Source organism: Lampetra fluviatilis, chromosome 15 (genome assembly GCF_964198595.1).
Source record: "Lampetra fluviatilis chromosome 15, kcLamFluv1.1, whole genome shotgun sequence".
Taxonomy (NCBI): Eukaryota; Metazoa; Chordata; class Hyperoartia; order Petromyzontiformes; family Petromyzontidae; genus Lampetra; species Lampetra fluviatilis.
In genome coordinates, this window is record NC_136289.1 from 12,600,160 (window position 1) to 12,857,479 (window position 257,320).

Here is a 257,320-nt window from a genome sequence, read left to right on the forward strand (position 1 = left end):
ACAAACTCACCAGGCTAACCGCAGTGAGAACGCTCACAGCACGGGGGGGGGAGGGGCCATGGGGGAAATAGCATGCGGCGCAGACGGCGAGGGGGGGGGGGCCTGGACCCCCCCCCCCCCCCGCGGAGGTGTATTGCTCGGGACGGCAACACCGGCCGAATCGGGAAGGGGGGTGGCAGGCGCGTAGACAATGGGTCGAGGCGTAACGTAAAATAATGCTCCAGGCATGGGCGGGACATCAGTTCAAAATCTAAAGGTAGGTGCACGTTTGGCTGCGCAGCGCTACGTCCCCCTCGGCCTTTGAAGTTGAGAATAAAAGGTGGGAGCCCCCTGCCGGGACGATTAGGCCAGTTGCCTTCAACCTCCGGGCCGTCAAGACCCACTCCCTGCCATCCTGCCTCCTCGAGCCGCTCGCTGCATCCGTCTGATGGCAGCGAGTGGTGAGGTTTTCGCTCGTCCTTCTCCCTCCGTCTCTCACAGCGTCCGTGCAACGCTGTGAGTCCAGCTACGTGGTCATATGTTTGAGTGACTGGGTTCATATGCAGAGTCCAGCCAAGCCCGTCTTGCAAAGTATTCCACCTCCAGGTAGTTTGTATTTTCACCGTTAATAAACTTTTAGTTCAGAGGATCGGTGCAGTACGATTTCTGTGCGCGAGTAGAACCTCGGCGTGGTGTCTGCGATTTGTGCGCGGTGCGACTGCGCGGGGAGAGACGGCGTGCCGAGAGGAGATCGCTGCAGGCGTCAGTGCGGTCGTGCCGCGGGGCGCCACATTAGGGTGAGTGACGTGCGCGCCGGGGAGCGAGCGAAGGGCCGCAGCGTCAGTGGGGGTGGGAGGGGGGGGGGTAATTCGAGTGTGTGTGCGCGCAAATTCGTGCAGCCCTTTAGCGATAGCTTTTAGTGTGCTGCGGAATAGCGCTTAACCACCCGGGGGGTGCGCGCGCATATTAATACCGCCGTTTTCTTTAGCGCAAACCTTTGCGCGAAATACGCACCTGCAGGGGCGCGCGCGTGCACGCCTCCGCTTTTGGTGGTGGTGTACGTGGGCGGGATAACCCCAGGCGGTGGGGAGCCAGCCAAAAATCAGCCATGTCCCCTTCAGAGAGGGCGCTGGCGCGGGGGGGGGGGGCAATCACCTGATCGGCAGGGGCCCCAGCAAGGAGCTGAACGGCACGGTGGAGGAAGGAGTGGAGGAGGGAGTGAAGGGGGCAAACGTTGCGCTCCATCTGCCCAACGAGGGTGGCGGGGCAGACGTCGGCCCCCACAGACTCTTCAAGGTCACGCATGACACCAATTACACTGGTCAACAAAAAAAACCATTTTTTTCTGGCCTGGACTTTTGCAGCTGTTTTAGACTAATTTGAGGGTGCCGATTCCAAATCTGATCTCAGATTTGCTCCATCACATCTCATTTTTATGCTATCGGCATACCCCATTTTCATTTATTTTACCCGAAATTAACTCTGTCACTTATGATTGCAAGTTGTTGCGAGTCAGTGACTGCTTTAGTGTTAAAATATGGTGCTGTATTTTTAGGATAGTGTGTTTATAATATCATTTTATGTAGATATCCACATTTATTTAATATTTTTCTTCTGCATTTATGGAAAATGCAATATTTGATCTCAAAAGCCTGATGTGATAGAAAAAACCGATGCCAGATTTGGAATCAGCACCCCAAAATTACCTTAAAACCGTTGGAATACCTTATGCCAGGAAAAGTGTGACCGGTGTTATTCAAAGACTTCATGCCTCTAGAGAACGCACGCTGGTACATAGAAGCAACCGTCACATTACACCGAGTGAAACCAGTTGTTTCACCATCTCCCTGCAGATCTGAGATGTAGACCACATGCATGCATATACGCCCGGAGCCTGTCACACCGCACGCTACCTCGCCTCTTGTTTATACACTGGTGTTATTAAATTGCTTTAATTACTGTACTTGCTTCTTTCAATCCTCGAGGCACTTACGCACATTTTTGCTTCGTATAAAAGCGGGTATTTTAGTATTAATAAGCGCCGGGCTTCATTTCACACAAACCAAAGTCTTACGCGGTAACCTCTCCTCAAAAGCAGATTTATTTTATATATTCAAGACAATACAACAATATAAACAAAGCATTACAAGCGCCACAACTTTATTAACAAAGACGGCGAAAAAAAAAAACAAATACTGCATTTAAATCCATCACTTCCCGAAGCTAACTCTGGGGTGACGGTATCCTCCCATGAAGTGCGGTCTGCCTGGGATAGGCGATTGGAGCATAATTTACTCCGCGTGTGTGCGCTGTTTATGCCCAAACCGCAGTAACAAGTGCCTCCGTGCGGGATTTGCAACGCAAAGGATGCACCACCCCCCACCCCCGGGGCGATTCTGCTCGGCAGAGTCGGTGCACCGGTTTAACAGCTTTCCCTACCAAACAAAAGCCACGGAACATTGCCGATGTGAATAGTTTGGGCAAGTGCTACAGTTTATTACCGTCGTTTTCTAATAAAGCAAAATATAGATTGTGTCCACCCCACCCCTCACCCCCGAAGAGCGAGGCAAGAGCTGTACAACCGCATCAGACAAGAAAAAAAACTGCCACGTTCCCCAACCACTGAATTTCCACGCAATGGATTTCTCACCTACTTACCAGGAAGCATTTTCGTGCAAAAAAACAAACGCCTTCAAAATGGGTTGCTTCCATTGCCTGACAGTACAATATCAAGTTACAGAACAATATCAAATCCTATGTCGCTTGAGCCGAGCTGCACATTTAATTTGGTTTTAAAAAGCCATTTCAAAATACAAAAAAAAGGTATCGATAAAGCATGGATGGATACAAGGAGGCTTAAACAGAGAGACGCGTTGGGGTGAGAAAACAAACAGTCATTACTATAAAGACCAAAAAAACCACATGGCTATAAACAGGCATCACTCAAGGTCAGATACAACAGCAGAGTTCAACATTATTTTCCGCAGGCCACGAAATGAAATTGGCATGTGGCAGACAACATGACGTCACATGCCAGTGCGGCATCATAATCTGTGCACGTGACTTAATTTGTACCTCTCGTCTCCAGGTGTTATCCATCTGTTTCCCTCCCCACTCATCTCACGTATTGGAAGAAAGGCATAGAGCAGCTTGTGGGCCACCCCAAAAAAAGGACCTTCGTGAGCTGTGCGTGGGCCCATGGGCCCACCAGTTGAACTCCACAAGGGCATAACAGAGGAACAAAAATGAGAAAATGGATCAAGGGTGAGGAGAGGGCCATTCTGCACGTGACCAAGTGTCTCGTGGAAGAGGCCAGAAAAGGGCATCCTGTAAACATGATTTAAAAAAAAGTAAGCGTTTCGTTCGCATCACACGGAGCACCTAAGAACATACAAATACATAAATACAAATGCAGTTTGTACTGCATCTGGCAACACACCCACGCAGAATGTAAAATCTAGTGGTAAATAAAACTAGCAGTCAGGCGACTGCACTATAGGCGCTTTGTCTTACCGTCATGAACAATTATTTTCTACTAGATTCATAGCTTTTCACAAGGGTGGTGGACGTCTTTTTCTTTAAAAATATTTTTGTAATGGCTAATGCAGTCAATTTGTGCAATTCGATATACCTTCAAAAAAAAAAATCACAAGTGCATTTTGTAACCATTTTTGGGCAAAGTTTCCAAAACAGATAAAAAAGGATAGAGGCCTTTAAAATAAGTCTACCTTGTAAACATGTATTTTGTTTAATGAACACACATTTGCCCTTCCCTCATTTTGGAATGACATCGCCGAATACTGTATCATTCAGAGATCATCCCTTGCTGTCATCAAGCCCATGACTCATGGAACACACCGTGACAGACCTCGGCAGGTCTCCCATCATCAAATGTTAATATCCTAAAGCCAGCGTTAAATCGAATATGTACAATTCTTTTGTTAAATTAAACATGCGGTATGCCCGTATACGTGCTTATTTTACAAATGGAGTGCAATGAATGGTTTGCAGCATGCGATATTGTATTTTTTCCTTCCTTTTCACCGTTTTTACTGCAGAATATAAATAGGTCTACAAACTGCTAAGCAAAGCAATGAATGTTCTGAAACGGCAAGATTTACGACTCTGGAAAAAAACTGCTCCCACGGGGTGCCCTTCTGTGATATACTTTTATAAAATTAAACAAAAAATACACAATATCCCGACAACCTGCCAAGCCCCCTAGACAAGAAGGACACTGAACAATACAATTACCAACCATCAGATTTTGCACACAAGTCCATGAGGTGGGCAAAAAAGAAAGTCTCGTTCATCTGAAGGATAATCGCCTCAATTTAAATTTGGCCGTTGTAGATGCGTACTGGTCCAATTTCCCAGAATTTAAAGTCAGCACGATATCAAACGATTCTGTAATAGCTCTGTGGTTGAGGCCTATGCAAGGGACTGGTAATGTGCCATTCGGGCATGCAGTTAAAAAACGCACACCAAAATTAGGGACGCAGTAAAAACGTTAAGCCCAAGCATTGGCAAACACGAGTGCAAACGCCTTGCTTTGCTTGCTCAATAATTATTATGCGCCGAACCATCACAATCGTAATGTGGAAAATGCTAATTCCGAACCGGAGATTATTTTGGTCCACAAACTGACATCCAGAGTCACGGCTCTCGATCAATAATGAACCTGGGTTAATCCTCATTTCCAAGCGTTAAAGAGCAGCTTTGCTCACTCTCCTCCATGAAGCCAATATCGCACACTCAGTACACAGTATTTAAACTGAACAGATACGAATGATCAGGCCAACGAGCGTGCTTCCTGATCACTCCTCACACCAACATTGTGAGCGACATATGGACACCAACGATGCCAACGTGGTCCCCCCCCCCCCATCTCTTCACCAACTGCACTTTCCTGTAAAAAGGCAAATTCAGAATTGCCCTCTCAATAGGAGACTGCTATTGGTTCTACGATCCACGTGTCGTTTATCCATAGTTTCACCTGCCTTGGTCACATGTTGGGTGCAAAGGAAGAACATCGTCAGTGAGGCAAGTGTCTGTCAGCATTGCTACCCTGCAAGCGGACCATGCTTCAGGGAGGAGCTGTGTAAAACTCCGTAAGCAACGGCTAAACGACACCAGCAGCTTTTCGAACGATCACAGCCTCACAGCACCCCAAGTGCACACACACTAAACACTGAACACATTGTGTACTGTTACACTACCAGGCCGTCAGGAGGAGTTCATTCACAGAAAAACAAAACTCCCGATTGGTACAGTTCCAGACACTTAGAATGACCAAATATTGCTTTCATAAAAATAACCTCTGAAAATGGGGTTTCCGTGAAAAGAGTTTAGAAAGAAATTGCACCTGTGCAATTGTCCATAAGCCATGAAGTAAATGGACCTGGTGAAAGGACTTAACATTTTCAATGACCAGTGTATTGACATAAAAAACATTTCAGCATGTAGGGTTTGAGACAATGGGCTTTTAACAGGACTTCCCAAAACAACCACTGGCCATATTCTTTGGGTGTTTTCGGTAAAGTCACGTAGATAGGTTCAAATAAAATAAAAACGAAAAAGCTACGACGTTTAGATCACAGCAAAAGCGCTTGCGTTCTTAACGTCTTTGAACCAATCTATGTGACTTTACCGAAAGACCCAAAGAATATGAATTCCTGCAGTCACAAAAGCTTTAAGTCAAGATTTAACCACTGGCCAGTTTGCAAGTTAGACGTCAGCCCTACATTTTTTTTTACTTATCCCGTTTGTCTGATAACACCGGGTACTTTGTTTTGCACTGCAGCACCGTGCCTAAAAAATTGCTTTCTAAATTACAAAATAATTTTGAGAATCAGACCTTTTGAGTCCTGCAATTTTCTCAAGTGCAATTCATTATGCATTTGCAATTTCCATCATTCAAGTTGTATTTAAATTCTAATATTGTTTTTCTTACTCAGAACAACTCTTAAATTATACTACAGTTTTGAATAATTGAACTAAAAATCCTTAAAGCTAATGTGCCATGTGGCATATTAAAAAAAATGTTGCCAATTACCATTCAATGCATTTGATTCTGCCCGCTTGGCAAAACCCCTCAAGCCACCTAGTGGGATCTAAATGACCTCACTTCTGTCTACGTTGTCACAATCCAAAGTCTGCAAGTGCAGGCATAACCACAGCTGAATAAGTCCCTTTTAATACCCACGAAGCAATTTTAAGAAACCCACAGAATTAACGTCTTCTCTTTTGAGAGGCCAGATCTCAGATCATACCAAGGTGATGAGTGTGCCAATAATATTTATCGTGAAGCTACAGATTTGGCGGTATAGAAACAAGTGTACCGGCCTTGGGACGCTTCAGTCCTTCTGTCCGCACCAATTAAACATGGAGGTAAACAAATATGCGGTAATATTGTTGAGGTATTTATATATTAGCAACAGCCTTACCTGCACAAGCAGATGATATTGTGCTATGTCGTGCATTTAAAGTTTTATGACAGGAGTCATCTCAATATGGTAATCTCATGGTGGGACAGGGTTAAGTTAGGTGTCCCTTAGGTCACGTGAGTCAATTTGAGCTTGGTCATAATTGTGCATCAATCTCTGCCTTAGATTGCTTCAGGAGTAAAGTACTCTGGCCATCGCTTCAGAACCCTGGCCTTGACAGACAGGTCTGACCAACTAAAGCTCACACCGATGGAAAGCAATTCCACAAGCCACTGATCCCACAATAGAGTCTGAACTTATTATAGCTTGATTAGGCATATATTAAACAGCTCCATCACATGGATTCAAATATTGGAGGTCTTGCATTTAAACCAAAGCTTTTGTGCAGGTTTGGAATCGTTCAGCCAGCTGTCCAAGTCAACAAAAAGCCCTCGGAATGTTTAAAATAACAAATGAAATGTAAGCTACACTTCATAAGACCTGCAGTCGGCAAAGAATTAGAAACGAGCAACGGTTTTGGTCAAATGCTAATAGGCCCACATCACTGACCTCACCACCAGGGGACAAAGGTGCAGGAGCTGCCCTTGACTTCCAGATGCAGCCAAAATCAAGACCATCCAAAACCTAATTCTACTGAGAAATAGAGTTGTAATGTGAAAAGTGACCCTGTGAAATCTCAAATCAAATCCCACTGGGGTAGGTTTATTAATAAGCAATCAAATTCTACAGGGTCACTTTCTTCTCTAGATGTCACTTTTTTATGATGCAGTGGAATTGGTGTAACTGCACCTTTATGCCCTGTGGAGAGAAGGCCAGATATTGGTCATTTCGGTTTTACTATGAATTACATTAAAAGGGGAGAGGTGGCCAGCAAGCTGCACGTCAGCAATCCGGTCGCAGTTGGTGTCGTCTAAACAAAATTCAAAAAAGGTGCAATAACAGGGGGATATACGGAAGCCATTTCGTTACATAACTACACGAGGGGGGGGGGGGGAGCGGCTTGCAAAAGTATGGTAATTATAATAAAGTAGACTTCAACTGCCTTGGCCTCATAAAACGTTGTGCTCACTTAATTGGGTGCCTCAAATTATTTTCGAAATTTCTGTACAGTTTTGCCAGATGGCTGGGTTTTTTTTTTACTCATCTGTGGGCCTAGCACGGAAAATTATTTGCCAAAATTATTTAAGTAAACTGCAGATATGGACAAGTCGTTATGCAAAACACCTTTCACGTGAAAAGTTCTGGACCCAAACCACACTAATAAACCCAACCAAACGGACATCCTGGTTCTCTTCCATACAATAATAAAATATATTCGACAAATGGAATTGCAAGTACGAGATTATATATGCAAATGTTAGCTGCTGTAAAAAAGGTATTAGCGGTGCAATATTAAGTGTAACATTTTTTTTTATTTTGATACAAAAATTAACAAACTACACTAATAATGTTTCTCAATGTTCTGATCTGGTTCTGGACTCCCTATGGTGTTTGAGACAAAACACGCAGTAAGAAGCCACATTCATATTATCCTGGTGTGCTTTTCAACGTGTGTGCATTTGGATTTACTCCATGGTAACAAAGGCCTGGTAAAAACACTCCGCCAAGTACAATAAAATATACCAGATACATTTCTACAGTACTGCATTCATCACCGAGCTTGGTTTGGTTAAGGGTGAATACAAAAAGATCTATAATGCAAGCAATCTGTGCTCAATGTAGTTGTAACAATGGTAAACACCGTTTCATGACTAAACACTGTTAAAGTGATGTGCTTATCCAGTTTGTGTAGCAGAGTAAAATTATACAAGGCGTGCGTTGGCGTTACTTCGGCATAAAAAGGTGGTCCTGTGCGAATTCCAAAAGAGCCATTGCCAAGTCATTAGAACTTCACAACATTTGTCAGAAATTGCAGTTTTGCTTTAAATGCGCATTTTCAATTACCACAGTTAGGTTTTTGAAGCAGTAATAACCAAAGCTCTGCAGCCTGGGACTGCAGGAACAGACGTGCCCGATGGACTTGCTTTCGGCTCACGGTGCGATCGTGAACCACAGCCAATCTTGTGCCAAAATGCTTGATCACGGTCAAAGTGAAGAGCATTACCGCCGTGGTAACATGGATGTGAAGAAATGCTCAACGATCTCGCCGCAATTACCTGCATGCCTTAGTGCACGACCGCCAGTTAGGGCTGTGTGTATGGTTTTGGTAATCCACAGCCGAGAAGCACGAATTGCACACAATGCAAAAATTTTACAAAAAAGGTTAGAGTTCGGCGCATGCTTATTGGACGCGGCAGACATGCTTGCTGGTGCGAAGGAATTGCAATAGTTTTTTTCCCTGCATCAGGAAAAATTAAAAACAAACAAACACGCGAGTTAAAAATTAACAATGCTCAAGTAATAACCACTGCCATTCAGGTGGAAATGTATTTTTTTTTTTTAAAGGTGACAGATCTTTATATTTCCTGACCAGACCCATTTTAAAAAATGGACATGCTGCCGTGTGCACAAAAGCATAAATGTCACGCGTCGCTGGCATACTGATGCGAGATTTGTGATGTACGCAGCACGCGAGTACAGATGAAAATGTGACCCCCGCAAGGGTTACAGCACCGATACACTGAATCCAGAGACGACGGCAGGCAGGATATAACACCCGATTCAAAGCTTTGAATCTATATACACTGCAAACACACGCGCACGGAAAAAAGCAAATCCAATGGTTTGACATAGCCATATCTGCAAACAGACGGTGGCTTTCTGTCAGTAGCAGGGCTTAGCGAGTATTTCATGTCTCAGTATCATCGCCAGATTCCGCACAAGGCATAGGTGACCAAGCCCCAAGCACCAGCTATTCGGTCGACACGAAGCAGAAATGGGAGGAGGGGGGGGAAGCATGTGTGTATTTTCACAAGAGTTGTCCACCCCATGCACACTTCATACGATTACAAAAAAACAAAGAGAAAAAGCAAACGTGCACAGCACAACGGGTAATGAATTGAAATCGACGAGCCATTTCAACAATTGTAAAAAACTTAGCCATTAGCCGCTCCAGAGCTTGTGGATGTCTCTTCTTCCACCTTCCCCACCCGCACAGAAAGACACCCACTCGGCGATGACCTCGTCAGATCACTCTGACTGTGACCACACATGCCCCGGCACGGCCTAGACACAGTGGAGCCACCTGCACACGCACACACGCAGTAAATCGTGAGCAACTCGTGAGAGTGCTTGCAAAATACACAGTTGCACGACTGGCAACCTCAGGTCAAAAAAAAGGTTGGAAATAAGTATTATTTATGGAATAAGGAGATGGTTTAAGACAAGACAAACAAAAGATACCCCCGTATAGAATTAACAGACTTGGGGCAGGTGCTGTTCGTGAGCACCTATGAAGGCCGGCATGGCACAAGGGCTGGGTGGCCAGCACCACACCCAGCCGCCTTTGTCTCCCAAGTGGTGATGTTTACACACCGTACCAGGTATTCATTTCAAGGCTAAATTGACCAGGGGGGGGGGGGGGTTATGCGATAAAAAAAAACATCGCACAAAACTAAACCCACAATCCCCATCGCAGCATGAATGAAATCGTTTGAGTTTATATGACACCAGTATTGTGAGCATTTCTGAGTAATGTACCTACTTGGTTGACATAAAACTGTATAGCCAATTGGTTGACCAACACTCACATTTAAAAAGTGTCCTAAATGTGCAAGCGATGTCATAGAAATGGCCCGCAACGCATGTACAGTCCCCCCCGCCCCCCGCTTTAGGTACATTTTTTTGACAAAGGCCCCCACCCTCCCTCTCTCCACACGGTGGTCTGCCAGAGGGTTGCCCAGGACTGGGTCAGATACCACCACATTTGTCACGAGAGTTTCCACCAGTCGTGGTTTTGCAAGGAACGTCCCCCTCTTTGTTGAGGCAGCTGTCCTGGGGAATTCTGTACGTCTTCCTGGGACATTAAAGTTCCTGCCGGCTTTTACCAGTTGCATAGCAATACACCACTGAAGGCAATGCATTGAGATGCAGTTCTTATACCTCTCGAGTATCGTGAGCCATTCTTCCCATATTTGCTGGGGTCCTTGTACCTCAAGTGGCTGCAACTGCAGATTAAAATATCTTACTGGGAACTGAACTTCGCTGGCCAGGTTTATAGTGCAGTGCGTGAACCACTACCGCCCCCCTCCATCCCAACAAACCATATTCTTTACATTATAAAAACACTTCCCCCCCCCTCTATGTTAGGCAAAAGTTAAGGATATTATTCCAGGAAGTGTTCATGTGTGACCAAATTGATGAAACTTTGGACTCTGGGCAGCACAAAATTGGGGTGTCCGGTATCCGCAAGCGTTGTCAACACCTGGCATTTCATAATCCGGATAATTAGAGCAAATGAGGCACATACACAACTAAAAAAAATTAGCGCATGACTCATTGTGGGGGGGGGGGCAGGAGGAAAGAGCCCACATTGCACACCTGTGCCCATTCATTGGCCACGGGGTCGTACGCCTCCACCGTGTTGAGGTAGGTCTGCCCGTCATAACCGCCGACGGCGTACAGACGGTCCCCGAGAAGGCCCACGCCAACCGCATCCCGTGACACACTTAGGGGCGCCACGGCCGTCCACGCGTCCGTCTTGGGGTCGAACCTGGGTCGAGCAAGTTCACGGGCCACAGGAAGATGGATAGGGAGATGAGCGAGTGAAATTTGCAATGGGCAATTTGTAAAAAAATTAGTTGTATGCAGCCTTTCAAATTGCGTACGCGTAGCAATGTTGGTAGAAGGGCCTGCGGCACATTAGAGAGCTCGAGAAAGCCCCTTCCAGGATATTTTTTGCTATTCTCCTCTACACTGACCAGATGTCTTAAAAATTATATAGAAGTGCCCACACTTTACCCCACTAAAATCGACTAACCGTAGTGCATCCACATTTACTGCCGGGTATGCAGAGGTGCGGATTCAATAACTTGTCCATTTGCAAATTTGCATCAATTGTTCATTCCTTTCAGCAGGTTCAGGGAAGTAAAACTTTTTTTTATTACTTTTATACAAATAACCTTTTCTCCAGAGGGCACGCTTACACATTCAGATCAGGACGGTACAAAATAATGGCCTGGACAAGTGAAGAGACGATTTTTTGTTTCATACAGCATCATTCATGCAGATTGCATATCATACTTTACAATTTGTAGCACAGAGGCAAAGAGGAACCAAAGACTAGAATTAAGGCAGCCAGGCGATGAGCCAGCAGCAACTGCCAAAGCTCTGCAGTCCTCTATATTAAGAGATTTTTTTTTTTTAAATCTGAGTTTGTATACACGTGGAAGAAGTTACGCACACCTAGAAAAACTCACACGTGCGAGGAAATGTCACAGATGAAGATGAATCGAAGTTTTTCTGTACCGCCTTCGTCCAAAGCCACCAAACCCTTACCCCCAGTGCTGCATTAGTGATGCCATAGCCACCGTCGCACAAGGTAACAACCGTCTTATATATATAAAAAAAAATTGCATAAATGTGAGAACGTTTAAAAAAAGTCGCCATGCGTACCTCTCCACGCAGTCGGATATCCGCGAGCAGTGGTTGGAAGCGGGCGTGTCATGTCCTCCCACAGCGTAGAGGAACCCATTACAGGCAGACACGCCCACGCCCCCTCGGCGCTTGCACATGGGCGCACACGCCGTCCATTTGTTGGTGTGCGGGTCAAAGCACTCGACCGAGCGCAAGCACGAGCTACCATCCCTGCCGCCAACTGCGTACAGCCTATGGGGGGGGGGGGGGGGGAGCAGAGCGTGTGCCCCGGGTCACAAGCGACAGGTCACAAAACGCCACGACTGCGTAATGTTATTAGTACTATTTAAAAAATCGCCCCAATCGTGGCAAAGTAATTGCAACTGGCATTATCCGTGATTACTGTCGATTGCCCAAAATTAATTTACATGCAGCATACAACCGTGAGAAGTGAAGAAAAAAAAAGCATCTATATTATTTTAAAAAAACACCTGCTAAATTTAATTAGATACACAAATTGAATGTATTTTTTGTAACGCTACTAAACATTACCAGGTGTTATACCAACCACTTGTGCAAATGATATGCGGATTTGATTTCCTAAATTTTTTCTCTCATCCCTGTGGCCAATTACGCAAATAAATCCAACCGTCAATAAACACTGCATTGAGCTTCATTAAAACTCAGTCTCTCTTTGCATGGCAGTGCTGCCACATCTATGAAGTTTCTAAACAAACAGCAAACGTGCTTTTTAATTTTAAAAAATCACCACGACTCTTTGAAAAATGTTCAACAATTCACCCGAGGGGAGTCGACTCTTTCAGGAGTTACAATTAAATTCGATAATCTATTTTAAATAATTGCTGTGGATGTTATAGCATTCATTCTTGGGTCTTTCGGTAAAAGTCACGTAGATAGGTTCAAAGAAAATAAAAAATAAAATAAAAATCACAAAAAAACTACGATGTTTCGATCGCAACACAAGCGGTCATCTTAACATTCATTGCAATGTGGATGAAGGAGTGACACGAACTAAAAAAGAACCGTAAAAATCCCTCCTTGGGGTCAATCTACAGCTCGAAGACAGCCTCCCTGTACCGGTCGTGGGGTTATTTTGACCAAACGCCGGTAGTGTGGGTAAACTGTGGACAGCATTGACATGAAGTATCGAAGTACAGTAATGTACTATTGTTGTACTGCCATAATGAATAGTAATAAAAAACACTTATTCTTAAAAAAAACTATGTAATCGATGCAAGCATCATTAGCTTTAGAATCAATATTAATCCATCTACAGGGTGCATCGTTACACCTTCAATAGAAATCGATACACGCGAACAAATTCCAAAATTACGGCCGACAATCTCCAACAATCATCACGCGGACGGTCAATGCGACCCACTTTCCGTTGAGGACAGCCACACCGACGGTGCTGCGCGGGTTGGACATGTTGGCCACGTAGTTCCACTGCCGAGCCTGCGGGTCCCAGCGCTCCACCGTGTTCAGGTAGCTCCAGCCGTCGTGGCCCCCGACCGCGTACATGGGCCCTTCCAGCACAGCCACACCTACGCCCCCAGACACACACGGCAGGCAAAAAGGTTACGCGTTCACGGGTGCATGCTTACCAATGCAACATTAAAAACGGCAAAAATTATTAACCCAAGACCCTTTGTCCTGCTCGACCCCAGAGCCAGATTCCAATATCTTGCAAGGCCAGAGTTTCACGGATTGGTTATGGCCTTGAAAACCCCAGCCGTGAGGGTGCCGCTCAGAGGTCAACTGTCAATTATCCGGAGCATTTGGGAGGGGGGGGGTGAAGAGCGACCTCCGTCTGTTTTTATTTGCTTCTCAAAAAGAAGTAAATCGGTTTACTTGTTGACACGTTAGGGATCGACTTGGGCAATGAATCAGTGTCCCTTGATCAGTTTGGCGAATCTGATAAATTCTACCAGCACGTATGTAAATATGCTTTTATACTTTTATATATTCTGCAAGCATGGATAATCTGAAACTGGAATAATCTGCCCAGGGATAAGAGAGTGAACTATATGCAATTCAATCTCGTTTACTTTTGTAAACAGCTGGGAAAGTCATCGAAATATCTCGTTTGCAAGTTAAATTTGGATGGAGAGCATTCTTTGTAATTTGGTTGAAATTCATTTTAACATTTGCATTTTAAGCTACAGAGAATCGCAATGGATTTAGCACCGTACATTCAGGTCCACGCTAATAGAGCGGCGTGCTCTGGTAATCCTCTAAAGCATTACTCGGTCAGGGCTTTTGAGAATAGAGCCACTGACCCTACGCAAACAGCCTCAGTGGTGAGCATACTAACCACTACATTATCCAGCCATATTCAATTACTTTTACATTTTATTACAGACAAAACATTAAAATAAAACCAATCATCATAAAAATGGACATTTCGTTCCTCTATGCCAAATAGTAATGCCTTGTTGAATAGTACTTTTTTTATCATCATCGAGTATGCCATCGGTACCAAATCACGGGCCAGTGTGCATTCGGATAATAGCAGAGTAGTGAAACCCTTCACGTGAGAGCACGCGGGAACAAAGCACGAGGCCGTGACCTCTGGTTCAATCAGTTTGAGGGGGGGTATAGTATTTTACCACACACTGCTTACACGTAAATGTTTGTCACATGATGAACATTACCTCGACGTTATTAATTCTAATAAAATGAAAATGTCGCAATATTTAAAAAAGCAAAAATGTAAACGCAATAATCCCCCCCCCCCCCACCAAGTCATTGGTGACATTTGGCATTCTAAAAGCCTGAACAGACGGAGGAGGGGTCGGTGCTTAGGGTTTAGGAGGGAAGAAGTCCTCTGCACACTTATCTCCTTCTCACCGATAAACAACAGCAGAGCTGCCCCACAAGCACTACGCTCATTAAGCCACCAAAGCAACGGGATACCACAAATACCTTAACGGCCAATTTAAACAAAGCATTTAATCACAAAAACACTTTTACAAGTTGCACTACTGTTATCAGATTCACCTTAAGCCGAGTTTTCCCATTGATAAAACTCTTCCATTGAGGAGCCAACGATGGTTATGGCTCTGTTCAGCACCCCACGTTTGTGAACAGGTACACATTATCGTTGAGCACATTTGGACAGGAGATGGCACTCAAGTTAATAGATTCAAGTCCTAGATTAGAATTACCATACTTCTTGGGAGATTTTTTTTTACTTTTAACCTAAGCATGTGGACCAATTTGAACAAATTATTTCTGCTTTTCTTCTCCCAAGGTGTTAACCCATAAGGTAAAGAAAGCGAACCATAGGGGGAATGAAAATCGTCATCAACTGGAATGGATGCTCTGACAACTCAATGGAGAGTTGAACAGGATTACCAGTTGGGTACAAATAGAAATATAATGGAATGTAAACACCACTTTACAGCCATATCAGTCCACTGCTGGGCAAAGATTTCCCCACGCTATGTCAGGCATTGGGGATGTTTCACCATACTTTATCATAGTGGGCAGTGCCGGACGGTGTACAGGGATTGTCCTGCACCAATTAATCCAGGTTGCGGGGGTTCATATCGCAGACTGCCAACCCCAAAACTCCACCACCACTCCCACAAATATGCAAAAAAGCCTCATTGAGATTCAATGCCGATTAAATAGGTCAATTCTAGATTTTTTTTTTAAAAGCGTGTATTGTGTACGATTAGGAAAGGCAGGTACGTAGACAAGGTGCGCACACAAGAGAGAAGCAGTCAAGTTCACGAAGCCGTGTACTGCACTGCCATCGCATGGCCACCTGGCAACCTCAATGGATAGCGACGTTCACGAAATGTGTACCATCTAGAAACCCTTGCCTTCAAAATTCTGAATCACAAGAGTGCAAGAGTCAAAGCTCTGAAATGCATTAGTACGTCTGTCTAAATTTACAATATATAGTGTATAATGCAAATACACAATAGTCAAGTCCCACCAGACTTGAATTTTACATAGCCGAGGTATTATTGCGAATTCTATACTCGTGGCATATGAAACAAGGACCGGACGATGTCACCCTCCGCCCTTCACAAGGTACGACAATCTACGTTACACATAACACCACATTATTCGTAAAAAAAATATATAATAATAAAAACACCGGTTCCCGCACAACTCGTTTTAGCTTGGTCGCCGTGCGAGCCATCCCATTTACCGAGGCCGTGCCGGTGTGTGGACATGGGCAGCAGCACGCTCCAGGTGTGCGTGCGTGGATTGTAGCACTCGACGGTGTTGAGTGTCTTCAGGCCGTCCCGCCCACCCACGACGTACACCTTGTCGTCCAGCACGGCCACGCCGAACTGCAGCCGTCGACCGCTCAGCATGGCCACCTGCGTCCACGTGTTGGTCCTCAGGTCGTAGCGCTCGATGCTGGTGGCTCCTGCATGCGCGGTGGATGAACATTTTTAAGCGTTACGCCGCTTTGTCCGCAGAAGTTTGCAGTTGGAGATCCCTCCCCACTCAACTGGCCCCACAGCCGCTCTGGTTAATACTGCAGCACGTATCAAAGATAAAATACCCGCCGCCCCGTTTGCTGCAAGGCGAACGCGACCAATCCCATGACGTTATTCAAAAAGGCAACGTAGGGCCATGTGGTCCAATCTGTCAAATCTGAAAGGTTGCCTAAAAATTACTAACTTGGGAAATGCACAGCAATGCTCACTACTGTGAAACTTAGCAGAGTCCTCTTGGTAGGGAGTTTTGATTCTCCGTCAGAATGTTGTGGGCAAGTAAATGTTTTATAATGTAAAGTGTGCTTCCATGTCTTGCGTTATAATACTTAGCTTGTGCACAGATCCTAAAGGCCAGCAATAAACAGCACTAGTTAAAGGTTTACAAGGTAAAGGGTTGACAAGTTTCACGAAATTAAGCAAAGCTAAGAATTTGGGAAAAAGAGACCAAGCGAATGATTAAGTTTCGCAGCGGGAGAAAGGCATAACGGGAAGCGTGTTGTTCACCTGCAGTAAGGTGGTGACACAAACAATGAATGAATGAGAGGAAACTGTTGGTCTCATAGATGCTCCAAGCCTGGGGTGTGTCATTCAGACTGTCTTCTCGACAGACCTATTCTTCACCTGAGGACAGCTGCTTGCGTTGTGGCCGAAACGTCGTGAGATTTTATTATGTTTTATTTTTATTATTTTATTATTTCCATTCTACGCGACTTTACCAAAATAACCAAGAAGAAGTTCCCCAACATGGTTGGACAAAGATCCCCCTTATAGCCTTGACAGACTATTAGGGCAAGTGCTGTTAGAGAGCACCTATGAAGGCCAGCACGGCACATGTGGTGACGGGTGGCCAACACTACGCCCGGCCGCCTTCGTCTCCCTAGTGGCGGTGTACGCACCACACCAGAAACTCATGAGGCAGAGTCGATCTAGGGGAGGCCGAGGACCGGTTCAGATCATCACCGATGTTGGCTGCGAGCGGGAATCTTAGCACAGAGTGCCAACCACTCCACTACCGTCCCCACGATATATAAAAGCACACAATTTTTTTTTCTGTTGGTGCAATGAGCATTACTTAAAAAACTGAAGGTGGCAAACATTTCATTTTGTAGCACTACTTTTAAATTGGGTGCCCACTTTGCAATTAGCCGATGCTCAAAATGTAACCTTTAATTTTTGCAGCGTAATTGCAGCTATACAATTGCTTATTTTTACCCCAGTTTGGTGAGAAGAGAAAATTACATAATTTCTGAAACGGTGAAAAAAAAAATATGAAATGGCTGGACCTTTCACATTTTAATTTTGCATAAGTATGGGAATAGTTTAATAGAATACTTAATCTTTTGCAGAAAAGCGCTGTTCCACACAACTTTAAAACCATCCAATAATAATAGATGAAAAAAGAGAGGACTTCAAAATTTACGATTATTAATTTGCCAACACCCACACCAACAGCATCTTCCTCATATATGCAAGCATAATGAGCACCTCATTAGGATAAAATCTCTATCTGGGTCCCAAACTACACCATCGTTCACAAAACCCCTGAGGAGGGGGGGGCACAAGCAGATCCAACGCGCTACCTGGGCACACTGCCACGAGGCGACGCCTACACGGCGACCGGGCAATGTGCACCTTTGGGCGTGCTTCCCTGGGAAGCTGCATCCATTTCTCATGCCCCAAGGGGGCTGGGTCTTGTGGGATATATTTGGCCGACCTGATAGCGGCAACCAAGAGCAGATGTGCTGGTGCACTCTTAACATCCAAATCGTGGCTCCGCAAGCAGAGCACCCAATGTTTTTCTTTTCCTTTTATCTTCTTCACCTACCCCCCCCCCCCCCATTATAAATTCTAAGCGAGTATAGTCACAAAGGGCAGCAATCCCTTTCCATTAAAACAAAAAATCAATAGTAATGTGGGGCTGCACACAGGAGCAAGGCACCCGAGGTGCGAGAGCAACAACCGTATCAGTCATCCGGGTGGTGGGGGAGCTGTCATTGCGCTGGGAGGTTATCTTAATCCCTCCAAATTAATTCGCACCGCTCCCTCCAACCGCCTCCCTGCCCACCCCCTCAACTTTATCCCCACACGCCTTCCCCCCCCTTCCTTCACTTAAAAACGTGAATGGGAATTCAATCGCGTCGCACAACATGTGTGGGGGGGGGGGGGGGCGCATCGTGCCACTGGCCAACATTGATACGCCTTGGCCAAGCGGTCTGTCACAGGGTGGATTACGAGGTGTGCGCGTGGGTGGATTAATGCGTTTCTCACACCCGCAATAAAATTGATTCGAGGTCTCAACCACGAAGAAGATGCGACCCGATTTGACGCGCGCGGCGAGAGTTGGGGGTACCTAAAAGCGTCGCTGCAGTTCACCGTGGTCAGTTACCACGATTGTGGGATGCAGGTATATGAAATAGTTACCAATATCATCATAATAAAAAAATACCGACGATAAAATCTGGTCACCAACAACTAGTGTGCAAGGAAGCGTGGACAAGCGCGTGCTGCGAATTACATTGAGGGAGAAAAATAAACGTGATTTATAGAATGGAGACAGGTTAAAGGCAAAATTCAACCTGCAAAGTTAAAGTAAGTGGGCTTGGGCAGGACGCATCGTGATAAGGGATGATGGCCCAACAGGCAAGGCATGAACACACATCTAAGATGATGTCCATAGAGGTGGAGCAATGAAATTCAAAACGTGTATAGGGTGCTCGATCGGTTGTTAGATCGCAGAATCCACTTAGATATAGCAATGGCTTGGAAACTGTTCATCCAGCAGTGGATTTCACCAGAGCTGATGTGTTAATTATAATTATTTGCACTCTTATTACACATTCTTGGTTCTTTCGGTAAAGTCACGTAGAAGGGAAATAATAAAATAATAAAGATAAAACTATTTAATTCTCACGACGTTTTGATTGCAACCACAAGCAACTCAAAATCAGGTGTGAAAACCACAGCAAGAAAATTTTGAAAAAAGTGGCGGTTATTTCTTAACGTTAGCACCATGGACAGCAACTGGCGGTTGTTCAGACGGACGAGTCCATCTATGCTCGGAATGGAGGAGGGGGGAGAGAAAGAGAATGGAATTCGGTCTGAAAGTCACCGTAAACGTGAACACAATCAATTAAGACCTGAAATGGTTTATCAAATCCTTCCAATGATTGCTAAGCCAGAATCTATCTTTTCGGTTGAAATCGTCTCCGTTTGTATATGTGGATAGCCTCATGAACAAATCTCTCATGGTAGCCAGATGGCTTCCAGAGAACCTCTGTCTTGGAGAAATCAATGTCATGCGAGCCCACTGAATTGTAACAGTGGTCTGCCACGGCAGAGGTGTTGGTCCGACTGTGTTTTAGGTCTGCTTTGTGTTGACGGATGCGGTCGAGACATGTCGTTTGATTTCCAATGTAATTGCTACCACAGAGGCAACTTAGTTTGTAGACGCCAGGGTACTGTATGTCTGGAATCACATATTTTACAGACAGGACCAGATCACGGATTTTATGTACAGTGTTGAATCGGACCTGGACGGTGTTTATTCAAGATTTTGGAGATCTTTTTTGTGACCTCCGCAATGTAGGATAAGGTGATGGTTTTGAATGGCTCCTCAAGAGGGTCCTTCATGGTTACAGTGATGGCTTTGCGGATTGTGTAGTCGGAGTAACCATTAGCCACATTAATTGATCAAACCAAACCGTTTTCGCTGAAACCTTCTGCTTCCAGGCCACCAAGCAAAAGTTTTTTAAAAGATTCAAAAACGGTGTATTTAGTACAAAGGCTAGCCCGCAGCAAGACCACACTGCGCGATGCATACCAGATTCGCCTGCTCAGTGTGGATAATATTTGGTCGAGCGAAGGCTTGTGGAGAAGAAAATGGTGGGAGCCATGTTGCATACTTTAACGCGAGCACAAAAAATGGCCAACGTCTCAGAAATCTAAATTTGGGCACGCTGCTGACATTTTTAGAAGCATCATTCCAAACCTAATCTCCCTCTCCAGCCTCACTCCACCGTCTCGCGCCACTCTCTCACCCTCTCATACCAGCGCCCCAATTACCCGACTGCCCCCCCCCCTTTTTCCTAATTCATACAGCTGACCCTTGGTGGCGTCCATTCCTCCGACAGCAAACATGGTCCCCACGGTGGATTTTCGTGGCCGAGTGGAGGCCCCTTGCATGGCTGGGCGGCGCTCGGGAAGGAGGTGGTACTTCATGGCTTGCAGCAAAAGACGTTGGCACTCCACATCATCGCACAGCAATGGGTTGCTTTCCAGGTCGCCCAGGAACTGATAAAAGTGTGTGTGGGGGAAGGTTAAGGGCAGTGAGGCAGCGGGGGGGGGGGGGGGGGAAGACAAAGGTTGTTATTGAACTTTATTTTATTTTACCAGGTAAGGCCCACTGCGCTATGTAGCTCTTTCATACGCGACCTGGTCACAAATGATAGCTCAACGAAGTTGCTTGTGGAAATTTATAGCAGACTCGAAACAAATGTTCCTAAATGTTGAGGAAAAAGCCGGAGGACCCAGATAAAAATCCACGTGGCCACGGTGAAAACATGCACACTACAAATATACAAGTCAGGATCAAACTCACGACCTCCTGTATACCAGACGAGGTAGTTAACATCTAGGTCACCGTGGCATCCTGTTGCTGGAAGACACCCTGAAATTGGGTGTACAAAGATGAGAAAAGAACGTGCCACAAGTACTCGGAGAACATCGCATATCTGCTCGGCTCGCAAAACGCGTGGGCGCCCGTGCAATTGTGCATATTCTCGCCGACATTGCCACACTCCTGTGGCGTCTAAAGAATAGTACCGGTGTGCACATCCCACGGTGCCATAGTATTGCAAGAACACAGCTGCAGGGGCTGAGGACCTAGTTTTTTTTTTAACGAATTAAAGCATAAACTATCATGCCTATCTTGCAATAAAAGTTAACGTGCCGAATGGCAATCTTTCCAGTGCTCATCGGTAACACTAGTGTGTCGATAGCTGGAAGTGTACATTTTCATAAGACTCACACCCCCCACCCCTGCCTACCTCACCCCTCCACAGACTCTCCCTGCCTCTTCCCTCATCTCACTCTTCCCCCTCCACTCTCTTCACTCCAGCAACCAGGGCTCTGTGTCCAAGCCACCATTCAACCTGCGCTCAGTGGGAGGTCGCCCATTCTCCTCCACTGCACCCATTAGTCGGAAGCTTCCTTCTCCCAGCCATCCACGCTGTCGGCTGTTGCAGTCCAGGTCAAAGACGTTTCTTTCTCCTCCCCACCCCCCATATAGGACCGACTAGCCCTCTAAAAATGAAATAGGGAGCACTATTTAATGTACAGCTCCTTGAGATGGTGTGGCATTTAAATACCATATGAATTGTATTCTGTGCGCAATGAATAAATACTATGTACACGTTTTATGTTATTCAAGCACTTGATACCAACAAATCCTTAAAAATGAAGCCTATAATAGGCAACGTTTTGGGAAATTGCTCTTCTTCGCAGCACAGAGAGAGGCTAGAGAGGTCGGGTCTGTTTGTACACCACCAACAACGCAGCATCAAATAATTTGTGTTTGATACCGGGTCATTACAAACGGCAGAAGTTTTTTGCAAATCCACGCACACAGCTGTGCATGAACGCTTGCACACGTAGGAGACAGGACATTAGAGCCACGATGGGCCACGAAGTGACAGTAACAATCACCGGGAGCCAAATCGGTTTTAAATCCCACCCCATCCCAGCCTGTCCACTCAGAAGCATAAATGACAAGAGTTAGCCAAAAAGGGAGGTTTGCATGTGGCAAGGTAAAGTGTGGATACTCCCAACCGCTTCGAGGCATCTGGCCAGAGTAGAAAAGAGCCAAAATAGCAGAGCTTTCTCTCGCAGAAGCCCTTCCCCGCCAGTAGTGGTGTATGCCTGCAATTTGCAGGTTTGCACCTTTTACATGTCAAACAAAGAAAAAAGGTCCCCCCCCCCCCCCGTATAGCTTAGACTCTTGGGCAAGTGCCGTTAAGAGAGCAGCTATGAAGGTCGGAACCACACACGAAGGGGTGGGGGGTGGCCAACACTACGCCCAGCCGCCTTCGTCTCCCCAGCGCTGATATGATACACACCGCACCAGAAACTCACTTCAGGCCGAGTCGACCTAGGGGAGGCCCAAGACAGGTTTAGATAAATCACTGGTGTCAGCCGTGACCGAGAATGGAACTCGGATCGCCAGGTGCGGAGCGCAGCGCGCCAACCGCTACACTACCCACTCCCCTCGTTTTTCACGACCACAACCGCCATTCGCCACCAAGCGGTGGCAATGTCACCACAGTGCTCATGCCAGGCCATGTTATTTCTCGCAATACACACACGGAGACACGCAGGCTCACTTGCGGCGAGAGCAGCGGAAGGCGTACGTGAGTGAGCAGGCCCGGCAGGACGTGGCGCCGTGTCTCGGCGTCGTGCATCACCCAGGCCATGAGCGCCTGAAACACCGTCTCCTCGCCCGGCACGTTCATCTCCTCGCTGGCAAAGAGGTCAGCGACCGCCTCCGTTGGCAGCAGCAAAAACTCCTGGTTTCTCATCACCTCCAGGAAGTTCTCCTGTGTGTACCAAGGCAAACAGGTGTGGCGCTCCGGTTGACTCAAAGCACATCACGATCACAACATCTGGGCTCAAGGTAAGCGTGGTGGAGGGGGCGGGAAGCAGGGTTGTGCTTCAATACCCGCGCGAATTTACCGTTTTGCACAGTTTTCAAACGGGTCACACGATGTTATTTTCGCAACGTCAAATTTCCATGAATTCAAATATTACAAAGGTTTTATGAAAACGAGATGTGTTGAAAAATGTAATTAAACTATTAGCATTTCAAGTAATTATGCATTTAGCAGCCAAACCATGCATGTTATTCAAAAACACCTTATTTATATAACATAAAAATAGCCATCTGAAAAACGGGACTAAATAGCCAAACATTAAAAAAATCTAAATCTCATTCCTAATACGTGTGTATATATATGCCAACAAATATGGGAACCGTACCAAAAGCCACCACTCAGTCAATTACAGGAAACGTATTATTCGCACCTCGGCAGAGACACCCGTGGGAATTATACCCCCTGCCACCTCCCCCCTCCCCTTCTATGACGCCCATCACCTCAGGGGGTGGGGGGGTGGAGGAACCCACGGCAATCAGACGCTCACCATGGTGTAGTTGTGTGCCACCTTGTGCAGGTCGGTGCAGCCCTGGGCGTCGGCAAACGAGCGAATGCCCAGGCAGTTGGAGGGGTGCAGCTGCTTCATGAGGAATCCGCAGCAAGCCTCCACCACGGGCGACAGCTGGAGCAAGCACGCGGCCGCCAGCAGGCCCTCGATGGTGTCCTCTCGCAAGTCCAGGCGGCCTGCGATGTTTCCCCCCCGCCCCCCGCCCCCAAAGGATTTTGTTAACAAAACGATGTCAGGCACAGTATGTGAAAAGGTGGTTGATGCCAGCACACAAAAAAAACACATGGACAGATTACAGTGCAATGAAAACCGGTCTAAAAACCGCATGTTTCAATAAACTAACAACCCTGTGTTTCTTCCTAAGCTCTGATACCCCTGTAGGAGTGGCCTGCGTTTTGATAGTTGCCATTGGAACGTGGTAACAACGGTCTCTTATCCGACTATGTCACGTACCCCCGCGCACTGCGACTCGAAAAACCGCCTGCATTACATGTGCAGTAAATAGCAATTTGTGGAACTGTTATTGTCTGTTGTCATTGTTGACAGTCCACCTATCAACAGCACCACATGGGACCGTCACATATCTGCCCTAAATAGCACTTCACCGTCCACAATCAGCGAGGTATGTGTGTGGTGCGATTGTCATTCTCTACAAATGTTCATATACCGGACCTCGTCACCGATATGCCTATAACTCGGTACCATACGAAGTTGTACCGACTAAATGAAAACAGTACCTTGACAGCCCTTTGTTACCATTGGAACCTCATTTGCCAGAAGAAAAAATATGATAATTGGTTTTTTACCCTTTTATCTGGCAACAAAACTGACACCTTGTTTTTCCAAGGAGTCATGTTTGCATAGACCACAATACCTGCAGTCATAATACAAACAAAAAACACAACTCTGATAATGTATGCACTGTCCTTGAAGTTGATTGGTCCACACCCGAGATAGCTTTCCTTAGAGCCTAGTCTCACATGGTGTTGGACCAGTTGAAAGGGTAAAAATCTATCACTATATTTTGCCACTGATAAAGGAGGTCTCTATTATATTATTTTATTACATTATTTTATTAGGTTTTATTTTTATTATTTTATTACTTCCCTTCTACGTGACTTTACCGAAAAAACCAAGAAGGAAAAAAAAAGGAGGTCTCATTGTGTAAATGCTTACCGAGCTCTCAATACTCTGATAGTGCGTTGTTTTTGAGTTGTACGCCTTTTGGCGTCATCTGGTCCAACACCAATGGAGACTAGGCTCTAAGAAAAGCTGTCTCGGGTGTGGACCAATCAACTTCAAGGACAGTGCATATCATTATCAGAGTTGTTTCTTTTTGTTTGCATTATGACTGCTTGTGTTGTGGTTATTGCTAACATGATACCTTGTATAAAGGTGTCGGTTTTTGTACCAGTTTAAAGGGTAAAAACCTATCACTATATCAGCCCTTTGTTAAACTCCATGCTGGGTGAAGGCTTCCCAGTGTCGTCGGTCATGGGGGTCGATCGATCATACTTCACAGGGAGGCCCAGGGCCGATTAAGATCATCGCTGGGTTCATAGCAGAGTGCACCAACCACTTGGCCAACGTTCCACCCACGGTTTTCATTTTAGGAATGTAATATAAAAAAGGTGTTTCTTTTATAATTAAGGTGACTTGACAATTTAGCAATAGGTTTAGCAAGTGTTCAAAGCACACATGAACCTGGAAAGTCAATGGCATGTAAGGAATTTGAAATAAAAATTCATTTGGGCCTAGTCTTGCTAAGGTTTAATAATACGCCAAACGTATATGCAAGTCGAGACATGGCTCTTGAAATGCCATTATCTGTTCCCGGCTATCATTAGGAGCAGTTATTACAACATTTCAAATATGAACATGGCTTTCTTCACATCAATGGGGGTTAATTTCAGTGACCTCGGAGGTCATGTGACAGACAATCGCTAGGGCAAATTGTACTCTTTGGGGCTTATTTTTTACGTACCCCCTCCCCCACCGCCCCCCCCCCCCCCTCAAACGTAAAGGTTACGCTGTCATTTCATGCAGATAAATTTTGCTAATTAAAGCACCCTTTATAAAAAAATGCATGCATTTCAAAAGAAAGAAAAATCCCTCCAGTGGCAACAGCAGCTGGGAGCCTTTAACCGCACAAGGGCATGCGAGTTGAGGCATTCGGAGCTGCTCCTTTTGCAGCTTTTACATTTTTTAAAGCACAATAAATTATGGAGAAGATGCATTTGTCAGTTGGCTGACCCCGTCTGTTGCCTGGACCTAAGTACAGGAGAACATGATTTATAAAGCACACCCATGGGATCTCAAAAACGCACGTGGAAACAATGTTTTGCGAAATAACCAATTTACTAAAAATATAATTGTGTTGTCTTTATCAGAGGATGTCATTATGTGGGGAGTGGGGGGGGGCAGGTGTTACCACGTGCAGTTTGCGCGAGTTCACGTGCATAAAGGTAGCGGTTGCATTTGGCCAGGTCAAACAAACGCCTCGAAAAGAACAAAGGAGTGGGTCAAGCAATTGCTGAACGTTAAAATGTTGACAAGGACTTTCAGCGCATGAAAACACTGGCATTTCTCCCAAACGGCAAGCAGAGGCCAACGAGAGAATTGTCAGGAAGGAACGGAGAATACATTTTTTGCAGCCACGCGGCAAATCACCGCTGCTACAGTGTATTTTACGTTCAATGGAGTGCGTAATGAGCACACTTGTGTTTCTATTCAAACCTGAAATGGCAATCGAGTCTTCCCCCCCCCCCCAAAAAAAAAACCCAAACACGTGCTTCTCAATTACGTACGACGTCACGCTCTGACTGACTGTCACTCCCCCTCCTGCCCAAGACTTAAACGCGTGTCTCAATTGGAAAGCAGCCAGCGGCCTCATCCCACAATACCAACGACTCATTTTTGAAAAGGTGTGCTACCTTTCGAAAAGGTTAAAGAACATTGTGGATCGGCATGGCGAAGCAGAGGGGATTTGCTTTAAAAGGCTCACATTCGATATAAAAAATAATAATACCCCTCTGAAGAATACAGTTCATGGATTGGACAAAAAAAAATCCACTTGTTTACGATTGGCTAAATAGACTAAACAAATAACCTGAGCATCAACTGCGTGCCAATACCGATTCACCGATACCCGCCATTCGCCACAAAGTGACGGATGTCACCACGGCGTCTGTGCCAGGTCAGGTGGAGGCCACGTGAAGTGTCGAAGGCTTGCCAACAGTTGACAAGACAGACCCAGATACCATTGGTTGGTCGACAGATGACCGGGAGATGCACCCCTTACTGTGCCAACTTGCTGCATTTTAGTCACCCAGCGCTCCGCTTGTTGTGAGCATCACTCCTCTGCCCTCCAGTTGGAACTGCCTCCAACTGCCCAGTAGAGTCTTTCACAAGCCTCCTCCGTTAACGGCTAATCTTGACACTGCTGGTACCAGTCTTCGGAAAGTTCACTCAGCTCCACATTCTCTCGTACCGCATCTAGGTCCATATCTTCTCCAGCCCATATCGTGCCCGTTTAGCCCCCTCAATGCAGCCAAACAGAAGTTGTTTGGGCATGCGGTGGCTGGGCATGCTGGCTACACGACCCAGCCAGCCAACGCAGCCTTGCCTGCCGGGAGAAGCTGACCGATAAATTACAAAGAAAAATGACATGCAGCATCGCCAGAGAAAATATGTTTGCGACTGCAACATTCATCAGTGGGCTATGTAAACAGCATGGCACCCCGTGGCATTGGTATGCCCTCAATGCCAAAACATGTCTAACCAAGTTAGCGCACATGCTAATGAGTCACTTTAAGGAGCCAAGTATTGCTTGAATAAAGGAGAACCTCATTTGATAATTATAAAATGGCAGTTGGCAACTGCTCAAAGGACAGCTCTGGCCAATTCAACAGCACCCAGCCTCATGGACCATAGCACAAGCAGGTCAAAATCCTCCAGCTGTCAAAAGCAGGAAAAAAAAAGTATAAACAACCATATTCTTTGGTTCTTTTGGTAAAGTCACATGGATAGAAAAACAATAATAAAAAACGAGGTGAATAATAATAAAAAAAATAAAAACAAAACCACGAATGTAGACAATAGCCTGGTTCTTAAAATCGGAGTGAGTGTACTGGCAATCTAAAATGTAAACTAGCCTTAGACAAGACTCTTGAAATCACACTTAATATTGACAGGAAAAAGTCTACATCTGATTGGGAATATAGATAACACGACTGCTTCATCAACTGCAACAATGTCAGATAAATGTAAAAATAACCTGATTTCCAAGTTCAACCCCCTTTCCAAGAAGAAACAAGATCAACACGTTAAAAAGTTAGACGTTGACAAGGTTGTGATTAATCCGAGTAATAGCCCAATTTCCAAACGGTCTAAAATCGGTTTTGGCTAACGGGTTGAACTTCAAAAGGTCACCCCCCCAAAACACACATACCAGTGGATGACATTATTGCCCAGGTCGATTTAGCTCTTAAGGGTTTTGGGACACATCGCTGCAGACATGACAAGATCTGAAATTGCTGCAACGCTAAAAAGCGCTAAGATACCAGTCAACAACATCAGTAAGGATGAGCGTTGAGTTCAATTGAAAAAGGAGGGATAGTCATCCTCTCAGCCAACAAGGACAATGCCACGGTCATCATGGACAAAAACGCGTACAATAACAAAATTCAGGGACCTACTAAATGATGGTAGCTACACAAAAAAAATTTAAGAGATCCCACCAACAGCCTCGTTACAAAAACGAACAATATCATCACCGATTCAGCTTCATTCATTGAACAGACCAAACGGTTTTCCTTTAAAATCTTCTGCTGCTAGACCACCCAGATTCTATGGCTTGCCAAAAATCGATAAAGAAGGTACACCCCTTCGTCCCATCGTCTCCACCATTGGCTCACCCACTTACAAACTGGCCCAATAGCTGTCCAAGACCTTGCAGCAATTCACTGGTAAGACCACCTCTTATGTTCTTAACTCAGCTCACCTGGTATTGTCAATTAAAAGACATATCACCTGGGGACAGGTGATTTGCGAGTTAGTTTCGATGTAGATTGAATGCTGATGTACCACACAGGTGAGACACTACCTCACCAATACATACTTCACCTGGAATGGAACAGTCTACAAAACAAACTGAAGGCACCCCAATGGGTTCTCCCTTATCTCCGGTTGTATCCAATATTTTAAGTGGCAAAAATTTGAGACGGGCGCCATCCAGGCATCCACTCTACACCCGTCCTTGTAGAAGAGGTACGTGGATAAACACGTTTGTCATCTGGCCACGTGGCTGACCAGCTCTGAAACAATTCCTCAAACCACATTAATTCCATACACCCAGCCATCAAATTCACCATGGGAGGTAGAGAAAAGGATGGCATGCTACCTTTCTTGGATGTCCTAAATCAAAGAGACCAGATGGCTCAATGAGCCAGTCTGTCTACAAGAAAGTAACACATACTGATGCCTACCTAAAAACCACCACATTCCATCCCAGAAGAATTCCCTCATCAAAACGCTACACCATCGAGCTCAATGTATCTCCAACCATTAACACCTAACCAGTGAACTCAAAAACACGTACACCAAGCTCTCAAGGCAAATGGATATTTCAGACGACACAATCTTCAAAGCCATCACCCCAACCAGAGGAAAGAGCCATCCAATGATCCAATCAAAACCATCACCTTGCCATACATACAGGGGTAACCAAAAATATTTCCTAAATCATGAACAAGATCCAGGTCCGATTTAACACGGTACATAAAATACGTGTTCTAATCCTATCTGTGAAGGACAAGATTCCTGACATGCAATATCCCGGCATCGACAAACTAAGCTGCATCTGCAGCAGCAGTTACATTGGGGAAAGTAAACGACATGTCGGACCATGTACGCGAGCACAAGGCAGATTTGAAACAAAGTAGGACCAATACTTCTGCCGTGGCTGATCAATATTTTAATGCGGCTGGCCCACATTAAATCGATTTATCTAAGACGATGGTACTTTGCAAGCCTACCGGCCATCAAAGATTCGTTCATGAAGCCATCCATATATACAGACACAACTTCAACCAAGAGGATGGTTATAAACTCAGCAATCATTGTAAAGATGTAAACCACTTTGGGTCATGACTTGAGTTTTATTGTCAACCTCCACCGTCAGTGTGGGCGAGTGGAGCGAGGTGCAATGATTGCCTGGCAGCCCTTTGGTACAGTTGCTTGTTTTTCTTTTACATTAACATCATCTTCCCCACCCAAGCTGCCGACACTTGGGCTATGCCCCTCTCTAAACCTTTATAAACAGTTTGTCTTTAGAGGCTAACCTCTCTTTTCCTGATGACGACCGCTTGTGTTGCGATTGAAACATCATGGTTTTTGTTTTTATATTACTGAAAATACCAATATTAAAGTCTACATTATAGACTGCCAGTACACTCACGCAGATTAAGAACCAGGCTACAGTCTACATTAGTGTTTAATTGCTGTTTATTATTTGTATTCACTTAATTTTTTTATCTACGAGACTTTACCGAAAAGAACCAAAGAATGAATTTCTGCAGTCACGAAAGTTAAGTCAAAATAAACAGCCAAGCAAGCATTTACTAAAAAAACACGACACGTTTCTGTGAAATATGATCAGTTGTATTTGGCCTTGCTCAGTCTTTGCAATTTGGGTCGCAGCTGTGAAGACACCCAAACCCGAATGCAATTGCCAATTTGTGCAGCATGGGGGACATCAACAGCCCAAACCAAAATATTATTTTTCTTTTGGTCCTAACTATCAAAACCACAACGAGCTCATCTTGACCTACTTTTGGGCGACAACCAGACCTCCGTCTTTTTTTATCTGGTTCACTACTACCTTAATAATGCCACACACAACACCAAATTAAAGTCTGCCCGTGTGCGACAAGGCAGCGGAGAGAGAGAGAGATGAGAAGCAGCAGTATGGAGCATAAGATTTAAAAAGGGATGGAGGATGGCGACAGACATTGCACTTGCTTTTAAACATCCCAGTTGTTGATAAACCAAAATAACTTGGCATATATTTGCCCATGTCACCACGTGCTTTTATTGACTGTGGTGGTAGAGGGTGAAAGTAGAAGCAGGATTTTACCAACTCAATCGAACCCAAGCAGAAACCAATTATGAATAATGATCATATCGCAAACTATTGACACTATCTTCTTGGTTGTTTCGGTAAAGTCACGTAAAAGGGAAGTAATAAAATAATAAAAATAAAACATAATAAAATAATATACGCTCCAAGCGTGGTGGCGTTTCATTCAGACGCTGTCTCCCCGACAGACCTGGTCTTCACCTGAGGACGGCTGCTTGCGTTGTTGCCGAAACGTCGTGAGAATTATTTTATCATGTTTTATTTTTATTATTATGTTTATTATTTTATTACTTCCCTTCTACATGACTTTACCGAAAGAACCAAGATGATGAATCCCTGCAGTCACGAAAGCTTTAAATCGAAATATTGACACTATATTTGGTGAAAAACGTGTGGTGGTCAGAGCGCCACGTATTTGTTACCGGTGTAGGCGTACTGCACAAGGGCCCAGAGAGCCGTGGGCTCCACGCCCTCGAGTTTCACTTCCTCCTGCTTTGCCTCCCGCACGTCGCTGGTAAACATCGCTGCAAAGTAGTCGGACACGGAGCTCAGCACCAGCCTGTCGTACAAAACAGAGCAGCGAGGAGGAAAAGGTTGCGCAAACGGATCAATCTGACGAGCGTACGTTTTATTTTCACCCCTCTCGACCGCCCCCCTACGCAATGTTAGCCACAGTTATTAAAAATCATGAAAATGCAACGGTGAACATTTCTAACGATAGGCCATCAATAAAAGGTTTAAAAGGAATGCGTTAGCAAGACAGGTGTTGTTACTTTGTTGATCTTCGGGCTTTTGTATTTTGAATTATAGCATTTAGGAGTCCTTAAAGTTAGAGATTAAAAACAAGTCTGGCAGCAACTAAAATAATTACTCAAAAAATGACTGATAACCACCTACAATATATTCCAATGGAATAAAGAAAATTAATCTGTGCTCGATTATTATTTCAAAGTACATCCTGCTGTACACGAAAGCAATATACATTCAAATAAAAAAAAAACTTAGAAATATGCAACACAAACAACGATAACAGCGACTTAGTCCTCATTTGTACACCGCTCCAATTGTGCACAGCAACCATCCCTGATGTTACGTTATTCTTGTTCTGCAAGTTAATTAGCTCGCACACCACCCTTCGATACTTTGCACTGCCATTTAAATTTGTCTCCGAATTCCCACGTGAACTGCTGGCGTTTTTGCTTGCAAACCGGAAATGTTCAGTTTCCCCAATAAATTTCTACACCGTAAACATCCGAGGCGTTCAACGCTCAGGTCCTTTGCACACGCAACGAGACATTGTTGCTTCTGCTATGGAGGAAGCCAGTGGGAGTCGTGATAAAAAAAACGAATTTCTTTAGAACCGCTTCGTGTTGTCTGCAGTCCTTTCCTCGCACTGCCGATTAGCACGGGAGGCTACGTACGGTGCGAAAAAAGCAACGCACACACAGCCTTCATTTCACCCGGCTGTAAACAAAAAGGTCATTGCCTCGATATGTGCACAGGTTCGTGCAAAACAAACAAACAACAAACACACACACACACACACACGAGGCCGCACCGGTGCGCGGGGATGCGTCGATCTCCAGCGAGCAGCACCACGTCGCACAGCTGCTTGTGCCGCAGGTAGCCCTCCATGCGGCGGGCCATCTGCTCCGCGTGATTGAGTGCCTGGAAGCTCTCTTCGGAGCTGCTGGTCGCCACCTCCATGGCCGGCGGGAGCCGTGCCGGCAAAGAGTGTCTGCTTGCCGACGCCCTGCCAGGGTGCACAAGCCGGGTACCAATGCTGCCATTAAAAAAAGAAAATCGTCATCAATCATCGGCAGCTGCAGCCATGAACAAGCCACGTCTGGACGAAGGCATTAAACTGTGGCTGGTCGCAATTACTGGAAACAACGTCGTACCTCGAATAGTAAAATGTTGTGGGTTCTTTGCAACACACCAGTGTGGCGTGTTAGTAACAAATTGACATGTTTTGTTTAAGTGACAGACCTTACTAAATTGGCTGGTCAGGTTTAACGACTCAAATATATTTATGCGATTTAACCCAAAAACCTCTTATGGGCATTCAAAAGACATTGCCATCGCCTCAAGCCCATTGCCACTAGATCCGTCATCATTCATTACCACTAGGGTGGCCACGATATCACATCACCGATAAGCGCATTGCATACTCTTTGGTTCTTTCCGTAAAGTCACGTAGTTAGAAATAAAATACAAATCACGACGTTTCGATCACACCACAAGCGGTCGCCAGACTTGTGTTGCGATCGAAACGTCGTGATTTGGATTTTATTTCTAACTACGCGACTTTACCGAAAGAACCAAAGAATATGGATTTCTGCAGTCATGAAAGCTTTCAAATCAAAAGCGCATTGCAGTCATGAGAATTGTTGTTCACCGAATTGCAGTTCTTAAGCAATATTTTTTTTAAAAGGTGCCCTAAGTGCATCAATGCACAGTGATTAACATGTGCAAATACGGTTACAAAGGGTAAACAGACGCGGCGATAAAAAAAAAATCTGTGAAAATGTCATATTGTGTCGTACTGTCGAAATTATATCGTGGCAACTTTAGGTCACTCAAAAAACGTGTGGCAGGAACTTTCAGGGCAGAGCGCTTGACATTGGCTATGGAGGGGGGAAGTGGTAATACCGGGGGGGGGGGGGGGTGTCCTGTGAATACAAGGCATGAGAGATGGAGAATAAAGGACAGATGCACGCGTTACTCTGGGCAAAACAAACCCAGCAGAAACTAAAACGAGTGCGAACATTTATTTTTAAAAAAATCAACCACAATGCAATTGCCAGATTAATAAAAGGCGTCAAATACAACTGGACTGAAAACCTGCAATTGTTTGGAAATAATGCAAAAAGCAGACCATGTACTGCCCGTTGGTTATGGAAAATAGACGACTGAAAGACCTGGCCCTCTGCAGAAAATCAGTGGGTTTTTTTCCCCTCAAATAAACCGGCACAACCTTGCACCTCATACTCCGGTGCCGAGGAAAAAAAAAAACGTCCCTCAAAACATTGCCGCTGACGAATCTGGATCGGCAACCAGAGGGCTCAACAACCCACCGCATGCACTCAACGAGTAGCCGTGCTGGATAGTGAACGGGCTGGGATTAAGGATTTTAGATTTCAGGAAGGGGGGGGAAGCATCAGGAAGCTTCAGACCTCTGGGAGGCGTCGCTTTAGATCATCCGTCACGGCTCCCGAAACCCGCGGCGTGAAATGGCAGCAGCTTCCAGTAAACCGTCCTGCAAGCATAACTGACAGGATGAGGATGGAGTGCAGGCTTGTGGAACCGAGTAAGCACTGCTGCATTTAAATGCAGACGTAAGATTGGGGAAAAAGTTTCCACCCCTTTGGCCCCCACCCCACTGCAGCCAATGTCAATTTCGCCGATTCCAAACTTCAGGACTACCAACAGCCGAGACGCACGTAGATATGTTCGACAGTTGAGGATGTAAAGGAGGGCGGGGGGGGCGGGGAGAAAAAAAACCCCAAGGGGGCAACTCCGAAGCGCAAACCGGCCAAAAAAAAGTTCTGTTCTGCTTTGCGCCAAAGCATTCGTCACGCACAAATGTACGTCGCAGTCATGTGGTGCAGTGGTGGGGCGCGATAGGCAATTAAAGTACAATTCCTTTGCTCTGCCAACTATTATGCACGCTGGTCATTGCCGCACTGCCAAGCTGGGCGTATCAAAACGCGGCACGCAATTGATCATCGTGTACCACAATTAGGTATGGCATTAAAGCCAAGGGAGAAAATAAAAAATCGGCTGCCATAGTCAATGCACGGATGACAAAAGCCCAATCCAAAAAGGCGGTCGTCATTTCTTACAACCATCCCATGGCGTAACCCACGCGGACATCTGTACAAGAGCCGATTTCATAGTTTCAGCTCCTCCTCGAGGATGCATTTATTCCATTCCTTGGTTGCTACTCAGTCATTCGCTTTGATCATCGGTAAATGTCCCTTCCAGACATGTACGGTAGCCTTCAAAGTCCAATGCTTTACCGTTGCCAATCTGCAGATTATAATCTAATCAATAATCATTGTCTCGACTAAACTACAATATTTGCAGCTCTCCACACTTATTTCACTTCAATGTAGTTTTTTGTTAAATGAGCAATAAAAAATAGAAAATATATATATATATTTGTTAAAAAAAAAATCTAAAACGCTTCACTTGATCTACTTATCAGTATTGCCAGGACTCGAGACAGAAAGAGATTTTAGTGCCAAAAACCAATGGCTCGACATTACAGTATGTACACAAGCGGACCACTTCGACCACCATTAACATTGCTTAAGAATGACGACGCAGGACCTTTAACATCAACTTGACAGCAGATGGCAGGCTTTGATAATGCCCCCCAGAAATAACGAGACGTGGGCGTGGAGATGGAGCCAGGCGTAAAGCCAGGAGGGGCAAAATGATTCTGGCAAGCTCGTTGGCCACATCATTCATTTGGGCCGCACGAGAATCTTCCGACAATTCTGCAAAGCTTTTTTTCCCCCCCTTTGGGCAAGCAACAAATTGCAAATCAAAGCATTTCTAGCGCAAAATAGTGGGCAGCGGAGCACGTCAAGATGCCCTCGTGTCAATTGCAAGCCCGCCGCACGAAACAAAAAAAATCAGGTCCGCCATCTGCTTCAGTTACCATCTTCAAGGAGAGCAACGAACAAATGAAAGCAGCGGTGAGAAAATCGAGAGACGAGGTTTGGCAGAATTACAGATCAAAGATGGGCAACTTGCTGGAAATATTTACTGGCCACCGTTGGGCATCATTTCTGCCCCCCCCTTCCCTTTGCTTTTAGTGTCCAACATTAACAATGCCCCCCCCCCCTCGTATTTGCTTGCAATGGGCTGCTAAGCGTGGGGGGTTGGTTGGATGAAGTGGTTTTGATCGAAACATTTCGTTGTGCGTTTTAAACATCAAAAACCATGCCAGTGACGAAAATATGAGACGCATGTAAATTTGAAAAAAGGTGGCAGTTTACATTTGTGCACGTGAAATAAAAATCAAATGAGAAAGCCGTGACCCAGCGGTTAGAAAGATCCCTTCCACCCCCTGCTGCAACACCAAAAGGCATTCATGAATGATGCGAAAACTAAGAGGCACAAATGAGGCGACTGCCACTTTCCTAGCGTCAATACCCCCCCCTTCCTCCTCGCCCTCTACACCCACGCGTGTTGACGATTCCGCGGCACCCCACTTCTTCTTTCACTACCTCGCCCCCCACCCCACACATCTCGCAAGTGGTTCCATCCCCAGTGACACACAGCCAACGGTGCAATTGGCTATTACTCGCTGATGGATGGACGCAACGACAGGCAGACTTATGGCATCGGGTTGCCCTCCGAGCAACGCGGTTTGTGTGCGTGCACGCGTGCCCCCCTCCGTCCGCCCGTCCGCGTGGGAGAGAGAGAACCAGCTGATAAAAGCCACCGCGGTTTTTTTTATTTGGGACGGACATTTATTTTTTCAACCAGCGCGTGATCGCACTGCTAAGCCGCCCCCGCCGCCGCCGCAGCAGCAGTAGCAGACGAATCAATCATCCCCGTACGTATTATTATATAAGTGGCATTTTAGACGTCCCGCGAGGGCGAAGTCAAACAAATGAGGTAATGATGCTCACGCTCCAAAAGCCAAGTCGGCGCACAATTTTAGATGAGAACGGGGGGGGGGGGGGGACCCAGTCTGGATATGAAACCGGTTCACATGCACGGCACTCCAAAACAATAAATGGTATTTGTATATACAGTACTGTACATACGTCGAAAACGCTTTCGCGTATACATTTTTTTATTAAGTTGCAACTAACTGGCACGTTTTCTTTAACGTGACCAAGCTTATTTAATTTAGCATTAATATTTTACACGATTTAACAAAAACCTTTATTATGTACGTGCCACATTCTGTAGTACAAAACGTGATACTACTTCGGGCATTAAGCTGCAGGTTAAATACCGAATAAAATCAAAGGTGCAGCCCTGCAATTAATTGCTGGCTCACTGCTGGCAGAAGGACCTCCCCCCCCCCCCCCATCGGAGAGTGCCACAGACACTCCTACAAAAAGTGTGTCTCCACAGGAGGGAGCTCTACAGAACCCCTCCTGGGAGGTTATTTTGGCCTATTTTTCCCCCAAGCTGTCCGCGACATCTGGGAAGGAATGGGGAGTAACCACACCTTTCAAAAAGATCGCACAGCAAGAAAGCTGCCGATCGAGCAATTAATATCGTGTGCAGTGGACATGTTAAAAAATAACATTTATATTCACAACCAGGAAAAAAACAATGGAGCGATAAAGACACGTCATTAATAAAAATAAAGGAATTAATAATGTAGAAATTAACACCGCGAGAATAATGGGGGATGCTTATAAAAGACACACGGTGCAGGAAAGAAACAAAAGAATGATTATATGAATGCGTGTAAAAGACAAGAATGTGTCTCTCCCATTGGATTTGAGAACAAAATTTTTTACTGGAAATCCAATTGCGCTTGTTCAGCAATCCAAACCTGCGGGCGAGCAGGTGCGCGTGGCTGGAGGGCGACAGACACAAATGCTGCCGCACGGGAAAAGAATGACGTCTCCTTGGGACATTCCCCCCAACCATGGATTTTTTTAGCGTGCCCAATTGTTTACAGCTCGCGAGAGCAAAGACATGCGGTTCTGTAAAATGAGTTAAGGCGGATCCATCCAAAAAACATTTGGGTTTAAAAAAAAAATCCATGCAAAACCCACAACGGGACACAACTGTCAGTAGAATGCAGCGCTGAAGTGAAGCGTCACAAAAGGAGCTTCACAAACGGAGCTTTATTTGGACAAATTGTATTACCGCTGCATAAAAACACGGCAGCAGAGCCCCATCTCGGAAGGGCGCTCATTAATACGAAGACCTTTTTTGTTCACACAATCGGCACAGCAGTCAGAAAATTACAAAGGACACATTCAAAGTTATGAACGCAGGGAGTGTGGAATTCGTGACCACGCATAACAATGGCATAGTTTGACCGAGACAACCATTTTCTCATAATTACGCCGCGGTATTAAACCGGCAAGTATGGGCAGAAACGCAATCCAAACACGGAGTGTGCACAACGTATCAGCAATACTTAACCGTTTGGCTTGCATTAAAAACTAAGTGGAGGAAATCAAATTAGCTAAAGGATATTTAATTAATTAGCCGTGTCAATACCAAAGTCATATTCAAGGAGTAGTCGGGATGTCAGAAGAAAAACCAAAATTACCATATCGTTCCTTTAATTATTCCCTCCCCCCCCTTCCTCTACAAATACATAAAGAGGGTTAAGGTTGAGGGCCCCGCTTGTCAACAAGGACGGAGCCAAACGCCAAACCAACGAGCGTGACGGGAAGCATCAAAAGGAGGACTGGCGCGGGCTGTCAGTACACGGGATGCCCTGGTGGACGCAATCCACCAGGGATGGGTGGACGCGCCGTTTAACTTCCATTGCATAAAGTCACGTAGAAGGGAAATAATAATAAAATAATACAAATGAAACATAATAAAATAATTCTCACGACGTTTCGGCCACAACGCAAGCAGCCGTCCTCAGGTGAAGAACAGGTCTGTCGGGAAGACAGAGTCTGAATGAAACAACGCTCCAAGCCTGGGGTTGTTTCATTCAGAATCTGTCTTCTCGACAGACCTGTTCTTCACCTGAGGACGGCTGCTTGCGTTGCAATCAAAACGTGGTGAAAATTAAATCGTTTTATTTTTATTATTTCCCTTCCACGTGACTTTACCGAAAGAAACCCAATAAGATGAATCCCTGCAGTCACGAAAGCTTTAAATCGAAAAATTCCATTGTATATTTGAGGGCTCGAGTTCTAACAAAAAAAACACGCAACCCATGTGTGGCCCCAGTGTGGTTACACCAACCCCACGATTGGCAAGGCGACTCGTCCAGCAGCAGATTGACAAAAAGCACTAAATAATGCAGTGTGTTAAATATGGTGGGCGAGTAAAGTGTCACGTGTATTGGACCTGTAAAAGAATCTTACATTTTACAAGCAAATTGCTTACATTGACATGCTAATTTCACAATACAATGGCCACCCCCCACAGCTTCGTTTGTCAAGATTTCGCCGATCTTACATTTACATGCAAATTTCATCTCTAGCCCCACCCACTGACCCTTGGGCTACACCCATCTCAAACCTTTATAAACACCCTTGTCGCCTTAGCAGCGCTCTCGCCATATATTTTTCCTGCCTCGGCAGCTCTCGCTATATTTTTCACCCGATGACGATTGCGTGTGTTGCGATGAAAAAGTGATATTGTAATTATTTTAATTTTATATGTTTTCTATCTCCGTGGCTTTACCCAAAGAATATAAAAGAATGTACCTAGCCTCATTTTAAAATTGTTTCAACAATACACTACAGCACTTCCAATGATTTTGTGCAAAGCTAAAAAGAAACCTTTAACACGGTTCTTGATATCACCATTTGTGGTTATTTAAACAATGGTGGAGCAGTAGTGCAGCAATTAGCACACCTTCCAAGCCACAGGGACCAGCGTGATGAAGTATGGTTAAATACACCCCCCCCCCACCACGATCAGCACAGGCATGGGAAGGCCCTCGTCGCCTGGTAAAAGGGTTGTACAGATGAACTTTAAGCTTTCAATTATATTCCCATCACAGCGCATTTACCATACAAAAAGTACACACACCTGTATGGAATGCAAAAATCTTCGTGTATGCCAGATTTTTTGTGAAATATACAGCCACATATAAAACAAAAATCACGCATTACACATCGTATTGCACTGTGGGATGGATGGGCAACCATTCAATATTCGTGCCCTAAAATGTAGCATTCGCTATAAACAGTAGTCTAGCCAGGCAACCAAGGCCACCATGGTCCCACAAATGCGAATTTAATCTTCCGTGTGCGGTAACAGATGTCCGACGGCTCATTTATCTTTATTAAGCATTAGCCGTCCCCTCTTTGAAAGCCACCAAGAGAGCACTTCTCATTAACAGACAGTGCTCTAAACACGAATAGTCTTCATTGTCCAAAAAGCGGCCTGCAAATTTACTAGCAGTGAACGAGAGTTGACACGAAAGCTCTTCACAGTAAATCACGCCACACGGCAACAGCAGCGGCTAATGGACAGGAGGGCCTGCAGATAATGGCGAGCCAAACGAATGGCAAATAATAAAATCGACAAATCATACACCGAGAGCGCCCGCCAATAAAAACCCATGCGCTTTCAAGGTGTACTCCGGGCCAACGTGCTCGTTTTTGGCAAACTCTGACCACATGGTCCAGCCATACAAAAAAAAACGCAATGAATTGCGTGCACAATTGTTCAGACCACAGTATTCCAGGACAATGGCCTCACAATACGTTAACAGAATACCGTATTTAGCTCGGCGAGTATATGCAGGAAATAAAACCGATGACGATCGCTTGGCTTGGTGTTATGATCGAAACGTCGTAGTTTTGCGTCCATTTTATATTTATTGTTTTTATTCATTTGTACCCATCTACGTGACTTTACCGAAAGACCCAAGGAATATTAATTCCTGCAGTCACAAAAGCTTTAAGTCAAGAGTTAGATAGAAGGCATTTGTGTGCTTGGGAAAATTTACTTAAATCAAACAGAGAAAAACAGCAGGATACTCCGAGATAGTGGTCAGCTGGTTTGATCATTTTTCGTTTTAAAGCTTAGGGTCAAAACAAGGGTAGTAAACATTGCCATCATCAGCCATGATCAAACCAATCCTGGATGAAGGCCTCCAAGATGTTGCCATCGGTTTAGTTTGTCATCCTTCAACCCGCACCGGTTGGCTACATACGTTGCAAAAGCTCATAACATCTGGGTCACGATATTGCAACTTAACAATCCACCTGCACACTAGACGATTTCAAAATCGCGTCATCTCCTCGGTCCGCATCTTAGTTGAGAACGTTCCTTCCCTTGGCCACCGCTAGCGTTTGTTCTCGACTAGTGGCCATCTTCCCAGCTAGTGACTTCTGACCAACCTTATACTGGTAGGAACCCACTGGTTCCACCAGCCCACAGGGGATTATTGTGTCCGTCCGTCGTGCAGGGAGGGGCTGGTTACCCTGTGGTGCCCTTATAAAACTCAACGTTTAACCTACTCACGCCGGCTTGTGCCCGCCCTCAGTCGGGCGTATTTGCGGAATACATCATGCCGCCGTTGACCCTGGCCATTGACCAAGCAACCCAACGTTCCTACCAGTTCCCTCCGCAGGAATGTGTTTTACCTTTTGGCAGTGGACAATTTCGAATTACATTTATTACATTTTAACGTTTAAGTTTCAGCAGGTGACAACAAAAAAAGAGCCCAGGATAGCCTCTATATTTTATACTTGGGTTCCTAGGAACTATAGGACTCGTAAGTCAATCACAACAGTGTGTTCTGGGGTTAAATCTCGTAGGTATGGTCAATTTTCTTATTGGGTTAGAAAGTGTAGGTAGAAAATGCATTTTTAAACATTCATTTAGCGTGATGAAAAACCAAAATCAATTGACATTTTTCACGTGATAACTCCATTTGATTGGCTGTTTGTGGAGATTTAGTTTGTTCTAATTACATCATGCCGACACAACCCAAAAAGAAAACCAATAATGAATCAAGACCGCTTCATTAAAAACAAGAGTAACCCTTTGGACACCAAAGATGGACAAATGAAAAAAAAGTAACAAAACTAAAAACACCACCACAGGAGGAATTGGTAAAAGCCCTTCAGCACAGGTCGGCTCGAGCAGTTTTACATGTTGCTTTCTCGCCATTTAATTTTCAGCATGCAACTCTCTATGCTGCTCAGGGCACTTTGCAGCTTTTGTTCCATGTTATTCATTAATGTTAACATTTCTTACCCGTATGTCATAGCATGTATGGATTAAAAAAAAGTCTTATTGCTGAACACTGTTGCTTTTCATTATCAAGTTCACCTTGCCCAAAAACATTTTCCAAAAGTACTGACGTGGTCAATTATTTTAAAATGTATTCTATACAAGCGCTGCAGTGCTTGACCTATCATATGACATTATAGGTCAGAGGAACCGAGTTCCCCCTTTGTGTAAAGGAAATAACAAGCAGATACTGTGCGTACTTTAATATATTTTCCACAAGTTAAGGGGGATTGCCAGACAGTCAAATTACGAGGCCTCCTTTATTATTTCCCACAAAAGGAGGTGCTCCATTTCACGATAAAAACCACAGCCTATAGAATAACATAGAATGAAAAACACACAAGATGCAAAATTTAAATGCATGCACTGCATATGTTTATAGGTCAATATAGCTCCAAGTGGAGTAGTAGCGCAGTGGTTATTGTATTCTGTTAACCTGGCAACCAGAGTTAACTTCCCAGCCATGGCGAACATCAGGTGGAATGAAATACCAGTCCAAGGTTCCCACCCTTCAACCCACACCGACCAGCATTAGGTGAAGTTTGGTCAAAAAACACCTTCCACAACCGACACTGCAACAACACCGGATCCAATGGATTGGAAGCATGCTGCATAAAATACTTATTGCAGAATTAAAATAACGATAGAGTCCTAATATTTAGATGCATAAAGCAACCTACTGCCGTTTACGGGGTTCTAAATTTTGCCTCTTCTGGCATTTCCCTTCGAAAGCAAGAGGGACTCGCATAACAGGATATAAACACAAGCATGCATGAGGAAAATGGGATTCAGATCTTTGTGGAAAAACATTCGAAAACCCCAGGACACAAATCATGTTTCGGGTGAGGGAGAGGATGTTTAAAAAAAATTCACAAAGGTAACTTATTGCCCTTTGCAATATGAACTTTTTTTTATCAAGTTCTCAGAACAGAAGAAATAACTGTTGATCTTGTCAAAGTCGTGAACACATTGGATCTACATTAGCAGAAGAACTTTTGACTAAAATGTTTGTACAGAAAGTAACCAACTTGGTGTAAATTCTGCAATTTTTTTAAAACGAGACAAAACTGATTTGAATAATCATTCGCCTCATATTGCATGCATGTAAACTATTAAACAAGCCCACCAGAAAACTAAATGGTTAATTTACAGTAACCATTCACAAGAGCAAGCTGATTTTAAAAGTGTATTTTTCTGCTAACGGCCACAATAAAGCCATTTTAGAAACAAATAAATATCAACCACAATTACACTTAGCTTGCCGACTATGCGAAGGCATTTCATTTCAGGGAAAACGCAATCAGTTATTGAAGCTCACAAGCCAAGGGTATAGTAAAAAATAAGTCAGTTTTAAAAATAATTCAGTGGATAGAACTTAGCCGACGTTTCCTGCGAAGCACCGAGGCTCTTGACAGGAAACCCTAAATCACAGCCCCCGGCTGCAAGGTCCAGAGGGAGGCAGGAAATATTTGGGAGTCTAAAACCAGAGAACGTACGCATTTTTTTTTGTTTAAACCATTTTACATAATTACATAAAACCCATCAAAAAAAAGTGCGCAAAAAAACTTACCGTAATATTCTTTAATGCCCAAGTCTTCCGAAAACTTTTACATTGCCACCATGAGTAGCCGTATTCCCAAGCGCTTTTCAATTTGGTGTGTCACGGACCAGCGGAAGACACCCAACTGCACTGTACAGCATCTAAAACAATTCAGCGTGTGCTTTGTGTGTGCCAGAGAGACTGTCTACAGCCAGTTCCTGTGTACGATGGAAACAGTCCACAGCAGAGGGCTGGGTCTGTTGAACCATCGCTTCCTGTCGCTGGATAAAGATGTTCACACGATTCGAGTTGCAGCTTTTAAAAAAATTGGGATTTGTGTTTAAAAAACCACGCCGAGAGCATTGCTTAGATGTCGAATGACAGACAAAGCAAGGCAATTCCGTGACATTCCGTGCGCGACGTTGAGACATGTCACCCGTGAAAACACGCATGTTCTCAGAGTAAGATCAGGCATCTTGTATGTCTGAAAGCAGACATCACCTTCAAGCTGTTTACTTACAAGCAAACTTAGATTTCCATGATTGTAACCCAGTATTTAAAAAAGTCAGCTGCAGTGAGAGGCAATGTTAACTACATTGCAATCATGAAAAAGATGCATCCCTGCAACCACTTGCTCCCATCAATGTTGGCAGCAGGGTCTCCCCACAAAAGGCAACTCCTTTAGAAGCTGGTATTTTTGCCTACCCTTTCATACTGGCCAGACTTCTTGGAAGAGCTGAACGTAGTAAAACACTTGAACCCCCACTACATGCAACACTGCCAAATCGACTGTGGCCTACCCATTTATTTAACCCGCTGGCTGGACCAAGTTTAAAACTACCGAATAAACCGGCCCATCTCCCGATTTGCAGGTTTGAAGCGTCAACCATTACAATCACGGCATCATGCCACAACTATAAAAGTAACGCTGCAAATTACTGAACACATTGTACATGTATATACACACACACACAGGTCAATACAACTGAACCACATCGTACACATCCTGGGCTCCCTTGAAAAAATCCAATAAACTTCCAGTATCAATGGAGTTTACCAGATTACAACCAAGGATCCGTCATCGTTGATGAGAAGTCACCGATATACATTACAGTACTAAAATCAGCAAACGGTTGTATCTCTAGAAATCACTAGACAGGCTTTGGGCAATGGACCACAGACTTCTTGAAATCATATTGCTGGATATCCCAAGTAAAGTGAATAAAATGAAAAAACACATTTAATTAAATACCCCATTCAAGTTTCAGCACCAGGATGCAGAGATTTGTTTAAAACCAGCTCCCTCGCAGCAACCACAACACATTCAGTGCGAAACCACGAGACACTCAGGAAGTGAAAACTCTCAAGGCCAGGTATGGCCTTAAGAAAAACACAAATGCGTTAAAGCCCCAACAATCCTTTAAAAAAGTGTCAACAATACTCGAATTTGGAGAGGGCTTTGGGGCCACTTCAACACCGCCACACGTCTACGCCGGCCCTCACCTGGCTTCGGGCCTCGCCCGGTCCCTTGTCCGAACGTCACGCAGACGACCACTCGTAAATCGTCTAATGACCTCCATTGGAGCAGCCCAGTGCTCTTCTTCCTCTGCAGTACCAACGAAGGGGATGATGACCCCCGCGAGAAAGACGGCGGCAGTGGCGAAACTGCGAGTTGGGACACTAGCAGACACGGCCCTGCCGCAGGAGTTTTTTGGGGGATTAAGCGTGGACTATCATCGTCCGCCGTTTTGCTGTTCGGTACAGGAAGACGGAAAAGGCGGCTCTATACACGTGCCAAAATGCACTACCGCCCTGGGGCACGGCCGCCAAACCCGCAGAGGCATGCTTTCCCATCCTGCCCTCCCCCACCTTGCGATAATATAGCAAACTCTGCAAAAAAAAAATGTGCACACAAGAGCAAGAGACGGCGACCACAGCTATCCTACAACATGCATTAAAAATGTATGTGGCAGCCAATGGAAATTAAACAAGTTTGCTTTCGATGTGACGGGTAATTAACTTTTTTAAAAAGACGAAGCAAAGTGCGGAGCCAAAACGATTTTCAGCATTTACTTTTCACCAGTTCGGCAAAGCATTTGTTATTGCAGGATCGCTAGAGGCGCTACGGCAATTAAGAAAAATGCACAACAGTGACCCATAACAATTTCACGGCATTGACGCCAGAATGCAAGTGCCAAGTTCAATAAGGTAGAATATCGGTAAATGTAAAACGAAATAAATAAAAATCCCACCACAAGTCATGGGTGGTGGTGACATTGTCCATTTGGTAGCGACCTCCGCCACTTGTTGCAAAAAGTATCGATTATAATCGATACCGTTTGGCCGGATTGTCAATAATTAACTCCGGGTGTCTAACAGTTACATTGCCTCCTAGGCCCATGGTGAAATTGCCCAGAATCGAGACGAGTACAATCGAATTTTGGAAGCCAAGCAGGGTTTTGAGCCTGGAAGGTGCTTAGAAAGGGTGACACCACCTTGCACGCGAAGTTGTTAGAGGCTACTGGAGGAGCCGTGCTTGGTTGTGGGCAGCAGAGGGCAGTCCAATAAATCGAATGGGCCTAATATGCTTAAGAAGATTTATTTATACCGAGGAGGAATCCAAAGAGCTATAAAGCGGCTTCAGTGGACGTTAACGTCAGGAACCAAACTTGCTAATTTTACTCAAATTGGGACCATGTGTAAACAAATCGTTGACCTCTTTACTGGCAGACCAATGCCCCAGGTTGTTCTTGCAAATGAGATTACCCCGTTCTCTTTAGTTCACTTCATTAAAATAAAAACCTACCTTGGAATCAAAATTTGGCTGGTCCAATAAGATACAAGTTGTGCTTTAAAAAAATTGACTCTAGTACCAAAGTTTATTTTTCTTATAAAACTACGATGCAAGCGGGGCTGACAGATCCTCGCATGCAACGAATGCAGAGTTGTCATAAATCTGCAACGTGTGCGTGCCTTTGGTGGGGGGGGGGGTACATAGATTATACTGTACACACACCCACGGTGTTATTGTAGAAGCACACAGCCACCCCCACCTCCTCCTGTGACTCATTGTTGAAGAATAACCCAGTAATTAGACGCAGACGTGACATCAGCCATCATTTGGGTACGGGGGGGGGCCGAATTCGTGCCCGAGGCTGAACAAGGAGAAATTTTTTTCAGGAGTTCGTTCCCCGAGAATGCACATGGGCGTCTTCCGCAACCGCCGTTCTATAAAACAACAACCCTCGCTGTGCTTGGGAGATTGTTGCAGTTTGGCAAACACCAACTAATTAGTCACCAGGAACGTGTTCGGGGCCAATTAGAATGTTTCTCAAGTGGGAGGAATGGAGCTGGGGAGTGCTGCACACTGTGCATGGGATACCAGGGATAATAATAAAAAAAAATTGCCGAATTTGCCAATAATTAATCAATGACACTTCATTTGATCTTCCAGTATTCTGCCCAATTTTGTCAACGGCGAGACTCACCCCACATCATTCTACAGTACAAATCGCATACAGATAGAATCCAATTTACACTGTATTTATGTAGATTTTCACATCACAGCGTTGGTGTACGGTGTTTTTTCTGCAATATTTTGCTGTCTTTTCTTGGATTTTCTGTTTGCACTTAGTCACATAGTCACTTTAAGATTTTTGTTGTTCATGTTTGTTTTTTTTGTTTGTTGCGGTTGCACCCAATTCAAGAGCCGAATGGCTCACAGGGCTATACCTAATAAATGAACTTGAACTAACTAGTGGCACAGTGGTTAGCACAATGTGCAACAGACCAGGCCACAGTTATATTCCCAGGTATGGCAGCAACAAAAAAAATCAGTGCTTAGGAAGCGATCTGGACTCTCACCAGGTAATTATACTGGTAGGAACGAAGTGAACCAGCCTACAATAGATTATATCGTCCGTCCGATGTCCGATTAGGTGTAGCAACATCGCCCCCTACTGCAAACACTTGGCAGGACCCTACAAAATCCTTAACTCTGAGGCTTTCCTGGCTAAACAAAGTGTCATAATACATTATGTTAATATTCTTTGGTTATTCGTTCCTACCAGCCCACCCCGCAGGGACCTGTTCTGTACTCCCTTAACCGCACTACCGTGATATATAGTACGGTCAAACAATCACCAGTGCTACTGTTGGTGTACAGAGGGTCGTCATTTCAGAAATGGGTTTAAAAAGTACTTAATGTACAGCCCTTTTGTTCAATCCACTGCCGAGGGCATCCTTGCACCAATGAAGGCCCATAGAAGTTCCTTGACCATCCTTAAAGCTGGTCAAGTGTGGGTTTGTGAAGGCAGCAGGAATAAACAGATGTGGGAGAATACTCGACAAGCACTGTAGAACCATGTAAATTGCTGGATTACTCCGATGTTCAAGTCACAGCCCTCTAGTAGCCTATAAGAACTTTGGATGCAGGCTCAAAACACAGATTAGCTTCCAGAAATCCGATGGCAATTTCACCATAGGCCTAGGAGGTAATGTAACTGTTGTAAACTATACGAAGCATTACCCTAAAATGTTATACAATGTACATTACACATTTAATTTTCTACAGCTGAACGAATCCATTACATTAAAAACCGTAACGTGTAGGTTTTAAAGGGCTTCTTCAGTTCTTGAATGCATTAATGAATAAAATACAAATTTGGGACAATTTTTTAATTGCATCAGAAAGACAAACCCATCAATTCACACACCTCTGAACCTCCCCTACTAATTAAAAGAACATACCCCCCCCACCGTCTTCTTTCCCAGATTACACCTAAAAATGTACAGCACAATCTTTTGAGAATTGGTCATATTTTTTACATCGGATTGGCAAAATGGTTTATATAAAATTGCTTTAACATTCCAGCCAGTAGTACCTTCTGGTCGAACATAAGCCAGTTTGCAAACATCAGGTGGACAATACCTGTGCATGCCTGCTACCAAGTCATGAAGGTGCTATGAAAGTGAACATTGAAACCCTCTTAATGTCCAAGGTTGTTAAAGTGCAAAGGAAAAAAATCAAAATCCAAACAACAAAAATCCATAGTACCGTCATTACATAGACTAATAAATTATTGAATCCATCCAGATATGTCGCACAAAGATATATTGCAGCTCACAAGGCTCCCGTTCCTTAATTTAAATTACACCTGGACCGAAGCCCAATTATCATTCACCATCTATAATACGCAGTTGCCAATTAGCAAGCTGCTGCTGCTTTATGCATACAGCCAAAAACGGAAACGGAATTCCCAACCAGTTTTAATATTATACCTGTACATAGTCCACATTTAAAAATAAAAAAAATCGCGACAGTACCATGCCAAATTTAAAAAAAATTTACATTTTGCTATTACAACTGATCAAATGGTATTGCAATACAAAACGTACGTAAAAATGTACAAAACCACAACACACCACGTTTCTCCCCAGAGCGTAACACCAAAACGGCTTTCCGTGCTTATTTTATTTTAAGCAGCGTGACGTCCGGCTGGACACGGCGTCCCACCAACACAGACTTGCGCCGTCTGAAAAAGGGGAAGCCATGTGAGAATGAAACGACTGGCCGGCAAATGTCAGCCACGCTCCTGGCGTGCATACAGCAGGGGCATCGAGTCGAGAGGAGACGTAGGAGACCGATCCTGGCGGGGCAGGGATGTGCCGGTGGCAACCTGGGCCCCGTGGGTGGGCACAGCCAATGCAAACTGCACAAAATTGCCTGCTAGGGATCCGCCTGCGTAACAGCCGCTCAAAAAAATGGCACGAGACGAGTATATTTTTTATATATACACAATCAAAATGTGGAAAATGAACACATATTGTTCGTAGGAAATGTTACATTTCGATTTAAAGCTTTCCTGACTGCAGGGATTCATCTTCTTGGTTCTTTCAGTAAAGTCATGTAGAAGGGAAATAATAAAACAACAAAACATAATAAAATACAATTCTCACGACGTTTCAGCCACAACGCAAGCAGCCGTCCTCAGGTGAAGAACAGATCTGTCGGAAAGACAGCGTCTGAATTTTATTATGTTTTATTTTTATTATTTTATTATTTCCCTTCTACGTGACTTTACCGAAAGAACCAAGAAGAGGAAATGTTACATTTGCTTTGTTTGCGCTGCAACACAGCTTTGCGCATCCATATTTTTCTCAGGGCTGAATCTCAAACAATAAAAATACTGGCTTGTGTAACAATTCTGCACGGATAGTCGTTGCTGCGGTGCTTGTATGCAGTGGGGCGTTAATGAAGCGGCAAGAAAATTTATTTTGCGGGACTTGCTTCACCTCCGTTCTGATACAATTTATTCCGTCCGTCAAACTTGTCAAATTAATTATTCCTCCCCACGCACTGCTACCCCCCACCCAAACTGCACGTGCTCACCCTTTTTATCGGTCCACAAACGATCTCACCCCGCACGTACACATACGAACAAAGCATTAACAGACTGTGGGAGCAAGTGCTGTTAAAGCGAGCATCTATGAAGGTCGGCGTGGCACACGAGTGAGTGGGTGGCCAGCACCACGCCCAGCCACCTTTGTTCCCCCAAGTGACAATGTTTACACACCGCACCAGGTATTCATTTGAGGCCGAGTAGACCTAGGGGAGGCTCAGGACCTGGTTAGATAATCGTCACCTGGCATTGGCCGTGAGCGGGAATTGAACTCCCGGGGCTTGCCAGGTTCGTAGCACAGCATGCAGAGCGCTCTGCTGCCACTCCACGCGCGCTGGGGCTCACGCGTATTGCACGCGGGAGGCCGGTCCGATACAGAAGGCTGGCCGTGCATGGAGAGGGCCCAGGAGACGTGCCAGACATCCCCTTCGAGGCTCCCATCGGACAAGCCGCGCGCGGTGCAGCAAAAGACTGAATTATTTATCACAAGTAAACCACGGTTTTTACGGAGGACATGTTTGGATGAGGCTCAATAGCACGAGTTTTAAATATGATCAAGGGACACAACATGCTTAAGCATGCTTCAGCAGCGTTTTCGTATAAGTGATAAAGGTGACGCTGGCACCCAACAGCTCCACTTCATTAAAGTGTGGTAAAAACGTTATGCGAGCAGCTTTCATAGCATGTAATTTGACAGTACATGTTTAGACGAGGCTTAAAGTATTGTATTTTATCAAATAATACTACAGCTTGACTCTCCAAATTATGCATTAAAGTATAAACCTGGGCTTCAAAGTAAACCCTAATATTTGTGTAAAGTAAAAGCTTAGTCAATGAAAATAAACCTTTACATTACGAGACCTCCTTTACCAGTGGCAAAATATAGTAATAGGTTTTTACCCTTTCAATTGGTACAAAACTGACACCTTTATACAAGGGATCATGTTTGCAATAACCACAACACAAGCAGTCAAAATGCAAACAAAAAGAAACAACTCTGATAATGATATGCACTGCCCTTGAAGTTGATTGGTCCACACCCGAGACAGCTTTTCTTAGAGCCTAGTCTCCATTGGTGTTGGACCTGAGGACGCCAAAAGGCGTCAGTTTTTGTACCAGTTGAAAGGGTAAAAACTTCTACTAAAATAAACCTTGTGATATTGTTATAGGACTATTTAATCACGGAACTTGGGTAAAACTCACGTGCGGTTTTACAGCTGTGCAACCATTTCTTTAGGACCGCTTTGTTTAGTTTGTCAAATCCGACACCGATTAGCATGGTTGGCTACATACGATGCGAAAGGAGTTCAAACATAGATAACGAAACCTGCTCATGTGCAGTAGGCAAGATGTGTTATTTTCTTTGAACCGATCTACGTGACTTTACCGAAAGACCCAAAGAATAAACCATGGCTTGTAAGCAATTATCTACACATTTTAGAAAAACGTGAGAAGCGGCAACACATTGGTTGGCGAACAGAGTTTGTGACGGCTAACATCGGTGACGAGCAATTATCGTCTCCCGAGGTGCCGGGCAACAAAACCAACATCACCAATACCTGACGAGCAGAGTGAAGCATAGTCAAACATCGCCCACCCCCCCCCCCCCCAGGACAACATTATGGGTAAAACTATAAATATTGACAACAGTACAACTAAATTAATATTATCTTCACAAACCGACAGGCAAGATGAGCCAAAAACAAAATGACAAATGCTTTGCAACTAATATTTCAAAGAAAATTCGCATCCAGGTATTAAAATCGAAGGGAGCAAATCTTGACACGACCATCCAGGAGTTGACGGCCTTGGCCAATAAACTTAGTGCTTACCCTCGCGAAACTCATGTGTTTGCACCTGCACAGCCAAGAATTGAAATGAGAGACTCAGAGCAGCCGATCGGTGGATAAGCCAAAAAAAAGTATGAAAAAAATAGTTTTTACCCCAAGACAAAAAAGGCTTCCCCAGTGGCAGAGCATGGGGGTTGGCATGGATCCTAGTGCAAGAATTGAGAAAAAAAAATTGCACCACCCGTGTCATTCCCCCACCCCTTTATTAGCACAACATACAAGACCCTCCAGCTCGGTGTTCTTCATTGCAAGGCCAGTAAGGCCACCTGGCGGCCCCCAGTGGCCTCGAGTGCTGACCCCCGACAATACACAACATTTGAAAAACACCCTTTGTAGGCGGTGTGGCGACCTCACACTGGGATGTCTTATCGGGGAAAGTGAAAGTTAGTGGAGAACATCGCTCCAGCTTGTGGGGGACACCGCTTTCAAGTTTCACCGTCTGCACTCTCGACAGCCACGCGCTGCAGGGAGGGGGGGGGGGTCCGATCCCTTTGCGCACGAGCGAAAAATGCAAGAATAGGAGGGAGAGATGTAGTTACCGGGGAACAGGCTCCCAAGTGCCCTCCATGGAGAGCGCGAGGAGGGTCGGCAACTTTTCCACACGACGCTCCGGTCCGCGCACCACCGCCTTGGGCTCCGCACGGTCACCTACGCCGCGGTAGCGGCACAGCATCCTGCGGGCGAAGCAGCGAAGCAGCCAACGCTGGACGGGCCAGGGCCTGGCGTCCGCGCTCGTCGCCGAGGTGGCGGCGGTGGCGGCGCTTCCCCCGTGGCCGGTGGTGCTTGTCGGGCCGGTGGGCCCAGGGGTGGCAGCGGCGCGATCCACGCGATCGTGCTCTGACTCGGAGTAGCCCGATGCTGCGCGCATGCCGTGCGCCCGCGCTTACTGCCGCCCGCACCCCACACAGAGGGGCATCACCACTTTCTGGAGGAGCACACAACCGGAGGGACTTTTTTCTTTCTTTCCTCCCCCATCTACAGATGGTCCCTGCAGGTTAATTTTTTTTGGTCGAATGACCTTTAGGTGTCTGGCCTGGCATTACCACTACCAGGAAAGAGAGAAAAGCACAACCGATCCCAAGAGGCCTAACATTTGCACGGTACAATGAAAGTCGGCATGGTACGATACACTTTAACATAATTTCAACATGCGCAGGAGCAGAACACCTTATTAGTGTACGTGTCCGCCAAAAACACATTTCTAAATCGTAAGCAATCTTTTGGGGATTGTATTTGGCTCAACGGTTTGGTGTTTTAGTCCAATAATTACAAATTGCTCCAAATTCATGCCACAAAAAATTCAAATGTATTTTCATGCAACACAAAGCTCCACATGGTACAGTGCTGGACTATAAAAAGAATGTTACATAACAAAATAGCAACTTGCATAAATGTTTCAGCAGCGAGTGCCATGCTCGAGCACAAATGTTATCAGAATATTTTATAGTAAGGGCGAGCTAAATTTAGGCAGATGGTAGTAAAGACTACCTCAACCTAATCTCCCCGGATCTTCCTGAACCGCAAATGTGGGCCCTGTTGATGGTCGTCATTCCCTGCGGTTTGATCCTCCGACCTCATTCATCCTCCTAAGAATTTCCCCCCCCCACCCAGTCTGGGGATTGTGCGGGTGAGGAGTTGCAATCTGCCACTCGTCTGCCAACTCCTCACCAATATCAGCCCCAACGCCTTCCCTCACACACGGCAGCGCAGAGTATCGATTTTCCTCCCAACAGCGTCAATAAGGCCGCTTTCCTACACGAGCAGTCAATTGTGCCGCATGACTCTCACAACAATAACAGAGAGTGGTGGCCTCATGAATCAAACACGGTCTGCCAACAGACACGGATGAATCTCTGCAAGTGCAGAAAAGTGGATTTTGATTCGTCGTGTAAATTCAGGAGAACACAATTTGCGCCGAACGTCCATCGTGCATTGCTCGGGCAGGGCACTTCAACACAAGGGATGATAGCAGTGGGTCAAGACGAGTGGCAAGCCACAGAATGGAACACATCCGAGAGGACGGTGCAACGCAAAATCAGCTCCTCTTGCAGGTGCCAGTTGGTTTGTTACACACAGGACTGAGGAGATGGGAACGACTTGGGAAGGAATGCATCCAGCAGTGGGTTGACAAACGACACGTCTTATCGTGCCATTTTTCAAATATGAAACCCGTTACTTAAAAAAGGTTCACATATAGGAGTGTTTCAATCTACTTACACTACAGTATTTTAGAAAGTATTTACAAAACGCCAGTGTTCAGTCGCAAATGCCATGTTTCAAAATGTAATGCCACTAAAGAGGCTGTGGCTAAAATATTACTTTGAAAAGCATTTGTAGAATAAGCAACTGTATTTAGTCTGAAGATTTAAAAATTTTAAATGATAACTTGGTGTGAAATATCATTTGTGCTGTAATTGATAAATGCAGTTCTTTGTAGCATACACTTGAATACAGGATGGAATACAGATTCGTTTTCATTTCCTAAAAATAAAGTATCGATGGATGTGCTGTTAATTGTATTTATGGCGGTGTAGTACTTCAAGGCCAAATGATGGGGGTCGATGCAACAATATTCTTTCATTGCAGTAGCTATCAGACCACAGCATCGACCACATCCCACGGGACGGTATATTACTCTAGACAGGTGGTGTTCCAAAGGACCCTGGGGTAACTCAATTAAACTTGTGCGGCATCTAACGGTTTGAACATTTTCCTGGGCAAAACGTGCTTCAGGAGCCAACTGTAAGCAATCAGTTAAAAAAAAACCTATTTGTGACTGGAACGCGAGTTGCATATGCAAGGAGACATTTCAGGTGGGCAAACAGTCTTCGTTTAAGTTCACCCACCTGCCTCGACGGAATTGGCAGTGGAAGCACAACAATACCCCACATGGACACGATGCTTCTTCGCGTAAAAGAGGTGCGGCCCTGCAAGCGATTGCTCAAGCCACTGCTGACGGAAGGCCCTCCCCCACCTTGGGAGGGAACTCGAGGGCACCCCCAACTGGATGGTCATTTTGGCCTACAATTCCACACTTAATTTCAAATGTAGTTAACATGCAAGGCTGTAACATCGTGTTTTTTGGTTAACTATAACCGTAGAGAATTAAGGGATTTTTTGGTGGCTGCTAAATTTAATTATACAAAAACACTAAATGCAAGATTTCTAATATGCTGCAGCTTAAAGGGTTTGAAAATTTAATTTGTTTGCTTTTTCGATGCCAAATGATAAAAGTCAGTTAATTGTAAATTTTAGTGTTGTATACGAGGCTTGTAACAACTCACCTCCCTCGTGATGCCATTCAGGAGATGAATGGTATTTATTTTTGTATAATGCTGGATTTCACACCCCTTGTGGCTGCAGGTCATGTGAGCAAATTGACAACTAAATTCAGTTATCATTACCAACCACACAATTCCAGAATGACCATTCAGTCTAATACTAATCTACCCAAGCAGACTTACACTGCAGGGATTTTTGATTTATTTAAAAAAACAGGTTTACAATCGTGTAATAAAAATCAGTTTCTCATTACAACTATCGTTTTTACTCTAGTTTCTATCGCTTCATTGCTGTACTTTATTTAATTTGCTTAGGTTTGATCATTTTGGCAAGCCAGGTCACTCATGAAAATTAAGACTCCTAGTAATTGGAGTTCTCACCTGAATAAAAACAACCAACTTGACTTCATGCATTATCCTGAGCATCAAGTCATTGTGACACCCTTCCTGGGTAGGGAAAGCCATCCACGGTGGCAGCTTTGACTACAGATATACTAAGAAAAAAATTAAGGTATAGTAAAAAGTCCCTGGGTTGCGGAAGGCCCGACTTTACAGACACGCTCCTATGAATCGTGTAAAAAAAATCATTTTTGCGTTAGTTACACAAGCAGATAGTTCAGCGCGGTGAGGTTGTGGATGAATACGGAACGAGCTGCTCCACCAGAACGCCACCTTCACCGCACCTTACTAGGATTAAGGAAAATGGATTTTTACGCGATTATTTTCATTTTGTAGCATTATGTCATGGTTTTCTACGCTTATAACTATTTTCCCCATGTTTCTATTGCTAATTCCTCCTCATTTTAAGTTATTTCACGAGTTATTTACTGTTTGTACTTAACACAATTACACTTCCATTGTTTGCGATCTCAGTCAACAGCAATCTAAAGTCTAGGCCTGGCCTAATGCACGGTAAAATACCATTTCAGAAGAGACCGCTTTCTGTTAACGATTAATATTTCAAATGTTGTGTGGTATTCATAAATAATTGGATAGTCTTAGGTTTAATTATGGGTAGTTTTAGAGTAGATCGATTAAAATGAAAGAATCATGAGGAAGTGCAGAGCGTATGTACAGCGATACGATACAGTACCGAGAGAAAACGAACTAGGAAAGTTGGGGAGGAATCGAACAACCATTTTCGGCTATGGGATTTTATCTTGATTTTTGGGGAACTGTTTAGTTTCAAGATACGGAAAATTCTGGGTACGGACTTCTCGGGAACTGTGGACTGCCTGTAGTATATTGTACCTGGGAAGAGAGGAATACAATTTAGAGCTGGGATAAGAAATTGATTATTCTACCATTTTTCCCCATTCAATTAAAAAAATAAAAAGGTGAGCTTAAAAGCCAGTTTTACACCAAAGTGGTTTAGTGTGCGTAGAAAATGCTTGGGTGTTAAACTTGTTTAAAACTTAAAATGTTTTTTTTTTTAACTTACAAATATTCAACATAAAATGTTACAAAAAGCAAGTTAATTAGGAGCACAGTAATTAACAAAGCTTGTTCATCTTTAATGTATTAAATCACCATTCAATGTTTATAAAAACCTCCCCACCACCTTGGTCACCATCCTCAAGGTCCGGTACAGACATGCCGTCCACCACACTCCTGCACAGTAACCGATCTCATTGCGCGAGCTCCACGGTGGTCACTCTGGGCCACGTGTCCCTCTCTTTGGCTGCGACTCGGTCACAAGTTATTGCCCATCGTCGCAGTCTTACCCCAAGCCCATATTTACTTTTCCTACTTGGTCAATATTCAATGTCCGATTGTTTTTCTCCCAGTGAAATTCCAAGCATGCACCTCCCCACATGATTTTCAGATGTTGTTCCATTACCTTTGCAATTAAAAAAAATGTAAACGTTATTTGCAATGAACGTACGCGGTACTGTAATTACCCACCTATTATTTTTGGTCCGTTATTCACATTTAATTTATGCAGCTCGCACAAAGCAAAATAGGTTTACAGGGTCAGACATCACATTAGGCCACAATCTGGCAATATCCAAAAATTATATAATACTGTACCATATTTGCAAAAGCAGAAAAAGGCAATTGTTCACCTGGCACAGAAATTCACTCGTTTAAAACATTCTACAATGGCTGTATTCGAAATTGCAGCAAAAAGTAACAATGAAAATCTCGTAGTAACGTCACAGACATTGATGCCCACCGATTGTTATAAACAAAGGGGCGCATGCAGACCTAGCGGAGGGAGTGGGGGGAGAAATGTACCAGGGGAGAGTGTTAAAATGAGATTGCACCAAAATTGTAAAAGGTGTATTTACAAGATGCCCCCACCCCGAGCTAACATGTATCTGGGGCCCCCAAAATGTCTCAAGGGCCAGGATGTACTGTACACCGTCTCACTGTACCATCCACATGCAAATAATATTAGAAAGGGAAGTCACAACACCACAAGAGCAGATATTTATCACAAAATGCAAATTTTAAATGGATGTTCTGTAGATAATAGCTTACAAATCACTCGAGTTAGCTGTAGAATTTCTAAGAAAAAAAATCTCATCTCCTCTATATTGGTCACAAGATCAAATATTTGCAAGTCAATAATTTTTTTAATTAATCGACAAAAACCCACCTAGAGAGCAGGTGGAATAGCTTTATCCCACCCCCATACCCAAAAGAACATACATTAAAACAGAGAGGTTGGCAAAGTCTGTTAGCAGGAGCAGCACACTAAAAATTGGATACCAAAATGCCACGCGTGTTGGCGCTGGCAATATCTTACGCAAGAGCCAATGTAAACACGGTGCACAAAAACACCCGCAGAAGCAATAAAGTCACAGTATTAGAGTGCTTAATCTAGCAAAGAAAAAAATAAATCACAGCAGCTTCCGATATCATGCCTTTAAGACACACTTAAACGCAACCAAGAGCGTACAACTCTACCAATAAAAAAAATCGCACGAGACAATAACATTTGCCATCTCACTGCCATTACAATTTTCAACAAAAAGGAAGCCACAGTCTTACCCACAATGAAAGCACGCTGGCCGAACAAGTGGGGAGTCTTCGTACAAAAAAACCCACAAGGAAAAAAACCACTGCCGGTCATACAAAAAAGCGATACTTTAGGGTGCAAGCATTAAAAAAAATAACAGATTATCTCAGCCGTGCCGCCACAAATTGACCAGAAGAAAATGGCTTGTTCGCCCCGTAAGCTTCCCACGGCAAACAAAGAACGGGGTTGACGCTAGGAGCCCGTCGTCGTCACAGGACTGAACGAGTTGAGCTGCAGGGGAAGATCCCCCCCCCACGCACTTTCGCCAAAAAAAATTTAGCGCAGCCCAGAGCCCAACAACATAATGCCCACACGACACCTTGGACTGGCAGCTACATGCGCAAGGTCTTACGTGCGCGCACGCGCTTTACACGTGCGTACGTGTGTAACAGCGAACAGCAAGCACTCCACTCGCACGCTGCTCCTGCCGCTCACATGTAAAGGTTCGTACAGTATTGGGAATGCCTACTGTACCTATGGGTTTAACCCTGTCAGTTCACGCTAGGCTTTGCTGGAGAGGGCAATGGCAGCAGTCGCTTAGTTATTTATTTGGCACGCCTCTTATTTCCTTTCTCATCATCAGCCCCCCACGGGCTGTCAGCCTGTTTAATAATAATAAACTCCACGGATGGCAGCCAGAATACAGAAACAAGGACGATGCAGTTTTCCTTCACCAAAATGCGAGAGAAAACATGACCGTCCGTGTGGCTCAGTGGCCTCTGGGTAACATTTGGCAAGTGGCACATCGTGACACAACAACGCTAGCGTTGTTTTGTGCACAACGCAAGTACCCATCGTACGTCACGCATGGGTGGGTGAGACAGAAGAATAATAATACTTGAGATTGTCTGCAGGCAAAGACAAGGATGCTGGAGAATGGAACACGTACACAGTAGGACTCCCAATAATTCATCAAGGCCTGAAATGTGCATAATTTGGGAATCTGCGGGAGCGGAGACCGAAAACAGATTTCTGAAACTCTTCCGGGACCAGCTCAACTTCTCCAATAATCCACACAGCGGATTAACAACTTGTGTGCCGCGCCAACCTCATCAGCTGCATATATTTTGTGGATTAGAGTCGCGCGGAATATGGAATCCAAGATATGGTCCCCCACTATACCACCAGATTATTGGGGTTGGATCTGCTGTACCTTCCAAGTGCAAAAAATAGAGCACAGCAGATAGCATTGCACATTGAATGTTTGCAATGTAGCTTCTATATTTCACGAAATGCAACATTTTGGCTTGACGATCAATATTTTACAGGTGCAACTGTACTGGTCTTCATAAACAATATAGAATACATTGCTTAAGCAACCAAAATTAAACCTCTTTACAGACATGAAAAACCTTTTTAAAACATCCATGCCAGGCAATGTTTTGTTAACCATTGGCCAATACACAGAACAAAATAGACGAAACAGAAAATAAGTCTTCATTTATCCGTCGCTGCACTTTTTTTCCTTACACAACCAATTGGCCACAGCATTTTGGGAGTACATCATATCAGCAGCATCGATTCAGTACAAGCAAACTCTGGACCCCCGTTTTGGTAAAGTGTCTCGTTAGAAGATGCTTGTGTGAAATAATGCTGGTTACCGACCAATTGTTATAACCAAGGATTCTCTCGATAAAGAGTACCTAGTCGACGCTAAATTATACAATACAAAAGCATAAGCGTCGCTGTGCAGAATATAAATTATATAAGCAAAACAAGGTTGGCCAATGGATTGTGCAAGAGATACTTTTCACCAGCATTGATTTCAAGCAAGCCTGGCTCTGCTGATGAGACACTGGTGGTTGAACCTGGTCCAAAGTTTGCTTGCTAAAATTATGCACTCCCAGAAGGCCATGTGGTCAATCGATGTAAGATACTTAATTAGTGGAGAGTTATGAAGACATTGTCTGCCATTTAAAATTCTAATAATTATTACACAGTTATGCCATGCATATGCAAAAACAGATGATTCTGCCAAAAAAAATTGGATTTCCTATCAAGAGAAGGGGGCAACCCCCACATGCAGTGTGGAATTACTACCTGCTATAAAACATACGGATCAAACATTAAAAATAAAAAAAGACCATGAAAGCTGAAGTGTGCAAGGAAGCATTTAGACAAAAGGGGAGGCTTGTGACTTTAAAAAAATACACCACGTTGGTTACAATGACTTAAACCAAGTAGGCTTGAGCATGGTACATCACTAGAATGGATGGCCAGTGGTCGAGGCGAATGATCAAGCGAGAGCCAAGGAGTAAACGCCTCCGATAAGCACGGTTGGCTACGTACGGTGCAAAAGTACATGCTGTACATGCTTTAGATACGCGCCTGAGGACTTCCACTGAAAAAGATGGATATATAAGAGTAGCGCCAGTGCAGGATCTAAAATGGAGTGCTACAAATTGCTAAATAGTGAGGAATCGTGGCAACTTGGGAGGCCTTCATCCAACAGCAGATTGAGCAGCGAATCGCGATGACCGTCATGTTAGTTGTAGCCCAGAATGCCTAGCTAAAGAAGACGTAGAGTTCTTATTGCAGTGCTCATGTACTTGAAAAATAAAAAAAGGTGTTAAGTATACAGTATAATTTACAATATGGACACGGAGACTATAAAGATGAATGAAATAGTAAGAGTGGAGCAACGAGTTACATTTAATTGGCAAGGACAAAAAGGAAATGGAATAATTGCATTCCCACATCACTAATTAGGAGGCTAACGATTCTCACAGCCTCGCTGCAGATGAGCTGGGGGGAAAAAAAGGGGGCCCATTCTGCTAATGGGCAACCCTTGTCAATCAGAACGCTACAGGAGACAGCTGTAGTTATTAGCCTGAAATATTAATGTCCGAGCAGCAGTACTGTTCATCATCCTATTAATTAAGGACCTAGGTGTCAGTACCCAAGGTATGAAAATAGATCGCAACAACCGGTCAAGGGATGGTTAAATATATACTGTAGAGTATTAAAATGGTATACTTTGAAAAAAAAAAAGGACTGCTAAGACACCATCCACAATTATAAAATCGGCAGGTGACAACCTCCTTGCGTCGAATTCTACATTAAAGGAAAGGCATCAACATGACTAACAGATGCTATTTTGGGATGTTATCATCATGGATAGAATGCATCAAGTATAGCAATACAAAATAAAGTTTAATGTGCATTTTTACTATCCCATCCCCATAACCTCTCTGCATGGGAACACACAAAAGTAATGCTTATTTATCGGTAAGTAATAAAAAAAATACCGAAGGCCATCGCTGGCTCCGTTCAAATGCAAACACAGCTATTTGTGCCAATCGGTCCTGGAGGAAATCCACAAAAGTTCAGCTCGAGGACAAACCCAAAAACAAACACTGCAGGACTAAAATACACCTCGACCATCTCCTCCTTGAAAAGCACACTTTTCATTACAGGAAGTCAAACAATAACATGTTGTACCATACATCTATGCTCACCTGCAACCGGTATGGTAAAAGAACGAGAAAGGACAGACGATGCTGTCAGCAACGCGATTGTGGGGTTAAGGCGACACTAAATCAGGTAACGGTGTTAATAATAATAATAATAACAATGAATGTGAAATTACGTAAAAGGGGGGGGGAGGGAGACATAAATTGGGAACTTATTGTAATTATAGGAAAAAAATCAGGACAATACAATCAGAAGCAGGGGTGGAGAAATAGGTAAATAATGACCTCTCAAAAAAGGAACAATGGTCAAGCCAAATGTATGGTTTAGTTTAAAACTTAAGTAAATTAAGCTAAATATGCACACTTAAAAACAAAGGATGAAACAATTACTTGAAGATCAAGTGAAAAAACATTCTTTATTGTACTGAAATACATTGGGTTACACAATTACAAAAATGTAGACAAATGGGGAAACGTGACAAACAGAATGACGTGAAAACAAACTTGGTAACAATTAATCAAAACGACACATTAAATTACACTGGTCTTTAAAAAAAGAAATGGAAAATAGGTGGCATTTTGGCCAATGGTCCTTCATGGCACATAACAAATAACTTTTATTTTAAAGCAATAATTTGTTCCATAGTCAAAGACTATTGCTTACTTCAGGATAATAAATTATGTCATCCTTTCCTTTTAGGACTGTTTACAAAACACTTACACATTTCTAATTAGATCTTCCACACAGCTGTACAATGGCAATCACCTTTATATTATTGTGCAAAAGCCCTGCAAATACAAAAAAAATCTTAAGTAAACAAAACATAACATTACAACATGACCACGTCTTCGAACACAATTGTGTTGGCCTAAACGGGTACCTGTTTAAGCAGATATACCTATGCATAATGACACATTTCCAAGCACAATCTCATCTCTTAACAAAATAGATCCTCCCTTACTGCACTGGCATGTCAGCTGGTTGAGGTTTGGTTTCTTCTACTAGGCGTGAGAGAAATGTAGATTGCTAAAAGGCAGCTAGTGGAACATCTAACAGCAATTCTCACCAAGCGGTGCTCAGACGACTGACATCCACAGCATTGACTTCACCGACCATGGGATAAGTCTGAAGTCTAGCCTGATCAAGAAATAAATTTAAGGCAATGTAATCGAGATCAATGCTGTAACAGCTATGCAGTACACGGCTAATAAACAGGAAAACAAAAAATCGGAGACGATTTCGCATCGCGCGGCAATTTAAGGTGTTGTATTTCAGAAGACATTTATCATTTCCATCCCACATTAATTTACAAGGTAGCAAGAAAACCTCATGAGACAAACACCTGGCTGCTCGTGGAGGTGAGCAAAAATCTTGCACTATTTTAATCTTTCCAAGAACCATTGCAAAAAAAAAAATCACACCAAGCACAGATTTCTATCCAGAGAAGACACAAAACGAGTGCACACGTGTCCTTTATTATGATCAGTAATTAAAAAAACGCAAAGCTGCAAACACTGCACCTAGTACAATGCTTTGGTTGCGATGTCACAACGATTGTACCTCGGCAGTTGAAACATTGGGTGGGTCTATTTAAAAAAAAAAAATGGCATTTCACGCACGGTGAGATGAAGTGTGGGTACCCTCACCTCTTCGAAAAGGCGTCTGGCCAGTGTAGATGAACAGGCCAAAATAACATCCAGGAGGGGTTCCAAAGAGCTCCCTCCAGTGGAGGTCCTTCTGCCAACAGTGGCTACAGCAAGCAGTTGCAGGGCTGCACCTTACAATTACCGCCTGGCTCGGTGCATTGTATCCCCCCCCTCCCATTGCGAATGCAACCTCTGCCCCTTGATAATGAACAATGGATATTAATCAAATAATTAATAGACAAATAAACAAACCCCACGATGTGCTTCATATTAGTAGACCTCGGGTCGTGTGTGTCATGTTCCAGGTGGAGACTTAATTGCAATTAAAGTAAATAATTTTCAATTCGAGCACAACTGTTAGGCAGAAACCTCCCCCCTTGCCAAGCTGGAAGGGACGTCCGTTTTGGATCAAAAACAGACGCAAGGCAATATTGAACACGGTGTATAAATACAAATGTCACGAATACTTAGGATACATATTATAATGTACATTGTACATGTCCCCCCCTTCCCACCCGTACATCGAGTGCGCTCCTGTCAGTGCCAGATGTGAAAAGCCCAATAAAAATGTACGTACATATTGCATAAATATGCAATATATTGTACGCTTCGAAAAAAAGCAACAAAAGTACTATACGCAGGGTGCATAAAAGCTGTAAATTGTAAATATTTCGTGCTTGCCGTTAGTGTCTACAAAATAAAAATGCTGTAAATTTGTATTATTTTTAAATCTATCAACAACCTCACAAACCCTGATCACACCATCCATGGCTATCCAGCAGTCTAAAATTTGACACCTTTGTCAATAAAGATGTTATAAAACCACACAACAGCAGTGAGAGAATTAAGCAGCAGTAATGAAACAGTGCAAAAACAAAACATCGGCGTATCCTCCTGGTAACGGTTTCTCGCAAACAATTTAATTTCACGCTGCAGTTGTGTACATCTGTTGTAATGTGCAAAGGTCAACCTTTGAAAATGCACTGCTTGTCACACAAGTTTAAATCAAATGTTCGCTGGAAATATTTAACAAAACAAAAAGAAAAAAAATCTTTGTCCATGACCAAACCACAAATCACGCTCACCGGTGCCAAACCTTTTCAAACATGCGCCGGCTGACAAACGAATGTTATCGCCACCCAGTATTGGGCTGTGGATTGTGTGGCACCCTGGAAACAGGAGCAATGCGGTCGACTCGACATCCACCGTTGCCAGTAATTGGCTCCCCTGGGAGGGATGGAACTTGGACAGCAGCCAAAAAAACCGGAAAGCAGCATCATCATCTCGCGAACAGCCGAGTCCGCGTGACGGCAAGCCTTTGGGCAGAGTGCATTTGCGAATAATAACGGCACACGAGCCCAAGAGCCATCGGCCGTGACATCAAAAACACGCGTGAGCTGCATGACAATACTGCGGGGCTTCGGTGTGCGGATCTGTCATCGTGCCCGAGAATTAAGGCTCAAAACTGGAGCAACAGGAAAGTATCTCAAAAACACCACGAGGGATGTGGCGTATATACACAGCATTACGATGGTGAATAGGTCCATTGCTGGGCACACCAAGTTGAGATTAAAAAAAAAGTGAAAAACCACACGTACGCCCACCACTGCATTAGTGCTTAAAAATGCATTTAATTAGGTTCTGATTTTTTTAAAATAAATCACCACGTTGTATGAAATAAACATTCATATGAACATTATTTTTGTAGTTGAAAGTACATTTAATCAGGAATTCAGACCATGCAAAACAGAAAAGAATGTTGGCTGCCAATTGTTGTTCTGAGTTTACTGCATTAAGGAGTGGGTAAGTCCAGCAGTTTCACACCATGAACACAAGTTCAATGCCCAGCCACGGCTAACATCAAACCAACAGAACAGTGAAGGCCAAACCCACAACCAATATGGTGTGGCAAGTCCTTCACACAGCAGCGGCTTAACCATTTATTACAATTTTTATTGCACCACATTTCATTTACCAATCTGCTATCTTGAAAAAAATTATATCATGGATTGGTATCTCCACAAGCAGTACAAAGGGGATGGTAAGAATAATTGCACACAGACTGGTCACCATACCTGTATAAAGATGGGAATCTTACATTAAAGAAGGCTTCGTTGAAAAGGATCTTGAAAACAGCAGTAAAACAACGCGTTCTTAGTCGCATCAAGAAGACCACGTGTTCAATATGGTGTATAATAAGCTACAATCAATTTAATCACAACACGAGTATTCCTTGAAGCACACAATTTAGGAGTTTCACATTAGCAAACCCAGCAGATCTATGTTCATGTTTTGTACCACAGCTGCTCTTAAAATCCCAACAGAAATTATAATAAAGTCGTAAAGTCACACGTCCGCCCGATTGCCACCTGGTAGAAATATGGCACGTCACCCCCTCAGGCGTGGGCCCTTCGTAAACACAGCCGGTGCAGCCGCGCAGTGCCGTATGGCCACATCTTCTTCGGAGTTTATATAAAAGAAAGCTACATGGATTGCATAAGAACATCACACCGTGGGTGCCAGCACTCAATTTAAACACAAGCTGGCCACTCTTTCACACACCGTGCCCCCCTTCTCTGTTCAACACCAAACCACCCCTTTGGGCAATAGTGAGAGGGGGAAAATTTTAGTTCTGCCAATGAGAGTTGGTATTGAGACGCAGAGGATACAGTAATGACCACGTTTACTGGACATCTGTGGAAGAGCTTTATAGCTCATCGGATTCCTCCAACATATATTCCGATTTGTCACCGTGCCATAACCATAGAATGGGGAGGGGGGGGTACACAGGGAGTGGGGAGTCTATTGGTCTATGGGTCTCTGTGCGAGTCTATGGGTCTCTGTGCGAGTCTATGGGTCTCTGTGCGAGTCTATGGGTCTCTGTGCGAGTCTATGGGTCTCTGTGCGAGTCTATGGGTCTCTGTGCGAGTCTATGGGTCTCTGTGCGAGTCTATGGGTCTCTGTGCGAGTCTATGGGTCTCTGTGCGAGTCTATGGGTCTCTGTGCGAGTCTATGGGTCTCTGTGCGAGTCTATGGGTCTCTGTGCGAGTCTATGGGTCTCTGTGCGAGTCTATGGGTCTATGTGCGAGTCTATGGGTCTCTGTGCGAGTCTATGGGTCTCTGTGCGAGTCTATGGGTCTCTGTGCGAGTCTATGGGTCTCTGTGCGAGTCTATGGGTCTCTGTGCGAGTCTATGGGTCTCTGTGCGAGTCTATGGGTCTCTGTGCGAGTCTATGGGTCTCTGTGCGAGTCTATGGGTCTCTGTGCGAGTCTATGGGTCTCTGTGCGAGTCTATGGGTCTCTGTGCGAGTCTATGGGTCTCTGTGCGAGTCTATGGGTCTCTGTGCGAGTCTATGGGTCAGGGATCCAACGGTTTACGGTCAGAGCGAGCGCCTCCGATTGGTTGCGGCATCGCGTTTCAAGAGTGGCGGCGGATTCTTTTATTTTTAAAAAATTGGGTGCGCAATTACAATTGCCGTCAATGGTTGATACGTCTGTGACAACCAATAAATGGTAATTGCAGTATATTTGCGCTATGAAGGGTCACGGCCCAAACCATCGACTATTATAGCCATCCGCTTTAGGGCACTGTTATTTACAGTGTTGTGTTCCGTTATGTGCGCGTGGACACCACTGCCAAGCGCATCATCGGCAAATAAAGTCGGCAGTATTTCTGTACTGGCAGGTACGCGACTTGCCCTGCGGAAGGCATGGGAAGAAGCGTTCAGGGAGATACGGGACGAGACGCCACATGCCCAAGGGAACGGATATATACCCGGCAGATTTTGGACGGAGGCATACCCAGAGAAACGATGCAAACAAAACACCGAAATGAGAGACCTGCACAAGAGGGGACAAGCCAGGGGGGGGGGGGGGGGACAGAACAATATCCATGCGGGACAACAACAAATAAATAAAAACTCCGCTTCACCCGTAAAACAATTCCGTGCAACACAAAGCTCCTGCGGCCACGGTGGCGCGCGCGGGAATAAGAGGGTGGCGGGTAATGAACACCAAAAGCAAGCGACCGCCAACACCATCACCATCACCACGCAGCCAGTCCCTAGCACCAGCGACGAGCACGGACATGAAGCGAGGAGGATGAGGATGATGATGGTGGTGGTGGTGGCACAGAACGATGCTTACTTGCGCCGTCGCATGGCCGGGATGCCGGTGAAGGGCAGCATGAAAACAGAGGTCGTTACTTCCGGGTTGCGAGCACGTGCTTCCGGGGTCAACTTGCCAGGGTCACGGGGCAAGCGCTTTTATATATTTGAGTTGTCCCAAGTGACTCCCGGTGACAATTATACCTGCTGAGGATTATACGCCCACCCCCTACTCCCCCTTGAGATAATTTAACCCAGACGCACCCATTGAGATTCTGCCTGCTGATTATAACCCCCCATTGAGATCATTTAACCCGGTCGCACCCATTGAGATCATTTAACCCGGTCGCACACATTGGGATTCTACCAGCTGATCATAACCCCCCCATTGAGATCATATGACCAGGTGATTCCCATCGAGATTCCACCCGCCGAGAACCCCCATTGAGATAATTTAACCCGGTCACATCCATTGAGATTCTCGCTTCTGATACCACCCATTGAGATGCTGACTTGGGATCATAACACCCAATGAGATACGATCTGCTGACATCTAATGCGATTGAATGTGCTTTAATTGGCAAGGTGGGGTCTTGTGTTATTTCATGTGCAGTACAATAAACTAGGCTGGTTTCCATCGGCTTTAATTACCTACTTCAACATTAATTCACAGCGTGGAGTTAAAACGGGCAATTTTCAATTTGTGAGATTTTGAGACAATTGACATGCAACCATGGCCAATTAAACTTGGCGGGAGGGGGGGGCTAGGGAAGGGTGAGAGGGGGCGGCTGTGGGTGAGTTGGGGGGGGTTCCTTTGGGTTCTTTGCGGCGTATTTGCGGTAGTTTGCAGTAATTAGTCAAACCGATCATCGTAAATATGTGTGTATGCAGTGCTTCTCAACCTCATTTGGTTACTTGTACCCCCTTGCTTAATTTCTTTTCAACCCGACAAGACCCCTTTGCCTGACCCAACATGATTTAGAAAAATAAATGTATGACTAAAAGAATCAATATTTTAACCCCTCGCAAGCGAATAAAAACATTTAAAAGGAGGCTCTTCATGCACGGCGTAATTTGTCTGCGCTCGCTGGCTACCCTTGGAAACCACATTGTTTGCGATCAATGAGTTTGGAAAGGTATTTAATATCGTTCGAGGTGACCATATGGATTAACATTTTATCCGAGTTGTTTTATCTTGGCAGATTTTCATACGTGATTATTCACCAACGACTCTCACGCATGCAATAATTTAACAACATTAAACACATTCCTGCGGAGGGAGCTGGTAGGAACGTTGGGTTGCTCGGTCAATGAGCAGGGTCAACGGCGGCGTGCTGTATTCCGCAAATATGCCCGACTGTGAGGGTGGGCACAAGCCGGCGTGAGTAGGTTAAATGTTGAGTTTTATAAGGGCACCACGGGGTGACCAGCCCCCGACGCCTCCCACCCCCACCCAGCCCCTCTCTTCTCGACGGACGGACGGACGGACACAATAATCCCCTGTGGGCTGGTGTAACCAGGAGGTTCCTACCAGTATAAATGACCTCATGTACCCCCTGGGACATTTCCACGTCCCCCAGGGGTCTGCGTACCCCCGGTTGAGAACCACTGTATGTGGAATTTTGCCAACCGTGCTAATCGGTGGTGCGAATCGTGTTTATCATCCAAATTCAAACCAAATATTATTAACCGGGCATCTGTGGTGAGTGAAAAGATCGCTCGTTTACCACCCATTGTGTGGCAACATCTCGAAGCATAAAACCACAGCCACGTGTACCCTAATCACGATCCTTGTTAATTACAATTATTCTTAATTACAATCATTCTGCTGTGCCGCTGGATTCCAATTAAATAAGCATATCCAGGTGGAGCTGTGGCTCTGTGGATTTCGTCCACTTGGGCTATGAACCCGGCGACTTGAGTTCGATTCCCGGCAACGACTAACATCAGTGGCTGGCGGCATCTGAATCAGTCCCCGGGCCCTCCTCCCCCTCCTGCACCAGTGTGGTGAAGTATAGTCCAACCACCAACAACGAGCATTCATCCATGAGCGGATTAACAACAATAAGCATTTCCATACTACACTGCTCATTGTCGAGTATATTGTCTGCCAATCTATTTAGCGATATTCCCCGCAATGATGCTCGCTATTTTGAGTTATGGATTACTATCTAAGTTTTTGTCGAACAACGACTCGTATCTTAAAGAGGAACAGCCGTGCCGATAACATTAGGCACATCACCAGCAGCATTGATTCAAGCGAGCCTGACTGTTGCTGCTGAGACACTGGCTGTCGAAACTGATCCTGAGTCTCCTTCTACTAAATCGATGCCGCTGAAATTATCCACTCCCAGAAGGCAGTAGGGATGTGTAAAAGATTTCTACTATTATTTTTAAATGTGGAGAGACACTATATATTACTGAGACATTACTTATCTTTTGTTTAAATTCCAATCACGATTATTACATATCTACACGTCTAATAATCAACACGACGGGTTAATTTAAGAAGACGTATAACACGTGGTCTGCATTGAAATTCATAAATAATTAGAATTATCCCGCTCAACATTGCTTATTCAATCGGCCTTCTATACTGCGATTAACGAACAGTGTTCTCATCAACAAGGAAGGTTTTAAAAGTGTGTCACTTTAACAAAACGTGCCAATTAGTCACGATTTACAATTTGTACGCAAATTGTACTCAAATTGTAAATGTTGTGGATTGTATTCAAATTGTAAATGTGTATTTAGGGGCCGTCCATAAATGATGTCACGAGATATTGGACAATTTTTGACCCCCCCCCCTCGTCACAAAAAGTCAGACCCCCCCCCTCAAATATGACGTCACAAAGCTCTGCCCCCCCAAAAAAAACATATTTCCATTTTGAAAATAAAACGTGCTTCAAATTGCTTTAAACTATTGTCATTGAAGTGCGTATTTAATTTGGCGCTGCACTCTGATGTTGTCGGAGTGTTGTTATAACAATTAGTGTTGTTATAACGATTCTATATTTATTTAAAGTTGTGCATTTTGATGTGACGTCACATTTCTCAACCCCCCCCCCCCCCCTTGTCACAAATGTCTGACTCCCCCCCTCCCCCTAGGTGCGTGACGTCATTTATGGACGGTCCCTTACTGGCGAAACGTCGGACTCGAATTGTAAATGTTGTGGGTTTATTCTCCAACACATAACCGGTGTGCTGTACTAGTAACGAATGGGCACGTTCTGTTTACGTGACAAACCCCTAATTGGCTGTGTCGGGTGGTGGCGGGTTTAACGACACATTTATATATTTACACGACCTAACCCAAAAAAATATATTATGGATAATATTGGCCGCGAAAGCCTATGTTTTGAACTTATCGTTAAACATCATACATAAAATAGTGGACGTCTCGAACACATGTTGCCGTTGGGTCATTGCGCGAAACGTCGCCTATTATGTCGTTTTGTTTCCTTCCTTTTTTTAAGAGCCACGAGGGTAAGTCACGAATGTTGGTAAGCGTGGTGCTCTTCGTTGCCTGTGCGCCAATGCAACCCAACGAGTGTCGCCTGCGTCGTGACTTTACCGAAAAAACCTAAGAGTATGAATCCTTGCAGTCACGAAAGCTTAAAATCTAGAATCGATGTTGTTGGTCGGAGCGATGTCCCAACAGTCAACAACATCGATAACAACGATGGGCTTCCATATAAAGGACGTCTCCTCTCAAGCTCAGCCACGGCAAGTTTCCGTAGTGTAGTGGTTATCACGTTCGCCTCACACGCGAAAGGTCCCCGGTTCGAAACCGGGCGGAAACATTTTTATTTACTATTTTTTTTGATCGCGTTTTTTTTTTAAACATCAATTGCGAGAAGAGGAAACAAAATGGCTTGGCTTGTGGACGCGCTACGCTTTCTTCAGTCCCGACAAATGTTCACGATGCTACGCTACGATTAAATGTATGTGCCACGCGTGAAAATCGACCTCGACCAAAAGTGTGGGCCAAGCGACCGCGTGCAGCTATCGCCATCTGCTGGAATCGAGGCTGTACTTGCAGACGGTGCGTGGACACAATACCACGGGGGTGCATTTGGGCAGCAGCAGCAAGCTTGCAGCAAGCAAGCAGCGCCGATCGAGCGAGCCGAGCTGAGCGAGAGAGACCCGTGCGGTGCATTATGGAGGCCATTAAGTTCTGATGTATGGTTTTGATATGGTCGTGATGTGTGATCTGGGAATAGCCGTACCTCTGACGAATGAAATGCGAATACAAAAGGCCACGGCTGTCTCGCGCCGTGTCCTTCATGCGCACACCGCAGGGAATAAATTGGGTTGGGTCGAGTTCTCTCCTTGGCAAAATTCAGAAAATCCGCGGCCGTGTTTTGTGCATCTAATAGACAGCGCAGCATCATTTGTACGCAGATTCCACCGTGTAAAGATATTAAGGCGATGCGAGAAAATGCGGTGTGTAACCAAATGTGCACCCTGACTCAAAGGCATAAACATCAGGTTTTGGTAACCTCTCTTGATTATTTCTGTATGGAACAGTGCCACCTAAAACAACTAAGCAGACAAACCTATTGATTTCCTCAAAGAGAGAATGCATTCTTTGCCTTTGTTCCATTTTCTCTCTCCTCTGCGTATTAATAATTTATTATTCTGGGGCGGGGGGGGGGGATTTAAAAAAACAGCCTGCCCTGGTAGGCAGTTTAGAGCATAAAAAATAAACCTTTGTCAGCTTCAAACAACCTTCCCAACTGCCCTTGTTACTTTTGTTTTATTGACATGCTTTGTTTGCAATTAAAAAAACATTATTGTAATAAAATTTAACAGCATAATGTATGCGTGTAATACATTTAATTAAAACGTTCGTAACGATATGCAATATACCGACGTGCCTATGGGAACACGTTTTTCATCATTGTGTATTACCTGCTATGACATATGGAACAGAAATATGGACATTGACCAAAACAATGGAACAAAATCTGATATGTGTGCAAAACAGCGTGGAGAGGTGCATGTTTGGAATGACACTGGGACAAGAAGGCACATGCTTGAATAACACAGCAGATTCAAATTAAGAACGTCGTATTGAAGAAAAGTAAGTTGGCATTGGTAGCACATGTCACGAGCATGGATGATGGCTAGTGGTCAAGACGGAGCGGCAGGGGATTGACGATGTGTTGCATCACAATCAATCAAACTTTATTGAATATAGCACCCTTCGCACTAAAATTGTCACAGAGAACTTCAATACAATGCAAGTTACACGCAACAATTCAAAATATATAACGTAGATTATAAAATGCATATTTTGCCAAATTCTGAAAACCGCAAAATACTTCCTTATTAGGTGGTGTTCATGGTTCACTCCACATCAACAAAAGGTCGTACCAGCACACTGCACCATGAACACCCTACACCCAGAGACACGTACCCCACAAAAGCAGACTGAGAATCCTCAAACTCTGACTACGAACCCACAAACCTAGGTTATGAACCCATAAACCTGAACTACAAACCCACAAATCTGAACTAGCAATAGCTCTCTCACAATAGCTTGGGGGGAGTTAATCTATCACTGGGTTCATCACGGCCGATAGGGATGGTGATGATGATCATGCGCTGCACATTGGATATTGTGTCATAAAATACTTTTTTTAATGATGTGCAATAGCAAAATGTGTTTATTGGAGAGACGTGGAGGGCGAACCATCCTTGAGTGTCCTAACGCATGGCCTTTTATCCAAACAAAATCTGGACGAAGATGTCACCACGAGGCTCTACAAAAGAGCACAGGCACAACTTCACAGAGCGAAAGAACAAATACTGCATTTTCAATAAATTGACACCGTTTCCGTGTTATCCCCTTGCCTTGAACTTTATTTACAAAGTGAAAGTTCCCAGTGTGTGGGGTGTTTTCTTCCTCTTCTAAAGGTTGACTGTGTGTTTGTAAATGAAAACAAACGGCTTCCCTGCAAAGGATGGAACACGTGGAAAACTGACTTCACCTACTGGCTGAGCATTGTGCATGCTGTCCAGCGTTCCAGCTGAGCAACCGTGGATCTGCGAGCACCAAAAGTTGTGTAATTCACGCTTCGCATGTTTTTTTTTAAAGGCGTGTCTGCCCATGACAAATTTGTTTGTTTAAACCAACCTGCCCGCGGGAGCGACTGTACATATCATTTGTTACTCTGGTAAATAGAGATAAATCGATGAAAGCCAGATACTTTTTAATGCAAAAAATGACTTGCCTATTTTTTGTTGCCATTGCACAGAAGACACGGATCATTATGAGCACTGGGATTTTCATTTCATCCCGATAACCAACAACAACAATGTCTCAATTTTGCTAAACACATCTCTGTAGCCCCAAATCTGAAGCCATGCTGTCGAAAGAAATATAGCTTCACCAGTTCCCGTGCATATGTCAAGGTGATTGCACACATGACCAAATACAACTCCACGTCAATCCACTGCTGGATGGGTGACTGCCCATGCCGTGCGGGCGGCAGGCGGTTATTTGACCACACTACACTGCACTGGTGAAGAACACATTTTGACACAGCAGCAACCATGCTTTTGCTTGCGTGGACATTTTCTCGGCAAGAGGCCCTTTTTTGCCAGCAGCGGCATGACCAATAAATTGCAGGGTTGCACCTTTACCTTTGAAAATATTTTTATTTGTAAAAAAAAATCACAAATGCGTTTCTTATTGGCCATACGTAATGTGTCCAATCTATCTTCCATTTGTTTTTCATCGTTACTGTACAGACTGGTAACTGACAACAATAAATATATAGCTGCTGGCTAGAGCCCAGCATGTGGGGCTGGCTGGCGTTCCGTAAACCCACCGGAGTACGGCATTTCTAGCGATACCGTAATTACACAGCGCGCTCGGTTTGTGGAAGCCATACATCACGAAAATAAATACAAATTTGCACGACCAGCATTTTAAACCGAAATGAAAATGTTGCCATAGGACAGTGTTGTTTACACACCGCATGCACTCTATGTCATGCCGCTGTTTACATCTGCTAATGCTTTTTTTTGTTATCCGTGATAGCAACAATGAGCGATGTGAGAAACTGATTTTATGGACTCTGCACAATGGTCATTCTGGACCGGTATGGACAGTTCTTTCCCTCCACATGCATTGTGTATGGGTCCATTTGCAGCCGGAGGTTAAGGCTTTTTATTAATGCAGCCCTTCCCCTTGGTTACCACTGCCTGAATCAGAAGGGACCTGCTATGACGTCTGTCTTGCAGATTTTCTTACAAATGAAATGTGCACATACAGTACAGCAGCACTACAGCTGCAATAAGGCTGTATACCCTGTTAAAACAGTAGACACGTTTAGTGTACTCGTCTTCTGTGCATCAATTTACATAAAAATAAAAAAAGATGAAGTGTATTGTTATATGTGTGTATATATAAACAAATGACTGCTGTAACACTCTAACATATGTGTAGAAATGAACACACGTGGGGAGGATAGATGGCGCAGTGATTCACGTGGTTTCCACCACGAACCCAGCAACCTAAGCTCAATTACCGGCCACGGCTAACACGAATCAAACAGCAGAATGAAGTTTTGTAAAACCCCATGAGTGGCACGCTATCGGGAGACTTTCATCCAGGCAGTGGGTTGACAGAAGGATGTTAAATATGATTTATTGTATACACCCAACTGTTTGATTGTAAACTAATGCCATTGGTAACCTAACCATATTCACTGTGGTAAAATATGTTTGCTGATGTCTTGTAAAATTCAAACCAAAATACTCTACCATACAGTAATCGACAAAACCTATTACGAGTAGGAGTTTCAATGGTTTTGCATGAAACTTGAAATGTCATTCTAGATTTGAAGCTTTCGTGACTGCAAGGATTCATACTTTAGGTTTTTTCGGTTAAGTCACGTAGGTAAAAAATAAAATTAAAATTAATAAAAGTAAAATAAAAATCACGACGTTTCGGAGGCAACACAAGCTTCCGTCTTCAGGTGGAACCGTCACAGCACGATTGCTGTATCAAGTAAAGAGGCTTGTTACAGCAATCGTGCTGTGACGGTTCCACCTGAAGACGGAAGCTTGTGTTGCCTCCGAAACGTCGTGATTTTTATTTTACTTTTATTAATTTTAAGTTTATTTTTATGCGGATAAGAAAATTAACAACTACCTCATGAAGTGCTGGATGAGGTAGTTTCTCCAAATACATACATAAGTCTCCGCTTTAAATCTGGCATTTGCAACGAGTTGATAGTAAAAGTGGAACCTGATGTGCGCGCGACAAGCTGCCAGCAGGTGCGTGTCAACAGTTAAACGTTGAGTTTTATAAGGGCACCACGGGGTGACCAGCCCCTCCCCACTCAGCCCCAGCCCTCCCACCCCCCACCCAACCCCACCCAGCCCCTCCCCACCCTCCCCTCTCCACCCAGCCCCACCCCTCCCATTTTTGGATGCACGACGGACGGACGGACACAATACTCCCCTGTGGGCTGGTGGAACCAGGTGGTTCCTACCAGTATAACAGATTTTTGCACCAAACGCGCGCTTCGTGACACAATTTCGCCTGCAGTTTGCTTTCTCAGTCTAAGCGCGATGCCGCAATTCACCGCACAACGCGTTAAACATTCCCATACGTGACTCAACAGTGGCCCAGCGATACACATTTGCACTGCCCTAGCAACAGCCCAGTCAGTTTCTGTGGGCGGGCCTCACACCCAACCCCGATGACGCGGTGTTGTTGTTGACATCGGCATGTGGTGGAGATGTGCCCCGTGGCAGGGAGTCCAGAGTTGAACCCGACTGCCAGGGAAACGTGTTGCGGCGGGTGGTATATATATACAGTATGTTTAAATCGATGTGTGTAATTTACAAGTCTGTCACGCCACGCTCTGGATCATGCATACAATTGTGCGAGAGGTTACATCACTAAAATATATAAAACATTGCTTTATTATTATTGTAAATGAACGTGTTGAAACAGGCAAAACATGTTTTAATGTATTAGTCAATGCCCAGTTGGTATGGTTCAGATCGACTAAGACAGGGCTGCGGTAGGGCGGAGGGGGAAGCGATTTATGAGTTACCCCAATATTATCTTCCCATTTCCAGCTATTCATATCAGTGATGACCCTGCGAGTGACAGCTAAGGTTTCAAAATTGGTTGTTTGACGCAATACCATGCAGAATTTGATATAATAATAAAAACCCCATTGCCCTGCAAAGCCGAGCGTGCAGTGGCATCCCACTCGCTGTGCCCTTCTACTGCTGCTGGCACGATTGTCGACGCTGCTGAACCACCTTGACAGCTGCTACAAGTGGTCGCAATGACACACACTGTGGGGGAGGCACGGCGGCCAGGAAGGAGGATTGAGTGCGAGTCAAAGAGGCAGCTATAACGGTGGCTTTTGCTCGTGTGTTGCCCCATGGCGCTTGTGAGACACACCTCGGCTTCGCCGGCAGGTTTTAGAATCTGCTAGGTATGCAAACTCTCTTCTCTGCATGCCCACAAATCGCATTCTTTATGCCAGTGATTCTTAACCTTTACTGCAGCCTTGCACCCCTTTGGTTCTCAATCGTAAAATATATATAGTTATGTTAATACATGCATAGGATTGATTAAACAAAGTAGTTGTACTTAGGTGCCCATGCTTAATTTGTGTTTCGATGATTTACCTTCTGAAAAAATCTGGCCACGTCTCGCACCCCCAGAAAGGGCATCTCGCACCCCCAGTGTGTGCGTGCACCCCAGGTTTAGAAGCACTGGGTTATGCCCACTTTAACAGCCATGCCGGGAGCTGCACCTGACTGGCGATCTGCAATCACATGGAAGTCTGAACGTTCGTTTTTTGTGTGAACTCCTGGTAAAAAATGCCATTGAGTAGTAATCCCTGCATTAAACAGCTTTACTTATGGTGCATAAGAAGTTGATCATGCATGCATACTTAACTGCAAGATGGGAATCGCACCCCAATATTTTAAACGTTTGCATCGCAATGTGTGCCACTTGTGCATTCTAAAATTTGTGCGCATGAAAATTTTACAGCCAATTTGCTAAAGCTACGTGCAATTTGCGTTAAAACTTGCAGACGGTTTGCCATTTCAATTTCTGTAAAGCTTCCATGCAACATGTGATTTGCCTAGGGATTAGTATGTAACATATGATTTGCATGGAAACGTCTGACTTTCACCGGCTGCACACATCGTGCAATTTGTGCACAACATAAAATATGCTGTACATTTTTTTCCAGCAAGCGATGATTTTCTTTCAAACATATTTGTGGCGTGCAACATGAGATTAGCATGCAAATTGCTTGCAACTAGGAACAATTTGTGAACCGAATAAGTTCTGCGTAATGTGCGATTGGTATCCAATTCGTATATTGCTTAAGATAAGAAGGACAAAGCGCCACGATTTGCCATTGTTCAAGCACAGAAGACTTTTGAGTGACTGACAAGTCATCACCAGCCCAGGAGCAGGCTTCTTTCAGGCCCTCACAACCAACGGATTTTGGACTTTGCTTCTCAACCATAGATATTTGAAAGCTGACAGGTAATTGCTGGAAAAAGGCTTCAAAAAATGACAAGTTTATCTCCCCCCCCCACCCACTTCCCTGTATTTAAATGCATCTGGTCCGGGCAAAGTAATACGCAAAATTGTTGGTTCTGTCCCTTGCCATTTCCATGGTCCCCTGCCATACCTTCATGTTGAACACTGAAGTTCCTGTGCCATCTCAGCCTATTTCTAATCCACCACAGATTATAAGGTAGGATACGCGAAGAGGTCAATTGAAATAGGTTCGAAGGTTTTAATTTTGAATTACAATACTGCATTGTTACATAGTTGAAAACTGACGGTGCCATTCCGTGTAATATTAATATCTTTTTTTTTATTGCAGCCACATATTGTCACCACACTGCGTTTGGGACACACGTGATAAATGCTATCATCACCAGCCTTGTTCCATTCACTGCTGGATGGAGATATTTCCATGCTCTTGCCAAACTTTACAGTCCTGGAATGCTACAACCCATCTAAGTTCTGCATGCGATTTCCTTTCATTGCTCCATCTCCACAGCAGTCATCCTCCTGGGCCAGCTCCGTCTTTTTCCCACCATTCAATCTCGTCCTTTGGTTATCGTCCGATCCAAAGTCACTTTCCTCAGCAGCCGATGTCATGTCTAGTTTGTGTTTCATGCCTAATCCACGTATTCCTACTGCAGTTTCTCGGTGTGATTCCAAGCAGATGTAACTCTCTACACTTCTTGAAGCAAATTTCCGCCTTTCCGTCTTGTTTGCCAGTGCCCACGTTTCTGACAGAAAACGGTTCAGCGGAATGAGTTTCAGTCCGCAGTTGGCACGAGGCACTGATGGAAATCTTTGTTTTTCAGGCACATTTGTATGATGCATTGCATTATCAAATTCAGTTCGTCACTCCCGCCTGCTCTCGTTTGACAATTATTTGATCAATCGATCACAACGCACCGTCAATAATTGCTTTAGTTATGCATGTGCTGCTCTATTTTACAGTTGTGTCTCTTCTACAATAGTTTTATTTTGTTTTGAAAACGTGGTGTACTTCTACTTAGTTTTTTAAAATATATATTTTGAGTTAAACTTTTTAGCCTTCACTTAATTGTCAAGTGATTGAATTATATCATATAATGAATTGTATTGATATGTTTTGACTATATCATCAACCATTCACTTCACATGACCATGCAATATTTAAGGATAGGATTTATTTTCAGCCATGGAAAAAATACAATACTACCAGACCCTGTTGAAGACAAATTTGTACCAAATACCATTTGTGCATGGATTTTATTGACTATGCAAATGCATTTTATTCAGTAGAAAGTGAATCAGTCATCCGAACTTCCACATCACAACCCATGGTCTTAAAAAACTAAAAAGAATATCAAAACCACTTTAAAATAAGGAACCACTACATTGAGATTGCATGAATATAGTGGCAAAATACAAATCCGGCAAAGAGGCAGGCAAGAAGATCCTTAATTATCACCAAAGCTATTCACGCAAACATTTGACTGGAAAAATAAAGGCATAAACATAACTACGAAAAAAATCACAATGTGTTTACATGCTACAAATAAAAGCAAAGCAGCCAAGAGCCCATTTCCTGAACGTATTCAAATGCAGAACTTACTCTTGCTGAATCATTCCTCGGAAATTGCGCTTTTCACGTGTTGTTTATTCACACAGTAGTATGTCCCCTTTTTGTGCATCCACTTTCATGTAGCTGAAACAATTTGCCAAGAGTATTAGAGCAGACGTTGCTTCTACGCCGTGATGGCGAGATGTTAGCTACCGAATATACACAAGAAATCGTGGGTTCGATCCCGACCCTGACGCCTGTATATTTGGATTTTGCGTGTTCTCCAACGTGGTCGCGTGGATTTTTCTCCGGGTCCTCCGGTTTTTCCCTCCAAGTTTAGAAACATGCGTTTAAAGTATTTGGCTGCTATAGATGTCCACGTGATAAGCCACTTCGTTGGACTATAACTTGTGGCGAGGTCGTTCCTTAAAAAGAGCTATATAGCGCAGTGGGCCTTACCTGGTTTAATAAACAATTGTTTGGTGTATCGTTTACACTCTTTCCCCGTTTACCAATTTACTCGACATTCAAATACAAATTAATGTGTTCCACGCTGCACGCGCCGGATGATTGTTAAATACGTACCACGTCACGCGAAAAAACAATTAACGCTGTCTCAGTGTGGGTGTGTGTGTGTGCGCACATGTTTCACATGACGCAGACAGCTTTGTATTGTTGTTGTGTGTGTTGTCTTTGCCAATGGGGAAGAGTCGTTATAGTGGTGCACGCACTGAGTTCTAAACCCGGCCACCCAATTTCGATTCCCGCTCACGACTAACATCAGTGACCCAAAACCTGAATCGGTCCTGGGCCCCCGCTGAGGTCAACTCAGCCTCATATGAGCACATGCCCATTGCCGAGTGTATAAACATACGCAATGGGGAGACAAAGGCGGCCGGGCGGGGGGGGGTGCTGGCCTCCACATAACCACTGTGTCAGTTAAAGGTCGAGAAACCCCACTGTTTCAGTTAAAGGTAGACAATAACCACCGTGTCAGCTCAAGATTGGAGAATAACCACTGCCAGTGGAAGGCTTTGTACAGGGGGAGGAGCGGGGTACAAGATCTTTGTCAATGCAAGTGCCCAATTGCGCCTGTAGGGGAAGTGGCGAGCACTGGACCCCATCTCGCCGTTCGGAAGACCCCAGCTCGCACACGCATCGTCCCCCCTGCCCACGCCGCTAAGGTTCCCGTAAGGGCCCCCCCACGCCCCCGGGGGTTTAATTGCCCCCTTTGCAGTTTAGTGAAGGGGACACAGCCGGGCAATCATGGAGCACATCAGGACCCCCAAGGTGAGATTCGCCCCCCGACCGATACGTGGGAGTGTGGTGATGGCGGGGTACGCGATGCCACATCCTCCATACAGTGCCGTGGTGTTTGTTTCATTATATTACTCGTCCTCGATTGGCTTCAGTTACCTCTCTTTTCCTCTGGCGCTGTTGAGCAAGCTTCCTTCCCTGACATTTTGAATGCCGATTTTTTTTTTGGACGAAAGGCGAATTCGGTTATTGTAACTTATAAGCAACGTGCCGCTGGTTTCTTGCGATTATCGTATATCCTGTCGTGATTTTTTTTCTTCAATAGCTTACGAGAGCTCCCGTCGATATTTAATGTTGTGAGCGGCTATACATATTTTGACGGCTGCCGTACAATAGAATGATGGCTTAACCGTCAACACTGCCACCCCGCTAATCCGCAGAACAGCAACGTTTATGTTATGTATACTCGACACGTATGGACGTGGTGAGAATGAGTAACAACGCACCAATGCTGAAGAAGAATAATCCTCACCAGACATCACATATCAGGAGACGCGTGGCATCACGCGGACTGTACAACAATAGTACAACGATCCTGCGTATTCCACCAGATTTTATTTTTGTATCATCGCACGCGTCGTGTCTGTTTCTATGCACAACTTTCATTAGAGGCGTATGATGCCAAATCAATCGTTTTAGACCGTGAAACAATAATTCGTCATTTGTGCTCGATGTGTGTGACCACCGTTCAGCACCTGGGACAGCTGCCGTTTGGTGCCCTCTGAATTTGACTTCCGGCACCATGATGACACGCCGAGATTGGTAGCTCACAGATGATCTCTTGTTCATCGCGTCGCGCCAAAAGTTGTACTTGAGAACGTCTGCAGCGCAGGCGGCAGAGCCCAAACTCTCGTGGCATTAACGCAAAAAAAAATGTTCCCAACCAAGCGATCCGCAGGCGATTCGTGACGTGATTTCTGTTTAATATGCTGCGGAGTTGACATCACGACGAACGTATGCGCAATTGCAAATGCAGCGTGTCCTGCAGAAATACATACAACCGGAGCGCGTTTATACAGAACTTGGAGTTGGGATTGACGTGCGCGGTACGTGCTCGTCACATCCACGTGGTTTAGGAGTAGCAAAAACGAAACGAACTCTCCCCTTACATTGTCATTTAGCTCCTGAACTTATTGTATTTGTACGCAAGAATATAAACTTAGTGCTGGTCTGATTTAAAATTGTTACTCGTGAATGGACTGCTCAACTTGACACTGCTTGACTTTAAACGTAGGTTTTGACCCTCCTTGCCGACGAACGGTACTTCTGGTCTGCGAGCTAATGTGTCAATGCATAAAATTATATGAGGTTACGACACGTGTCTTGAGGCTTCACTTTTTAACAAGTCACTCGAGCCCAGACTAGGTAGGGTTCACGGACTGCCATCAGTGTGTGTCTGAAGCAGAATGACTATAAACTGCATGAGAATCTATTCATCATTCAGGTCGAAAGAAAAAGTCTCCCAAAGAGTGCTACCTGACAGTGACACTTTGACAGTGTCTAATTTGGCTCGCCCGGCTTGTTGAAATTAAGTTCCAGTGGAGCGGTACTCACCACGATCAACGTAGATGACCTCCCCGAAGACGTTGCCGTATTTCACGGAACTTGACGGTGCTATCGTCAACAGCATCTATGCGAATGTGACTGCATAATCACATTTTTTTTGGACAAATTATTCTGGAGCACTCCCATGCTTGCCACTTGGGAATAATTACACTACGGTATGCTGCAGGAGTTTTAATTCGGGACGGGATTATTTTAGGTGTACAGATTACACACTCCTAAATATTTGTTTACACTGCACCCGCCTTTTTGTAGTTTAAACACCACTGGTGAAAAGTTAAAACTAATGCGACGTTGAATTATGTTTCTAAACCTTTATACATAATAAAATGATAACTTATTTTTGCTTGATGTATTTCATTTCACTGAGTTACTCCCTTTGGTATAAAACCAAAGATTGCCTGTCATTGTTCATTAAGATCACTCTTAATATCATTCTAAACTATACTCGTCGTCTTTTCAAAACTGTCACAACAAGACCTTGTACCTCCTGTCGTATAATGTGTTTCACTTGCCCTTCAGGTGTTTAACATGCTGCTCGACCTTGCCCATCATCACATGCCGCACAGTCACGAGTACGGGTGGAAGTGCCAGGCAAAAGCAAAGCAGCTTCGTTGCCTCCGAAGAGGCTCAAGAGGCCCCAGATTCATGCAAATATAGGGGTTGATCAATTAGCTCAAATTCAAATCCTAATAAACGTGATCTACTAAATAACCTTTAAAATCCAATGAATCTCTCTCATCTGAGACTTGTATCACTCTCTGTTATCTTACTATTTGTTTGTTTTTTTCTACATATCTCTTTTTTCACGATATCTCACTCGTCTATCGTTCTTCTGTCATCTTTGCTAGGATTTTATGAATTGAAAGGGGATGGCCTTGACAGTCATTGATGCGAAGGACCCACCAATGGGCTAGCGCCACCACTTATGAACATCCGCTGCTGAAGACTTTGTATCTGCAGATGAAACACCTGGTTTTACGGACGATTGTTCTGTTTCCAGGTAGAAGGGGTTTGTAAAAAAATGTTTGTAAATGTTTGGTCAAAACTGCCACCGTTGACTTCTGAAAAAGAAACGAGAGGCTACGTTCTCACACTGAACCCGATGCCAAGTAAGGGAGTGAGATTCAACTCGGTTATAAACACGAGACCACCATGGGTTCCTCACTTGTCCATATCAAATATGGGACAACACTGAATTAAGTAATTGGACCTTGTATGACTATTTCAGCCCAGGCTGATACAGGAATTCCAAAAAATCCTAGGCGAGCGTGAGCTCTAAATGTAGTTTCAAGTTTAAATTTGTTTAACCAGGTGATAATCAACAGACCGGGATGTGATCCAATTTGCAAGAGCAACCTGGGTCACCAAGGTGATAAAAAATTACCAAAGCAAAGTACAGCAATGAAGAAAAGTGATCAGAAACGGTGATAATCGATGTCTGCCACGATAACCGTTTTGTGTGTCGGCAGGTGGAGGATGTGCAGCTCTTAGGCAGTGGGGGAGCAAAGTCCATCATGGGTACACTCTACATGACCGCCACCCATCTCATCTTCGCAAAGAAGCCAAGCCTGCAGCGAGCAGACTATCGGGAAACTTGGGTATGTGCGCAGGCTGCTGTGTGACACTTTGGTGGCGCGTGGCGCATGGGAATACCAACAAACAGAATGTAATTTAGATCTTCTTGGTTCTTTCGGTAAAGTCACGTAGAATGGAAATAATAAAATAATAAAAATAAAACTTTATAAAATAAAATAATTCTCACTCAGACTCTGTCTTCTCGACAGATCTGTTCTCCACCTGAGGACGGCTGCTTGCGTTGTGGCCGAAACGTCGTGAGAATAATTTTATTATGTTTTATTTGTATTATATTATTATTTACATTCTACGTGACTTTACCGAAATAACCAAGGAGATGAATCCCTGCAGTCACGAAAGCATTAAATCGAAATGTAATTTAGATGTTTCACACCAATTTTGTCATGGGTTTTGCAGAATAATACGCAGATTATTGCAAAGTGCACATGTGATTTAGTTATAATAACACTTTTCAGTGTTAAATACATTGTTTAGAATTATGCTTTACGTTTTTACAGCCATAACAAATGTCTCATGAAACTATTCTGTCAGTACGGCATTGTTCACTATGCATGCTCTCATTTGTTAAAAGTTCATCCAGTGGGAATAGTTATTGACAGAATGCCATCGTGTGCAGTTTGGCAGTGCATCGCTGAGTGTTTTCTCCTGTCTAACTCACTGGTGCCCTGTGGCTTTGTGGCAACTCAAGCTGGCACACAGCCTTTTGGCATCGCTTGAGAAGCTACCACCGGCCGGCGCTGGCGGCCCACTGCTGCTCCTGCACACCAAGACCTTCCGCTCACTGCACCTGAAGTTCCAGTGCGAGCAGGACTGCCAGGACGTGCAGCTGTCTCTTGTCAAGCTCTGCCGTCCCGGTGTGAACACTGCACGGCACCGCGACACGAAATGGCGAATTGCACAGCATCACCAAACGACCTAACCGCGAGGCCTTTATAATTTGTTGCGAGGTCTTCCGTGGGAAAATAAATGCTTTGTCTGTATAAACTCTCCAGTTTTGGGGGTAAATCAGAGCCACGGTGGTTCTCACACTGAGCTATGAAGATGAGTGACCGGAGTTTGATTCCCCGCGACGGCTGCACTTCCGATTGGCACGGTTGCTCCGTATGGTGCGAAAGAAATTCAACATACACACGACTAATATTTGCGCCGATTGATATCTCAGCCGGTCTTGGCACCCTTCTCTCACCTTCATCAGCCCGCACTGTCGTGTTCACCGGTGGCCACTTGTGCGTGTCCATGTTTTGGCTCGCTTGTTTCAATCCGCTGCTGCACGAGGGCTCTCCTCCACCCATCGTGTGGACCGTGGAGGTCACTCGAGCTCCCCCCCGCTGGTGCTTGGCTGTGCTGATCGGGGCGGGTTGGTGAGGGTGGGGAGCATAGACGTGGCAGCGTAGTCAAATGCAACGGTGAATTTTTGCCGCGCTGACCACAAACGGTAATCCTTACCAGTAATCCTTAACGCAAGGGTGATCCTTAACACAAGGGTAATCCTGAAAGCGTGGCACTGAGCCGCTGACGGCGTGAGCGTTGAGCTGAGAGTCACGAATGATGGAGTCAAGGTGACAGCTGTTAAAGGCGCGCGACCGTGACGTCGATGCTGGCATGTGTGCGCGCTGGTACAGCCCACCACCGGGACCTGTTCGCCTTCTCGTACAGCCCTCGGGTGAGAGCCACGGATCGCGAGGAAGGATGGACCTTGCTGGACCTACGCTCCGAGTTCCGGAGAATGGGTGTACCCAACAAGCACTGGAAGCTCACGGACATCAACGCAAACTACGAGGTCGCCTTAAATGAACTGGAGTACAGTCTTATTCACCTACGGCGCGGTAGTAGTTGCGTTTCCGAAGAACACCGCGTTTTGGAAAAGTCGCGTTATAATAAATAACGTGGGGTAAAGCACAGTCCGCGACAACGCGTGAGATGCGCTTGCAGGCTGAACTAAGACTGAGGCGCGTGGGTAGCATCGAGAAGCATCCAGCAGCATCCCGCCTTGCGTGACGCTGCTATGCCGAGGCGGCCATGCGACCGCTTATTCCTACTCGTGCGACGTAGCTCTATTCACTCAATCGCGTCATATCCAATTCGCATCTGCGTTATAACCAAAATTGTGTTCCCTCATACGTTCACCGCGTTATATCCAAATTGCATTATGACAACACGTGGCGTTATAGGAGAACAGACTGTACCAACCTTACATTTGTTTTCCAGTATTATCGTCTGTTGCTCATACATCCGATAAAAATCAGTGTGCGGTTCACAAGTAAAGATGAGCATGGTACCGTGATGTCTGACACGGGCTTGTAGCTACGGTCAAGCAGACTTGCATTGCATTATTGTCGGTGACAGAGATTGCACGACAAAATAGGACCCCAATTGAGAATGCACAACAACTCACCACTCGGACCGCAAGCATATCTGACTGTGTTCATTCATTTATTATTGATGCAAAGAGCTGGTGCCATTTTTGTTCGTTTACTCTCCGGCGGCCTGCACTCCACTGCAGCAGAGGTCCAATCTCCTCGTCAACACGTTTATATAACGCCGTGACCCCCACCCGGTCGCGTACACGCAAGAGTTTGCGCCGTGCCCGATGCCTTTCGTAGCGCAGCGGGAACGTTTGTGTTGGGCAGGTGTGCGGGACGTACCCTGCGGACCTGTTCGTGCCGTGCGTCTCCACCGACATCGTCTTGGGCAGCGCTGGCTTCCGCAGCAAGGCCCGCTTCCCGACCCTGTCCTACCTTCACGCGCACAACGGGGTGAAAGGCTGGTGCACGCACGCACGCACCCACGCACGCACGCACCCACGCACGCACGCACCCACGCACGCACGCACCCACGCACGCATGCACCCACGCACGCACGCACCCACGCCGCCCCGCACCGCAGTTCTTAATCCACTGCTGGATGAAGTTCTTCCCATGTCTTGCGGGCCGTGAGATATGGGGCATTAACCACATGTACCTGTGTTTGCATGTTCACCACAACTATATGTGGTTAATGCAGACATGATCCCTTGCGAAAGGTCTCTGTTTGGTGTTTCAACATCTTAACACCTGTTTTATTGTCAGAAAGAGTCAACCCGATTCTTATATTTTGATACTGGCAAGGGACTAAAGGGGGGTCCCGTGATGGTGGTGCCCACGCTGGCGAGATGTACGTACACGTACGGCCCATTTGCCAATCTACTCCTGGGTCGTGGGGGTTATTTAACTATACTTCACCACATTGGTCAGTGCGGGGCAGTAAGTCCAGTACCACAATGGATGTTTCCGCACTGCCCTCCGCTGCTGCCCACGTAGCCCCCGTGGTCTACAACACCCGCGACGCATGGCGGCGGCCCCATCCAAGGACTGCCCCAGGCTCCGAGATCTTGAATAAAATCTGGCGCATTCCGTGTCCGCCGCCTCTCTTCGCCTCTTCAAAACGCTCGAGCCGCCGTCATGTACCCGATCAACAGCGGGGGCAACTTGGCTCCACCAGCGGTGAATAATTTAGACGTGATTAACGCCGGCTTGTGGCACCGCACGCCCGTCTCCCCGTCCCAGGCGGCGATCTGCCGATGCAGCCAGCCGCTCTCGGGCTTCAGCGCCCGCTGCGCTGAGGACGAGCAGCTCCTGCAAGCCGTGTGGCGGGCCAATCCGGGACCGGGGCATGAGACGCTGTACGTCGTCGACACCCGGCCTAAGGTGAGGTGTAGAGAGAGAGAGCTCTTGAACGGGGCGACTGAATGGGGCATCTGTCACGGGTCAGCAATGCAAGATGTACTCGTATCGAAAGTTGCCGGTGAGGTGTAGAGAGAGAGAGCTCTTGAACGGGGCGACTGAATGGGGCATCTGTCACGGGTCAGCAATGCAAGATGTACTCGTATCGAAAGTTGCCCTTTAAAAAAAAAATAGCAGGTAAGGCCGACTGGGCTTTGTCGCTCTTTTTTTAGAAGCGACCTGGCCAGAAATAATAGCCCAACGAAGTGGCTTGTCACGTGGGAATGTATAGCAGCCAAATATTCAAAATGCATGTCAATTCTAAATGTCGAGGGAAAAACCGGAGGATCCGTAGAAAAATCCACACGACTACGGAGAAAACATTTAAACTCCAAATATACAGCAGGCGTCAGGGTCGGGATCAAACCCATGACCTTCTGTATACCAGGCGAGATAGTTAACATCTCGCCATCGTGGCCCCCCGTTCACTTCACCACATATATCCAAAGGCATAACACGCCAATATATTCATCTTCTTGGTTCTTTCGGTAAAGTCACGTAGAAGGGAAATCATAAAATAATAAAAATAAAACATTATTTTATTATGTAAAATTGTATTATGTTTTATTTTTATTATTTTATTATTTCCCTTCTACATGACTTTACCGAAAGAATCAAGAAGATGAATCCCTGCAGTCACGAAAGCATTAAATCGCCAATATATTGCCTGGCCAACAAGCAAACTCTGGACTGGTTTCAATGTTGATGGTCCGATCAGCAGTCAGGCTTGTTAAACATTTACCACCGCGTGGGCAAGCTGCTTTAGGCAAGCTGCCTCTAGCCAATGCAAATAGCAATAACTTAATTATCTCCACCATCCATGCCGTGCTGCTGCTGCTACTGCTGCTTTTTTTGTTGCAGTTGAATGCAATGGCAAACCGCGCGGCGGGGAGAGGCTACGAAAACGAAGAGAACTACGCCAACATTCGCTTTGAATTCCTCGGCATCGAGAACATCCACGTGATGCGCAGCAGCCTCGCGAAGCTGCTGGACGGTACGCGGACATCAAACATCGACACAGAGCCGCAGTGTAGACTCAACGTAACAAAAACACGCGCGCGCGATTATGCTCTTACGTGTACATTTGTGCAGACATCACACGCCGAATAATAATGATGCTTATGACCGACCCTAAGGTTCATTCTTGGAACCATTTCAAACCGGCCCGATGAGTGGTGCACGCTGTATGGGCAAAGGCGCAGCCCTGCAATTTCTGGACGGAGCTTAGGAGCGCGGATATTTGGCTTACCTCTTGCGCGCTGGCCACACGTCTCGCAAGAGCTGATTTGTACCCACCACTCACGACCTGCCGGTAGACTTAACTGCGATGAACATACTGATGAACTGCGATTGAACCCATCTGTTACAGATTAGCATAATATATTGTCATATAATTACAATAAATCCCGCTCCGTTCTCCGCACCTGATTGGCTGATGTCATCTTGCTCTATTTAAGACCAGAAGCAGGTAGATCTCTTCACAATTGTGGCAAAATCTCCCGATGATGCTGGATGTAATTACCAGCGAAACATCTCACTCAAATTGTAAATGTTGTGGATTCACTGTCCAACACACGTGTGGGCTGAAGTAGTAACTAACTGGCACGTTTTGTTTACGGGACAAACCTTTTCTGATCGGCCGCGTCGAGCGGTGGTGGGTTAACGACGCATACTTACGCGATCTAACCAAAAAAAACCTTTATTACGTGATGAACCCATTTTATACTGCGCAAATTATAAACTCTCGCCCATTGTTCGAACTTCGCTACGGCCGCATCGGCAGAGCGTTGCACTCGTAATGCGTCGGCTCACCCATGCCTCCAGCTGTCACTTCCTAGATGCAATGTGGAGCCTGCACGGAGCAAATGCCGGCGGATCGCTGCACAACACTTGACTTCCGTCTCACCGCGTGGTGGTCCGGGTGTCTCCATGCTGTCGTGTCTCTGGATCGCCTCAGTGAGCCAGGCCCGGGGGCTGAGCCAGCGTGAGTTTGTGTCGGGACTAGAGGCATCGGGCTGGCTCCGGCACGTCCAGTCCATCTTGCAGGCCTCCACTGCGGTCGCCAGCGTAAGAGACGCACCGCGCAAGCCTTACACGTCGCCATGAATACGTGGTAGTTTCGCGGCAACAATTTTGTTGTTGTTGTTGTATCAAACTGAATTATATCACTCAACAAAAACTCAACCCCCCCCCATCCAGCACCCTTCTTATGGACAGTGCTGCGTCTGTGAACTTCCGTTGCCGATGTTTCGATGTCATTCCTTTCCATTCTCTTGCCTCCTCCTCCACTCCACCAGTCTTATAGAGATGTATATCGAAGCGCCTTGTTCCAAGGCGGTTTTCACGCAATTATAGAAATTGTGCCTAAGATGATAGTGGTTGAGATAAAGAGTGGGGTTGTTATGAGAAGTGGTGGTGTAGTTATGGTGACAGGAGAACGAGTGGGACAGGGTTAGGAGTTTGGGTAGTGATAGGGGAGTGAGAGTGATAGGGGGAGTGAGAGTGATGGGGGAGTGAGAGTGATGGGGGAGTGAGAGTGATGGGGGAGTGAGAGTGATGGGGGAGTGAGAGTGATGGGGGAGTGAGAGTGATGGGGGAGTGAGAGTGATGGGGGAGTGAGAGTGATGGGGGAGTGAGAGTGATGGGGGAGTGGGAGTGATGGGGGAGTGAGAGTGATGGGGGAGTGGGAGTGATGGGGGAGTGAGAGTGATGGGGGAGTGGGAGTGATGGGGGAGTGAGAGTGATGGGGGAGTGGGAGTGATGGGGGAGTGAGAGTGATGGGGGAGTGAGAGTGATGGGGGAGTGAGAGTGATGGGGGAGTGAGAGTGATGGGGGAGTGGGAGTGATGGGGGAGTGAGAGTGATGGGGGAGTGGGAGTGTTAGGGGGAGTGATAGGGGAGTGATATGGGAGTGAGAGTGATAGGGGAGTGATAGGGGAGTGCGAGTGATAGGGGAGTGAGATTAATTGGTTTCTTTTGTGGTACATCGTGTATTTGCGTCAATTAAACCTATAACCCTCCAACAACCGGACACAGATAAACAATTAAAGTTGTCACCAATTTATTTTTTGTTAGCAAAAAAAACGGGCCGTGTTGAAATGCGAGAAAGATTTTGAACGAAGGCAACTGGCACATTTTCCCTCGTGACAGTTTAATTGGTTTGGGTCTGTCAAGTGCTAGAGGGTTATAGATCTAACTAACGGCCTGCCTACACGACCCAAGCCAAAATAAACGTACTACGAATCGTAATTTTGCTCGTGAAAAAATCTACGTCTCATGAAATTATTACAAACATCTTAATTTTATTATTCTGTCTGACCCTTGTTAGTTTTCGTGAGCATCTTACTTCTGGGCGAATTTACAGTTTTGACCTTGACTTAACACACTCAGAAGTCGGGATACAAATTGCCTGGAGCGTCAGTTCTCCAACGCGAGCCCCACACCTCCCTATGGTCGAGATTTACATATTTAATAACAGATGATTGCAATATAGGAGTACCTAATTTATATGCAAATGGAGAATATTGGTAAACATAGAAATTCACACCACTGGGAGATGCTGATGATGGCATGGGGAAACACAGGCCTTAACCGCCGTGCTGCTTGGCAGATATTAACAATTAGTTAGCGGTGGAAACTGAACCATTTAACAACGGGCGTCAAGTCTACGAGGATTTTCGACGTGACCGCGTTACTTCCGGAGCACAAGGCAACCCAGAAAAATCTATTGTTGAACTGTACTGTTTGCTCCCACGTCTATGCTGCCCGCCTTCACTGACCCAACAGGAGTGCTGAAGCGTGGTCAAATCGCCCCCCATGACCCTGGCAGCAGATCGACAAAAACATGGGCCGTTTTGTGAACATCAGTGCGGACCTTCACGGGTTGTTGACGCACCTTGTTGGTGACCTTTGCCCCCGGTTGACCCTGACAGGCGGTGTGCGACAAGGGCGTGAGCGTGCTGGTCCACTGCTCCGATGGCTGGGACCGCACTGCCCAAGTGTGCTCCGTCGCTGGGATCCTCCTGGACCCCTACTACCGCACCCTGCGTGGATTTCTGGTGAGCCACGTGGTCATGTCCCCGTCCTTCGAAGAGCTCATGCGCATTTCTTAACTATAACTAACAAACAATATTTTACCAGGCAAGGCCCACTGAGTGATATAGCTCTTTTTGAGAAGTGACCTGGCCACAAATAATAGCTGGACGAAGTGGCTCATCATGTGCAAATACTCTAAATGCATGACGTTGATTCTAAATGTGGAGGGAGAATCCGGAGGACCCGGAGACAAATCCACACGACCACGGGGGAGAACACGCAAACTCCAAATATACAGGCGCCATCAGGGTCGGGATCGAACCCACGACCTCCTATATACTAGGCGAGCTAGTAAATGCACGCAGGTGTGAATGGCCATTGATGTACTCAGAATTGATTTATATATATATAAAAGGAAAATTTGTGAATATGTGTGTCCGTTCGATATGTTTAGCATACTTCCCAACATGCAACAAACTTGAAATTTGGCATGTGGGTAGCTTACAGACTGTACACAATGCAAAAAGTATAAAAATATACTTTTGTATTTTGGGGGGGCGGGTCACAATAATGGATATATTTTTCATGGCAAGTAAGCGGTGACATCAGATCTGTGATGATAACCCGAGTTCAATTCTGCTCACGGGCCAACACCAGTGATGATTATCCTGGGCCTCCCCTAGGTCGACTGAGCCTCAAATGAGTACCTGATGTGTAAATATTGCCACTTGGGAGACAAATGCGGCCGGGCATGGTGCTGGCCACCCACCCCCGCGTCTTCATAGGAGCTCGCTAACAGCACTTGCTCCCTACAGTCCATTAAGACTTTATGCAGGGATGTTTGGGGGTTTTTGTGTGTGTGTGTTTATCAGGATCCTTTTGGAGTGACAATGAGTCGGCACCGCGTGTGCCGGTGTGAGAGCAAAGCTTATCTCACTGTGCGTCTTTTGATCTGCTTCTGTTCGCACAGGTCCTCATTGAAAAGGAGTGGATTTCTTTCGGACACAAATTCAGCCAGAGGTAAATAAAAGATTTGAAGCTTTCATGACTGCAAGGATTCATATTCTTAGGTTTTTTCGGTAAAGTCACGTAGGTAAAAAATTAAAATTAAAATTAATAAAAGTAAAATAAAAATAAAATAAAAATAAAATAAAAATAAAATAAAAATAAAATAAAAATAAAATAAAAATAAAATAAAAATAAAAATAAAATAAAATAAAAATAAAATAAAAATAAAATAAAATAGATTTGAAGCTTTCGTGACTGCAATGATTCATACTCTTAGGTTTTTTCGGTAAAGTCACGTAGGTAAAACATTAAAATTAATAAAAATAAAATAAAAATCACGACGTTTCGGAGGCAACACAAGCTTCCGTCTTCAGGTGGAACCGTCACAGCCACGACAGCTGTATCAAGTATCAAGTACAGCTGTCGTGGCTGTGACGGTTCCACCTGAAGACGGAAGCTTGTGTTGCCTCCGAAACGTCGTGATTTTTATTTTATTTTACTTTTATTAATTTTAATGTTTTACCTACGTGACTTTACGGAAAAAACCTAAGAGTAAAAATAAAATAAAATACTTTTATTAATTGTAATTTTTTACCTACGTGACTAAACCGAAAAAACCTAAGAATAGGTAAATAAAAGCCAGTCGCCGACAGCACGGGATGAATCATAAACTATCACAGATTCTGGAAAAGGTCTAATGCTGGGTTATTTCATCTCCGTACTGCTGACCTTCATTCTATTTCCCACGTGGAGTTCCTGCTGGCCCAGGCAGGGACTGCACACATGCCCTCAATCGCTAGATCTCACCAAAGGAGGTGTTCGTTTTACTTGAGAGGTATTCAAGACACGCAGTGTTTTTCTATCCTTTTTTTGTGTCCCCACCCCCCCTCCCCCATTGCCCCATCGTTTCCCAATTGGGCTGTTGAAATCTTGCCACGAGACTCAAGAATTAATCCGCATCTCCCACAGAGCAGTGCAAAAATTCCTTTCAGAGAATGACCCACAGAAGCGAATATCACAGAGCTATTTCTGAAATCCTTTTCAGTGATCTCTGGCCCACAGAAATCACTCACTGTGCCACTGAGAGTAATGCTCATAGCGTGACAGACTGGAATTTATCCAAATTAAGTGCATAATACAATTAAAGTCATCGGTGACTGGACTCGGACCATCAACTCACTTCACTTGAGACCCTGATTTAATTACAGGTGGCTGCCTGGATTTGAATGCAGAGGAAGGAAGTACATTTGGACGAAATGGAATGTGATTGCAGCGAATATCTTTGGCGAGACGTAGTGCCAGTCTTTTGTGGGCTTAAATTTGAGAACAGTGGCGATTAGGAGTACTGAGCCATACACAATGGCATTTCTAAAACAAATGCAGCACATTCACCAGTGTTAATGCCAACAGTATGCATTCAGTTCTGCAGCCAACGTAACTAAAAATGCGGCGAGAATATTTATTTGCGGAGAGTCTGAACGACCATGTTTCAGTTTAGAAATAACGTCTCGTAATCAAGGGCCAATTGAATGTGTTCAGCTTTTATGCTGGGATGTGACCTTCACAAGCACTGCATTGATGTGTTCAAATTAACAGTGTATACAAAATAAACTCTATGCTGCTCTTGGAGGTGCCGACAGGAGGAAACTTACTGTGCGGAAAAATCCGAACGAATGCGATGGGAAGAAGAAAGGCCACTTTGATCACGCGATGCCCCAGCAAATTCTGTAAAACTCAACAACGGCATGTCACTTACAAGTTACGCGGGTCAATGCCACCTGGAGAAGATTCCAGGCACACGTTGACAATGATGGCGAACAAGTGGAGACTCTTTGACTTTTTGAAGCTATTGACATTACATTTGTTATCATGTTACAGTGTATTATAATAATTGTTTTTTTACCCTTTTATTTGGCAACAAAACTGACACCTTTTTTACAACGAGTAATGTTTGCATTGACCACAATACCTGCGGTCGGAATGCAAACAAAAAACACAACTCTGATAATGTATGCACTGTCCTTGAAATTGATTAGTCCACACCCAAGACAGCTTTTCTTAGAGCATAGTCTCACATGGTGTTGGACCAGATGACGCCAAAAGGCGCACAACTCAAAGACAATGCACCATTAGAGTATGAGAGCTCGGGGTAAGCATTTACACCATTGGAACCTCATTTGCCAGTAAAAAAAGGTGTCAGTTTTGTTGCCAGATAAAAGGGTAAAAAAACAATTATCATATTTTGCTACTGGCAAAGGAGGTTCCAATGGTGTTACAGTGTATTATTATTTTTCCATTAAAAACGATAATCCCATATAAGTGTTCGCATTTTTTTGAAGCACCCTGAATATATATAGGCACCCCCAAAGGGAGCAAGTCATTGTGTGCTTATATACGTTTGTGCTTGTATGAGAAGTTACCCTTTGCCTTGTATGCACGTGTGTTGAACTTCCATTGCACCGTACGTAGCCCACCGTGCTAATCGGAGGTGTGGGGGAAGGACAACAAACTGAACACAAGACGGAGTTCTAAGCAAATGAGTTTCAGTCTAGATTTAAAAAGTGCATCGCTCCAGTGGCTATCCCCCCACCAGTGTAATGTAAGGATCCACTTTCTCACATCAGAACTTTGCTTACAAGTATGTGTGCTTATATCCAGCTAGCACCACAACAGCAGTAGTAGTAGTTGCAGTCGTCACGTTTTCACAGCGCGTCACATTTAACCGCCCGCTGCGTTGTGTCTGCTCCGTGCCAAGGTGCGGCTTCGTCGAGGGGGACGCCAGGGAGGTTTCTCCGGTCTTCCTGCAGCTCCTGGAATGCGTGTGGCAGCTCTCGCTGCAGTTCCCCTGCGCCTTCGAGTTCTCGGAGCGGCTGCTCACCAGCGTGCACGCCCACGCGCAGTCCTGCCAGTTCGGAAACTTCCTGGGCAACTGCGAGCGTGAGCGCGCCCAGCTCAGGTGAGGGGCGGCGTAATCGTCAGGATCTTCACTCGGAGGGCTGTAGTCGTCGAAAGGCCCGTCGCCAACCGATGCAGCCGAACGAATGAAATCGTTGCGCGTACAAGCGTTTAACGCTCCGAATATGATTATTATTATTAGATTGAGTTCAACGGTAAGCTGAAGAACAATTCCCACAAACAAGTTTAGCAATTAGATACTCAAGATTACCATCATTATTCATACCTTGACTCCCGTGCAGCAGTATAATTTGAGGCGCCACAACAACAGGGCGTTTGAAATAATTCCCCAACAATGAACTCTGTCACTAAGGGACACTTACGATCTGTAACGCCGTGCCGTGTTTATTTTTGGAAGTGTACCATGCGTCGGAACACGTGAACAGTGAACATAAAAACACACGTTGAGTAAAATATCACCCAAATTATATGGTCAATGCACGTTCATCCTAGTCAGGATTTCGATGAAGGTGGACATGTCTTCTTGGTTCTTTCGGTAAAGTCACGTAGAAGGAAAATAATAAAATAATAAAAATAAAATATTATAAAATACAATTCTCACGACGTTTCGGCCACAACGCAAGCAGCCGTCCTCAGGTGAAGAACAGGGCTGTCGGAAAGACAGCGTCTGAATTTCAGACTACCGAAAGAACCAAGAAGATGAATCCCTGCAGTCACGAAAGCTTTAAATCGAAAGGTGGACACGTGTTTGTTTCAAACCATTTCACTGAAACAATGCTCTTGACTGCACCGCAGACGATGCGTGCGATGTTACATTTTGTCGCGCATGCTCTAGGGTGAAGGAGAAAACATATTCGCTCTGGGCTTTTCTGTGGGACAAACGGGAAGAGTTCTACAACCCGCTGTACCGCGCCGATCACAGGCAGAACCGCGGCGTGCTCAAGCCCAACCTGGCTCCACAGTGCTTCAGGTTTGACAAATCTGCCCGCACCAGTGTAATATTCTGAACAAAAGAACACAACTCTTATTCATTTACCTGGGGATCAGACGCTATGTCCCCCCCCCCGCCCCTTCCCCTCCCCGTGGACACATTAGCTGCCGGCAACACAGAGATGTAAATGTGAGGAACAACCCACCATTGCACAATAATAGGACCACAATGCACTTACTCTTTGGTTCTTTCGGTAAAGTCACGTATAAAGATAAAATAATAAATTAAATACTAGCATACGACGTTTCGATTGCAACACAAGCAATCATCATCAGGTATAAATGAAATAGAAACACAAATCTAGTATACTTAGAAATGTAATGTAATACAACAGAGAGTCGGATAACATAACAGTCAACACCCTACCTGGTTGATTACGTTCTTCCTGAGAATGCTAAATTTGAGAGAGAGATCAAACACAGAACCAGAGACATATAGACAGACATATAAGCAGAGACAGATATCACAGAGATACATAGAGAGAGACACATACATAGGCACACAGAGAAACCACGCCTCTGTGTCGAGGCCTTAAATACACTTCTACGGGAACTGCCGTTGTATTTTGCCTGTGCGCATTGAAACTCATGGCACACGCAGCATTGCCACAACCCCAACCCTGTAGCATGACCCTGTTTAACGTGGGGTGGGTATGCATAGGGGTGCATGACACAGTCGCTAATAAACTAACTTTAAGTCACGTCACACGGTTCGCAGGCCGTGGAACTGCACCAGTGCTAACGGTCTGTAGAGACCCCAGGAACTGAGGTGCCTCTCTGGTGAGATGTTTACTACCTCGCCTGGTATACAGGAGGTCGTGCGTTAGATCCCGACCCTGACGCCTGTATATTTTTTGCATGTCTCTCTCTCCGTGGCCGCTTGGATTTTTTTCCGCGTCCTCCGGTTTTTCCCTCCACATTTAAAATCAACATACGGTTCAGAATCTTTGGCTGCTCTAAATGTACACATGATAAGCCACTTCGTTGAGCTATCATTTATGATGACCAGGCCGCTTATGAAAAAGAGCTACACAGCACATGGGGCCTTACCTGATAAAATAAAAATTGCTTAGTTTTAGTTTAACTGGGCTACAAAGAGGGGAAGGGACATTTGACAGGGCTCCTCTATCGTTCCTTGAACCAAGGCCCATGACTACCACGCAATGCCACCGTGTGACTGTTGTCAAAATCTCCGGCTGCAACTGCGCAGGTTCTGGCGAGGGATGTTCGATGCTCAGGATGGGGCGTCGTATTCACGGCCGCAGGTCGCTGAAGCTGTGTCGAAGCTGCAGCAGAAAACGCAAATACTTCAAGGCGAAGTTACAGAGATGGAGAAGGTACGAGCTCAACACTTTGCTTTTTTGCAGCCCACGTTTTGAACTGTTGATTCATCGGAATCAGCATCTTTATTTATCCTTGGAGAAATGCGATGAGCTGTGAAGCATTTTTTCACAGATGTCCAGTAGGGGTGGGTCAGAAATTCACAACAACAATAACAACAAACAATACAAACAACATGATAGCAGCGTATGAAAGGTGAGGGGTCAACTGGTGGGCAGCAAAATCCACTGTTGTTCTCTTCCCCTCTGCTCCCGCCCACATCTATCCTTCCGCACGTTCTCCGACTCCCCCACTGACCAGCGTGGTGAAGTATGGTCAAAAACCCGCCGTGAGGCACGTGGAGTTGGGAGAGCCTCTTCCAGCAGTGAGGTGTACAGTGCACATAGCTCAGGGGTGACGATGCATCTGTCAAAAGATAAACTGGACAAATAAAATGTTTCTGTTATTGTCTAGCAGAAACCTTGTGAAACTCTTCTAGTACCACAGAGAACTGTTTATACGTAACTTTTTTCTAATTACATTAAGAAAACTAGATTTTTATTAGTTCAGCCTGAATATTAGTATACAGTAAAACCTTGGACTGCGAGTAACTTGGTCTGCGAGTGTTTTGCAAGACGAGTATATTTTTTAAATAAATATTAATTTGAATAACGAGCGTGGTCTTGCAATACGAGTAGTACGTGTATACGCTTTGTCTTCCGAGCGTCACGTGCTCACAACTGATATACGAGTGCTTTGGATTACAAACACGTTTCCGGAACGAATTATGCTCGCAATCCAAGGTTTTACTGTATTCTTCTTTCGCACCGTACGTAGCCAACCGTGCTAATCGGAGGTGCTGGGGAAGGACAATAAACTAAACAGAAAAAGCAGTCCTAAAGAAATTAGTTTTCAATCTAGATTATTTAAAAGTGCATAGCTCCAGTGGCTTCCTAAGCTCGGGAGGAAGAGCGTTCCAGGCGGCCACAGAAGCGCATCTGAAAGCGCGTGACACGGTGACCCGTCTTTGTTCGACGGCCAGCCAAAAGCCACCACTGCGGCTGCTGCTGCTGCGAGGATGATGATGGTTTCCCACTCCTTATCTTCGCGAACAGACCTTCACAGGACTGGGAGGCACGCTACCGAAGCAGCGTTCGCCCAGCCCAATCGGCGCTAAAAACCGCAAAGCAGCCGCCGAACTCACCCGCCTCATGGTGGCTCCCGAGTGGCAGGCGCCCGGCGCCGGTGGCGGCGGCACTTGGCTCTCGGCCGCCAGCGAAGGGGGCAAGAGCGGGAACGGCAAGGCCGACGACAGCTCCAGCGTGCATGACGCTGAGTCGGACTGGTCGGCGCAGAACAGCGACCAGGAGTCGGGAATCGCGGACGTGAGCCGCTCCTCGCCGAACGGGGAGGACGGCCAGACGGGCGACGATACCGGCGGCAGCCAGGGCCGTGGATGAGTCTCGGGCGCAGGTTGGCGCGATGCGCGGTGCGAGACCGGGAGATGGGCAGTGACCGAGACGTGGGGAAAATGTTTTCACGCAAAGGTACACGGGAGTTAGATGTTTGTTGCAATTGTTTCTTCTTTTATGAGGAGAATCTAATTTTTTTTGTATGTTTTGTATATTTTATGCACGTAAACAACATCTGTTGCCAACCATTAACTTTGCACTGCTGATCCAAGGCCTCCATAATTTCCTTACATTTATTCCTTTTCCTTAGTTGTAAAACAAAAATGGCCAGTAGTGACCTCTAAGTATTTTAATTTTAAAACTGCATCTATGTATTCCTAAAGACGGCAAATTCAGCTTATTTTAGTCATTATTTGTTTCCAAAGTGCTAGATACTCTATTCATATTCTGGAAACACTGAACAAGGCTAATGCTTACCATTAGTGTTTTAAGCCCTCTAACCTGTCCTGTGTGTATGTTAAACTTCTTTCGCACCGTACATAGCCAACTATGCTAAAATTGTTAATCCTAGTTCCCTTCCCATATCTACCCTAGGTATATATCCTATTAAGTATACGAGAGTGCAGGTTGGAATAAAACTCGGCTGATTGGAATGTTTCCGAAAAACGGACGTTAATTGTGAAAAGAGGCACAGCAACGTGCTAATAGAAGAACGTTTTGAATCAGTGGTGCGTTAGCCGCTGTGGCATAGCGAGAGTAACTTTGACATTGACAAAGAAAATTAAACGAAAGTTTAAAAAGTGTCCAAAGGAGGGACGCGTCGCTGGAAGGGTGGCGATTGGCAGCGGTGAGGACTCGTGATAGAGGTCGCAGCCAAAAGAACGTCAACAATCGAGGTGGAGCGATACGATCACCTCGTGTGCAGGAGACCCATTGTCGCGTCGTAGGACTACGAGAGGTGGTGGAAGCTTGAGGATGCTTTCATTTAGCAGTGGATAGGCAATGGCTGATCATTTCGATGTGTGTGTGTGTTAAGTCGTATTATAATTTCAGTATTACACGGCAAGACAATTAATCGAGACTTGAAACGTCGTTGTTTAGTTTGCACACCAAAGACTCTTTCCCTTAAAAACCGGATTCCCAAAACAAAATCAAAATGACAATCAAAATTAACCCCAGCATAAATGCCGGGGCACGTTGCAAAACTGTGAAGCTCATCGCCTGGATTATCTCCCAGGATGTCCACAAACCTTAAGGTAAGAGCTTCACCGGCAGCGATGTATCTCAACAGGCACTCTCGGCCCTCGCCAAAACTGCTTGAGCTTTGACCTCAGTCTGGTTATCAGCATTGGCAGTTGGACAGAGGGACAGAGAAACACAAGAAGGCCCATCCAGGCCCTCCGCGCTTCGTGCCACTTTGTGGCAGGGGTGATGAAACGGGTACCGTGTGGGTAAATTACATTTCTCCCACTCTTTAAACTTAGCTTTCACTGAATTTTTTTTTTATTTGACCAGGTAAGGCCCACTGAGCTTCATAGCTCTTTTTCAGAAGCGACCTGGCCACAAATGACCGTTCAACGAAGTGGCTTATCGTGTAGAAATGTATCGCAGCCAAATACTATTTCCTACTCAATTGGAGTGGATTTAATGTGAAGGCCGCAAATGCACTTTTTTTAATTTTGTTTACCAACTTGTTCAAGTTGTGCTGTGGGCATCAAGTAATGAGATAGAATTCATTTGAAAATATCACAGAGCAGTGTGTCCGCTCTGTCAGACAGTGGCTGCAGATGCGATTTTCCAGACAAGAATCCTTCAAGTGGCCTGTTTATCCTCTACACCCACAAGCTCTGCTATGAGATTGTTCGCTGCATGACAATCAAGCCGATATTGATTCCTACAGGTGGAATTCAGCCAGATTAGGTGCACATTTTAATTCGACATTGAGGTGTTTGTGCAGTAAGTTGATTGCCGAGCTGTGGCTATTTTACCGCACGTATTCGATACCCAGCAAACTAAATGCAGTAAAACATTGGAAACTTGTTTGTAATCCAAAGCACTCGTATATCAAAGCACTCGTATATCAGTTGTGGTCACGTGACGCTCGGCAGACAAAGCGTATATGTACTACTCGTATTGCAAGACCTCGCTCGTTTATCAAATTTATATTTATTTTAAAAATTGCTCGTCTTGCAAAACACTCGCAGACCAAGTTACTCGCAATCCAAGGTTGTACTGTATTGGATTTTATCGCAGCGCTTATAAAGCACCCACCACGGAGGAAGGTTCGCGAAGATTTTCCGTCACTCTCTCAGTGGGAGAATTTTCCTCCAGTTATTTTTTCCCTGTGGAAGCTGCGTGTAAGAATGGACCAAACACCTGTAAGCTCACTTCTCAACCTAGGCTTTCACAAATAACATTTTCCCGCTACTAGAGGCTACGCATGATTACAAGTGTATTAGATCACCCTCGGTAGCATTATTGTTTACTTTTTGTATTGTTTCTTTTTTAAAACGTATTTGAGATGAATCTCTTTATTATTCGTTCGTGCTTTTTTGAGCTGGGACAAAGTTTACGACGGACTAAGTTGCAGAGTATTAACGTGTGTTAGTAATGCTCCTGTCAGAAAACACACTACTACTGCAACAACAGAAAACGAGACGCCTGGTGGGAGTTTAACACCCCGAGAAGTGGAAAGACCAATTACGAGTCTCTCTGAAGCCTGCAGTCGTGGGACCACGTCCCGCCTTGAAAACCATAAGGAGGGTCGACAGCCAGTGCTGTGATCAAAAGTACTCATAAATTCCAATGATGCATACAATTGAAGTACCGGTGAAGACGCTGGACACCCAGGTTGAGGCACACGTATATTTATTTCAGCTTATCGGTACAGGACAACACTAGAGGGGGTAGCGGCCCCCTCACCCGGATAACTGGGGATACCCCCTAGCTAATCTCACCTATCCCCAAGTCCTCCTCTAACGAGCTAGGGGAGGCTAACTGGCCCGACACTGGTGAGTCGGGCTACGGTCTCCGGAGTCCCAGGGTCTAACCCTGGTTCACGGAACCACGCCTCTGGCTCGCTCCTCTGCAGCCCTGACAAGGGCGGCGTCGAGGGGAGTCCAGGGCTCTAGCTAGAGGATCTTCACTCTTCCTCCTTCGTTCCCAGACTGAGCCCCGAGCTCTCTTTGTCCTCCCCCTTTATACCCCCCAACAGGATCACAACCCCCCAGGCTGCCTGATGCGGACGTCGCTGCGGGCACCCCCCCCGTGTACTCCCGTAACTCCGCCCACTGTGTTTGTTACCCATTGGATCGTATGCACTTACAGCCCTCCCGTAACAGCCCTACATCACCCCCCCCATTACAGCTCGCAGCCGTCCCGGCTGCAACAATTCCAAATAAAGGAACAATTACCCCTCGACCCCGTGTGTGCCTCAATTTTTCCAACAAAATGCAAATAGAAGAACAACAACAAGAACAACAACCATACCCCCGAAGGGAATGTCCGACGCACCCCCCCCCCGCATAAATACGAAATCCGTAAGCACGTATGTACAACTAGCCAGGAACTCCCCCATCACACACAGCACACCCACGACACACAACGCACCCACAACACACACACCGCGCCCACACAACACAACACACTCAGTGTGCAAGGAGCACACCACCGACGCAGCATACAGTAACCATGACACGTGAAGGAAAATAAATTTTTTTTCTTTTTCTTCCTGCTGTATATTATAAGAGTCTGCGCATTTTAGCGCGCGTCCTTGCCGCAGGCCCGTCACACGGGGCAACCCCGGACGGCGGACCATCCGGTGGCGGCTGTCCCATGCGAGGTGAGGTCGCGATTGAAGTCGCGCGACTGTCGGCATCACCTGTGGGGGTTCCAGGGCGTGAGCCCGTCATTCCCGGTGCACCTGTGGGTGGGACAGCCGGCAACACATCAGGCGAGAGCAGCGACGGACCCTCCGAGTCGGCCGACCCCCCACATGCTTGGCCTCGCGTGCGTGGCGTGGGCCCCCGCACCGCAACAAACGGCTTCAGCCTAGAGGGGTGTACAAACCACCGGCGCCTCCCCCATTGGATTCGAACGCACTGAGGCCTCAAAACCTCAATAACCTCGACGGGGCCCCGCCACGGGCGTACGAGTTTAGAGGAGGTCGCGAGTGGTACCTGGGGACAGTGCAGCCATGCCCTGTCCCCCGGCTTCCACTGCAGCACGTGCGCGCGAGCCAGTCTGAGGCGCTCGTTCGCCTTCTGACGCCTGTCAGAATTTAGCCTCGCCGCATCCCGCGCCTCAGTCAGTTTGTCAAGGTTAAATTTAACGTGATCGTCCAATTTAGATTTGCCCAGCGGCACGGGGATCTGCAACTGTGCCCGAACAGGTGGGTCGGGTTCGCGGCCATACATAAGAAAGAAAGGTGAAAACCCCGTCGCAGCATGGGGAGCCAATCTGTATGCCGCTAGAACCCCTTGAATTTGTAAGTCCCAATCAGCCTGTGAGTCCGAAACTTGCTGCGACAACATAGACGTGATGGTGCGATGCAGACGCTCGACCATCCCGTCCGTTTGCGGGTGATAGGGGGAGGTTCGAATTTTTTTCGTTCCCAGGAGATCACAGACTTGTTTTAGGAGTTTCCCCGAAAAATTTCTACCCTGGTCGGTCAACAACCGCTCCGGGGCACCTTTGTCCATGACATAACCTTGGACAAAGGCGTCGACGATGGCTGCTGCCGACTGATTCGCCAGGGGCCAGGCCATAGGCCAGCGCGTAAAATATTCGACCCCAGTAAGCAAATATTTATTTCCCCTGGAGGTGGCGGGGAATGGCCCCAGAATATCCAGTGCGACCAGTTCATTTATTCTGGAGACCTGGATGGATTGTAAGGGCGGGTTCGACTCCCGTGCCGGTGGTTTGCGCTGCGCACACTGAGGGCATGCCGCCAACAGATCAGCGACATCCCTTGTCATACCCGGCCAAAAAAAATTCAGCTGAAGCAAGGCGAGTGTTTTCTGGGTACCTAGGTGGAGGAGGCGCTCATGAGCAGCCCACACCACCTTACCTCGTAGGTCAGAAGGGACCACCAGCCGGTGACGCTGGGATTTCCCGTCCCAATGCATAAGCAAGCCCGCATGGGTTTCCCATGCGTCGGCATGACCCGTCACACGCCCCCTCTCCCCGGCGCGACGACGCAACGCGAGGAGGGAGGCATCCTCCAACTGGAGGCGCCCCCATTCATCAACGGGCAATCCAAGCAGGGAATCTCTCCCCTGTTCGGCGATATCAATGGGGACTACCGTTTCATCGTCGGCGGCCGCCGCCAGGACCGGAACCATCACGTCCCCCACTGGCTTGCAACGCCCCGACCCCAGGAGACATGCGCATTCGGAGGCGGTTGGCATCCGTGACAGAGCGTCAGCGTTGGTGTGGCGAACGCCCTTACGATAAGTGGTTTCAAAACTGAAATCCTGGAGGACCTCCAGCCATCGGGACAATTGTCCCGATGGCTGTTGAACCTTCAGGGCGTACTGCAGTGCCGCATGATCTGTGCGGACGGTGAAATGCCGACCGTACAGATATGGGCGATACTGTTGGATGAAATAGACAATTGCCAACAGTTCCCTACGGGTGACACAATATCTTTGCTCCGTTGGAGACAACACCCGACTGCCGTACGCGACCACCCGTTCCACGCCGTCAACCACCTGGGAAAGCACGCCTCCAATACCCGTGTTGCTCGCGTCGGTGTCGAGCAAAAACGGCCTCGAAAAATCTGGGTAAATCAAGGGAGGAGCCTTCACCAGCGCGTCCCGAAGGGAGCAGAAAGCAGCTTCCTCATCCTGACCCCAGTGGAACCGAACCCCTTTAGATGTTAACGCGTGTAGGGGTTTGGCAATTGTTGCAAAATTAGCGACGAAGCGTCGGTAATATGATGCGAAGCCAATAAAACTCCTGACCTCTCCCACCGAGGTGGGAGTCGGCCAGGAGCTGACACACTGCGTTTTGGCGGGATCGGTAGCAATACCCGAGCGCCCTACGATGTGCCCTAAATAACGCACCGACTCGCGTAACAAATGGCATTTTTGGGGCTTAAATTTCAAATTAGCAGCCCGCATCTTTAGGAAAACCGCCCGCAACCTCTGGAGATGTTCATCAAAAGTTTTACCAAAGACAATAACGTCATCCAAATAAATCAGGCACGATTCCCATTGCAATCCAGCCAAAACCAATTCCATCAATCGCTGGAAAGTTGCCGGCGCTGAGTGTAAACCCATCGGCAACCGGTTGAATTGGAACAGGCCGTGCGGTGTACGGAAAGCAGTTTTAGGTTTAGAATCATCGTCCAGAGGAAGCTGCCAGAATCCCGAAAGTAAATCTAGTGTGGAGAAGAATCGCGCTCCCGCCAAAGCGTCCAGCGATTCGTCCATCCGTGGGAGCGGGTATGCGTCGGCAACCGAAATTTTATTAAGGCGCCGAAAATCCACGCAAAACCGCAACGAGCCGTCCTGCTTTTTAACCAGGACGATCGGCGCTCCCCACGGGCTGGTGGAGGGAGAAATGATGTCGGCGGCTAACATGTCATCAACAGCCGATTTGACATGGTCCTTTTCGGCGGGACTTAACCGAAACGGATTTTGGCGAATTGGCGCGCTGTCACCCGTGTCAATATGGTGACGCAGCAGGTGAGTGCAACCCAAATCATATTTATCACGACTGAAAACGTCGGAAAATTCCCTCAGTAGCGTTCTAAGCTGTTGGCGCTCTGAATTTGTCAGGTCCGTCGATCCCGCACAAAGCGCGTCGATCCACCCTTCATCGCTGTCCGAATGTGGGAGCATCCGGGAAGCAGTGCCAACGTGGTTCGCGACAGGTTCCTCGCAGGGCACTGGCGTCGCGTGAGCGAGCACCGTCCCTTGAGGAACCACCACCGTCTGCGATCCCACATTTAGGACCGCGATGAAAGGGTCCCCGTCCCCTCTTACGACGGTCTGGGCCGGAATCAAATGAGGCCCATTAACCCCGGCCCTAGACGGTCCCAGCAAAACACCCTGATCCCCTATGCCCTTAGCGAAGGGCTTACGAAGTTTCAGAGGCACTAGCATTTGAGCTCCCGGCGGCACACGAACAGTTTCAACGACGAACGCCGGTACCGTCGCGAACGCCGACCGAGCCGCCGCAGGGGATGGCAGGAACGCCATGCGCCGCCCCGATGGAAGCTCAATGCATCCTTGGTCGATCAAAATACGAATGGGCATTTTACCTAAGAAATCCGTCCCCAGCAGGCACGGAACCGCCAGCGAGGAGGAAACGAAAATCGGCCCCGACAATTTGATGTCCCCAATAGAAATTTGCGCTCGAATCTGTCCCATGATGCCGAGAGAGCCCCCGTTAGCGGCATAGAATGGGACGTTAACCGGCAGTAAAGGCCGGCTTTGTACGGGCAGAATATTGTAAATTAATTCCGAAATGATTGTCGCCGATGCCCCCGTATCGACCAAGATGCGTACTTCTACCCCGTCAATGTGTCCGACTACGGCCGACGACCCTGACGACGCGGCTACCACGCGATGGGCCAACACGGACCACTGTTTGGGCTCGATTTGAGTCCCCGCAGTGATCCGCGTTGGCCCCACGCAACGCGACATCGGCCCCCCGTTTGTTGTGGTGCGAGAGCGTGCAACGGGTAGGTGCTTTGGCCAAACATGTGTGGTGCCGCGACTCGCCGGGTCATGTTGCTGGAGCTTGGGAGGAGGAGGCCCGGCGTCCCGTCGAGCCGTCGTCCCGCGCTGTCGAGGAGAGCGGCACCCCGAGGCGACGTGGCCCCGGACGCCGCAGTTGAAACACCGCGGGAGCCCCGGTGGAGACGACGGGCGGTTGAAACGGCTTGACCCGTCCCGGGCCGACCGTACTTCTTGCGCCTGTTGCCGTCGATGGTCGACGGCGAAGAGCTCCTCCGTCGGAAGGGTGGCTGCAGCCACCGCACGCCCTGCCGATGCCCTGCTGGCTTTCCGCCGTAGGGACAGAAGGTTGGCGTGAAGGAGGCGCGCCGCCTGAAGAGAGGTCATCTCGGCGTCCTCCTGTGCGACGACAGCGATGTCCAGGTCGTCTGCCAGGAGGAGTATTTTCTCCGTGACCATCGCGTCCACGCCATCGTCGTCCATACGGGGAAAAGCCGTCTTAGCCAGCGCTAGGAGGCTCGTCCTGTATGCCAGGGGCGACTCCTTCTCACCCCGCTTGCGCTCGTAGAACCGCTCTCTGCATTCCGCTGAAGGTCCATAGACCCCGGCCAGCAGCTGTAGTGCCTTCGGCAGAGTAGACCGCTTCTCTTTCGGCGCCGATGTGAGGGCGGCGAGCGCGTCTGCGTCGAGGAGCGCCGGCAGCGCGCAGAGGGCTTCATCGTCGGACCACCTTGCCATTTCTTGGTGGGCGATGAAGCGTCGCTGGAAGCCGCCCCAGTCGCCCTCTGCACCAACAAATTCTTTCAGCGGAGGCAGCCGTTGTTGTAGCGCAGCGTTCGCCTTGGACGTCTGTAGGCTGCTATCCCCGGGACTCGGCTGTGCGTCGGCGCGAATGGCAGATGGAATCGCCTGTCGCGGATGTGATGACGCTCCCTCCGCTGGAGATGACGCAGCTGTCCCAGCGAGAGCGGTGTCGGACCCAAGGTTGAGCCCGGCCACGCCCTCCGCAGCTGCCGTGACGATGGCGGGAAATTCAAAGTTTGAGTTTTCAGAAATGGCGGGAAGGCGCTCAGGTTGACGACTCCCCTCGCCCCGTGGTGGACCACCAGCCCCCAGCCGCGTGATGTTTTCCAGCGTGGCGGCAGCGGCGTACAGTAGCTCCGCCAGTCTCTCGTGAGCCAGCCGTAGCGCGTCTGGCTGCGGCCCCTCTTCATGCCGATGCCCCGGTAGGAAGGCGTCGGCCCCCGGCTGCGCCATGTCTTGGTGAGCCGCCTCGGGCTCAACGACTTCAGCAGTGTCCTCCTCCGGTACTCTGGCTCGAGCTGTCTGACGTGTTTCCATGTCCGTAGTACTTCTGACACCAGATGAAGTACCGGTGAAGACGCTGGACACCCAGGTTGAGGCACACGTATATTTATTTCAGCTTATCGGTACAGGACAACACTAGAGGGGGTAGCGGCCCCCTCACCCGGATAACTGGGGATACCCCCTAGCTAATCTCACCTATCCCCAAGTCCTCCTCTAACGAGCTAGGGGAGGCTAACTGGCCCGACACTGGTGAGTCGGGCTACGGTCTCCGGAGTCCCAGGGTCTAACCCTGGTTCACGGAACCACGCCTCTGGCTCGCTCCTCTGCAGCCCTGACAAGGGCGGCGTCGAGGGGAGTCCAGGGCTCTAGCTAGAGGATCTTCACTCTTCCTCCTTCGTTCCCAGACTGAGCCCCGAGCTCTCTTTGTCCTCCCCCTTTATACCCCCCAACAGGATCACAACCCCCCAGGCTGCCTGATGCGGACGTCGCTGCGGGCACCCCCCCCGTGTACTCCCGTAACTCCGCCCACTGTGTTTGTTACCCATTGGATCGTATGCACTTACAGCCCTCCCGTAACAGCCCTACACAATTATAAGCTAAGTGATGTTACGTAGTAATAATAATAATAATCTTCTGCCCTGTGTCAATCCAGTGTCGGATGAAGGCCCTCCCCGTGCCGTTTTGGATCATGGGGGGGGGGGGGGGGGGTGCTGTTTGACCATACTTCACCATGCTGGACCGTGCGGGTTTATTGAAAGGGAAGGAGACGGGGTGCAGATGGCAACTCCCCACTGATGTGAGTCGTGGCTGGGAAGGAAACTCAGGTCGCCCGGTTCATAGCGCAGTGCACACTAATCACTGCGACGCCACTCTCCAGGAGTACGGTGGCATTTTCACGTGAAAAAAAACATTTACCTTCAAATTGTATTTACCTTCGCTTACATTATAACTGGGTGTGATGATGTCTGTAAAGTAGCTGCAATACCCTATTTATTACACGCTGGTGTAATTAGTTGTTCGTTTGTCTGAGTGTTGTAGAATTGAACGACGGAGTGCACGCGTCATTTCAAGGTAGAATGTATACACACACACAAAATAAATTACCACAAGAACTTGTTGTGACCAATGTGGGTTGGTGTCTCTGCTGATTTGAGTGGCCTCCTTGAGAACTGAAAGCCACGCACGGTACAATATTCTCCCATGACTCGTGTTTTCATAACTCGCGAATTGGATATAACGCGATCGAGTGAACGCAACTTTGTCGCGCGAGTAGGAACAAGCGGTTGTACCGCTGCCTCGGCGTAGCCTCGCACGAGGCAGCGGGATGCTGCTGGATGCTTCTAGACGCTACACACGCACCTCGGTCATTGTTCAGCCTGCGTAACGCATCTCAAGTGTTATCGCGGACCGTGCTCTACCCTATATTACTCATGATTTATTATAACGCGATTTTTCCATCACGCGGTGTACTCAACAACCGCGTCACAGAAGAACAGACAACTCTCATAAGACAACGCCAGCGTGAATGGCGGTGGCTACGTCATAAGAAAGCCACGTGCTCTGCACAGTCCTCTTGGCTGGCGGTGGAGTCTGCCTGGTCTTTATCAGCTTTAGTGTCACACTTGCACAGAAGAACTAAAATAAACGTGAGATTATATCTGGATTGGGCACCTTTCGCAACATTCGCATGCACAATGCTGTATGCCTTTGTCCAAAAACGACAGCGTTTAAATACGTGACACGATTGTGTAAATCCAGCGTTTTGACTTTTCTCATGCGCATATACTAAGTTGTATTTGTTCCATCTGTCAGCGATAGAGCCCTTCGAGGTCATCATTACAATGCATGTCAGTCACTCACAACTGGGCAAATATAATATTGTTTTTTTAAATGTTCATTACACGAAGACAAAGATACCCCGTATCGCCTTTAACAGGCTGTGTGAGGCAAATGCTTTTAGCAACCACCTATGAAGGCAGGCACGCCACACAAGGGGGTGGGAGGCCAACACCCCCCCCACCCCGGCCGCCTTTGTCTCCCCGAGTTCTGATGCTTACCGCGCCAGGTACTCATTTGAGGCTGAGTCAACCTCGGGGAGGTCCAGAGCAGGTTCAAATAATCGTCGCTGTTATTGGCCGCAGGGAAATTTAGTTTTCAGGTTCATACGGCATACAGCCGTTTCAATACGGGCACATTTAATAGTGTAGTGTATAGTAGCGTACCTGTCAACCCATACGGTTTACCCCGTATTCCTGTACAGGGAAATTGAGTTTTCAGGTTCATATGGCGTACAGCCGTTTCAATACGGGCAATTTTTTTTGTCTTTTTCTCCATTGTGATGGGACTTTGTACGATGAACGTTGAGATTTATAAGGGCACGGTGTGACCAATAAGGTCTGAATTGGTCTGTAATAGGGTAGGCACTGATAAGGGATTGACAGGCATGTCGCCGGGTTCGGAGCGCAGTGCGCTATCCACTGCGCCACCGCTCCCCACACGTTCATCATCGGCGTTGCTTGACATGGCCCATTTGCACACCGCGACTTTATTTTCCGCGTGACGGTAGATCACTAAACAACAACCTGCTGACAACATCCTCCATAATATTGTACAGGTTTTTTGGGGGGGTTTGATCGCGTAAATATATAAATGTGCCAATTCGTTACTAGTTGAGCACACCGCTTGTGTGTTGGAGATTGTGAGTGTTGGAGAGCAAAGCCACAACATTTACAATCAGAGCACAAATTACAATCTAAGAGTACTCAGATCGGTGTGTTGTACTCGTAACGAATTGGCACGTTCTGCTTACGTGACAACCTTATTCATTGGCTATGTCGGGTGGTGGCGGGTTTAACGACACATTTATATATTTACGCGATCCAACACAAACAAAACCTGTATTCTTCTTCTTGGTTCTTTTGGTAAAGTCACGTAGAAAGGAAATAATAAAAGAATAAAAATAAAAAATAATAAAATACAATTCTCACGACGTTTCGGCCACAACGCAAAGACAGCGTCTGAATGAACCCCCACCAAGCTTGGCAGCGTATATTCAAGCTGGTTAGGATGATATTGGTCCTGCGTGTTAAAGGAACATCCTCCCAACATCATCCTGCTGACTAGTCCAACGCTGCGTTGCGCAATCGCCCGTGTAAAAATATAGATTTTTTTTTTAAATCCCGTCGGCTGCAAGGACCCTTATTTTGTATAAACATTTGACGTATAATAAAAATATTACTTCCCTTCTACGTGACTTTACCTATAGAACCAAGAAGATGAATTCCTGCAGTCACGAAAGCTTTAAATCGAAATTTTACGTATAATTATGTCTGAAAGTTAATTATGTCTAAAAGTTGAATTTTAAACGTTATCCGCCACCGCCAGCCGGTGCTATTACACGTGCTGGTACACGCGGTGGCGACATCATGCTTCAACAGCGCAGGCCAGGCAGGGGCACAATGCTTTCACTTTAATTGCCGCACGAGGAGGACATTTAAAACATTAACCCGTAAAAACAACGTTTTTCACTATAAATCCTTTATATGCGTGGCATCGGTTTTATTTTATTATTCATTTCTGTTTTTCTTGAGTAAGAGTTTCATTTTTATCACATTGGTATTTTAAATTAAATGTGAATTTTTTTTTCCCCCTAAAAAGTGGAAAATTTTGGGAAAAAAATTTCACGAAAATAAATTGTCACGCACAACGAGTCTGTGTGCAAAATGTCAGCTCGATTGGATCACGGGAAGTGGGTTAAAAAACGACCGAAAGATTTGCACGGTCGTAAGCGCGCAAGCAAGCAAGTGAACTTAATATAAAGGATTTAAAAAGCCACGTTGTAAAATTGCTCATTTAGCCAATGGGGTTGTCCCCCCGCCCCGTCCCCCTATTCCCCCTCTCCCCATGTTACGAACATCTCTAAGTCTTCCCGGGATATTAAAGTGTGCCGAGTTTTTTGTGAGTTGAGAAATCACACTACAAGGGGCCGTCCATAAATGACGTCACGCGATTTTTGACCCCCCCCCCTCGTCACACGGCGTCACAAAAAGTCAGACCCCCCTCAAATATGACGTCACAAAGTTCTGCCCCCGCCCCCCCCCTCAAAAATAAAACATGCTTAAAAATCGCTTTAAACTATTGTCATTGTAGTGCGTATTTAATGTGGCGCTGCACTCTGATGTTGTAGGAGAAAACATTTATTACAAAGTCTATTTAATTAATTCTAGATTTGAAGCTTTCGTGACTGCAAGGATTCATATTCTTAGGTAAAGTCACGTAGGTAAAACATTAAAATTAATAAAAGTAAAATAAAATAATTTTATTTTACTTTTATTAATTTTATTTAACTTTTATTAATTTTAATGTTTTACCTACGTGACTTTACCGAAAAAACCTAAGAATATGTATCTATTTAATTAAGTAGAACGTGTCGTCTATATTGATTTAAAGTTGCGCATTTTTATGTGACGTCACATTTCTCAACCCCTCCCCCCTCGTCACACATTGTCACACATCGTCGCAAATGTCTGACCATTTGCGACGATATGTCCTATGAACGAATATTGCCAAACGCGCTAATCGGGTCGTGCAACCGCGAAAACGCAGACTTGCTGAACAAATCATCTAGAATGCACCCGATCCCAAACGCTGTGAAGCCTATGGATAGCGCTGGACACAGCAAGTTGCTATAGACTGGGGTGGTGATGGATACACATCAAGTTGTTATAGATTGCTGCAGAGTAACGTGCTACGCAGCAGAGGGCATTGAAGCAAAATCCATTGTTGGACTGTACTACGCTTCCACGTTTGCGTTCCCCGCCTTCACCAACCCGCATTGACCAGCGTGGTGAAGTATGGTCAAATAACCTCCACGAGCTGCACAGCAGGGGGAGGTCCTCATCCAGCAGTGGATATATCGTGGTTGATGATTAGAATCACTTACTATTGTAGTTAAACACGAGGTCAAACAACGTGAATACATCGCGGCTTTTTCAAGTATATGTATCATGGTGAAGTTTACTTTCTCGTAGTCCCTGGTAGTCTAGTGGTTAGGATTCGGCGCTCTCACCGCCGCGGCCCGGGTTCGATTCCCGGTCAGGGAACATTATTTTTATTGATCGGCAGACAACACAATCGCACGTATTCGGGTAAAAAAAGAAGTGGTACACATTTAGCAATTTCAGGAAAATTATTTGCAATTAGTTTTTACAATCATCTCATCCTCCTGAGAAATCTCGGCAGGGCCTTCCTGAAAAGTAATGATGAGGCTTTCCTAAGTAAAACATAATCAAGGATAGTCGTAATAATAGATCAAGTGTGGGATATCCATTCTATTTATTCCGAGACGTCTACCGGGCGTGGAAGATAAACAATTAAAATGAATAAAAGTAAAATAAAATAAAAATCACGACGTATCGGAGGCAACACAAGCTTCCGTCTTCAGGTGGAACCGTCACAGCACGATTTTTATTTTACTTTTAATTAATAAAAAAAAAATTTACCTACGTGACTTTACCGAAAAAACCTAAGAATATGAATCTTTGCAGTCACGAAAGCTTCAAATCTAGAATCGGCGTGGAAGAGTAGGCCAAAATAACCCTCTCGAATCCGCTCAAGTAATATGCCCTTCGTCCACCAGTGGCGTGTTTACTGTTCCAGCAATTCACGGTGCTGTAACTTCACCTACCTATTCGTGACCAAATAGAGCCACACAGTATGTGGCTTAATCTGCTCTCTTGGCAGTGGTGCGCTGGTACATTTAACAGAACGCGAACTAAAACATTCGTCAATTACACCGTGCCCTTAAAAGGACACACACACACAACATGCATATAGCATGGGCAAACGTATCGGGCAATGCCCATTCCTCATCGCGCATTCCAAAAAAAAAACAGTTTGAAAAAAAACCCCACAGGATAACGATGACCGTGAGTGTATGGTGGAGCTATCTCCCTATGAGAGAGAGAGGAGAGAGAGTGGCTGGCCATGTGGTTTAATTGTGTACGGTGCTGGCGTCACGCACGATCTACTTCGTGGCGATCGCGCGCCTGCAGATGGACCGTGCACGGAACGACGTGTCCGTGTCGTGTGTGCGCTTGCGGTCTCCATCTCCAAGGGGGTTTGTTGGTAGGGCTCTCCTCTCGGCCACCACTCCGTGTACGTGTGGACATTGAACTTACTTCGCGCCGTACGTAGCCAACCGTGCTTATCGGAGGTGCCAGGGGGGGTGGGGAAGGACAACAAACCAAACACGCACAAAAACTTCTCAGGAAATTAATTCTAGATTTGAAGCTTTCGTGACTGCAAGGATTCATACTCTTAGGTTTTTTCGGTAAAGTCACGTAGGTAAAATTATTTTCAATCCAGTGGCTTATAAATACAAGTCCAGTCCCATTCAATACCAACACGTTTTAAAGAAGAAAACAGATAAGCAAACAATACGTCCCCATTTGTATATTTGTCTCCCCACAGTAAGCAAATGTTTAATAATAATAATAAAGGTTAATTCCACAACTTATCGCCCCAAACCTAATTCTAAAGATCTTGTAAACATAGCCAGTTTAGTTGATGGTTTCAGACCGGTCACCGACGAATGCACACACACACACAAAACCCCATCATCATATTACGTTAGGTTTTGGTGTTAAATTTGATTTGGCAAAATTCCAGCTCCGATAATGTTTTTTAAATATATCGGGTCGAATTCCATGAGACAAAGTGCAGTACTGTACATTATTGTTTTGTACAATAATTCTACAGTACATGGGAAAGTGCATCCCCTTACTGTGCAGAGGGAGGACAATATCGTCACTTAAAGGACGTTTCAGAAGTACCGAGCAATGGGCTGGTTCTCTGACACACGGGCCCATCCTCGTGGCTTTTGGGCCATTTCCAAACGGATCGAAATAAATCGGGTGAAAGGACAAACAGCGTTTCCTATGTCAGCGGTTGTCCTGCTGTATCGGTGCCACCTGATTGAGGTCGCTTGTGTTGCGATCGAAACGTCGTGATGTGTTTTATTCTATTTCTAACTACGTGACTTTACCGAAAGAACCAAAGAGTAGAGCGTTTCACGTCAATGCGCGTTCAGACAAGGAGCGTATAGCGGTGGGAAAGTGTTGGTTGATCAGCCCTCCTCTGTCGAGACGTTTGGCCAGCGTGCAATAGTGGGTCTAAACAACCATTGCTACAGTCTACAATAAATAATAATAACCATTGCTACAGTCTACATCATAAAAACCAGGCTACAGTCTACGTTATAGACTGCCAGTACACTCACCGAGGTTAAGAACCAGGCTGCAGTCTACATTATAGACTGCCAGTACGCTCACCCAGCTTAATTACCATTGCTACAGTCTACATTATAGACTGCCAGTACACTCACCAAACTTAATAACCGGGCTACAGTCTACATTATAGACTACCAGTACGCTCACCGAGGTTAAGAACCAGGCTACAGTCTACATTATAGACTGCCAGTACACTCACCCAGCTTAATAACCAGGCTACAGTCTACATTATAGACTGCCAGTACACTCACCCAGCTTAATAACCATTGCTACAGTCTACATTATAGACTGTCAGTACACTCACCAAACTTAATAACCGGGCTACAGTCTACATTATAGACTGCGAGTACACTCACCAAACTTAATAACCAGGCTACAGTCTACATTATAGACTGCCAGTACACTCACCCAGCTTAATAACCATTGCTACAGTCTACATTATAGACTGCCAGTACGCTCACCGAGGTGAATAACCAGGCTACAGTCTACATTATAGACTGCCAATACACTCAACCAGCTTAATAACCATTGCTACAGTCTGCATTATAGACTGCTAGTACACTCACCCGGCTTAATTACCATTGCTACAGTCTACATTATAGACTGCCAGTACACTCACCAAACTTAATAACCAGGCTACAGTCTACATTATAGACTGCCAGTACGCTCACCGAGGTGAAGAACCAGGCTACAGTCTACATTATCTACGTGACTTTACCAAAAGAACCAAAGAACATCTAAACAACCCCCAGAAGGCCTCTCATTAGGAGTTCCCTCTTGATGAGAAACCCTTACGCCAGCAGTGGCAATCTTTACCTTCGAAAGCAATCTTTACCTTCGTGTTATTTAATAACAGTTCACGGGGTAACAGCAGTCAAGGCGTTCGGTCATGCCCCTACCTTCGCCGCGCCAGCTAAGGCCCATTGAGCATTAACAGATTATAAACGTCGCGCCACAAAAAGCCTGCAGATAATAAATGAATAACTATTGACCCCTGACTAAATTATACACGCTCACTGACTTGGGCGATCAAGCACAAATAAGCGGATGGGTTCGTCTCCCCGGAAAGTTCAGTCTTTCGCTCTCTATCCCTCTCTCTCGACATCTCTCTTCGTTGCCAGCATGTTAACTCATCTCTATCTACCTACCCAGTGACAGAAGTTTTCCGTTGTTTTTTCCCCCCCTGCGTCCCACGATCAGGAACCGCCCTGCATACTCGCATCAACGTTGTGTGCGAGCTCCCAGGTTTCGATGAATTACTCAAAAGGATCGTGCACTACTTGGGTCTGTGGCCGTGCATTTGGAGACGTCGCCCTTACTGGGTATAGGAATTCGCGGTCGTGCCGTGTAACTGCTCTCCGACGTGTTTCCAGGTTGCGGCGACTCACGTATTCTGCGGCGATGAAGTCAGACGTTTCGCTGCACGTGCCAGCAGCTGCCTGCGGCGCCGCTCTGTAATCGAGGGACAAACGTGAGCCGCTCAGTTCGGTTCTCAGAGAAAGCTCCCAAGGACGTGGAGTGAAGCGTCTGGGTCATCGCTGACTGAACAATGCGCGGCAGAAAACGCATCGGAGAGCCCAAGGTTTTTTTTGGTTGGCTTTCCAAACCCATCTCTTTGAAGTGCCGACATGGAGCGTTTGGGGGAGGGGGTAGTGTAGTTTGTATCTTTACTGACTGGGTTCAATGCAGAAGAACCGACACAATGTCTGTCTTGTGCACGCGTATTGAAAGGGGGTTGTATCGGATGACTTATACCCGCACGGTCTTTTCAAAATGTTTGAGAGCATGCATTTAAACATCCTGTTGAGTCTCAATTGTGCACGTCAACATTGTCTGGCTCGAAGTTTTTGCTGAGATTTATCGGGTTGCAGTAAAAATGCCTTTACGGATCAGAGATAATTGCCTGGTAACGATACAAAAATGTCAATAGAATTGCACTGCTGATGCTGATCACGCAACATCTACGGTAATTATCGACAACATAGCACCTATAATTGAATATGAACGACGCTAAGAACACCCTACGCCACAATGCGAATTGGAATCAAGAGGTCCTTTGTCAATGTCAATACTGCGGATTGAAGTTCATTCTCTTCCCCACTCCGTGTCGATTGCGGTCGTTGTTTGAGCATCCTTCATCAACGTTGGTCGGCGCGGATGAGCATTGGTGAGGGCCAGTTCAGATATCACTCCCCACTGATGTTTAGTCGTGGCCGAGAATCACAATAGTATGGTGGCCGTGTGTATGATATCGTTCGAGGAGCACTGTGTCACCGCCCCACCGGAATTGTTTATTTCACGAGGACCCATCATCGTAAAGTGAGCGTCTTTGCCTGCTGCATCTGGCAGCCTACCAGCATTGATTCAAGCAATTCTGATTCTGTTGACGAGACCATGTGTGTCGATCGAAACCGGTCCAGAGGGTCGCTGTTGAAATGGTGCACCACTCCCAGAAGGCCGTGGCGCTTTGGGCCGATGGGATGTGCAAAAACATATTTTACTGGTAGGAACCTCCTGGTTCCACCAGCCCACAGGGGATTATTGTGTCCGTCCGTCCGTTGTGAATCCAAAAATGGGAAGGGTGGGGCTGGGTGGAGAGGGGAGGGTGGGGAGGGGCTGGGTGGGGGGTGGGAGGGGTGGGGCTGGGTGGGGAGGGGCTGGTCACCCCGTGGTGCCCTTATACAACTCAACGTTTAACCTACTCACGCCGGCTTGTGCCCGCCCTCACAGTCGGGCATATTTGCGGAATACACCACGCCACCGTTGACCCTGGCCATTGACCGAGCAACCCAACGTTCCTACCAGCTCCCTCCGCAGGAATGTGTTTTGTAAGTGGAGAGACGGATATATGAAGGGGACGAGAAAAACCTCCGTTTGGTATTTGTTGCAAAAGTGTACCCGGTCTTCCTCTGATTGAGTCCTCGCTCTCGCTCCGGCTTGCCACGCTCACATCAACTCCCCATTCACGCGAGAACCGATGCACCGCAGCACAACTCTTTATTGCCAAACACGGCAGAGGTGAGGGCGCGTGGGAGACTCGGCCACTCGACGTTCCCAGTCTCTGGCCCTACACGGGGCTCATATGGGATGGCTGGCGCATGGACGTCGCCTCCATGGCTAGATTCATCCTTGCCTCGACCTCGTCATCCTCGGCGATCGCTAACCTCCTCCTCCTCATCACTCCCCTGTCGCTCATACCATCGTTACTTTTCCACTGAACTTCATTCATTCGTTGATTCATCCAGTCGTGTCGAGGACTCGGTCCGCCAGACTCACTGGTTCGTCTCATCCACATCGTGTTCGACGGCCATACTTCAGTCACACACCACTTCTAAAACTAAATTATCAACTTTTTTTTTTTTACCAGGTAAGGCCCACTGAGCTATGTAGCTCTTTTTCAGAAGCGACCTGGGCACAAATTATACCTCAACAAAGTGGCTAATCACGTGGAAAGTTATAGCAGCCAAATACTTTAAACGCGTGATGTTGATTATACATGTGGAGGGAAAGACCCGGAGGACCCGGAGAAAAATCGAAGCGACCACGGTCAGAGAGACACGAAATTCCAAATATACAGCAGCAGCAGGCGTCAGGGTCAGGATTGAACCCACGACCTCCTGTATACCAGGCGAGGTAGTTAACATCTCGTCACCTGTTTCGCGTCTCTTCTCACACTTTGGAATTCCATCCCGTAGTCCCCCCCCACCCCATCCCCGCGCCAAAGGTTTCTTGCAACTCTGCTCAATTCAATAAACGTATGGACTCTTCTCACACGTTATACATTCAAGTGTGATGTTGTTTGGTGGCCGCTTGTCGTTTGTGACATTTGCGGGGCCGTGCACAGCAACAGCGATTTAAACAAAACAACAACAACAACAAAACAACAACAACAACAACAAAACAACAACAACAACAAAACAACAACAACAAACCCACAAATGTCGCCCCATGTTCTCCACCAGAGCGCCCCGCGTGTCCTCCTCGCCTCTCCCCCCAGCGAGAGATTCTTAGCAGCAGGGAAGGGGGCACGGGGGAGGGAAGCTGTGGGCAGGGAGGGGGGCAGCGGGGGAGGAGGAGGATGGGGGTAGAGGGAGGGGGTGGGTGGGTGGGTGAGGGGGACCCCCAATTTGTCCCGTTCGCTGACCCTACAAGCCCGAGGATTGACAGTGTGTCGGAGCGGGCGGGGCTGCTGTGGGTTTAAAAAAAAAGTGGGGGGGGGGGTGAGGGGCGGAGGGAGGGTCCCAGGGCTGCATTTGGATGAGGAGGGGGTGGTCGAGAACCGGGATGAGAAGGAGGGTGGAGTGGTGGTGGTGGGGGGGGAGAATGTGTGACTGTGTGCGCGTGTGTGAGTGAGCGGTGGGTGTGTGTGTGTGGGTGCGTGCACGCAATGGCCTGGCTGGTTGGGTGGAGGGGCTCTGGTGGGTGGATTGACGGGGAGGCAGGGAGGGGGGAGTTATAATCGCATCTCTGGCTGCCAGGCGCTGTTCGCAGTGAACGGACACCGACTGCGCGTGACACGTGGTGGTGGTGGTGAGCGTGGTGGTGGTGAGCGTGGTGGTGGTGAGCGTGGTGGTGGTGAGCGTGGTGGTGGTGAGCGTGGTGGTGGTGGTGGTGAGGGTGGTGTTGGTGGTGGGCATGAGGAGGAGCACCGGGGGGTGAGCGCGTGGGAACTTTCGGATGAAGAAGCGACGCGGGGACTTTCATTATTCTTATTCTTCTATCTTCTCCAGATTACCGAGCGAGAACGATTACGCGCAACGCCTCTTTTACACTGCGCCAGCCACACGCGAGAGCATCTTTGTTTTTTTACGAATACCAAAACTAGGGTCGCCGAGAAACCGCAGAATCCCAGTGAGCACGGACCGAGAGGATTTCTTCCTCTCTGCTGCTCAAGTCGGAAGTTTAACTCGAGTAAAGTTTTAACTCGGCTGGGAGTTTGTGCCGGCGTTGGCAGGACGAGGAGGAGGAGAAGAGGAGGAGAGGAGGGGGAGGGTCGGCCGAGCCCCCAGGCAGGAGAGACACTTTTCCAGCGTTTGACTTTTGGAGACGCGCGCGGCACCGCGGGGAGCCTTGGAAGACGAACTGCGCTCGCGAACCGGGCAACAAACTTTGCGCCACATGACAGCAAACCGCCTCGGACTACTGCAGAGCCCTTCGGGAGGGGGACGACGTCAAGCCACGGGGCCCGAGGCGGTCCGCTCCAGGTAGGGGAGCCTTTAGGGGCGTTCTGGGACTTTTGCTCGCTTCGACTCCCCCCCCCCCTCTCCCCTGCGTGGGGGGTTCCATCTCTGCCTCCATGGTCCAGCGGAGTGAACCCTAATCCCGAGCGGAGGCGAGTCGACGATCACCGGCGACCCAACACAGCAGCAGGTCCCCGGCCCGTGTGCCCGCCGGCGGCTCACGCGGGAGAGTCGTAGGGAGGAGGAGGAGGGAGGAGATGGCGCAACATCGGACAGCCGGGCAACATCCGTTGTGGCGACTGCTGCCCTGCCTACTGCTGCTGCTCCTGCTGCAAGCGGCGCGTTGCGTGCGCGCCAGCGCAGAGTACTGCCACGGGTGGCTGGACCCAAGCGGGACCTGGCACGACGGCTTCCCGTGCCCCGAACGATTCGACACGGCCGAGGCGACCATCTGCTGCGGCTCGTGCTCGCTGCGCTACTGCTGCACGGCGCCAGAGGCGAGGCTGGACCAGGGGCAGTGCCGGAACGACCGCACGGAGCCGCCGGGGGGACAGGGCAAGGAGGGCGACGCGCCACCCGGAGCCTCTGCGCGTACGAGCCAGTGACACGCACGCGCACACACGCGCACACGCACACGCGCACACACACACGCGCGCGCACTCACACACACGCGCACACACACACGCGCACGCACACACACGCACACACACACACACGCGTACACACGTACACACACGCGCGCGCGCACACACGCGCACTCGCACACACACACACGCGCACACACACACGCGCACACACACACACGCACACACACACACGCAAAGACAAAGATCCCCCTGTACGGCCTCAACAAACTCTTGGGGCAAGTGGTGTTAGCGAGCAACAATTAAGGCCGACACGGCACAAGTGTGGGCGGGTGCCCAGCACCACGCCCGGCCGCCTTTGTATCCCCAGTGCCGATGTTTACGCACCACACCGGATACTCGTGTGAGGCTGGGTCGACCTAGGGCAGAAGCGGTTCAAATAATATCCACGGTTACTGGCCGTGAGCCGGAATCGAACTCGGGTTTACGGGTTCGCAGTGTGCTGACTGCTGGACCACAGATCCACACACACACAGAGTGTGCACGGAGCTTTGCATGCCTACACTCACGCAAGACTACGACCTTTAAACATACAACACCCGGGCAGGCAGCTCAGCACAGTTGCATGGATGCATCAATCAAGCCGGTGTCATCCATTCTCTGAACAGATGCACACACACACACAAGTCACTCGCCCTACTCCACGACACATCTTGGATAATCGTGACATCTCAAGTCCTAGGAACGACATTGAGCGAGTCCATTGTGCTTATGGTGTGGTTCTTTAACATAACCATTGCGCGGTTTAAACTTCCGGGAAAAGTACCCTAACTTCTACGCATGCCAAATCTCGATACAACCGAGTTGGAACGCGCTCGTGTGACTCGGGGATTAGTTTAATTCTCCCGATGCATTCTTGGGTTGTAACCGTGTAATCTCCGGCAATGACATCCGACGTTTCGCTCCAGGTGCCGGAATCTTCTTCACAATGGTTCAGAATTTAAGTTAGTAAAAACAAAAGCTCTCCCTGGGCAGGTTGAATGGAAATGTCGGAATCCATGCCGAACAACACGCGCTTACCAATTGAAACCCCTCTACGCATTGGGGATTTAGTGATAAGGACCGGCGCTGTAATCGTGGCGAGTGAGAAGTTTGATCAACTGAAATTAACTTGGGATAGGATGCGGGGGGAGGTTATGGCTGGTGGAGTCGATGATGCCTTGTGAGCTTCACTGGAGCAGACGCCAAGTGAGTAATGAGACGAGTCTTGTACAGCCACAGTCCCTGCAAGGCTGGGTTTAAACTAGGGCTGAACGATTAATCGATTTCAAATCGAAATTTGAAACAATGCGATTAGCAAATCGCAAAGGCTGCGATTTTTGGCGATATGAAAAGTCCGATTACTTTCTTATTGGAATTGTTTAATTTTTTTGTTATTATAACTTTATTTATTTAGCTTAACAATTGTTCTATGTTTGATTGTTCTATTTCAATTAATAATGACATGTTGGAAGCAATTAATATCTTTTAAGTTTTCATCCTTGCATTATAATATATAGAGCAGTTCATAGTTTGATTGTATCATGTAGTAATGCTCCATCACATGTTTTAAATCTATGTCACAGTGAATATTTAACTGAAGCTTTACTTTTAAAAAATGTAATCGCAAATCAAATCGCAATATCTGTCATAAAAATCGCATGTTAGATATTTTCCCAAAATCGTTCAGCCCTAGTTTGAACCATGCCTCGCCACGTCTCGGAGCCGGCAAGGTGTAAGCGGAGTGGGGACGCGGGGGCAGAGTTTGACTCTGGACCGGTTCAGACATCACTCGCTACGGCCGATGTTCGCTGTGGCCAGGAATCTCCACAACTGCCCTCTAACCAATTGGGAGTTGTGGGGGTGGAGTGTCCGATGGTACAAAATACCCAGGCAGGTGCTTAGTTTTGGTGGAGCTGATTGTAAGACCCCACCTCTTAGTGGCAAGCTCCAGGTTCAGCAGCAGCGCCTCCCGGCCACGTAGTTTTACCCGGGCCCACTCACCATCATGAATGTCCTTAATGATCGTGAGAAGACGGTCAGGGACTCTGAAAGCACGAAGAAAAACCCAGAGCCCAGGCCTACTGATGGTATTGTAGGCCTTGACCAGGTCAATAAAGCAGAGAAGTAGGTCTTGTTGGAATTCCCTCTGCAGTAGCAGACGGAACAAACATGGCATCTGTGCAGGACCGCCCTTTCCTGAAACCACATTGGGGCTCTGCAAGCCTCTCCTCAGCGTGCCTGGCAAGGCGATGTTGAATAATCCTTGCCAGGACATTTCCTGGCACACTGAGGAGTGAGATGCCCCCGTAGTTGTTACAGTCTGTGCAGTCCCCCTTCTTAAAGAAGGGGGCCACCAGGGCATCCTTTCAATCCTGCGGAACCCATCCAGTGGTCCAGACTGTTATGATGTCATGTTGGGCAGTCTGTGCACAAACGTCACCCTCCCTCAGCATTTCACTTGGGAGATCATCTCTGCCCGGTGCCTTTCCTGGTCTCAGACTCCAGATCGCCTTCAGTACTTCCTCAACAGATGGCACCTCCACCAGCCACTCACAGGGGGTGACTTCTTCTTCCAATATTTGAAGCACCGCAGCCTCAGCAGGGACATCCCCACTTTGTCCCACGATGTTTTCCAGGCTCAGGGATTTCCCCTCCCCCAGGACTTCACAGATAATGTTCAGCAAATCTGCAAACCTGTTCTGGGGGGTCGGATATTGGATCACCGTTCTTTCCCCTAATGATGGTAATAGATGTGGTGCTGCAGGTAACTTTGTTGATAGAATTAAAGAGCGATGTGTGATTGCGGGGCATTGAGGCAGATTCCATCTCCTCATCAACCCACGACCACCACCCATCCTTGCAGTGCCTCACGACTCTCAAAACCTCCGAGCAAAGGCTAAAGTAAGCCTCATTCTCTGGCGTGGGATGCTGTAGATGGTGAGAGTGGGCCTGTCGCTTTTTCTCAGCCAGCCTGAACACCTCCTCTGTCAGCGAGGGTCTCTGGGGAGGTCTGGACCATATACTCAAAGCAGCCATTGCAGCTGCATGAGCCATATTCCTAAACCTCGCTCATTTCCCCTCGACATCAGGAGGAGTGGGGGACGATGCCAACCCCAGCTGGAAGTGATGATGAAATTCTCGCTTGCAACTTTCATCAGCTAGCTGAGACCATGCCACTATGGGTTTGAATGGGGTCCTGGGTGTACACCCACCACCGGAGTGGAAGAATGGCAGGTGCATCTTACAGATGACAAGTCGATGGTCAGTGGGCAGATCAGCTCCATGGCAGGTCCTGGTGTCAAGGACATGGACCCGCATCCGCTGTTCCATCACTATGTAGTCCAGCAGATGTTCGTGCTTGGACCCGGCATGCATCCATGATGTTGGGTGGATGCGCCAATGCCAGAACAACGTGTTGGTAATTACAAGTCCATGGGCTCCACAAAAATCTAGCAGCCTCCTGCCATTGTTATTGAGGTGATCTGGCCCATGTCTTCCAATCACTGCAGACCAGGTGCCAGCATCATGACTAACTCGGGCTTTGAAGTCACCCAACAAGATGACTATCCCGAGGGGCCACTTTAGCTAGCACCTGTGACAGGAGGTCATCGGCTTTGCCTGCATCCCTCCACGGATGTTCGTCTTTGGTAGGGGCATAAGTAACCACGGCCACCATTCCTCGCCTCTGATTGATGGGAAGGCAAGCCCAAAGTAGCCTGGGGCTTACAGCTTCCTACACCTCACCGCCACACTCCCACACCACTTTCATTCTTTTGTTTAGAAGAAGAGCTACTCCCTGTTGTTTGGCAGTCTCCTGCCCCGAGTAGAGGACTGTCCACCTCTCATGGTGGCAGGAGCCAGAGCCGGTCCACCGGACCTCCTGGATACCAGAGATGTGGGCAGTACCAGTCCAGCTCCCGACAGAGGAGTGGCAGCCTCTCCTCCGCAGTGAGCATTCGAACATTCCACGTGGCCACCCATAGTGTTTTTTTTTGTTTCTGGAGTAGCCCTGAGGGTAAGCATTCAGTCTCCTGGCTCCGCCAAATGGGGTTTGACCCGGAGACGTCATAGACACCTGTCCCCCCGGGGCCTCCGGCACAAGCTTAATTAAATGTTTCAATCGTGGTTTGGTGGTAATTTATGCAAGGTGGAGGGGTTACCAGCCCCTCACACCCGTCCAGAGACCCCATTTGGCCACTGTGGTGTTTCTAAATGCCATGAAGGGAATGGCCAATCTAAATTGGCCCTCCCCCCATGGCACTGCCCACCACAGTGTTGCAGTCCGGCACCGACAAGGAGGTAGGGGGTTGTTTTTGCCGGACAACACACTACATACTTACTACTACACACACTACACACTTACTACACACAACTGCTTACACAAGCTGATCGTGAGACCGCACGCCAAAGCCAATCTCCACTGCCTGCCTGTGTCGCTTGTATGTATGTTTAACTTCTTTCCCACCGTACGTAGCCAACCGTGCTAATTGGAGGTGCGCTTCCTTCTTCACGCTCAAGCACTAGAGCAGCCGGCCACACGTGGCAACAACTTCCTATGCCGATAGGTAGTCATGATAAGAATATTTCGGATTTTTTTTTGTTTTTCTCAAAGGAGACGCATTCATGCAGTCAGCTAATTCGCGACACTTTCCATGCATCACGGATTCTGGGTCAACCTGAAACCCCTCCTTGTTGGGCATCACCACCCCGCCACCACTACCACCACAATTGCGTCCCTCTTCGTGCCTGGCCCTACACACGGTCAAGGCGTGTGCGTGTTTCGATGTCGCAGAACGAGCGTTCGAGTCGCCCCTCCTCAGTCGCCACTCAAGACAGATCCACCTTTTATTTTGAACCACGGTTACTTTTATGAATGCTATGGTTATAATTACGCTTGTTTGCTCAGGAAAGCCTCATCGAGTCTCATGACTCTGTTTTGCAGTCATTCTAGCGGTGTCATTTTTCAAATTTGGACCACGACTCTGGCACACAGCGGCCTACTCTTGCGCACGACGTCACGGGGTCTTTAGCGTGTACACGGTATATAGAACTTCTTTCACACCTTACGTAGCCGACCGTGCTTAATCGGAGATGCGGGGGAACGACAACAAACCGAGCGCTGTGAAGCGGCAGATGGCACGCAGTGACCCCGAATGAGTTACCTGTCCAGTGACTCAAAACGCCTAGCGGCCAGCAACGAACAGCGAATATAAAGTGATCGTAGATGAGTGTTACTACGTGTTTTTTTTATTGAACAAAGTTACACACTCTTAAGAACTCGGGGACACTTAAGAAGGGCCATTTCCCTCAAACTGCGTCGAGAAAATATTTTTCCATTTTAGCGCAGTGTTATTGACTAATGTGAGGTGGTTGGTTTTTTTTCTTCTCTATAATAACTTGGCAATAGAGACTACGTGCCTTGTCGGTCTCTTACAGTTGTAATAGTAATATATATTATAATAAACTCGGGGGTGTTTTTGCTATTGCACAATTCGCATAAGGCCTCAAAGCGCTTTACATGAAGCTTAAGTTACGGAAAAAAAACCTGCAGTGACAAGAGATCAGCTTGAAGACGCAGTTAAAAAAAGGTAACAGACTCAAGATTCCCTGACCGACCGAGGAAGGGAATTCCACACGATCGAGGCTTGTGGAATTCCCTTCGCAAAATCAACTGCTGGATTACGTTTGGGCATTATTCGCCACCTGAATGAGTCTGCCCCTGCTACAAGGTTGGGGTTGCAGGTGTTACCTTCCGTCAGCAGCTGTGACTCGAACAAAACTCAGGGCGCTAGAGGAGGCGAGGTGAGCGGCGGTGCGGTAACCCACTGCACCGCCGCTCTCACACGCACCCCCCGAAATTCCGCCGAAAAAAAAGTAATTGCGGTAAATCCGACTCCCGGCCGCCGACAAAACAAGAAGAGTGTGTGGAGCCTGGCTCCTGGCTCACGGTAATCCTCTTATCAACGAGTCCAATCAAATAAGCTCCATTTGTTAGTATTGCCGAGCCTAATCGAAAAAATGCGGGCTTTAAATCCTGACATGCATTTGCGGAGAGCGCTTCTTTTCTGTCTTCGCGTAATTAATTTGACGCGTTGGTGGTGGTGATGGTGGTGGTGATAGTGGTGGTGGTGTGTGTGATTGCAGTGGGGGTAGGGCCTTAAGTGAAAGCACGTGTCGCCTCCTGAGCAAACCTTTGCTTGGTGGGCTTGGAGTAATTTATGTATCATTCATTTCTAAACCACTCATTGATGACGCCCTATGTATGTACGAACTTCTTTTGCACCGTACGTAGCCAACCGTGCTGAATTGGAGGTGCGGGGAAGGATATTAATCTAAACACAAAAAAGCAGTTCTAAATAAATGAGTTTTCAATCTAGATTTAAAAGGGCATAACTCCGGTGGCTTCCTATGAACAGCACACCCAGAATGTGCTATGCATTACAGCCTGCGGAAAGCAGGTTGCTGTTGTGCAATTATCAGGTTGCTGTTGCTGTTGTTGTTGTGGGCTGCTCCGGGGCTTACACAACGCGCGTAGCAGATGACAGTGCAGCAAAATCCATTGTTGTACTGCACTATGCTTCCACATGTATGCTCCCCGCCTCAAACCCCCGCACTGGCGAGCGTGGTGAAGTATGGCCAACTAGTTTAACACGTTTGCGACCAATATTATCCAAAAGAGGTTTTTTTGGGGGTTAGAGCGTGTAAATATATAAATGTGTCGTTAAAACCCACCACCTCCCGACACAGCCAACTAGTAAGGGTTGTCACGTAAACAGAACGTGCCAATTCGTCACTAGTACAGCAACACCGGTGTGTTGGAGAGCCAAGCCACAACATTGTGGCCAAATAACCTCCACAACCCTTGAGGCGTGGGGAGGCCATCATCCAGCAGTGGATTGACAAAGAGGTGCATCTGTACATATGCAACTAGTGAGGCAAATGTGAATATGTTATTTGAAAAAAATAAAAATGCTCATTGTATCCACATATATATACCCCATCCTGCGTTCGAATTCACCAAACACGATGAAAATGAATTTAACACGTAGGAGGCTTTCGCGAGCAATATCCATAAGAGTTTTTTTTTGGGTAAGATTATATATTTACGCGCTCTAACCCAAAAACAACCTCTATTACGGATGATGAAAATCATTCCACATTAACAAATATTGAACCCCACTCGTAAACTTTGTCGCAAATGAATTCACGACTTGGTGAACAGCTGATTTCCAGCGTGACCTCACAACCCCAAGGGGGATGCACGGGCGAGGCCCTCCATCCCATGAGCAGTGGGCTACTGCTCATGGAATGGGTTGCGGACCCCTGGTTGAGCCACTGCCACTGCCAGTGGCTCAACCAGGGCTCGGCAACCTGCGTCTCTGGAGCCGCACGTGCCTCTTTAAGGACCGCTTCATGCTGTCATTTATTAAGGACCCACCATCTCGTATTCACACGCATTGAGGCTCTTCAAATATTGAGCTTTTTTACCGAATTAGAAAAAAAGGTCAACTCCAATCTCCTCCTCCCGCCTCCCGCCTCCCGCCTCTGTCTCCACAGTGCCCATCTACGTGCCTTTCCTCATCGTCGGAGCCATCTTCGTGGCGTTCATCCTCGTGGGCTCCCTCATCGCCGTGTGCTGCTGCCGCTGCTTGCGCCCCAAGCGCCAGGCGGCGCAGAGCCGCCAGGCCGCCCAGTCGCGCCTCCTCGAGACGCTGCCCATGATACCCGGGGCAGCTCCGGGCTCCGTGGCCGGGGCAGCCGGCCACGGCGCCGGAGCTGGTTTTGCGAGAGCCCCCTCTCGCCAATCCAGCAGCGCCACCAGTTCCACGTCCAACGGCGCCCCCAACGCGCCCGGGATGACCGCCAACGCGCCCGCGGCGTCCTACAAGGCTCAAGGAGGCGGGCAGATGCCCGGGCAGCAGCAGCAGCATCATCAGCTGAACTTCAAGATGCCGGTCGGGCCAGGCAGAGCGCAAACCGGGGGACACATCGCCCCTGGTGGTGCCGCGATGATGCTCAAGGCTCCCGCTCTGTGCGCCTCCTCTGCGCAAGTGGCCGGGCGAGCCGGCCCCGTGGACACGGTGAACACTTACTACAGCTACCCCTACGGGTACCCGTTCCACGCGGCGCACCATCACCACCACCAGCAGCAGCAACAGCAGCAGCAGCAGCAGCAATTTCACCATCACCAGCAGCAGCAGCAGCAAGCGGCAGCGGCCGCGGGATTGTTCATGCGGCCCCAGCAGTACGTGATCTACTCGGTGCAGGGCGAGTACGGCCAGGCGCACGCGCAGGCGCACGCGCAGGCGCACGCGCAGGCGCAAGCTCAAGCTCAGGCGCAAGCTCAGGCGCAGGCGTACGCCATGCACGGGCACGCGCCGCACGGACACGCGCACTCTGCGAGCGAGGCCGGGGTCCGGCCCGCTCTGGGAGCTCCGGCGCCGGGCGACGCAGCGCGGGCAGCGGCCCAGCAGCAGCAGCAGCAGCTCGCGGCCACCGCAGCGGCGGCGGCGGCGACCCAGGCTCCGGCGCCGGGGACCGTTCCCGCGGCCGGAGAAGCCGTGCAGGGCCCCGGGGGGACGGCCAACGGCTCCGCGCCAGAGGCCAATGGCCTGGGTCAAGCAGCGACGGCGGCGGCGGGCTCGGCGCCCCCGCGGCACAGCGGAGCGCCGAGCCAGGAAGAGGGCGGCGTGGCCCCGGCTCACATGTGCGTCTGAAGCGCGTGCGAGCGCACGTCCCCGCGGATGGCGGTGGGAGTCGTGGGGGGAAGACGGAGATTGACGACGCGGGTCTTCGACAGTCGCCGAGGTGAAGAGAATGAACGCCCAACCGGACGAGGGACACGCCTCCCCAAGTGTGCTTCTGGCCCGCGAAGTGAACGTTGCCAGACTCCACGCCCGAAACGTGTGATTTGCGCAAGTCGCTCTGTCGTTTCATCGTCATCATCATCAGCAGCAGCAGCCATGGGCAATCCACTGCTGGATTATGGCCTCCCTACGTGGTCACCTCCTGTCACGATCCTGAGATGTAATTATAATGATAGTAATCCAGCTATAGTACCTGGCCGCACACGCGTTGATTCCTCCGTCCCATCATCTCCCGGTGAGATGCAGCTCTTAATTTCATGTCCAGTGTTTTTTTTGCGCATTCGCATCACGGGTTCAGAAGCGTGCCACGTGCACAGCATCGGAACGAGGTGATGTGGTCCATTGATGACGAGTCACGGGTGTGTGCGTGTTTATTTTGTTCATGCGTGCCTCATCAGGTTCAAGTGAATTCTCACCATATCTAAAGGTGTGCGCCCACGCTCGGTCAATGGCTTGGATTCTGTCTGGATTTGTACCTGTAGGATTGTGTCGTTAAATCCGGGTCCACGTCTCTATCCGTGCTTCATCGGTTCCACGAGGAATTGAAGCGGAAGTTTAAATTGGCACACCAATTTCATGAATTCGGCAGTTTAGTGTTCTCTAAAAATGTTAGATTTCAGCAGCAACATTGTTACTGCTTCCTTCTCGAGTACTCCGTTTTCACCGTCACTGTATGTGCATGTTATAAATTATAAGTCGGCGTACGTTTGCTGAACTTTATTACGAACGTAGTAAATATCTGCACGCCGGCTTTTTTTTTTAAACCACAAAAAGCGAGCGAGCGAGCGTGAGAGAAGATGTCTCTATTAAACCAAGCGAGTTGGGTCTGTCGGGCGACCACCAATCCGCGATAATTAAGCCGCATTAATACTCGCCGCGAGTGTTGGTGCGGCTGGAGGCTGATATATTGCCATTTATTTTGTACTAAGTACATATATTACTGTACAGTCGTTTCGTGCGTGCGGGAGCAATTGTCTATTCTCGCCAACATTAAAATCAGCTTATGCAGCACCAGGAACAACCATTCCTTACAATTAAGATTATACAATTATACAGACGCGGTGCGGAGGGGAGGGGAGATTATAATGACAAGATATTGCGCTCTTGTGTGGTTTTTTAAATAATAATTTAAAAAAAGCGGTCTCGTTTTGTCATTAGGCAATGCCTAATGTACACCGGGGGCACAAGGTGACATCAGTTTTATTTATATATATTTTAAAACGTTCACTGTGTAATGCCCCTGCAATTCTGCATCGCCTTTACCCGCTGATACGCGCACACACACAGAGAATAGTTAATTGTGTTCACGTGCAGGGCCCCTGCATACTCATTAAACCGCTTGGGATTTACTCTTGAATAGCAAATGTAGAATTTAATGATATTTAAAGGCCTCTTCTGCCCCATTACAATGGCCCGTTATTGTTCACGTGAGTCTCTTAATAGTTTATAAATAGCGCTTACGTAATTGTGGCTGTCTCTAGCCCCTGACACTCGTGACTTGTTTTAGCCATTACCGATAAAGATGTGTTTTTTTTAAGAAACCCACAGAATTGTTTATCATAAATTAAGTGCTTATATGCTGTGCGCTGCGGGGCTTCATTTAAATCGGAGGTGTCTGGGGCTGAGCTCAGGAAAAAACACATTCACTCCGCACTCGATATCACCGTTTGGGAGGTGCTGGAAAAATATTCCAAGAGAAATGAGGCCTTGGCCATGTGTATGGGGAATGGAAAAAATGAGTGAGGGCCATGTTTTGAAAATGAGACGCCAGAAAAGTGTGCAAAAATGATCCAACATGACGTTTACTGTGGCCCCAGTGTACTGCCCATATTGCCAACCGAGGGCCTCCGCATGTGGTTACAAGTCGTGGTTGGTTTATTTGACCATACTTCACGCTGGTCCAGTGCGAGTTAGTGGTCGCACATCCAAACGCGCTCGGCTCAACTCTGCTTAGCGGTGCCCACGATCCAACGACATTGGGAGCGCAATTCAGGTGATTTGGAGCGGCTTATTGTCATGAAAATGCGTTGTTTTTTTAAAATAAAAATCCATGAAATCGGTCAGTGTTGCTATAAACTAATGAACGCCACTAGCACGGTGCAATGTGCAACAACCTCGAGATACGGCAATCCAGAGCAGTACTTTGTAAAATTAACTGTACATTGGTAACACACAAACCATGGACATATTAAACATTTGGGTGTGCATAAAGACGTGTAGCCTTTACAGTCTGTGGGGGCAAGTGCTGTTAGCGAGCGAATAGATCAATCTTTCTATTCGCTCCGGGCCGCCTTACACACACACACCTACCTTACACACACACATACGCCTTATTCACACACACACACGCCGGTTAATGCTGTGCTAATGGCTGTGACGAGTCACGTGTGCTTCAGAGCCGATGCTACGTTTGTGTATGCACTACAATATTGTAAAAAGCTTTCGTAATTATTAATACGGTGCCAATGTTTCTGAACTGAAATCGTCATTACTTGTTACTGTACAACAACCATGTTTTTACAAAATAAACAGGGCTAAAATCTGCACTTCTCATTTCGTGTTTTGCCAAAACGTTATTTCTCAGGATAGTTTTTTTTTAATAGAGATACATTAACATTTTTGCACCCACCACGCTACGTCTTACTTTGCTTACTAATTGACTTTAAATACAAATTAATTTCTTCCCCGCTGCACTCACCCGATGAGTGTTAAACAAGTTCCAGGTGATACGCTAAGCAATTAACACTTCGTTAATAGATCCGATTCAAATTAAGATCTCGCTGTGCGCGCGCGTGTTCCACGCGATTGCTTTGCGTGTCACGTGGGACGTGTTTAACAATCATCAGGTGCGTGAAGCGTGACAACGACTTAATTTGTATTGCGACGGGGAGTAAATTGGTCAACGCGGAGAGACAGGGCAGCTCAGTGGGTCGCGCCGACTCGAGTTTTAGAAAGTCTTAATGCGTGCGATTAAGATGCATCTTAGAAAGGTTCCGTCTGTTCAAACTTCAAATCTTTCCGGATTATTATTAGTAGGATCTTCTTGACAGGTCTCGAGGAAGCAGCGAGGTATTTTTGGGTTCAGAAAAAACGAATTACATTAAACATACACCACGGTTTTTATATCCCGAACATCCTGTACCCCACCCCATTACACATTTCAACTTATGTGACCCAGATGTTCTTGTATATAATACCAAACATAACACATGGGGGGGGGGGGGGGGGTGAGCATATCCAAACGCATGATTTTTTTCACACCGTCTGCAGCCGCAGTAGCCTTCATTCTATTAAATCGCTTGTCAAAAACACATCATGTCTATACCATGGGTGGGAAAACCCCGATTTTTCCAGCGGCAGGCATCGAGTTTTTTCTTTAATACAATTAAGCCCGATTTCGGGGAATTAAAGCCCGGTTAAATGAATACGAAACTCTGATCCAAGGCTTAGGCTGCTTCCTCGTCGGTGCTGCTATCGTACTCGGGGCCGTCGGACACGGGGTAGTCGTAGAATGCGGCGGGCAGGTTGGTCGTGATGAACACGAGGAGCTTCTCCACAATCGTGGGCGCCAGTGAGTTCCTTAGCTTGGAATGAAGCCCATCGTTGAGAAATTGGCGAAGTGCGGTTCTGCAATTAGAACCAATTACACCAGATTTCTCCCAATCTCAGATGAAAAGACAATTAAACCCGATTGTAAAAAACCCGACTGTGCCACCCTTGGTCTATACTCTTTGGTTCTTTCGGTAAAGTCACGTAGGTATAAAATAAATTAAGGTGGGGAAGCACCCGATGACAGATGCTTGTGTTACGCCTGAAACGCCGTGATTTATTTTATTTTCTACCTACGTGACTTTACCGAAAGAACCAACGAGTATAGATTTCTGCAGTCACGAAAGCTTCAAATCAACATCATGTCTACTATACGTTTCTTGTTCAAACCCACCCAGAGTAACATGCAAATCTTTACGTTTTGCACCGGCGGGCAAACAACAACAAAAACCTATCCAGCGGCGTCGACACTTTAATTTTGAAAGTTGTTCTTTAATAAGACGACAACAATAAACAGCAAAACAAAAAACACAAATATACAGGAAACCCCTTGCAAACGGGCTCAAGAGATGAGCGCTGGCCATGCAACCGCCGTGACGCGCTTCAATAAATAGGAGTTGTGTGGAAGGTGAGGGGGGGGGTTCCTTGTGATGTGGAGCAAGCACCGGCCATTTACTCGCACACACCCATGCCCGAGAGAGGCGCACACACGGACGACGACGACGAGACGACGAGACGACGAGGAGGAGACGCCGCCGCGAGATTGGGCACGAGAGAGCCATTCCGAGCATCATGCGGCACCTTCGGTAGACGCGCCGCCGACGCACAGCGGCGCGAACGAGCGGCTCAAGGCGCGGGCGACGACGGCCGACGGACAGAGGCATGCGTGCCAACTTGTAACGCGAACAGAGGACCCCCGTGGTCTTCCTGCGGATCTGAAAAAGCTGGGAGTTATAAGCCAGTGGATCGACTTCCGTTGGTGCGGCGCAGCACGGCGCATTCACGGTCGCACCTCCGCTTTGTGCCGTGCACTTTATAACTCAGTAGTTAACGGATTTGTTCGAACGTTTACTTCGTTTTGTCCACGTAAAGGAAGAGAAACACACAACTTGGTCATTTAAGACAAACTAGACCTTTGGAAATGCAAAAGTGATATTTTGCGTTTTTTTATATTCCCAAAGGACTCAGAAGAACATTCACAATACTGCAAACAACATTTTAGTCACAAGCCCACAGAATGCAGTGAGAATTGTAAAGTTTTTTTCATTAAGTAACTTAAACATATGCAAATATTTATAGAGAAAAAAAACGTAGTGAAAATCCATTTGTCTGCAATAACCTTGTTCACATGCACATTTTGACGTTACATTGCAGCGTCTACGTTTTCCATTTGACCTGCCAGGATACTTTTGTTTGACTCTATGAGCCACAGGCATTTTACTGCACATCACGAAGACTGAAACGAATCAAACTTTAGTACGAGAAATCTACAGTGAACTTGACAAACAAAAAGCATACACAACACAAATGTGAACACAAACTCACAAGAGCACGCACGCACGCAAGCACCACCTACTCTCCTCGGGACAATTATCTGTACTCAAACTACATCACATTTCTGTTTTGACTTGTTTGGTCGTGTGGTTACGGTGAATGAACGGAGAGCATGGACAGAGGGCAGATGCTTCTAAAATGAGGCTGTTTAAGAAACACTCGCGCTCTGTAGAGTTTCTGGTTTTGGTCAAGAGGCACTTTCTTTCATTTAAACTTTCACAAAACGGTAGAGAGCTTCTCTCTGTGCTGACCATCAGGATTTTGCTTTGATTTCAAAAGCAATTTAGGAAAATCTCAACAACAGCAAAAGTGCTTGCCGACAAAAAAAAAGCACTCTTGTTATGTTATGAAAATATCACTGCAGGGCCTCGTTCATAAATACAATCGTCGTGTACCACCAAAACACACACACGTTAGTTTTGTATAAAGACCAAATTCATGGGGTTGGTGGTATGCAAGGGTGGGTGGGTAGCAGAGGGGGGGGGGGGGTGTAGTGGTTTTTAGTTTTAGGGGCACAGTGGAAGGAGAGTTTTGTTCCTTTTCATTTACTTCCACACCCCCAACCCCCCCCCCCCCCCCCCCCCCCAGAAAAAAGCAGAGTTTTCTCGTGCACAGAAAGGAATATAATTGGTGTGGCCCCAGTGTCCTGAATGCTAACAGGGCAGCCTTTGAGGCCTCCCTTCATTCCAATGGCAGGAGCATGGCTGTTAATGGGTGGAATCAGAGGGCCCTTCACCTCTCCCCCATCTTGATGACAACAAAGATGGAGCCACAATGCCCGCGAACCACACCCACCCAGCCACATCGCGGTGCCCACAAAACGGGGTTCCTTTTTTTTCTTTCCCACAATGCCGCGCACAGTACTTGGATGCCTAATTAGGATTGTGAATCTGGGGACAAAATAGCTGAAGGGAAAATATATGGATTTATGGTGATGACATTGCGATAAAATGGTCAAAGTTCCAGCGAGCTTCGTAAGAACGTGCCAGGTCAAGCAGCTCGTAAATAAATGTCTGATTAATACGGTTTCAGTTTTGCCTTCCACTGAATAAAAAAAATCAAATAGCTGGAAAAAGCATATGTAAATACAAGGACAGCCAGACATAATAGACACTGGTAACAAAAAAACCCGAGAGAGATGCAGGGGATAGGAGACGGCCAGGGTTGTGAGAGTGGGCACGCAAAAAAATGAGAATTCGGGAGCCAGACAGAGATGTAAAGAAAGGAAGCCCCTTTTAAAAGACGATGCAGAAAAGGGCATTGCGACAATAGCAGGGAACACGCTGCCCACAAACCCCCACGTACCACCCCCTTTCTCTGCCTAACCCCCCCTCGCATCCCCCCACCGCCGATCCCCGTGTGAATCCCGGCTCCACAGGGGCCTCTTTGTCCCCCTGGCCGGCAATGCTCAGTCGCACAGCACGAGGGATGAACCAGCAAGGGAGGTGGGAGCGACGGGGCGGGCGGGCGGGCGGGCGCAGGAGGCGACTGCCGTTCTGTTTTGGTGGACGAGTGGCTTGAAGGACCCCCCCCCCCGCACCGCCCGCTCAACGTCCCCATCTTCCCGCAACTCAAACCCAGCAAATGGAAGAGGGGGCGGCGGGGCGGGCAGGGGGGGTATAGAAACAGAAAGCGAAATAGACATGGAGAGAGGGAGACGCAGACGCAACACCCCTCACACCCATCGCCCCTTATACCCCCCATCATCCCAACCTCCCGCCCCCCAAACCCCTTCTCTCCGCTGTTCACGGCTAATTAGCGCAGCGGCACGGAGACAAAGCCCGCTGGGTCGTCTCCTCAGCAACAAGGTCGCCCATGGGGTTACAGGGTGAAGGTCAGGGGTGATTTCACACCAGCTGTCCCACTCCATCACCGGCGGGGGGTTGCGGTTTGTGGGTTTTCTCGTTTTAGTGACGAGAGTGGGAAAGGAGACGGCGGGTGCCGGTGGCCAAGGGGGTTGAGGGGGGTGCTGGCTGCCATCGCGGTGGAGGGAACGTGCGGAGGCCACGTTTTACAGATTTACAGGCGGGGGGGGGTTAGAGCGCGCAAGCAAGGTGGTGATTATTGATTGATGACGGTGATATGATGATTGATGATGACGGTGGTGATTAATGTTTTCGTTCAGCTGCTGTCACCAGTTTGGCTGTGATCCACGCATGCCTTTACTCGTCATAAAGCTCAAGCCAGCCACCCAAAATATGTACCTGTAACGTTAATGCAGTGCGTATAAACGTGAGCGTGTATATATACGTGTTGTGATGCACGTGGTCATGACGGACCACGGTCATCCCGCGGAATTCTGGGGTCAATAAAAGCCACACAGGGGTATGCGTGTAATCTCAATGCATTGTTATATCTAGGGCAAGTAAAATCTCCATAGGCCGCATGAGGACTTCGCGAAGAGAATCCACCCAAGAAAACAGAATACGTTCAACGGCGTGAGCAAAATAAAGTGGTCAAAATATTTAACAACAAACAAGCAAAGCAAAGTGGTGGGGTATTCAAAACCAGAAACCAGCCACCAGTGGTAAGCCTTTAAACAATATTCAAAATTTTGACATCCTGGCAAGTGACCCATTTCATTTCTGCTCCAGACATTGCCTTTCCTTCAGTAGTTAAATCCGCTGAGGTAAATAAAACACATTTTAGTCACCAATAAAACTCAACCACAGTTTCGAGCACATGAATAAAAATGTGGTTGGGTTTTAAGTTTTTTTGTTGCCGTGACGGCAGACAAAGCGTGAGAAAATAAAGTACTGCATTTTTTTAAACGAAACTTAAACGACATTCAACGCAACAAGTTGATAAAAAACAAAGTGCTTTCACACGTTAAATGTCAATCGCCTTCAATTAGGTAGCCACGCGAGTCGGGAGGGTGTCTTTCACAATGGGGTCACTATACACCGCGTGTGTGTGTGTGCCTGTGTGCGTGTATATGGGGAGCAGGGTCGTGTGGTATTTATTAGCAGACCCAGGTGTTGGTCCATCCAGGACCAACACCTGGGCCACCCCTGGGCCTGCCCTAGGTCGACTCAGCCTCAAATGAGTACCTGGTGCGGTGTGTAAACATCGCCACTAGGGAGACAAAGGCGGCCAGGCGTGGTGCTTGCCATCCCACCCCCTTCTGTGGTGTGCCGGCCTTCATAGGTGCTCGCTAACAGCACTTGCCCTAACAGTCTGTTAAAGGCTTTATAGGGATATCGTTGTCTTTCTGTGTGTGTGTGTGCGCGTACAAACAAAATAACACCCAAGCAAAACAAGTGATGGGAAAGGTGTCAAACAATAAATAGTGTGAGATGCACAATGGCAAGAGGGAAGCTCAGCTCAGCTCAGCGGTTCTGCTTCAGGGTGTAGCGAAGTGCTTGGCAGGCAGTCGTTGACGTTGGGCGTGAGGGGGGCGGGGGGCAGGCGAGGGGCACGAAGGCAGTCAAACACACGGCGACGCAGCCCCCCTCCGCGAGTTTAGGCACCACCAGGTTTCTGCTTGGTTGTGTCGTAGGCTCGCACCACTTCCTTTTGCGAAACGACACCGTTTTCTTCTTGCGAGAAGGCAAATCCGCCTGTTGGGCATACGCAGAGACAAAACACAAAAAACACCCCCCCCGCCAATTATCCCTGGAATTGACGGATGGCATTAAGAACAATTATCAGTACCTTTCTTTGGACTAACCAAGCCTACAGCTGGTACCTGCTGCAGCAAGAGAACCATCAGGCTTGGTTAGGCCAGAGGACCGGCGACCTGCGGCTCCGGAATGAAATGCGGCTCTTTAAAAGGACCGATTCGTGCCTTGCGGCTCTTGAAATATTGAAATTTGTTAAACGAATTCTAACAAAAATCCCTCTGCTTGTTATTTTGATTGCCGACTCCTCGATGAGACAAAGGCAGCCGTGCCACCTGTTGCGCTCATCACGCTTCCTACAAGCCAGATTCAGATGTTGCCTCGTGTCACCAATTCAACCCAGATTTTGGCAATTGTACTGCAGTGTGCTAAACGTCACAACGTGTGCATGCACACACACACACACAAGACTAAGACCACCCGTAAAGCCTTAACAAACTGTTGGGCAAAGCAAGTGCTATTAGCGAGCGCCTATCAAGGTCGGAATCGACTCGGGTTGCAGGCTTCGTGGCGCAGCACGCTAACCATGCACATGATCGCATCGGTGTAAAGTACAGTCAATGTTAAAGCACCGCGCGCCAAATAACTGCAGCACGCGCGCATACAGCTGAACCACCCAGCCTCAGACTCACGGAGGAGACTCTGGTCCATGGACTCGGAGCGACGCAACCCTGCCGTGTTGGTCCTCCGGAACACGTTCTTCAGGAGGCGCGCTCGCTCCGTCAAGCTGTCGGCGTACAGCAGCAGGCGGAAGAGGTGACAAAAACGTGACGACGATGGTGAAGAGACGATTGCCGTCATCGTAACAACTGCCCTCAAAATTTACCGCGCCACTCCAGTTTCCGTAAGCAAAGCGTCATGGCCCAAGGAAGATAATTTGCGATGGGTTAAGCGGTGGCAGGCAGCCTATGAGCAAATCACACAGTGCTATAGAGCGCTTTTTCAATTGTGACCAGCGACCTGGCCACAACTGATAACTCGACGAAGTGGCTTGTGACGTGGACATTTCTAGCAGCCAAATACTCTGAACGCATGTTTCTAAATGTGAAAACCTGAGGACCCGGAGAAAATTCCAAGCGACCACGTGGAGAAAGACACTCAAACTCCAAACATAAAGCAGGCATTTTCAGGGTCGGGATCGGACCCACGACCCCCCGCGCACCGGGTGAGGGAGTCAACATCCCGGCATCTCAGCACACTCGATCTCAGAAGCCAAACCGGGGGAGAGCGTGGACAGCACCTTGCCAGACGACCGCCACGCACAGCGGCTGCCACAGGGCCGCGGAGGCGGGCGGGGGGGGCTACGTGGTCGGCAGTAGAGGGCAGAGCAGAAAAATCGATTATTTTCCTGTACTTCAATGAATGCTTCCACGTCTATGCTCACCACCTTCACCGAACCGCACTGATTAGCGTGGCGAAGTATGGTCTAATAACGTCCACGGCGAGCTGCGTGGGTATGGGGGCGGCCCTCATCCTGCAGTGGATTGGCACAGGAGCTGTGTGCGTGTACACATAGCATTTGGAAACCAACAGTGGTCATGTTTGGATAACCGTGTGGGATTTCCACCGGCGGTTCACGGCTCCACCCACAAGAGATGCGCACCGCACTATTCCGCCTGTTTAGACAAGGAGACGCATGGACGTCTCTTTAAAGTGGTAATTATTGGAAAGACGGGGGATTACGTCTTTAATTCAGGCATGGAGTGGACGCCGCACCTCTTTCCACGCTGGTGTTCCATGAGAACCTTCTCGGGATCCTGGCAGGCAGCCTCTTGCTCCTGAACCTCATCCATTAAGCTCTTGAAGCAGGTACGTTTGATCCTGGTCAGTAAATACAGAGCACGGACGCGCAAACAAACACACGTAGACACACACGCGTACGCTAAGATGCTAGGGTCCGTGATGAGCGTGCGTTTGCATGCACACCAAAGATAAAGATCCCCCGTGTAGCCTTATCAGACCGAAGGGGCAAGTGCTTTAAGCGAGCACCTATGAAGGCCGGCACTGCACACAAGAGGGTTGGTGTCCAGCATCACAACCGGCCGCCTTTGTCTCCCCAGTGCCGATGTTTACACACCGCACCAGGTACTCATTTGAGCCGACCTCGATGAGGGCCTGGATACGTTTCACATAATCGTCACTGGTTTTAGCCGTGATAATGTATTGAACTCGGGTGGTCAAGTTCGTCGCGCAGCACTCTAACCACTGTGCCACGCCTCCCCTTCACGCACGCACCTATAGCACCGTCACCTGCAGACAGAATAGACAAACGACAAGCCAACGCGTGGGCGTACGTCAGCGCGTGCGAGAACGTTACAGAAATGTGCAAAGAACTAAATCAAATATATCTTTGCTGGGTGTCAAAATAAATTAAACAAAACTTACACTAAAACAGCGCTGCGAGTTAAAAAAAAAAAGTTCAAGGACGAAGAGAAAAAAAGGAACGCAGTTCACAGGGAGAGAGCGAAGAGAAGGGCGGGGAAGGAGGTAGGAGATGAAAACGTCGTGAATTCATACATAAAAGTGGGATATTAGGAGGAATGGAGAGGGCTCTGGGAGGCGCGGATCAAAAGGAACGGCTTTGTGGGGGGGTAGTGAGGATGAGGCGATCCTCTTTCTCAAGGGTCGGGGTGAGATCAAGAGGCAGGTGGTCTGCAGCATGGCACTTTCCCACTCGGTAAATGCGGTGCACCAGGGCAAATATCATGCGTGCGAGACCATGTGCTTAGTTTGCGTGTAAGTAAGCGCGTGTACATGAGGTTGGAGCGGTGGTGTAGCGGTTAGCGCGCTGCGCTATGAACCCGGCGACCCGGGTTTGATTCCCGCTCACGGCCAACACCAGTAACGATTATCTGAACCGGTCCCGGGCCTCCCCTAAGTCGACTCAGCCTCAAATGAGTACCTGGTGCGGTGTATAAACATCGCCGCTAGGGAGACAAAGGCGGTCGGGCGTGGTGTTGGCCACCCACCCCCTCGTGTACTGTTGCGGCCTTCATAGGTGCTCGCTAACAGCACTTGCCCCTAGCCTGTTAAGGCTATACGGGGGATCTTTGTTGTACATGAGCACTTTGTTAATCCGCTGCTGGATGAGGGGTTTTCCCACGTCGTGCGGGTCGCGGGGCGGGGGGGGTATTGGTTGGTACTTCACCAAGCCCGTTCAATGTTGTTGGTGAAATGTGGGAGCACGGTGCAATGGATTTTGATGCATTGCCCCCTCTACTGGCAACGTAGCCCCGCAGCAACCCTCGATACCTGTTGTACGCACGGTGGTTTGCCCATTCTAACACTTTGCAGACTCAACCCCAATTCGTTTCCGAGACCTGACAAGGGCAAATTCTGGGCGATTTGGGTCGTGGGCGTACGTACAAGCGAGGCTATGATATGTACGGACACTCACGGCTATCGACCTTTTGTGAAGGCAGGAAGACAGTTCTGTTTGAGAATAGGTTTTCAACTTTTTTTTCTGGCAACAAAACAGCTGTGTTGAGATGTTAGAACACCAAACCGAAACCTTTTACAAGGAATCATGTCTGCATTTACCACAATACTTGTGGTCAGAATGCAAAGAAAAAAACACTCTGATAATATATGCATTGCCCTTGAAACTGATTGATCCACACCAGAGACAGCTTTCTTTTGAGCCTCGTCTCAAAACGGTGTTAGACCAGAGGACACCAAAAGGCGCACAAGTCCTGTTTTGCAAGTAGTTGAGGCTTTTAACGTTGGACGTTGCCACACTCATCTGCACGCATACGCAGGCGTAGGGTCACAGGTGAAAAGTGATAACTGTGACCAAGTCAGCTCAAAACTGACATTAGCCATAATAACATCGATAACTAATCTCTATTAGCAGTGGCGATAGCAATCTAATAACGAGACTGACATGTATATTGTACTTTACATGGATAGAGTAAATTATGTAATAACATTTACTTTCATTAATGAATACAAGTTGGGTACAATAAGGCTTTCTGGTTTCACCTATTTTCGTTTAATTTCAGTTATATTATCATTAGATAAAAAAATATGTGCGTGTAAAACTATACAGTGAAAACACACTCTAATAATGAGATTTGCCGATGGCTTTACTTGCGAATTATTCGAGGTTTCACATCGTGCAACGAAAACAACGAGAAAAGGGAGGTAATAAAACGGTTAAAATAAACACTCGGCGGATCAAATTCAAATCCTGGCCCCCCCCCGCCGTCCACCATCCCCCCACCAAAAAAATAATTTCGGCTTTTAGGATTTCCTCTCAAATGGTAACAGCTTGACGACGAAGTGGGGTGTGGGGGGAGAGGGGAGCACTTTGGAGGGAGAAGCCACAAGCCCCCCCTCCCCAACCGGGTCTGTGAGCGCATCTGAGCAGTCACGGTGGATAATTGACCGGCGCTGGGCGAAAGCGTGTGGGGGCTTGCCAGCCCTCGCGGGGATGGCATCGACCCTCGTGGGTGGCGGCGGCGGTGGTGGAGGTGGGGAGAGAGAGAGAGAGGGTGGTGGGGGAACGGGTGGGCAACTCTGAGCCCCCCCCCCCCAGGAGCAGCAGTCGTCACGCGGTGCCCCTAATTGCTGTCGTCCCCCCGGTAGCGAGCGCAGTGGGGCCCTCTCGTTCGAATTTATAACGAGATTTATTTAAGCGTCCTTCAACCCCTCCAAAAAGCCTCGCTCGAGGCCTCGAGACTCGGCACTGAAGAGGATGCTGCGATGAGATGTTCGGCCAATTCCTTACAGAGGTGCATGTGAAGAACAATGTAAACAACATGCGATGCTAGACTTTCCAATTAGGCAGCACAATGGTAATACATTTATAGATACCCCACTAAAATAATGGGTAGACATGAGAGATTTCCAAAGCGCCACCAATCGCTATATACATTCAATATTTTAGCACACTCCTGTGTGAGTTACGGAGAAATAGCTTTCACAGAAGATCACAAGAATTCCCGGGTCATTAAAAATCAGTGGCGTATCAATAAATTAATCACCCCATACGTATAAAATGTGACAAAGATAAACCTACAGTGAATGAAAATCGAAATAACGTATCAATATCTCGTGGGCAAAAAAAGCCCTAGCGGTAAAATGTCAAACTTTCTCTTTTCTTCCCAACCATGAAAAATATTGCTCTTCCAACTACTTTCACTATTGGCACACACAGCCAGTCCAGCAGTAAGATATACATTCACTGTATTGAGGTAAACACTAAACCGAGCCACAGTGTGCGTGCGTGTGTGCGTGCGCTCAGCTGCGAGGTATAAACAGCCCGTAAATGAACTACTCGCCTTCAGAATAGTAAGTGGGTATGGTCAGAACACGTCGCTCGCAGCAGGAGTTACGGCTGGCGGTTGAGACCAGCGGCAGAGTCGCAACCCAACGAGTGATACAACGCCACAAAGAGGACGTCCGCATGAAGCGATGGGATCGGCTCGGGCGAAGTCGCTGGGTGAATTTCGGCATCGCGAGACTGTGAGGGATGGTGGTGGCAAAGAGCTTTATAGCTCATCGGATTCCTCCAGTATCAATAAATATCCTGATTCTGGCTTGGGAAAGCCTTCATCCAGCAGCAGGTCGATCGTGGCTCATTTATGTGTGCTGAACTTCTTTCGCACCGTACGTAGCCGACCGTGCTAATCGATCGCGATGAAAATAGACTGCGTCACTCACGCCATCCACGCCACGTCCCGCATGAGGCACACGATCGGCACCAGAAAGAGGCCCATCCAGAACACGCCCGACCTGAAGAGGGCACTCGCCTGTGGACAAAACACAAAGACAAAGACTAAGATCCCCCGTATAGCCTGAACAGACCGTTGGAGCAAGTGCTGTTAGCGGGCACCCATGAAGGCCGGCACGGCACACGAGGGGGTGGGTGGCCAGCACCATGTCCGACCACCTTTGTCTCCCCAGTGGCGATGTTTACACACCGCACCAGGTACTCAATTTGAGTCTGAATCGACCTATGGGAGGCCCAGGAACGGTTCAGATAATCGTCACCGATGTTGGCCGCGAGAAGGAATCGAACCCGGGTAGCCGGGTTCGTAGCGCAGCGCACCGACCGCCTGTGGGCAAAACGCAGACACATCGACGCACGCGTTCACCACCCCACCGCACTTGCGATTCACACACCCCGGCTTCATACCCTCTCATCAGATCTAACAAAGCCAAGCAGGCTGGGGCCTGGACAGCGCCGCTTGAAGGGCCGACCACCGTTTTATGAAGGTGTCGCGGTGCTACGTTGTCAGAGGGTCGAAGAGCGCCACCCGCCTTCACCATCTCTGAGCAGTGTGGTGAAGCACAGGCAAACAATCCCCACGACCTGCATGGCGTGGAGAGGCCTTCATTCTTCAGCTGGACTTGTCCGTTGCAACTGCTAAAATGAATGCAAAGTGATAGGTTTTTAAGGATGATTTGATAGCAGTTTTTGATGATACCCAAATAATATACCCCACCCTGTGGGGGGGGGGGGGTGTGAGAAAGAAACCAATGTAAAGTGACTTCATATTTAAAAAGAAACCACATTACAGTTAAAATATATAAAGATATAAAATCTGTGAAAACTTAATGCGTGAATTGAGTCAAACGTTGCTTGCAGCATGAACCCAGAACCCACAACCACGTTCACATAATGAACACACCTGCAAAACACTGGAGTCCATTTATTGCAGTGTTGAAACATTCACATGTACATGTTTGTCTTTTAAACAGTCTCAAGGGAACAAATAGAAAAGACAATCCAACCGCCCTTTCATCACTTCCAAGTATGTGCGCATTGTTTGGCAGAGAACATTTACCGGAGAGTAACCCAGTCGTAAGAAATGCTGGGTGCAAGAAGAAAAAAAAAACACCGTCGACAATAAATAGTCAGCGTCGATTGACATATTCGGGGTAAATTCGGGCAGTAACGAAACGCCGAGGGGGCATGTAGGTCGCCTGAACGCGCTCGTGTCTGATAGTGATGAGCTGCGGACAGATGAGCAAACAACCGAGCATTATCGTTGGCGCGCCTTCCCTGCCTTACATGGTCTGCCCCCAAAATCCCACCGTTGCAATTTAAACTCCACATATGAGACCACCAAGAAAGCTTTAGGCATTGTATTTGTAGAGAGTGGGGGGGTGGCAGGGAGAGTTTGGTGGGTGGGTGGTTGGTTGGTTGAGATCCAGAGGCTATTGCGTCAGAAGCTGTTAGAGAGAGGGAGAGAAACTGAAATGACTTTTAAACTCTTTCATGGAAAGAATATAGTGTTGATGCTGAAAAAAGTTGTGTTTTTTCATACTTGAATGTGCCCAAGGCAATGGAACACCACTGGCCTTGCTCACATAACCGTGTCCGAGAAAAAAGAACGACAGCGGTCTAGCAGAGATAAAACTAAAACAACACCGCGAAAAAATATGCAAGGAAAATTAATTCATCCCCAGGCCAATGTCCGTGCAAACACATGCACGCACATTCAGCACAGGACATTCATCTGCTTCGGCTGAAACGCCACGTGCCAAGGGTTGGTTCAAAACTAAACGCCTTGTAGAAGATTTTAAAGTGAGATTTGCATTAAACTACCAACAGGGTGTTATTTTATGACTTTCCATCTCACAGCTGACGCAGGCAGCGTCCAGCAAAACTACCCGGAAAACGACTAATCCAGGACCTCGTGCTCCGGCTGACATTTCAAGAACAAAAGCCCAAGGGTGCCGTGGGGGGAAAAAAAAAGCATCCCAAATCTAACAGGTGTCCATTTTTTTTGTTCCTTTTAACAGGACAGCATGATGCATATTTTAGGCTGCATTTAGGCTGCCCCCGTGCCAACAGGTGGCCTGGATTAGTCCCGGTGCCAATGCTCTTCGGCCCAAAGATAAACGGTGCGAGTGATGGCCACGGGGTCCTGGTGCGTGCGGGAGGCATTTCAGGGTTTATGCGGAGGTGGCATGGCATGGAGAAGGTCTTGACCCTCACAGCGGGTATTTTCAGTGCAGCCATCGATCACGGTGCATTAATGCCACGATGCACATACACGCACAAATACAAAGACCCCCCCCCTGTATAGCCTGAACAGACTGTTGGGGCAAGTGCTGTTAGCGAGCAGCACCTATGAAGGCCGGCACGGCACACGAGGGGGTGGGTGGCCAGAACCACGCCCGGCCACCTTTGTCTCCCCAGTGGCAAAGTTTAAACACAGTCATAAGTGCGCTTTGCGGATCCACGCTGGCTGCTGCCTTGGTAAATCATCAAATGAACAGCAGAACTCGTTGAGCTTAAATATCTTAAAATTGTTTTTTCAAGCCACTCCTAAGATGGCAAAGTGAATTACAAGTAACACACCCGTTTGTAATTCCAGGCAGCAAGCTGTAAATTGTATTTAATGTGCTCAGAAAGATACCCAATCAATATGCGGAGTGGAGGGGGGGGGTAATCTATAATATTACATCAAGCAAACATTTTAATGTACTATAAATAGAATGTGGATTTTACAAGTGGTCCCATTGCAACGTGACTGCATACAATCAACTGGACACTCAGCATGGTTTGGATCTCGCATAATCCCAGCCACACACGATTTGGAAGCCCCTCCATCCACGGAGAGGGTGATAAATGGCATTTCGGATGCGGCTTTTCACACGCCGCTTTCGTGTTCGAGGCGGCAGGGAGCCCAAGGGCTCACGACTTTAGGTACCCAGTTTTCCCCAACACCCCACCGCTGCCACCCGTTAAACGCATACAAAATGTCGAGCACCATCTGCGAGAATTAGAAAATCCTTTGCAACATCACCTCCCAAAAAGGAGAGGAGAAAAAAATGCAGCACTGTTAATTTTTCACACGCGGTTAACTGGCGAATTAAGCCGTCAGGTTATCCATACTCTTCGTATTTTAACACCAAAGCAGTTACATTTTCCGTTCCAACGTCGTAACAGAAAATAAGAACAACATCCACTGCATTTATGAATCAATGGGATTGCTCATACTGTACAGATTCATTGTTTTGATTCATTGTTGCAGCTTCCCGATCGCTACCAATCAGCACATGTGCTGCACATGCAGAGAGTCTGTCAGCAATGCCCTTATGCTGTGAGTCAGAGTGAATCTCTGCCAAGATAAACTAAATGTAGGTTACAGTGGCCATTCCGCTCTGCCCATGTGCATTTCTATCCTCAATCGCGGCAGCTTTAGTGGGCAGACGTGCCATGACACACCGGGAAAATGTATCCGCTGAAGGTTAACGAAAAGTGGATTTGACATGGCGGTGGTGCGATGGGAAAAGGGCTTTGAGGGCCCCTCTGCTGTGTAAGGGATTTAGTGAGAAGCCAAAATGGACAGGCAGTTGTTTTTTTACAGACGCTCTCATGGGCTCTTATATCTTCCCCTCCATCTGTCCCACCGTCTCAAACCACGTCAGTCACAGTTCACATGCATGCTACTCAACGGGAGAGGTGACAACAATGACAAAGCCGCTCTTATTTTCGGAAGTATTGACATATTGGCACTGACGCGTGCTTGCGTCTGCCGAAGATTGGTAAATCTAAAATTCTTCCAGCGCCAGAAAGGGCAATGTTTTGCTGCGACTAGAACAGCTCTCAGGTGAGGCACGTAACGTCCCGGATGTAACGTTTTATCTACTGCAGGTGCCTCTCGTAATCGCCTCCTCGCCCGTGCGCCTTATCGCACGCTTGATCCACCTTCGCCATCAACAGACGGCAAGGTACGGAGACGAACGACGAAGCACGGGCGTGAAAAACACACGTCCCGTCCCTTCTCCTCACTCCTCGCCTTTCAGCCCCAGCAAATCCCCAACCCCCCCCCCCGCCACCCACCCACCACGTCCACAAAAAATGACACCCCCGACGTTCTCATCATTCCAACCCGGAAAGAACAAAAATATATTTAATTAACGTTCGTAAAATCCAGTAAAACTCCTCCGCCACGTCGCGACAGCGTCCCACTCCATCCCCGGCAAGCGTGGCCCAGGCTCCCCCTCTCTCCCTTCTCTCACATCGCAAGCTCCTGTCTAGAGGGAGGCTGGGACCAATGGAATAATTGACATTTTAGGTGTAATTATAGGCCGTTGGCATTATCCCCGAGGCTCCTTTAGGGGCAGATTGTTTGCGGCTAACGAGAAGGGGGGACTGGCAGCTGCTGCTGGTGGGGGGGGGGGGAGTTGGGAGTTGGTGGGAGGAGAGGGGCAGCTGGGATGAGATGGGAAGATTTGCAGAATGAACATAAAATCATGGACGAGGCACGCGGCAACACAGAATTGTGTGCGAGTGTTGAAGGAGAACACTGCGGTGGTACAATGACCGACAGACGGAATGCTGGAGGTGATCACATGTCCCAAAGGTATTGTACAAGAAGGTGGCGGCAGCTTTGGGGGAGGCATTCATCCAACTGTGGATTGATCATGGTGGATGATGTTTCCAATGTTCTTTGTAATAATCTATTTATATATTGATTAATAATAAGGTGGAATTCCCATGCATTGGCAATCACCATCTGTTAGATCCCATGGACTTTGATCTACTTGTTGGCTTCTCTTTTCCCAGATTTAAAACTGCAGACACAACATAAAACCCACATGTTGGAAACCACACAAACATCACGAGAAGCCATTCAGTGCAACTCTGAGCTGTTTTTCTTCTGTGGCTGCAGATTTCAACCGCAACACATATGCTACCGGAAATCCTTTACACAGCAATTTAAAACGCCTGAGTTTTGTCAATATTCTGTTTACAATTTTCCTTTTTTCTCTTTTTGTCCATATGCACAGATAGAAGCGTCTTGCCATGAGGCTCGTGTTACACAATACATGTATTTAATAATGCAGCCGCTACCACAAGAACTTCCCCCACGATTTTTTTGTTGTTGCGCAAAGGGATGAGAGAGATGATTGTAGGAGCAGATTAACTCCCTAGGGGAGGGAGACAGTCACTTGCATAGTCAACCTCCGTCAAAAAAAAGAATCACTTCCCCCATCCGCACAAGCACATGTGAACACGCGACAAAGATTAAGATCACCCGTATAGCCACGGGACAGACTGCTGTGGCAAGTGCTGTTAGCAAGCAGTGCCTGTGAAGGCCGGAAAGGCACACCAAAGATACGGGTATGGCGAGAACCAAGCCCGGTCACATTCGTCTCCCAAGTGCCAATGTTTATACACTGTGCCAGGCACAGTACTCATTTAAAGTCGAGTCGACTTCGGGTAGACCGAGTACTCCAGGACTGGTGTAGATATTTGGCACTGATGCTAGCCGTGGAGACAAATCGAACTCTGGTCGCTCTGAGTTCGTCAGCGCAGTGCACTAACCACTTGAACCAACGGCTCCACCCACACATGAACACACATGCACACACGTGCACACTAGCATTCCTACTTGTGGAGCTAAGTGTACGGAGAGCACGAGTTGGTGGGTTAGTACACCTGCACGCACACAAGCATGCACGCACGGGCTTACACATACACAAATACACGTGAACACGAAGCACGCACACGGTAAACTGTGCAGGGCCCAAGGCTTTGCGAAATCCCGCAAGGGCCAATGGGGAAAAAAAAGAAGTTCAGTCGGATGTTTTTGTTTTGAAAAAAACCCACCGTGTCCAATAACCTCAAACACCCCCGAGAAGCACGTCGCGTAAAGGACAAAAGAGGAATAGATTTCTTGTTTTATGCAACTCAGATTTCATTTGTGCTCTGCAACAACAACAAAAATCACACGTGCAAGCACGAATTTAAGTTTTTTCAGTAAAGGACTTTACACAAAATGGCAATCGTTTTTTGCATGGAATCTGTCCAGAGCTATTTTATGCAAATCTGTGCATTACTAAACAAAGCTTTCTCCAGCACTGCCCAAGCACTTTCACTCGCTTTGTCAGTAAGAACACTATTCTCCCGGAATTTTGTAGACGCGGTTTTTTTTACTGTAAGTCAACACGTTGATGACACCACCTATCACCACGAGTACATTTTCAACTACTATCTCCACACTGTATTCATTGAATGTAAAACAATTTACGTTCATCGGTCGCGCTTGTTTTATTTAAAAAACAATGCCAAGAAAAATGGCTCATGAATGAAGATGGCAACGTCCGAATGTTTCTATACGCGGATCTGCAACCCTCCAAAGTGCTGGTTAAAATCAATTCCAGATCGTGCTGGGCTCAATCAGCCCTTCAGGGATTTTTTCCACAAACACGATAGACTGGCGAGTGCAATCAGTTCTGCCTCTCTAACCCTGAACTTTCAACACGATTCTGGGCACGACTTCTGACCAGTTTGTGACCCATCAAATGTCTTCACAGTTCTCACCACAGAAGAAGAAGACGACAATCATCTGTTCTGTGTCTCTAACTGTAATACATCATGAGGACCAACCCACATCAAACACAAATTGTGAGATTAATTTTTTCCCTTGCGTAGAGTTGCTTCACCACTCTGTTAAGAACGCCAATATAACTGTGCATGGGAATTCATATTCTGGTTCTTTCGGTAAAGTCACGTAGAATAGAAATAATAAAATAATAAAAATAAAACATAATAAAATAATTCTCACGACGTTTCGGCCACAACGCAAGCAGCCGTCCTCAGGTGGAGAACAGGTCTGTCGAGAAGACAGAGACTCTTATTTTTATTATTTTATTATTTCCATTCTACGTGACTTTACAGAAAGAACCAAGAAGATGAATTCCTGCAGTCACGAAAGCTTTAAATCGAAATGTGCATGGGAACTTCGACAGACCGGCTGTTTTTCTGCCCTGGTGCTAAATCCTCGTGTCTCATAGGCGCTGACTCAGTGCCCTAACATGGGCACTGGCTTCCCAAAGACTGCAATAGCTACGGTCTCGGAAGCTGATCTGTTAAAATTATTTAGCTCCTTTTCTTCGTTGTATTTATTGATTTTGGTTGTGGGAAAAAGAAAAAAAACATTAGTTGACCCTGCGCTTTTCTCAATGTGACGGAGAATACAGAAAAAAAACATTGTGAGCACATGAACGATAGCCTCCTGCCCCGGGTCTGTGCATTTTCAAAAAATTGGTTGCACATGCATGCATGCAGACCACGAAGTGTTATTGGAAGCAAAAAACCAAACAAACATCCGTCTCAACCCCCAGCGTGCTCGCTAGACATGTGGACAAACAATCTGAGCCGTACCCAGCTTTCCAGAGCCCCTCCCTAATGCCAACAGCCAGCAGCACACCTCCCTACTCCCGCCAGAGCAAGCAGAGCCTGGCAAGTCCAATGACTCCCACTAAGAGCTCAAGGCCTTAAATGCATGCCGATGTTTTTTTTGTGCTCCCAATGATTTTTAAAGTTGCATTGATTGCACACAAAGTGCCTGCCACAAATGAACCACAGTTCTTCGCTGATCTCGTCAAGGAGCATAAACCATCACGCAAACTTCAGTCATCCTTACAGTAAAGTCACGTAGGTAAAAAATTAAAATTAATAGAAGTAAAATAAAATAAAAATCATACAGCTATCGTGCTGTGACGGTTCCACCTGAAGACGGAAGCTTGTGTTGCCTCCGAAACGTCGTGATTTTTATTTTATTTTACTTTTATTAATTTTTATTTTTTACCTACGTGACTTTACCAAAAACCTAAGAATATGAATACTTGCAGTCACGAAAGCTTCAAATCTAGAATCATCCTTACAGCACTGACTTTTGGCTAGCCATTGACCAACAATGGTCACCGCATCACGCGACGCTTTCAGGTGCGCTTCTGCGGCCGTCTGGAACGCTCTTCTAATATTAGGAAGGCACTGGAGCTATGCACTTTTAAATCTAGATTGAAAACTCATTTCTTGATCACTGCTTTTTGTGTTTAGTTTGTTGCCCTTTCGCCGCACCTCCAATGGTGCGAAATAAATTGAATGCACGATCGGAGTACTGCAGTGGCAGCAATTGTGTGAGCCTTAAGCAACAGGGCCATGAGCAACCGCGCACATTTTTATTCCGCCCCATGTCACACTACAAACCCGTGATAAGGGCTTAAGGCTCGGAAGCCCAGCAAGGAGGGCGTCACAGGATCAAAGCATGAAATACCCTTTTATCCCTTTCATTTGAGGAATGCAACCCAGCGCCTCACGCAATTCTCTTGCCGCGCAGTGCCGTAATTCAGGTGGGATTAGGAGCAACCTTCGCAGCTTTTTCGGTGGAGACTTATAGCCAGGCTGCCACCCTGTAATTGAATTTAAGACTTTTTATTTTTTACGTGACCAGCATGGGTTTAGTTTTGCAACGATATTCGTTTAATACGTACCTTTGCAAGAATTACCAAAGGATTAATTTCAAGTTAAGCTAATTATTTGGTGGTGCTGCGTTGGCAGTGTTTGACAAGCACAAGAACAAAAGCCAAACTCGTCAATAGCACTGTGGCTTTAAAAGGAAAAATACATGAGGAGACGTTTCAGGCAATAAACCTTCTTCACAGCACATCGAGAGGCCAGAGAGGTACAGCGGATCAGACTTGAGACTGCACTTTATACCATGGGCCTCGAAAACACGTTTCCTGATGAATGGTTGTACATAAGCCACTTATTTAAATAATTAAAGGTCTATAAGGCGTAAATAAATGTGGCACTGAAATATAAATAACTAAACGGTCATGTTATTGGCTTCGTGGTCAGTACGTACAAATAGGATTTGATACAAATTATATTGGTTTGATCTTGCTCCGTTAATGAGGGTAAATAGAGTTGTCTAATTTTCCTGTAATTGTGATATATGAAATTTGCATTACAACAAAAATCTACACGTATATACATCAAGTGTTAACTTTCTAAATTTACCCTGGTGAGGCTGGTTGTAATTACCAGCAACAAGTTGTACTTGAATTGTAAATGTTGTGGGTTTACTCTCCAACACACCAGTGTGCTGAACTAGTAACTAATTGGCATGTTCTGTTTACGTGACAACCCTTACTAATTGGCTGTGTCAGGTGGTGGCGGGTTTAACCACACAATTATATTTACGAGATCTAACCCAAAAAAACCTCCATTAGGCAAACAAAACATAGTTTGTGCTGTAATGACAGCACACTGCGAATCACAGCCACGACCAACATCAGTGGCGAGTGACATCTGAACCGGTCCTGGATATCCCGGCTTCACCAAACCGCACAAAGCCAGCCAGGTGCGGGGTGGTCCAACGAGCCGTATTTGTACAAACTCGCTCACAAAGCACCGGTTGCCCATTCGAATTGGCTCCAGCGCAATGCCGGTGAAGCGAGCCCCCCACGAGCACACCTCAAAGATGGAGGCAGTTTGCGTACGGTACTCCCAAGTAAACATTCATTCATTTTCTGCATCGGGGAGGGGGATGATGAGCCGGCCTGCGAGAGGAACGCAAATATTAAGTGAGCGACAACGGTAGACGGCAATGATCGATGGTGGCGGTGGTTTCGCCAAGAGGGGGGGGGGGGGGGAGCCATGTAAACCAAAGACTCGGTGGTGGGCAGGGACAGGCCGTACAGCTTGCGGAGAAGAGACCCGCGGGGGGCAGCCGTGGACCCCAATTTGAACCGAATTGAAAACAAAATGAGGGGGAACAATTAACGGCGAAGAAATTATCCCAGACCGTGATGGCCTCACTGTGCACTTCATTGCGAGTGACCTATCACCTGCTGGCTGGAGTCTCTTCATTATTTGCCGGTGGTATATACATATAAGACGGGGAGCGGCACAAAAGAGCGTTTAAGAAAGGAAACTGTTGGTGGTGATTGCATGCTGAATAGGTGGGCCGGCTGCCAGCGCCGGGGCCCAGCGTGGGCCGATTGAGGCAATTAGAAATACAAGCGCTTCCCGCAGGCTCCGCCAATCCCTGCTTCCTCTCCCTAGGCCATCACATTCACTCTTTGTTTTCTGCGGCGGCTCGTAGGCACGCGGGGCCTTGCGCACATACCAGCAGTCCAACAAACGCACGCACACACACGTGCGGGTCGCACACAGGCACACGTGGGCTGGGGGGGGGGCGCATGGTTGCGGGGATGAGAAAACGCCCAGTGCGCGCTTTTTATGAAACACAACGCCATTTAACACACGCACACGTACATGCACAGGCACGCGTGCACGTGCGCCCACTGCCATGAATTTGAGCGTCACAACGCACGAGTGTTTCACGACCGCACGATTGTTGCGCGATGTGGTAATGTGCACGCGGGCAACACGTGCGTGCCCACGGCCACCCGCAACCCGTGAGCGTGTGTACAGAAGGGTCCTATTTACGTCTGCCGCACAGATTCCCGTGCGACACCGCGCCCCGTTAATTAGCGGCCGCCGCATTGACCAACGCGGCAATTGATTTATGCTCTGTGGCTAAATGGCCGCTGGAGGGAAAACGGGCCACCAGTTGTCACAAATTGCCGCGTAGCAACACCTCATCAGCTGTGCTCGTGGAAATGGGCCGAAACAATCGACGGCAGTGTTGCGTCGGAACAAGATCCAGCAATGTTTACTACTCGATGTATACATGTTGATGAGAACGAGGTTGCTGTAGAAACCAGACATGGAATGCGTGGAATTAGTGTCCAAGGCAAGGTTATACATCCAATGGCTCCAGCCCACTTGTCATTAAACTCCGGTTCTCTGGCTACATTCCACACGGACCCTATTTATGAAGCTATCCGGCACTTAACAACGTTTCGGTGTCACGTTAAAAGCCTGCCAAGCACACGAGGCTGTTGTCGGCCATGCCCCCCCCCCCCCAAGTGCGACAGATGCGTAGCTCACTGCTGCAGGTGAACTACAAATGGACTACAAATGGACGGATGCTGAGAGATGCCTGCATTGCTGCCAAGAGCATAATGTGCCCTCCAAACCTGACACTTCTGGACAAGTAAAAGTGTCACCGAATCACCGTCCGTCTCTCCTCACTCACCGCTAAACTGAGTTTGTTAATAAATCAACCAGTTGCAGGGTGGACCCTTTTGTCACGTTACACTGCGGCGTGATGGATAGTGGGCGGTTCCTCCTGACATGTTTCACTTGTCCTCGAAGAAGAGTGGCTCACACGAGCGGAGGTGCAATGGGCGTGACCCCACTAAGGGCTGTCCGTTCTCCACAGTGCAGGTGCAGCCAATGCACCGGTAATATGCCGGTGTTTACACAATCCTCAATTATCGCCCTGAGCCACATCTGGGCGTGGGGAATTTTCAAAAAGCATGAGGCAGACTTGAACTCTGGTCACATGAGTTCGATTCCCGCACCATGGCTCGCGTCAGCGGGGAGTGACATCCGAACCGGTCCTAGTTCCCCAATCACCAACCTGGATCGACCAGCGTGGTAAAGTATGGTCGAACAATCTCCAAGAACAATACAGTGTGAGGCCTTCATTCAGCAGTGGATTCACAATCGACTACAAACAATGTTGTTTTTTATTTTCGGCGGACTAATCCAGCCTGGCAAAAAAAACACACGTGTGCATCTACACCCGACGCAGCAGGGTACCCTGCCGTCCAGTCCCAGCGCATCCCTCAAGTCACCCGGCTTGGACACGGAAAAGTGTCAAAAATGCACGACACAAATAAATATGGCCACACGTGCGGACTCACCGTGATGGGGCGACGGAGCCAGCCCTGAGGCCAAACTGCCAGACAGTAATTGCGAAAACACTTACAGACTCTCGCCAGAAGCCATTACGGCAGCAAAGTGCGCATTATGCGGGGCTGGGTCCCTGGCGCCGGAAGATTAACTGGGCCGCCGTTTGCAGCTGAGCTTCAACGCTGGACAGGAGGCGGCGCGCCGAACCCAACGCCGGGGTCGGCCGCGGCCAAACAGCGCGCCGGTGATTGTGTTGGCGATTGGAGCGGCGATAATGACGGTGGCGGGGATAATGACGGTGGCGGCGATAGTGACAGTGGTGGCAAGCTCAATTTTTATCGAATTTCTGTGCTACCGATGGCAAAGATCAGAATCAAAATAATAATAATTACTGGTGAAACGTCGTACTCGAATTGTATATGTTGTGGGTTTATTCTCCAACACACCGGTGTGCTGAATTAGTAACGAATCTGCATGTTTTGTTTACGTGACAAACCCCTTACTAATTGGCTGTGTCAGGTGGTGGCGGGTTTAACGACATTTGTATATTTACACGATCTAACCCAAAAAACATCTATTATGGATATTAATTTAGAAAAATATATTGATTCAAAGCGTGTGCCAACTGACTGCTGGAATCCCAATGCACAGCTATGGAATACTTATCGTCTCCTTTACGAAAATAACAAACGGACAAAGGAGACCAATGTACAGTTTATGTATATATATTAGGTGATACGCACTGACCCAGACACTGTTATAATCCAGTTGTGCACAATCACTGACGAATGCATCCCGCGCGTGCAAATTAGGGAGCACGACCGTGAACTGTGTTCAAATGTTGTGAAAATAACTGTGGCTCCATGGAGCCACGGGGAGCAAAAGTGGCTGCTTCATAAGGGTAGGGAGCAGTTGAGGCGGAGGAAAGTGGGGGGTGGGGGAAGAAAAAAAATCATCAAGAAGGAATGAAAGTTGTCCGCTCGTTAATCGCCTGTTCGTTAATGAGCTGCTGGCGTTGGCTCGGACCCTCAGAGGTGCCTTACCAATGGCTATTTAAATATAATTCTTCATTCAATCAAGAGGCATTGCTTACCTTAGCCCTCCGCTGCCCTCCAAAAGCCACAGCTGCCGCCCCGCCCGGCCAACAAAAGCAAGCGGCGAGAAAAAGCTCACGACACACAACCTGCACGTTCGCCAAAATCACTTGCAAATTGACCAAGCACAGCTTCACCTGTCGATCACAATTTATTCTCCCAACTCCCAGCAGCGTTAAGAGCCACATGGGAACACTCTCGACTGCATGCAATTCATTTTCCCTCTGCTTTTTTGCAGAAAGAAATGTGCAAGTCAATTTGCGCCAATCTCAGCACGAAGATCTCAATGCATGCTCGCTGCCCGATTCGTGAACCGGCAACGTTTTTTCACGTGGATGCAACGGCACGTTGTACACACGCTGCTGTGCTAAAGTAGCAGTGATCGACGTGTGTGTGTCGCCAAGACTCAACGCTCCTGCTTAAAACGTAGACTGAACCTAGTTGCACAACTCATTAAACGTCACTTCCACTGCGCCGTTACCGGAGCAGTAGAAGCCGCTAAACAATGACACGTGTGTGCAAATGCCAACAGGTCAAATTCCAAAAACGAGTGCATTTTTACTCTCACTCAAGAGGGTCAACGAGTTTTTTTTGCCCGCGCTCTTCCGGCAACGGATGTGGGAAGAGAAGCTGCCTGCGCACCGGCGCAATCCGCGTTTAAAGCCGGCACCTGCGTGTGCGCTGGGCCCTCTCGGCACACTGCCCAGCTTTCGGCCCGTCGCACGCACTCTCGCGAAACGCGCAAACGCGTACGTGCGGCTCCTTCGCACGCACACGCACGGACGTCCGGACGTACGTACGTACAGATGGACAAGCAGAGGGACAAATGGGCGAACGGGACTAAGGGCCGGTGAGTTTCCCCCCCTCCTGTTGTCCCGTCACAGCTGGCTGCCCATCTGGCTCCTGTTTTTCAGCCGACGCTATTAATTCCCCAATTATTACCTCCCTTGCTTCCCCCCTCTCCCCCGCATGAAATCTCATTCTGACTGAAAAAGCACAAGGAGCAGGAAAGAACCCCTTGCTTAAATAGTGCATTATGGGAAAGCAATTTAAAACATTATACAAATAGTAAAAATACAACCGCAAAGTAAACTTGGGGAAATCACGGGGCGAGGAGACCGGCGAAAAACTCCCCCCTCCCCCCCCACCCCGAGTGTGGGGGCATGGGAACCGTGTGGGGGGGCCGGGGAGAGGGAGGGGGTTGGGAGGGGGGCCAGGGGGGGCAGCGACTGACCTGGCCCGACATGTCCGGCGCGAGGGGGATCAGCGGCCACAGCGCGGAGTAGATGAGGAAGAAGACGATCCACATGGCGATGCTGCCCCAGATTGCCAGGTGTGTGAACTGAAGAGAACAAATCGGCTCAGAAAACTATTTGTGGGTCTATTAATGAATGATATCATGCACCTGAGGCGGTATTGCAGTGCCTCATACTTTTTGATTTCTCTATAGATATTTCCGATTCAAATATGTATATAAAATACAAGTTAAGTAATTTTAAGTATTTATTTTATTATTCATATGTAGTTATCTACTTTTGTGATGCATGAATAATGATAAATTATATAAACAACCATACATGAAAATAAAACCTTGTTTAGTCCGTTTACTTGCATCAATCTGACTGCGTAAATTGTGCATTCCGCATGGTATGGGTGCGACGCTACCTTAGTCCACGCAGATGTCACGAGCCCAGCCTTCAAACATACCGTGATGACTACGTACTAAAAACAGAAATGAAACAAACAACTTAGTACCGCGGAATAAGTTCATGGAGTGAGTCCACATCTCACTCCCGCACCTCCGATTAACGCGGTTGGCTTCGTAAGGTACGAAAGAAGTTCAACATACAGTACATAATCCTGCTATTCGTGTCATAACTGCAGCCCGCAAATTTCCTTGAAGTCTCCCAGTCAGTTATAGAAAGCACCCACCAATCTGAAACTACGTCACATGACAGCGGTGGTCATATTGGGCCATGGGCCTACCATTTGAAAAACCGCCACCGACGATATTTATCCATCTCTGCAAGCATCTGAGACGCAAAAGTCGGGAAATGGAGAATATTGTGGACGAGGCAACACGGCGACAGACGTGGCTGTGGGTTATGGTGTACGCTGGGTTTACACATACAAATCACCGCCTTCGACTGGCAGACAAACGCCAGGTGCCGAGCCACCTTGTCTCCACAGGGACAGCTCCCAATCAGATGTTTCAGATGAGATGTACAGCGCTCTGAGACGCCCCGTCGTTTCGGAGAGGCGCTCCATACAAAAACAAAATTTTTATCGTTATTATCCCTGCATCTCCAATTGAGAGGTGTTCTGGGGGGAAAAAATATTCAATAACCCACAAAATCCCATTGTCCAGGATGCAGGCTTTGTTGAGAGCAGGCGGATTTAAGAGGATGGAAAAGAGTGTATTAAGCTCATTGTGTGGCCATCCGTGGGAGAGATGATGCAATAAAACTTGACAAAAGTGAATTGTGAAGTGTTCAAATGAAGCTCGAATTGGTTATCTCAATCTATATCCACGTGGGCGATCAACCTTTTTTTTCTCCAGGAAACCCCTAAATTGTGAAGGGTTCATACGGCAGGAAATGTTTAAGCGGGCGTGCGTGTTACACGAGCTCCCGATGTAGGAAAACGGCGGACAATATGCAAATAGGGGGTCAAAAACAACAATAATGGTGCCCAGAATTCATTGCTAACACGTGTATGCTCTACAGAAGCGATGTGTGGCCACACACAGCCACACACGCTCCCAAATGTCGGGTGTTTAGTCGTGGACTTCTCAATTATCGTTGGGGGGGGGAGGGGATTTTACTTGAAAAACACAAAGAAATCTCCTAGCACTCTAGGCAGTCAAAGTTTACGACTCGCTTTGTGTGGGATCACGGGCGAGGCCGCTGCTCTGGGTCAGGCTACCTTCACGGATTTCGATCAGCACCAACAGTGGTGCCTTTTTCCAATCACCATCGTCTACAATTCAAAGTTCTAACAATGTCGAGTACTCACGATCGCAAGGCTTTGAGAACATATTTTACCACGTAACAAAATTATTATTCTCTTACCAATGTAACAGCAACCTGAGGTTGATTCCCAGCCATGGCTGACATCAGTGGTCAGCGATATTTGAACTGAGCCAAGGCTTCTTCCCTCTCGTCACAAAAACCCACACTGACCAGCATGGTAACTTATGGTGAAGTAAACCCCATAACTCATATGGCCTTCATCCATCAGTGGATTGACAAAGGGCTGTACATTTAACCTAAACAAACTACGGCAAATATATCTTCTGCATTTTTAGCGCCATACCAAGGTTGCATAAGTATTTATGAACGCAGCATTTGTACGTAGATTAAACACTTTATTTTGCAGACAAAATCCTTGTAGCATTTCGAGAATAAATCTTGCTTACCGTATAAACCATGTTGCCCAGAAAGAGATTATCGACCACCTGTCCATTTCGAAACAGTGTGCCTGGAAAATGAAAGCAAGGCAAACGTGAGACCAGAATCCTGCATGGCCAGATTCAAAACACACATAAACATTTTGTTGGACTGCATCGCTGAACTTTGCAGACTGTGGATGATACGCAGTAACTTTCTCAGCACGAATGTTTGGAAAATTGCATCAATATTTATGTAGGACCAACATTTGTATTTCCTGAAGGGCTTTGCAAAAAGAAATTGAATATTGATGAGGACAAAAAAAGACAACATTAACTATTTACAAAGCATCTTTTAAACGATGGCGTTTCGAGCTCAAAGCGGATATTTAATGTTGTTTTCGATGTAGTAAAAGATACTCATTTCAACGAAGGAATAACAAATTACAAGTTCAGACCACAAAAAATACTGCTTTAGAATTTCCTCTGTGTACCTCTGCCTAGGCCTCACTCAATAATCACACACATTTCCTGGCGGTGAATTATAATAATAATGTGATCTACTTACTAAAAAAATATATCATAAACATAGACACAAGGTCCACAGAGAGTCAAAAAATGTACCGTACATTAACATTATTAATACTTGACAGCGGCGATTAGAAAATCTACACTGTGCGATAAAAAAATAAGGTTAAATATATTTTTTGTTGTTGTGAAGACTGCAAGTTTAGCCTTTCAAACAAGTGCACACACACGCGCGCACATTCACCCGCACACATTCACCCATCAGCGAACGCAACCGCAGACAGAAACACGCTCACACGGGGACAACCCACCGCTGCTCCGTATGCTAATTTCACAAATCATTCTGGAGAAACGCGTTTCTGTTTTCCCCACGAGTCGGCTCAAGCCTCCCCCCTCTCCCCCCCCCCCCCGTCATCCGCGCGTCCACCTCGGTTTCTCCCCAGACACACAGAGAGAGAGAGAGCCAAGCACATAATACCCAATTTGCATTCACACCACACGTAGCGCAAGGAAGACGGGCCAAGTGTTTATTTCCATATGAAAACGTCCATAAGGGTGACCCGGCCCCCATTGGAGATGCAGAGATGCCTGGTGTCGGCCGGGGGGGGGGGTCTCTGTCAGCCCCTTGCAGTCTCCCCCCCACTAGCCCCCCCCCCCACTACCCCCCCCCCCACACCCACACAATAAATTAACCATTAAGTTGCACACCTCGCAAAACTCAAATGTGTTTTGTGATAAGTATAAAAGTTAAACTGGATATTGTTTAATGTATGGGTCTGTGCAAGTTTGGCCATTTTTTACTTCTCTGTGCAATTGATGCGCGCAGATTTTGTGTTTATCCAGTTGAAGTAACTCGTGGAAGAGTGAGAGAATGGGACGAAAGAGAGCAAGCAAGTCAATCGAGCCGAGCTCCTCCACAGGAACATTTGCGATGACATTTAAACTGCCGAGATATGGCCATTACTTTCTGGACAATTAATTCCTACATTTAAACACAAGCGTGCAATTTTTTGGCGGTGCGTTACCGACTGCAGGGCCAACCTGGACTTATACCGAGGAATAATCCCAAATAGTTTGTGGTGTGTGGCCACCACTTATCCTTCCAGGCCGCCCCAGCCGCCCTCTCCCCAAGACCGCTTGGCCAAGAAGGACACACAAAAAGGAAACAAAAGGACACACAAGAAGGACGCACATGAAGGACACACATGAAGGACACACATGCCGTACTTACACAAGGACATGCGGTAACCATGGAGAGGCGCTCCACTAAATATCCATTCCACTCGACGATAAGACAGAACCAACGTACAAACACCCACACGACTCGCACGACTCTAAAGAGGTCGCGAAATGGAAAAAAGAGAACGAAATGAATTGCCACGCCACGCTCCCCACCGCACGCCCACCAAGCTTCCCGAAACTAGTGTGGTAAAGTATGGTCAAATAACCCCCGAGATCCGCATGGCGTGGGAAGGTACACATCCAACAGTGGATGGGCAATATCTATATATAAATGCCACAACCACCTGGTTTCCTACTATATCGGTTGGCTGAGATGAGGGCTACGTCTGGCCTCCTGCTACTCAGACATTTACAGAGACCCTTTTTTGTAAGCGACACCACGTACACGCCCACCGAGGTCTGGCCCTCCCTGTGTTGGCTGCACAGAGAGGCCATTCTTGTGAACAACTTTATAGAGGGGGGTTGTGGGAGGGGGGGGGAAATCAGCAGGCAGGAAAAAGTTGACTCAAGCATGTGCGCCGTCTGCCATTCATTGTTGCTTCAGCGCGTGTTGCTTCAGCGCGTGATGCCCCAAACGGTCTTCATCGGTAGCACTAAAACCACGTGGTGAGAATCGGAAGGGCCGAACTTCCATCGCGATATTTTCATTGCTAATGTGCCATTTTTTTTGACATCGCGTAAGTGACGTTGAAAAGCTTTTCCTGCGTCTGGCTCCATTTCTTTGGAACTGCTTCTTGTGTTTAGTTTGCACGGTTGGCTATGTACGGCGCGAAAGAAGTTCAGCGTCCACGCGTCACACTTGCGCACTGTGGTTATTCGCTTAAGACTGGTTTGTTTTTTCGGAACGTGTTTTAGAAGAAGAAAAAAAACACATTAAACAGAAGATCAAGAGCTGGAATGTTAACGTGGCGTTTCTTATGAGGGATGCAAGTAAACAAAAGCAGCCATCAAAGGTCATGGGGTCACATGAAATAGCCGAGACACACAGGGGACCAATGGCTGCCTCCCCAAGCCACCCAACTCCTTCAGCCACGATGTAAATATTAGCCTTTTATTTTTTTTTTATTTTAAATAAGGTGGGCAGAATTATAAACACACACACACACAGGCGCTGAGGACAAGCCACCTATTTCACAGTGTCAATGGCATTTCACATTCGATAAAAACACAGCTACCGTACTGATGAGTTCTGAAGAATAATGCAATCCCCAATTCAATTACTCTGGACTCGTTGATTATGCTATTGAAAAGTTCCTTAAACTTGTAATGCATGCATAAAATGTCACGTGTAAGAGTCAATCTGTTTACATTCGTATGTGTTGTACGTAACGAGTTTGGGTCAACCGGGCCAGCCAATGGCGGCCGATTACATTTGCCGCAACGTTAAAGGAAGAATTAAGGAATCAACTCTTAAAACTGAATTGCGACGTGGAATCACAAAAATGTATCAAAATCTCCAGGGAGAAACAACGAATCATGACGCCTCTGGTTGCCTTCTACTAACGTTGTGCACAAATGTTTTTCCTTCACTGCATCCATTCGCTCGTTCCTTTCTTCCAACATTGCTACTGGCCGTTTGGTGGCTCATGCTCAGGTCGCGGTGGCGAGATGTTAACTACCTCGCCTGGTATACAGGAAGTCGGGAGCTCGATCCCGACCCTGACGCCTGCTGTATATTTGGAGTTTGCATGTTCTCCCCGTGGTCGCATGGATTTTTCACCCGGGTCCTCCGTTTTTTCGCTCCGCATTTAGAATCAACATCACGTGTTTAGAGTATTTGGCGTTGAGAGTATATATATTTACACGATCTAACCCAAAAACCTCTATTATAGAAGTATTTGTCTGCTATAAATTTCGACGTGATAAGCCACTTCATTGGGCTACCATTTGTGGCCAGGCCGCTTCTGAAAAAGACCTTTATACCTCAGTGGGCCTTACCTGGTAAAATACAAATAAAAAGTTTAAGCAGTAAATAAGTGAGACACGGGCTATGGGGGCCGCCCCCTATGCCCGTGGGTGGTGGTTGCGAGCGCGACATCCACGCAGTTAAGCGGTCACATCCTCACGTACCGTACTGGAGCATTTTCAGTGGGAACCAGAATAAAAAGATGGAGTCCAGAAGTCCATTGAAACAGTGACTCCAGAACACCTGGTAAACACAAAGCCAAAGCATCCCTGCAGCATGATCTTGTTTACGGGGGGGGGGGGGATACAACTCATAGGGGGGAGAAAACAACAGAGTCAATGTAAAACACTTTAACTAATATTAAGCTCACCAAGCGCATTGATTTGGTCTATCACGCATTATGTTCTATCACGTAGGTATTGTATGTTGAACACCATTAGCACCGTACGTAGCCAACAACCGTGCTAATCGGAGCCAAGGCTGTACCTATTTTGTTATTGACTGTAATATTTAGAAGGGGTGGGGAGTGGGCTGAACTTTTCAGCAGGGCAGGGTGGGTGGGGGCTAGACCCCCCCCCACTCCAGTTGCCCTGACCCACTGCAGGGCTGTACCAAAGGAGGCAGCAGCAGCAGTAAGCAATGGAAATGCAGAAATGGGGCAATGGTTGAGGAGGGAACGGGAGGCTGTGGTTTTGACGCGGTGACGTTTGGGACGTGGAGGGAGAGGGATTGCCGACGATGGCCGAGGGGTAGGTGGTGAGGTGCGAGAACGAGGGCGATGATTAGATGGTGGGTGGTGAAGGGGTGAGCGGGGCGACGGTTGGGCCGTGTGTGTGTGTGTGGCGTGTTGGGGGTGGCGGAGGAGATAAAGCCGGGAGAAGTAGAAAAAAAAAAGGTCAGCGGTGATTAAAACTAGTGACCTTTCTTGGCCTCTGACCCTGTGGAGAGGAGGGCACATCCTGAATGCATACCTACGGGAGGAGAAAGGGCTAAGGCCAGGCAACCCTGGGTCGTCATATATTTTGAATAATTTAAACATCGGCTGCATGGCAAATAAACACGTTTCCAACTGAAATTGCACTTGTTTAAACTATTTAAATTCAAGTTTTACTTCAAAAATCAAGAAAAATAATGACGGGAAAAAAACGGGGGGGGTGGGAGTGGCGATGAGGGGGGCTCTTTATTTTCCCGTCCGCTCCCCTCGCGTCTTTCCCTTCCGCTAGCGCGCCGTCGGACCCCGCTTGCTGCGGCAGGTGTCCCGCGGTGCCGACAAGCCGGGCCTACACCGGCAGCTGTCACTCAGCGTTCGAGCAGGGCTGGGAATAGCTGCCACCGGAGCGCCCGCGTGCGTGCGTGCGTGCGAGCGTGTGTGGGTATGTTTACACGTGCCAAAGCGCGCGCACGCCCACGCGCGTGCGTGTGTGTGGCCACTTAAGGTTTGAAGTGCTCGATGTGTGACTGAGAAATGACGAGTTCCACCGGGGTACCGGAGTTGGACAGCAACTCGGCTTGCCGTCGTGCACCAATCAAGCGCTGGCAATTAAGTGTGGTGGTGGCGGTGGCGTGTGTGTGTGTGAACACGTGCGGATTCTTTGCCTTCCCGCACCAGGGGTGCCTCACAGCCGCCGTGATCAAAATAAACCGGCCACCCACAATGCTAAAGCTCAAAAGACTTCTCAAATGTGTACACCTCCCCCCCCCCCCGCTTGCATACAAATTCATAAGTAAAAAAAACTCCCACCTCACAAGCGGGCACTGTCGTCTCACCCTTCTTTAAAATCGGCCGCTCTACTTTTAACATTACATGATACATATTTCCACCGCACTTTCAATAACATATGCACATCTTCTAAGCCATCACTCAGCACATATTTCATCTCAGACAAAGCATCTCAGTCTCCCCCACAAACAGAATTGACCTTCATTTTAGAGTTGCATTCTGCCCCGTTTCAGTCTTACCGTCAGCAGCCATTACAACCGATCAGCCCATCTTAATCGCCTACATTACGTGACCCGCATTCCCGGTCGCTCTGGATTAAAAGCAGCTTGCCCCTACTCAGCAAAACTCTTCCGCCCACGGCAGCAGCTGGTGTTAACGGAAGGAGCTAAGGGATCAACATGGGACGGAAGCGTGGAGGTGTTCATACGGTAGTTCTCCCTCGCTAACCGTGACCCCCCCCCTTCCAACCCACGCAATTTTACCCCCCCCACTCCTTGGTCCTGAAGGTGCGAGAGGCAGCGGGGGTGGGGGGCTCCCGCACGTAATTGCATCCAGCCTCGTCACCCCGACTTCCGGAGCGGTTCAGGGGTCTCGGAATGAAGACGATAATGTTTTCCTCCCTGCGGCGAAACTGAAATCGCGAGAGGGCTTAACGGCAGCTTACACATGTCTGCCGCAAGCAGGGGGCTCACGGGGCATTGTTCCCGAGACACGACTCCCCGCCGGCCCGGCTAATCCATGCCTAATCTTCACTACGCAACCCCGCAGAGCTCCCAACCACATCCCCACTAAACCCGAACTAACTAACTATCGCGCCCAACCCCGGAAACACACCGCAGTCACATCGCCGTTCATTAGCACGGCACACACATACGCACGCGCGTAACCAAAATAGCTAATCACTTCGCCGCACGCGATTACTGTAATTGATCATTAACAGGGGTTGGGTGGGGGGAAGGAGGCTAGGTTTTTGTAATTATTATTACTTAATCTATACATTGTAAGCAAGAAGACCAGGCAGGAACCAATTACCTTCAATTGGTGAAACATGATGAGGACGGCAAAATAATAAGCACATTGTGGAAAATAAATTGGCCCCTAGCAAGATCTGTTACAGCAGGTACAACAATCTGCCTGGAAACGTGAAAAAACAACAGACCCACGACTCAAATGTATTATCATTATTGTGCAACTGCTCTCGCAGGGTGAAGCTAACCCAGCAGGGAGAGGGTTAACCGCACGGCCAGATTATATTATGAGAATTTTTTTTTTGCTGCTGCTGCTGCTGGGAGGCACCCTGGTGCCTCTCCTAATTGGCGCATTAGGCGTGGGGTGAATCCAGGCTGCTGTCTGTCAGACGAACCCATCAGCGGTAGCCACGAGCGTTTCGCTCCATTAAACTTTAAATCTGTGTGGCGGCAGAGAGGAACAAGCGGTTAGGGCCTGCCCCCGCCCCCCCTCCAACCTTCTTACCCCTCGTACCCTTCACGTCACCCTCACACCGCCTCCCCCCCACGGCCACCTTCAGCCCACGCACCCTAGGCCCCAAAAGCTTCGGGACAGAGGCTAGCGAAGGACCATGGCTTTGCCAGCACGTGCCTGCCCGACCGATGTCCCGGAAGAGACAATCGGCAGGCCAGCTCTGCATATTAAAGTTAGTAAAAACATCACTGATCAGAGCATGAAGCCCGATTGAAGTCCTGCTCACAGGGTTGCGTTTGTCCGAACTCTAAAGAGGCAGCGGTGGTGTTCAACGTGGAAAGAGTTGCACTGTCTGCGCCGTGTCCAGAAACTTTAATAACGCTTGGACGTTGAACTTCAGAAGAGCAATTGTTATGAACGTTAAAGAACTTTGGATGTAAGTATGTATGTCGAACTTCTTTCACACCGTACGTAGCCAACCGTGCTAAACGGAGGTGCGAGGCAATAACAATGAAGAATGACCACAACTGTGATGGCGATGATGTCGGTGATGATGGCGATGATGAGCAGCGAGAGAGGCTGATTACAACGGTAATGATCGTGATGATGGCGCCTCGTGAATACCTTGGTGTTGAAGACCACTGCGTTCTGAGACATCTTGTAGAGCTCAGGGAAGCGCAGCATGCTGTTGGCACTGCACATCTGGTCGAATATCCCCAGGGCAAAGGGCGGCAGGGCCAGGAATGCCTTGAGGATAACAAAAACAACAAACAGACGCATAAAAACCCCTGCACGTGCGTGCCCACAACACTCTCCCCATGTCAAGTTTTCTGAAGGAAAAAATACATCTTCATTAATATTGGCCGTGAATATATAAGTTTCCAATTAAGTAGTTCATTTCATTTATATTCTGCATCGATAAAATACTACCAGAATGCACAGCATGTCTATGCAGAGTACAGACCAACTCATTTCTTCAGAACCGCTGTTTGTGTTGACTTTGTCGTCTTTCTCCGCACCTTCGATTAGCACGACTGAATACAGAAGTTCAGCACACACATGAACAATGAAGGAAGCTGGAGTGGAGTTGTTAGCGCAATGTGCTATGAACTCGGCGATGTGACCTCATTTCCCGAGCCAGGGCTAACATCGGCGGCGAGTGATATCTCAAGCGGTACTCGGTGCGTCCGCATCACCGGCCCGCACTGCCCAGAGAGTATGTTCAAACAACCCGCTGGCGATCGGCACAGCGTGGGGGAGGCCTTCACCCGAGTCAGGTATTGAAACATTGCCAAAAAAAATTATATTAATATTTTATTGCATACAATTTATATTGAAGCCAGGTTGCGCACGATACACACATTCATACCGTTCAAACTGTACGCACTGGAAATACATCACAGCGTGCAGTCTCTCCAGTTTGCCACACACAGAGTACCCAAAGAACACAGACAAACCCAATTATGGTACCAAAACCGGATCGCGTGTCTATGGTAAGAGGCCAAGTAATAATTCCAGCTTAACCCTGTTTGCATGAACAATCCGTATAAGCAGGCCGATGCGAAATAAAAAAATAAACCCTTCAACGACCGCGAACGTTGCGTCACCTGTAACCGACTGTCGCGCCTTAAAGAAGCTACTCGCACGGCTACTTACCACGTTGTAGAGGCCGATGCACCACCGTTCAAAGAGGATCTGTCCAGAGAATCCGCTGTTGAAGGCAAACCAGAGCTGAAAAAAATAATAACAGAAATTAAGTTTGAGTCAAGCAGCTTACATGCGGTGAGTTAGAACCCCCGTTCAGCACGACCCTTTTGTTGCAGTTTGAAGACACAGCATTTCGTTATCGTGTTATGCCAGGGCTTCAACACAGGATTCCAGAAGTTATGTCCAAGTTCTGTTGTATGTTATATCACATCACATGAACAGAACATAAATCTGAGTCGTATAAATAACCCGAATTTTATCATTGGCGCAATGGACAGTATTTTGTTCTGAACACATTTTCACAACTGCTGGTACTGAAATGAATAATAATTTAAATTAATGTGCAACTCTTGATTAATCCACTGTTGGATCAAGCTTTCCCATGCTGTGTGAGTCATGGGCATTTAGTTTCTCCATACTTCACCATGATGGTGAGTGGGTACCCAGGACCAGTTCAGATATCAACCAACACCGCTGTCAGCCATAGGCAGGATACAAACTCAAAGTCGCCGGGACCATAATGCAGTGCGCTAAACGCTGCGCCGCGACCCCATCTCGGCACACACGATGTACTAACCTTTACCATTCGTACCAAATGCAGCATTTGGTACTAATGTTCAAGGGAGTGCAGACTCTTATGAAGAGTGAGCTTCTAAAGGCTTGGCTCAAAATGAAAAACAATGACATAGGTTATAAATAAAAGCATTTGTCACAACAACTGTACTAACTGTTGTAAATAAGTCATCATTCCTCCAGCAACTTCTGTAAATATTTATAGTCTTTTTAAAACTTGCGAGCGTGACAATGTCAAACTCACGCAGACAGTTGAAGTGGACCTGTGTTCATAAATCCCCTGTGGAAATGCGAGAGATGTTCGGGCTGCAATCAAATCTGTGAGATCTGCGAGTATTAAAACGTAATTTTTTTTTCAAACCAAACTTTTGGCTTAATGTGAGCAAGATGTGAGCTTGCTTTTTTTTTGGGTAAATGAAACTCTGCTCCAAAAGTTGCAGAGCCCCAGGGACAGTCACGTGCCCTAAGTGGAGACAGAGACCGGGATTGTTGACGAGGCTCCCGAGATAACACGTGCACGGGACAAGGACAGATCTGAGGAAGAGCAGGGCAATACAACAATAAAATAAAAACCCCGAGCAAAAAAACGTGTCTGTTCAAAACCCTTGCAATGATGCTGCAATACCATACCCGTATTCAAAAGCCAGGCACGAGTGTTCACATTTTTGATCGTTTTTCCCAGCCACCCCCTCTTCTGGTTCGACACGGCTCTCAAAAGTGCACGGCTCAGTGAGCCAGCCAACACGGTAAGGGACGATGGTGTTTGTGGTCATTGGAATGGTATTGACCTGTCTGGCACGCCTACAGCTTAAGAATGCAACACGTGTAGAGATATGTGTTCTATCCAATTTGCCATCAAAATGGTTTACATCATGTCCAGTGTAAACACTGCACTTTTTGTACCCTCCTTGTGGGAGTACATTCTTCTTCAAGGCAGTTTAGAGGTAAAATGCGGTGCAAGTTATATTATTGCTGTGGTTGTTGGCTAACGATTTTGACAAAAAAACCCAAGAAACTCACACTTTTATCAAAGTAATGCTTGGCGGGGCACAGGAACTAAAATATTCAAATGAAGTAGAGAAAAACATTTATGTCATTTGCCAGCTTTAATCGGACATTAAAAAAAAGGTTCTCCCACGCTTCCCTCCGATGCAACCCTTGGCCTCTTCCTCTCCCCACCCTCTCTTGGCGTTCTCCTAAATTAATCCAAAGGCCGACTGACACCCGCCCTGCAGCGAGCGAAACGCCAGAGCAAATCTCTGAGCGCGGTCAAGTCCGGGCCACGAGGGCTTCCTTTTCTGACCGTCTGGATTTTAATTAGCGAGACGATGGGGGGGGGGAGGCGGACCCAAAATGTGTCCTGCTCGACTGCTGCCACTGCTCTCTCACTGTTGCCCCACCTCCTCTCATGCACACGCATCAGCCTCTCACCCGCCAGTCCAGTCCCTCGAGGGCGGTGAGCGTGTTCGCCCGATCGCTGCGGCGGACGCCCCCGATTTATTGCTGCGCCGTCCGCTTCACGGTGAACGTTAAAAGATCCCCCGACATCATTTCGCCAGAGGAGGCCATTGGGTGCCAGCCAGGCCTGAGCGTCCAAATTTGGCATTACTCGAGAATTGCACTGCCAATTATTCAAATTGGGATTAAACACAGCAATCATCGCCCGGCTACTCTCAGACTATTTATTGCCCCCAGGTCATTCTTGCAAGTGAGACTTTATCCTGGTCCCTTTAGTTCTCACCTGGTTAAAATCAAATCAAAACTCTATCCGGCGAGCACTTCAAATCTCACCGCACAATGGATGCGCAACATCCGACCACGCCCACCGCGGGTTCAACAGCTTCTCCTGAATAAAGCGGGGAAATGGGATTCCATGGATTGTATTTCTTATGCCCACCCCCCCCCCCTGCCCAACAACCCCCCAATCGCCCCTGTCCCTGGCCACTGCACCCCACTGACACCAACTGCCACGTGCCGCAGCTCCCAGAGGTCCCAGATATTTCTGGTGCCCGTTTGGAGCTCCCAAATATGGCACATCACCTTTGATTTATTTCTTGGAATGTGGGTGCAGTTAAACTTGCTCAGTGTCATTCTTCCTCTTGAGTCCATAATGAGTACTGTTTACCCGTGTTAACAGTCATATTTACACGTTTTTGTGACAGGTGACGCAAACAAGAGATATATTAAACAAAATCAATGCTACATTAAAAGCCACGAATGTCCATTTCTAAGCCTGCAGCTCAGCCCATTTGTAATTGAAGAAGCGACAGAGTGCACACTTGTAAACACACCACGGACTACGTCGGCCTGTACAAATCATGATAAAGCTACAGAAAAACAAGGAATCAAGTTTCAGTCATATTTGGGAAAAATATTGCTTAAAATCAAATCTTTCTCTACCTCACGATACACGAACCATGACAGTGGAAACATACGCTTTACAAGGTTATGCACGTAATTACGTGCAAACTATATGCTCACGTGGCAATTCGACCGACTAATGTCTTGAGCAAAACCAGACTTATGAGACAAATAAAATGAGACAAAGTAAATGAAAAACAAATAATAAAAATAATAGAAATAATCATAGAAATAATATAATTAATCACGACGTTTCGGAGGCAACACAAGTCTCCGAAACGTCGTGAATTATTGTTTTTATTGGTATTATTTATTTTTACCTACGTGACTTTACCGAAAAAACCTAAGAGCCTTGCAGTCACGAAAGCTTCAAATCTAGAATTAAATGAAACACAATGTAAAGGACACAATACAAACGAGACAAAAAAGCATCGTACTCCTGCACAGTTGTGCGGTACAGACCTCCGAATCTTTTCCAGGCTGCGCCACGTTGTTGTTCGGCACGATGCTTAGCATATTTGGGTTGTACCAAAACAACAAATTGGCACATCCCGAGAGCTCAAAGAGAATTGATTCTTAAATCGAATAACAACCATTACTCGTGACAATCCATAGTGTGTGGTGAGGGGGGGGAGAAGGAGATAAATCATCGCCAGAAGCAGGATATTTATTTACACTGGAGATATCCGATGAGCGATACAGCTATTTTTCACAGATGTCCACAGAGTCAGGGCATCACCTCTTAACGACTAAACTCAACGGGCCACGATGTCACCAACACTTTATCACACCAAACTCTTTGGTACTTTCCGTTAAGTCACGTAGGTAGAACAATTATCACACCAATCAAAAGTCGTTGGAAAATATTCATGGGAAATGTTTATTTTTAATAACTGGTAGGTTTTTTTTAGTTAAGCGCTTTTCTTTTGCCTCGGCCTAATAAAGGGTTTCGCTGACACACAAGGGACCATCTCAGCCACGTTCAGGGCTTTGGCACCGCAGCAGCAGCCTAACCAAAAAGCACTGGCCAAGTGTAGGTAATATACAAGTAAAATATACAAGGAAAACCATTTACAGAACTGTGCAAACAGGTACAATTAAAACGGCCAGAAAATACTCTGAGTTTTGGCCTACTTTCAGACCCTCTCAGGGGTAATATTAGGACTAACAATACACACGATTCTAAGAAATGTCACTTTTTATAACAGCTGTGCTGAAATCTGGCATGCCAAATGGGGTTATTTTTTATTTTTATATGAGGTTTTTCCTTTCAAAGAGCAATTAAAATAATATTTTTGTAATACTTTGTGTTGCCTTTTAAACCGTATAACAGCATTAGTCTTCATTCCTGCACTGCTTTGTAGCAAAAAAAAAATGTCATTCGAGCAAAACAAGCTCTACTTTCATGACATTGAGTAATTTAAACATTTAAACACAAATTGTCAACGCACCTAACATTTACTCCATCGTGATTGTCTCCTTGACAAGTTTAACATATTAATGCACAACATCAAATGTTGTACACTTAAACATGTTTCGATTGTCGTTTTCCAACTACCCTCGCTGCCATTACAACTTCCCTCGTTAAAATTCAACTGTAAAGTGTTTTTTTTTATATATAAATGCAAAATGAACGCCTGCCATTGTCAATATTGAAAGCTTATGATGGTTTGTGGTTCAAAGTACGCCGAGATTTGATTATATTTATATGGCCATATGTTTGGTTGCCTAGAAGCCCTAAGTGTTTGTGAGTGTTGGTAGTTGGCATGAGTTAAAAGTGATGGTTTAGAATAAAGCTGGAGATTAGTTGCGAAGTTTTGTGTGTACAGTGTGGGATTGGTAGCTTCAAGATGAAATTAAAGTGTGAGTCAATCAGTCTGCATCCCTCTCACTGTGATTACTGAGAACAGCTGAACATTAAACAATTTATATTGATACAGCATTGGCAGGTGTATAAACACGTAAAGCATCAAACAAAACACAACAATGCATCCTATGAGGGATGGGCCAAAGCAGAATCGTTGCCTCTTGCATATATAATTCTCTTGTTAGGGAAGAATCATTGACAAACGTGTGTTTTGTAATAACGTACGATATATTGCAATGAAATGGGACCAAACCAATTAGCATAGCCTCGAATGTGTGTGTGTATATAAACATCCTCCCCTAACATCCACAACCAGTAGATGTTTTTTATACATAGCCACAATTAATAGTAAACATGCAAGAAAGGTTTTTATTTTCAGTGTGGTATGATGACATAAAAACTGCCGGCATACAGACGATAGCAGCAATTAGTGCAATTAGGCAGAGCCAGCAAGAAGCGAGCGATTAGGGTCCCGGCAGATGGAGGGGACTCGTGATTTGCAAGTCCGGCTGGCCAAAGACCGTAGCAAAAGTGAACGTAAAAATAATGGTGCATTTGCGTGTTTTCTGAATTCATATAAGCACACACACGTAAATAAACAACCAAGAATCGACATCCATCTCGGCTATTTGCAACAACAAAAATAAGGATACATACACACACAGGCCAGCAAGCTAATGAAATAGGTCACACCATATCACCAACCATACCCCACCCCCCCATAGTTTTCTCGTAAGCATTTTTGCTGAAGACTTAACGAAACGTTTAATTGTGGCCAGATTAGAATAGACCAGTTTGCAAACATTAAACTTAGTAATTATCCCCTGTGAACAGACACACATAACTGAAACACTTTGGTTTGAAACGTATATACCCTAACGTCACTGTTTAAAAATAAATGCCCTGCTTATTTAAGGATAGCCATCTCAAGCGTGTTGCCAAAGAGGCCAGTGATACATATACATAGTCTTAATTAAAACCTCAGCACCAGAAAGTGTGGTGATGGAACAATATGAAACCAAAAGCATGGAGGTGTCGTATAACAAAGCTGCAGCATGTGATTATGATCTAAATTTGCGATTGCTGCCGCTAGAAGGGACATTTCCGTCAGCGAGGTTGGAGGTGACCAGGAGGAGATGCGGAGATGGGGCTGGGGGGGGGGCACTTCAGCTCAGAGCTGGCGCAGTTTGGGTTTTAGATTTCCGGCGACAGGCGGTGAGGCCAGACGGAAGGGGCGAGGAAGCTCAGGAAGGGGACGATCGCGGCTGATGCTTCTCCCTCGTGAGACAGTTGGCCCCTATGCAGCAGGGGAGCCAGGAGCCAGAGCAGGTGTCGGCTGTCGGCAGAGTCTCCAGGCAGGAGGAGCGAACGCTTTGAGAGTGAAAGCAGGGATACCCATAGTTGTCCGATACAATTGAAATCAACTTGGCAAAATTCCAGCTCGAAAAATGTTCATGAAGGTCTGATGGTTGTGCGACAAACATTACTCTCGTATGAAGAGCGGATGGGAAAGTGGTGACCCCCACCACCCCCTCTACAATGTGGAGCAGAGGTCAAACAACAAGGGACATTAAGAGGTAACTCTGCGATATCCACTTCTCCGGGCTGTACTCTTAACATGAAGGGTTCACACACTGCAAGAGATCTGAACAGACACTTCATGTCATAAGATCTCATAAGATGAGATGAAGCACTGGTTGGCAAAAAGACGAAGACAAAGTGACGAAACAAAATTTCTAGTTTTAAAAGTATGGCAAAAGAACACATTTATTGCCCAGTGAAAAAACCAAAAATCTAAATGAATGTAAGAAATGTGCCCATGCATGCTGTCGGTAGATGTGCAATCGGCAAGACGCCACACGTAATGCTCCTGGATTTTAAAAGCCACCTGTGATTTACAAGGAACGTAATACAGTCAGGTCTCACGAGTAAGTGGTGGCGGTTAGGTCCCGTGTACACCCGCGTACGCGCAAATTCGTGTAAGTTTGGGGTGTTCGCTCATACGAGTGTCATATAAGATGTACATAAATGTGTAATAAAGCACAGTACATCCACTAATCATCGGCGGTGGCATCCAGGTCAGATATAACGCGAGAATGTTTTGGACTGGTTTCTTGCGCAGTTACACGCCCTCAAATCCACGTTCACGTGATGGCGGCGGGGGGTGATTTGACTCCTCGCGACCCGCCCTGTGCATGTAGCGACAGTACGAGTCACAAAGTGTGAGTACGGATCGGGGTCGGTCACAAATCAGCGGGCCCGCTTGCTCCGATCCCGCGTACTCTGATACCCGCGTACTCCGATACCCATGTACTCCGATACCCGCGTACTCCGATACCCGCGTGCTCCGATACCCGCGTACTCCGATACCCGCGTACTCCGATACCCGCGTGCTCCGATACCCGCGTACTCCGATACCCGCGTGCTCCGATACCCGCGTGCTCCGATACCCGCGTGCTCCGATACCCGCGTGCTCCGATACCCGCGTGCTCCGATACCCGCGTACTCCGATACCCGCGTGCTCCGATACCCGCGTACTCTGATACCCGCGTTCTCCGATACCCGCGTGCTCCGATACCCGCGTACTCCGATACCCGCGTTCTCCGATACCCGCGTGCTCCGATACCCGCGTACTCCGATACCCGCGTGCTCCGATACCCGCGTACTCCGATACCCGCGTACTCCGATACCCGCGTACTCCGATACCCGCGTTCTCCGATACCCGCGTACTCCGATACCCGCGTACTCCGATACCCGCGTGCTCCGATACCCGCGTACTCCGATACCCGCGTTCTCCGATACCCGCGTGCTCCGATACCCGCGTACTCCGATACCCGCGTACTCCGAGCGCCACTAACTCTGAAACCGTACTGCATTCTACCTTGTTATGCATTCACTGTAACTTTCTTCGCAAAGCAATTTTTTTTTAATTCCATTACGTGTGCCCAGCCAAATCCTTCATTGAATTACGTCAAAAACAATTTGCGCCCCAATGGTTCGGCGGAGTTGACACGCCAGATTACAAAGCACTTCTCTCGAGTTCTTAGCCACCTCCCCTCCTCCACGAACCCCCCCCCCCTCCCCGTTGTGATGTCAATGGAATGCCGACTGCAGTGGCCGTGACAGCTTCAACTTCGTCTCAGGTAAATTCCCCAGTATTGTGTCTGCCACTCAATCAGCTACCGACGGTTAAGTAGTCATAGGCCAAACATATTATAATGATTTTACATTCTTCTCAGAGTAAAGTCTCCAATTCGAAATCCACTCTGTCTCCGTGGTCTGTCACGTCGCTGTGAAGGACCATTTCCCAAACATAGCCTCTTATATTTTAAAAGGCCACAGTGGCATTGACGAATGTGTTGGGTTTGTTTTATGTGTATGTTTGGCACCACTGCCAACAGTTTCACAAAATAACCCGTTTTATATACACAAGACAAAGATCCCCCGTATAGCCTTAACAGACTGTTGGGGCAAGTGCTGTTCGCGTGCACCTATGAAGGCCGGCACGGCACACAAGGGGGTGGGTGGCCAGCACCACGCCCGGCCACCTTTGTCTCCCCAGTGGCGATGTTTACACACCGCCCCAGGTACTCGTTTGAGTCGACCTAGGGGAAGCCCAGAACCGGTTCAGACATATTCGTCACTGGTGTTGGCCATGAGCGGGAATCGAAATCGGGTTGCCCGGGTTCATAGTGAAACGTGCTAACCGCTGCACCACCACTCCCCATCTCACGCATACACACACGCACACACACGCATACACGTGCGCGTTCTTTCTTCAATATTTGTGTTGGCGGTTAAAATTTAACGTGGGTTTTTATTGTCCATTGTCTTTTGTCATACAAACATTTCCTTTTTTTTTAATTCTCGTTTAAAACAAAACAATGCGAGGCTGGAGTCTGTTAACAATGGAGTGGGGGGGATGGATAAACATGCCCCGCCACCCCCCACTGTGAGATAGAAAGGAGGATGATTATTGTCACATTTGTTTACTTACCACAGCAGCACAATTACCGTTGTCAAACGGCTCGCTAATCCAAAGCAAATGCCAATTACCGTGGTTTAGAATGGATTAACATGTGAACTCTAACATGTTGGGTTGGTCCATTCCTCTGTTAATCTACTCAGGTGTTCGTGTACAGTACGGATAAATTGTATGCTTATAGGATTATGCGTTTCCACATTTATCCGCTTGTGCGGTTATCCTTTGTCTCAACATGTGATTAAAAGAGCGACACCTTTGAATTATAATGATGTTGGCATGGGATGAGGGGAGTATGATTTTAATCGAGCGATGCTTGAAAATTACAAACACAATCACTATTTGATTAAACTAAATAAAAATGTTCAGCCCTTTGTCAACCCCACTGCTCGTTGAAGGCCTTTCCACACCGTGGCGGTTGTTTGACCATACTTCACCTTACTGGTCATTGCGGGTTGATGAAGGGTTTGGGGAGGGCGGGCAGGGCCGGTTCAAACATCACTCGTCACCGATGTTAGCCGTGGCCAGGACTCAAACTCGCCGGGTTCATGGTCCACTGCGCCACAACCAATGCAACGCTCGTAACCTCAAACAATTTACGAACATACATTTTGGGATAAACACACCCTGTACATGGGTAAAGATTACGTCTAAGACTGCACGCTGGTAGCAAGAGGCGCGTGGAGCATTATGAAGGGGAAGAATCTTCTATGGTCACGTAGATAGAAAAAATTATAACAATAAAATAATATTATGATTTTTTTTCCTATACGCGATTTTACCGGAAGAACCATAGCAGATGAATTCCTGCAGTCACGAAAGTTTTAAGTCAGAAGGGGAAGAAGTTAGGTTCGAACCACCCCGGCACGAAATCCAACATTGCAAGCACGCCACTCATTAGGCCACCCAGCTGCTCGTACTTATGTGTGTATGTGTTTATATTTAACAATCCTGAAACATTCAAGACTATGCGGTTGCACTTGACGGGAATGACAAATGTCACAATGGTGCCACCTGCTGTCCCGCTGCGTGTGTTCGAACCACAATCCCAGGATTGACTGCGCCCACATGGCAGCCAAGAGCCAACAGGGGCCTCAAAACTGACAGGCCAAAGCACCAAAGTTGACATAAATAAGTTAAAATGTAATTATCGCTGGAATGTATACAGTTGGCGTTAAATTTTTTATTTAGAGTTTTTTTTTGCTGCTCCTGCTGCCAACATATTAATAAATAAATACATAAAAAAAGTGAATTTAATTCATATCAGATGGCCTTGGCAGTGCTTGTTGGTGATTTTGCGAGCGGTAACGCCCACGGCGGCGACGCGGACGTTTCTCCGGTGCTGCCGTGGCGCGCACCTGGGAAACGATACGTGGCTCGAATAAACACGCAGGGCCCGGAATATGCACCGCCGCGTATGGAAGGAATGCAACGCATTGATAGGAAAGGGTGGGTGCCGCAAGTATAAGTTGCTGTCGGGAACTTGCAAGGGGGGGGCAGGGGCGGGGAGGCCAGACGTTGGTGTAAACAAGAAGACAAGCGGGCAGACAGCGCAACGTGAAGGCCTTCCTCACTCCCACTCACATCCCATCTCCTCCACTGCATTCCTACGCGGACCTCTATCCTCATTTTTCTATATCTGGGTTTCTTTTTAAGCCGTGGAATTTGCCGCTCTCTGCCTCAGGTCTCCCCAATCCCCCCCTCCCTCTCTCCTGCAGCTCTCAGCGAAGCATTCCTAACCGAGAGTCTCCCAGCACCGGTGCAAAATCTCAAATTTGAAGAAGGGCCCCCAAATGAAGCGACTCTTCCTCTCGTACCCCCCCCACCGCCCCCCCTGTTTCTAAAGCTCTGCGGACGCGCAGCCGTCCGCAGGATGGCGAGTGAAATTTCCACTCGAAGGAAATCTCATCAGTAGAGTGCTCAAATCACGTCCCATGCTGACACTCAGCTGGTTCCGTTCCACGACGGGACGCTCCACCACCCACTGCACCTCCTTCGCCACGCCGAGCCCAGGAGAAATACGACCGGGGAGACGAACATTTTATTCCACGTCCAATCACAGTTTCGTTTTGTTTTTTTCACACCTCCCCGACTGAAATGTGTGAAGTTACTTCATTTCATTAATTTTTTTAAATGTTTAGGCCAAATCTGCATATTTTCAACGCAAGAAATCCCTGGTTACAATTTCACATCTGCAAAAATGTCGAACACCCATGGAAACAAAATCGCATTTTGTATAAGCAGTGTATATGTATGTTGAACTTATTTCGCACCGTACGTAGGCTAATCGGAGGTGCAGGGGAAGGACTACTAAAAACAAAAATCAGTTCTACGTGTGAGCTTCAAAATCAAAACATCTGACTCATTAAAAAGCATATTTACAATTATTTTTTTTTAAAGAATGCAGCAATGGTATTGTGTTAGGTTCCGTGTAGGAATGTCAGCTCACGTTGTTTTGGGTTACGGTGTACGCGTGCACGCGTTCGTTGCCTCTTTCTGGCTTAAAATATTTGTAATAAAAAAATTAGCTGACTTGAGCCTCAGGCCCAACCGAGACCTCTCTTATTAATGTCAGAGTAATTTTTATGGTTATCGCGGTAAGCTAGGGTTTAAACTGCTACCTTTGAACCTTGCACACGGCCAGGGCATAACAAAGCTGGCAAGCTCCTCTTCAGCTGTTTGCAGACATATCCATTCCATCTGCTTCACATTTTTCTTCCACTGTTTAATTTTTTCGTTTCTCCCCCTGTCTGACGGGGAATAAGCTCCTATGATCTATTCCATACACTGCAGTAAGCATATATATACACATATGTATACTGTATATGCCAATCTCAATGCATTATTCAATACCACTGGTGTGGCCTTAAAAAGGAAAAACATATCATAGGTGACGTTTTGGCCAATGGGCCTTCTTTATTGGACATAAGAGGCCTGAGAGAGAGTTTGATGCAAGTTGATATTTCTCTGGCCTCTCTAATGATATGCTCTGAAGAAGGGTTATTGCCCAAAAAGGTTACCTATTATGTATTGTTCCTTTCTAGGCCACAGAGCTATTGACGAATGTGTTGAGTTTTTATCAACTGTGCTTGTACTTAACAACAAAAAGATACATTCCAACGACTCATTTAACAAATGGATTCATGTCTCCTGACGTAATTCAAGGTTTTTTTTTACCATACTTCACCGTGCTGGTCAGTGCGAGTCGGGGGGCAGTGAGGGCAGGACTGGTCCTGATATTACTTGCCACTGATATTAGCCATGGCCGGGAATCAAACTCGGGTAACTGGGTTCAGAGCACAGGGCAAACCACTGTACCACCACACCCACGCCATGTTACAAATCTTCTGCAACATTTAAGGCTCATCGGGAGCTCACGAAACCATGAAAATCTAACCCTCAAAATAAAAACAACATCTTTGTACTCCAGGAGCATTATTCTTCAGTCACCCTGTAGCAAGTGTTGGAAGTAAACCGAGTACTGGATGCTTTACGCATTAATAAGATGAATTCCACATGGCTTTTAATGTCATGCGTAATATCAATTTGGCTGTACAGCTTGAGTTTGCACGATGCAGCCAGCGTGCGGTGAAGAAGTGATTCACGAGGGGCCACCCGGTGATGTGTACCGCTAGACTGCAGTGTTTAGTTTTTGTTTATATTGGAATAAAAACATTTGTGGTATATTCGCATTGACAATCTTTATTTGGATTTACTTACTCCTCTTGAGCTGTTATTGCCCAGTGGCGAGATGTTATCTGCCTCGCCTGGTATGCAAGAGGTCGTGGATTCGATTCTGACTCTAACGATATCTCTACATTTGGTGTTTGTATGTGGTCGGGTGGATTTTTCTCCGGGTTTTCAGGTTTTCCCCTCCACATTTAGAAACATTCGTTTCGAGTATTTGGCTGCTATAAATTTCCACGCGGTAAGCCACTTCGTTGAGCAATCATTTGTGATAGCCAGGTTGCTTCTGAAAAAAAACTACATAGCTCAGTGGGCCTTACCTGGTAAAATAAGTTTTTGCAAAAGGCTTTAGTCAATGCATACCCTTGAGGCCTTCATCCAGCAGCGGATTTATCACGGCTGATGATGTTGATTTAACAGATGTGCTACGTTTGTTGTCGCAATGTGGGAGCCCGGGAAACTAAGCTGAAACAATTTTGTGGTTTCTTTGCAGCAATTAAAACTGCTCCCCTAAATTTGTTTTTACTTTAATGGAATTGCCAGCTATTATAGAGGCAGTGGCTGGAATATAAATTGCAATCATATGCAAGGAATGCTTTCATGATTGGTGGCACTTAATCACTCGGGAACTAACAAAAAAAATCCCAAACGGGCACACCCTTGCATCACAAGTACTTTTATAGACCCATGTACGGTAAAAAGAAAGAAGACGAACTAGAAAATAACGAGCGGGGTGAGTTGCACAATCATGTGCTGGAAGGGCTTCCCTCGCTTAACTGCTGCCATCGATTTAACAGCACACAAAGGTGTGCATTGCGCGTACAAAATATCTCAGCCTTATCCAAAACCAGTTCAGGAGAACTGCATTGTGGTCATGATTGCCTTTGACCACAAACTCCACACAATGTGAACAAATGTGGACCAACTACAGGAGGCAGTGAAACAAATACAAACCTGCAGACTGGTTGTCTTCTTATGAGGACTTATGAGTACAGTACTGCCTCTGGGATGTCTCATACACAAAGAGGGCTTAGCTTGACAATATGGGGACACATTTAGCTTTCCCAATGGCGACAATTGTTCAAATCCGTAAGTGACAAAAACAGTGCTAAGTGTTCTCTCAATGTTATGAACAATGCAGTTCTTCTGAACTGGTGGTTCTGCATAAGGCCGCGAGCTTTGGTACATGCTATGCACATATTTAAGTGTTGTTAAAATCGATGTGTGCCAACCGTTCTATTGTGGTAGGTTTATCATCACTTACAGATTTACACTGATTATTATTTGTTTCTTTCGGTTAAGTCACGTCTAAAGACAAAACAATAAATTAAATTAAATAATAGAATACGACGTTTCGATTGCAACACAAGCAATCATCATCAGGTATAATGAAATAGCGACATAAAATCTAACCAGAAAACTATAGACAGACATATTAGCAGACAGATATCACCAAGATACATAGAGAGAGCAACACAGGTAACAGAGAGAGGTGGTCGTCTCTGTGGGGTGACCTTAAATAGACAGAGGAGGGCGGACGCAGAGAGAGGGAGGGGGGTTAGATAAAAAATTAGCATATCAATGAGTGGACAACAAAACGTGGTGCTGCAAGTGCGATGACACGGCAAGCAAGCCTGAAAATCAGGAGAAGGACACACTAAAATTAAATAACCTAGTAAAATATCGAAATGTAATGTAATACAACACAGAGGGTCGGTCAACACACAATTAACGCATAGCCTGGTTGATTACGTACTTCAAAGATTGCTAAGTTAGAATTTAAGTGTGAACATTCCAAAGAGAGGACACAGGCAGAGAGAACAAGTAGTCAGAGAGAGAGAAAAAAGAAGATAAGTTTAAAACTTCCCCGTAGAAGTGGTTCAATGACTTAACCGAAAGAAACAAATAATAATTCCTGCAGTCACGAAAGTTCTAAAATTAAGATTTACACTGATCTTACAGTTGGAGATTAAAGTGGCTAACTGTTTATTTGTATCGAACATCGTTTGCATAGATATAAATATTTATATGAAACTATTTATGCCCTTACAGCCTTCATGGCCAAGAGGAGAGATCAGCCTTATTATTTAATTAACAAACAACAAAAAACACACTCCCCATTGTTGCACACGGATTCAGAGGGACGCACAACGGATGGATTGCACATTTTGTTTCGGGTGCTGTACGTGAACGGTTGGTACACGTTAATAGGGGCGCCCTATTCAATTCAGTTGCGGCAAAACAAAACGAGAGCCAAAGCTTTATGTTTCCATGTTTCCATGCCTCGCGGGGATTTGCACAGTACACTTGACCTGCTCGGCAGTGGAGCTGTGGAGGCCCATTTCTTTGAAGCCACTTTTCCTAAACTTTTCCCAGCGTCTCCAAGCACCAAACAACATTCACTCGGCACAAACTGGGCGCAAGTGAAGAAAACGCACGCACATATCCGCGCGCACGCACGCCGTTTCACACAGACCAACGCACACTCGCAAATTATCGCTGCGCCACACGGTCCAACTAAGACTCTGTGAGGCACTGGATTCCAAGGGGGGTCAGAGGTGAGAGGTACCCAGGCCGCAATAAGTCACGAGCTTAAGCCTGCCAACAGCCGGAATTTCACTTTGTACAAAGCAACGCATTGGCCACCAGTAGGGCTGGCCAGGACACTGCGCAGAAATCCACTGGACTCTCCGTAAATTGTTAAGCAAGAAAATTACTCAAAACACTGTCTGGCAAAATGCGATCTTTCTCCTCAACTAATTCCCCAAACCATATCAGCGATGGGAAAAAAATACCTTCCTGTTGTATTTGATGTGAGCCCAACTGGCCTTAACCCACTTTTACACTTGCGGCCTGTAGTTCCTCAAACTAATTTTTGCTCTTTTACTGGGGGCAGATGGGGGGAGTATAGGGCATGGGGTTAATCCACAAGGGGACTAAAAATTGATGATAAAATCCTTCGAAATTGCCCTTTTAATAGCAGAGTGAAACGAACAGCAACCAGATAGCACTGTGGCAGCCCAGGGCTCTGGCTTAAGTCATTAGGCACATGTGGTGAAGGTGTGGAGCCCACGCGTGTGTAGGACCTCTGAGTAAGCCGAGCAATGAGACACCAGAACTGGTCCCATGTGAGCCGTTTGCAGGGGAAGGCAGAGTGAATGTGCACATGTGTGAGCACAGGTTTTTATCAGTCGTAGGCATTACGTAAACACACGTGTGTGTGTCAATGTAGCTGTGTGTGTAATGATTAGCACCCTGCACAAGAACCTGATGACCAAAATTTGGTGAACATCAGTGGCGAGTGACATCTGAACCTGGTTCTGGGCCTCCCCAAAATCGACTCTTGCAAACACAGCAATGAGGAGACACAGATATCTAGAAATGGTGCTGGCCAAACTCCCACCCCCCCATACACTATGTGGTTGCTCACAGCACTTGCTCCAAAAGTCCGTGAAGGCTATATGGGGGATATCTGTCTGTATATACAGCAGGATCAGCCACAATCTATGGTAAATGTCAAATTTCAGGCATTCCCAAATTTGCATAAATTACTTTACATTTACATTAATTAAATCCTATATTGGACTGTACAAGCGACACGTTATTCTTTCATGAAGAATTGCCTTCCGTGTGACTTTTCAAGTATCTTATTTTCTTAACTTTCTGGCTATCCCTCTAAAAAAAAATAGTGAAAATTTAATACATTCATAATCCACCGCGTGAAGCAAAGTTTTGATGAGGAATGCACAGGTCAAGGTCAAACCAATCCCTTTAGCTTTTGTTACGATACTGCTTACTGGCGAGAAGCGCATTAATTTATTTTTTGGGAATTGCAGACAGAGGTCTTTCTGCCTTCCGTTTGCATACAAGCGGATATATGCATTCACACGCACGCCAACCACGCAAATTTGCTATGACTGTACACCCAACTAAAGGAGGCAAACGTTGACAGATAAACCTTTGTGATGCCCAGCCAATGCATCCACTGGAATGATTGACAGCTTATTTTCACATGATGAGTCAATTCAATTATACACAGCTGTCAGCAGGAGTCAGTGTGAACTCCGTTCATAGCTCACTGTTTTGTATCAGTTGAGCAGGCAGTAAATATAACCTCTTGGTGTGTCTGTGTGAGCACATGTGAATGCTTGTAAAGGACAGCACCTTGGTTAGCGCAACTACGCTACGAACCCGGCGATTGCCGGCTATGGCTAGCAAGTGGTAATTCATATCTGAACCAGGCCTGGGCTTCCCGGAAGTTGACTCAGCCTTAACAGAGTATCTGGTGCAATCGGGTAAACATCAGCACTGGGCAGACAATAGGCAGCCGTCATGCCCTTCGTGCGCTGTGCCGCCCTTCATAGGTGCTCGTGAACAACACTGTGTAGGCCAAAGCATGCTTGTGCGTATGTATGCTTACGTGGGAAGGCTTAAGTAAATAATGTGGCCTCTATTCTGTCCTCTGCAAACAGCCAGCGTCAAAGACGCTGCATGGCAAATACAAAGTAAGATTCCCCATACAGCCTTAACACACTGTTGGAGCAAGTGCTGTTAGCAAATGCCTATTAAGGCCGACACATCACCCGACATGGCACCCGAAAGGGTTGGTAGCCAATGCCGAGGACGGCTGCCTTTTTCTTCCCAACGCGACTGTTTGCACATGGCACCGAGATAATTTGGCATTTACAGCAAATTTCCAGCGCTTTGCTCAAGAAATTGCACTTGGCTCAATGAATGCTTTGAGAGTTTTAAGCATTCTCTCCAACCATCGACTACGGCTGCCGATGCCGCACGGCACACGGGTACACTTGGGCACAAACCTCAATGATGTAGAGCACGACGTTCTTGTAGAAGGAGTACAGGATGCACTTGGCCACGCGGTTATAGCTCCAAGCGCCGTGCACCAGCAGCAGCTTCTTCAGGAAGCGGAACTGCTCACCGCACAGCGGCGTCGACACACACCGCGACGACGGGACACATGGTCACAACACGCCAAAACACAACGCCGAGCGTTCTTCGTTGCAAGGCCCGCGGGGTCACTGGCGGCCCCTTGGTGGCCTTTAGTGCGGCCCCCGACGCGCGGTCACTCGACAATTCACAACACGTGGGAGAACAACCCCCCATCGTCGTGCTGCTGTCAAACCCGATGGTTTCAAATGTGTGGCGGCCCTCGCACTGACGTCTTATCGGCGAAAGTGGCAACCCATCTGAAAATGAGTGAAGGATATTGCCACGACATGCCAACCGCAACGTTTTTCACATTCGTACGACGGTGAACAAGTTGTCTGAGCGCCCACGGCTTGCTTCTCTTCCCAGACGGTTGTGACGTTAAGCTCCTCCAGCCATCATTCTCTGCCCCTTTCATTACCTGTTTTTTAAATAACAATTTCAACTTGTAACGCACCATACAGGATTCGCTCAAACTCCCAGAGACTCGGGAGGCGTGAGGACCACAGACGAGCTGCAAGGCGGCAGCCAGAGGCTGCGAGCCGGCGCCAATCATTGCCCAAGTTCTGTGGTCCTCCATATATTAAGGTGTTTACATGTGGGAGGAAAACCGCAGCACGCGAAGAAAGCCCACGCGTGCGAGGGGGTAACGCTCTATCCCATACATATTGAACTCGTGGAATCTACATTTGTGGCGAGCCAGGGTATGGCATCTCGACGCCACAGGAAGGGAGTTTCATCACAACAGTTGCGTGATCCACCAACCCTGGGTGCCTCCACACTGCTGGGTAACAGGATCATCCTTACGCCCGTTATCGTGGCCCCGGGTCATAGGCAGACAGACAGAGCTGATGCATTAACGCTTTAAACCTTAAGTTGAAAAGCATCAATACATTGTAAATTTCGATTTAAAGCTTTCGTGACTGCAGGGATTCATATTATTGGATTTTTCGGTAAAGTATTTTATGATTTCCCTTCTATGTGACTTTACCGAAAGAACCAAGAATACATTGTAAATGTTTACGACGGGGGCTGCTAATGCGAGTACCAAGATTAACGAAAGTTTCCTACATGTGGCGTGGACTCAGCCAACCTGATTCCAAACCCAAAAAAAACACGAGTGTGACAATACAGCGAAGGCACTTTTTTTTTTACTTAAAATGAGCAAAAACATGTAAGACACCGAGCTCGCTCACAAAGTCGTGCCACAAGCCAAGAGTTTTGGCTTTTTTTGTGTTTCTTATTAATCCTATTGCCCCGCAAGTGAGATTTATTATGAGTGAGGTCATCAACTGGCACGAACTGTGGCAGCACGTGCCAGGTCCGTGAACATCTGCCTTTTAACAGCACACGACACATGCGCCACGTCAAACTCAGCTCTCGTGTAGAAATTTCCTTTGTTGGTCTTTTAATTTTTTGTAACATTAGTTTGGACTAACACAGAACCATCAGCGGCAAAAGGCCTTTAGGGTTTTTCTCATGCCACCCCTTTTCTCTGCATTATACCCGCAAACCGTGTACGGCACCACGTGCGCTTTTGTCAACATGTGGAGAGCAGTGGCGCGGCTGTTAGCGCACGGCGCTTCGAACCTGGCGACCCGAGTTCGATTCACGTTCATTGCCAACACCAGTGACAATTATCAGCACCCCATGGTCGAGCGCGTCCCCTAGAGGTTGACTCAGCCATCAAAAGTTCGTATCTGGTGCGGTGAGAAAAAGGCAGCCGGGCACGGTGCTGGCCACCCACGCCGGCCTTCATTAGGTGCTGCTCGCTAACAGCACTTGCCCAAACAGTCTGTTAAAGCTATACGGGGGGGGGGGGGGAGAATCTTTGCCTTTACTCTCTGGTGTGCGAGCGAGCGAGTGAGTGCGCACACGTGCGAGCGTCACAGCCCCATTGTAATTTAGCAACGTCCATGAGCCGCGCCCCATGCGGCCGCAGTTTAATGGAAAAATAAGCTTCTCATTATCGCGCTTGAGGTGTGAAATATGAACTGCCACCCCAGCGCAGGCCGCACTCTCCTCCGCTCCTTCACGGTGTGCAAAGTAATTAATCTAAAGGTGACGTTGCCGTTGCAAGTCGAGGCAAAAAACCCAGACTGGTGTACACCCAGGGTGGAAAATGGCCGTGAAGGAATCTCTCTTTTTTTTTCTCTCCTCTCTTCTGGATTTTGACTCCGTGACTGAACAAAAGTGCATGTTTGGCACGAGATGTGTTGCACTCTCATGCCAAACATGCACAGTTGTATTTGAACAGCCAGAAGAGAACGAGGTGGGGAGGGGGGGGGGGCGGCGCATTGGGTGACGACCCTGGGGAAGGGTCAAGAGGTGGGCTTGGAGACGAGGGAGCTGGGGGTGCACGCAGCAGCAGCAGCAGCAGTCAGCAGCAGCAGCAGCGAAGCTTTTGGGGAAACATCGGCACCGCAGTGACGGGCCAGGGGGAGCAGGGAAAAAAAACAGAATCATTAAGACTTGTGCAAAAACTGAGAAGTGCACAGGGAAGCGTGGATGAAACGCACGCTTTGAATTGCGCTAGAGAGACAGAGAGAGAAACAGGTGAGATATTTACAGGCACCGTGAAAATAGTGAAGAGAGTAAGCGGGCATGGGAAGGACATGTTGTGAGATGATACGATGGCCGACGGTCAAGAATAATTATGGAAGTGGTAGCCAAGGCATGGAACACGTCTGGGGAGACGACTGCCAAGGAGACGGAGCGATGAAATCAGGTCGCGTGCAGGTACTGGGTGGTTTATTGCATCGCAGGATCAAGGAGAGATGGCGGCTTGGGGAAGTCTTCATGCAGCAGTGGATTGAGCACGACTAAAACGACGACGACGATGATGATGCATACGCTGCAACATTTTCACACACATTCTTGGTTCTTTCGGTAAAGTCACGTAGAAGAGAAATAATAAAATAATAAAAACAAACCTATTATTATTTCCCTTCTACGCGACTTTACCCAAAGAACCAAGAATACGAATCCCTGCAGTCACGAAAGCTTTAAATCGAAATTCTCACACACGTTTTGTGCGCTGCTGGAGTCACCGCTGAGTTGAGCTACAGCAGCATTAGGCAGCTAATCTCAAGGGAAATGCTACAAGATAGCGTAATAACGTTCTTTGCAACAAATCCACCTCAGTGTTGGCATGGGACGTGGTGCAAGGAATGAAATAAGACTCTCTCCTGGATTTCTCAGCCCTGTGCAGTTGCACTGCCATCGACATCCTCTGTATCCTGGCTAGAGGAAGTCATTGTAGCTATGCAGACCATCACGCCAACCACGTGATGGTACTAGGAAGCCAATGGAGCTATGCACTTTCAAATCTAGGCTGAAAACTAATTTCTTTAGAGCTGCTTTTTGTGTTTAGTTTGTTGTCCTTCTGCCGCACCTCCGATTAGCGCGGTTGGCTACGTAGTACGGTGTCAAAGAAGTTCAACGTACATACAGCGAGCAGAAATGCAGCATACGCATACTTGATGCCAAGGTGTCAATTTATTATAACTGCAATAGGATCTGACATATATCCTTGTCTGTTTACATATATTAGTATAAAAGTCAGCCTTTATCCGTTTGTGTTCCTATTGTAATTGTAAATCGCGCTATGACCAGTCTCAAAATAATTCTCCCGAGCCAACTTACGCTACAGCGATTTTATTATTTAACAGAGATTTATGTTTGTGCATTATTATCGATTTCTCACGTGGTGACGTGGTTTTTGTACTTTATTCATTTTGCTTTCGTCACTTAGATGATCCAGATCACTCTTGCACAGCAGACTTCATCCTAATCTTTATCATAATCTCTTGCTTTCATATAATATAACTTGAAACTTGATCATCTAATCCACATTATATTCATAGAGCACCTTCACTCAAGGCGCCTGCCATGCGGTGCACTATTAGATGACAGACCAGAATGATGTAGTTGGAGCGTACGTATGTTGAATTTCTTTCGCACCATACGTAGCCAACCATGCTCATCAAGAGGTGTGGGGCAGGGGAAGGATAAGAAACTAAACACAAAAGGCAGTTCTAAAGAAAGGATTGAGCAATGAGCGACCGCAACAGAGGGTACTAAGGGGGGTGGGGGGGTCACGAAAGAGCAGGGGAGAGACGGAAAGGAGTGGAGGGGGCGAGGGGAGAGAAGAGAGAGGGAAGAGAATGGGCAACAGAAAATAGGCGGAGGCTTTTAAAGAGAGGAACGGAAGGCGATTACGAGGGGGGCGAAGTGAGGCGGGCGGGCAGCAGGAGGGGCCGAGCGGAAGGCAGCGCCACGCTACCTGCCCGATGGAGTAGTCGGAGGAGTTTGCCGCCTGCAGCCCCTCGACGCCGCTGATGCCCACGCCCACGTGCGCCGTCTGAATCATGCCCACGTCGTTGGCGCCGTCGCCCACGGCCAGCGTGATGGTCTTCACCTGCCGCTTGATCATCTCCACGATCTCAGACTTCTGCAGTGGAGACACCCTGCGAGGGCGAGGCGGCCACCCCCCCCCCCCCCCAGAGGTGAGATGGACGCGAGGAGGACAGGGATGGGGGGGGGGGGCGACAACGGGGAGGAGAAGGAAACAATTTAGCGTGAAAAGAGAAAGCGTGCGTCGATAAATGTGGAATAACAGATTAGCAGAAATCACATAGTCTAGGCTTACCGCTTACTCTTGCCCCAGGTTTAGTGGATGTAAAAACATCGAAGGAAACAGCCAATGACTGCGGCCATTTTTCAAACATTCTGCGTATGCAGCATTTATGTAACTTAACGTACGCCTTGGCGATTTTTATTCAGAAATAGCAAGCATCTGCCAACTCTCCGTAGGTGCATTTCAACCTCGAGGCTAAGATCACAACATAGAGAGACATGTGCGCATTAAAGACAAGCTGAATAAACCCGCCATGCCAAAGAAAACCAAAATTGCCGACCACCTCCAGGCACGAAACCGTGAAGCCCGTGACCTCCACGTGAACCAGATTGTCCCGAAATTGACCGCTCTTCCACAAAGAAAAAAAAAGAAATAACAATAAAAATTGGATGAAGGGGGGGGGGGCGAAGGGGGTTGGGGGGAGGGAAGAGGAAATGAGCAAGAAAAGTAGGAAGAAGAATGAGACGGAGAGACAGAAGCACATGCTCCTGTCGGGTTTTGTTTTGGTTTTTTGGCGACGATGGGCGGCCGTTTGATCCTCCACCCGGCAGAAGTGCCACGGGCCCTGAGCTGTCAGCAGGAATCCCACAACTTTTCTCAGTTTTTTTTTTACTTTCGTTCTATTTTCTTTTCACGTTTTTTGTATATATAAAGCTTCCCTGAAGATTTTCATTGGCCGTTCCCCGTACAGATGTAGACATTTCGCCGAAACGAAAAGCCGAAGAGAACATTTAAAAAAAACCAACACTGCATTAATTACACGGAGAGCTATCTGGAGCACGTTCAGATAACAAATGAAGGCAACGGTGAGCAAAAGAGGTCAAACGTAGGCACACCTCAACCGAGCAGACTGTGCAAGCAAAGAAATACGGAAACACGACTGAGAAGCACACGAAGCACACGGGGGGTCCGGGTCACCGCCAGCACGAACGGGAAAAACAAATCGAAACGTCCAGCAAAGTTCAACTCTCGTGTTATTCTTTGTCGCTCTAATTTTCCGTATGGTTGCTCTTTTGCCAACAACAGAGAATGACCAAATCAGGCACGCTCGATCGGTCAGATCACCGGTCGTCGCTCGCTCGCTCGCGCCGAGAGCGAGAAAAAAAACACCGGATGTGAGAAAAAAAAATGATACTGCTTTCCATTTTTTTAGTTTTACAGTGGTCACCAACCGGCAGCAGATGACGGACTTGCAAGAGAGGGCGAGGTCGAGGAACGAGTGGCGGAGGTCATAGGCGAGGGCATACTTCAGCGTCTTTCCGTCCACGATGAGGGCCAGCTCGTGCTCCTGGCCCAGGTTCTCGCCCAGCGAGGTGCAGTGCTGAGCCAGCGTGCGCCTCGTGGCCTGTCAAGCCCAGCCCACGAGCAGAGACGGTGTCTGTCAGCGAATCATTCATGTATTCATTCCGAATCCACCATACCGCTGATCTCGTCAAGAAGCATAAACCGTCACACAAACTGGGGTCATCCTCGCAGTAGGGGCTTTTGGCTAGCCGGTCACCGCATTGCGCGCTTTCAGATGCGCTTCTGCGGCCATCAGGAATGCTCTTCCTTGCGATATTAGGATGCCACTGGAGCTCCGCACTTTTAAATCTACATTGAAAACTAATTTATTTAGAACTGCTTTTTGTAATTAGTTTGCTGTCCTTCTCCGCACCTCCAATTAGCACGGTTGGCTCTCGAATGGTGCCAAAGAAGTTCAACGTACATACATGCAATGACGACCATTTGCGGGCACAGGTCCGCACACGGTCAGCATTGTGGTGCTTAAATCATCGGCTGTGCACGGCTCCTCTAAGAGACGACACCGGAGCAGACGAGCGAGGCATCGTCTGCTCTCCGCCGCAGACGCAGTTTGTGTTCCGGGGATCCGGGTGGAGACGGCCACGATCGCCGAGGTTCGAGCTGCAGCAGCCGACACCTGCGCGGAGGCGGTCCGGTTAGCGCCAGATCGCCCGCGGTCCTTCTAAATGCCGATGGAGAAGTCTGCGCTACTCGCAGTCTCATCTCAGCAGCCGCCAATATTGCTTGCAGTCGTCAGGAGTCATCCGCCAGATGGATAATTTCTTCGCCGAGCCTTTTATGGATAACCTCAATGAAACAGGTGAGGAGTAAGTGTACCGTACAACAGCAGCCAAGTGACAATAAGACTGACGGTACTGCATCTCTACAATGAGCTATAAATACTTCAGAAGTGACATTAAGATTCGTTGATTGAAATTGGAAGCTGGCGGTCACAATGCATGCAATGAAACATTCACGTGCTAATAGAATATTTAGGATCGTTGAAAACAATATACAAATGCTCTGCTAGTGAAACATTTAGGCTTGTCGGGTGAATAAATATGCATAAAAGAGAGGGAAAACTATTACAAAGAATAACTAATGACATGGTCAAAACGTAACAAAGAAATAAATTCTTGAAACAGAATCGTGATCCTGATTTGTGACAGCTTGTCAAATTACGGGTGGGAGTGAACTATTGCACCTGTCATGAATACCAATTAAAAAGGCTGCATGCAAAACTAATTAACGCTCATAATTCACTGTTCATCCATTGTCAACATGGGGGGCTCTTGCCTCTCACATCTGGCAAGCGAGCAGCATGTGTTTCACAAGCAAGAGAGTCAAAACCCAGTCGAGAGTTTTGAACTGCTTAAACAAACATTACTGGAAAAGATTGGTCCACAGGCTGCCGCACAATAAAATGCATTTTCCTTGAGCGGCGTGTTGAACTTTTCCTGTGTTTATTATTTATTTGCAGGCAATCAGATTTAGCGGGATTAATGCAGGAGATTTTTTTTGTTGAAGTAATTTGAATAAAAGTTTAAATGGAAACTCCAGAGCTGTTAAGGGAAAAATCCTACAGGGGCTACTTTGGTATAATTTATTAAACCCCATGAATTTAACAAATGGGTGCCAAACACCAAACACCGCATATGTGACCGACAGGGGCCTGGAAATTATCTCTGCATGAGCCAAAACCATGGCCTAACACCACTAGAGACCAATCAACAAGTCCACTTGCATAACATTCGGAACACATCAAATACCTATTAATGTATAAATAATTCTATATTTTTTATTCTTTATTTAAACATTGCTGAACATTATCAGCGGAGAGAAGAGGACAATAAAACAAAATAACCACTGTCTGAAGAATGTGTTATTTATTTTTGTTAGAAAACACACTTAAGGATTTGGAGTGGAGCTCAGAGAAAAGGCACGCCCTCGTTAGGGTTATAATTGCATTAGGCACCCCCTTTAATTTATTTATTTTGTCTGCACATCGACTTTCCAGGTCCCCCGAGGGGCCAGCTTATTTCATTTAAGGACGGAGCAAGAGGCAGGCGATGTACTATTAGAGTAAATTACTGTGTGACGCCGCACACTGCCACTCACACGCAACCCAGATGGGGTGGCTGAGAGCGATTACAAAACTATCCGAGAAATTATTCAAAGTTTTAAGAAATAAAAAAATATAAAGAATACGTATTATGCAATTAGCTCCCGCGAGGAACGCGGCCGGCTTTATATTTCCCCCCCATCCCATCAAGGGGATCACACTCACGTCCAGCGTTTCCTCGTTGACGATGAGCACTGACATGTTCTGTGACAGCAGCTTGCAGGCGTAGCCTTTCGGATGACAAAACCACAGGAAGACAACAACAACAAACGCCATTCGCCACTAAGTGGTGGTGACGTCACAACGGCGCTTGTGCCAGGCTATGTGCACGTTGAGGCCGCGTGAAGTGTCGACTGCCCGCTGGCAGGAAGTCACGGGGCAGACCCAGATGCCACGGGTCGACTGAGATGACTGGCTGATGCACCATCTGTGCCCCCTGCTGTGACAAATTGCTGTGCTTTAGCCACCCGGCGCTCCACTCGTTGTTGTGAGCGTCGCTCCTCCCCCCTCCCAGTAGCGTCCTTCATGAGCCGCCTCCACAAAGGCCGATCTTGACACCGCTGCTACCAGCCATTGACAAGTCCACCCAGCTCCACATCCTCCTGTACCACATCACTCCATCTCTTCTCTAGCCCGTGCCGCGCTCGTTTAGCCCCCTCTATCCAGCCGAACAAAAGCTGTTTAGGCATGCGGTGGCTGGGAATGTGGGCTACATGACCCAGCCAACGCAGCCTTGCCTGCAGGAGGAGCTCACCGATGGGACTTTGTCCAGATCTTTCAAGGATATGTGAGCTCCTCACACAATCCAGCCTGGTTAAACCCAAGATGGATCGTAGGCAGGCCAGCCTAAATGTTTCTAACCGGCGAAGATGTTCCATTAAGGAGGTCCACGTTTAGCAAGCGTAGAGAAGGGAGGGAATGACTGTGGCCGAGAAGACCTAAAGCTTCATGTGGAGCGACAGACCAGCTAGATTCCACACAGCGTTACGCAACCGATAAAAAGATAATGCCGCTCGACTGATTCGGAGTGAGACCTCTGCTGTCAAACCGGAGCCAGTCATGAGCACACTTCCCAGGTATGGGAAACTCTCCACTCTTTCCAAAACTGCCCTATCACCAATTGGGAGTTGTGGGGGTGGAGTGTACAAAATACCCAGGTAGGTGCTTAGTTTTGGTGGGGCTGATAGTAAGTCCCCACCTCTTAGTGGCAAGCTCCAGGTTCAGCAGCAGCGCCTCCAACTCCTCCCCTGAATGAGCAGCAATTACCAGATTATCAGCATACATAACATGATTGAGCAATAGGGAGCCATCCCTTGACCGCACCCGGGCATCGATCAGCCTCCAATTGTATCTGTACCAGATGGAAATTCCTCCGGTACAGCTATTGAAGGCTTCACGAACTATGTGGTCGAAATATATGATAAATAATGTGGGAGCCAGAGGACATCCCTGTTGCACCCCAAAGTGAACAGGGAATAGCTCCGACTCCTGGCCATGTAGTTTTACCCGGGCCAGCTCACCATCATGAAGGTCCTTAATGATCATGAGCAGTGGGTCAGGGACTCTGAAAGCACGAAGAACAACCCAGAGCCCAGGCCTACTGATGGTATCATAGGCTTTGACCAGGTCAATAAAGCAGAGATATAGGTCTTGTTGGAATTCCCTACACCTCTGCTGTAGCAGACAGGCACAAAATATGGCATCTGTGCAGAACCGCCCTTTCCTGAAACCACATTGGGGCTCCACCTCTCCTCCTCAGTGTGCCTGGCAAGGCGATGTTGAATAATCCTTGCCAGGAGCTTTCCCGGCACACTGAGGAGTGAGATGGCAGGCGCATCTTACAGATGACAAGTCGATGGTCAGTGGGCAGATCAGCTCCACGGTAGGTCCTGGTGTCAAGGACACGGGCCGGCATCCGCTGTTCCGTCACTATGTAATTCAGCAAATGTTCTTGCTTGGACCCGGCATGCATCCATGATGTTGTGTGGATGCGCCGATGTTGTAACAGCGTGTTGGTAATTACAAGCCCATGGGCTGCACAAAAATCTAGCAGCTTCCTACCGTTGTTATTGAGCTTATCTGGCCCATGTCTTCCAATCACTCCAGACCAGGTGCCAGCATCATGACCAACTCGGGCATTGAAGTCACCCAACAAGAATACTCTATCCCGAGGGGCCATTTTAGCTAGCACCTGTGACAGGAGGTCATAGAAGGCATCTGACTCAACGGCCTTGCCTGCATCCCTCCAAGGATGTCTTCAATGGGGGCATAAGTAACCACGACCACCATTCCTCGCCTCTGGTTGATGGGAAGGCGAGCCCAAAGTAGCCTGGGGCTTACAGCTTCCCACACCTCACCGCCACACTCCCATGCCCCCTTCATTCTTCTGTTCAGAAGAAGAGCCACTCCCTGTTGTTTGGCAGTCTCCTGCCTTGAGTAGAGGGCTGTCCACCCCTCATGGTGGCAGGAGCCAGAGCCGGTCCACCAGACCTCCTGAATACCACAGAGATCCAGGTGGTACCGGTCCAGCTCCCAACAGAGGAGTGGCAGCCTCTCCTCCGCAATGAGCGTTCGAACATTCCACGTAGTCATCCGAAGTGGCTTTTTGTTGTTTCTGGAGTAGCCCCGGGGGTAAGGATACAGTCTCCTGGCTCCGCCAAATGGGGTTTGACTAGGAGACGTCATAGACGCCTGTCCCCCCGGGGCCTCCGGCATAAGCTTAATACGTTTTTTACATCGTAGTTTAGTGGTAATTAATTGAAGGTGGAGGGGTTACCAGCCCCTCGCACCCATCCAGAGCCCCAATTTGGCTGCTGTGGTGGTTACAAACGCCATGAAGGGAAAGGCCAATCTAAATTGGCCCCCCCACACGGCACTGCCCACCACAGCGTTGCCGTCCGGCAGCACGAGGAGGTAGGGGGTTGTTTTTGCGCGTGCGCACACCGCCACGCTCTTCTCCGCACAGAAAAAAACCACAATCAACGCCACAACCATTGTAAAACGAACGTGAAGCCCTGTGCGCATCTCAATCTAGCTCCATTCCATCAAGGGATTGCAAATCCAGTCCAGATTTTACGCCGCACCCGTGCGCGCTGACATGTAGATCTGCCGCCCACTCTGAAAACGAACACGTCATCCAATCTGATCATTCACAGCATCATAAGTCATGTGCCCCTTGTTTTGTAATGCCAACAAATACATAGAGGCTAAACAGACGGAGCGGGTGTGTGTCCGTTTGGAATGGATACCAGCTTACGGCTATAAAAATATCTGTGCATTTAATTGATCCATCCAAAACTTGTTCCTCCGCTGTGGGTGGTAATAACGAACCCAATCCCACGTGTATGACAATCACGTTGACTGTTTTCCTTTGGTTCGAAATTACATGGCCATTTTTGGATGGTTTCAAAATCGTCGCAGCGCTGCCACGATGTAACATGTGGCCAGCGTGGAAGAGTAGGCCAAATACCCTCTTGGGGGGCTCTCAATGGCTCTATGTAGCGGAGCCCCTTCTGCCAGCGTTGCTGTGAGCAGGCAATTGCAGAGCCGGATCTCAGCAAGAAGACATTGCGGATTTGAAGCTTTCGTGACTGCAAGGAATCATATTCTTAGGTTTTTTCGGTAAAGTCACGTAGGTAAAACATCAAAATTAATGAAAATAAAATAAAACAAAAATCACGACGTTTCGGAGGCAACACAAGTCTCCGTCATCAGGTGGGACGGTCACAGCCGAATTAGCTGCATCAATTAGCTGCTTGATGCAGCTAATTCGGCTGTGACGGTCCCACCTGATGACGGAGACTTGTGTTGCCTCCGAAACGTCGTGATTTTTGTTTTATTTTATTTTATTTTCATTAATTTTGATGTTTTACCTACGTGACTTTACCGAAAAAACCTAAGAATAAGACATTGCGGATAGGAGAAGAAAAAAACTGAAAAAGGGAGCCTATTTCTGTTTTTCATTTGACTGTGTATTCAGGTAATAGATAATAGAACATAAACGCTCACTAGATTGCGTTATGAACAAATGCTTTCAAATTCCCTTGTCGGAAGTGTGTTCAGTGGCCTACAAGAGCTGCAAGGAACAAATTCCCTGCTAATCCAAGGCAAACGTGACCCATCTAAACCATTTACGTCCATTGCACATTCAATGCTTTCTGTTAGAACTACTGCATATCTTGTTTCAGCTATTAAAGCCATTTTCGTAGGCCTTTAACATTTACGGGAAAAAATGGTCTTTGGAGCAGCCTACTGGCATATGGGCCGAATTCCTTGGAGGGAATGTTGGCAGCTGCCCAGTTAAAGGTTCAACAATTTACATGCCTTCAAAGATGCATTTTTGCTAAAAAGCCACAATGAGCATTCGGTCATAATCGTAAACCTTTTCAACAACAAGCAAACCAAAACTATACCAAGTCATCAGCAGCATCTTAAGGATATTACATCATGCTGGTTTCAAGGCTGTGTGTTTTTCTGATGAATAAACTTTTCCTCTTGTCACCATGCATCACGCAGTAGGAAAAGAGCAATAGGTTATACACTGCAACTTGTGTTACAGGACAGAGATTAAGCTGCAATTGATTACATAAACACAGCTTTTCTGGTGACATTTAAACTCTTTCCATTATGTTTTGTTTGTTTTAACAACATGTGTACATCTCTTGGTCGTAGTTTTGTAGATGCCCTCTATAAAAAACAGTTTACAAATAGCAATGTTGAACTTTGCTCCTGGGTATGCGTCACCGGCTGTGCCTTTAACATAAGGACTAGCAAATGTGTTTCGGCGAGTGGGTAAAGAATCTGCCAGATTTTGATGTCGGCAATCAGCGCTGTACCAATGTTGATCGCGGTCTCCTGTTTGTCTCCTGTGAGCACCCAGATCTTGATGTCAGCCCGTCGGAGAGTTGCAATCGTCTCCGGGACCCCGGGTTGTAACTTGTCCTCAATGGCCGTGGCTCCCAATAGGTGCAGGTTCTGCACATAGCAGCACACAAGTACACACACACAATCAATTCATTCATGAGCTGTATAGATTGTTCGAAAGAAGAGATAATGAGAGAGAACATATTAAAAACGAGTTGCCACACCACTGGCCACATTGCTCTCTCCCTAGTGCTGACATTGACTGTCACACTATACCCATTTTAAGCTTCATCAACCTAGCGCAGGCCCAGCCAAGTTCAGGTTAAAATCGTCACTGAAGTTGTGCACAAACGAAGAAAAGCACTCTGCATCAATGGAATTACAGACCATTGCAACGCCAACCACTCCGGCAGCACTCCCCTTAAAGCATGAACACAAACGCAAGCAGGGATATGAACATGCACACACAAACCACGAGCTTGCACGTGCTCACACAGAGGAACGGACACACGTGAAGATTTTCTTTTAAGATTGGAGAGACTGATGGCGCAAGTGCTTTTATCTGGCTACTTTTATTACTGGCACAGAAGGGGGGGAGCGGTGGTGGCCAGCTTCAAATCCTTGTTTTGTTTCCTTCCCCAGAACGAGTGTTTACGTAACTGCACCAGGTACTCATTTTAGGCCGCCGCACTTCGGGAAGCCTGCAGCAAGTACAAATGGCAGCAAGATAGTGGTAAGCGGGGCTAAGAGCCGCACCGTGACCACTGACATTGTCGTGAAACGCACAAATTGGTACACAGCTGCTTCGCGGTGGCATTTACAGAGACCGTGGTCCGGTATTTTCAAGACCACGACCGGGCGCCATGCCTGCCAACCGCGCTCATCCTGCGTGGGACGGGAAGATGCCCATTCGTCACATGGAGCGAAGGGCGCGGCGGCCATGCGATCGCTTAATCCCCGCCGTGCTGCGAGCTTCGATAAACGAGTTCCGCCAAAACACACGCAACACGGGTGGGGAGAGCGACGCGTTGCGTACGAAAGCGAACCCGTGAAAAGTGAACGGAGGACTCTGGGAGGATTCTGCACCCACTGAGGTTCTGCCTCGTGCTTTATAAGAGATGCCCCCTTTGTGCGCCTGGCACGCGTTCACTCGACGGCGTGCAGGAAGTCACGGTTCGTGCGAGCGGGCCACGTGCAAGAGTTTTTCGCCCACGATGAGGGGGGAATTTGAATCAGTGGGGCTGAAGGAATGGACTAAAAAAAAAAGAAACTTTTCTTAATTCCGCTTGTTTATTTTATTTCTTATTTGATTGTGAATTATTATAATAATTACACTTGTTGGTTTTCGTGCGTCACCACTTCACGCCTGGCGTGCACGCCATCCTCCTCCGTGCCGGGCGGCTGACATCTGGTGGGGCTTTGTTTGGGGGTCGGGTGAAATTTCATCCGACTTTGCAGCTGCTCCAGTAGAGTGTTTGGATTGGATTCCTCCCAACACTGGACTGATCTCACTTTCTCAATTTTATTTCCCCCCCCCCTTCTCTTTCTTGATTTATTAATTCGAAAAAAAGACGTTTTTTATCCTTTGTCTCTGTGGTGTTTTTCAAGAATTTTTTAAATATATAATTAATTTGATAACAACGTGTGCCTCGAACGTTCGCAGAGTCTCTTCTGCCCTTATGTATGAATCGAGTTCCGTGCTAGCACAAGCTTCCTTTGTTATTCGCTCTCTCGGCCACGTTAGAGTTTCCTGCGTCTTCCGCCAAAAAAACCTGAAGCTTCAGGCAAAATCCCCCCACCCCCCCCCCTTACTTTTTATTTTTAGAAGACAAAAAAAAGTAGAAACCTCATTATGACCAAAATTTATTTTAATTAGAAACGTCAGCCTTCTGAATAGACGAGTGTGTGCTGGGTACGTACAGCTCCCCCTTATTCGGTTTTGCCAACATCACATGTTTAACAGGCCTGCCAAATTGGAGGGTTGTTTACACTTGACTTTGAAGAAAATTGAGTTAAATTAACGGAGCGCCTTTTTGGACGGCAGAGCAGAGCTGAGCAGAACCCACAGCCATCCTAAGGGTGGCTTCTCAGCGTCACCGCGAAGACCCGGCAAATATACTAGAAAGCGGCAGCAGTGAGTCCATGATTCAAATCGTGATATTAAAATAAAAAGTCAGCTCTCAAAACCTTTGATTGTACAATGTATCTATGTTATAGCAGACGTACAGATGCAACCCGATCCATATACTGCACTTCAAAGGCATGCTGGTCACAGCCGTCTGCGGTCTCTTTGAAATCATTATGCAGGGGGTTGTTCTGGCTGATGGAGATTTTCATCGACTGTTGACAATGTTTTCCCGTCACGCAGGGCTATGTTGAGCCACACGGGCGGCATGTTTACAGGAATGGAATGCTTTTGTGTCAGGAAATATCGGTTACTCTCAGTGATGAATTTAGCCACGGTGCTGAAGAACCTTGCCGAGATTAGATTGACACCGATGTGGGGTGCTTTCGATGAATGATAGGGGTCAGGGCTAAATGCTCAAAACTAAATGTGTTGTTGGCTCATGATACCTCTGCCACCAAAGTGGGCAGTAGGTAATACTACACATGGATCGTGGTCGTATATTCCAAGTACTAAAGCGTACCCCACGGCTTTGGGTCACGTGTAACCGAAATTAAAACCTGATAAATCAAGCAAGAAACTGAAATTCCATCAAGGAGTAATACAAACAAACGTTGACCAAAAAAAAAAGATTCTTCCCATGAGAAAAGAAACCTCAAAACATCAGTATGTCTGGCCAAGTACCTACTCAGTAATGAAATCTTTGATCTCTCAATGTGGGTATTTGTTTTGCGAGCTACACTTGGGTAAAATCTAAAGTCCTTAATGCAGGGGCTTTTATTCCTATTCTCCTGGCGCCACCGTGGTTTCTGTGCCTTTGCCAGCGTTCGCTCGTGTGCCCTCGTCCCTCCTGCCTACGCGCGGTGGATGATCTGAGATCTGCACGACGTGGTCTGACATCCCATTATTCTCACCAAGTGGAAGGGCAACAAGCCCCTTTCAAAAAAAGCCCTCTCATGGCCACGTCATCCGTGGCCACTGAGAAGTAGAGCCGGCTCGGTTTCGAGAACCGGGCTCAGCCAAGATTACCGTGGCAGCCTCGCCAGGGCGACCCAAATCAGTGTTAAGGGCCTGTGGCTTTGCTCTCTTTCGTAAGGGAGCCGCCGCACGCATTTTTCACCCGGGCCACACTCGTGGGGACCGCTACGCTCCGACCAGGAGCTTAGCGACCGACTGGCGACAACGTCTTCGCTTCCCACCGTCACCAATCCGCACTGACCAGCATGGTGAATTATGGTTCAATAACCCACCACAACCAGCGCTACGAGGGGAGGCCCTCATCCGGCAGTGTATAGCCGAAAGGGCTGTACTTTTACAAAATGTATAACATGATGTGGTATACATAATATATGTAAAAACAACACGTGTTTTGAGAGTAAATATAACAATTATCCCATGTAAACAATATCTTTTTGCCAAGGGCTAATTTAAAAAACCATGCCGGTAACGAATCTCACCCCTAACCAAGCTGTCACGGTGTATTGAAATTCCACATTGAATTGCAGCCCTCCTTCGGCGAGGGAGGTTCACTCCAAACGAGCAGCTGTTGGCTTTGAGAAGCTCGCCACCTCGTGGGCAGAGCCGAGAGTGCTTCTGTGCCAAAGCGGAGAAGTTAGACGGGGGGGTGGGGGGGGGAGTGCCAAGCGACCAAGCTCTGAGAGAGTGAGCTGCACAGAGCCGTGTGCAGTGGTGCGGCGGTGTCGTAGTGGCAGAGCGGTGCAGGAGTGCAGTGGTTTAGTGGTGGTGGAGCCGTGTAGTGGTGGTGGAATGGTGCAGCGGTGCAGCGGTGGAAGCACCTTCTCGATGAGCTCGTAGGCCTCGTCCAGCTTGACGGCGCGGTCCTGCAGCGTGGTGCTAGCGCGTCGGTACTCCTCCAGCCAGTCGCCGTACTCGTCCTCCGACAGGTCCGCCGACGCGAAGCACAAGGTGCGCAGGCCTGCCGCAGACGCGGCGCAGCACGCATCCACGCTTACCGCCGTACGACATGACCTCGTGGTCATCGAATTAAGATTAATTTGGTTTACCGCACGGCGGTCACGGCAAGGCTGAGTTATTGGCCGTGCGCCGAGTTGGCAAACCATCGGAACAATGTGATTTAGTGCTTGGCGGGGCGATCACGACGAGTAACGGGACGGGTGCTCGAGGTGTCCCATCCACACTCGCGGACGTTGTGGGCGGCAGAAAGCAGTGCGGCAGTCTCTGCTCCCCACTGTCACCAACCCGCGTGGTGATGTGTGGTTGAATAACTCCCATCATAGCACAGAGCATCAAATGAGTCACTGGTGCGGTGTGAAAATATCGCCACTTGGGAGACAGAGGCGGCCGGGCGTGGTGCTGGCCACCCACCCCTTCGTGTGCCTCGCGGGTCTTCATAGGTGCTCGCTAACAGCACTTGCCCCAACAGTATGTTAAGGCTATATGGGGGATCTTTGTCTTTGTTTGTCTTTGTTACCTAAAAAAACCTCACCGAGTCTTAGACGTTTTTAGGAGGGTTCTGCGTTGGGATATTTGGCCAAACCTTTAAAGAGTGATTGTTTTTCATGTGTAGGGGAAACCAGCCATATGAGGATATAATAATGAAAGTTCCACTATGAAAGATTTACAACCTATTTGATGCACTGCCACCTCCTGCCCACCTCGGCCCAGTGGGTTTGGGAATCCCAAATATGCACGACTTTGACCCACCTTAATGTCCAGAGTACTGGGTTAAAGGCATACACCACCTTTGGTTTAACTATTATAATTCGTATTAATATCTGCATATTTATATAATCGGATACTATGCCATTGTGACAAGGCGATATCCAGATTGCTGAAAAAACAATGAAACCTTCGTTCGCGTGACGTTGCTGAACACGTGACGCATATTCTCACAACGTAACCATGAACACGTAGATTTTCACAGTGCCCATGGTTATGTCAACTGCGCCGAATACGACAGTGCTTACCCTCGGAGGCGAACAGCTCCAGATGCTGGAGGGTGTCCTCTTTGTACAAGGAGTTATTCGCTAGGCGCTCGTATATAGCGTTATCCTGCAAGGTAAACAACAATAAACGACAAAAAGGAGATGGTACAACGCTGGAACACGTTCACATTTGAGTTCTCTTCCCCACACGATCCCACGGTGCAGAACGTCCCGCCTCCACCTGCACGACATCTCCCGAGCTGCGCTATTTCCTGACCCCAGCTACCACCGCGACCCTCATCAATGCCTCCCCCCTCACGTCCCGACTGGACTACCGCAACTCTCTCCTCCACAGTCTCCCCCACAAACATCTCACCTCCAAACTCCATTTGATCAAAAACGCTGCTGCTGCTGCTCACCCACACTCGTTAACGTGACCGCGCCAACACCCCCGACGCTTCGTTCACGCGACTGGCTGCCAAATTCAATATCGATTCTCGGATCAACATCAAGATCACACTGCACCATCTACGAGACCCTCCACGGCTCGCCCCTACCGACCGCGCGTCCACTTCTCACCCCTCGCTCAACCGCTTCTGTTGTGGCACTTCTTCCCCCGCCACCAGCGCCATTCTCTGCTACAGCAACCAAAGCTCACTGCCAAAGACACCGCCACTGACCCCCCGAGATTTAACCGTCGCTCATGGGAGATCACCGTTTTTATCCTGTTCCCCCCATTGTCCAGAACCACTTCCGTTCAGTCATCTGTGCTGCTGGCTCCCTGTTTCCGTTCAAGTCCAGGCTCAAGACTCCCCTATTTCCCTCTGCCTCCCGACTGACTGACTGCATCTGTCTATAATCTAAATATCCGCACCGTTTCTGGGTAGCATATTGATACGCGGCCACAATGAGACGCTGCACAAATGCACAGTGCGCCGCGTCGAACTAAAGGCGGCGTGGCGTAGGAAAGGGCTGTTGCCAGACTCACGGCTCCTTTGCAGTAAAGACGAAGCTTTCCGGACGGGGTCCTCACGATCACAGACATGCGGCGCCGCATGCTGCCCGGAAAACAAAGTACACAGCAAGGGTCAATCATTCCTTCACTCATTCACCGCCTCCTTCGTTATCCGTAATCAATAGTTGTCCATTAGAATTGGATACATAAGGGAGTTTGTTTCACTGTGTGTACCGTATACATGTACACCTGTGAATGAAAGCTTTATAGCTCATCGGATCCCTCCAGTATAAATATTCTGATTGCGATGTACGCATTGCATGTAGGTACGCACGTACGTATGCATGTGAACGTGGAAACGGCGGTGCAGTGGCCAGGGCACTGTACTACGAAACACTACGACCTGAGTTTGATTCCCACAGCCACTGCTAACATCAGCAGTAGTGGTCTTTGAATTAGCCTTGGATCTCCCCGAGGTGTACTCAGCCTTAAATGGCTGTTGCGTTGTGTGTAAACATCGGCGCTGGGGCGATAAAAAGAGAACCGGAGTGGTTCTGACCGTACCACCTCCTTCGCGTGCTGTGCTGTCCTTAATCACGTGCTTGCTAACATCACTTGCACTCGAGACTGTGTAGACTAAACGGGGGACGCTCTTTTACGCGTGCGTGCGTGCACTGCATTACAATAGATGCACTTAACGGATGTGTACGTGCATTTCAAGGGTTCTGCACCCTTACCTTGTAAACTCGAGCACATGCAGCAGCTCAAAGTTCTGTTCCTGCCCCAGCTGCAAAAGCAAATAAAACAATAATGAATGCACAGTCAACTCTCAGAATACACAATGACAACAATCCTTCCGCTTGAGCCAAAGCAATGTTTGGGGGAGGGAAAAATAAGCATTTGTGTATATCGATCAGACATCTGTCACGAAGCTATTGCCATAAACAAACTTGAGACATTGTAAGTGCACATGTGCTACGAGCATTTCCTGATTATGCACGTGTGAATCCTGAGCGTATAAACAATGTCATACAAGACTAACGTATGCAGCATTGCAGCATTACAGAGTCAGAGAAACAACACCACCATTGAGAACACACACATTCCATTTACACTCCTGTAATAATGATCCACCCAAAAAGACAGAACACGCCCGAGAGGACGTCAAGCGTGAAGACGGAGCGATACACTCGGCTAGCGTGCAAACGCGTGACGGATCGTCATAGCGTCACAAGATGGTGGTTTACGGGGGGGCTTCATCGGGCAATTGATCATTTCTGATTGATGATGATAGCCAATCAATTAGCACGGTTGGCTACACACGGTGGCGCGAAAGTTCAGCATGCATCCGTGCGAAACATGCACAAATTCTACGCAGCTGTACCCCACCGTCGCCTCGCCCTCTCCCCCTGCTCACAGCGTCGATGACGACCATGTTTGGGGTGCGCACGGTGAAGGTGAAGCCCAGACTGCGGGCGGCTCGCACCAGCGCCCCCTCGTCTGCAACACAAGAGCCACGGACACAGCACCACCACGGTCGCATCGCTCTGCGGGCGCGGCGCGACTGCACAGAATCAGAATCTTTATTTATACTGGAGGAATCCGATGAGCTGTAAAGCTCTTTTTCTACAGATGACCAGTAGGCGGCACAGGGTAAGAGCGTTTTAAAAACAGACGATGCAAACACACGACAGGGAGTGCAAAGTATTGGACAGGTAAGTAAATCACTAAGAGATTTAACTAAAGTATTTTTTATTTTACCAGGTAAAGTCCACTGATGTATTAGCTTCTTTTTCAGAAGCGACCTGGCCACAGATGATAGCTCAACGAAGCGGCTCATCATGTGGAAATTGAAAGCAGCCAAACAATCGAAATTTATTATAGCAGCCAAACGTTCGAAATAATCTCGATGCATGTTGTGATGTTGTGCGCGTCAAGAAAACGAAACGTGGACGATCGCGTAAAGTGGGAGCAGAAATGTTCCGCTGTCAGCGATTGCACAAAAATGTAAATGTTGATCGCAGAGTTGGATTATGTTTGAACTTATCCGAGTTAATCTTTTTTATTTTAATCATTGTATGCTGCGTGTTTCATCCGTTCCCGAAATGTGTTTGCAAAAGGGGGCTGTGCACGTACAGATAATGCTATTCACAGAAATCTTGACAAAAAAACTTCCATAGGCCTATACCGCATTGTGGTGCTTGGGCATCAAAAAAAAAGTACATTTCAGCTGTTAATTATACAGTACAGTAGGCTGCAGGTGTTTGACCGTGGCGTTGAGCCGCTTGTGACTGTACAGTTGGTCTCTTGATCCCTCATTTACAATGCACACAGCAGACAATGGTGTGCACTCTGTCAATGTAACAACACGACTGGACATAAGAGGTCAAACTTTTTTTCTGGACAAGGGTCACACTAAACACCGGTGTTTGCGTGTCACACAGGTGAAACTGGTTCTTAGTGAAACCCAACTCCAGAAGTGGACAAAAGATGCACTGAGTAAAACGATGAATACCCTGGTGTTTGACAAACACCAAATCCGTCACACAAATACGTGGCACTCTTAAGGATGGCACTCAGAGAAATGCAGTGTGGTCTGTAGAATTAGTACATTTGAAATCTATGGAGAGTTTAATGTGAAGATATTGTGTTCAAGTAAAGGATACCTTCCACGTGTTAAAAAAAGTGAATAAAATTACTGGAACGTAAATTTAAAGATCATATTCACCAGTGTAACCATGACGCACGCTGGCTGTAAACAGATCGTGCAGTGACCAGGAATTACCACGAATGGATTATTGAGAGCAGGGGTGGCAGCCCTACAGACCACGGACCGGATACGGCCCACAAATTCTTCTTCTTAATTAAATGTCTAGAGGCTACATGAGGCCTAACACTTTAAAACAGCATCCCCACCGACCCCCAAAACGATTTTAAATCCGTCACAGCAAGCATCGTAAAAACAATAATTGGGTACTAAAGGCGAATATTTTCAACTTGACCACACTGTGTTTTTAAATTGTGCATGCCATGATGGGCCTCCAGCAGGGACAGCAGTCACCAAGGTCAAGGTCCAGGTCACTTTTGCAAATTAAACTATCCCGGTCTCTTGAGCTCCCACTTGGTTGAACAAAATAAACTTGAACTTGTGCTGCATGTTAATGTGCGGCCCACCCACCCAAAAGGTAATTGAAAATCCTATTTGGCCCGCAGCAAGGCACAGGCAGGTTCCACCCGCCCCCAACCGCTGATTTAAATTCTCCTTCCGGTAAGAAGCGATGGTCGTCCCCTTACCGGGCGAGGAGGCTTGATAAACGATCGAGCCGTCCTCCGCTTCCGGCACAGCCGTGTGGCACACGGACATCATGACGAGGAATTCGTAGATGACCCCAGCCGACGGCTGCCAGGACAGATAACGTGGAAATAAAAAAAAAATTGTTACGCCATAATTACAATTCCACGGCCTAAATGTTTCTGTTTGGGAAATGTTTTTATTTTTTGCACAAAAAAATATGTAAACAAACTTTTGGTAGCAACAACACCCACATGGCAAATTATGTGACGGTAATCAATGTTATTAACAGTTATTACTTTTACAAAAACAACAATAATAACGCTTGTCCTTTTAACACATTTCTTTCACCAATGTTTCACGGCTCACATGATTGCTGTGGAGATTTTGCAGCAAAGCTGGGTCCTGAAATCCCGCTTCTGATGGTTCTTCGTTATGCCTTGGAATAAACAAGTACAATTTTAAATCCACCCTCCATGTGATCGAAAAAAATAAACATGACAACGACCAGTCAGACAAATAAACTATTGATGTTCACAACTTACCCATAAGCGATGCCGGCCACTGTGGCTTTCTTGAACTCCATGACATTGCAGGTTAGTGTGCCGGTTTTGTCCGAGAAGATGTATTTTACCTGCGAAGATTAGAGATGATCAAAATACAACTCACCGAACTCATGGTAAAAAAAAAGCTAGACCAACAAAAAGAGAAAATGACAGCTCAGTGAATTTGCCGGGTTTTTTTTTGTGTACGACAATAACAGCAAATGTCGTGAGCGAGTCTAACAAAGGTCATGCTCGTTATGATGACAATGAAGAATGCCTGAGATGAAGTCACCACTGTGTGCCCTACCTGTCCCAGCTCCTCGTTCAGGTTGGATGTCCGAGCCATGGCATTTGTGTTGCTTTCCTCGTGGTACATCTCCGCATCCTGTGGGCACACCGACAGCAAGAGTTCGACAAATGACACCACTTTTTCCTAAATTGAACTCGTACCGTGACACGCTACTGCTAGACACGTTAATTTTTCAATGGGATATCCCGTTTATGTGACACTGAATCAGATACAATTTATATATGTTTTAAATTGGCGTTAATAATAATAATACAAATTTTATTTATCCAGGATAAACAAAGAACACCTTAAGACTCTTGTTCAGGAGGGTCATCATGAAGTTTGGCCAATTCCATGAAAAAGTATTTGGTACGTGGGAGGAAAATGGAGTCATCGGAGATAACCGATGCACACTGGGGGGGAAACACAAATCTCCGCACAGATGGATTCAATCGACTTGCTGTACTACCATCTCTTGGCCATCTCGCAGCTCCTCAGACGTGTGTGGTCAACCATCCCTCGCCTTCCAAAAGGGTCGGATTCGAGGCGTGAGCCACCCGCCCAGCGTATTAAATTGATCAATTTATAAATACTAAAATTAGCTTTTTCGACACTCAGGGTTCGTTTGGCAAAGCTGACGGTGCAAACAACTGTAACGCAGCAGAGTGAGCAGGTGCATACCCAGTTGATGAAGAAGGCCTGTATGAACTTGACAACCTCCAGGGTCACCAGGAGACTTATGGGAATCAGGTTATTGTAGAGGATAATGAAGGTCAAAAAGTTGAAGCCAAAGTTTGACGGTGCATTATCTAAGATTAAAAAAACACACAAAAAGCAAGTTAGGTATATGTTTGTAATATCACATTGGTTTACTGTTGAAGAAAAAAAACAGAGCATAAATCGACAATGATCAGTCAAAAATAAACCAATGTTTTCTACCCAACCCTATTAAACTTGGCAATCATGCCCATCAATTCCCATAAGCCGACACACCCATCGTGGTGCCCTGCCAAACCCTTTGAGTTAACACCTGAACTGTATTATCACGCTCCCAATGCCCGTACGTTTACCAAATAACCCAATACGACGCCTAGAAATTACCTCTCATAAATCCTCATATTCCATCACGACATCTCAAAAGCTCTACAGAAACAAACTTAACCCGCCATGACAGCCAAAATAACCGTAGCCCCGGCAAAACCCATTACGCCGCTGTGTGCGACGTTTCGTAAATGTTCTTCATCCATCACGGCACCCCAGAAGCTTCACTCTCCCGGTAATCTTCTGGGGCAACAAAAAGGCGCGACACATTTAACCCGATCACCGCGTCCGCATTTGTGCACCCGAAAATCTGACCTCGGAACCCCAGGTACCAGTCCCCTTTCCAGTGTGCCGAGGTCCAGATGGAGGAGCCAATGGCACTGGCCAGGGCCATGAGCAGAAGTGTCACCACCAGCAGCAGGATCTGCAGGTTCGTCACGCGGTCCACGTTGGAGCGCTTGAGTGGCGCGCGAGTAGAGTTCTGAAGTGTACAAAGACAAGAGGAAGTGTTTGACCACGCACGTTTCGCATCCGTTCGTAATCCAAGTGGTCTTCCCGGGTGAGGCCATCTTTTGAGCATTTCGCCTGTTAAGCTTCACCACACATAAAGATAAAGATCCGCCACATAGCCTTAACAGACTGTTGAGACAAGTGCTGTTAGCGAGCACCTATGAAGGCCGGCATTGTCCGCGAGGGGGTGGGTGATCAGCACCACACCCGGCCCCCTTTGTCTCCCAAAGTGGCGATGATTACACACCGCACTAAGTACACATTTGAGGCTGAGTCGACTTAGGGGAGGCCCAGAACAGGTTCAGATATTTGTCACTGGTGTTGGCCGTGAGCGGGAATGGAGCTTGAGTTGACAGGTTCGTAGCGCAGTACACTAACTGCGACACTTTCGCTCCCCACACAAACACTACCAAGGGCATCCTCAGGAGATGAAGATACCCGTAGTCGTGCATGGCAAAAGTTTGAGAAAAAACCTCAAACACGCAGCCTAACAAAATACTCATTCATGAAATCGGACAAACATCCCAATGCAGGACCCTCACAAAAAAAGTCTTAAGACTCGGCGAGTTTTTATTGGACAACTGTAATTTCAATATTTGGACTTTTTTAAATGATATATGGTAGTCTGTGTGTGGATTAATGCATGCATTCATGCGAGTTTGCATCTATAGGTAAGCCTGAATAAAGACGTAGCTTTATGTATGAATGCCTACTTGCCTGTTAGTCGGTATGCGTGTATTAATGCATGAATGAATGCCTGCTTATTTGAAGCGATAAACATTGTTTTACCAGGTGAGAATCAAATGTGCTGAGTAACATGCAACACGTGTGCTGTACCTGCATGAGCTTAGTGTCGTGGCCTGTGTACACCACCACGCCAAACACCCACTGGGTATTGCGCAGCTGTGCTCCTCTCAGTAAGATCTGGTCTGGGCCCAGTGGCACCGTGCTGTTCAAAGACAAAGACAAAGATCCCCCCGTAGAGTCTCAGGAATTTAACTCGGGTCGTTGGGTTCGAAGCGCAGCACGCTAACAGCTGCACTACCGCTCCCCATTCACACACCCCCGAGTAGAAATCGCATCATCTCCATCAGTCGTAACCATCGTAACCTTATCAATCAATCGCAGCCAATAAGATGAACAATTAAACTACATTTACATACGAAGAAAATGTATTCCATTTCTACCACATGTTCTGTTTATGGGTTTGGCAGTAGCATCTGCAACATGTAGAGCGGTCTGTTCAATGCATGGCTCTCCAATATGTTTTCGGTTTATGGCACGTGTTGTTCAGCATTGCGTCCGCCGTTTCATCCCAAGGACTGGAAGCTTTTTCAGGAATAGACGTTCTGACGTTCCTGAAGAAATTCCCACAAATGAAGATGCTTCCAGCCCACGGAGCAAAACGTCGGAGATCATGCCAAACAACATGTGGTACAACCCAAAAAACATGTCAGTTAGTTGCATGTACGTTGAACTTCTTTTGCACCGTACATAGCCAAGCATGCTAATCCGAGGTGCGGAGCTACACTGCATAACCACAAAATCCTCCGCGGTAGTTCAAACGCAGAATCAAATAAATGCATTTTCTAGAGGATAGAACCTCCAGCAATGGAGAAAGTGACACGTTATTCGAGGAGACCTACCCATGTCCCTGTAGTTGGATGTTCCCCGTGAAGTCGTAGAGGTGGCGATTCGGGGCCTCGCATTCAATGCGCCCGTCAATTGACAATAAGGAATCGCTGGTCTGCAGTCCAGCTGTCAGTGGCAGGCCCTGCGTGTGGTCGGTGTAAGGCAAGAAAAAATGTGCCGGTGAACAAAGGGTGAGTAAAGAAGACGGGAGTTAAATTGCAACAGCCGGGGGTCGATAAAAAAAAAAATCATGGAACCAATCTACGAAAAGACAAAAGCTACTTAAAAACTTTGTTGTTACCTGCCGAATTTTCAGGTTCGTCTCACCGTCCAGGTTTGCGGTCTCGATGTAGCACATGGCCTGTGGTTCACTAAATAAAAACCAAAGCACAGAATGTCATCGTCGATTACCAGACTAACCTGCATCAGAAACATTAAATAATATAGCTTCTTAACCAGCGAGAGATAATAAAGAGCGTAGGGTATATTATAGAAACGGAGCGATATTTGATTCTAATCGTGAAAGCTGACCCATGCTGCTGCTTGGTTGTGAGCATAATATACTTTAACATTGGATCTAAATCCCAATTCATCTTAACGTGGTTATGTGGTGGTGGTGCTGCTGCAATGCTCTTTATGGAACAAGCATCCAAAACAGAAGCTGCCACAATGAGAAAAAATGAGTGATTGCTCGCTGAATGGAAAGCAAAAGCCAAGTCTGAACAGAGACGTTGGGACTGGATTCTAAATTAAGTTACGCAATCTTATGGGTTTTTTTTCACTTTGTACTTTTAAAATAAAATAAATATAATAATGTATTTCTTTTTGGTTACTTGGTTCAGCAATTATACATCAACACGTTACCAGATGACAAGCCCCGTGTGAGCTCTTTGAGTAGCGTATATATTTAACATTTACACTTCCTTTCGATACAACACTTTAAAATATATTTTTGTCAATATTAGAATCAGTTTATGTGTACATAAATATATTTCACATTTGTTTAAATCGTCATCTACCAGGGAAGTGTTTGGCCGTTTATAATTAGTCCTGTAAAGGATGTTTGTAATTCTTTCAACTTAGCACACAGTGCACATTGCAGGCATGTAACAATCCACCCCACCCCAATGATCGAATGGATTACCAAAATTTGAGATCTCTGTTTGACAACAAAAACGCATGTATTCATGGTATCTTGTTTAAAACGTCTCATTTGAATTGCTTTACGTTTGTTCTGTCTCATTTATAGAGTTTCGTTTGCCCAATTGGCCTCAGGTTAAAATCCACCTACCATTTCCATAAATAATATGCAATCGATTCTCACAAGGCACATATTACGAACAAGACAATAATTTTTAATCGGAGCAATGTTACATGCCTAGCATCGCATCAAAGTGTACAGCGGAGTGCGTGCCACGCCGCAGTGAAATGGACCGTGATCGGCCAAGCTACGCTGCGTTCGTTCAGACAAGCACCGGCGTGGCCCAACATTCACCGCAATGACGAGCACAAAGATGAAAAAAGTGGATTCGCGTGTAAACAATAAGAAGTTTGAAGCAGTGGGGAAGGACAAAAAAAAAAAGCTCGTCGTCAAGAAAACCAAAGGGGGGACGGACAAGAGGAGAGCGGAAAGGGACAGACCTGGAGGACAACATGACCAGGTCTGCTGGCAATTTCTGCCCATTCGTGATTCTGAGAACGTCACCGACGCCAACCTCAAGGGGCCACGGGAAAGAACGCACGGCAAGGGTGCAGAGAGAAAGAAGTCCGGGAAGGGACAACAAAGAGGGTAGAGGGATAGAGGGAGACGAAGGAAGGAGTTAGATGGTGAACCAAGGGAATAAATATAGTGAGAACCATAGCCAAGGTGGGAGGGGAGGGAGTAACTTCCAAGGGAGACGAGGAGGAGTAAGTTGGCACAGTTGTGTGCCCACAGCTAAGAGCTTCTCAAATCCGTCTCAGAGCCACTACCTGGATGCCAGAATCACAATGTCTGCTGGGAAATGCTCCTTGCTGTTTATCTTTACTACATCACCCACTGCCACCTGTAGGAGAGAATGGGTGAACAGCATCCACAGCTGGTGGCAACGTTAAACGATATCAATGCAGGTTTTGTAATTGGTCGGTAGGTTTCCGGAACGCGGCAATACTACGGAGCGCTCGAGACAACAGCGTCCAAGGACGATTATAACGTCAAGTAATTGTACAACAACAGCATTTATTCAATTACATCGCGTCATAACGAAACTTCTTTTAAAGACACATTTTCAGAAAGTAGCTCGGAGTAAAATGCATAGGAAAGCAATAATTTGATAATTATATATAGTGCATATATATTACAGCCCTTTGTAAATCCACTGCTGAATGAGGGCATCCGTATACCATGATGATGATAAGCAGGGGGTTGTTTGGCTACACCTCACCACGCTGGTCAGCGCGGGTTTGTGCAGAGGGAACAGCCCAGGTGCAGTTCAGATATCACGAACAACTGATGTGAGCGTGGCTGGGAATCAAACTTGAGGTTGTTAGGTTTGTAGCGCAGTGTGCTAACCATGGCACCACCGCTCACCCGATGTGTACATAAACAACCAATATTGGATAATCCAATTACCGCTGCTCGGGTGCACGAGATAACCGGGCACTCACCTTCTCCCAGCTCACGGTATGCCAGTCTCCATTCTGCAACACTAAACCAAGGGTGGGTCATCAAAGGGGTTGGTGAAATAGACACGGTCAAGAAAGAAAAAAACAAGCAAGCGCACACGGAGATTACGCAACGCGTTCCAACACACACACACACACATCCCACTTTGCAAATATTTTATTTGCAACAATAACGGCCAAGCTGGAGCCAAGCGCGGCGGGAAGCGGTGCGTTGTGTCAGCGCCGGGCTCTGATAGCGGCTCTGACGACAGGGAACGTCTCAGGCGGCAGGGCAGGGACACCGAACAGAGTCCGTTTGAGTCGTGTGTCCAACCTTTTGGGAAACCCTTCCATCAATGTGTCTGGTTTTCAAATCAAGTAAGTCCCTAAAGAGCAAACGCAACTTCATGCCCAAACTTAATTGATATTGGATCATTTTTAAGAGAATTATCATGCCTACCTACCAATATCGGACAAATGGACAGAGCTCGTGGATAAATGCTGTCAATGTTACATGTAAAACGTCAACAAAGATGAAGCTTGGGCCCTTTAGAGCCAAGTGAAACTGGAAGAGTTACAGCCCACTGCTGGGCTATCCGTGCGACACCACTACGGAAAATAACCGAGATGACCAACAACAGGATGCGTAGCACTACCTTTACCACACTTGGCTGCAAATTCAGGTCACAAGAGCTGTAACGGAAGCCAACAGTCCCTCCGAATGTAGATAAAATATCATTATACTCGAGCTATTTCCAACAAGAATAATTTAATCTGTCAAGTTGCTGCAAGTTACTGGAAGAACCGAATAAATTAATAATCACAAGTCAATGGCATCCATTAACACCACTTGTGCTACTACCCTTGGGCAATGCAGCTGCTGACCGTATCACATTATCACACTTTAGGCTCCAGAAAAGACGAGTAAAAAATATAAAAATAACGGAGATCACCTAATCACTATGGAGGTCGAACTGAAGGAACATCAATTGCATTCAAGAGGAGACCAGGCCCCAAATTAGCCTCCCGAGTTTTGCGATTGGATTTTGTACGTGTGTGTGTCAACCATTGGTGTCTCTTCAAACTATACAATCTGGCATTAGTACCTTGTGTCGTCTTCTTCTTATTGACTTCCCTGTCAGCCCGGTGTCTTTTCTGGGAAAAGGATAAGGCGTGACATTTCTCTGCAAAGTGTCAACCCTTAGGAGGCTCAAACAGAAAATAAAACGACGCGGCAATTTGTACACAAGTTGAACGCATGATCGGTGAGAGCATAACCGAGGGATTTCGTTGCTACCAAACCGAGACATTATTTAACATTCAGAACAGAAAATGGACATTTTTATGAGAAAAAACATATTCGTGTTAAAGGCAGCAAGAAGACTGGCTAAACTTGTGAAATTCTCACTTTACCTTATTTTTATTATGTAACTGTTACGCGACAACTGAAAATATAAACTGGAACAACAAGTGGACTAATGCCGCATCCCCACGACGACTCGACACGAGATCTGAGCCGCGCTTGAGCTGCCTCTTGAACAGCTCCGCCCTGACTCGGGTTTTGTCCCAACTCGCTGATCCATGGGTTCCATTACTCACCACCTCCATTACCCCCCTGCCTCTCCCTCTACTCTCCCCTTCCCTCTACGGTTGAAAGGAAGTGATCAGAGTTCATTTAACTTCCGCTATATCATATTTGCCCACTTGCCAGTTTTCTAACCCGGTCAAGTGGGCCGTTAAGATGCCCCGTGGGATCCCAGCATCGGTGGGGGTATAACTCACGTAGTCCTCAATGATCTCCTTGAGCGCGGCCACGACAAGGATGAAGATGAGAGGCATCAGAGTTGTGTAGCGCCCTGTCGGAGACACTTCTGGGATTTGCTGCTCAAAGCGCGGGAGGCAAAAAAAAGCGAGCGGCACAATTAGCATCGTCACAAAAGTGCCATTTCTCCAAGCAACGTCGACGGCGCTGCTAAAAGTGTAACAAGGGAGAGATAAAAAACTGGAAAATGTACGAGTCGGTAACATAGCGTTGCTTTGTGAGATAAGCACACACCGAGTGCTTTGGATGAGCCTAGTCGTCAGCGGAACACTCATCCGTCTTCATCCATCTTTATCTCTGGCTGCCTCGCTACGCTATTAAACCTGGCGGGATTGACCACGCCTGACCGATGCACAAGCATTTTGAATCTTTGCTGAGCACGCTATCACCACGAATGAGCTTTGCAAAACCCCTGGAATTTCCATTCGCCTTTTACCGGAGGCAGCTTTTGTGCTTTTCTGTTTTCTAACATTAGCCCTCATTTGGCTCGAGGCAAAATCCGTGCATTACCTTTGTGCGATGCCACGTGGCCCACACACGCGTAATCACTTTTCAATGTGTACCCCGTGCTCCAGTAAAATACAATCTAGAAAATGGACGCTCATAACTCTCCATACCAGACACCGACATGTATCGGCATCTTGCCATTTCGTTTTCTTGATTGCACACAATATTTACGATGCACGACTTGTTTGTTTGATTTTTTTTTTTAAACCCACCATATTCTTTAATTTGATGTGTGCATTTAAAATCACGAGTGTATTTTTGGACCCCAAGCAATGTCTTAATTGGCTTTCTATGTCATGAAATGGCTGGGGAATTTTAATTGAAAGTGCCGCTGAAAACTGATACTGTACTGTTTATCAATCATACTGTTGCAATGGCAAACAAGATCCATTAATTACAACTAAATAATTCACAAAATATCAACATGCCAACTCTGAATTTCAATTAATAAACATAAATGTCAACAAGCCACTCACGGCTCACACTGCATTTGTACAGATTGAAGTTTCAGGAGGGCCTCTAAATAATTGTGAGTGTCATCAGCATTTGCTGGCAACAGCAACTAATGAATAACACTTTGAAGGGCAGGGCAATGTAAATAACACGAGAAAAAAAAGCAATATTTAAAATTCCAGAATGGGGGGGGGGGGAGGTATCGTTACGCAAACCCTGCAAAATAATAGAGGCCCTCCCTTCGCTGTTCGGACCAAGTGAGAAATCCACTTAAAATGTAAAGTCTCTTATCAGGAGGGGTCTGGGTTAAAAGACAAACACGGGAAATAAAGACAAATGCACAAACATGAAAGGTTAAACAATGGATGAAATATCGATGTTGATAGAGGGGAAAACAAACATCTAATCATGAATAATTCTATGGACAAACTGGTCTCGCACAACATGAAAACGAAATTGTCACCACTGGCTCAGGGCTTGCAACGGAGATAAGCGCCGCGAATGCTCCTGGACATCTGTGCAAAAGAGCTTCATAGCTCATCGGGTTTATCCAGAATAAGGATTCTCATTCTGAAATGATCGTATGAATACAAACTCGTTTAGCATTGTTGTAGTGCATCGAGGGGCTCAGTCCAACTTTGGTAGAAGTGCGTGTAAAGCCAGTGTTTTCACTTGAGGATAAAATTGTAAACAGTCGATGCATTTTTTTCGTTCCACGGAGACACAGGACACTTAGGAATTATGAATTCCGCAACTGGCTTAGGACGACCAGTGGAAGTGGCACCCAATGCACGTGCGATCAGGGATAAAATTTAGGACCCGATTAAGTTGTTGGCAATTGTCCTCTCTGGCAAGACAAGTATCCCTTTCGACAAAAACCTGCCAATGGCTCCATTAAAGTGGGCCAAATTGCCAAGGAAACGCGTTTCTGCCTTCAACTTTATTGCAACCATTACGTGTGTACAGCTGCAACCACAGCACGACCTGTCACGTGTGTAAACAGGTCTCCGTCCGCAACCAACAGACGCGCGCAGGACAGCGTACAGCCGTAACCTCACTCTTGCCCCTAACCCAGAGTTAGTACACAATTCATCAATTTTCCGCCACCTGAGCTGCAGTGAAAATGTGAGTTGCGTCACCCTCACCTGCAGGAGGGCAATGAAGAGAAAGAAGAGGTTGGCAGCGCGGCTGAACTGCTCGTACAAGAAGCGTGGCAGGAAGGTCAGAGCGTTGTACTTGGCCGTGCTGTGGAAGCAAGACCACACATTTGAATGTACAGTATGGACGTACACTGAACTTCTTTCGCACACTACGTAGCCAACCGTGCTAATCGTTTTTTTGTTCGGCCCTCTGTCAACCTTCTGCTGGATAACAGCCTCCCCATGTCCTGTCAGTCAACATGGAGATTGTCTGACCCCACGCTGGTCAGTGCGGATTAGCAACGGCAGGGGCCACACAGGTGGGAGCACAGAAGTGCAGTGCAGCAGTATGGGGCCATCCATAAATGACGTCACGCGATTTTGAACGATTTTTAACCCCCCCCCCCCCCCATCGTCACACGGCGTCACAAAAAGTCAGACCTCTCCTCAAATATAACGTCACAAAGCTCTGCCACCCCCCCCCCCCCAAAAAATATAAAACATGCTTGAAATCGCTTTAAACTATTGTCATTGTAGTGCGTATTTAATCTGCCGCTGCATTCTGATGTTGTAGGAGAAAACATTTATTAAAAAGTCAATTAAAATTAAGTAGAACGTGTTGTCTATATTTATTTAAAGTTGCGCATTTTTACGTGACGTCACATTTCTCAAATCTCCCCCCCCCCCCCTCGTCACACATCGTCACAAATGTCTGACCCCCCCCCCAGGTGCGTGACGTCATTTATGGACGGCCCCTATTACTCTTGGGGAAGTTGGACCAGTTCAGACATCACTCACCACTGATGTTCGCTGTGGCCAGGAATTGAACCATGGTACATTCCATGATTAATCGTTGTGCACGCATTACTCTAGTTTTCCATAATATCATGTCCAGGACTGCATCAACAATATTCAACAATGCTTCAAAACATTTCTCTGCATTCACTTCATACCAGAGACGTATGCAACCACCTCTTCATATGAAGTAGTGAAATGTATTGAATAAATCAATACTTCATTATACTACTGCTCTATATGAGCGAGAAGTCAAACAAAAGAATGAAACGAGCAACTAAATATATTTTTTATTTAAAGCTTTCGTGACTGCAGGGATTCATATTCTTGGTTATTTCGGTAAAGTCACGTAGAAGGGAAATAATAAAATAATAAAAATATAAATATAAAACATAAAACAAATAAAAAAAATATTTTTTTTTTATTTCCCTTCTACGTGACTTTACCGAAAGAACCAAGAATATGAACTACATATATGTGTGATCGTTTTTCGTATTGGGTTCTGTCAAAGTAATGAGAACCCGCAATGTCAAATGCATTAGCATTTAAAGTGTGTAATATGTATGCAAAACTTATACGACGTAAAAAAAAAATGTATGCACACTTAAGATTACAATTTCATAAGACACAATTATTATAGTTGAATGTTATTGGCATTGTGTCAGTGTGAGGTTTTTCATTTAAAGTCATGTAACAAGAAATACTCTTTCAATCCAAAAAGTTACCGTCGCTTAAAAATATATTTGTATCAGTGGCAGTCCAACATTACGTTCACTGCAAGCTATAGCTGCCCATATATACATGTAAAAACATGTAAGATTCAACAAATTATTCCACAGTTGTATTCTAAAATAGTGTGACCCCTGACAAGAGGTTAATGTAATTTCCTCTTGTGGCTTGGGGCCACCATCACAGATGACCACCCAACACTTCTTTGAGCAGGGAAGACGCTTCCGACATCCTGACTCTTAAAGAAACATCACGACAGAGTAGCAGTGACAGGACGAAATACGTTCGTGATTTCATCCACCGCAGAGTCGAAGTGATGACACCGTCTCATGTGCAGGAGCTAGACGGATTGTGGCACCGCACGATCATGAGAGATGGCAGCAGCCTATGGAGGCCTTAACCCAGCAATGGATAGATCATGGCTGATGATGATGATGGCGATGGCAATATAGCAATCATACGGCACGGTACAACTTTGGAGTCACGATTGCAGGTCAAAAGTGAAGGGACAGAAGCAGTGTGAATCTCCCTGCTCACCTGACGCGGTTATTGCAGAAGCGCTGCTCCTGTGGCCGATTGATGACCACCACGCGGAAATCCTGCTGGTCCGCCATGGACGTCGCCGCCGACATTTCCTCGTCAGGACGAGAGTAGCCTGCGCGCGCACACACACACACACGACAACCATCCTCGGCTCATTCCCTTAGACTGTTGGGACAAGTGCCGAGTCTTCCCGCTTACTCCTCTTCCGTTAGTTTACACATGGCGGCTGACGACGAGGCTGGACGAATTTTCTTCCGCTCTTTATTTTCTCTGGTCATGGCGACCCCTTTCCGCAGACCTATGTTTGTTCTAAGTCCTCCTCGTTGATGTCATCAGGCCACCTCCTGCGTGGACTGCCTCTAACTTGTCGCTCTCTCCACGCGGCAGTGCAAGGACATGATGCTAACTTGTCGGCCTCCATTTCATGACGTGTCAAAACTAAAGAAGACCGCTTCTTTTGTATCTTTTGCAGCAAAGTCTCTTTCTGGACTACCTTTTTGTTTATGCTCACATTGCTTTGTTTTTGCGCCCTCGATACTCTCAGGAAACCATAATGTGTGCTAGCTATTAGAGATTATTTATTACGGCCTGAACAGCGAGTGGAGTGGTCAGGCCAGCATCACACGTGCCCGGCTGCTTTTATATCTACAGTGCTCATCTCGAAATGGCACCAGATCATGTACTCGACTTTGGCTGAGTCGACCTCGGGGAGACCCAAATCAGGTAAATATTGCAATTTCCATCGAATGTTATCCAGTATAGCCAGGTACTCGAACGCAGTTCACCTGGACGATCGCGTACTGCACCAAACCAAGATACAACTGCACATACGTGTACGGATTCACACGCAACACGCATGCCCGCACACACAGCGCAGCGATGGTTTAACATTTAAACATCTGTAAGATCTTCAAACACTTTACATGTTATACTATACAGGCTTGCAGACTTGAAGCGAGACTAAAATAGGCTTGTTTCACTGCACTGCATTAAAACAAAGTCACAAACAACTGCATGAATATCAGAGCTGCTGGAGTGACATGGGTAAAACAGTGTGGCGTAATGCCCACGGATGTAATCAATAATTGAACAAGCAAAGCGTGAATGAGCATACAGGAGTATATCTGTCAGAGGTGGGACAAAGTCATTGTTATGCAAGTCCAAGTCGAGTCGCAAGTCATCAAATTCATGACTCGAGTCTGACTCGAGTCCAAGTCACATGACTCGAGTCCACACCTCATAGGTGGGACAAAGTCATTGTTATGCAAGTCCAAGTCGAGTCGCAAGTCATCAAATTCATGACTCGAGTCTGACTCGAGTCCAAGTCACATGACTCGAGTCCACATCTCAGAGGTGGGACAAAGTCATTGTTATGCAAGTCCAAGTCGAGTCGCAAGTCATCAAATTCATGACTCGAGTCTGACTCGAGTCCAAGTCACATGACTCGAGTCCACATCTCAGAGGTGGGACAAAGTCATTGTTATGCAAGTCCAAGTCGAGTCGCAAGTCATCAAATTCATGACTCGAGTCTGACTCGAGTCCAAGTCACATGACTCGAGTCCACATCTCAGAGGTGGGACAAAGTCATTGTTATGCAAGTCCAAGTCGAGTCGCAAGTCATCAAATTCATGACTCGAGTCTGACTCGAGTCCAAGTCACATGACTCGAGTCCACATCTCATAGGTGGGACAAAGTCATTGTTATGCAAGTCCAAGTCGAGTCGCAAGTCATCAAATTCATGACTCGAGTCTGACTCGAGTCCAAGTCACATGACTCGAGTCCACATCTCATAGGTGGGACAAAGTCATTGTTATGCAAGTCCAAGTCGAGTCGCAAGTCATCAAATTCATGACTCGAGTCTGACTCGAGTCCAAGTCACATGACTCGAGTCCACACCTCTGATATCTGTCCATCTCACACACAGATGTAACTCAAGAGGAGTGAGGTATTGAATCGGCCACTGGTTTTAGGGTCACCAGAAGGCCACTTACGATAATACTGCCTCAAAGGGAATGATTTGGACTCGATATGAATAGGTTTTCCCCTATTTTCTGGCAACAAAACAAGTGTTAAGATGTTAAAACACGAAACTGAAACCTTTTGCAAGGAATCATATCTGCATTAACCACAGATTTATTGTGGTGAAAATACAAAAAAAACATGTTCCGACAGTTTCGATTTAAAGCTTTCGTGACTGCAGGGATTCATCTTCTTGGTTCTTTCGGTAAAGTCACGTAGAAGGGAAGTAATAAAATAATAAAAATAAAACATAATAAAATGAAATAATTGTGAGAATTATTTCATTTTATTATGTTTTATTTTTATTATTACGTGACTTTACCGAAAGAACCAAGAAGATGTTCCGACAGTATATGCATTGTCTTTGGAACTGATTGGTCCACACCAGAGACAGCTTTCTTTAGAGCCTAGTCTCAAACAGTGTTAGACCAGAGGACGCCAAAAGGCGAACAGCACAAAGACAATGCCACTATCAGCAGATTGAGAACTCGGGGAGAGCAGCTACATCATGTGTGTTAACATATTTGCCAGTATTCTTCGTTTTATAAAATAATAAAAATATAAAACAATACAATTCTCACGACGTTTCAACTGCAACACAAGCAATCATCATCAGGTGTGAAAAACATAGCAAGAAATTTTGAAAAAAGTGGCGTTTTTTTCTTAAGTTAGCACCACGGACAGCGATTTTGGCAGCTGTTCAGATTGACGAGTCCATCTATGTTCGGAAAAGAGGAGGGGGGAGAGGAAGAGAATGGAATGCGGTCTGAAAGTCACCGTAAGCGTGAACACAATCAATTAAGACTCGAAATGGTTTATCAAATCCTTCCAATGATTGCTAAGCCTGAATCCATATTCTCGGTTGAAATTATCTCTGTGTTTTATTTTTATTATTTTATTAATTCCCTTCTACGTGACTTTACCGAAAGAACCAAGAAGATGAATCCCTGCAGTCACGAAAGCTTTAAATCGAAATCTTAACATCTGTTTTGTTGCCAGAAAAAAGGGGAAAACCTATTATCATATTTTGGTACTGGCAAAGGAGGTCCCATGATGTCGCTGCTCACCCTGAGCTCTCATTACTCTAATAGTGGAATTGTCTTTGTGCTGTACGCCTTTTGGCGTCCTCTGGTCTAACACTGTTTGAGACTCGGCTCTAAAGAAAGCTGTCTCTGGTGTGGACTAATCAGTTTCAAAGACAACGCATATATTATCAGAGTATGTTTTTTTTGCATTCGGACCACAAGTATTGTAGTTAATGCAGACATGATTCCTTGTAAAAGGTTTGAGTTTGGTGTTTTAACATCTTAACACCTGTTTTGTTGCCAAAAAAAAGGGGAAAACCTATTCTTATATTTTGGCACTGGCAAAGGAGGTCCCATGATGATTTGGACTGTCTATTTTACCCTGAATTTGGGCTGACCAGAAATATCAATACCATGTGAAAGCCTCTGCGGAACTCACTTGATAACCTCAACTCGAGATGTTCTGGGGAAAAAACCTGGCCAATCTGAGTCGAGTCGATCCTAGTTCACTGTCCACTGGAATGAGGTACGAGTTTCATAATTCACGAATCCACTTCAAGAACTGGCATACGACTGCAGTTTATTTTTGTATAGTTAATTATTAATAAGCCTATAATTTGACATGAATCCCTGAAGGATACGCATTAATATGATTATTGTTTTTGTTCCAACAACTTCAAAAATATTTGTCATTGCAGCAGCATGTTCTTGATATACTGGAGTGGCCAATAAATTTAATCAACGTGAAGAGCTGCAAGATACAAAATTAAGTGGTCGTTTATATAAGTTGTAAGTGGCACTGAGCCAGAAGAATGAGAAAAAAAACGAGAATAGAAATGAAAGATAATAAATTTCATAAAATGTATTGATAATTTATGCTGCGCTGACCCAATCTGTCTGTGACGTGCAGTAAAATCACAGACCAGGGCAGACCTGGCATGGCTTGTGCTCTGCGTTATTGCTTCTCTAAATCAAAAACTGTGTACATTTAGCACTGCAAAGCCCCATCCTTCTGATGCTGGCAGTGGGTTAAGAAAAAAATCACAGCTGGAAATTTTTGTAACCAACACACAGAAGCCGATGTACCCAAACAGCACCAGTAAAGCTTACCGGCAGAAATCCCACAAACGTGCAAACGTAATTTGTAAACGTAAATAAATCTCACAATAATCACTTTCCTGTTATACAAGACTAAAATAACTTCTGTACCTTCAACAGCTCATCCAAATACAGTATAGATCAAGCAAGCTGTTGAATAAAGTATGTGACAAGTATGCACAGGCCATTGTTTTTTTACCAAAACATCATTAAAAATTCATAATAAAGGTTTTTGGGTTAGATCGCGATGGCCGGGGTTTTGTGCATTGAACACCAAAGAAATATTAAATGATCTCAACCACAACTGTTGGCAGTGGCAGAACATGCTTGCCAACAAGGCCACCTAATTGATTTTGATAACGTTGAAGTGTTATCTAAAACGAATTATTACTGGCCAAAACTAATTTGAGAATCATTTGAAATTGAGAGAAATACAAATTATTTTAATCGCTCTGACAGCTACAGGCTTAGTGCGGCCTGGAAGCGTATTAATAATACATATTCCAATAACAATTCCTTACAAGGGGAAACACATACTAATTAACTGATTACTAACGTAGTATATAATTACAATACCCCCCCTCCTCCACCTCTGATTTCTGCACCTGATTGGGTATAGTGATTGGGTTCAGTTATTAAATAATACACATTACAACTACTTATAGAGGAATCATAACAATTAACTGATTACTAATCTATTATATAATTACAATACCCCCCCCCCTTCCACCTCTGATATCTGCACCTGATTGGGTGAAATGATGACGTCACCCTGCTGCTCTATTTTAAACCGGGAGCAGGTGGAGGGCTTCACTATTCTGAAAAATCGCCCGATGATGCTGGATGTAATTACCAGCGAAAGTCGTACTCAAAATTGTAAATGTTGTGGATTCACTCTTCAACACAACGGTGGGCTAAAGTAGTGAACTATTTGTTTTTTTTCAACGTGACACATTTTACCGATTGTCTGTGTCGGGTGGTGGAGGGTTACGACATTTATAAATAACGCGATCTAACCCAAAAACCTTTATTATGAATAATATTGGTCGCGAAAGCCTACGTGTTAAACTGATCATTAAAAATTAAAGGGAAATTATCCCACCCACTCAGGAGCAGTAGTACAGTAGATGGGAAGTACCATTTGTAAGTGTAGGAAGAGGAGAGATGTGTGTATGTGTGTGCGTCTTCTGCACACCCGTAAACAGATACGCATGCACAACCCGTGCTACGGCAAACCGAGCCCTGTAAGTAATCCGGTCGGCTCTTCACGATGCCCAAACCCTGGCCAGATATCAGCAGCCGTGAGCACAATGCAGCAGACTGACTGTGCACAAAACAGCACACGACGCTGGTATCCAACTCCCCAGAGGGACTGCCAGCGGCTGACAAAGACACAAAAATAACTGCAAACCACAACACTAATTCGACCTCAAATTATATTCCCCACCAAATCCACCCCGAACAGAATTTACTTTCATTTGTCTTCAATTTAGTGTACGCATATTCCAGGCTAATTTTGTTTTACTTTAAATTAAAATGAATTCTGTCCATGAAGGTACTGTAATATCGTAATTACTGCGGTGTTAATATTGGTTGCAGTCAACATATCATTGCTTGAAAATTACTCCCCAAAAAATTGGCTAAATTTCAGGGCTGCAACCTTCACATGAGGACAGCGGTTTCAATGGATCACACACGATTTCCCCAACACATCCCAATATAACATTACTTCTAGGTGTCAATAAATCAACGACTGCATCACTCTTCGTGAGATGACGTTTCCGCAATAGGTGCGGTCAAAGAAGAAGCGTCGTCGCAGGCCCCTTATTCTCGGCACAAACCTGACGGCACCCTGAGCATCTCCATGCTGCGCTCCATCATCCAGCGTCTCTCACTCCCTGGGTGGCAGGGCTGGCCGGGCAGGGCCAGGCAGAGCCAAGCAGGGCCAGCACGTGGGCCAGGAACCCACGGCAGAACAACGGGTCACCCAACGAAACGCCACCACATTTAAGTCAGAATTCTTCCTCTCCTCCTACAACAAAACAGGTCGTGCTTAAAGCTCAACAGAAACTACAAATGCCACGTAACAACAAAAGTGCCCTGTTACGACACACACATTAGAAATATTTTTTTTTGGGTAAATAATTGCTGTCAAATAAAATAAAAACTCCCCAAGCTTCAATCTTGAGCTGAAGCTTCCCCAATGCTAAAGTGAGATGGAATCGCCTGCGAGCGCTTTCACCGGCTGGAATATTCTCCGGGCTCCTCCGCCTGCCCCAAGCCCCAATTCGGTCGGTCGGTCGGGGGCCCGCCGGGCGAGTGATCGAGGCGAACGAACGGGACGGGTTTGGCGATGGGCAGAGGGAGCCAGCCAGTCAGAGAGAGAGATAAAGATAAAGCCGCTAGCCGGCCACCACCACCTCCCCCCTCCCTCCTCTGTGGGCGAGCCAAGCACAGCGAAACCCCGCCCGCCTCGCACGTCCACCCACCACGACTCAGGCGCTGCTCACGTTACGCCGGCTGCCTGTAGCGTCCAGGGCCATGTGACGGACACCACCACAACAACAACAGCAGCAGCAGAAAAGCTCCACTCCGCCCCCCCTCCCACGCCAACGAATTTGTCCCCATCACCATCATCGACGAGGGTGGCTACATCACAACGCTGCAGCTGCACTGCAGCGTGGTTCAATAAACACAAATACATCTCGCATGCTGCTGCTGCCTCGTCTCCCCCACCCACCACCACCACCCCACCACCACCACCAAAGACAAAGATCCCCCGTATAGCCTGAACAGACTGTTGGGGCAAGTGCTGTTAGCGAGCACCTATGAAGGCCGGAACGGTACACGAGGGGGTGGGCGGCCAGCACCACGCCCGACCGCCTTTGTCTTCCCAGTGGCGATGTTTACACACCGCACCAGGTACTCAGTTGAGGCTGAGTGGACCTAAGGAAGGCCCAGGATCGGTTCAGATAATCGTCACTGGGTGTTGGCCGTGAGTGGGAATCGAACCCGGGGGGTGCATAGCGCAGCCGCAGCGCGCTAACCACTACACCACCGCTCCCCACCACCCCCACCACCGCCAACCACCACCCCCACCGCCAACCGCCACCGCCACCCCCAACCCCCACCGCCACCCCCACCACCACTACCCCCACCACCAACCCCCACCACCACCACTAACCCCACCACCCGCCACCACCACCAACCACTACCCCCACCACCAACCACCACCACCACCAACTACCACTACCCCCACCACCAACCACCGGGCAAGGTGCACAACCAACACCAATGGCTTATTTTTTTGGCCACATTGCACGATATCACTTGCAGATGGAGGGGGGGGGCACCCCACCACACACATTGTTTGCTCTACCATCAGCTGTGCAGGCTGCGTTAGAAAGTCATCAAAAACAAGCTCCAGGGCACCACAACGGATACATGTGGCTCTCAAATCTTCCCCCCCCCCCCGTATATTTTAGATTGACTACATCACCAATGTAATTGATCCAAATGTCATAATGCCTGGCAGTTATAATGCAATACAGTTACCATACCTATCGAACCATAAGGTTTACCTGTATTCTTGTACATGGAAATTTAGTTCAGGTCCATTCGGCGTACAGCCGTTTCAATACAAACAAATTCGTATTTCGTCTATTTGTTTGTGTTTCTCCCTTGTGATGGGACTTTGTAGGATGAACGCTGAGATGTACAAAGGCACCACGGGGTGACCAATAAGGTCCTAATTGATCTGTAATTAGGTAGGCACTGATAAGGGGTTGACAGTTTTGAGTTACTGATCATCGGCCAAAGGCAAATGGTGTAAGTCTACAGACGCTGACGATGGGCGTGGGTGGATAAACTCAAGTGCAAGGGCGTGTGTCTGCTTGGAGACTGTTGCCAGCAGCATACACGCAGGTTCAGTCTTGCTGCGCACATTTTTGTTTAACGCAGTGCGGTGGCAAACGCCTGAAACCAAAACGGGAAATCAAAGCCTCGCATGGGTGCTGATGAAGTGACTCGCGGGGTAGCAAAGCTTCGCTTCACGAAAGCATTGTGTGGGGTGTCTTGTTTGTGTCGCACGCCATCCATCACACAGGGCATTATTGTGCCTGGCGTTCTATGCATTTGGAGAGCCTAAAGGCCACGGATGCCTATGAGAGTATGATCGTCAGAGGCTGAGATTGGGCGATATGTATGATGTCAAGATTAATCGCCTGCAATTGGCTAACGGGCACAAAGAATCTAAACAAGCTCTGAGCTGCTTAGTCACATAATCGGAATGGGTGATATTGCAATAGAGCCATTCCAGGAAGCACCTTCACACTCAAGAGTGTTAAGCTTAATAATAGGGGTTTTCCTCTTTTTTCTGGCAACAAAACTGAAACCTTTTACAAGGATTAATGTGTGCATTAACCACAATACACTTGTCGTCAAAATACAAACAATTAAGACGGGGCTCAAAAGAAAGCTGTCTCTAGTGTGGACCAATCAGTTTCAAGGACAATGCATATATTATCAGTGTGTGTTTTTTTGTTTACATTTTGACCACAAGTATTGTGGTTAATGCACACATGATTCCTTGTAAAAGGTTTCAGTTGTTTCCAGAAAAAAGGGGGAAAACCCTATTATTATATTTTGGTACTGGCAAAGGTCTCATGATGTAGTGTTAAGCTTGTTTATTCATTCAATGTATTTATTGAATAAACACTACATTTATATTTGTACCGAGTTTGTCATTTTCAAATAATGACAGCACACATCCATTGGGAGGATCGACAAACGTTACCACCCACGACGTGACTGGATCAATGGTGTTATGAATGATCATGTACGCAGCCCTTTTCCTATTTACTGATGAGTGATGACCTCTGCATGCTGCGTGAGTGATGGGGGCCATTCCAGGAATCAAACTCAGGTCACTGGGTTCAGTGCACTTATCCACCGCTCCACCCGTGTATCATTAGACCTTCTTCGCCAGGACCAAAATAGGATAATAGGGGGTTTTCTTTTGAGCCTCGTCTCAATTGGTGCTAGTCTAATGATGTAGATGCTCACCCCGAGCCCTCATTACTTTGATAGTGCATTGTCTTTGAGCCGTACGCCTTTTGGCGTCCTCTGGTCTAACACCGTTTGAGACTAGGCTTGAAAGAAAGCTGTCTCTGGTGTGGACCAATCAGTTTCAAGGACAATGCATATATTATCAGTGTGTTTTTTTTGCATTTTGACCACAAGTATTGTGGTTAATGTAAACATGATTCCTCGTAAAAAGGCTTCGGTTTTGTTGCCAGAAAAAAGGGGAAAAACCCTATTATTATATTCTGTGCCATCTTTGCCATGTTCTGGAGCAACAACAAAAGCTATAATTAACTCATCTTCTCCTTTCATATGGCAGTGTGAATGAGTTATATTTTAATGTCTCCGTTGGCGAGCTAACTGAGGGCAACATGAGTGATGATGCAATGTCTGAGATTCATCTGATTGTACAGTACATGTAGGCCGAGGGCCTCCCCCCATGACTATGCAGATCATGGGGTATATTTGACCATACTTCACCTTGGGACGTTTTTGCCAGTATCAAAGTATGAAATGTATTAAAAATAAGAATAGATTTTACCCGTTCTGGCCAATAAAGTACGTGTGGTTAATGCAGACATGATTCCATGCAAAAGGTTTCTGTTTGGTGTGGGAGCATAGTAGTACCTTACAACAATGGACATTGCTGCAAGCTAGTGCCCACATGATGCCTATTACTGTACATCTCTTTTATACAGGTCTTATTACATCATCACCCATTTCACCTATGTGGCGTGACGTCATGCTCCTCTAAAATACCCCCCAGCGTGTGTGACGTCATCGACCCCTTTCGTCTCACACCGAAATCTCGCGTGACGTCATTACGCCCCCCCCCCCCAACCGCACTCAATCAAACTTGCTTTTTTTCCTGCGTTACAGACGAACTAAGCGTATTATTATAATTATAACAGAGAAGATCCTAAAGTATTTTGAAGGCGTATTATCGAAGTGTAGATGGCCAGCCAGTTCAAGGTCCACCACCCAGCCGTAATATTAAACTCCAGGAACATTAATCTGAAATTATCGATCCACCCATCAGAATAACAAAAAATAATGTTTACTGGAGGAATCCGATGACCAATTAAGCTCTTTTTTTCCACAGATGGCCCAGCAGGGACGGGACAGAAAGTTACATTAACAAAGAATAAAAATACGATGTGTGCCTTCTGCTTCCTTGAAATTTTAAAACTAAAATATGCAGAAATAAACACCACCAGGCCATGGTGTATCAGCCTACATCTAGCTCAAGTGGATAAATCTCTTTGCCAAAGGGGTATTTTTAACTCGGGCTTACTGCCGATTTATGACGACAGTACGGAACTGGACTGCGTTACAAAGCTACTGCGCATAATGTCACATGCAGTTGATGAATTCTGACTTATAGCATTACAAATAATTAATCATTCATGGCAAGCAATCGAATCGGTTGGAATAAAACAGTGCGTCACTGCTCCCCGTGTGAGAGTGTGCACAGGGTGTGATGCATTTATAGACACCTCTGATGATTTCTATTAAAAGGTTTAATAGAAATTAAATACTGAGATTGGTCGAGGCGTCTAGAGGCTCTGAAATACCGATGTAGTTTTTGTTCTAGAAATTATCCTTATTATTCGAGTAGGACATCTATAAACGGATCACCCTGGATCAACTACTGGTGTGATGGACGTCTTTCTCTCAAAGAGCGAGTTATTCATTCAGAGAATGACATATCGATGCGAAAGAAATGTTCAGACTCGAGTTTAAGCCATTACCAGTACATGCTGGAGTCAAGGCTCAATGTGAAAGAAAAAAAACCCTAAATTTTACAGCGATGCAGTGGTTATCACATTGCACAATTAACCCGGTGACCCGAGTACCGTTCCCGACGATGGCGAACACCAGCGGCGAAGTGGAATCTGAATCAATGTTCAATATTGTTAAACACCTCCCGTGGTCCAACAGGTTATGGGGAGGTCTTCATTTCAGCAGCAGATTACAGAACGCCTAAACATTAACATTATTATGACCAGGAAATACTTGAAATTACAATACAGTAGTTGGCTACTTTTATTACATTCTTCAATAGAGGTCTCTGTGGGACAGGGCGTATATTACCGGAGCATGTTTTTGTTTGGCGACCAATATCATCCATAATACAGGTTTTTTGGGGGGGTTAGATCGCTTTTTAACCACAAAAAAGCTGCATTATGGATGTGTTTTTTGTATGTTCACCAAAAGTACGTGTGGTTAATGCAGACGATTCCTTGCAAAAGGTTGCATGATTCCTTGCAAAAGGTTGCATGATTCCTTGCAAAAGGTTTCTGTGTGGTATTTGGACATCTTAACACTTGTTTTATTGCCAGAAAGGCTGAAACCTACTCGGGGTCTCCGTGTTAAATATTTATGACAAACAGCAGCGGGTTCCCAACCTGTGGTCTGCGAGGCTGCTACTACTACAGGGGGGGGGGGGGGGGTCCGTGGGGAATAATAACACCCTCACCAAGCGAAATGTACAATGTCAAATACTACAAGGAGCGTGTTGTGGTGGTCTGAGAAATTTTCGGAGGTTGAAAAAGTCTCCGCACACTCGAGCACGGTGGGAACAAGCGATGTCCAGCATTACCCGATGATTAATTCTCACCTATCACTTGTTGACATACAAGAACTGAATTCCTCACATCATATGCATACTGATGTTAAAAAAAAAACTTAAATTCCCAGCAAAATTCATTGATGAAAGTACATGCGCATCTTAATGTCATGTCAGTTCATGGGCCAACCAATGAAAGTGGTTGCTTTTGGGAAGGGGGAAGCGGGCAAGGTGGGGGTTAGAAGGGAGATGCGGTGGATGAGCTCATTTCAGTTTCAGTTTCATGTATTTGGTATAGCCCTGCGAGCCATTCGGCTCTTGAATCGGGTGCAACCGCAACAAACAAAAAACAAAAACGTGAATAAGAAAACATCTTAAAGTGACTACGCGCAAACAGAAAAATCCAGGAAAAAACTGCAAAAAATCTTCCAGAAAAAGCACCGTATACGAACGCTCTGTGCAAAAATCCCAGTGGGATGCAAGTCAAACAACAACAACCACAAGACAACTTAGATTAAAGCCATCATTCTAACTCCGTACTACAACAAACAAACATGGCCAACCCAAAAAACGTTTCGAAATCACCAAAATAAAGCCATAAAAGCAATGTAACAGTGATCATAGGAACTGTGACCGAAATTTCACAATAAACGACATAAACAACATGTACCACCAAAACCCTGTAGCCATAGCTGGCTGCATGAGTCACTCCACAACAGCAGGAGCATCAACATTTTTCATATCAAGATGGTGGTCTATATGAGCCATGATGCACTGACGCATCAATTTTACACCATACCCCCCCCCTCCTTCTTGGTCAATTCACTTGCACAGCGTCGCTTCCAATTGCCAGCCAGAACGTGGGAAAACGCCTTAGTCATCTTGCTGCAAGCCACGGTGCGCAGTGCTTAAAGTATTTGTCGAGGTTCAGTGCATTTCGCAGTTGGGTGCACTTTGAAAGTGAACGCACGTAAAACAGATATCGTGTGTAGCTGCACGAAATCCCGAGTAAACAGCTCAAGAAATCGGTCAAACAGGGCTACTGTACTCGCCATACGATGCGGAAACGAACTGCACAGAAAGGAAAGGCTCTTAAGGTTGAGCCAATTCCAGAAATGTCAGCTTGGAGTGCAGTTTTTTTTGTTTTAACACAGTCAGCGTTTACAATGGCAGTGGTGCTTTATTTGATCAATCTTCTATCACCGTTCGTGGTTATTCATTTCACCCGATTTGCCTGCAAGAATTCTAACATACCAACGCCAAACAAAATCAGCAACGCCTCAACGCAGACCCCTACTTTAAGTCACCGCAGCATAGAGGCATGCATTTGTATGCACCGATGGCTTTTAGATAAAATGCCTTATTGGCACACGCCAGAACCTATGAAATCAGACTAGCACACCATCAAACACCAGGATACGGCAGCGAATAAATGCTTTAAAGCAGCAGAGTGCAAATTGTGTTTTGACAGCAGTGGTAGATGTCATTGCGTCTAAATGTAAAAGTGAAACTGCAGGGCGAACTGTGATGAAGTGCTGCTGTACTCCACCCACGCACTCGTTTCTTGCAGCTCTGTTTCCTTGGGAACCCTAACGACCATGGGGACATTGGCTGACATCAAAAATGTGGCTTTTGAAGCACCGTCCACCCATACCCAAGCTCGTATTTTTATGGCTGTTGGAAAACTCTGCAAAGTGATCGGTAAAATGGGGACATTGGCTGACGTCAAAATTGTGGCTTTTGAAGCACCTTCCACCCATACCCAAACTCGTATTTTTATGGCTGTTAGAAAACTCTGCAAAGTGATCGGTATAACGGGGCCCGTTGCTATGGGGTTTACAATTACAAAAAAAATCACAGTGTTAATGCCAATTTTCTAAACCTGCCATGCATGAAGAATCGTTTAAATAAAATGGATAAAGTGGCAGCGTGTTAATGGTTGTTTTTTTTTTTAAAGCTAACCCTAAACTGAATAAGCTCTACATAACATGAGTATTTAATTCTCAAACATTCACTGGGAGATGACAATCTACCCGACCGACACAGTGGCAGGATCACACGCTCCATGTCAATCCACACGACTGGAGGAATGCCTCGCAACTGTGTGTGAGTCACATGGGTAGTTGACCATGGTCTTAAATTAAACCCGGGTCACCAGGTTCATGCTGCTGTGCCACTACCACATCACTGCACTACCACCAATATTTTAATTATCAATACATGATAAATTGCTTGAATTTAAAACACACACACACAACAGCTTTACAGCAGATCCTATTTAAGAGGCATCTGCTATTTGACCTGTTTAGGGAACACGCAATTGTGTTGCAAAGATACCGATCGGAATTACGACCGTCATGTCAAACACTTCATTCACTTCACAGCGCACCGACTGACTTACACGTCCAGCACAAGGAATGTAAAATGTTTCTCAAATTTCCGACAAGTCACAGCTGGTTACATTTCAAAACGATTCTAGGCAGCTGCATTCATTGAACCGATTTTTCATGTGTACAGAAGTATAACTGCCCTCGAGTAAATGTATTAATGGTCAGGAGCGCAGTGAATGACTTTAAGTGCTGATTTGAGAGCACTCTAGCGGTAATTTTAGCTCTGACAGCATGTCAAGTGATTTGCCACAAAAGCAAAAAAACTTCCAAAGAGTGGACAGCAGAGTCAACAATTACACAGATGCTGCTGCAATGATACTTTCTGAAATATCGTTTAAACTACTCATGAATCTGTGGCCTAATGTCGCGGGCTATAGTTTGTAAGCGCAACTAATGTGTGGCCTGAATACCACGCCAACAAAAGGTTTGTACACCCTTGTTAATAAGTTGCAATAACTTGGGGCGGAACGAAGCATCAATTAATCTGTTAATATTGGATATCTGAAGTTCACGGTACATGCATGGAATTGCGTTTTGTAAGAATATTTTTTTAGATTGATATGGGTTGCATGTCAAGGGTTCACGTCAACCACACAGCCACAAGAGATGCTGCCATTCACAAAAATACACACAAAATAAATAAATCCTTGAATTAAATCATGATCCTATATGGGGACATTCGAACTGCAGAGGGGGGTGAGTCGTTCCAACCATAGCAAGGGTAATAACCAACTGTGCAAAGAATCCCATTACAGGGCTTTAACCAGGGCACAATGAAATCAATCGAGACAATATTTCCCTCTGTTGGACAATACACCACATTAAAAACACACACACACAGTAAACTATAGAAAACCACGCCGTCTCAGATTCACCTACCTTCCACATCAATGTGCAATGACCATGTATCTACGTGGCTACTTGTGACACGGCATACACACCCATTTGAAATGCCTCCCAGCTCCAAACAAAACAGCGTGTGCATGAGACAAACCCTTTACGAATTGCCAACGTGCTGGTTGTAGACTAGAAAGTCCAGTTTCTGGACCAGTTTCTGATCTAGAAACTGTGAAGAACAAAAGATAGCATCAACCTCAACCGTCTGCCTATGATAATGTGTGTACATGAAAAGTAATGTTTGAAGAATTTCTCCTGATAATGCCCTAATAATATTATTTTACAACCCTGTGTCAACCCACTACTGGATGAAGGTCTTCCCACACCTTGGCAGTCACAGGGATTGTTTTGACAATATTTAACCATCCATAATACAGGTTTTTTTGGGGGGTTAGATTGCATAAATAAATATAAATGTGTCGTTAAACTCGCCACCACCCGACACAGCCAATTAGTAAGGTTTGTCACGTAAACAGAAAGTGCCAATTCGTTACTTATACAGCACACCGGTGTGTTGGAGAGCAAAGCCACAACATCTACAATCTGATTGTAGATGTTGTGTGTTGTGGCCTTGTTCTCCAACACACCGGTGTGCTGTACTTGTCACGAATTGGCATGTTCTGTTTACGTGACAACCCTTACTAAATTGGCTGTGTCAGGTAGTGGCGGGTTTAACGACACATTTATATATTTAGGCGATCTAACCCAAAAAAACCTGTATTATGGATGATATTGGTCGCGAAAGCTGAAGTGTTAAACCAATATTTAATCATGCTGGTCCGTGCGGGTCACGCACCACCTCCGATTAGCATGGTTGGCTATGTATGGTGGGAAATAAGTTCAATATACATACAGGAAAGGTGCAGATATCATGCGGCAAGGATGTTAACCATGAGAATCGAAATCAGGTTGCCGAAGGATTTAAAGCTTAATACAGTGGATAAATTATTCCGTATTGAGACAACCAGATACGTAGAGGTAGAGTAGTAATTAAATAGAGCATGTTATGCTAATACTGTACAATGTTTGACAATTTGTAAGCATATCGTTTTCAGTTGCATAATTTTACGCATGGTAAAGCGTGTGGCCAGATTTTTCAGAAGTATGGTACGGTACTGTACATCATATCAGCGCATTGCACGCAAACAAAGTTTCTAATGTATTCAGTTTCCAAAGAGGCCAGGATAGTCTCAATTGCAAGAGTGACCTGGGTACATTAGTCTGCCAGTGGGCGGAAATGATTGCTATGCAAAATCCCAGTTGAGTAATTTGCGGGTAATTTTTTAACGTGTCAGATTTGTACCATGGCGCTGGAACACTATGGCTTACTCTCACGAATAACATCAGCGGCTAGTTCTGCCGCAGTAATAGCCAGGGCGGCCGCTGGATTCGAACCGCAAAACCTCTGTAGCAATCGGCGAACGTGCTGCCAGTAGGCCATGTCACTTCCAAGTGGCAATGCAATCAACACCATCACTCAGTGCAGGCCATTGTGTGATTTGTATCTGGCTTTTTTAGCCAATCCCTGATGACCAAAAGCAGTATTCCACTTTTGCCCTCACGCTTAAACCACATAACGCACACTTTGTACAGTGTGTATTTTTTTCGCCTCCAACATAATCATATTCTACCGCTATTAAATGAAACCACACAGCTGCAATGTTCTTGATTTTTTTTAATAACTCATAATTATGATTTACAAAAATGTTGTCAACCCATTACCAGAAAAAATGTCTCCCCATGCCATGTCAGTGATGGCGAGTTTGCGTCATCATACTTCACCACGCTCATCAGTGAGCGTTGGTGAAGGGGTCCCAGGGCAGGTAAAGACGTCAATCACCACTAGTGGTAGCTATAGCCAGGAATAGAATTGTGGTTTTTCAGATTCATAGCAGAGTATGCTAACCACTGCCCCACCGCTCCGCTCTGATTATTTTATCAGGACAATATTGCTGGAGGCCTTTAAGCAGCATCCTTGAAACAGGTAAATTATCAATATGGACACTTGCAGATTTTGAATTGTCCAGTGGTAAAAAGCCACTGTCTTGCCCATAAACTACAAGCAAACAAACCACACGCCTTTCATGTGCGCAGGAAATTGCCGCAATAATGTTGTCCTATCTGTTACGACTCTGACACTATGCCTCAAGTTGTGGCACAGCAGCATACAGCAACTGCATCGCATGTTTTACACATGTTCTATACATGTTTTACAGGTGTCCCAACTTACAGCAGGTGACGCCGTCATGACCATGACAGAGCTCACGTCACCTTTGTCTTGCGACGAGCACACGAAGCAAAAGCCTCGTAGACACTGCACTGCTTCTGCACGTCCATATGCGACCCGCAAGCGAATTCGACACTCACGCTCCAAGTGTCACTGCCGCAAATTCATCGCTTAGCGAACGAGAGCAGATAGCATTGAGTGGCGGTCATCACAAGACGCGCATGATACGCGCCCATAAACGTGCCTCGAATACAAATGACAGAGAAGGCATGACACACGCACACAGCAGGGGTAATGCGCGCGCACACAAGAGGTGATTTCCGGACATAAAATTGGTGCTTATTGTTACCATAAGCTTGGACCTACCTCCCAGCATCCCTAGCATGCCACATCATATCATACACACGTGTACTGCATGCAAACAACACATTACTCTATGCACAATAAAGACCAGAGAAACTACGGCACACACCACTCGTATATCTTACTGTTCAGTGCATTAAATCAATAACTATTCAACGACATGCAAGAAACACACCACACCACACACACCCCACAGCCCCACGTCACACACACACACCCCATCACATATTCCACGTGACAAGACATCTCACGCAGAACGAAACATACCACAGTACATACATCACACCCACATCACATACACACCATCACCATCACAGTACATACATCACACCCACATCACATACACACCATCATCATCACAGTACATACATCACACCCACATCACATACACACACACCACAACCCACACCACACCCACATTACATACACACACACCATCACCATCACCCCATATCACACAAATCACACCAACATCACACACACACCATCACCCCACATTACACGAATCACAATCACATCACATACACACCACACACACCATCACCAACCCCCACATTACACGAATCACACCCACATCACATACACCACAACCCACCCCACACCCAACTCAAATACACACCATCACCATCACCCCACATCACACAAATCACATCCACACACACCATCACCCCACATCACACCCACATCACATACACACACCACAACCCAAACCACACCCACATCGCACACACCATCACCAACAACCCACATCACACGAATCACACCCACATCACATACACACACCACACCCCACACCACACAAATCACACCTACATCACATACACCCACACACCATCACCAACACCACACACCACACAAATCACACCCACATCACATACATACACCCCACAACCCACACATCACACCCAACTCACATACACACCATCACCCCACATCACACAAATCACTCCCACATCACATAAATCACACCCACATCACATACACACACCACACCCCACACCACACCCAGCACGCACGCCCACATCCGGCCAGTGGTGGCTCTGCACGTGGCCTGTAACCCAGCACTTTGGAGGCCAGGGTTGGTGGATCACGCAACTGATTGCCGAGGTGCCATGCACCTGGCTCACCGGGAGAAGGCAGTACAGCAAGCGTGGAACTCCACCTGTTCCATCCGCTATGAGATCGCGTTTGCCCAGTCGCACGTGCGATTTTTTTCTCCCTCCCACCACGTACAAGCAATGACTTGCTGAAAACATCGTCATGTATATAATGCACTAATTCTAGATTTGAAGCTTTCGTGACTGCAAGGATTCATATTCTTAGGTTTTTTCGGTAAAGTCACGTAGGTAAAACATTAAAATCAATAAAAGTAAAATAAAATAAAAATCACGACGTTTCGGAGGCAACACAAGCTTCCGTCTTCAGGTGGAACCGTCACAGCCACGACAGCTGTATCAAGTAAATGAGAGATTGCAGGAGCTACCACTCCGTTTATATAATGGTTGGAGAGGGGGGGAAGGGCCAAGTACAGCACACGTTTTACTCACCCACACTCACCACCCCCATCACTCACCACCCCCGTCACCACCACCCCCATGACTCACCACCCCCATCACCACCACCCCCATCACTCACCACCCCCATCACCCACCCACACTCACCACCCCCATCACTCACCACCCCCGTCACCACCACCCCCATGACTCACCACCCCCATCACCACCACCCCCATCACTCACCACCCCCATCACCCACCCACAATCACCACCCCCATCACTCACCACCCCCATCACACACCACCCCCACCACTCACCACCCCCATCACACACCACCCCCACCACTCACCACCCCCATCACCCACCCACACTTACCACCCCCATCACTCTCCACCCCCATCACTCACCACCCCCATCACTTACCACCCCCATCACCACCACCCCCATCACCACCACCCCCATCACCACCACCCCCATCACCACCACCCCCATCACTCACCACCCCCACCACTCACCACCCCCATCACTCACCACCCCCATCACTCACCCACACTCACCACCCCCATCACTCACCACCCCCATCACACACCACCCCCACCACTCACCACCCCCACCACTCACCACCCCCATTACCCACCCACACTCACCACCCCCATCACTCACCACCCCCATCACTCACCACCCCCATCACTCACCACCCCCATCACCCACCCACACTCACCACCCCCATCACTCACCACCCCCATCACCACCACCCCCATCACTCACCACCCCCATCACTCACCACCCCCATCACTCACCACCCCCATCACTCACCACCCCCATCACACACCACCCCCACCACTCACCACCCTCATCACTCACCACTCACCATCCCCACCACTCACCCACACTCTCAGCACCAAACCCCCCCGACACCACCGCCCCATCTCACCGGCAGTCGATCTCGCCCCGGCCGAGTCAGCGCCGGGCCCTCCTCTGCGGCTCGGCATCGCGACGTCCACGCCGCGACGTCCCCTCGACGTCCGTCGCCGTCCCTGCCGCCACAGGGGACAACGCCGAGGGGAGAGGAGGAGGAGGAGAAAGGGCCGCCAGTCCTGGCGGAAGACGGCAAGGGCGAGGGATGAGAGACGGCGGCGGCGATGACGACGACGACGACGGAACAGACGAGATGCCGGGAGGGGATCGTCACGGGCACCCTCGAAGCCTCGGGGAGACGCCGAGGCTTTGTAAGCGGAGCCTCTTCCAGCGGTCGGTGCCCTGCCGTGTAGATGCGCAGTTTGGCACAATTTGGCCCCTGTGATGTGATGTGAACGCGAGCCCTGGGTTGGCAGTCAACGCGAGGTAACAGCCACAAGGGGACGCTGTCACGAAGCCGTGCCCCCATTCGGCTCATTGTTGCGTGGCTTTGTGTCCAAATAAGCGTGGCAGGTTTGCCCAATGTTGAACCAACATTGGGCCACCGATGGGGCCAATATTGGGCCACCATTGGTCCAGCATTGGTCCAGTAATTCCAACCGTATGGCAACGTCGGCATACGGTTGGTATGCCGACGAGATTCAGTCTATGCAGCATTCTTTTAAAGAGACAAATTCAGCCATTTATTTCTCAAATGGACATCAAAGGCCAGTGCTCATCTCCCGACTGCAGACCTGATCCAGTGGTGGAAATTCCACATGCATATGACCGAGCAAGTATATCCATAATACATGCATTGCTGACTTTCTCTATAAGGCGGTTTTCATTTAATCGACCCGGGTCAGGATGAAGGGTCCCGGAGTCAATCCTTAGCTCGACGGAGCCATTCCCTCGACTGAATGGCTCCCTTGTTATTGGTTTACAACCCGACTGTTACGCATAAAACGAGACGTCAATGAAACCACTTGTAATAATCGCCCAAACTACGGCAGACGGAAAACAGCTTTTGTCGCCAGCACTACGTATCCTTTGAAGGTGAAACATCTGAAAGGTGGAAATCCAAACTCGCAACACGTGACTTTCACCGGGTTTACCGAGGGACACGTGTTTTTTTGCCAGCGTTTAAGTGCCATTTATTTGCATATACAAGTCTTTTGGAAAACCCAATCAACATTTCACACATCTTGAACAAAAATGTATCTTGCGAATGGGATACATATGTGTCGGACCTTTTATAAAAGCATTCGTTTATTGGACACAGTGAATAGGTTTTATGTTGAAACTAAGCTGTCATATTTACGGAAAAAAATTAGCACAGTATAATTGTATCTTGTGTAAATTTAATGACAGTGAATCTGGCACAAAAGTAGGTCATCAAACACTTCACTGCATTTCACTGTAGCACTGTATTAATGGCAGTGATTCTTGCACAAAGCTATCCCATAAAACACCTCGCTTCATGTCACTGTTAGCACTGTATATAACTGACCTTCAATTTGTTCAAATTCACTGCTCTGATACTATATTCTCTTCTGCTTTCGGTCGCTGGGGTTGAAATAAATTGGAATTCGATCAAATATCTGGAAAATCACCGAGAAATGTCTATTTTACCATAATGTAGAAGCATAAATTAGACTTTCCTTTTGTCTCAAGTGCTGAAGAAATAAAGACACCAAATCCACTTTGTTGCTGCGTATAAATTTTTTATTAGATTCACTTTAAATAAAAAAACGTCAAACGTAAAGCGAATTTGCGTGTGTAAAAATCCACCCACTCATGAATATTAATGAGGGGGTGGTGCGGAATGTGGAGTGACGTCACGCGCGTTACACACAGACATTATTGGCTCACTATAGTAGTAATAAACTGAATGTGATGGATCCGATCGAAATCCCTAATTTCGATCGGATCATTGGGGTTTATTAGTAATAAATCGGCATTTTTCCAGGGACTCTATGAGACGATAGGACATAATTGGCAATAAGTAACGGCAAAGCGGTTATAAGTGACTCAGAATTGTGCGCAATTGCGTGCAGAGTACACGACTTCCCTGAAGGCTTCAGCGAGCGCTTGGGCAATTGTTGGCGCCGGTTCAGCGCGTAGCTGCCTTCCTGCTTGTCTGTGGTTCCTTTGGGGTTGTCCATAAATGACGTCACGCGATTTTGGACGATTTTTGACCCCCCCCCCCTTCGTCACGCGGCGTCACAAAAAGTCAGACCCCCCCCCCTCAAATATGACGTCACAAAGCTCTGCCCCCCCCCCTTCTCCAAAAAAATAAGACATGCTTCAAATCGCTTTAAACTATTGTCATTGTAGTGCGTATTTAATGTGGCGCTGCACTCTGATGTTGTAGGAGAAAGCATTTCTTAAAAAGTCTATTTAATTAAGTAGAACGTGTTGTCTATATTTATTTAAAGTTGCGCATTTTGATGTGACGTCACATTTCTCACCCACCCCCCCTCGTCACACATCGTCACAAATGTCTGACGCCCCCCTAGGTGCGTGACGTCATTTATGGTCGGCCCCTTACTCCTCCGAGTCGTTATTTTTCTCTGCGAGCGTGAACAAGTCCTTTGCGCGTTACAAGTTGATTCGCCTTCATTTCCCCTCCTTAAATGGCAAGTGTTGGTGTATGCTGTGTCTATGTTTGAATGAGCAATTGTGTATTGTCTTTAACTTTTTTTTTATCGTGGCCATAAGTCAAGCCTCTGGGTGACTCAAACTGAACTTGAAGCTGGATGGATGGGGACACTTTTGTGTATTAAGTGCCAACTCTCAATGATCAGGTTGTAACGGAGACGAGGGATGACCTGGAACACAACGGAGCATGCAAAGCATGTCAATTATGCAAGACAACCGTTACAGTTTATCTACTTATAAAAGAGGGTTAAAGGTGTAGGATGTGTCATTTGTTCGCGTACAGTCATCCGGTTATTTGGGGACGTTTACAGACACCTAGGCTCCGAGTCACTCCTCACCCACAGTGGGTGGGACTCAGCTAATAAGAGCCCAACTCACACGGAGAGATACTGTAGTTTATTATTCTACAAGCACGGTGAATATTCAAACCGGATAATGCTGCCCAAGGATGATTGAGCGTTAACTGTACGCTGTATTTTCCTCTGCCTTAGGCGAAGAGGACTGGAAGACTTTGCAACAGGCAGAGGTGTGGACTCGAGTCATGTGACTTGGACTCGAGTCAGACTCGAGTCATGAATTTGATGACTTGCGACTCGACTTGGACTTGCATAACAATGACTTTGTCCCACCTCTGGCAACAGGTAACCCAGGGTGCCAAGTATATTGATATAAACTATGGATCGTATCTTATTTTATATTTATAGAGCGCTTTTGATCAAGACCGATGCCAGTTTGAAGTGATGGTATATAGGTACGAACTACAGATATTGGAACGAACTACGGAAGACGGTGTGAACAAGATTGCTGACAGAATGGCTGCCGAATGAGAGAATACACCCGATAGGATTGTCACTGTGGAGATGGAGGGATGAGTTCAGCAGCTCACGAGGGATCCAATGCAGATGAACTAATACTGTGGCAATAACAAAAAGAGACATAAAGTTAATCTTTATGTGGACTCGCGATTTTCCCATGAAAATGAGATCATGGTTCTCCCTCCCCCCCCATCAACCGGGTAGTTGGGGCCTGGCGGATATTCGCGTGCGGTTGTTTTATCGTCACCCAACGTTCTGCAGCGGACCTTTGTTCTTGTGTACAGCAAAAATAATAAGAAAATGTCGCCCTATACCATCCCAATTGTGCCATGTGCGTCACGGCAAGATACAAACATCTCTTCGTGCTGGAGAATGGCCCACAGAAGCAGATATCACAGAGCCACCTCTGAAATACCTTCAAGTGACCTGGTCCACAAAGTAAAGAGCACAACATTCTCACTCGCACTGTCACGTGAGATTAATATTCATTGAATGGCAGTCAAACCGATGGCTTTTTTATGCTCAGAGCTGGCAATTAGCCGTATTAAGTGCAGAATCAAATTTAGCGTGAGTGATGAGGTCATTGGTGACTTGCCTGTATTCAAACCCAGGATATAAGCAAATGTCATTTGAGTGTTCTGATCTTTGAGTCACCCGGCGACCTGTGAAATAGCATGTTGTAAACAGGTATTTAGCTCAGCCAATGAAAATGCTACTGCATTTGTGTTGTAGATCAGAATCACCACAAATCAATCCGAATTAAAGTGAAAGAAACAATCTTTATCATAAAGGTGGCGCCCTTTCAAAATGCGTCATGACTGAGCGAGAATTCAACGTGAGCAAATTTATCCCAAACAAAAAAGTAATTTATTACAACGCGGGTCTAAAGGCCACACAGTTTATTGCCCTGGCGGTTGGAGCAATAATGCAATCACTGCACCTTGCACTTGCCACCTCGATGTGCGCGATCTATATATAGAGATCCAGGAAACATTTGTTTTAAATGCACGTGGGGGGGGGCGACGCTGCTTTTACACGAGTGGCTGGTATCTTTAGTGGAGGGTGGTGGTGGTGGGGTAAAATAAGCTTGCATGCATATGTAATAAGTGGGGGCGGCTAGTTACGTGTGTGTGCGCGTGTCGTCGATAGAAATGCCCTTCCCTGTCGTGCTGACACGCACATGCATTATTGACACGGGCACCGCGCGTCTCAGGTATCCCTCCCCCCCTCCCCGCTCCTACATAGAGTTGGCGTAACCGAAGCCAACGGGGTCTTTTGACAAAAGAACGACCTATCGTCGGCATTAAAGTCCACGGTCTGCGGCAAACGATTCCACCTCCTTCGTAGTTTGCCCAATTGCCTGCCTTTTGCCTCTCTCCGCGTGCGGCCATGGGCGAGAAGCCGGCACCGGTGGGACAGGCAACCGGCCGCGTGAGATTTCGCGTCTCCTCATCCCACAGCGGGCGAGTGCTCCAACAGGTGAGGCTGTCCGTGTGGATGTGTTTTGTGTGATTGTGAAAAAAAAGATAAATGTTAAAGTTCTTTGTCAATCCATGATGCTTCGATGAAAGGCTCTCCCCGTGGGCTGGGCGAGCATGGGTGTTGCGTGAACATACTTCACCGCGCTGGTCAGTGTGGGTTTAGCGGTGAATGGTGGGAAGAAAGTCCCAGAACTTGTTCTGACATCACGTGCTGCTGATGTTCGCCGTGGCCTGGAATCGAACTCAGGTCGCTGGGTTCATATCAGATTTCGATAACCACTGCTTTCCTCCATATACACATTATACATTCTAGTACAGATCCATTGAGCGCTTAGCTAAATTAGAACATTATTATGAAAGAGTCAAAATGTTAACATTTTGTAAGGAAGTCAAAAATGTATGCGACTGTTCATATGTAACTAAAGACATCCAGGTCAATATTGCTTAAAAGGTGAACATTATTCAGAACAGGTAATCCATATATATTTCAACAGCTTGGTTTTTGAAGTTAATTCCACATCTAGTACTGAATACGTGTAGACATACGGTGTCGTTGCATATATGCGTAATAAGAGTACAATTTAAAACACGCACACACATAAATTACCGTGACTGAAGCTTTGTGTGTGTGTGTGTGCACAGACGCTCCTGAATGTGTGCTCACAGAGAACAAACCACATTGCCCTGCATGGGCTACAGCCACACACAGACACACACCGCGATTCATTTAAAAACAGCAAGGACCCCAATGCGTGTGAAATTGCCGCATTAAGGGCACCGCGGGTCTGTCCTCCCGTCAATGGTCTCGGCAAGGCGGGGAGAGCAGTGGTTTGGTGTAGGTTGTCTCGTTTTTAATTAACGGTCGACAGTTTCCACCGTTGCATCGACGGCGGAGTTTCCCTGTGTTGAGGCTGCGTGAACAACTCAGCACTTGCCACAAATGAACCACGCCATCTCGGCAAGGAGCATAAACCATCACAAGCACTCCGGTCATCCTCGCAGCGGCTTATGGCTGAGCCGTCGAACAAAGACGATGGTCACCGCATCGCGCGCTTACAGATGCGCTTCTGTGGCCGTCTGGAACGCTCTTCCTTCCGATATTAGGAAACCACTGGAGCTATGCGCCTTTAAATCTAGATCGAAGGCTCAATTCTTTAGAACTGCTCTTCGTGTTTAGTTTGTTGTCCTTCCCCGCACCTCCGATTAGCATAGTTGGCTACGTATGGTACGAAAGAAGTTCAAAATACATGCGTAAACCACGGGTTAAAATCCATCGGTGGCTTCTGAATAGTGCCAATAAACCCCTACTTTCACTTTCTGCATTTTTTTATTTGATAAACTTGTGACCTCTGGGTGATTAGTTTGGGGGGAGGAGGAGGAGGGGGGGTGGAAGTTAACAGACCACTTGTGAAACCGATGTATGGTCAGGTGTACGAGGAAAGAAATGGCAAGTTGGAGCATCACGACGCCGCTGCCAGAGATATTGAAGAGAGCGGAGCACCAAAGACATCCCCAGAGCCGGTGCCAGGCGGGTACCAGGACTGCCTCCCCAACAACGAACAGCATCAGCAGCAGCATCAGCAGGAGCCCGGCGACGAGGCAGACCTCATCCTGAGCAGCTTGGCTCGGAGCACGCCGTGCTTTCGTCGCTCCGACATCCTGAGCAAGAACGGCACCGTGCGGGGCGTGCGGCACAAGGTGTCGGCGGCTCAGGCGCACTTCGGCGGCTTGGCGGACACGCGGCCCTCTGTAAGCGAGACGCACAGCAGCAGCAGTAGCAGCAGTAGTAACAGCAGCAGTAGCAGCAGCGCAGCAGCGCAGCAGCAGTAGCAGCAGCAGCAGTAGCAGCGCAGCAGTAGAAGCAGGGCAGCAGCAGAAGCAGCAGCAGTACAGCAGCACAGAAGCAGCAGCAGTACAGCAGCACAGAAGCAGCAGCAGAACAGAAGCAGCAGCAGTACAGCAGCACAGAAGCAGCAGCAGTACAGCAGCACAGAAGCAGCAGCAGTACAGCAGCACAGAAGCAGCAGCAGAACACAAGCAGCAGCAGCACAGAAGCAGCAGCAGTACAGCAGCACAGAAGCAGCAGCAGAACACAAGCAGCAGCAGCACAGAAGCAGCAGCAGTACAGCAGCACAGAAGCAGCAGCAGTACAGCAGCACAGAAGCAGCAGCAGAACACAAGCAGCAGCAGCACAGAAGCAACAGCAGTACAGCAGCACAGAAGCAGCAGCAGTACAGCAGCACAGAAGCAGCAGCAGAACACAAGCAGCAGCAGCACAGAAGCAGCAGCAGTACAGCAGCACAGAAGCAGCAGCAGTACAGCAGCACAGAAGCAGCAGCAGTACAGCAGCACAGAAGCAGCAGCATAACACAAGCAGCAGCAGCACAGAAGCAGCAGCACAGAAGCAGCAGCAGCACAGAAGCAGCAGCAGCACAGAAGCAGCAGCAGCACAGAAGCAGCAGCAGAAGCACAGAAGCAGCAGCAGCACAGTAGCAGCACACGGCGTGTGGGGCGCGGACGAGGGAATTGCGTCGAGCACAGGGGGGTGATGCCAAAAGGAATATCAATGGTCATAGTTTATGATCATTGATTGATTGATGATGATCATTGATTTGTTCATGATGATGACTTTGATGGTCATAGATTGATGATGATCATTGATTGATGATGATGACGATGATCATCATTGATTGATGACGACGATGATGATTATCATTGATTTATTGATGATGATGATGATGATGATGACGATGATGATCATTGATTGATGATGACGACGATGATGAATCATTGATTGATGAGTTTGATGATCATTGATTGATTATGATGATCATTGATTGATTGATGATGATCATTGATTGACGACGATGATGATGACGACCATTGATTGATTGATGATGATGATCAGGGCTTACATTGTCCAACGCTGAACTCGGGAAAATATTTCAGTACGTGGCATACACCACATCCGATGTACCCCTCGTCATCGCTGGGGATATGGTCACGCACAACCTCCCTGCCTTGAACAGTGAGGTTGAGTGAAATGTATATTATAGTTTCGTGCAATCATAATCGGAAGTGGTGGTTTTTATTAGAAGTTTGTAAATATATTCAATCGTGACTGATACGCGGAAATTAGATTGGCCCCAACATCAAACATAGCAGGTCCCTTCTGGAGACAAACTGTGGACGTCTTTCCTGAATGTAGTAATATCTAATTGATGTTTTTACAATTGAAACTTTCACTTCATTGTACTATAGCAGATATTCATATTTTATATTGTAATTGATTCTCCAGTCGAAGTCACTGAATAACTTTGCCAAAAGGTGTGGGTCACCTTGCCTCGGTCACCTTCTCACGCCAACGTTGTTATTTGCTCCATGTAACGTTAGTGCATTTTATTACTCGCTTTGGTACAGCCCTACTTTGGGAAGTGTAGTATATGCAGTTGCGCATTGAGCAACGCCTCTTGAATCTGTTTTTCCCTATTGTAGATGTCACAGTGAAGAGAAATGTGATCATCATCAATATACACCTCTTACATTTTAAGCCACGTGTTGCCAACACGTCATGCACATGGAAAATTTTAATGCGGGTAAAATAACTACGGGTCACTTGCGCCGATCCTGCAAGGTAACCATCTACTCAGCATGAGTAGAAAGATGGTCGTGGCGGTGATGGCTTGGCGAGGCTTTCATCCAGGAAGCAGATCGATCGTGGCTGACGCTGATGATGATTATCGTCAAGAGCAGCCTGCTACTCTTACCATGCAGCACACCTGGCTCGCAGTCTGGCTTGCGGAATTTAAATGCACGGATAACATATCCTTATTGAGGGACTGTGGTGTGTTATCTTCACAAAATCGAACTTTTTTCATGCAGTCGTTTATTATTGATTTACGTCTTTCTATTTCGTGACTCGCTTACTACTTTCTCTATTTTGCACTCGCTATCGTTGTTTGCATCGTTTGCTGTTGTGACTTGCTCACACGCTCATACTACACTATATGAAAGCTTCATAGCTCATCGGATTCCTCCAAACAGATTATTACATAAGGTGGATTTCAGAGGCTGCTGCTGCCGCTGCCGCTGACGACGCCGATGATCGAATCTGTCCGATCCTCGTTGCGCGCGCATCTCCTCCGCCCGCCCGTCCCGCAGGCACCTCGCCCGCTGGAGATCGGCAAGCTCGTGGTCTACACGACGAGCGTGCGCGTGGTGCGCTCCACGTTCGAGCGCTGCGAGCACGCGCGCCGCATCCTGCACACCCACCACGTGCACTTCGAGGACCGCGACGTGGCGCTGCACGCCGAGTACGTGCGCGACCTCCGCACGCGCCACCCTTGCCCCCCTTCGCCGACCGACCACCGCCAGCGCCCCAACGGTGCGAGCGTCAGGCACGAACAGCGCAGGAGGTCCGGCGACGAGGCGCAGCCGGACGGCGCGTCGGGGTGGCGCTGTCCGCCGGAGCCGGAGGACGTGTGCCGGACCGAGCTGATGCAGTTGGCGCCGCCGTCCCGGGAACCTCCGCAAGCACACGGCACCCCCCTTGAGTTGCCGGCGATATTCATCAACGGTGACTACTTCGGGGTAAGGACGTGTTCAGCGTCTGTGCATTTCTTCATCACGTTTTTTGTCGGCCAGGTGCAAAAGGGTTAATGGTTCTCCGATGGGGGGTTTTTTTTTGGGGGGGGGGGAAGTTTTGAGTTGTTCTGAGTGTTTGTTCGGTCCAATGTCCGACGTTTCACTCAATGGGCTGGGGCGCATCCGTCCCCGTGGCGAACTGCGCGCGGGACAAGCTACAACTGAGAGCCGGTAGCAGCGCAGTTGTGAAAACCTACGGGGCTGAACGATTAATTATTCGCCACATTAGCAAGGTGGAACAAGGAGGTCTGAGTTGCACTCACTGTGGTTGACTGCTCCCACAGGTTCAATGACATTTGTAGGGCAGGCGAGCAGCAGGATGGGGGAATTAAGTGGCATCAATCAGCATACTGAGCTTGAATTCATTCGGAGTGATATAATTTGGTTGCTAGAGTTTGTTTTTATGAAGCCAAAGTTGACCATTCCGGTGATAAAACGTGATTTAGTACTTCTAAACACACTAATAGCATCCAAACACCAACATTTGTTTGGCAACTTACCAAATCATTTCAGTTAGGGCTTTTAAAAATCAAACATCCAGTAAATGTCATTATTTTTAGGCGCAGAGCTTTGTGAGTCTACTTCCGCATAAAGGTATCCTCATACTGTAGTGGTAATGGGTTGGTTTATGACCATACTTCACCCTGCTGGTCAGTGCAGGTTGTTGAAAGCTAGAGGCCCATGACTGGTTCAAACATCACTCGTTACCGATGTTAGGCCATGGCCAGGAAGCTAGTTCAGTTCACCAGATTTCGGGTGCATGTGCTAACGACTGCTCCATTGTCACACATCAGCAGACTCTTCAGAGGATAACGTTTAAATATCTGGAAAGTAATAAATGAAATTTGACCGTGAAATATATATGAAGCCGCCTTTGGCCGCAGGTCATATTTAATAAGACACATTATGCCTCTGCATCACAACAAAACAGAACCCATTACTAGCTGACATACACAATTCATATGGGAATGCATGCTGTACATACAATATTTGACATGGATTGTATTGCCTCTTCACAGACATGAAGAGTCGTCGGTAGTGCTCGCGGATTTCTTGCCTGTGCCCGTGCATCGTGTAACGCATGTCTCGTGCAATGCCGTGTCGACGATAAGCGAATACAATGATACAAAATATACCAAACATTTGATCAACCATGTGCACTCGTAATCTCTATGACCCAAATTTGCAGTTTCAAAGACGGGGAGGCCTGCGTGTCTGAGAAGCGCACTGTCTTTTGTACACCTCCACACAGGGCGCCGACAGACTTATGTCTATGAATGAATCAGGAGAGCTTCGGGCATTCTTAAGGCAATTTAAGGTAACGATTACAGCCATGCTCAATTCAATTCGTTATCGCCTCTCGCCTGTGCTTTACGTGTCAGAGTAGTATGCTGCTTTTTATTTACGCTCGTGGAATGCCTCTATTTTTGTTCACCCTACCATGATTCATTTGTAGTGACGACGAATCAAATGAGGTGTATTTCTATGGGACCATCTTTTGCCGGTATCAAAAATGATGATGATGATGAAAAAGAAGACTAGGTTTTTTTACCAGTTATGGCAATGAAACATTAAGTGTTAAGATATTCAAACACCAAACAGGCATCAAGTCTGCATTGACCACGCATACACATCGCAAAACATGCAGACATACTCTGAGTATGCATTAAGCACACATGCTGGTGTGGTTAATGCAGACTTTATGCCTTGCAAAAGGTATCTCTTTGGTTGTTTGAACATCTTATCACTGCGATTTTTTAATTTACTTTTTTACTCTGATGCATGTACGGAAAAGATCAATTATTACGGTCCAGATATGGAAGAAGATTTTAAATTAATGATCACATTTTACAGCACACATACCAAAAATGTTTTTGTTCCAGGGTAAAGCGTATGTGATACAAAACTGTATGATAGCGATGGGTCATGATCCTAACGCGATCTGTTTACAAATACGGATCGCTATCAGATGTTTGGTATAATCATCAAACGTGTTGGCATGGTTTTAAGGTTTCAGTTTGTGGTGCAGACATTGTGGAAATGTGTTTTGTGTTTGCATTGCAGTGTCATTTCAAAGCTCGATTGCACTATGAATTTAATGTGCAAAACTGTATTTGTTGTGGTTCCTGGGGTATTGTTTAGACTTTATCATACTATTCAAATCATCTATGCCTCAGGTTTCCTGGCTGACTGCTGGCTGGGCTCCTCACCACCCCAACAATAGCTCTGTTCTTCTTGGTTCTTTCGGTAAAGTCACGTAGAAGGGAAATAATAAAATAATAAAAATAAAACATAATAAAATAATTCTCACGACGTTTCGGCCACAACGTGAGAATTATTTTATTATGTTTTATTTTTATTATTTTATTATTTCCCTTCTACATGACTTTACCGAAAGAACCAAGAAGATGAATCCCTGCAGTCACGAAAGCTTTAAATCGAAAAATAGCTCTGTTGTTAGTGGCTGGCTGGCCTCCTCACCACCCCAACAATAGCTGTTGTTAACGATTGCTTCGGGGGCGTTGCCACCTTAACTAGCTGGGTAACTGGCTACACGAGATTTTTCTGTGTAACAAATACACATTCAGTTGAAACGGCGGAAGAAGTTCGCAAGGCATTAAATAGAAAGCGACACCAAAGACGTGGGTGTAATGAATACAGGAGACTGACATGGTTCATTTAATATTGCTCTCTTAAATATGTGCTCCCATTGATGTAATTATTTTCGTCAATCTGCTGCCGGATGAAGGCCTCCCCATACCGTGTTGGTTATGGGAATTGTTTGACCATACTTCACCACACTGGTCAGAGTGGGTTCGTGAAAGAGGCACGACCACCGATTCAGATATGAATCGCCACCAATGTTAGCCGGTGGGCTCCACTCCAAGTCACCGGGTTCAGCACCGTGGTTGAACTGCTTCGCAGTGGCCGCTCCACCCTAGGCTGCAGACACCATGCAGTCATATCGTTTATTTATTATCATATATTGTATACATGGCAGTTATACCAGCAACTGAGTCAGGCGACATTTTAATGACTAATTTGGTTCATTTATAAATAGTAGTGCAAGATGAAATCTAAGTTAGCTGAGGGCACGATAATAAAACTGAAGACACACTTGTTTATTGTCCTTTCTACAAGGATCTTGAGTGTCTGGATTTTATTACCACAGTTCCACGGTGGAGAGATGTTAACTTCCTCGTCTGGTATTCAGAAGGTCGTGGCTTCGATCCCGACACCGCCGCTTGTATATATGGAGTTTGCATGTTCTCTGCGTGGTCGCGTGTTTTTTTTTCTCCGGGTCCTCCGGTTTTCCCCTCCACATTTAAAATCAACGTGAGTTTAGAATATATTTGGCTGCTGTCAATTTACACATGATGAGCCACTTCGTTGAGCTATCATTTGTGGCCGGGTCGCATCTGAGAAAGAGCTAAAGAGCTCAATGGATCTTACCTGGTAAAGCATTTCATAGTTTAAAGAATAACTCGTATGCGTCCCTGGTTCTCTGCCTTCGTCTTGTTTCACCGCAACTCTGTGTGTCCTGTTCAGTTGCTACAATTTCAATTTCCTGCCAATAACTCTGCTTTCTAACATCCAAAGCCTCTTGGCATTTCGCCCAATCCAACTCGTCGGCCACATTCTTCCACGCGTCCGCTCCATTTGTTGCTGCACGATCCTGCTGCACCGTACCTCGTTTCTTTTTTCCCTTTCGCCATCCCTTCTCCTCCACAACTATAGACGTGTTCCACATTTCCATCCAGATTGATCTGAAAAAAAAATCTAAAAAATCTGGGCAGTGCGTGAAACTTCGGATGATCCTAAAATGTGATGTCACCGTGGCATAACTTCTGCGCAGTTCTCACAATAAATACCAATTACATCGTTTTCATGATTTAAGAACGTATACAAATTCGTAAATTAAAATGATTGCTTCACTGATGAATCTCTATGTATTTTTAAAAAATGCAATTCATGATTTTTATTTTAAAAATTTAACTTAGTGAATTAACAATAAACGTAATCAAACGCGTCAAATTCCAATCCGATAATACGAGAGTGGGCCGAGAATGCAATATCCAAAGTGTAAATTCAAACTTCATCCCAAAACATACCTGTCAACCCATACGGTTTACCCCGTATTCTTCAGGTCCATACGGCATACAGCCGTTTCAATTCAGGCAAAAAAAAGTCTTATTTGTTTGTGTTTCTCCCTTGTGATGGGGCTTTGTAGGATGAACGTTGAGATTTTGACCAATAAAGTCTGAATTAGTTTGCCATAACGTAGGCACTGATAAGGGGTTGACAGCTTTGCCAATAATCCACAACACTCCCTCTCATCCGTGTCCATCGATGGTCTCTCTGACCCCCCCCCGCCCCTCCCCACAGAGGAACACGGTCGCACGCAAGTGCGCGCACTGCGGCGGCTACCGCTTCGTGCCGTGCTTGGCTTGCCGCGGCAGCAAAGTGTCACAAGTGCGGACAAACTTCGGGGAGCGTCCCAGGGCGTTGCGCTGCACGTCCTGTAACGAGAACGGCCTACAGCGCTGCACGGAGTGCACCGAGTGAAGCACCACCCCCCCCCCCAGCCCCCCACGCGAGAGAGACCGCTGTAGACAAGGGGCACTTCGTCGCGCCAAGGGAATGGGATTTGGGTGCAATCTATCCAATTTGTGTGGCCCGATGTCTGGGTCCTTTCGGCAGCGTGGGCCCACGGTGGCACTTTGCACCACCTGTACACTCCATTTGTTATTGTGACTGCACATCGTGGCGGAATATTCCAAGTTGTGTCGGCTGACGGCCACACATCCACCACCATAACACACGGGGTGTTTGAGAGGAATCATTGCTGGTGGCTTAAAATATGCGATAGCTTAGGCGACATACAGTATTATTAATTGACAAGGTTAGCGTGTGTCTAGTGGAGTTCATTGCCAGGAGCGCTGTCAACACTTGCATTCGTAAGAGTCATTTCGGCCCAGTCTGGCAGTGGTTAGTACCTACAGAGACCATTAACTATCAAAAGCAGCAATGCATATCCATGGCCAGCTGTTTGATTTCATTTTAACAGCCGTCTTACAACCCTTTACAAATTCTACACAGCCGTTTTCGCCAATTTATTTGCGAAGTGTATGCAACGATGCAGGTGGCTAACTTTACATTTGCTTATATTGCCCACGGCCTACAATGTGTGCGATGTGAAACCTCATGGCAAATCGAATGACTGCAATCCAATTGGAATTATGGTAATGTTACCGCCACTCAATTCTCCTTTTAGCCATATATGTTCAACTTAATAAAAAAACCTGCAATGCTGTCACGCTCAGAGACGAGATGCCGAAGCCAAGCGTTACATTCTTGCATTTAAATCCCAGCAATCCCAGTTTGTTGCACGTGGGAGGATAGTCATTTACAGTATTCATCATCGGCCACGATCAATCCATTGCTGGATGAAGGCGTCCCAAGCCATCGCCGTTTCTCACGATCATGCTTTGAGTATTAATACGTCAGTGGATCGACTCAAGTGACCAGCCGTTACTTTAATCGTATTGAAATTTAAAATTCAATCAATTGTTGCGTAACATGAAATGAGAGTTGTATTATGCTGATTACATTTCCCTTTAATATTGCATCTTCAATGTAATAAGATTCAACAGGTGTAGTCTATTACACACCTGTGTACACTACACTTGCCAAAGTAGGGCTGTACAAACACGAGAAATGTATGTTATTACTTTTATTATTTAAACCCCCTACATAAAAAGCAGAATGTTCATAGTCACTGTATATTTTTTAAAGCTTAGATTACTTTCATGATGAATTGTGCTCCAAGTGCAGTGAGTATACACTATTAACATTAATATATTGTAATCAAGACGACGTTCATTTGAATGGCTTCACATAAATATCACATGAGGGAGTGGGGTTACCGATTTGCTAAACCAATTCCCTCCAGGAATATAAAACAAGAAATGTTTCAGCGGTTTATAAACACTGTACAGTATTTAGGCATGCCTTTATTTTTCAACACGATGAATAAACTTTATTTTACACATTGATGAGTCCTGATGCTTTACGCACCCTTGGGCACCATGTATATTGTTCAAGTACACACGTACAATGCACCCGATCTCATCAGATTTCAGAAGCTAAGCAGCGAATGAGCTTGGATAGAGTGCCTGGACGGACGGCCCCCATGTGTAAG

At 46.7% G+C, this 257,320-nt stretch overlaps 5 protein-coding genes and 2 non-coding genes across 21 annotated transcripts; 5 read left to right on the forward strand and 2 right to left on the reverse strand.

Moving 5' to 3' along the window:
* Positions 1 to 2,062: 2,062 nt before the first annotated feature.
* On the reverse strand, positions 2,063 to 67,052 carry LOC144936232 (kelch-like protein 5). Of its 12 annotated transcripts, none has more exons than XM_078863240.1 (12): positions 67,005 to 67,044; positions 52,033 to 52,418; positions 32,320 to 32,526; positions 31,196 to 31,332; positions 23,615 to 23,811; positions 22,801 to 23,013; positions 20,527 to 20,713; positions 16,126 to 16,350; positions 13,342 to 13,504; positions 11,979 to 12,191; positions 10,905 to 11,076; positions 2,063 to 9,609 (listed from the first exon to the last, which is right to left on the reverse strand). In XM_078863240.1, exons 2-12 carry the CDS (start codon positions 52,359 to 52,361, stop codon positions 9,550 to 9,552), a joined length of 2,103 nt encoding a protein of 700 aa, XP_078719366.1. In that variant the 5' UTR covers positions 52,362 to 52,418; positions 67,005 to 67,044; the 3' UTR covers positions 2,063 to 9,549. The 12 variants fall into 12 exon arrangements, with proteins under 12 accessions (XP_078719366.1, XP_078719371.1, XP_078719367.1 ...); XM_078863245.1 differs by having other exon boundaries at positions 52,033 to 52,379; positions 67,005 to 67,042; XM_078863241.1 differs by lacking the exon at positions 67,005 to 67,044 and adding an exon at positions 58,181 to 58,224.
* A 3,642-nt stretch (positions 67,053 to 70,694) lies between these two features.
* Positions 70,695 to 70,767, forward strand: TRNAV-CAC (transfer RNA valine (anticodon CAC)). The gene has a single exon. It is a non-coding gene; the product is annotated as a tRNA-Val (tRNA).
* A 9,409-nt stretch (positions 70,768 to 80,176) lies between these two features.
* On the forward strand, positions 80,177 to 101,933 carry LOC144936234 (phosphatidylinositol-3,5-bisphosphate 3-phosphatase MTMR6-like). The gene is made up of 14 exons (XM_078863252.1): positions 80,177 to 80,367; positions 83,430 to 83,558; positions 84,245 to 84,410; positions 85,179 to 85,336; positions 86,187 to 86,312; positions 87,102 to 87,242; positions 88,179 to 88,311; positions 89,275 to 89,384; positions 91,249 to 91,374; positions 92,322 to 92,371; positions 95,115 to 95,315; positions 96,111 to 96,245; positions 97,476 to 97,602; positions 98,701 to 101,933. Exons 1-14 carry the CDS (start codon positions 80,344 to 80,346, stop codon positions 99,043 to 99,045), a joined length of 1,971 nt encoding a protein of 656 aa, XP_078719378.1. The 5' UTR covers positions 80,177 to 80,343; the 3' UTR covers positions 99,046 to 101,933.
* An 11,087-nt stretch (positions 101,934 to 113,020) lies between these two features.
* TRNAE-CUC (transfer RNA glutamic acid (anticodon CUC)) lies at positions 113,021 to 113,092 on the forward strand. Its single transcript has one exon. It is a non-coding gene; the product is annotated as a tRNA-Glu (tRNA).
* Positions 113,093 to 120,716: 7,624 nt separating this feature from the next.
* On the forward strand, positions 120,717 to 132,496 carry LOC144936240 (uncharacterized). The gene is made up of 2 exons (XM_078863269.1): positions 120,717 to 121,050; positions 128,643 to 132,496. The coding sequence occupies exons 1-2, from the start codon at positions 120,717 to 120,719 to the stop codon at positions 129,800 to 129,802; spliced, it is 1,494 nt and encodes a 497-aa protein (XP_078719395.1). The 3' UTR covers positions 129,803 to 132,496.
* A 1,476-nt stretch (positions 132,497 to 133,972) lies between these two features.
* Positions 133,973 to 241,935, reverse strand: ATP8A1 (ATPase phospholipid transporting 8A1). 4 transcript variants are annotated; one of them, XM_078863263.1, is made up of 36 exons: positions 241,555 to 241,935; positions 221,449 to 221,566; positions 219,394 to 219,493; positions 217,249 to 217,347; positions 216,573 to 216,621; positions 215,470 to 215,510; positions 214,795 to 214,868; positions 213,125 to 213,194; positions 212,838 to 212,965; positions 212,029 to 212,140; positions 210,997 to 211,162; positions 210,322 to 210,449; positions 209,659 to 209,736; positions 209,352 to 209,440; positions 209,176 to 209,245; positions 208,809 to 208,914; positions 206,932 to 207,014; positions 206,252 to 206,301; positions 205,548 to 205,617; positions 204,602 to 204,686; positions 203,450 to 203,589; positions 199,501 to 199,639; positions 194,831 to 194,895; positions 192,432 to 192,604; positions 190,906 to 191,089; positions 186,494 to 186,604; positions 169,153 to 169,227; positions 168,121 to 168,243; positions 164,519 to 164,597; positions 160,709 to 160,770; positions 158,956 to 159,012; positions 158,525 to 158,632; positions 144,340 to 144,428; positions 140,392 to 140,496; positions 139,308 to 139,402; positions 133,973 to 138,615 (listed from the first exon to the last, which is right to left on the reverse strand). In XM_078863263.1, the coding sequence occupies exons 1-36, from the start codon at positions 241,610 to 241,612 to the stop codon at positions 138,518 to 138,520; spliced, it is 3,477 nt and encodes a 1,158-aa protein (XP_078719389.1). In that variant the 5' UTR covers positions 241,613 to 241,935; the 3' UTR covers positions 133,973 to 138,517. The 4 variants fall into 4 exon arrangements, with proteins under 4 accessions (XP_078719389.1, XP_078719392.1, XP_078719391.1 ...); XM_078863266.1 differs by lacking the exon at positions 214,795 to 214,868 and adding an exon at positions 214,465 to 214,538 and having other exon boundaries at positions 241,555 to 241,914; XM_078863265.1 differs by lacking the exons at positions 214,795 to 214,868; positions 241,555 to 241,935 and adding exons at positions 214,465 to 214,538; positions 228,086 to 228,144.
* Positions 241,936 to 246,382: 4,447 nt separating this feature from the next.
* Positions 246,383 to 255,694, forward strand: LOC144936062 (glutaredoxin domain-containing cysteine-rich protein 1-like). Its single transcript, XM_078862875.1, has 5 exons — positions 246,383 to 246,472; positions 247,903 to 248,223; positions 250,636 to 251,064; positions 252,371 to 252,436; positions 255,505 to 255,694. Exons 1-5 carry the CDS (start codon positions 246,383 to 246,385, stop codon positions 255,682 to 255,684), a joined length of 1,086 nt encoding a protein of 361 aa, XP_078719001.1. The 3' UTR covers positions 255,685 to 255,694.
* Positions 255,695 to 257,320: the final 1,626 nt, after the last annotated feature.

Coding starts and splice junctions, on each gene's coding strand:
- ATP8A1 (XM_078863263.1), bottom strand. CDS start 241,612: ATGCCGAGCCGCAGAGGAGGGCCCGGCGCTGACTCGGCCGGGGCGAGA. Junction 212,141..212,837: donor ATCCAACTACAGGGACATGG/GTAGGTCTCCTC, acceptor GTCTTTGAACAG/CACGGTGCCACTGGGCCCAG. Junction 209,441..209,658: donor TGAACGAGGAGCTGGGACAG/GTAGGGCACACA, acceptor TAATCTTCGCAG/GTAAAATACATCTTCTCGGA.
- LOC144936234 (XM_078863252.1), top strand. CDS start 80,344: ATGGAGCACATCAGGACCCCCAAG. Junction 91,375..92,321: donor GCACCCTGCGTGGATTTCTG/GTGAGCCACGTG, acceptor CTGTTCGCACAG/GTCCTCATTGAAAAGGAGTG. Junction 96,246..97,475: donor CTGGCTCCACAGTGCTTCAG/GTTTGACAAATC, acceptor GCAACTGCGCAG/GTTCTGGCGAGGGATGTTCG.
- LOC144936240 (XM_078863269.1), top strand. CDS start 120,717: ATGGCGCAACATCGGACAGCCGGGCAACATCCGTTGTGGCGACTGCTG. Junction 121,051..128,642: donor GCCACCCGGAGCCTCTGCGC/GTACGAGCCAGT, acceptor CTGTCTCCACAG/TGCCCATCTACGTGCCTTTC.
- LOC144936062 (XM_078862875.1), top strand. CDS start 246,383: ATGGGCGAGAAGCCGGCACCGGTGGGACAGGCAACCGGCCGCGTGAGA. Junction 248,224..250,635: donor TGGCGGACACGCGGCCCTCT/GTAAGCGAGACG, acceptor CCCGTCCCGCAG/GCACCTCGCCCGCTGGAGAT. Junction 251,065..252,370: donor TCAACGGTGACTACTTCGGG/GTAAGGACGTGT, acceptor ACCTCCACACAG/GGCGCCGACAGACTTATGTC.
- LOC144936232 (XM_078863240.1), bottom strand. CDS start 52,361: ATGCGCGCAGCATCGGGCTACTCCGAGTCAGAGCACGATCGCGTGGAT. Junction 31,333..32,319: donor GCGCACCGGTGCGGCCTCGT/GTGTGTGTGTGT, acceptor TTTGTACGACAG/GCTGGTGCTGAGCTCCGTGT. Junction 13,505..16,125: donor CACACACCGGCACGGCCTCG/GTAAATGGGATG, acceptor CTGGGGGCGTAG/GTGTGGCTGTGCTGGAAGGG.